This window comes from Bufo bufo, chromosome 7, assembly GCF_905171765.1.
Source record: "Bufo bufo chromosome 7, aBufBuf1.1, whole genome shotgun sequence".
Lineage (NCBI taxonomy): Eukaryota > Metazoa > Chordata > Amphibia > Anura > Bufonidae > Bufo > Bufo bufo.
Window position 1 is genome coordinate 98,220,490 of NC_053395.1, and position 288,358 is coordinate 98,508,847.

Here is a 288,358-nt window from a genome sequence, read left to right on the forward strand (position 1 = left end):
AGTGGTGCTGTTCCGCAGAGCGACTCACCCGTGCGCGCTGCAGCTGAAACTCCACTATCGCCTGCTGCTCGCACAGTCTGGCCAGCATGTGCAAGGTGGAGTTCCACCTTGTGGGCATGTCTCATATGAAGTGGTGAGCGGGAAGGCCGAAGTTACGCTGCAGCGCTGACAGGCGAGCAGGGTGAGAACGCCGAAAGAGCTCACAGACGGCCCGTACTTTCTGCAGCACCTCTGACATATTGGGGTAATTTTTAAGGAATTTCTGCACCACCAAATTCAAGACATGCGCCAGGCAAGGGATGTGCGTTGAACCGGCTAGTCCCAGAGCTGCTGTGAGATTTCGCCCATTATCGCACACCACCAGGCCGAGCTTGAGGCTCCCTGGCACCAACCCCTCATCGGTCTGTTGTTCCATGCCCATCCACAGCTCCTGCACGGTGTGGGGTTTGTCCCCCAAACAGATAAGTTTTAAAACTACCTGCTGTCGTTTACCCCTGGCTGTGCTGAAGTTGGTGGTGAAGGTGTTACGCTGACTGGATGAGGAGGCGGTAGTGGATGAGGAAGCGGAGTAGGAGGAGGAAGCAACAGGAGGCAAACTGAAGCGCCCTGCAATCCTCGGTGGTGGAAGGACACACGCCAAACTGCTATCTGCCTCAGGCCCAGCCGCCACTGCATTTACCCAGTGTCTGTTAGGGAGATATAACGTCCCTGACCGCGCTTACTAGTCCATGTATCCATAGTTAGGTGGACCTTGCCACAGATGGCGTTGTGCAGTGCACACCAGATTTTGTTCCCCACTTGGTTGTGCAGGGAAGGGATGGCTCGCCTGGAAAAGTAGTGGCGGCTGGGCACAACGTACTGTGGGACAGCCAACACCATAAGGCTTTTAAAACTCTCTGTCTCCACCAGACGGAATGACAGCATTTCAAAGGCCAGTAATTTTGAAATGCTGACATTCAGGGCCAGGTTTCGTGGGTGGGTAGGGGAGTACTTCCTCTTCCGCTCCAGTGTTTGGGAAATGGAGAGCTGAAGGCTTCCATGGGACATTGTGGTCATGCTTGGTGACCCAGGTGGTGGCATTGCTGGCAGATCCTCTGTTTGCGGGGTGGCAGGTGCCACTGTCACTCCAGAGGTGGATAAATAGGCTGAGACTGCAGCAGAAGAGGAAGCCGGAGGAGCCAGAGACCTTTCTTGGTTTTTGAGGTGTCTACTTCACTGCAGCTCGTGCTTTGCACTTAGATGCCTGGTCATTCAGGTTGTGCTCAGGTTGAGAACGTTTATGCATCGCTTCATGCTCTGATTGCACAGTGTGCAAACCACTCGTGTCTTGTCATCAGCACATTGTCTGAAGAACTGCCACGCCAGGGAACTCCTTGGAGCTGGCTTTGGTGTGCTCGGTCCCTTGCTGCGTTGGGCAGTACCAGGCCTACTGTCTAGGGGACAGCCGCTCCGATTTTGCACCCTGCTCCCTCTTCTGCTGTGCTGGTGGCTCTGTGCGACCACCGCCTCCTCCTCCGAACTAGACAGGTCACTCGCATGACCTTGATTCCATGTGGGGTCGAGGACCTCATCGTCCTCCACATCATCTTCCGCCCAGTCTTCACCCACCTCTGCCCTCCTTGTTGGTCTGCACACAGCAGTTGGCACCTGTGTTTCGTCTTCATTCCAGACGTGCTGCGGTGGTCCTCCCATGTACTCATCTTGAAACATAAGTGGCTGGGCATCGGTGCACTCAATCTCTTCCACTTCAATTAGTAAAATTGTCTTTGAAAATGAAAAATTACAAGTAATGTGTTTCAAGTATTTACTTTTACAAGGGTTACCATAAAAAGCAGTCTACAAATTGTTAGACAATTTTAAAGTATTGCAATACTTCAAATGTGGTCATAAACTGCGGTTTGAGGAAATGGCAGGATTTAGAACATAAGGAGTGCCATTTGGATTTTGAAGCACAGATTTTGCTGAAATGGGTTTAGGTGCCATGTCACATGGGTTCTTTGTGTTGATACAATTATGATTGGTTCCACATTTATAAAGTTTTTTTTTATGTTTTACTACTTTTGCATCATAAAATCACTTTTATAAAAATAAAAACACTCTTCTGTCCACCCAAAATATTTGTATTTTTCTATGAAGATAGCTGTATGAGGTTTTGCTTTTTTTGCGTGATGAGCTGTAGTTTTTATTGGTATAATTTTTGGTTACATATTTTCAGAGGCAAGGTGTTTTTTTTACAGGGTTTACCATGTAGGATAAATAGCATGATAATTTTATTCTGCTGGTTGATATAATTGCAATGATAATGTCACGACCGCTATCCCAGCAGCAGTCGTGTCGCACCAGACGGAGGGGAAGGGGGACCCTTATCTACGGATGGGAAATAGAATGGCCACCCCTGACTAACCCTAAGCTGGCACCTGTCTGCCCTGATACCCTAGACGGGGTGTGAACCCGTGCGGCGAGCAGGATGCCTAAACCCTCAGTCACCCTAACAAGACTTGACTGGGGAAAGGCCGATGGGAGCACTAGTCACCATCACTCACGTCTAGGAGAACAACAGGGGAAGACAGCAACAAACAAACAATCTATAGCAGAGATAGACTTATCCAGTCACGAGCAGAGAAGGCGATCCCAAACACAACAGTCCACGCCGGACAAGAGCTCCACAGCAACACCGTCAAACGATCTCCTTCAAAGGTCAGAATAATACTGGAAGTAAGGACTATATCTGGCAATGACTGCAAGTGAAACTGAAACTAATATAGTACCTGGGAGTGGCAGACAGGACTCACCTGAGAAAGATGCCTACAAACTCCCAGTCAGGACAAAAAGGTTCACAAGGCAAAACCCGGATGACATACCCTGAACCACGGAGCAAACTCACAAGCTATCACGAGTAGCAAGTCGCTGCGACCTTCTCCTCCCAGACCTGTCTGGATCAGTCACAGTCGTGACAATACCCCCCTTTCTACGAGGGGCCCCCGGACCCTCAAGACCAGGCCTCTCCGGATGGGAGCTATGAAAAGCCCAAATGGGTCTGTCCGCTTTTATCTCTGAAGCTGGAACCCACATTCTCTCTTCGGAACCATAACCTCTCCAGTGCACCAGGTACTGAAGAGAGCGGCGAACATATCGTGAATCAACAATCTTTTCTACCTGAAACTCAAGACTGCCATCAACAACCACCGGTGGAGGCGGTAGTGGCAATTGTTCAGGAGGTTCTACATATCTCTTAAGCAGAGATCTATGGAAGACATTATGGATCCTTAGAGTCTGAGGTAGCTCCAGACGAAAAGCCAAAGGGTTAATGATCTTAATTACCCTATAAGGACCAATAAATCTCGGACCTAATTTCCACGAGGGAACCTTCAACTTGATATTTCTGGTAGACAACCACACCAAGTCATTCACCCCAAGGTCCGGACCTTCAGAGCGCTTCCTATCAGCCGCACGTTTGTATCTACCACCAATTCTCTTCAAACTTTCTTGCACACTCTGCCACACTGAAGAAAGTGAAGACGCAAATCGTTCCTCCTCGGGAATCCCAGACGGCCCCCCCCTCACTAAACGTACAAAACTGAGGATGGAAACCATACGCACCAAAAAATGGTGACTTATCGGTGGACTCTTGATGACGATTATTAATGGCAAACTCGGCTAACGGTAAATAAGATGACCATTCCTCCTGATTTTCGGAAACAAAGCATCTCAAATATGTCTCTAGGTTTTGATTGGTACGTTCAGTCTGACCGTTGGACTGTGGATGGAAAGATGAAGAAAACGACAGATGAACCCCTAAATGAGAACAAAAAGCTTTCCAAAATTTAGAAAAAAATTGGGTACCACGATCCGAAACAATATCGGAAGGGACCCCGTGAAGCTTCACGATGTGGTCAATAAAAACCTGAGCCAGTGTGTTAGCATTAGGCAATGCGGCAAGAGCAATAAAGTGCACCATTTTACTGAATCTGTCAACAACTACAAGAATAACAGTCTTCCCCGCTGATACTGGTAGATCCGTAATGAAATCCATTGATAGGTGCGTCCAAGGCCTGTTGGGGATGGCCAGAGGTAAAAGACGCCCTGCCGGACGAGTATGATCTACCTTAGAACGAGCACAGGTAGCACATTCAGACACAAAATTCAACACCTCCTGGCGCCACTTAGGCCACCAGAACCGACGAGACACTAACTCAGAGGTTGCCCTACTACCTGGGTGTCCTGCCAGTGTGGAGTTATGGTGTTCTTTTAGTATCTCCAGGCGTAAATTTTCTGGCACAAACAGTTTACCCGAGGGGCAGGAGGCCGGGGCGTCCCCCTGAGCTTCCAACACCCTCCCCTCCAAACCTGAGTGTAATGCAGGGACCACCACCCCCTTTTGCAAAATGGGCTCTGGTACATCAACATCACTCCCTCCAGGAAAACTTCGGGACAATGCATCCGCCTTAGTATTTTTTGCCCCCGGGCGATAGGTTATTACAAAATTAAACCTAGTAAAAAATAACGACCACCGAGCCTGTCTAGGGGTGAGACGTTTAGCAGACTCCAGATATACTACGTTTTTGTGATCAGTAATCACCGTGATGGGATGAACCGCCCCCTCCAAAAAATGACGCCACTCCTCAAAGGCCAACTTAATAGCCAAAAGTTCCCTGTTGCCAATATCATAATTCCTCTCTGCAGTAGACAATTTCTTCGAAAAGAAAGCACACGGACACCATTCACCAGGGGATGGGCCCTGAGATAGTACCGCTCCCACCCCCACCTCTGATGCGTCAACCTCTACAATAAAAGGAAGCGAGACATCTGGCTGTACGAGAATAGGGGCCGAGATGAATCTCTCCTTCAGAGATGTAAAGGCAGTTTTGGCTGCATGTGACCATTTGGAAAAATCAGATCCCTTTCGGGTCATGTCCGTCAGTGGTTTGACCACCAAGGAATAGTTCTTTATAAACTTTCTATAAAAATTGGCAAACCCCAGGAAACGTTGCAATGCCTTCAGGTTCTCAGGCAGATCCCAGTCCATAATCGCCCGGACTTTCTCTGGATCCATGCGGAAACCTGAATCTGACAACATATACCCCAGAAATGGCAGTTCTTTTACGGCAAACACACATTTCTCTAATTTAGCAAACAATTTGTTGGCCCTTAATATCTGCAGCACTTGTCTCACATGGATCTTATGTGTATCCAGATCCGGGGAATAGACCAGGATGTCATCAAGTTATATCACAACAAATCTCCCGATAAGGTGACTAAAAATATCGTTGACAAAATGTTGGAACACCGCAGGCGCATTAGTAAGACCAAATGGCATGACCAGATTTTCATAATGCCCTTCCGGAGTATTAAAAGCCGTTTTCACTCTTCCCCCTCTTTGATGTGAACCAGGTTATAGGCTCCTCTGAGATCCATTTTGGAGAACCATTTAGCACCAGCAACCTGATTAAAGAGGTCGGGAATGAGAGGAAGAGGATATGGATCTCGGATAGTTATCCGGTTTAATTCCCGGAAATCCAGGCAAGGACGCAGGCCCCCATCTTTCTTTTTAACGAAAAAGAATCCTGCAGCCACGGGTGAAGAAGAGGGTCTGATGTGTCCTTTAGCCAAACTCTCCGAAATATAATCCTGCATAGCCTTCCTCTCCGGGCCGGAAAGATTGTATAACCGGGTTTTAGGTAGTTTTGCCCCAGGTAATAGATTAATCGGGCAATCATATGGACGATGAGGTAGTAACCCCTGACAACCCTTCTCAGAGAACACATCCATAAAATCTGACAGAAAGGCAGGTAAAGATGTTACAGAAAGTGTAGAGCACCTATTACTCAAGCAGTTGTCCTTACAATGTTCACTCCACTCCACAATCTCCCCGGCCTGCCAATCCACCACTGGATTATGAGTCACCAGCCAGGGAAGCCCCAATACCATAGGAGCTGGAAGACCATCCAGGACATAACAAGAGATATGATCTTTATGGAGGTCCCCTACCTGCAGATGGATATTATGGATGATCTGAGTTAACTCTCTCTGAGTAAGAGGGGAGGAGTCAATGGCAAAAACAGGAATAGTTCTGCGTACCGGTTCCGGAGTAAAACCCAGAGCCTGAGCAAACCGTGAATCCACCAAGTTGACCCCCGCCCCACTGTCCAAAAAGACGGAACAGATCTCAGTCTTATTGCCCGCCTCAACGGTAGCGGACAACAAAAACTGAGACATGCGTATGGAGGAAACGGGACTCTAGTTTTCCGGCGGCTCCTTTATTTGTGGTCTCTTGGGTTCTGAGGGACAAACCTTTACAAAATGACCCCTCCCCCCACAACTAAAACAAACCTCTGACCTACGGCGGAACTTAGGAGGATTCACCCGTCTAGTGGCGCCCCCTATTTGCATTGGTTCGACTGGATCATAAGAAACCGATCCCTGCCCTATAGAGGCCTCCGTAAAATTTAATAGTCTCTCCCTGACATGTCTGTCGATTCTTATGGACAGAGACATAGCAGCCTCAAGAGACCCAGGGACCTCGTATACCGCCAGCGCGTCTTTTAATTTTTCAGACAACCCCTGGCAGAACTGACTCCTAAGGGCCGAGTCGTTCCATAATGTATCAGTAGCCCACCTACGGAATTCGGAACAATATAGTTCAGCAGACCGGTTCTCTTGCCGAAGTCTACGTCCGGGTCATCATATACGAGACCCAGGGCTTCAAAAAACTCCTCCACTGATGGTAGGGAGAAAGCCCAAGCCTGCGGATCTCCTTGCAGGAGAGAAATTACAATGCCCACCCGTTGTTCCTCACCGCCGGAGGATCTAGGGCGTAACCTGAAGAACAATTTGCAAGCTTCTCTGAAGGTTACAAATTGGTCTCTCCCTCCTGAGAACCTATAAGGTAAAGCCACTTTTGGCTCAGGAGTACCTTGGTTTCCCGTAGCAACGGTGGAACCCAAGGATTGCTGCTGCTGCAGCACTGTTGCTTTTAATCCTGTCACTTCAAGGGATAACCCCTGTAATTGTTTTGCCAAAACCGTAACCGGATCCATAGTGGAACTGAAAAAATACAAAGCAAAACAGCAAGCAAAAAAAAAAAAGAAATGTCACTTATTGTTTTATTTTTTTTTAAAAGGCCAGATATACTGTCACGACCGCTATCCCAGCAGCAGTCGTGTCGCACCAGACGGAGGGGAAGGGGGACCCTTATCTACGGATGGGAAATAGAATGGCCACCCCTGACTAACCCTAAGCTGGCACCTGTCTGCCCTGATACCCTAGACGGGGTGTGAACCCGTGCGGCGAGCAGGATGCCTAAACCCTCAGTCACCCTAACAAGACTTGACTGGGGAAAGGCCGATGGGAGCACTAGTCACCATCACTCACGTCTAGGAGAACAACAGGGGAAGACAGCAACAAACAAACAATCTATAGCAGAGATAGACTTATCCAGTCACGAGCAGAGAAGGCGATCCCAAACACGACAGTCCACGCCGGACAAGAGCTCCACAGCAACACCGTCAAACAATTTCCTTCAAAGGTCAGAATAGTACTGGAAGTAAGGACTATATCTGGCAATGACTGCAAGTGAAACTGAAACTAATATAGTATCTGGGAGTGGCAGACAGGACTCACCTGAGAAGGATGCCTACAAACTCCCAGTCAGGACAAAAAGGTTCACAAGGCAAAACCCGGATGACATACCCTGAACCACGGAGCAAACTCACAAGCTATCGCGAGTAGCAAGTCGCTGCGACCTTCTCCTCCCAGACCTGTCTGGATCAGTCACAGTCGTGACAGATAACCCCAACATCCGAAGTGACTTCCTGACAGTGGGCTGATTGGGCGGGTGCATATACTGAGCCTGCTCGATCAGCGGCAGGAGCACGGCTGTTATCTGCTGGCAGTGCTGGAAACGCCAGTGCTGGCGGACTAACCCATTAAATGCCAGTAAAAAACATTAGACAGAGAGTGGTCAAAAGGACAAGTCAGGGTTAAAACACTGGTAATCCAAAATACGCAACCAGGAACAGAGCTGGTGAATCAGATATCACTGGCACTAGTATAAGGCCAGGAAGGGGTTGAAATAGAGCACCGAGTCCCAGGATCAGAACCTGATAGGTGATGACTTTGCACTCCATTATTCAGAACACTAGCACAAAGGAATAGGTCAGCTGAGTAATCATCCCACTGCTAGTCTCCTCCAGCATATGTCCGCTGTGGGGAGGAAGAACATTGAATCCTGTTGCTAAGAATGCTGTCACGTCCCCAGGGGGCATGGCTTAGCAGCAAGTTTCTCCCGACGCAGTCGTGCCAAAGCTGTAGATCTTACTGCTGGAGCACGGACAGGTAAGTTTTTGACACATTTTTTATCGCCAAATCCGTAATGACCAGCTCTATAAAAATATCACATGATCTACCCCATCAGGTAATTGCTGCAAAAAAAAAAAATGATAAAAAAAATTCAAAACACACAATTTTTTGTCGCCTTGCCTTACAAAAAGCGTAATAGAGAGCGATTAAAAAGTTGTATGTACCCCAAAATGGGACCAATGAAAACGTAAAATCTTCCTGCAAAAAATGAGCTCCCAACACAAGACACCAAGCAGAATTTTAAAAATATATCTCTCAGAACATGGCGACACAAAAACAGGATTTTTTTTCCTCCTGTAACTCCTTGTAAAAAATGTAATATTTAATGTTCACAGGCACGTGCTTCCAAATTATTTGAAATGCCTTTTGGGTCTAAATGCTCACTACAGTATCTTAAAAATTCATTGGCGGGTGTAGTTTCAAAAATGGGGTAACTTTTTTTGGGGGGTTCTACTGTACGTGTACCTCATGAGCTCTTCAAATGCGACATGGTGACCAAGAACCATATGGCGATCCTTCCCTTTTGATCCCTGCTGCATACCAAAACAGCAGTTTACGACCACACATGGGGTGGTGCCCCAAGGATAGGACAGTTCTATTATGGGCCGGACTGCAAAACAGACTACGGTCGTGTGCATGAGCCCCACCCTTTGTTTAGGTATAAAAAATGTATGGATAAATAGAAATGTAAAGAAAGCAATAAATGACAAAAAGAAAGCATTTAAATCACTAAAACAGGTGGGTAGCGAAGAAGCATTGAAAAACAATAAGGAAAAAATAGAATATGTAAAAGACAAATAAAAGCAGACAAACTAGAGACCGAGAGATTATTTGCCAAAGAGAGTAAAACTAACCCTAAAACGTTCTTCAATTATATAAATGGTAAAAAGTATAAATCTGAAGGTGTCGGCCCTTTACAGAGTGATGAGGGGAGAGTTGCAGAGAGCAATGAGGAGAAAGCAAAGCTATTAAATATTTTTTCTCCACTGTATTCACTGAAGAAAATAAACTGTCAGATGAAATGCAGAATGTAAAAGTAAATTCCATATTAAAAGTGTCCTTTCTGACCCAGGAAGAAGTACAGCAGCGTCTCAAAAAGATTAAAATATGACAAATCGCCAGGACCAGATGGCATACACCCCTAAGAGAATAAATAATGTCATAGCCAGACCCTTATTTAAGGACTCTATACTGACGGGGAGTGTTCCACATGATTGGCGCATAGCAAATTTGGTGCCAATATTCAAAAAGGGTCCAAAACAAAGCCCGGAAACTATAGGCCGGTAAGTTTAAGTGGATATACAAGAAAAAAGGAGACAAGTGGAGCGCCAAAGTGTAAAGGATAAGTCAAGAGGCGGCAGGGGATAGCATCAACAAAGCCGACACTACTTTGAGGCTTATTGTACCACCTCATAAATCATAGAGAAAGACTGTATATGTGGAAAAACATCTAAGAAAAATCGATTAACATTGATTAAAAAGCATGTATGATACAGAGCCACATAGGTAGAGAATATATATTAAAGGGTTTCTGTCACCCCACTAAAGTGATTTTTTTTTTTTTTTGGGCTAGTTAAATTAGTTATATAGCGATATATTAAAATATAATAGTGTTCCTTACTTTGATCCAGCAGTTTAGTCAAAAAACGAAGTTTTATCATATGCAAATTCGGTCTCTACCAGCAAGTAGGGCGTCTACTTGCTGGTAGCTGCTGCAGAAATCCGCCCCCTCCTCTTGTTGATTGACAGGGCCAGCCGGGATCTCCTCCTCCGGCCAGCCCTGTCGGCATTTCAAAAATCGCGCGCCCGTGTTGAATCTGCGCAGGCGCTCTGAGATGAGGAGGCTCGTCTCCTCAGAGCTCCCTCAGTGCGCCTGCGCCGATGATATCATCGAAATAGAAGACGTCATCGGCGCAGGCGCACTGAGGGAGTTCTGAGGAGACGAGCCTCCTCATCTCGCCTATAGGATGGTGGTACCTTCATCGTCCTATTGATAGATGACCCAAAGGACTTCTCAGGTAATACGAGGTGACTTTTATCAACAATAGTTAGACGCATTTCAGGGCAATCATAAAACCCCTTCCTTAGGAGCAAAACATAGTGTACACAACTTCACAGTATGTTATACTCTTCAAACACATGAAAACATTTTGTTCCACGTGGTGGGAGGTTAACTTCTGGTCACATGACCCGGAACCGGAAGTGCGTTCCACCCGAGAAAAGCACATTGAGTCAAATATATTTAAAATATACTTAAGATATTTGGATCGTTGGGAGGTTGAATGTGGTAAATATAAAATATAAGATCCAACATAGTGTGGGAAAAATAATGTGTGGTGCTGGGGCTTGTAGAAGTTGGTTTACTTCCAGTCACGTGATACCTGAGGCCTGAAGTGCGTTCCACCGATGGAACAGACCGCAGCTAGGATAATGCTGGAACCACCTTGCCCCAGGTTCCGGTCACATAGTTCTGAGGGCCGGGTATGCGCTCCACCGGTGGAACGCACCATGTACAGGGAAACTTCGGAACCAATCAAGGCCCCAGGTTTTCACTATAATTGTTGCGTTTCACCAGCGGAGGCCGCAATAATACTGGAATCATTCATGGCCCAAGGCTATCACTATATCTAATACATTTTAGAAATAAAAATATATATGTGTATGGTTTACAATCAAATTAAAAGATGGAATAACATGAAATGGAAATATAAATATAGATATAAAAATATATAAGTATAAATACACAGTATATAAGTTTAAATATACACATTTTACATTTAATCACATTGAGTGCTGAAGGGGAAGGGGTAGAGCGAAATACATAGAGATTGTTATTAGAATGTTGCGAATTTCCGCGTTTCACAACGGGAAGCGAGAAGGGTTCTACCCGGAGGTATGAAAGATCAGAAGGACGGGAAACATGACAATCAAAATTAATATATAGATCAAAAAATATGTATGTACTTGTTCAAATTGGACAATGAATCAATAATAAATAGAGGGTTAATGGTTTTAACCCTGTATGTAGTTAAAACCCAAAACAGACTAAAATAGGAATGTATAGAGGTATGGGGGAGTCATGTCAGTAATGGTTACCCTTCTTCCATCCCCTTTCTTTCCCCTCCCTTCGTCCTATTTTTCCCTCCTTTTCCCCCTTCTTCTTTACCATTCCATTCCTCTTTATAATGATGAAATCATGTTGGAAATGACAGTGAAGGAATTAAGTTTGTAATTAGCATCATATTGATCATGTGGATAATGGTAAAGGGAATGTAATGGTGAATTATTGGATTAGTATATTATTGGGTCTATAGAGTCAATAACACATGTCTCTTACATCTGGCTGATGTCTGGTTGGGAAAGGAATTTTATTACTTCTTCATTTAATAGTGACTATATTCCAAAGTTTCTTTCAGGCCAAATGGGGCGATGGTGTTAAACCTATAAATCCAGTACATTTCTCTTTTACAAAGCTGGGAATAGGATTGGGGAACTGAATGTATGGGAGTCAGTTTTACGCCCAAGAAGTTGCCCCCATGTACTTCACAAAAATGCTTTGACACTCTATGTTTCAAATATTCTCGCAATGTTGGTTAAGTCTCTCCCTCACTGTTTGGGTAGTACGGCCAATATATTGTAACCCACAGGGGCACTCCTACATATAGACAATATACCTGGAGTTGCAGTTCATGGTATGTTTAAGTGGAATGGATTCACCTGTATTGGAAACAATCACTGTATCTACATGGTCCGAGATACTGAGACAACACATGCAACGTCTTGAACCACACAGGAATGAACCCTTAGGTGATATACTAGGATCACTATTAGAGGAACCCAGATTACGGCCAGTGAGTTTAGGGCAGGAGAGTGCTAATATATTTTTCAAGGTGTGGGCCCGTCTATAGGTAAACTCCCCTTTGTATTGAAAATAATTATGCGTCAATATGAAGTGAATGGAATCTAGGATAAATGTTTTTTGGCTAGGTGGTAAAAACATGTCCTCATTAAGGAAACTTTCCACTACCCGTATGCCTAGATGGTGTTGAATATTGCTATATAGGGCTGATACATCAAGCGTAACCCAAAGCATCCCTGGTTCCCAGTTGATATCTCGGAGGAGTGTGATCAGATGACTGGAATCCCTGAAGTAAGACGGTAGGTGTTTGACATATCTCTGTAGGGTCTGATCTACATACGCAGATAGGTTCGAGGTCAGTGAGTCAACCCCTGAAATGATCGGGTGGCCAGGGGGGTTGATCAAAGGTTTTATGGATCTTAGGTAAAAAAAAAATATACGGAGTAGAGGGGAATGCTGTTTTGAGTTCAACATCTGTCGTAGGTAAACTGTTTGAAGGTTTTCTAAGAGATACAATCTTGGAGCACCTCAATGAAAATAAGCAAATAACTAGAGTTGAGCGGACACTTGGATGTTCGGGTTCAACAGGTTCGGCCGAACATCACAAAAATGTTCGAGTTCGGGACCCAAACTTGACCCGAACTTGACCCCGAACCCCATTGAAGTCAATGGGGAACCGAACTTTTGAGCACTAAAATGGCTGTAAAAATGTCATGTAAAGGGCTAGAGGGCTGCAAATGGCATCAAAATGTGGTTAAGAGCATGGCAAGAGCTCATCAAACAAATGTAGATAGAGAAATTACTTTAAATTACATAAAATACGTAAAATTAAAAATAATAATCTTGATCTAGGATGACGAGGTCCTTTTGGAGTAGGAGTTTGAGGAGACGGTGGATGTGGCGGTGGATGTGGAAGCGGCGGTGGAGGAGGAGGTAGCCTACACTGCTTTTTGGTTTTAAATTTATTTATATTTTTTTAAATTAGGGTACACCCCAAAACATTTGGAAATATAACCTGTGATAACCCCCTCCAGTCGTGCTAAAAACACGTTCAGACAATACACTGGCTGCAGGGCAGGCCAGCATCTCCAAGGAATAAAGGGCAAGCTCAGGCCATGTGCCCTATTTGGAGACCCAGAAGTTGCAGGGGCTGACCCCTGTCAGTCAGTTCGTGTAGGCGTGTGCACACTTACTGCCCCACCATGTCGCACGTCCCCGGGATGTTCACGATCCAATTTGAAATCTGCTCTATCAACTTTCAATGTTCTTTTTTGCACCTACCATGGTGATAACGGGTTGCGGAGAATCAGGGTGTCAGGCCGGAGAAGGGGGCCTGAGAAATAGATACCACATGCAAGGGAGGTCAATGGATGAAATTAAATGTAATCGAGTGGAAATGTGGGACAAAGTATTGAAGCATAAGCTTCCAAGTTAAGGAGGGGGTGCGCGGCAATTACCCACTCCCGACTCGGGGAGGTAGTGATGATAAATAACAATACAGGACTCTTAAGATGCCCTGTTATTGGAATTATTAATAAAAAATTATAGGGAATGTCACTGTGGTATTTTTGATTTGTAAACGTTAGCCAGGAGAGGCCCTGCTGCCACTTTGTTGACTCTAGCTAACTTCTGCCTGATCGCATGTCCCTGTGACGTCTGCCATCCATTTGGATATCTTCTCTATCAACTTTCAATGTTCTTTTCTGAGCCTACCATGTTGATCACGGTTATCGGCGAATCAGGGTTCCATGCCGGAGAGGGAGCATGAGAAAGAAGGACCACATCCAAGCGAGGTTAATTGTTTCAAATTAAAAATGATAGAGTGGAAATATGGGAAAAGTTATTGAGGCGCAAATGTGGGACAAATTACTGAAGTGCAAATGTGGGAAAAGTTATTAAAGCGCAAATGTGGGACAACTTGTTAAAGTTTAAGCATTGAATGAAAGGAGGTGGCGCACATCAATTAAAGAAGAATTTCTTAAATTTTATTCCCTGTCACCTATGCAGAGCAGGGGTTTCTATCCGGCAAAATTAGAAAAATGTCACCTGACAATGTAACAGACGATTTTTAAAATTTATGTTCTTGTTACCTATGCAGAGGTGCCCCCGTGACGTCCACCATCCATTTGGATATCTTCTCTATCAACTTTCAATGTTATTTTCTGAGCCTACCATGTTGTTCACGGTTATCGGCGAATCAGGGTTCCACGCCGGAGACGGAGCCTGAGAAAGAGAGACCACATACAAGGGAGATAAATGGATTACATTTTTTTGGGATCGAGCGAAAATGTGGGAAAAGCTGTTAAAGCGGAAATGTTTAACAAATTATTAAAGCACAAATGTGGGAATAATTAGTAAAGCGCAAATGTGGGACAAATTATTGAAGCGCAAAAGTGGGACAAATTAGTAAAGCGCAAATGTGGGACAAATTATTGAAGCGCAAATGTGGGACTAATTATTGAAGCGCAAATGTGGTACAACTTGGCGCGCATCAATTAAAAAATAATTTCAGAAATTTTGATCCCTGTCACCTATGCAGAGCAGGGGTTTATTCACATCCAAAATTGTAAAATGTCAACCCAAGAATGTAACAGAAAAATTACAGAAATTTATTAACCTGTCTACTTGGTAGAGCAGGGGTCTATGACAGAAAAATTTCACCCGAAAATGTAACTGACAATTTTTTTTTACCTGTCTACTATGTATAGCAGTGGTACATCACACCCAAAAATTGGTGAATCTAACCCGAAATCGTAACAGACAAGGTAGTGAAATGACATAAAATAAAATACGTACAAATAAAAATAAAAAAATTGATTTATGAGGTGTAGTTCCATATGGAGTAGGAGTTTGAGGAGGCGGTGGACTTAGCGGTGTAGGTGGAAGCGGCGGTGGAGGAGGACGAGGTAGCCAACACTGGTTTTTGGTTATAATATATTTTTTTATTTTATTAGGGTACACTCCAAAAGAGTGTGAAATATCCAAAATACAAGAATGAGCAATTGCGCTGCAGTATAACAATGTCTGGTTGAGGCCGGTATACATGTCTATTCTGCACAAGGTACGGACAAGTCCTGTGGGATCCATGCCTGGTTTATTTTAATGAACGTGAGCTTGTCCACAGTGGCTTGTCTGTGATGATGCCACCTGCTGTGCTAAACACACGTTCAGATAATACACTGGCTGCTGGGCAGGCCAGCACCTCCAAGGTATAAAGTGCAAGCTCAGGCCATGTGGCCAATTTGGAGACCTAGAAGTTGAAGGGGGCAGACCCTTCATTCAGTACGCGTAGGCGTGTGCACACATACTGCTCCACCATATTGCTTAAATGATGCCTCCTGCTAAGACGTTCCATATCAGCTGGTGGTGCTGGTTGTTGTGGCGTGCTGACAAAGCTTTTCCACATTTCGGCCATGCTAGCCCTGCCTTCTGAGGTGCTGGCGGTGCCCCAGCTGCATTTGCGACCTCTTCCTCTGCCTTCGACTTGTGCTTCCACTGTGCCCCCGCTGTCAGTTGGGAATGCCACCAGCAGCACGTCTACCAGCATGCTCTTGTACTCGCGCATCTTACAATCACGCTCCAGTGAGGGAATTAAGGACGGTACATTGTCCTTGTAACGGGGATCCAGCAGCGTGGCCACCCAGTAATCAGCACAAGTTAGAATGTGGGCAACTCGCGGTCGTTGCGGAGACACTGCAGCATGTAATCGCTCATGTGTGCCAGGCTGCCCAGAGGCAACGAAAAGCTGTCCTCTGTGGGAGGTGTATCGTCTGTGTCCTCTGTTTCCCCCCAGCCACGCACCAGTGATGGCCATGAGCTGGTCTGGTTGCCACCCTGCTGTGAACATGGTTCCTCCTGATCCATCTCCTCCTCCTCATCCTCCACCTCGTCATCCTCCAGAACTGTGCCCTGACTGGACAATTGTGTACCTGGCGTTTGCGGGTGCAGGAACCCACCGTCGGAGCCACTTGTGAATGACTTGCCGGAAACCCTTCGAAATGATCCCTCTTCCTCCTCCTCCTCCTGTGCCACATCCTCTTCCATCATCGCCAGCAGCACTTTTTCAATGAGGCATAGAAGTGGGATAGTTACGCTGAGAACGACGTTATCGGCACTGGCCATGTTGGTGGAGTACTCGAAACAGCGCAACAAGAAACACAGGTCTCGCATCAAGGCCCAGTCATTGGTGGTGAAGTGGTGCTGTTCCGCAGAGCGACTCACCCGTGCGTGCTGCATCTGAAACGCCACTATCGCCTGCTGCCAGTCTGGCCAGCATGTGCAAGGTAGAGTTCCACCTTGTGGGTACGTCGCATATGAGGCGGTGAGCGGGAAGGCCAAAGTTACACTGCAGCGCTGACAGGCGAGCAGCAGCAGGGTGAGAACGCCGAAAGCGCGCACAGACGGCCCGCACGTTATGCAGCAGCTCTGACATATCAGGGTCATTTTTAAGGAATCTCTGCACCACCAAATTTAGCACATGCGCCAGGCAAGGGATGTGCATCAAACCGGCTAGTCCCAGAGCTGCTACGAGATTTTGCCCATTATCGCACACCACCAGGCCAGGCTTGAGGCTCACTGGCACCAACCACTCATCGGTCTGTTGTTCAAGGCCCGTCTACAGCTCCTGCGTGGTGTGGGGTTTGTCCCCCAAACAGATAAGTTTTAAAACTGCCTGCTGTCGTTAACCCCAGGCTGTGCTGAAGTTGGCGGTGAAGGTGTTATGCTGACCGGATGGGGAGCCGGTAGAGGATGAGGAAGCGGATTAGGAGGAGGAATCAACAGGAGGCAAAATGAAGCGCCCGGCAATCCTCGGTGTTGGAAGGACATGCGCTAAACTGCTATCCGCCTCAGGCCCAGCCGCCACTGCATTTACCCAGTGTGCTGTTATGGAGATAAAACATCCCTGACCGTGCTTACTGGTCCACGTATCCGTAGTGAGGTGCACCTTGTGACAGATGGCGTTGCGCAGTGCACACCTGATTTTGTTTCCCACTTGGTTGTGCAGGGAAGGTATGGCTCGCCTGGAAAAGTAGTGGCGGCTGGGCACAATGTACTGTGGGACAGCCACCGCCATAAGGCCTTTAAAACTATCCGTTTCCACCAGACGGAATGACAGCATTTTAAAGGCCAGTAATTTAGAAATGCTGGCATTCAGGGCTAGGGATCGCGGGTGGGTAGGGGGGTACTTCCTCTTCCTCTCCAGTGTTTGGGAGATGGAGAGCTGAACGCTTCCGTGGGACATTGTGGAGATGCTTGGTGACCCAGGTGGTGGTGTTGCTGGCAGATCCTCTGTTTGCGGGGTGGCAGGTGGCACTGTCACTCCAGAGGTGGATGAAGAGGCTGAGACTGCAGCAGAAGAGGCAGCAGGTTTTTGAGGTGTCTACTCCACTGCAGCTCGTGCTTAGCACTTAAATGCCTGGTCATGCAGGTTGTGCTCAGGTTGAGAACGTTTATGCATCACTTCAGGCTTTGATTGCACAGCATGCAAACCACTCATGTCTTGTCATCAGCACATTGTCTGAAGAACTGCCACGCCAGGGAACTCTTTGGAGCTGGCTTTAGTGTGCTCGATACCCTTGCTGCAGTGGGCAGTAGCAGGCGTACTGTCTAGGGGATGGCCGCTCTGCTTTTGCACCCTGCTCCCTCTTCTGCTGTGCTGGTGGCTCTGTGCGACCACCGCCTCTTCCGCCGAACTACATAGGTCACTCGCATGACCTTAATTCCATGTGGGGTCGAGGACCTCATCGTGCTCCACATCATCTTCCACCCAGTCTTTACCCCTGCCCTCCTTGTTGGTCTGCACACTGCAGAAAGCCCCAGCAGTTGGCACCTGTGTTTCGTCATCATCCGAGACATGCTGTGATGGAACTCCCATGTACTCATTTTGAAACATAAGTGGTTGGGCATCGGTGCACTCAATCTCTTCCACTTCTGGGGCAGCGATAGGTGGATGGCCCTGGGAAACCCTGCTAACAGAGTCATCAAAAAGCAGAAGAGACTGCTGCATGACTTGGGGCTCAGACTGCTTGGCTGATTTGCAAGGGGTTGAGGTGAAAGACTGATGGACATCGGCTGCAGGTGCCAACTCAGATCTTTCAGCAGGAAACTGGGTGGGAGACAATGTGAAGGAACTGGAGGCTTTGTCAGCAACCCAATCTACTATAGCCGGTACTTGTACTCAGAAACCAACCGGACCGGGCAAGCTACTCCCGGCACCGGCAGTATATTTAACTGGTCCATCTTCGATTTCCTAATACGGACCCTGAGAGAGCATTATTTCCCAGCGCGACATCCAAATCCAACAAGCCACCCGGTCTATTGCCCGAAGGCGCCACGAGTTCCCCCACCCTCAAAGCCGCAAAAAAAGGCAAGACTGAAACAAGCTGCGGCCATAGAACGCTCAAAAGCTGAGGAACAAACCTCCCTGCAATACTCAACCAACTTGCATAGTAAGGTAAAATAAATAGCCGTCTGCTATCCTGTACTACGTACTCGTTTTGCCAACCCCGCAACGCCTGCCTCACAACAATTTTTTTTTTTACATCCGCCCATCCACATAACTTAAAGTAGAACGCCACCCCCACCAACCGCCGCCGTGCAATCGGGGCCAAAACCCCCAGGGACTTCAGCCCCAGCACCCATTCGACGGTAACCTCCAAACGAAGATCATCCCACCTAGCGACGTCCCTTTCCCCGCGCACCGCCAACCAGTCAGCCAAGGCCTTACCATGTGCATGCAACGTAGCCGGAGACACCGATGCACTCACAAACGACATCAAGTGTTGACCACTAGACGCCACAGGTACCGCGGGTATTCCACTCCATCCAACTCCGCTTCTGGAAGCAGTTCCCGAAAAACCTGCCAATTGAAGCGAGAAAGAGCATCAGCGATTCGGTTGTCCACCCCAGGAACATGCCTGGCCCTAAAATAAATATTACGCTCCAGGCAACGGAGGACCAGGTGCCTGAGCAATGACAGAACCGGGAGGGACGAGGACGACAAACATTTAATACATTGAACAGTCCCCAAATTATCCGACCAAAAACAAACATGCCGATTCGCCAGACGCTCCCCCCAGATATCAACCGCCACCACTATAGGGAACAGCTCCAGCAATGTAAGGTTCCGAACGAGCCAAACCACAGGAGCCAGCCGCATCAGACCACAATGCCAGTTCCGAGTTTGAAACCTCGCAGAAATAAAACAAGTGTGACCATTATAGGAACCTAAAAAGGAACGCCATACCATAAAATCAGCCTTCATTGAGTTTGTAAGCCGGATGTGATGCCGAGGGGACCGGACCCCGCACGTGGCCAAGGAGAGGATCCGCGAAAAAACCCGGCCCATGGGCATAACTCGGCAAGCAAAGCAAAGTAAACCCAAGAGCGACTGGAGTTGACGTAAGGAGTCCTTCCGCACCACCAAAAAAACATCAATCAATCCCATGAGATTGGCCAATTTGTCCGAAGGAAGACAGAAGACCATAGCAACAGTATCTATCTCAATTCCCAGAAAAGAGAGACAAGTCACCGGACCCTCCGTATTTTCCGCCGAGATGGGGACTCCAAATCGTGCCATTAGCTCCAGAAAAGTAGACTGGAGAAACCGACAGGCGTCACCATCTCACGATGCCACCAAAAGGAAGTCGTCCAGGTAATAATTCACTGACGACAACCCGGACTTGACACGCACAATCCATTCCACAAAAATGAGCTGAACATCTCGAAGTAATGGCACGAAATGGAGCACCCCATAGGCAAACACATGTCATAATAAAACATGCCCTCAAAACAACCGCCCAACAAATGGAAACAATCAGGATGAATGTGCAAAAGTCTAAACGCCGACTCTATATCGGATTTGGCCAGGAGAGCCCCCCGATCCACTGTCCTCACCAGAGCCACCGCCCTATCAAACAAGACATATGTCACCGAGGCTTCCTCCTGAAGGATAGCATCGTTAACGGACGAACCCCGTGGGTGATATAGGTGATGTATGAGGCAGAATTTTCCAGTCTCCTTTTTGGGAACCACACCCCACGGGGAAACCCGCAAGTTAGGCAAGGGGGGCGCCACAAAAGGGCCGGCAATCCTCCCCGCTGACACCTCCTTCCGCAACTTAGCCTCAAGCACCTCAGGGTTTTCCCTATCTGACTTAAGATTGTCTGAAAAAATCAGGAACATATTCAGAACAAATGGAATGAAAAAAACATCAGAGAAACCAGTACACAAAGTGGAAGACGCCTCCTTGCAGCGCCAAACGTTTCCTAAACTCCTCATCATACCTCCACCATGCACTGCCCCCGTGAGCCTTATACGTGCTATAAATGGTGTCCAAGTATATGAACAATTCAGAACAGCACTCGGGGTGACGCTGACCCATAACGCAACCCAGGACCGAGAATGCCTGTAGCCAATTGTTCATAGTCCTCGACACCTTGACCCTCCTGTCATATGGCTTATCTAAAAAATGTTTCTCCTTATCAACCGTATGTTGGTCAACCGATATCAGGGACCAAATGTCCAAGTATTGGTTGGACCAAATCTTCTCCCTCACTGCCTCATCCAAGTGAGAACCTAAGGGTCTGACACCGCAGAAAAACGAATCTTTATGTACCCCCGCCAATACCGGGGGAACCCCCACAGAGGACGACGAGGCCTCCCGTGAATCAGACCCCCGGGTAGGCACGGAAGCTGGGGAGGGCAACAAAGAAGGCAATTTGTCTAATAACAATTTGGTACTCACTAGATAAATTAGGTATCGGCGTAGACGCTGCAGGTACAGGCACGACTTCCCTGTAAACTGCCGAAGGGTGTTTATTTAATAACTGAATATGACAGCAGTATATAACCCTTGAATTTCACACGTGCTGATGCTGCAAGGCCAGAACAATTGTATATTTTGCCCAAAAAGGGTGTTTTATTAATAGAAGAATATAAACACATTATCTATATGGTGTATCTCACACCGACTGATCAAGACTAGGCCACAATTAAATTTGTTTGCCCAAAATGGCTGTATTTCAAATAACTAAATAGAACCACAGTATGTAAAGGTTGTATCTCACAATGACTTATTCAGCAAAGGCTTAAAAATAAACTTTTTTTGCCCAAAACGGGTGTTTGTTTAATAACTGAAAATGACAGCAGTATATAAACCTTGAATTTCACACGTGCTGATGCTGCAAGGCCAGAAAAATTTTGTATTTTGTGCAAAAAAGGTTGTTTTATTAATAGAAGAATATAACCACAGTATCTAAATGTTGTATCTCACACTGACTGATACAGACTAGGCAGCAATTCATTTTTTTTGCCCAAAATGGCTGTATTTCAAATAACTGAATAGAACCACAGTATGTAAAGGGTGTATCTAGCAATGATATTTGTAGCAAAGGCTGCAAAATAAACTTTTTTGCCCAAAACGGGTGTTTGTTTAATAACTGAATATGACAGCAGTATATAACCCTTGAATTTCACACTTGCTGATGCTACAAGGCCAGAAATTTTTTGTATCTTGCCCCAAAAAAGGGTGTTTTATTAATAGAAGAATATAACCACAGTATCTAAATGGTGTATCTCACAACGACTGATCCAGACTAGGCCGCAATTTATTTTGTTTGCCCAAAATGGCTGTATTTCAAATAACTGAATAGAACCAAAGTATGTAAAGGGTGTATTTCACAATGACATATGCAACAAAGGCTGCAAAATAAACTTTTTTGCCTAAAACGGGTGTTTATTTAATAACTGAAAATGACAGCAGTATATAACCCTTGAATTTCATATATGCTGATGCTGCAAGGCAAGAAAAATTTAGTTTTTTCCCCAAAAAAGGGTGTTTTATTAATAGAAGAATATAACCGCAGTATCTAAATGGTGTATCTCACACCGACTGATCCACACTAGGCCGCAATTAAATTTGTTTGCTAAAAATAGCTGTATTTTAAAATAAATAAATAGAACCACAGTATGTAAAGGGTGTATCTCACAATGACATATGCAGCAAAGGCTGCAAAAATAAACTTTTTTGCCCAAATCGGGTGTTTATTTAACCCCTTAAGGAGTTAGGACGTACCGGTACGGCATGGGTCCCGAATCCTTAAGGACCCATGACGTACGGTACGTCATGGCTTTAATTTGCGATTCCGGCACCGCGGGGGTTAATCGGAACGGGATGCCGGCTGAAATCATTCAGCCGGCATCCCGTAACAACGCAGGGAAAGGTCATTTAACCCCCCCGTATCGACGATCGCAGAAAACCGCAGGTCAATTCAGACCTGCGGTTTGCTGCGCTTTTAGCCGATTCTGATCCCCGCGGTCTCTGACCGCGGGGATCAAACTTTAAAATGCCCGAAATAAAGTTTTATTACCCCCCCTGCACCCCTGAATGATATTATGTGGGCGGGTGGTGCAGGGGGGGTGTCACAGGCGGTGCGGGAGGTGCGGGAGGCGGGCGGTGCGGAAGGCGGGATCGCGATCCCCCGCCCGCCTCCCCTTGAAAATTCGTTGGTGTAGAGTGGGTATACCAGGGTGCCGTTTAACCCTTTCCATACAGTGGTCCGTAAGGACCGCTGTATGGAAAAGGTTAACAGCTCAGGGAGCTCCCTCCCTCTCCCATCGGGGGGCTGCTGTGCCTTTGCAGCCCCCCGATGGGAGAGGGAGAGAGCCCCCAGACAGCCCCCCGACAGCCCCGTCCTTACCCTTCCCCGTCTGTGAAATTCTGACCACTACTGAGCAGACGGGGAAGGTTCCCATGGCAACAGGACGCCGTCTCAGGCATCCTGCTGTCCATGGTGCTGAACAGATCTGTGCTAAAGGCAGAGATCTGTTCAGACAAAATGTAAGTAAAATACAGTACAGTACAATATATATTGTACTGTACTGTATTATACAGACATCAGACCCACTGGATCTTCAAGAACCAAGTGGGTCTGGGTCAAAAAAAAGAAAAAAAAAAGTGAAAAAAGTTAAGATAAAAAAACACATTTATCACTGAATAAAAATAAATAAATACACTACACATATTAGGTATCGCCGCGTCCGTAACGACCTGATCTATAAAACGGTCATGTTACTTTCCCCGCACGGTGAACGCCATAAAAATAAAAAAATTAAAACTATGAGAAAATTTTAATTTTGCCCACCTTACTTCCCAAAAAAGGTAATAAAAGTGATCAAAAAAGTTGCATGTACGCCAAAATAGTACCAATCAAACCGTCATCTCATCCCGCAAAAATCATACCCTACCCAAGATAATCGCCCAAAAACTGAAAAAACTATGGCTCTTATACTATGGAAACACTGAAACATTATTTTTTTTGTTTCAAAAATGAAATCATTGTGTAAAACTTAAATAAATAAAAAAAAGTATACATATTAGGTATCGACGCGTCCGTATCGACCGGCTCTAAAAAATTTGACATGACCTAACCCCTCAGGTGACCACCGTAAAAAAATAAAAATAAAAACGGTGTAAAAAAAGCCATTTTTTGTCATCTTACGTCACAAAAAGTGTAATAGCAAGCGATCAAAAAGTCATATGCACCCCAAAATAGTTCCAATCAAACCGTCATCTCATCCCGCAAAAAATGAGACCCTACTTAAGATAATCGCCCAAAAACTGAAAAAACTATGGCTCTTAGACTATGGAGACACTAAAACATTTTTTTTGTTTTAAAATGAAATCATTGTGTAAAACTTACATAAATAAAAAAAATTGTATACATATTAGGTATTGCCACGTCCGTGACAACCTGCTCTATAAAATTACCACATGATCTAACCTGTCAGATGAATGTTGTAAATAACAAAAAAAAAACGTGCTAAAAAATCTATTTCTTTTTACCTTGCCGCACAAAAAAGTGTAATATAGAGCAACCAAAAATCATATGTACCCTAAACTAGTACCAACAAAACTTCCACCCTATCCCGTAGTTTCTAAAATGGGGTCACTTTTTTGGAATTTCTACTCTAGGGGTGCATCAGGGGGGCTTCAAATGGGACATGGTGTCAAAAAACCAGTCCAGCAAAATCTGCCTTCCAAAAACGTATGGTATTCCTTTCCTTCTGCGCCCTGCCGTGTGCCCGTACAGCGGTTTACGACCACATATGGGGTGTTTCTGTAAACTACAGAATCAGGGCCATAAATAATGAGTTTTGTTTGGCTGTTAACCCTTGCTTTGTAACTGGAAAAAAAATATTAAAATGGAAAATCTGCCAAAAAAGTGAAATTTTTAAATTGTATCTCTATTTTCCATTAAATCTTGTGCAACACCTAAAGGGTTAACAAAGTTTGTAAAATCAGTTTTGAATACCTTGAGGGGTGTAGTTTCTTAGATGGGGTCACTTTTATGGAGTTTATACTCTAGGGGTGCATCAGGGGGGCTTTAAATGGGACATGGTGTCAAAAAACCAGTCCAGCAAAATCTGGCTTCCAAAAACCATACGGCGCACCTTTCCCTCTACGCCCTACTGTGTGCCCGTACAGTAGTTTACGGCCACATATGGGGTGTTTCTGTAAACGGCAGAGTCAGGGCAATAAAGATACAGTCTTGTTTGGCTGTTAACCCTTGCTTTGTTAGTGGAAAAAATGGGTTAAAATGGAAAATTAGGCAAAAAAATGAAATTCTCAAATTTCATCCCCATTTGCCAATAACTCTTGTGCAACACCTAAAGGGTTAACGAAGTTTGTAAAATCAGTTTTGAATACCTTGAGAGGTGTAGTTTGAATGGGGTCATTTTTGGGCGGTTTCTATTATGTAAGCCTCGCAAAGTGACTTCAGACCTGTAGTGGTCCCTAAAAATTGGGTTTTTGTAAATTTCTGAAAAATTTCAAGATTTGCTTCTAAACTTCTAAGCCTTGTAACAGCCCCAAAAAATAAAATATCATTCCCAAAATGCTACAAACATGAAGTAGACATATGGGGAATGTAAAGTCATCACAATTTTGGGGGGTATTACTATGTATTACAAAAGTAGAGAAACTGAAACTTTGAAATTTGCTAATTTTTCAAAATTTTTGGTAAATATGGTATTTTTTTATGCAAAAAAAAATAGCTTTTCTGACCCAATTTTAGCAGTGACATGAAGTACAATATGTGACGAAAAAACTATCTCAGCACGGCCTGGATAAGTCAAAGCGTTTTAAAGTTATCAGCACTTAAACTGACACTGGTCAGATTTGCAAAAAATGGCCAAGTCCTTAAGGTTAAATAGGGCTGATTCCTTAAGGGGTTAATAACTGAATATGACAGCAGTATATAACCCTTGAATTTCACACGTGCTGATGCTGCAAGGCCAGAACAATTGTATATTTTGCCAAAAAAAGGGTGTTTTATTAATAGAAAAATATAAACACATTATCTATATGGTGTATCTCACACCGTCTGATCAAGACTAGGCCGCAATTAAATTTGTTTGCCCAAAATGGCTGTATTTCAAATAACTGAATAGAACCACAGTATGTAAAGGGTGTATCTCACAATGACATATGCAGCAAAGGCTTAAAAATAAACTTTTTTGCCCAAAACGGGTGTTTGTTTAATAACTGAATATGACAGCAGTATATAAACCTTGAATTTCACACGTGCTGATGCTGCAAGGCCAGAAAAATTGTGTATTTTGCACAAAAAAGGTTTTTTTTATTAATAGAAGAATATAACCACAGTATCTAAATGGTGTATCTCACACCGACTGATCCAGACTAGGCCGCAATTTAATTTGTTTGCCCAAAATGGCTGTATTTCAAATAACTGAATAGAACCACAGTATGTAAGGGTGTATCTCACAATGACATATGCAGCAAAGTCTTCAAAATAAACTTTTTTGCCCAAAACGGGTGTTTGTTTAATAACTGAATATGACAGCAGTATGTAACCCTTGAATTTAACACGTGCTGATGCTGCAAAGCCATAAAAATTGTGTATTTTGCCCAAAAGAGGGTGTTTTATTAATAGAAGAATATAACCACAGTATCTAAATGTTGTATCTCACACTGACTGATACAGACTAGGCCCAGTTAAATTTGTTTGCTCAAAATGGCTGTATTTCAAATAACTGAATAGAACCACAGTATGTAAAGGGTGTATCTCACAATGACATATGTAGCAAAGGCTGCAAAATAAACTTTTTTGCCCAAAACGGGTGTTTGTTTAATAACTGAATATGACAGCAGTATATAACCCTTGAATTTCACACAAGCTGATGTTGCAAGGCCATAAAAATTGTGTATTTTGCCCAAAAGAGGGTGTTTTATTAATAGAAGAATATAACCACAGTATCTAAATGTTGTATCTCACACTGACTGATACAGACTAGGCTTAGTTAAATTTGTTTGCCCAAAATGGCTGTATTTCAAATAACTGAATAGAACCACAGTATGTAAAGGGTGTATCTCACAATTACATATGTAGCAAAGGCTGCAAAATAAACTTTTTTGCCCAAAATGGGTGTTTGGTAATAACTGAATATGACAGCATTATATAACCCTTGAATTTAACACGTGCTGATGCTGCAAGGCCTGAATAATTTAGTTTTTTTTTCCCAAAGAAGGGTGTTTTATTAATAGAAGCATATAACCACAGTATCTAAATGGTGTATCTCACACCGACTGATACAGACTAGGCCGCAATTAAATTTGTTTGCCAAAAATGGCTGTTAGAGTTGTGCGAACACCTGGATGTTCAGGTTCGAGAAGTTCGGCCGAACTTCCCGGAAATGTTTTAGTTCGGGATCCGAACTCGACCCGAACTTCGCCCCGAACCCCATTGAAGTCAATGGGGACACGAACTTTTCAGCACTAAAAAGTCTGTAAAATAGCCCAGGAAAGGGCTAGAGAATCAGGCTTCATGTCATAGCAGAGAATCAGGCTTCATGTCACCCAACACTGGAACAGGCCATTGTCAGATATTTAGGCCCCGGCACCCAGACAGAGGAGAGAGGTCCCATAGCAGAGAATCAGGCTTCATGTCACCCACCACTGGAACAGGCCATTGTCAGATATTTAGGCCCCGACACCCAGACAGAGGAGAGAGGTCCCATAGCAGAGAATCAGGCTTCATGTCACCCACCACTGGAACAGGCCATTGTCAGATATTTTTAGGCCCCGGCACCCAGACAGAGGAGAGAGGTCCCATAGCAGAGAATCAGGCATGGGCGTGTCTGGTTCCTGCAGCCACGGAGTGAGGAGGTGTTTCCACTGAGCTCCTGAAACTTCCAGTGCAGGCCTCTCTGGGGAGTTTCCTAACATCTGCTCACCAGGAAGAGTTCCAGGCTTGCGGGGAGTTTTCAACACCTCTCCCCAGCCCAGGCCCTGCCTCTCCTTAGGGAGTTGGTGGAGGCCTGGAGCTATGTTTCCAGTTGGGACCCAGGATCCTGCTTCCCAGGGTAGGCCGGCGGGAGGTAGGGGAGGCGAATTACCGGCCTCTGCACCATCATCCGTCCCAGGGGTCAGAAGATCGAGCAGGGGTCATGCTGTGGTGTCCCCTGCAGCCCCTGGGAGCGGGGCTGTGAAGACCACCAGCAAGTCCGGGAGGGTGGACGGTAACCCTGCAGGTGAGCGGAGTGTTCCTTGGGGTGGGTCAGGGAGGATGGAGACTGACTGGGGCATCAAAAGGCCCCAGGAATCGGTCTCCATGTTCAGCTCCCGTATTATTGCGGCCTACCTCAGGGAATATGAAGACGCCGGCAAAGCCTTAAAAAAGCTCAGAAGTGAGATAAAGCTGAAAAAGAGTAAAGGCGGACAAGGCTTCAAGAAATAAAAGACCTGAGATATCAGAGAGGATAAAGGTCCTAAAAGAAAAGATAAAAGAAATGGAAGCAAGGAGGGCAATTATACTGAAAAGTAGTGGCCCCTTCCAAGAAAAACTTAAAAACGAGGAGACATTTTTCGTCATGGCCCAGGGAAGTCTGCAAATGGCCGACCCCTCAGACGATGAGGAAAAACCAGAGGCAGAGAAAAAGACAGAGAAAGAGGAGCAGGCCATGAACACTGGGATCACCGCTGAACAGGTGTGCCTGCCCCTCACAAGTTCAGAAGATGAAATTGAAAGTGGAAGTAGTGGAGTCGGGGGAGGGCTCATGGCTGAGATTAAACGCCTGGAGTCACCCCGGCTCCATGAAGGCAGTTTTTTGTTTGGAGAAGAGCTTCCAGATAAAGATGAAGATATTGAAAAGAAAAAAAGGAAGGGAAAAAAGAAGAAAGAAAAAAGCAGAGTGGAGGTGAGATATGTGTATGTTTCTCACCCCCAGCAATCCGGGCAGGCTGAAAAGTCTGCTTGGATTGCAACCCCCACCATCCTCCCAGCCCCGGTCTCTGCTGCGGGACCGGGCGGCGGGAGTGGAGATAAAAAGCATGAGGTGTCCAAGATGGCGGAGGACGCCGTCCTCACTTGCAGTAGTGGGGGCGGCCCGAGGGAAGGAGGGACTGAAAAGTCCAACACGCAGGCATTGAGGGCGGCGAGTTCGGAGGGTGGGGGGGGGGCTTTCCGGTGACGCGGCTAACCCCGCCCGTCCCCGCCGCGGTCCTAAACACGCTGAATGAGTGTGTGGTGGACCTGCGGCGGAGTGACGTGGTGGGGGCGGCTGCCGTGGCCGGCGCTCCTCCCCTCTCTCCCATAAAGATGGCTCCAAGTTTCCCTGGTTTCTCCTCCGGTCCCGCTGCTCCGGTAGTGCCCGTTGCTCCACCCTCCTGCGCCACAGTGTTGGTGACGGGGAGCAGTGCTGCGGGAGTGGTGGGCGGGCCGGGGGGCGTGTCTGTCGGTGTGTCCCTGGATGAGGCTGAGAGCGCTCCTAAAGGACAATTTAGGAGTGGAAAGCATCGGCTTGCTGAGCGCAGTGGTGCCACGGCACGGCGCTTCTCAAGAAGAAGAACTGTTAGGAGGAGGGGATGTGTCTCCCCCTCCTCCATGGCCGCCTATGTGGCCCCCGGTGTCATTCCCTCCGCTTCTGCCTCTGCCCCCAGCGCTGAATCAAGCGCAGGGGAGGTGGGGGTAGTGACCACCGTGCCCAGGTCCTGAGTGGGGCAGGTGGTAGCGGAGGGAAGGATAAGAAGGATAAAAAGGATAAAAGTGACGATATAAATAAAAGCAATGTAAATGATGTAAATAAAGTGTCAGCTGGCCCAGCAGTGTGTATGGGGTCCGATGTGATTAAGGTAGTCCCTGTAAAGGTGACTACTGAAAAAGTGGTCACCCAAAAGGGTTGTGGAGGGGGTGTTAGTTTAGGGGTCGCTCCGGGTCCCGATAGGGGGGTGAATGCGGGGGGTTGCCCTGCTGCTGGAAAAGTGGCGGTCCCCCCCCGTGTTGCCCCCTCAGAGGGATCCAGTGCGACAGTTGAGGCAGGTAGAAGGGGGGGAGCCGGTTCGGTTGCCCCTCCTGCATCCGTGGCGCCTGGCAAGAGTTATGCCAGTGTGGCCGCGGCCGTGGGGGGGGGGGGGAGGGGCTGGCTTCGTTGGCTTCCTCGCTCTCAGGGTCTGGTAATGGTGACTTGCAGCGGCGACTGCTGGAGGCCCTCAAAAAGGGGGAGAGCTCCATTACCATAGAGGGGAAGAAGGTGGACCTGACATTCTGGTTTAACAGACATGGCGTCCGGACCTTCCGAGAACAGAACGGGGGCGAGACCACCTGGTCTTCACCCACAACCGGCCCTGGAGCCAGACGGAATGTGGTCTGTCTCAGGTGGAGTAGCGATGAAGCTTGCCCTACTAGAAAGAGGGTAGTGGAGCTCCTGCTTGGGATGGGTTTCAAGGCAACCAACAGCTTTGCCTTGATCCATCCGTTTGGTTCCAAGGAGTTTGACATCAGCTTTGTCCGGCCGGAGGGGCTTGAGCTCTTCTGGTCCGGATATGAGCTGGTGAAGAACATGCCGGACTGGCGTGGTTTCGCTGCAAAAGCAATAACCCGCCAGAGTGAGGTCAAGAGAGTGACCGTTTTGACCCGTAACGAGTCGCTCTCTTGTGTTGACATCATGACCTGGCTGGGTAGGTACGGAGAGGTCCAGGGAGTACCAGCTAAAAACTTGGAAGAGTTTGGCATTTGGTCGGGTGCCTGGACGTTTGATATCAAACTCAAGCGTCTGGGGAGTACAGTTTCCAACATTCCATCATCTGCCTTTATCGGCCGAGACAGGATCTTAGTCTTTTACAGAGGGCAGCCTAAGCTCTGTCACAAGTGCGGCAGCCCCACACACTTCAGCGCCAGCTGCCAAGTGCAGAAGTGCTCGTTGTGTCGGGGGACAGGTCATCTAGCCGCATCTTGTGAGGAGATTAGATGCAACCTGTGTGGTGAGCTCGGGCACCCCTTCAGTCGCTGCCCTCTCTCTGAGGCCAATGCGGCCCGAGCTCATGCAGGAGCAGGCCGGGAGGTCCCTTCGGCTGAGGCGGGTACTGGCAAAGGCAGTGGAGTTAAGGGGTCAATGAGGAACCGGAACAACCCGTCCCGGCAGAGGCGGAGAGAGAGGCGTCAGGCGGAGAGGGAGGGGGAGGAACCCCGTCCTGGGGTGATGCCCGCTCCCTCCCAAACGACTGCCCCTCCTGAATCCGAGACCCTAGGGGGCAGGGAGCTGGAGGAGGAGATTGAGAGACTGGATCGGACCGAAGTGACTCTGTCCTCGCACTACGAAAGTGCTGCAGAGGGTAGTGGGGCAGAGTCCCAAAGTAGACGGAAACGGCATACTAAGAAAATATCTAGCCCGACCAAGGTTGCCAGGGAAGGTGTAACCGGCTCCCCTCTGGAGCTCTCAAACCGGTACCTCACTTTGGATGAGACCTCTGCCTCCTCTGCTGAGGAGGGGGTTGAAGGTGAGGGGCCGGGGGCGAAGGAGGGAGGACCTTCATGGGGCCCCGCGCCCCCTTCTGGTGGGGATGCAAGGTCCTCAGGAGGGGTGGTAAAACCGGGCCCTGAGACTGAGAAAGCCAGGAGTGGTGCGCAGAGGGAGGTGGTGGTGGCAGAGATGGATACCACTATCTCCTTCAAGAGAAGTCGCGCTGCTCTAGAAGACGGGAAGAAGGCCGTCTAATTTAACTACTCTTTATGGCGGTACCCGCTCTGCTGACTCTGGCGACCATTAATATCGCCAGCATTAAGTCGGATGCGGCTCGTTTCACAGCCTTCGATTTTCTCAGCCGTGTTGAAGCTGACATTTTGTTTTTGCAAGAGACCAGGCTGCCAGATTTGGCAGCGATTTATAAAGCCAAGAGGGAGTGGAGACCAGGGCCCTCCTACTGGTCTCTTGCGGCTGAGCCGTACAGCGGAGTGGCGGTCCTTTTTACCGCACCGGTAGAATGCCGACGAGTAATTGAATTAGAAATGGGGAGGTGTTTGATCTTGGATATCCTCATGAGGGGACAGGAACTGCGCCTGATCAATATCTACGGGCCCCAGTCCAGGTGGGACAGGAAATGTCTCTTTATGAGGATTAAGCCTTTCCTTTTTACAAGTCGGCAGGTGGTATTTGGTGGGGACTTTAATACTGTCACAAGGCCCCAAGACAGGGGAGGCACCAGAAACCGGCTGACTTATGATAGTATTTTTCTGAATAGAGTAGCTAGTGAGGCTCGTCTGGAGGATGTCCACATTAGGCATACCCCAGGCCACGGGGGTTTCACTTTCTATAGAGGTAGTCAGACCAGGTCTAGAATAGATAGGTTTTATTTGAAGGAGGAGGCTACCTTTTCGCCCTTAAGGGTTGTGGAGGTGGAATTCTCTGATCACTGTTTGATTATGTTTTCTCTGAATATTTTTAGAATCCCCCCAAATGGGAAGAGGTTATTGGAAGCTGAATTCAGGTGTCTTGGAGGAAGCAGAGGTGAGACAATCTTTTGAGGACTTCCTTCAGACTCAGGTACCTTTACTGGATCTCTGTGATACTAAGTCAGAGTGGTGGGAGATATTCAAAGATCGGGCTGCAAAGTTCTTCCGCCGTCTCTCGAGCCTCAGGTCCCTGGACAGGTACCGCCTGTATCAGGGTCTGAGGAGGAAACTCAAGCATCTGGTCTCGACTGGTGGTAGCAGCGAGGATATCTCCAGGGTGAAATCTTTGCTCAAGAGGTGCCAGTATGATAGGCACACATCTTTAGTTTTTGAGAGGGACTTCGGGAGGTACCTCTCGCCCGACCCTACAGAAATTGTAAGATGTCAGTGAAGAGTAAGTTAATAACAGGACTGGTCGATAGTACGGGATCTCTGAGCAGGTCCAGATCAGGGATCCTGGAAGTCATCAGATCCTTTTACTCGTGCCTCTTGGGGAGAAGGGATCTGGATCGGGACAGGATGTCGGTTTTCCTGGCTGGGGTCACCCCTGAGTCAGGAGCTCACCTCTCTTTTGACGGTTTGGTAGAAGAGATCAGGAAGGAGGAAGTTATCCTGGCGGTGGAAGGGTTAGCTCTGAAGAAGTCACCAGGCCCGGATGGCTTAACATCCGAGTTTTATAAGGCCTTTAAGGACTCTTTATGTCCCCTCTTGACTGAGGTATTCAATGAGTGTTTATCCTCGGGCACTCTGCTTCGGTCAATGAGGAGGTCAGCTCTGATCCTTCTATCAAAGGGTAAAGATCCGAGCCGTATTGAGAACTGGCGTCCCATAGCACTTCTTAATACGGACAGAAAGATTCTGGCCAAGATACTTTTTAATAGGCTGGTAAAATTTGCACCCCAACTCCTTTCGGTGGCTCAGCATTGCTCGGTTCCAGGCCGCAGCACTTTTAGTGCTGTACTCGGTGTCCGAGAGGCAGTGGAACAGAGTAGAGCAGGCCACTGGGGGGGTACATTCTGTCCTTAGATCAAGCAAAGGCGTTTGATCGGGTGAACCACGAGTACCTCTGGTCGGTCCTTTTGAAGTATGGCCTGCCGGGGAGGTTTGTCGATTGGTTAAAGATCTTGTATGCGGGGGCAGAGAGTTTCCCACTTGTGAACGGTTGGTCTGGCTGCCCCTTTGAGGTTGGGTCCGGCGTTCGCCAGGGTTGTCCTTTCAGCCCGCTTTTATACGTGTTCGCGATTGATCCCTTTCTTAAGAGGGTCAGTCGTGGACCGTTGGCGGGAGTCGGGATGGATCGGGCGGCACCGGAAGCCACTCTGGGGACAGTAGCGTACGCCGACGATGTCACCATTTTTGTGTCCTCGAAAGGGGAGGCGGAATATGTGATGTCTGAGGTGGATAGCTACTCGGAAGCATCCGGATCCATGATCAACCGGGATAAGTGTGAGAGTCTCTTGCTGGGAGGGGGTGATCCAGCTTTTGATCTCCCGGACACCCTCCCAGGGCCCCAGTCGTCAGCCAAAGTCCTAGGCATCCATTTCGGTCATGGGGATTATCCCACTCAAAATTGGGACGACAGGCTTAAGATCGCCGCTCAGAAGGTCGACCAGTGGAAGGGCTGGTCTTTGACCCTCAGGGAAAGGGTGCACCTGATCAAGGCTTTCCTGCTCCCTCTGCTTATCTATTTGGGCAGTGTGTGTATCTTGCCAGAGCCTCTCTGGACTCGGGTTTACAGTCTGTTCTTCCATCTCTTATGGGGGAATAGACTGAAACTGATCAAGAGGGAGGTGACTTACCGCACGAGGAGATTAGGGGGGTTATCTACGGTCAACCCCGTGGTGTTTCTTGTAAACACATTTGTTAAAGTAAATCTGGCGAACCTCTGGATGGAGAGGGCTTCTCCGTGGGTAGTCTCCTGCCGGGGGTGGTTTCGGCCTTTCTTCCAGGAATGGGAGACAGGAGGGCAAGTGAAGGACTTGCGTACGCCTCACGGATATCTTCCGGCTTACGTCACCCCGATTCTGAAGGTAATCCGCCGGTGGGGTTTGGATGTAGGGGAAATCAGGACTCTGTCAAGGAGGTCCCTTGACGAGAGGGTCTTGTTGTCCCACTTCCAGAAGCCCCTGGCCCTCAAGGATTGTCCAAGCCGGGATCTAGACAAGGGGTTACAGTTGCTAAATTCTGCAAGGATCCCCTTGAAGTTTTGGGGCTTGGCTTGGCGCTGCTTTCACGGGAGGCTGTATGTAAGGGACAATCTGAAGTACAGGAACTCTGATGAAAGGGGTTGTCCCCGGGAGGAGTGCGGCTCCATACTGGAAAGTATGGAGCACTTCCTGCTCCAGTGTCCCTTTAATACAGATGTGTACAAACGGGTGGGAGCTTCCATTAGCTGGCCTAGGCTAGCCAGCCTCTCCTATGCGGAGTGGGCCTATGGAGACCTGGGCAGAAGGGACCTGTGCACATGTTTTTTAGTTAGCATAGTGGTTAGGTACTACACGTGGAACGCACAGTGTTTAGTTTCAACAAGGCAGAAAGTCCTCCTAGTGGATGAGGTGTGTAGGAACATTCTGGGGGACCTAGTGAAGGTACGTTCTCTCGAGTACGAAAGACTGGGTACCAGCAGGGCCTCTCTCCTCTGGAGAGGTTTTGCTTTTAGTGTACCATAGCCTAGTAGTACTCTTCCTGGTGGTGGGCTGATACTCTCACCCTAGATTTTTGTTTTGGATAAAGTGTATGGTTTTTGAAAGGCTTGCAAAGGCTGAACTTGGTCCTTCGGGAGTGGTTATGTGTGGTTATAGTAATGTTTATTGTATGTTTATTGTATGGTATATTGTATATATTGTGTATATTATGTTGAACGATAGGGTAAGCGGGGGTTAGTTAGTTAGGTTGGGTGGGTTAGGGTGAGGGGGGGGACACTTACAAAGTGTGGGGAGGCCTACATCCAGTCCTGGACTACGCGGACATGGGAGGACATGGGGCGAGGGCTGGATGTGAGTAGTGGAGGTAGGGCTGGCCTCGGACTATGCGGACATGCAGAGGACATGAGGCAGAGGTCAGTCCTGGGAGTTTTAGTTTTAGTTTAGGATAGGGAATGGCTAGGGACAGGTTAGGTTAGGGTAAGTTTGTAGTTTGTAGTGTTGTTTATATATATATAAAAAATAAAAATATTATTTTTTTTGCTTAGGGGCAAGTTGCCTGGAGTTGAGTTACGGCGAAGTAGCCATATTTTCGTTTGAGTTTGATTTTATTCTGTGTTTTATTTCAATTACTTTGGGTTAGGTTATTTCGGCCGAACCGGCTGGGTAAGTTTTATTTATTTTAGGTTATTTATTGTAGGTTATTTATTGTAGATTCTAGATTTGTAGTTTTATGTGTAGGTATGAATGTGTGTGTGAATGTGGCTGGGGCAGCTGGAATGCTGTCTATGTTTAAGTTTTGTTTGTCTGTACTTGTAATTATTTATGTAACGTTTTGTAATTTTATAATAAAAAAGAGTTCCCATAGCAGAGAATCAGGCTTCATGTCATAGCAGAGAATCAGGCTTCAAGTCATAGCAGAGAATCAGGCTTCACATCACCCAACACTGGAACAGGCCATTGTCAGATATTTAGGCCCCGGCACCCAGACAGAGGAGAGAGGTCCCATAGCAGAGAATCAGGCTTCATGTCACCCACCACTGGAACAGGCCACTGTCAGATATTTAGGCTCCGGCACCCAGACAGAGGAGAGAGGTCCCATAGCAGAGAATCAGGCTTCATGTCACCCACCACTGGAACAGGCCATTAGCAGATATTTTTAGGCCCCGGCACCCAGACAGAGGAGAGAGGTCCCATAGCAGATAATCAGGCTTCATGTCATAGCAGAGAATCAGGCTTCAAGTCATAGCAGAAAATCAGGCTTCATGTCATAGCAGAGAATCAGGCTTCACGTCACCCACCACTGGAACAGGCCATTGTCAGATATTTAGGCCCCGGCACCCAGACAGAGGAGAGAGGTCCAATAGCAGAGAATCAGGCTTCATGGCATAGCAGAGAATCTGGCTTCACGTCACCCACCACTGGAACAGGCCACTGTCAGATATTTTTAGGCCCCGGCACCCTGACAGAGGAGAGAGGTCCCATAGCAGAGAATCAGGCTTCATGTCATAGCAGAGAATCAGGCTTCAAGTCATAGCAGAGAATCAGGCTTCATGTCATAGCAGAGAATCAGGCTTCACGTCACCCACCACTGGAACAGGCCATTGTCAGATATTTAGGCCCCGGCACCCAGACAGAGGAGAGAGGTCCCATAGCAGAGAATCAGGCTTCAAGTCATAGCAGAGAATCAGGCTTCATGTCACCCAACACTGGAACAGGTCATTGTCAGATATTTTTAGGCCCCGGCACCCAGACAGAGGAGAGAGGTCCCATAGCAGAGAATCAGGCTTCATGTCATAGCAGAGAATCAGGCTTCATGTCACCCAACACTGGAACAGGTCATTGTCAGATATTTTTAGGCCCCGGCACCCAGACAGAGGAGAGAGGTCCCATAGCAGAGAATCAGGCTTCATGTCATAGCAGAGAATCATGCTTCATGTCACCCAACACTGGAACAGGCCACTGTCAGATATTTTTAGGCCCCGGCACCCAGACAGAGGAGAGGTTCATTCAACTTTGGGTTGCCCCGCAATATAATGGTAAAATGAAAATAAAAAAAGGATTGAATGAGGAAGTGCCCTGGAGTACAATAATATATGGTTAAGGGGAGGTAGTTAGAAATGTCTAATCTGCACAAGGGATGGACAGGTCCTGTGGGATCCATGCTTGGTTCATTTTTATGAACGTCAGCTTGTCCACATTGGCTGTAGACAGGCGGCTGAATACACGTTCAGACAAAACGCTGGCCGCCGGGCAGGCCAGCACCTCCAAGGCATAAAAGGCTAGCTCTGGCCACGTGGACAATTTGGAGACCTAGAAGTTGAATGGGGCCAAACCATCAGTCTGTACGTGGAGGGGTGTGCACACGTACTGTTCCACCATGTTAGTGAAATGTTGCCTCCTGCTAACACGTTCTGTATCAGGTGGTGGTGCAGTTAGCTGTGGCGTGGTGACAAAACTTTTACACATCTCTGCCATGCTAACCCTGCCCTCAGAGGAGCTGGCCGTGACACAGCTGCGTTGGCGACCTCTTGCTCCTCCTCTGCCTTCACCTTGGGCTTCCACTTGTTCCCCTGTGACATTTGGGAATGCTCTCAGTAGCGCGTCTACCAATGTGCGCTTGTACTCGCGCATCTTCCTATCACGCTCCAGTGCAGGAAGTAAGGTGGGCACATTGTCTTTGTACCAGGGATCCAGCAGGGTGGCAACCCAGTAGTCCGCACACGTTAAAATGTGGGCAACTCTGCTGTCGTTGCGCAGGCACTGCAGCATGTAGTCGCTCATGTGTGCCAGGCTGCCCAGAGGTAAGGACAAGCTGTCCTCTGTGGGAGGCGTATCGTCATCGTCCTGCGTTTCCCCCCAGCCACGCACCAGTGATGGGCCCGAGCTGCGTTGGGTGCCACCCCGCTGTGAACATGCTTCATCCTCATCCTCCTCCACCTCCTCCTCATCCTCGTCCTCCTCGTCCTCCAGTAGTGGGCCCTGTCTGGCCACATTTGTACCTGGCCTCTGCTGTTGCAAAAAAACCTCCCTCTGAGTCACTTCGAAGAGACTGGCCTGAAAGTGCTAAAAATGACCCCTCTTCCTCCTCCTCCTCCTGGGCCACCTCCTCTTCCATCATCGCCCTAAGTGTTTTCTCAAGGAGACATAGAAGTGGTATTGTAACGCTGATAACGGCGTCATCGCCACTGGCCATGTTGGTGGAGTACTCGAAACAGCGCAACAGGGCACACAGGTCTCGCATGGAGGCCCAGTCATTGGTGGTGAAGTGGTGCTGTTCCGCAGTGCGACTGACCAGTGCGTGCTGCAGCTGAAACTCCACTATGGCCTGCTGCTGCTCGCACAGTCTGTCCAGCATGTGCAAGGTGGAGTTCCACCTGGTGGGCACGTCGCATATGAGGTGGTGAGCAGGAAGGCCGAAGTTACGCTGTAGCGCAGACAGGCAAGCAGGATGTGAACGCCGGAAGCGCGCACAGACGGACCGCACTTTATGCAGCAGCTCTGACATGTCGGGGTAGTTGTGAATGAACTTCTGCACCACCAAATTCAGCACATGCGCCAGGCAAGGGATGTGCGTCAAACCGGCTAGTCCCAGAGCTGCAACGAGATTTCGCCCATTATCGCACACCACCAGCCCGGGCTTGAGGCTCACCGGCAGCAATCACTCGTCGGTCTGTTGTTCTATACCCTGCCACAACTCCTGTGCGGTGTGGGGCCTGTCCCCCAAACATATGAGTTTCAGAATGGCCTGCTGACGTTTACCCCGGGCTGTGCTGAAGTTGGTGGTGAAGGTGTGTGGCTGACTGGATGAGCAGGTGGAAGAAGAGGAGGAGGAAGCCGAGTAGGAGGAGGAGGCAACAGGAGGCAAAGAATGTTGCCCTGCGATCCTTGGCGGCGGAAGGACGTGCGCCAAACAGCTCTCCGCCTGGGGCCCAGCCGCCACTACATTTACCCAGTGTGCAGTTAGGGAGATTTAGCGTCCCTGGCCGTGCTTACTGGTCCTCGTATCTGTGGTTAAGTGGACCTTGCCACAGATGGCGTTGCGCAGTGCACACTTGATTTTATCGGATACTTGGTTGTGCAGGGAAGGGACGGCTCTCTTGGAGAAGTAGTGGCGGCTGGGAACAACATACTGTGGGACAGCAAGTGACATGAGCTGTTTGAAGCTGTCTGTGTCCACCAGCCTGAATGACAGCATTTAATAGGCCAGTAGTTTAGAAATGCTGGCATTCAGGGCCAGGGATCGAGGGTGGCTAGGTGGGAATTTACGCTTTATCTCAAATGTTTGTGAGATGGAGAGCTGAACGCTGCCGTGTTACATGGTTGTGATGCTTGGTGACGGAGGTGGTGGTGTTGGTGGTACATCCTCTGTTTGCTGGGCGGCAGGTGCCAACGTTCCTCCAGAGGCTGAGGAAGAGGCCGAGGCGGCAGCAGCAGAAGAGGTAGCAGGGGGAGCCTGAGTGAGTTCCTTGTTTTTAAGGTGTTTACTCCACTGCAGTTCATGCTTTGCATGCAGGTGCCTGGTCATGCAGGTTGTGCTAAGGTTCAGAACGTTAATGCCTTGCTTCAGGCTCTGATGGCACAGCGTGCAAACCACTCGGGTCTTGTCGTCAGCACATTGTCGTCAGCACATTGTTTGAAGAACTGCCACGCCAGGGAACTCCTTGAAGCTGCCTTTGGGGGGCTCGGTCCCAGATGGCGGTGGCCAGTAGCAGACGGACTCTCTTGGCGGCGGGTGCTCTGCTTTTGCCTACTGCTCCCTCTTTTGCTACGCTGTTGGCTCGGTCTCACCACTGCCTCTTCCTCCGAATTCTGAAAGTCAGTGGCACAACCTTCATTCCATGTGGGGTCTAGGACCTCATCGTCATCTGCATCGTCTTCCACCCAGTCTTCCTCCCTGACCTCCTGTTCAGTCTGCACACTGCAGAAAGACGCAGCAGTTGGCACCTGTGTTTCGTCATCATCAGAGACGTGCTGAGGTGGTATTCCCATGTCCTCATCATCAGGAAACATAAGTGGTTGTGCGTCAGTGCATTCTATGTCTTCCACCGCTGGGGAAGGGCTAGGTGGATGCCCTTGGGAAACCCTGCCAGCAGAGTCTTCAAACAGCATAAGAGACTGCTGCATAACTTGAGGCTCAGACAGTTTCCCTGATATGCATGGGGGTGATGTGACAGACTGATGGGCTTGGTTTTCAGGCGCCATCTGTGTGCTTTCTGCAGAAGACTGGGTGGGAGATAATGTGAACGTGCTGGATCCACTGTCGGCCACCCAATTGACTAATGCCTGTACCTGCTCAGGCCTTACCATCCTTAGAACGGCATTGGGCCCCACCAAATATGGCTGTAAATTCTGGCGGCTACTGGGACCTGAGGTAGTTGGTTCACTAGGACGTGTGGCTGTGGCAGAACGGCCACGTCCTCTCCCAGCACCAGAGGGTTCACTAACACCACCACGACCATGTCCGCGTCCCTTACTAGATGTTTTCCTCATTGTTACCGTTCACCACAATAAGAAAAAAATTATTTGGCCCAATGTATTGAATTCAAATTCAGGCCTTTTTTTTACAGGCACCTAACACTATCTGGCTATCTATTTAGGTACCGTATTACACTAATACAGGCACAGCAGTAACGACAGATTTAGCTGAATATAAATTGTAGGCCTAGTATTTAGGCCCTGGATGACAGGTATCCCTTTTACGGACAGAATTAGACTTGGAAATGCACGGTAGCGTGTGAAGTTATTGAGGATGACCCTATCAGCACCTTCAATCTAATATACCCTTTTATGGATAGATTTAAACTTGGCCTGATACAGCAGAAAACAATTATTTAGGGAATTGCTAAGTTGTGAATTGTATTCAACCCAGAACAAAAACTGTGCTTCGGCAGAAAGCAGACAGTATTACAATTGGCTAGCCACAGCTGAAACACCAGATTTAGGGTACTGCTATTTTGGCAATTGTATTTTACCCCTCAATAAAATAGCAAGCACAGCCCCTGATGTAGGATATAGCAAAAAAAAACAACACACTATTGATGGTTAAAATTGGACTTGGTGGCAGCTTGTGCTGGCGCACCACAAGACACAAAATGGCCGCCGATCACCCCAGAAAAAAGTGACTGAAAAACGCTCTGGGCAGCCTTAAAACAGTGAGCAATTGAATAGCAGAGGTTGTATGATACACAGCTGTATATCGATCACTTCAGTAAGTAAATCACTGCCTAGTCTCGCCCTAACAGCAGCAGCTGCATCCTATCCCTACACTGATCAGAGCAGAGTGACGTGCGGCGCTACGTGACTCCAGCTTAAATAGAGGCTGGGTCACATGCTGCACTGGCCAATCACAGCCATGCCAATAGTAGTCATGGCTGTGATGGCCTCTTGGGGCAAGTAGTATGACGCTTGTTGATTGGCTGCTTTGCAGCCTTTCAAAAAGCGCCAAGAAAGCGCCGAACACCGAACCCGAACCCAGACTTTTACGAAAATGTTCGGGTCCGTGTCACGGACACCCCAAAATTCGGTACGAACCCGAACTATACAGTTCGGGTTCGCTCATCCCTAATGGCTGTATTTCAAATAACTGAATAGAACCACAGTATGTAAAGGGTGTATCTCACAATGACATATGCAGCAAAGTCTTCAAAATAAACTTTTTTGCCCAAAACGGGTGTTTGTTTAATAACTGAATATGACTGCAGTATATAACCCTTGAATTTCACACGTGCTGATGTTGCAAGGCCAGTAAAATTGTGTATTTTGTGCAAAAAAGGGTGTTTTATTAATAAAAGAATATGACCACAGTATCTAAATGGTGTATCTCACACCAACTGATCCAGACTAGGCCACATTTTAATTTTTTTGCCAAAATGACTGTATTTCAATTAACTGAATAGAACCACAGTATGTAAAGGGTGTATCTCACAATAACATATGCAGCAAAGGCTGCAAAATAAACTTTTTTGCCCAAAATGGGTGTTTGTTTAATAACTGAATATGACAGCAGTATATATCCCTTGCATTTCACACGTGCTGATGCTGCAAGGCCAGAAAAATTGTGTATTTTGCCCAAAAAAGAGTGTTTTATTAATAGAAGAATATAACCACAGTATCTTAATGGTGTATCTCACACCGACTGATCCAGACTAGGCCACAATTAAATTTATTTGCCCAAAATGACTGTATTTCAAATAACTGAATAAAACCACAGTATGTAAAAGGTGTATATCACAATGACATATGCAGCAAAGGCTGAAAAATAAACTTTTTGCCCAAAACGGTTGTTTGTTTAATAACTGAATATGACAGCAGTATATAACCCTTGAATTTCACACGTGCTGATGCTGCAAAGCAATAAAAATTGTGTATTTTGCCAAAAAAAGGGTGTTTTATTAATAGAAGAATATAACCACAGTATCTTAATGGTGTATCTCACACCAACTGATCCAGACTAGGCCGCAATTAAATTTGTTTGCCCAAAATGGCTGTATTTCAAATAACTGAATAGAACCACAGTATGTAAAGGATGTATCTCACAATGACATATGCAGCAATATCTGAAAAATTAACTTTTTTGCCCAAAACAGGTGTTTTTTTAATAACTGAATATGACAGCATTATATAACCCTTGAATTTCACACGTGCTGATGCTGCAAGGCCAGAAAAATTGTGTATTTTGCCCAAAAAAAGGGTGTTTTATTCATAGAAGAATATAACCACTAGTGTTGATCACGAATATTCGAATTTCGAATTTTTATCGCGAATATAGGTACTTCGAAAATTCGTGAATATTTTGAATATAGTGATATATATTCGTAATTTCGAATATTCGATTTTTTATTTTTTTTTATCAGTGCACATGATCCCTCCCTGCTTCTACCTTGTGGGCCAATAAGAAGGCTGCAATATACTTGACTTTAGGAGTAGTGTTGTTTGCGAATTTTGCTCTATATTCTTTTTTTTTTGAATATTCGCTATATTGCTATATATTCTTGTTTTAGCAATATAGCGAATATTCGAAAAAAAACGAATATAGAGCAATTTAACTAATATAGTGCTATAATCTTTTTTTTATAGTTGTAATTTTTTTACAATCTGAACTTCAGATGAGAAAAAAATTACAACCGTTAGACAAAGAATATTATAGCACTATATTAGCTAAATTGCTCTTTATTTGTTTTTTTCGAATATTCGCTATATTGCTATATATTCTTGTTTTAGAATATTCAGAATATTCAAAAAAACGAAGTTATAGCAATATAGCAAATATTTGAGAAAAAAAAAACGAATATAGAGCACTTTAGCTAATATAGTGCTATAATATTCTTTGTCTAAAAGTTAAAAAATTTGCAATAAAAATGCGAAAATTAGATTACGAAAATTCGCATATTACACGATCATTACCTTGCCGATTTTTTGAGTAAAAAAAATCGTAGAATATAACGAATATTCGAATTTGCGAATATTCGATGAATATTCTACGAAATATTCACGAAAAATTGCGAATTCGAATATGACCCCTGCCGCTCATCACTAGTGATTTATGCCCTTTATGGATTAAATCCAGACTCTGCGTCAACTATGTAATTTTCCATGGGAGTTTTGCCATGGATCCCCCTCCGGCATGCCACAGTCCAGGTGTTAGTCCCCTTGAAAGAACTTTTCCATCACTATTGTGGCCAGAAAGAGTCCCTGTGGGTTTTAAAATTCGCCTGCCTATTGAAGTCTATGGCGGTTCGCCTGGTTCACCCGTTCGCGAACATATGCGAAAATTCGCGTTCGCCGCTCGCGAACGGAAAATTTTATGTTTGCGACATCTCTATTGACCACTACAATTCCAAATTTGGCCCAAAAATGTCTCTTAGCGGATGAATCATTGGTCCACTTCAAAGATCGATTACATTTCCGCCAGTACCTGCCCAATAAAAGGGCTAGGTATGGTGTGAAGTTGTATAAGGCCTGTGAAAGTGTATCTGGGTATACACTGCGCTTTCGTATTTACGAGGGAAAAGATTCTAAAATTGAGCCACCCGATTGTCCCCCGGTTCTGGGTATAAGTGGGAAGATAGTATGGGATTTTGTCCACCCCCTGCTGGACCACGGATACCATCTGTATTTGGACAACTTTTACAATAGTGTCCCTCTCCTGAAGTGCCTTGCTGCCAGAGACATAGGCACATGTGGCACAATTAGAAGAAATCAAAAAGGGCTCCCTAAATCCTTTATAGATCAGACAGTGCGTCGTGGGGAAAGCAGGGCTGTTTGCTCAGAAAATTTGATGCTGCTAAAATACAAGGACAAACGGGATGTTCTTGTGTTGACTACCCTCCATGCAGATCAATCCACCCCAGTCCCAGTCCGAGGAACCACAGATCAGAACATCAAGCCTGTGTGTATCCAGGATTACAACAAGTTCATGGGTGGAGTGGATCTTTCAGACCAGGTACTACAGCCCTACAGTGCCTTAAGAAAATCTAAGGTGTAGTACAAAAAATTAGCTGTGTACCTAACCCAAGTGTCACTATATAATGCCTTTGTCATCCACAGAACAGCTGGTCATGAGGGGACCTTCTTGGAATTTCAGGAAAAAATAATTTGAAAATTATTTTTGGCGTTCAGGAAGGAGAGGGCAGTTTTTCATCCAGCAGTGCTTCTGGGGTATCAAGAATAATACCTGGGCAGCATTTCCCTGGAGTACTTCCCCCCACAGAAAAAAAAAGGCGACCCCAAAAAAGGTGTCGAGTTTGCTCGGTTAAAGGGATTAGGAAAGACACCACTCAGTACTGTCAGACCTGCCCCTCTAAACCGGGCCTCTGCATTGGAGAGTGCTTTCAAGTTTATCACACCTCCACTGATATTCATTAAGTCCATTTCACTAATTTCTTAATTAATCCATGGCAAGACATTTTCAGTTGAGCATTTTTCCATTTGGCAATCCAATAATAGCTCCCCCCAAAAAATAAACAATAAATTAAAAACCTTAAAAATTCCCATTATACCCCTAGATGAATACATTGAAAGGTGTCATTTTATTAAATGAGGCAATTCTTCAATTTCCTTTTATGTTCTGGCGCCCCTAGAGCCTCGATTTTGCGGTTTTCAATGTTGGGGTGAGTGTCTTCAAATGCGACATGGTGCCTGAAAATTATTCCAGCAAAATCTGCCTTCCAAAAGCCAAAAAGTGTTCCTCCCATTCTGAGCCCCGCTGTGTGCTCATACAGCACTTTACAACCACATATGGGGTGTTGACATATTCAGGAGAAAATGGGTAACAGATTATGGGGTGCATTTTCTCCTGATACCCCTTGTTAAAATGACAAATTTGGGCCTAAAGCGAGATATTCTTGTAAAATATGAAATTTTTCATTTTCACTGCCAAGTCTTTCTAAATTCTATGAAACGGCTATTGGGCCAAAGTGCTCAGTGCACCCCTTGAAAATTTCCTTGGGGGGTGTATTTTCCATAATGGGGTCACTTTTGTTTTTTTTTCACTGTTGGGGTGCCTCAGGGTGTCTTCAAATGCGACATGGTGCTTGAAAATTATTCCAGCGAAATCTGCCTTCCAAAAGCCACACAGTGTTCCTCTCATTCTGAGCCCCGCTGTGCCCCCATATAGCACTTTATGACCACATATGGGGTGTTTCTGTAAACGTAAGAATCAGGGTAACAAATATTAAGGTTTATTTTGCTGTTAACCCATGCTGAATTGCAGGAGAAATGGATCTAAATGGAAAAATCTGCAAAAAAAGTGAAATTTTAAAAATTCACCTCCATTTTCCATTAATTCTGGTGGAACACTTAAATGGTTAACAACATTTGTAAAATTAGTTTTGAATACCTTGAGGGGTGTAGTTTCTAAAATGGGGTCATTTTTGGGTGGTTTCTATTATATAAGCCTCACAAAGTGACTTCAGACATGAACTGGTCCTTAACCCTTTCATGACCAAAGGTCATTGATGCCCCAGTGTCCAGGTCAAAATTTACAAATCTGACATGCGTCACTTTAAGTGGTAATAGCTTTGGAACACTTTTACTTATCCACGCCATTCTGAGATTGTATTCTCGTGACACATTGTACTTCATGACAGTCATAAATTTGAGTCAATATATATCTCCTTTTTTTTTTTAAAAATCCCAAATTTACCAAAAAATTTTAAAAATTTGCAATTTTCTAAATTTCAATTTCTCTGCTTCTAAAACAGAAAGTGATACCTCATAAAATATTTATTACATAACATTCCCCATATGTCTACTTTATGTTGGCATCATTTTGGAAATGTTATTTTATTTTTTTAGGACGTTAGAAGGCTTAGAAGTTTAGAAGCAATTCTTAAAATATTTAAGAAAATTTCCAAAACCCACTTTTTAAGGACTAGTTCAGGTCTGAAGTCACTTTGTGGGGCCTACATAGTGGATAACCCCATAAATGACCCCATTGTAGAAACTACACCCCTCAAGGTATTCAAAACCAATTTTACAAACATTATTAACCCTTTAGGTGTTCCACAAGAATTAAAGGAAAATGGAGATGAAATTTCTAAATTTCACTTTTTTAGCAGATTTTCTATTTTATTACATTTTTTTCTTTAACACATTAAGGGTTAACAGCCAAACAAAACTCAATATTTATTACTCTGATTCTGCGGTTTACAGAAACACCCCACATGTGGTCGTAAACTGATGTAAGGGCGCACGGCAGGGCGCAGAATGGAAGGAGCGCCGCATGGTTTTTGGAAGGCAGATTTTGCTGGATTGGTTTTCTGAACGCCATATGTTTTTTATTTTTCTACCGATCGTCTTGTGCAGGGGCTCATTTTTTGCAGAAAGAGTTGAGGTTTTTATTGGTACCATTTTTGGGTGCATAGGATTTTTTGATCATTCATTATTGCACTTTATGGGACAAGGTGGCCAAAAAATTGGCTGTTTTGGAACAGTTATTATTTTTTATTTTTTACAGCGTTCATCTGAGGGGTTAGGTCATGTGACAGTTTTATAGAGCAGATCGTTACGGATGTGGCAATACCTAATATGTATACTTTTTCTTATTTATTTAAGTTTTACACAATAATAGCATTTCTGAAACCAAAAAAATGATGTTTTAGTGTCTCCATAGTCTGAGAGCCATAGCTTATTTATTTTTTGGGCGATTGTCTTAAATATGGGCTCATTTTTTGCGGGATGAGGTAACGGTTTGATTGGTACTATTTTGGGGTATATTTGCCTTTTTTGATCGCTTGGTGTTGCACTTTTTGTGATTTAAGGTGACAAAAATGGCTTATTTTTTTACACCGTTTTTATTTTTTATTTTTTATGGTGTTTATTGGACGGGGTTGATGATGTGATATATTTATAGAGATGGTCGTTACGGACGCGGTGACACCTAATATGTGTGGTTTTCTGTTTGTTTGTTTTTTTTTTATAGGAAAAGGAAATTTATTTTTTACATTTTTATTTATTTATTTTTACTTTTATTATTTTCACATTTTTTTTTATCAGTTCCCTCTTGGATCTTGAAGATCCAGTGGGGCTGATGGTTGTACTATACTCTGCAATGCTCTTGCATTGCAAAGTATAATACAATCAGATGCCTGTAGGTGGCAGCACTGGACGCCTATACCATGGCAACCGGACGCCTTTGCAAAGCGTCCGGTTGCCATGGCAACCATTGGGCGCTGCGATCGCAGCAGCCCTGATGGTTGAGAGAGAGGGGGCCCCCTCCCTCTATTACCCCCATGGATGCCGCTACTGCGGCATCTATGGGGTTACAGCAGTGTCAGCATAGAGCTGACACACGCTGCTGATGGCGGCGGCTCAGGAATGGAGCCGCCGCCATCACACACACAAGGGGGACCGCATCGAGGGCAGGGGGCAGCGCTGGAAACGGGGGAGGGGGGGCAGCATTTTACTTACAGATCGGGGCAGGAGGGGGCAGACCGCTTCGGGGGGGCAGGATAAGATGATGGACAAGAAGGGGGCACAGATCGGTGCAGGAGGGGGCGGACAAGAACAAGGAGGGGGCACAGATCGGGGCAGGACCGCATCGGGGGCAGGACATGAACAGGGAGGGGGCACAGATCGGGGGCTTCAGGACACATTACCGATTTCAGGCTGTGATCTGCAGAGCGCAGATCAGAGCCTGAAACCGGCATTTTAACACTGCCGCGATCCGATTGGTTAGTCTGCACAGACTAACCAATCGGATCGATTGCCGGCAAGGGGCCACTCTGATTGGCCCCTTGCCGGCATTACCGCACTGTATGCTGTCCGTGACAGCAGCAGGACAGGGGCAGAAGCTTAAATCCAAGCGCTTTGCAGCGCTTGGATTAAAGAGCTGCCAGAACGTGTATATACGTGGTAGCTGCACGGGGCATGTGCAGCTATCACGTATATATACAGATTGCAGTCGTGAAAGGGTTAAAAAGTGGATTTTGGAAATATTCTGAAAAATTTAAAAATTTGCTTCTAAACTTCTAAGCCTTCTAACATCCCAAAAAAATTAAATAACATTTACAAAATGATGCAAACATGAAGTAGACATATGGTTAAAGTAATAACTATTTTTTAAGTTACCACTGTCTGTCAGAGAACCACAGAAATTCAAATTTAGAAAATTGCGAATATTTCCAAATTTTCTGTAAATTTTAGCATTTTTTATAAATAAAGATGAAACATATTGACTCAAATTTACGACTAACATGAAGTACAATATGTCACGACAAAACAATCTCAGAATCGCTTAAAGCGTTCCAGAATTATTACCACATAAAGTGAAGCATGTCAGATTTGCAAAATGTGGCTTGGTCCTTATGGTGAAAACTAGCTTGGTCTTTATAATGATAACAATGCCAAATGTCAAAAGTAAAGACAACAATTTTATTAATATGAAACAAACATAAGCATAATAATTAGCTACATTATATCATATATAAATTAACAAAAGAATTTCTCTAAACCGAATCGTCTTTTGTGATGGAAGGCCACCTTGTCTTTCATATATAAGTAAATCATGCAAGTGGTTGTCCTTCAGACCGTTTACCTTTGACTTTTGGCATTTTTATCATTATGAATTATTCCAATATTTAATAGACTGAAAACTTTTTATTTAATATTTTAATTTTTAATATATTTTGACGGATTATTATCTGTACTAGTGGTTTAACTTTATATATAGACTTACGTCCCCATTTATGAGCCATACTGGGCTTGATTCTTAAGGGATTCCTATCGGGAGGTTTTATTTATTTAATTATTATACTAGATTGCCAAAATGTTCTCATATAGCTGTTGTCCCTATTTATGCAATCTGTGTTAGGCACTTATTAGTATTATGAAAGTTATTTTTCTTTATTGTGGTTTTTTAAGACTTTAAGGGTCCATTCACATGTCCACAATTTTTTATCCGCATCCGTTCCGCAAAATTGCGGAATAGATGCCGACCCATTCATTTCAATGGGGACGCAAAAGATGCGGAAAGCATTCAATATGCTGTCCGCATCCACAATTCCGTTCCGTTATGCGGATCCGGAAAAAAAGTAGAGCATGCCCCACCACGCGGCCTTAATGAAGGCTTTACATACGCGTCGTTCCTCTGAGAGAGAATCCAGCAGATGATAACTAATATGATCACAAGAATATAGTTTGTAAATATATCATAGAACTATAATAACATCATGAGTAACACAGGGTGGCGGACAAGCCCTGATAAACCGGCAATATTACCAACAACTGTGTCCATACCACATAATGTTAACACAAAGAAAACTCAAACTAATAAAAATACCTACCAATCTGTCGACGAGGTGAAAGGGAACCTAGAGACTCAGATGAATCTGAAACACAGGAAAAACTAAAAGAAAAATTCAGAGAGTCCAGAATGAGGTCATCACTCGGAAAAAGCATATGCAGAGATAACAATAAATATAATAAATGAACCAATATCAACAAAGATACCAGCCTGGCCTGCCAACTGATGGAATAAACATAGTAATCTGCAGGAAGCAAAGTTGACGGCATGAGCTGGACAATACATACATGAGCATGTCATCCATCAATCTGCATGACATAAAAGAGTGGCACTACAGATGTACATATATCAGTAGGATCCGGGTGACACGCACATAATTAGGTAGTGATACCAGGGACCCATGTAGAATGGTGGGAAATGTATAACAGTCAGGAAATACTGAGATTGATACATTGGCACCCATGGAGATCTGCAGTAAATTAGATCCCCATACAAGAGTGGTCCCGAATGGGACAGCATCGCGCCATGCATTTGAGTGAATCTATGATGCAGGTAGCCCCCACAAGAAACCTATAGTAATAGTAAGAATTACGGCGGAAAATCTATCAAAAGAGGCTATAGAATAGAATCAAACAGGATGCGCATGCGCAGGTCCTCTCATGGATTGCTAATTCGGGAGTCTGACAGTGGACGCATGCGCAAGGGAAAACTGGATCGCGGCGGAGGTATAAGTGCCGACGCATGCGCAAATCCATCGAATGGATCGCGAGACCGAGAGCCTAACAGTAGACGCATGCGCACAAGCAAAGGTAGATCGCGGCGAGGATATAAGTGCCGATACATGCGCACATACAACCTGCAATCCTGATGCGCATTACAGGTGAAGATGACGTGGCTAGTGGACATTGATCAACCTGAAGGATGGGAGGTACTACAGAATATCAGATTCCAAAGAGGCAAACACGGATTGGACAGGTAGGAAACATAGTAACAACAAGGACACAGATTAGCCGGCAAGAGCTAAGACGTACGCAGAGAGGTTTTAAAAGCCTGGCTCCGCCCCCTTAACAGATCACTGCCCATTCCCCTGAAGACGCCAAGTGTTTGGCGAAACATGTCGGGGGGCAGTTTGTGATCTATGTAAACTTTTAGCCAGCATAAGCACTGCAGTCTCAACAGTGGAACCACTACTCATAAGCGATTAGTGAGGCAAGAGCAGGCAGTACTATTCTGTAGGCAGCGCTCTGTGATAATAACAGAGCGCACTAAATTGAGCATAACGATATATGCAGATATAAAGGAGTGAGCCAGGCAGCAGCAATAATAGTCCCAGCCAACCTCACAGCATATATACTGAGATAATATAGGCAGTGTAATAAGGCTGATAATTTTAATTGTGTTAGTTCTAGGATACAAATTTTAATGAAACTAATAAATGTTACATTTTATTAAAAAATATAATAACACATGTCAATCAAGAGACTCTATTGGTCATAAGTGGCCATTTGTAAATAAAAGATGTCCTACTTTTGCATGCAAATTGCGGTCCGTGGGCCTATTGTAGTCAATTGGTCTGCAAAAATGCGGATGACATGCAGAAAGGTGCCAAATGTCATCCGCATGTCATCCGCAATTGCGGATCCGCAGGAAATAGAAAAAAATGAATCTCCGCCATGTGACCTTCAGCACCAGGGAAAGCTGGAGAGAAGTGTCCAGAAGGGACTGATATCGAAAGTAATTTAAAAAATGAGTTCCTTTGCTGTAGAGAAGCTAATCATCCTCATCCAGGAGCGGCCAGCCTTGTGGGACATAAGAGCTGAGATTTACCATGACCGGATTACTAAGGACAGATCATGGGAGGAAATAGGCAAAAAGTTGCTTCACACCACATGGACCTCTGCATCAGTGTCAAAGAAAAAAAAAATCTGTGAGTATATAATTTAATTGCTTCATACACACATCCGTGGAGCACGGTCTGTGTAAACCCAGCCTGCCGTGCTCTGGAGTTCAGGAGTGCACGGCGTCATTGGTTGCTATGACCCTGTGCGCTCCTGCACTCAGCAGCATGGCAGGCCGGTTTTACTAATTTATTAATAATAATAAATTAAAATAAGATGTTTTATTTATTATTTTCTTTTCAGTACAACAAATCAAAAAATGCTAGAATACTTGCTGGGAACAATTCCAGAGAGAATTGAACATAAAACACAGGAGCGGGGATGGAGGCAAAAAACAGAAACCATACATGTACAACCGTCACCTGCAGTTCTAAAACCAATTATGGAATTAAGAAGGTAAGTCATTTTTATTTTATATTTTTAGTATAGTGGAGTTTTCACCAGTTTATAATTAATAAAAGCGGTACCTCACACTGTAGCCCATGTCAGCTAGATATCATATCGGTAATTTATTTGCTCCTCTGTTGCGCCGCTGTGCCCCTCGTGCTGTTTATGCGCCCCGTATGCAAATTAATAGCATCGGAACACCGGGGAGGAGACACCAGCGTTTCTTCTATCTGGCTGTGGCGCTCTCCAATCACAGCGGAACACGTCATACATTGAGAAAAAACAGCTCACCTTCTCCCTGGCTGTGACGTGCTCTGCTGTGAATGGACAGCGCCACAGCCAGATAGTGTCACGACTGTGACTGATCCAGACAGGTCTGGGAGGAGAAGGTCGCAGCGACTTGCTACTCGCGATAGCTTGTGAGTTTGCTCCGTGGTTCAGGGTATGTCATCCGGGTTTTGCCTTGTGAACCTTTTTGTCCTGACTGGGAGTTTGTAGGCATCCTTCTCAGGTGAGTCCTGTCTGCCACTCCCAGATACTATATTAGTTTCAGTTTCACTTGCAGTCATTGCCAGATATAGTCCTTACTTCCAGTGCTATTCTGACCTTTGAAGGAGATCGTTTGACGGTGTTGCTGTGGAGCTCTTGTCCGGCGTGGACTGTCGTGTTTGGGATCGCCTTCTCTGCTCGTGACTGGATAAGTCTATCTCTGCTGTTTATTGTTTGTTTATTGCTGTCTTCCCCTGTTGTTCTCCTAGACGTGAGTGATGGTGACTAGTGCTCCCATCGGCCTTTCCCCAGTCTAGTCTTGTTAGGGTGACTGAGGGTTTAGGCAGCCTGCTCGCCGCACGGGTTCACACCCCGTCTAGGGTATCAGGGCAGACAGGTGCCAGCTTAGGGTTAGTCAGGGGTGGCCATTCTATTCCCCATCCGTAGATAAGGGTCCCCCTTCCCCTCCGTCTGGTGCGACACGACTGCTGCTGGGATAGCGGTCGTGACAGATAGAAGAAACACCCAGTGAATAAATCGTATGTCTCCTCCTCCTGTTCCGATGATAGCAATTAGCATACAGGGCGCCTAAACAGAATGGGGACTACAGCCGTGCTACGGAGAAGCATATCATGAAAAATATTAGCGATATGACATCTAGTGGACATGTGTGAGGTGCCGCATTTATTGAGTACATACTGGTGGAAGTGCTCTTTTAATAAATTATTATATTAAAAAAATTTATAACATTTATTTTACAGAACAGTGGACAGCCTATCAGAAAACCGGAATTAGACTTACCGGTAAATTCAGTTTCCATGAATACACCATGACGGCAACCAATTAGAGATTGACCCCTGACCTCTGTAGGGGCAGGAACAGAGAAAGGTTAAATCTCCCCCTCCCACCACCATTCACCAGTGTGTTACTAGATTACAGTGCTCCATAACCCAACTTAGAATATATGTATAAATATATATATATTTTTTTATATATATTTATTTTTGTATTCCTTCATACTTTTTCATTTTTTTTTCCTGGGGCAGTTATCTTGCAGTCATGGTGGAGTCATGGAAACTGAATTAAGTCTAATTGCAGTTTTCCATTTCACCACCATGACGGCAACCAATTAGAGACCTAACAGATCACTTGAATTAAGGGGGGGCAATGGCCTGAAGGACCTTCCGTCCAAATGATGTCAGAGGACCCTGATAAGTCTAATCTGTAATGTTTTATGAACGTGTTCATACTGGACCATGTTGCGGCCCTACAAATCTGTTCTATTGAAGCACCAGCTTTTTCTGCATAAGAAGAAGACATGGCTCTTGTGGAATTAACTTTTATATTGATTGGGCAATCTAAAATGGTCTGTTTAATCCATCTGGCAATGGATGCCTTCGATACCATCTTTCCCTTATTTGTACCTGAAAATTGCACTAACAGGTTTTCTGCTAATCTGAAGTCTTTTGTGACTTCTAGATATTTTAGGACCATTCTCCTGATATCCTGTGAATGCAATTCTTCCCCTTTAGAGTTTCTTGGATTTGTGCAAAAAGAAGGTAGTACTATCTCCTGGTCTTTATGGAAATTATATACTACTTTGGGTAGAAAACCTGGGTCTAGCCTCATGACTATCCTGTCATCCTGTATGGTAAGATAGGGTTCCCAGGTAGATATGGCCTGTATTTCCCCCAGTCTCCTGGCTGATGATATGGCTATGAGGAAAGCAGTTTTGTGAGACAGAAACTTAATGGAACTTGTCTCTAGGGGTTCGAAAGGTTGTCTTGTTAGGCCTTTGAGAACAGTATTTAGATCCCAAGAAGGTTTTGACCTAGATGCAGCTTTGATGAATCTTTTAACCCATCTATGGCTGGCCAAATCAGAATCAAAAAAAGCGCTTAGGGCTGATATTTGGACCTTCACTGTAGAGGGTCTAAGGCCCAATTCTAGGCCATTTTGAAGAAACTGAAGAATCTGCTGAATATTAGGTTCTGAGTGATTGGGTGTGACTTTTCCTGCCCAGGAACAGAACCTTTTCCATATTCTCAGATATATGGATGATGTCACCTTCTTCCTGCTCGCCTTCAGAGTTGATATAACCTCCTCTGATAGACCTTTTCATTTCAAAATGTCAGATTCAGGATCCATGCTGTTAATTTTAAGAATTCTGGGCGGGGATGCGTTACTGGGCCCTGCGTCAGAATGTCTTTCCTGGGGGGAAGGATCCATTGTTGTTGTGGTGATAGTCTCTTCAATAGGGAGAACCAACTCCTTTTGGGCCAGAATGGAGTTATTAGGATCAGATTTGCTTTCTCCTGAACGGCCTTCTGGAACGGAGGAAAAGCGTAAGCGAGATCCCAATCCAAGGTGTAGGAGAATGCGTCTATTGCCTCGGGCTGGTTCCTGAGGATTTAGAGAGTAGAAGATTGGAGTCTTTGAGTTGTCCCCTGATGCAAATAGGTCTATGGATGGACGACCCCATTTTTTCACAATCAAGTTGAAAACCTGTGTGTTTAACGACCATTTTCCTTGGTCTATCTTTTCCCTGCTTAGGAAATCTGCTACGCAATTTTTGCTTCCCTTTAGATGTATAACTGATATGTACTTCACAGTATTTTCTGCCCAGGAGAATATTTTTCCCTAGTAGTGATGGACGAACATCTGCCGGGACGGTTCGCGAACGCGATCAAATGTTCGCAAACCGCAAGTTCGCGGCTGGTCCCATTAATTTTAATGGCAGGCGAACCTGAAAAACCTTCAGCTCATATTTGCAGCCAATAAATAATTACTAGAAGTGCACAAATAGTCCCACAACATGGACAGTGACATACCAGATGTATTATTCGAATTTGCGATCTCTATTGCAAATTTTTTTCAATGCAAAATATCGGCAATATAATTTTCACATACGTGCATGCGCAAATGCACTATAAAGAAAGTATATTGGTATATAACACCCCGCTTCAATCAGTTTTTTTGAGGGTCGACTGGTATATCACACCACTTATAATTATTTTTTCCAATACCGTTTGTAACTGTGTGTAGCAGAGGGAATGCAGCAAAACCACAAACAAATGCTGCAGTACCCAAATGCACTATATAGAAAGTATATTATTGATATATAACACCCCGCTTCAATCAGTTTTTTTTGGGGGCGACTGGTATATCACACCAGTTACAATTATTTTTTCCAATACCGTTTGTCACTGTGTGTAGCAGAGGGAACACAGCAAAACCGCAAACAAATGCTGCAGTACCCAAATACACTATATGGAAAGTATATTATTTTTATATAACACCCTGCTTCTATCAGTTTCTTTGGGGGGGGGGCGACTGGTATAGCACACCAGTTATTTTTTCTAATTGCGTTTGGCACTCTGTGTGGCTGCAGTATCGCAGCAGAACCGCACACAACTGCTGCACAATACAAATCCACTATAATATGCTTTCTATGCTAGAAAGTATATTATACTGTAAGTGTATTACACCCCTCTGTACTGCACACCTATCAATTGTACACCTATACCAGTCCTTAAAAGTACTTTTGTGGACCTATTTGATAGCATTTTTGTCCCCAACAGTCTGTCCCTGCTCCACACAGCAACCTTTCCCTACACTGACAAAAGACTAAATATAAAATGGCGGCCAGATCAGGTCTATTTTTTATAAGGTAGGGGGTATGTCCATGGGCTGAAACGTCTCAATTGGCTGTCCTGTACCACCTGATGGATGTGTCATGGGTCAAAGTTCTTCACAATGTAAAATAATATGGTGGACGCGAATATCTCCATATGTTTGGCGAATCGCGAACGCGCAAAGTTCGCTGCGAACCGACCGCCTTGCGAACCACAAGGCCATCTCTATTCCCTAGCTTTGCTGACCTGGTACCTCCCTGATGTCTTAGGTAAGATACAGTTGTCACATTGTCGGAGAATATTTTTAAGTGCTGGCCCCTCAATTCCTCCTTGGCTACCTTTAAGGTTTCCCAAACTGCTCTGAGTTTGCGATAGTTTGATGACTGAGCAGCTATCTCTGGAGACCAGATCCCTTGATAGAGAACTCTTCCGACCTTTGCTCCAGATCCTGTACTGCTTGCATCCGTCTGGATTACTACTGATGGTATTTTTTGCCAGACTACTCCTTTTCCATTCTTTTTGATGGAATTTTTTTACATGTTGGTCTAGTGATGTTTGGCATTTGTCCCATTTCCGCAGTAACCAGGCCTGTAGAGGTCTGTAGTGGATCTGACACCAAGGAACTGCCACGATGCAGGCTGTCATTAATCCTAAGAGACTCATAGCTCCTCTGATGGAATATGATCTTCTTCCCAGGAATTTTCTTGTCGCTTCCTGTAATGTTTTTATTCTTTCTGTGGTACTATGTTCCCCATAGGGTCTTTTATGGCAAATCATAGGTATTTTTGAGACTGAGCTTTGATCGGGACCTGATAGTACGCATCCTTTAAATCGATCGTGCACATTAGTGCGTTTTTCCCTATCAGTAGGATGGCACTGCTCAGTGATTCCATCTTGAATTTTCTGTATATTATACGCCTGTTTAGATCCATTAAGTTTATTATTGTTCTGTAGGAACCGCTGGGTTTTCTTACAAGGAACAGGTTTGAGTAATATCCTTGTCCCCATTGAGACTGAGGTACTGAACAACTACTCCTAAATTTACACCTGCCCATATAGTTTTTTGGAGTATATTTGAAGAATGGTAAGTAATGCGGAACCTTGTTGGAGAGGGAGAGGAAAATTTGATTTTGTAACACTCCTTTATTATGTTTATGGCCCAGGGGTTTGAAGTTTTTGACTCCCATTGAGTAACAAACCCTTTTAGTCTCGCCTCTATCCTGGTGTCATTCTGTCTGTATTCTTATTTTGGGGATTGAGGAGATAACCTCTACCGCGCCCCCCCTTTCTGGTAACTCCATCGTACTGTTTTTCCCGTCCCCCAATAAGACCTTTCCTGATTTTGGAGACGAAAGGGCAATTTTCTCGTTGGGCGTCTCTCTTCAGGGAACCCTTTTTTCTTATCTGTGGCCTTTTCTAGTATCTTGTCCAGGACTGGCCCAAACACATACTCTCCGGAGAAGGGAATTGAACATAATTTCATTTTAGACATTTTATCTCCTGCCCAGGACTTCATCCAGAGTGCTCTCCTAGTGGCGTTTGATAATGCTGCGTCTTTTGTCGAAAACCTGACTGTTTCCGCGGAAGCATCTGCTAAAAATCCCGTAGCTGACCGTAGTAAGGAAATAGACTATTATTTCTTCCCTTGGAGTTTTAAAAGCTAGATGTTTAGCCAGAGGTACATTGACCTGGCCACTGATGTAGCTGCGATATTACTTTTTATACTATACATAGCTGCCTCCCAGGATTTTCACAAGAGGCTATCAGCTTTTCTCTCCATGGGGTCTTTTAACTGAGTAGAGTCCTCAAAGGGTAGTGACTTTTTTTTAAATTAACTTTTGCCACCTGTATATCAATTTTTGGTATTTCATTAAAAACTTCTGACTCAGTGGTTTGAAATGAGAGCCTATTCCTGAACTATTTAGAGATTCCAAGTCTCTTTTCTGGGTTTGTATTCATTAATAGGGAAGATCTTTTGGCCTTAAGTCCACCAAACATTTCTTCTTGTACCGAATGGGGTTTCTGAATATCTTCTATCCCCATCGTATTTCTGACCGCTTTTAAAGGTCATTCAAAATAGAATTTTTTAGATTCCTCTACCACCTCTCCTTCTGATAAGGGATTTTCATCATCCTATATTTTGGACGAGGAAGCTTCATCTTCCAACCCGTCAGATTCTGAGGAGGAACCCTTAGCTAATTTCTGGCGTTTGGGAGGCTGAGGTCCAATGGTCTCCTCACGGAATGATGCAAGAGAAGACTTCCTCGTGGATCATCGATCTGAATTCCTGCATAATAGATGGTTGTTCCTCTCTTACAATTCCCGCTATACACTCCTTACAGAGTTTTTTTGAGTATTGTTCGGGAAGTTCAGTATAGCATTGAATGCATTTATTACTTCTTTTGGGCTTTTTCAAAGCCACTTTAGAGACCTGTAGTAAGAGAGTAAGACCATCAGTGCAGAATATCTTAAATATATCTGCATGTATATGCCATTGGCCTACTGACTCAAAATACATACAGGAGCCATACCATTAAGGGAGAGGGGGAAAAAAACATTGCCCCCCCCGACGCAGTGAACACAAGGCCCAGACGCCGATAATGCATGGCCCCCACATACATTCAAAGCCAGCTGCCAGACACATCCCCCATGGGGAACTCACTGTTTGCTGAGAAGGAGTCTCAAGCTCCCTGGACGGCTGCATCTTGGGGCCCGACCTCTTTCTCCTGGCACCAGCTCAAGAGACTTGTAGAACGGATCTCATCCTGTGCCACCGGGCCCCGGACTTAAAACCACTTCCAGGTATGCGCACGTGTCCTGAACCCGGAAGTGACGTTGACGCCCTCGACCCACGCGGCACTTGCGTCAATGCTTGCTAGTCTCACGAGGAAATAGGAGGCAGATGGCAGCATCAGGGTAGGCTCCTGATTAACGGGAAGCGCGACCCCTCAGTCTCCCTGCCAGCATTGGAATATATCGCCAAAGGCTAGGGGACGTACCTGGGAGCATAATACCTCAAGGAAAGCGCAAACATTAGATGCGGTGCCCTGGTAAGAAAAACAATAAACTCAAATCCTTTTCACCTCCCTGACCGGCAGAGAGGTCTTTCTCTGTCCTGACCACTGTAGGGGCAGGAACACACTGGTAAACGGTGGTGGGAGGGGGAGATTTAACCTTTCTCTGTTCCTGCCCCTACGGAGGTCAGGGGTCAATCTCTAATTGGTTGCCGTCATGGTGGTGAAATGGAAAATGCTGATTCCTAGGCACCATCCAGTGAAGAAGATGAGAGACCACTACTGTCCACAGAAACACAAGAGGAGAATGAACACCCTGAGGCCATGGGGGAATCTTAATTTTCTTCTGTTTCTCTACTTCAGCAGCCTCAGCAGGAAAAAAATGTAATTCCTGAAGCGGTCCGGGCAAATCCTGAAGCGGTCCAGGCAAGTCCTGAAGTGGTCCAGGCAAATCCTGAACTCAGCCATGAATCAGCAGCTGCACCCGTTTGCCGTTCATCTGGCAGACGAGGCCAAAGGGTCATAACCGATTCCGGTCTAGATCTTCAAGGGCAGATAGATTTGATGGTAATGGAATATCTAAACCGGAATCGGTCTGATGCCAAGGAAGAAGCGGCTTTAAAAAGGCTTGCTCCTTCCTTGCGCCGTGTGCCAAAAGACATTACTGCGTTGGCCATGGTAATAGATGAGTTTGCAGGGCCTCTAAATCCACAAGAAGTGCTTCACTTTTTGGAAAAGTGCAGAGACAATAGACTAAACTTTATCACCCCTCCTTCCCGTCTTAACAGACCGGACCCCCCAACATTGCACACCCCTGGCCCTTTTTCAAGGGAATTATTTGATTTATAATTTATTTATTTTTTTGTTATAATAAAACATTGTTATATTGTTACTATTGCATATGTCTTTTATCTATTCAAAAATGTTTAAAAAAAATTATGTTTTTAATAATGATGACCTATTATCTATTTAGGTCATTATTATTATTTTTATTTTTACAAGTTGGTAAGGCTGATTAGTCAGCCTGCATTTGTGGGAGGGGCGGAGGCTCTTCATATACGAGCCACACCTTCACTTCCAGGCGTGTGTTTTCAGGTGCACAGCTGCTGCTGGGTGTCATTAGCAAACTAGCTTCTCTGGCGGTAGGAGTCTTTCTTTGCAGCATGGAGCTTGTTATTTTGCTCTCTGCTACCGTGGTATGCACGCGCCATACTATGTAAGTAGGTTGGGCCGAGGCCGTCTCTCCTGGCCGGTCGGAACCGTCTTTGCCTCAGAATCTGCTACCTCAGGTTTGCTCGTTGGGCCTAAATACTTCTATTTCTTTTCAACTTTGTTTGTTGGTAATAGGAGTTAGTTCCTATAAATCTTACAAGTTTCACTTTGCTTCGTTCGTCTCGTATGTAAAGTTACTTCAGCCGGTTTGCTGTAAAAATAGTTACCCGGCCTGCATGTGATGTCACGTTTGGAGATCGGACGCAGCTGTTATTGTTTAGGCCTCATGCTGTAGCTGTTCCTTGCCATGTGTCTCCCCCCCCTCCCCCGCTACCACCATCTTTAGACTTCATGTATTTCACTGCTCCATGTACTTAAAAACCCTGCCGCACTTTCATGCTCTGCTGTTATCCTGAGCAGCATTTACACTTTCGGCTTTTATTTCATGTCTTATGCTGCATCCGCACGTCCTTACTGTCCTGCACTTTTCTACTCTTGGTTCGTATTCACTCAGATTGGTCTCCCATGCAAGCTGCATTCACCTGTTGGCTGTTACATCTCATTCCGTCCCCAGCTGACAGCCGGATCCGTATTACACGACTGTTAGTACATGTTGTATACTCGGCTTACTGCCATAGCTGCTACTGTTACTCCGTTTTCATGCTCTGGACGCACCACCCTGGTGTTCCCACCTTGCTCCACTCACAACCAGAGCTGCGTTTATACCAAAATTCATGCTCTGCTTATACCCAAAGTTGTGTTCACACTTCTACTGCTACACCAGGTCGTATACCCCACCAAAGCCGCTTTCCATGTCTGCTGTCACATCAAGTTAATTTTCTGTTCACATCCAAAGCTGCGTCCGCATGTCTGCTTTCACATCTTGTCCTACACTCCTTTCACTACTAGAGCTGCGTCCACGTGTCTGCTTTCGCATCACGTCAATACTCTGCTCACTTTCAGGTTGCATTTATACGTCTGCTTTATACCATGCTTTTCATGCGCTACCCATACTCAGAGCTGCGCCCATACCATGTTTTTTAGGTACCACTCACATCCAAAGCTGCATTCACCCATTTGTTGTTACATCATGTGTTGTACTCTGCTCACACTCAAAGCTGCATTCTCCTGTTCATTGCTACGTCATTGTTTTGCTCAATCCCACTGGGGCAGTCTGCACCCACCGCTCTGGTACCGCTCTCCCGACAAACATAACTGCGTTCTTTTCAGGCTTACGTTCCCTTCCTCGGTGGTCTGTTACATTCCATAGGCCTACTTTCTGTTTTAATCCTGGTTTATATTCACTCAGACTGGTCTCCTTTTACTTCTGGTTCGTATTCACTCAGCTTGGTCTCCTGTCCCAGTTCACCAAACAGCTCCTCAGCAGAGGTCAGTGGGCCAGTAAGTTTCCTGCTATGTTTTCACAAGCTGTTTATTTGTTTGTCATGATAAGAGACTTCTCTTAGCGAACTTGCAATGCCTCAGGCTCTTGTTTTTTCTCCCATATCTGTTTCAATTTCATGTTTACCTTTATGGTTCGCGGTGGTTAGTGTTTTATGTATGCACGTGCTTCGGATTACTAATGTCTACATTTTTAACGCCTGTTGGCAGTCATCTTCCTTAGGCCACCTTCTAGCCAATCCAATCATTCAAGTCGCTTCATATGCCATCAGGTCCAGCTTACGTTTTAATTACTTATCGTCACTGCAACGTCATCCCTCTGTCTTCGGGGCCCCTTTGACTGATCCGGCCTCATGGCTCCGGGGGCCCCATGACCGTTTTTTCATGTTTTGTTTGTTAGGGGTACGACATGGTTGTAGGCTGATTAGTGCTCCAGGTTTGCTGTTGGAGGGGGTCATGGTTATGCGAGTCCCCAGGCATTCTGGTGCTGCATAAGTGGTTTATTAAAAAATAAATAAAAAATTCATAAGAGGCTCGCACGAGTGGCTCTTCGCTTATAGGACCTCACGACTGGCATCGTCATTCGTAGTTCGAATGGTCATCTGATACTTGTTCCGCCATAAGAGGCTCTCACGCATGGCTCCTGCCATAAGAGGCTCTCACGCATGGCTCCCGCCATAGGGGGACTCACTCTCACGCATGGCTCCCGCCATAGGGGGACTCACTCTCACGCATGGCTCCCGCCTTAGGGGGACTCACTCTCACGCATGGCTCCCGCCATAGGGGGACTCTCACGCATGGCTCCCGCCATAGGGGGACTCTCACGCATGGCTCCCGCCATAGGGGGACTCTCACGCATGGCTCCCGCCATAGGGGGACTCTCACGCATGGCTCCCGCCATAGGGGGACTCTCACGCATGGCTCCCGCCATAGGGGGACTCTCACGCATGGCACCCGCCATAGGGGGACTCTCACGCATGGCTCCCGCCATAGGGGGACTCTCACGCATGGCTCCCGCCATAGGGGGACTCTCACGCATGGCTCCCGCCATAGGGGGACTCTCACGCATGGCTCCCGCCATAGGGGGACTCTCACGCATGGCTCCCGCCATAGGGGGACTCTCACGCATGGCTCCCGCCATAGGGGGACTCTCACGCATGGCTCTTGGCTTAGAGGATTTCACAATTGTCATCGACATTGGTAGGTCATACGGCCATCTGATACTATTTTCCATGGCACACCTTTCAGAAGTTTTCTTTTGTTCATTTATATTTTACAGATTGGTACTTGCGGTTCATTTCAGCCTCATTTCATTAAGAAGCTTTACCCCATGTCTTTGTCTTTCTAGGTTATCGAGTCCCGGTTGATTACTAAACCCGTTGGGTTAAGCCCCAATCTTTTCCCCAGCCGTCCTTAATTCTAAAGTTCGCATCCTGGCCCCATGGGCCACTGGTGGTTGCTTCGGCCCCATGGCTTCAGGGGTCCGACCAACGGTTGTCAGTCCACCTGTGCAGCTATGCTTTTGAATGACATATCTTTACCTGCTTGCCAGCTTATTTTATTCAGGTTTAATTTTAGTTTGTCTGTTGTTATCTAAATTTTCTGTCACCTTTCCCTTCGTCTTTTCAGGTCATGCAGTTGAACTCATATTGGGGTCACCGTCCACGTCGGTCAGGTCTCGTTCCTAACTATATTTCGCCTTGCATGTTATTCATCGGGGGCCCGATGACCGCTTCGGCCCCATGGCTTCGGGGGCCCGATGACCGCTTCGGCCCCATGGCTTCGGGGGCCCGATGACCGCTTCGGCCCCATGGCTTCGGGGGCCCGATGACCGCTTCGGCCCCATGGCTTCGGGGGCCCGATGACCGCTTCGGCCCCATGGCTTCGGGGGCCCGATGACCGCTTCGGCCCCATGGCTTCGGGGGCCCGATGACCGCTTCGGCCCCATGGCTTCGGGGGCCCGATGACCGCTTCGGCCCCATGGCTTCGGGGGCCCGATGACTGTTTTCAGTCCTGCTGGGCTGATTGCCTGGTTGGTTGTCCATATGTGCATCTGGGCTGATTTGGCCCCTATGTATCGCATACATACCTGCTTCCCTAATTTCCTAATAATCCATGTTGATTGCTAACTTTATGTTTTGACCGCAAACTGGTCCGGTTCGCCCTACAGCGTAATTGTCATGTCTTACGCAGATATTTAGTCTTTCTTTAATTGTTCATGCTTTCGTTCAGGTCCTGCCAGAGGAAGAACAAGTAGGGCAATTCCCTCTAACATTTCAGTCTCTGATCGTAGTCGATCATATCTTGTCAACCAGGTCCCCGCGCAAAGTCTTTGCCTTTTTACCACGACCAGGAATTCATTTTCAGATAGTAGGTCGGTCTTCACGTCTCAAGCGTAAAAACAATTCTCAGGGGCACACAGTAGAACAACGCGCGGACCACGGCTAGCAGTTAGCTGTTGTCTGGGGAACTATTCAAGGATTCTCATCCTATCTACATGGTTCTTTTGGCCCTCATTCCTGCATAGTCTGGGCAGTTAGGTTTCGGTCCCATGATCTCCTGGGGCTAGGACATTGCCAGTACTCGCACTAGAACTAAACTTTACAAGTTTCAGTTGGTTTTTATGATCCATTTCACAACGTATTCCCGGTCCTCCATTCCGCTTTGGGACAGTATCCGCAATATTGAGCATCATGTCTCTGGCCTTGTCATCCACAAGATGGGTTGTAGGTCTCCTACTGGTCTTGCCTCATATACTCCGAATTTTCGCTCTAGATCCCTGACGCCTTGCAGTTGGCTTGGGGATTAGTTTGCACATGCCATTCAAATTCCTTGTCTACCCTACTTGGCTTGGTTTTTGCCCACTTATAGGCCTACCCACGATCATGGCTTAGGGCACACAACAAGCCATTTAGTCAGGTCAGCTAAGACACGCCTAGCTGGGTTAAGTTGTTCCCGTTGTTTCTCTCCCTAGGGTTCTTCGGATACCTCTTGGCCGTAGCCATGACCACAAGTTGGTAAGGCTGATTAGTCAGCCTGCATTTGTGGGAGGGGCGGAGGCTCTTCATATACGAGCCACACCTTCACTTCCAGGCGTGTGTTTTCAGGTGCCCCACCCTCCCTCCCTTATCTTCTCATTTCCACAGGGTATGCCCACTTATAGGCCTACCCACGATCATGGCTTAGGGCACACAACAAGCCATTTAGTCAGGTCAGCTAAGACACGCCTAGCTGGGTTAAGTTGTTCCCGTTGTTTCTCTCCCTAGGGTTCTTCGGATACCTCTTGGCCGTAGCCATGACCACAATTATAATAAAGGCCACATGCACATGGCCGTGGCCGTATTGTGGCCCGAAAACAGCGGGTCCTATTCTTTTGTATGGGTCCACATCCAGAAGATGCAGTACTGTGCGGAATGGAAGCACGGTTTGGAAGCCCACATAAGCACTACGGAGTTTCTGTACATTTATTTGCAGTGTGGATGGATCACAGACCCATTCAAGTTGAATGCGTCTGGATCCATCCCAGTCGCAGCACAAACGTTGCCCATGCATTGGAGACAGCAAATTGTGGTCCCAAAAAGTCAGTTTATTCTTGGTGGAGTGCGGGCCTGATTACGTCTGGTGTTGTCCTAGTTCAAAGCTGAACACAGACATATCCTATTTTTAATTATAAGCTGTGAGGGAATACACAAATTTACATTAATATTAAAATTATTAAATAATTAGTATAAGACACAATTAGAAATTAGGTATTAGAAGGTATTTACACCAAATGTATAAAAAAAAATTGAATTTACAAATACCTCAGGCATCAAGACCAAGTCAAGGGTCCTTATTCTCTTGCGAGTCCCTAATCTAAACTAACAACAGGGGATCTAACTAAACTAAGAAATAATAATAAAAAAAAAAATTTAAACCAGTTTCCAGCTGAAATCAATGAATTCCACGGATGGTGTCAAACTGCCATGACAATGCCACTTCAGGGCTGCAGAAGTAATCGGCATAGAGTTCCCGAACAGCTAGTCCAGCTGTTCCAGGGCGCCCAGGTCTAAACTGACAGAAGAAGTCATATTTAGGCCCAAATCTGCATCTGTGGAGGCATTGTGAATCCTGGTGAAGTTGTGTAGGAATACACGAGCCTGTTTAGTATTATAGAGCCTGTATCACCAGGATGGCATTGTCTGGATTCATCTGTATGGATGAAATGAACACTCTCCACTTAGTGGACAGTGTTCCGAAAGCGCACTCCACATACCGACGGGCACGAGTCAATCGATAGTTGAAGATGCGTTTCCGGTCATCCAGATCACGTCTAGGGAAGGGCCGCATCATGTGGGGTAACAATGCAAATCCTTTGTCTGCCACGATCACAAATGGAGCCGGTGGACCTGCAGATCCGGGTAGTCTACTCAGCTCTGGCAGGGTAAGCTGGTTTGTCTGAAGCCATTCACCCATTCTGGTGGCACTCAAGATTTGGGCGTCTGAAGTGCTCACATAGGCCCTGATATCAACAATTACAAACCTGTAATTACTGTCAGCCAAGGCCATCAGCACTACAGAAAAATATTGTTTGTAACTAAAGTACCGGGACCCTGAGTGTGGCGGTTTCTTTACACGGATGTGCTTACCGTCCAGTGCCCCAATGCAGTTAGGAAACTGAGCAGATTAATGAAATCCCTCGGCGATACGAAGCCAATCTTCTGCCTAAGGGGGGGCATCACGACTTCTCTGAGACGCTGCCACAAACTTTGCAGGTATAATCGACAATCCCAGAGATTGTTGAGATCGAAAGGAGAAACTCAAAATGCAATGAAGCAAATGAGTTACTGGTAGCAAGGAATCTAAAAATATATATATATATATAAAAAGAAAAATACGTTTTTACATTCATTTTCATATATTAATATTCAAAATTAAAAACAGAAATTTCACTTACCTCAAGGTGACAATCAACCGTTGTTCAGCAGATATGCAGCTCCTCATACTAGTGTTCAGGAAACTCAGGTCAGGATGAAGACAGACCAGCAGGTGATCAAAGGCTTCCATGGATGTCCGGCAATAGCTTTTGAATTTAATGGGGTCACGTCGCAGATCGTTATATAAATTATGAAATTGTCCTTACTGAAGGCGCTGAGCAACAATGGGATGGACCCACTGCCTTCTCCTCTTCCTCCCCGATTCTTCATCCAGCATCGCTGACTGCTGTCTGAATCGCCAAGCAAGAATCCAGTGAAATAGTACGTTATCCTGGTCTTCTGCCTTGATAATCGCTGAGAAATCGGTACAAAACGATGCCAGCCAAGCAAAGGTTTCTCACACAGCTCTGAACGACACCAAAAGCACAATAAAATGGCGCCTGTTCTATCACATGTCCTCTGTTTTAAACCTCTCTTTTTTTATTTATTTTTTTGTACCCTAGCAACATCTATTCCTCCTTCCTTTTTTTTATTTTTTATTTTTTGCGGAAACACGGAATGGATGTGGATGCACTTTTGTAAAAAACTGAAGGTTTTTGCGGAAACGCGGATCCGCAAAAAAAACGGACTGTAAATCTGGAAAGGAAAAATACGGATGTGTGAATGGACCCTAAAAAGGAGTCTTGTTAATCCGAAACGCGTTGTCATCACTCTTGATATAAAAGACCCTATTACACGTTGCTGTGGTCGTAATATTGCGCCAAGTAAATGTCAGAATAATGTGGGTCATCACTTGCCTGCACCCCCCTTTTCTTTATTATTGATCTACACTCCTCCAGAGGGTTGGCAGTGAGGATTGGACGACAACGGCAGCACAGACCATTCCCTACACACATGCCTATACTAGTGTTGTGCTTTTTGTTTGTACAAAATAAAATGGTGAGCCTAGATATTTAAAATAGGTGAGCCTAATTATTCAAATTGGCATCTACCAGCTAACACATATTACCCTATGAGTGCCTTTCCCTCTTGTTTTTGTCAAATTTGTTGACACTATAATAGAAGCTTGATTTTGAATGTACACTGTCCCTAAGATAATTTTGTCAGACCCATACATCCTCATTCACAACCCAACACAGAAAGATATTCTGCAAGGGCACCTCCTTTCCTGCTGCAGCACTGATTCACTCATCCAGGCTGTATGTTGGCCTGTGAGCCTATTAGGGTAAGCCAATATATAGAAAAGATCTATGGCACACCGCTTATGATGATATTAAAGGTTATTCATTTACTCATATTTGAACACTGTGTGTCATATTACATCCAGTATTGGTTAAAGCATAATATGGAATATCTGCAATGGTCCCGACGTTTATCAAGGGATCTGTATTCCATGTATTCAGAGGAGGCAGGATGTAGGTGTGCAGATCCCAATAATGAATATTAGGGTAAGCCAACTTGCCTCCCCCACTTCCTCTGAGGGTCATGTGAGCATCCCTTCTTCCTCTCTCATGATTTTTCAAGCCAACATGTGCAGTTAAAGGACGCTGCCTGCTGTTTTACTGGATTTATCCACTGAAGCGAACCTGAAAAGCTTTGTCTGCAGGATGAAATTTTGGGAAGTTTGTAATGAACCTGGTTTGTTATGAACTGATCTGCTCATCTCTAGTTAACTGGATTTTCTGCCCTAATATGTGAAACCGAGCTTCCAATAAAGATTGCATAATTTAGCCAGTTTGTGTTGTTTATGTGCAAACAGTTGACATGTCTATTTAATTTACAGGGTATATTTTTGCTCTTGGACCCCTAATCTTTATTGGAATTTGTGATATCTGGCTTGAGCTATTTACATTCAAACAGTCGTATGCCATAAACCTTTTTGCAGTCGGGGTGGTAGCTTTTGGATGCACAGGTAAGTAATAGAACAACTAAACTGAAGTTTACTTGATAACTACCATTTATAGTGTATTTCAGATTACTTTTTTATTATTGAACATAAAAATAAACAATTTGGATTATGAAGCAATAAAAAGAGTAGTATCATCATGAAGTAGATGAGCAATAACAATTATGGGCTCATGCACATGGCCATAGCTGTTTTTGTGGTTCGCAAAACACGTATACCAGCCATGTTTTTTCCACATTTTGTGGAACGCAATGTCCTGTGATCTAATAGCAGTTTTATCCTTGTACGTAAAGAGACCCAGTTTCTAAAAATGAGAAGTCTTACTACAAAATATACTACTAATAGGGATGAGTGGACTGCTGGATGTTCGGGTTCGAGGGGTTCGGCCGAACTCTGTTTCAAAGTTCGGTTCAGGTTCCGAACTTGATCCCCAACAATGAACCCTATTGAAGTCAATAGGGACCTGAACTTTGGGGCACTAAAATAGCTGGAAATGGCTAGAGTGCTGCAAAAGGCTCCAAAGTGGGCGTAAGAGCAGTACAATTGCCCTGCAAACAAATGTGGATAGGGAAATGACTTAAAATAACATAAAATACATAAAAATTAAAACAATTATCTTCAACCAAGAAGCAGAGGTCCAAGTGGAGTAGGAAGTTGAGGAGGCTGTGGACATGGTGTAGGTGGAAGAGGCAGAGTGGATGGAGGAAGGTGGCCACCCAGTAATCAGCATTGGTTAGAATATGGTTGTTTTGCAACTCAGCGGATATTTTTAAAAGCATCCTAAAATCTAATTATGAAAGATACATACCTTATGGGAATAAAAGGTTAAGGAACAAGAAAAAAGCTATGTGGATAAATAGAAATGTAAAGAAAGCAAAACAATGACAAAAGGAAAGCATTTAAATCACTAAAACAGGAGGGTGGCGAGGAAGCATTGAAAAACGAAGGAAAAAAATAAATGTAAAAGACAAATAAAAGCAGCCAAACTAGAGACCAAGAGATTAATTGCCAAAGAGAGTAAAACTAACAGTAAAATGTTCTTCAATTATATAAATGATACAAAGTATAAATCTGAAGGTGTCGGCCCTTTACAGAGTGTTTGTGGGGGGAGGGGAGTTGCAGAGAGCGATGAAGAGAAAGCAAAGCTTATAAATATTTTTTTATCCACTGTAATCACTGAATAAAATAAACTGTCAGATGAAATGCAGAATGTAAAAGTAAATTCCCCATTAAAAGTGCCCTGTCTGACCCAGGAAGAAGTACAGCGCCATCTTAAAAAGATTAAAATAGACAAATCGCCAGGACCAGATGGCATACACCCCCATATCCTAAGAGAATTAAGTAATGTCATAACCAGACCCTTATTTCTGATATTTAAGGACTCTGTACTGACAGGGAGTGTTCCAAAGGATTGGCACACAGCAAATGTGGTGCCAATATTCAAAAAAGGGTGCAAAAACAGAGCCTGGAAAACAGAGGCTGGTAAGTTTAACATCTGTCATGGGTAAACTGTTTAAAGGTTTTCTAAGAGATGCTATCTTGGAGTACCTCAATGAAAATAAGCAAATAATGCCATATCAGCATGGCTTCATGAGGGATCGGTCATGTCAAACTAATTTAATCAGTTTCTATAAGGAGGTAAGTTCTAGACTTGACCGCAGAGAATCAATGGATGTCGTATATCTGGACTTCTCCAAAGTATTTGACACTGTACCACATACAAGATTAGTATATAAAATGAGAATGCTTGGACTAGAGGGAAAATGTCTGTATGTGGGTAAGTAACTGGCTCAGTGATAGAAAACAGAGGGTGGTTATTAAATGGTAGACACTCAGATTGGGTCACTTTCACTAGTGGGGTACCACAGGAGTCATTATTGGGCCCTATTCTCTTCAATATATTTATTAATGATCTTGTAGAAGTATTGCACAGTAAAATATAAATGTTTGCAGATGACACTAAACTGTGTAAAGTAATTAACACTGAAGAAGATAGTATACTGCTACAGATGGATCTGGATAGATTAGAGGCTTGGGCAGAGAAGTGGCAGATGAGGTTCAAAACTGACAAATGTAAGGTTATGCACATGGGAAGGAATAATGCAAGTGTCACGATGCGCTCTGTGCATGGTTCCAGGAAGCGGGATGGCCGAGGCGCTCTAACGTCATCAGCGTGTCTGGCGTCGCCCGTTCCCGTGGTAACCACACTGGGGCTGAGTGCCGAGCTGATCACTCGGTGCTCGGCTGTATTGGAACTCAGGAGTCATGTGACGCTGGCCACGTCACATGACTCCACTAGCGCCCTATTTAAACAGGCAATCTGCTGGCCACAGATTGCCTGTTATTGAGGTCCTTCCTGCGATATTACTTACCTGGTTTGTTGGTCCTGCTTGTCTTCTGATTACCCGTCCGTCTCATCCCTTGGTCTTGGCATTTCCTCCTGGTTCTGACTTCGGCTTCTCCTGACAATCCTCCACTTGCTCCTCTGGTACTGTGCTGCTCTCTTGATTTCTGACTCGGCTTGTTTGACTACTCTGCTGCATGTATTGTCTGTCTTCCCTGCACTTATCCTAGCTGAGGGTTTGTCGACCAGTTGTCCCTTGTCACTAGGACTTGCAAGGCAAGTAGGCAGGGACAGTGCCGCGGGTTGAGCTCAGTGGTCACTTCCCCACCCCCTGTGTGTGTGACAGCAAGTCACCAGTGCATACTAAATGGTAAAACACTGGGTAACACTGACATGGAAAAGGACCTAGGAATTTTAGTAAACAGCAAACTAAACTGTAGAAACCAGTGTCAGGCAGCTGCTGCCAAGGCCAATAAAATAATGGGTAAAGATAACTGGGAAATAGCTCACCTCCTCACACTCACGGAGAGGTGCTCAGATCTGTATTGATTCACCCTTCAAAAAATGTATATGATATCCAGTACTAGAAGACTGGCACACTCAACATATGGAACCAAATGGATGGGTTTACACATACAAATGGAATAATAATAGTAAAAGGATAAAAAGGTGAATATAAAATACTTGAAATATTCAAATGTTATACAATATAATAATGAACATTCAATAACTCGATAAAATCTCGATAAATTCGCATAGTAATTATCTCAGTAAATTCACATCATAGAATAGAATAGACCATGAATATTCGTATCATGTGGTATACACCCCTGAATCCGTAGAGTGTACAACACCAATGATGATCTATCACTATTTTCAAGGCAAATTCACCAATAGCAAATACATGAGAGATAGTTTCATTAATTGTGTCCTCTATGGAGAAAAAGTGGGGAGGTTATTGTCCACCGCTGCAATGACGTCAGTGATATAACCAAGATGAAGATTGCTTAATGTTGCTTTAAGTATAGTAATGTCTTTTTGTGCAATATTATTCACTGGTCTTCTAGATTTTAGAATCGATGATAATAATCCACTATTGTGGGCTTACCTTCCCTTTGTCCTGGCTGGTCAGTTGGATTTTTCGGGACCCGCTGGATACCGGCGTCCCGGCTGTTTCTCAGTCGGCGTCCCACGTGTTTTCGGAGAATCGTTCGTAGTTCCGGAAGTGACGTAAACAGCAAACAGGGCTGGGACTTTCGATCTTTCTTAGTAGCGATTTTCGATTCAACGATCGATACTGTCAAAGCGGTAATCGTATATAAATCTTACAGTGTACTGTTGATTCGCATGATAGGATCCGTTCTTTTTACAAAAGGATCATATTCCGATCTTATGCCAGACGCGATTTGGGGACGGCTCTCCCCTTCTTCAGTGGTAATGACCCTTCTGTGTGCCTTATGGGTTTTTATACCCTTAATTGGTCGATTCTAAAACCCGATATGGATTGTATTTGATGTCATTCTTATGAATTTTATATGCTTGTTTTGCTGTATTTTGGATAAAAAGTCTAAGTATCAATTTACTTGATTGTAATTTCCCTCCATTTAGTTTTGAACTTGATTTTTCCACTTGCGATTTTATTGCGGTTTTTATGCGGTTTTTATTCTGATGGTGCGTTTTTTTGGAATAAGTTGCAGTTTCTTATGTTGCACCAGCTCCATAGGAGATTTTATTGCTTGCACCAGCTCCATAGGAGATTTTATTGCTTGCACCAGCTCCATAGGAGATTTTATTGCTCGCACCAGCTCCATAGGAGATTTTATTGCTTGCACCAGCTCCATAGGAGATTTTATTGCTTGCACCAGCTCCATAGGAGATTTTATTGCTTGTACCAGCTCCATAGGAGATTTTATTGCTTGCACCAGCTCCATAGGAGATTTTATTGCTTGCACCAGCTCCATAGGAGATTTTATTGCAATAAAATCTCCTATGGAGCTGGTGCAACATAAGAAACTGCAACAGTGCACTGTAAGATTTATATACGATTACCGCTTTGACAGTATCGATCGTTGAATCGAAAATCGCTACTAAGAAAGATCGAAAGTCCCAGCCCTGTTTGCTGGCTACGTCACTTCCGGAGCTACGAACGATTCTCCAAAAACACGTGCGACGCCGACTGAGAAACAGCCGGGACGCCGGTATCCAGCGGGTCCCGAAAAATCCAACTGACCAGCCAGGACAAAGGGAAGGTAAGCCCACAATAGTGGGTTATCATCACTGATTCTAAAATCTAGAAGACCAGTGAATAATATTGCACAAAAAGACATTACTATACTTAAAGCAACATTAAGCAATCTTCATCTTGGTTATATCACTGTCGTCATTGCAGCGGTGGACAATAACCTCCCCACTTTTTCTCCATAGAGGACACAATTAATGAAACTATCTCTCCTGTATTTGCTATTGGTGAATTCGTCTTGAAAATAGTGATAGATCATCATTGGTGTTGTACACTCTACGGATTCAGGGGTGTATACCACATGATACGAATATTCATGGTCTATTCTATTCTATGATGCGAATTTACTGAGATAATTACTATGCGAATTTATCGAGATTTTATCGAGTTTTTGAATGTTCATTATTATATTGTATAACATTTGAATATTTCAAGTATTTTATATTCACCTTTTTATCCTTTTATTATTATTATTCCATTTGTATGTACATTAAACTTTGTGATTCAAACCCATCCATTTGGTTCCATATGTTGAGTGTGCCAGTCTTCTAGTACTCAATAAAATAATGGGTTGCATCAAAAGGGGCATAGATGCCTGTGATGAGAACATATAGTCCTGCCACTTTACAAATCACAAGTCATGTACACATGTAGCAGTGCTAGCGATCACAGTAGAATCGCGTGAGTGCATAGCGATATCCTGTTTCATTAGGTAACGAAGCACGTACAAAGAGTAGTGAGAAAATTCAGGGTGCAATTTGCATTTGTAAACAACAGATGACACATGAAACTACAGTTTCATACGCTAGTATTTGTCAGTATTCGTTTTTGTAGCTGATCCATAATGTACAAATGTTAGCTGCGAGGACCGCGCAGCTCAGCGATCGAGGAGGCTGCTATACTGCAGGTGGTCACACTCACAGAGTGGTCTCTCTGACAAATTGATACTGTATTTATCAATGTACTGTGTCGGCTCAGGGCAGCAGCGGTGAGGGTGGATGCTGTGTGCGGGGACAGCGCGGCTCTGGAGGTGGGTGCTCCCTGACTATGACACTTCACCAGGAGCAACCGAAAAAATAAAATATACAGTATTTCATAGACGCAAGGATGTAAGCACGCCAATAATTCTTTACGCCATGGACTACAGTATGTCCCAGGGCAGCTACAGTACATCAACATCGGTGCTGGGGCTGATGACAAAATACAGTATCATATGAGAGTGTGTCTTTAACAGAAAATAAATCTGGAGCACAACATTTGAGACTGTGCGTCATATTAATATTTCAGGAGGGGAAAGGATAAACAGATGTTACTGTCTGTTCAGGTACATGTTGCTGGACTAAAATCATTCAAGAAAAGACATAATCTTGCAATATAATGCTAAGAATTTCATAAAATATATATAATTTTTTTCAGGGGCGCTAGTGTTGAGAGAGCATGCTTGGCCGAATTGATGTGCTCGAACGCCATGCTCGAGTCTCCTCCCCGCACGTTAAGCGGATGCTATGCAGCCAATAAACGTGCAGGTAAGTACTGCCATCACTGTAATGCCGTAGCCTTGTTGGTTACTTGCATTACAGTGTTTGGCTGGCCGGAACACGTGATCGGCTGCTATATAGCACCCAATGGCGCTTGTTCAGCTCAATATTAGTCAGGAAGAGCTGTGCTTAGGAGGGAACAGATATTGTAAGGAGTGTTATCGCAATCTATTTAGTTGAAAAAAGTTTCAAAGACACAAAAGTTCTTTCAAGGACTATTGTGTATGGTGGCAGCAATATAATATAGCCATAATTTTTTCCCCCCATACTTTTCAATATTTTTTCGATACAGGGTGTCTGCAGTGACTTGTGAAATCTGTGCAATACCTTCTATGTGTCAAGACAAGAGATAGAAAGAATATAATTGAAAAGTAGTATATTTTTTCCATAAGTTTTCTATAGAGGATTTCTGCAGTGACTTGTGACCAAGGGCGGATTAAGTGCATGATAGGCCCGGGGCTGTCTAACCAACTTGCCCCCCAACCCCCCCCCATTTTAGTTTAGTTTTTTTTTTTGCATGAAGAGGCTGCGGTGCTTCATGAGCGCCACAGTCTCTTCTTAGGCCATATGACATCTTCAGACAAAAAAAAAATACCCCAAATTGGGTCCTAAACTGAAACATTTGGTCGCCAAATATAAAATACATATAATTATAATAAAAAAAGACATGGAGGAGAAAACAGCACCACATACCTCTTACATCCAGTGACATCTCCTGTCATGTAGACCTTCTCTTTCCTCTTCACCTCCATTTGACCCAGACCGCCATGGCAAATTCTTTCAGCCGCATCTCGTCTCTACAGTTTATAACACAGACACGTTAGATTTCTCAATTCCTCCTCATCCTGGTGTCCCCACAGTGTCATCCTGCTGCCACCCCCAATACCTATGCCCGTTGTGCCCCCCAATGTCCAAGGTACTATACTGCTTAAAAAATAGTGACCCTAATAGACATAATTGGAGTCATTTATCAAACTGGTGTAAAGTAGAACTGGATTTCCAAAAGAGCTGTCAAATATGAAAGGTGGAATCTGATTGGATGCTATGGGCAACTAAGCCAGTTCTACTTTACACCAGTTTGATAAATTACCCCAAATGTCCCTATAGTGTCCACAGCAGCTATAATGTCCCCTAGAGTAATAACACCCTCTATTGTGCTCCAGGCAATAATCCCTGTATAGTGTCCCCAAAAATAATAGAATTGCCCCTACAGTGCCTCCCCAAGAGCAACACCCCCATATAGTAATTTCCATCACACTGCCCCCACATAGTAATTCCCCCATAGTAATTTGCCCCCACACAGTAATTTCCCCCAAACTGCCCCCATATAGTACTTTGCCCCCACACAGTAATTTCCCCTACATAGTAATTTGCCCCACACTGCCCCTACATAGTAATTTCCCCAACATAGTAATTTGCCCCCACATAGTAATTTGCCCCACATAGTAATTTCCACCACACTGCCCCACATAGAAATTACCCCCACACAATAGTTTCCCCCACACTGCCCCCACATAGTAATTTGCCCCTACATAGTAATTTGCCCCACATAGTAATTTCCACCACACTGCCCCCACATAGAAATTACCCCACACTGCCCCCACATAGCAATTACCCCACACTCCCCCCACACAATAATTACCCCACACTGCCCCCACACAATAGTTTCCCCTACATAGTAATTTGTCTCCACATAGCAATTTCCCCACACTGCCCCCCACATAGGAATAACCCCACACTGCCCCCATATAGCAACTTCCCCCACACTGTCCCCACACAATAGTTTCCCCCACATAGTAGTCCCTCCCATAATAATTTGGCCCCACACAGCCCCATATAGTAATTTGCCCCCACACTGCCCCCACATAGTAATTACCCCACACTGCCCCCACACAATAGTTTCCACCACACTGCCCCCATATAGTAATTTGCCCCCACATAGTAGTCCCTCCCATAATAATTTGGCCCCACACAGCCCCATATAGTAATTTGCCCCCACACTGCCCCCACAAAGTAATTTGCCCCCACACTGCCCCATATAGTAATTTGCCCCCACATAGTAGTCTGGCTCCCATAATAATTTGCCCCCACATAGTAGTCCCTCCCATAATAATTTGCCCCCACATAGTAGTCCCTCCCATAATAGTTTAGCCCCACACAGCCCCCACATCCCCCTTCCCATGTACTTGAGGTCCCTTAAATATGTCCTCCTCTGTGTGTCGTGCCCCACATGTCCCCCAAAGTAGGCACATAAAATAAAAATAAAAAAATTGGAAAGAAAAATTAAAAGCTAAATACTCACCGTCCAGGGCCAGGCACTTGATCACAGACGAAGGCGGGATGAGGCAGGCGTGCACACGTCAATGTGCTGTGTCCCGGCACAGGTGCGTGATGACGTCATCACGCACGCGCGTGATGACGTCATCACGCACGCCTGCATCGGGATTTCACTACCGCATAGGCCTCAGGCCTACTAGGCCTAAAGCCTATGGCGGTGATAGGCGACGGGACAGGGAGCTATGCGCTCCCGTGCCCCGCCGCAGTATGTGGGCGTTCGGGTCGGCGCTGGGCCCGGGGCTGCCGACCCGAACGTCCCTATTGTAATCCGCCACTGCTTGTGACATTTGTGTAATACCTTCTGTGTGGCAGGACCAGAGATAGGAAAAATATAAGTGAAAACTAGTATATTTTTTCCATACTTTTGCATACATTTTCTATAGAGGGTGTCTGCAGTGACATCTGTGCAATACCTTCTGTGTGTCTAGGCCAGAGATAGGAAAAATCTAAGTGGAAACTAGTATATTTTTTCTTCCTTTTTTTTATAGAGGATGTCTACAGTGAATTGTGACATCTGTGCAATACCTTCTGTGTGTCTAGGCCAGAGATAGTCCAAGGTACTATACTGCTTAAAAAATAGTGACCCTAATAGACATAATTGGAGTCATTTATCAAACTGGTGTAAAGTAGAACTGGATTTCCAAAAGAGCTGTCAAATATGAAAGGTGGAATCTGATTGGATGCTATGGGCAACTAAGCCAGTTCTACTTTACACCAGTTTGATAAATTACCCCAAATGTCCCTATAGTGTCCACAGCAGCTATAATGTCCCCTAGAGTAATAACACCCTCTATTGTGCTCCAGGCAATAATCCCTGTATAGTGTCCCCAAAAATAATAGAATTGCCCCTACAGTGCCTCCCCAATAGCAACACCCCCATATAGTAATTTCCATCACACTGCCCCCACATAGTAATTCCCCCATAGTAATTTGCCCCCACACAGTAATTTCCCCCAAACTGCCCCCATATAGTACTTTGCCCCCACACAGTAATTTCCCCTACATAGTAATTTGCCCCACACTGCCCCTACATAGTAATTTCCCCAACATAGTAATTTGCCCCCACATAGTAATTTGCCCCACATAGTAATTTCCACCACACTGCCCCACATAGAAATTACCCCCACACAATAGTTTCCCCCACACTGCCCCCACATAGTAATTTGCCCCACATAGTAATTTCCACCACACTGCCCCCACATAGAAATTACCCCACACTGCCCCCACATAGCAATTACCCCACACTCCCCCCACACAATAATTACCCCACACTGCCCCCACACAATAGTTTCCCCTACATAGTAATTTGTCTCCACATAGCAATTTCCCCACACTGCCCCCACATAGGAATAACCCCACACTGCCCCCATATAGCAACTTCCCCCACACTGTCCCCACACAATAGTTTCCCCCACATAGTAGTCCCTCCCATAATAATTTGGCCCCACACAGCCCCATATAGTAATTTGCCCCCACACTGCCCCCACATAGTAATTACCCCACACTGCCCCCACACAATAGTTTCCACCACACTGCCCCCATATAGTAATTTGCCCCCACATAGTAGTCCCTCCCATAATAATTTGGCCCCACACAGCCCCATATAGTAATTTGCCCCCACACTGCCCCCACAAAGTAATTTGCCCCCACACTGCCCCATATAGTAATTTGCCCCCACATAGTAGTCTGGCTCCCATAATAATTTGCCCCCACATAGTAGTCCCTCCCATAATAATTTGCCCCCACATAGTAGTCCCTCCCATAATAGATTAGCCCCACACAGCCCCCACATTCCCCTTCCCATGTACTTGAGGTCCCTTAAATATGTCCTCCTCTGTGTGTCGTGCCCCACATGTCCCCCAAAGTAGGCACATAAAATAAAAATAAAAAAATTGGAAAGAAAAATGAAAAGCTAAATACTCACCGTCCAGGGCCAGGCACTTGATCACAGACGAAGGCGGGATGAGGCAGGCGTGCACACGTCAATGTGCTGTGTCCCGGCACAGGTGCGTGATGACGTCATCACGCACGCGCGTGATGACGTCATCACGCACGCCTGCACCGGGATTTCACTACCGCATAGGCCTCAGGCCTACTAGGCCTAAAGCCTATGGCGGTGATAGGCGACGGGACAGGGAGCTATGTGCTCCCGTGCCCCGCCGCAGTATGTGGGCGTTCGGGTCGGCGCTGGGCCCGGGGCTGCCGACCCGAACGTCCCTATTGTAATCCGCCACTGCTTGTGACATTTGTGTAATACCTTCTGTGTGGCAGGACCAGAGATAGGAAAAATATAAGTGAAAACTAGTATTTTTTCCATACTTTTGCATACATTTTCTATAGAGGGTGTCTGCAGTGACATCTGTGCAATACCTTCTGTGTGTCTAGGCCAGAGATAGGAAAAATCTAAGTGGAAACTAGTATATTTTTTCTTCCTTTTTTTTATAGAGGATGTCTACAGTGAATTGTGACATCTGTGCAATACCTTCTGTGTGTCTAGGCCAGAGATAGGAAAAATCTAAGTGGAAACTAGTATATTTTTTCTTCCTTTTTTTTATAGAGGATGTCTACAGTGAATTGTGACATCTGTGCAATACCTTCTGTGTGTCTAGGCCAGAGATAGGAAAAATCTAAGTGGAAACTAGTATATTTTTTCTTCCTTTTTTTTATAGAGGATGTCTACAGTGAATTGTGACATCTGTGCAATACCTTCTGTGTGTCAGCAGGGCCAGAGATAGGAAAAATATAAGATAAAGAATGGACCGGCACTCACTGTAAGTTGTCTTCAAAAAGTTCTTGATTAAGGTCACATAATTCTGTGATGCGTTTCGACACTCGCAGGTGTCTTTATCAAACAGCAGCATTGCTGTTTGATAAAGACACCTGCGAGAGTTGAAAAGCGTCAAAGGATTATGTGACCTTAATCAAGAATATTTTGCAGACAACTTACAGTTAGCGCCGATCCTTTCTTGTTCTTGTTTCTATGGATGTCTATCCTAGGACGCGAGCACCACAAATTATTTACCTGCAGTGCCGACCTATTGTACTTATTACTTCATATAGGGGAAATATAAATAAAAATTAGTATATATTTTTCCATTCTTTTCCATAATTTTTCTATAGAGGGTGTCTGCAGTGACTTGTGACATCTGTGCAATACCTTCTGTGTGTCAATACAAGAGATACAGTAGAAGGAATAAAAGTGAAATCTAGTATATTTTTTCCATAAGTTTTCTATAGAGGATTTCTGCAGTGACTTGTGACATCTGTGCAATACCTTCTGTATGTCAGGGCCAGAGATAGAAAAAATAAGTGAAAACTAGTATATTCTTTCAATACTTTTTATACAGAGGGTGTCTGCAGTGACTTGTGACAACTGTGCAATACCTTCTGTGTGTCAGGGCTAGAGATAGGAATAATATAAGTGAAAACTACTATATTTTTTTTAATACTTTTCCATACTTTTTCTATAAAGGGTCTCTACAGTGAAATGTGACATCTGTGAAATACCTTCTGTGTGTCAGGACCAGACATAGGAAAATTATAAGTGAAAATTTGTATATTTTATTTATTCCTTTCTATAATTTAACTATAGAGGGTGACTGCAGTGACTTATGACATCCGTGCAATACCTTCAGTGTGTCAGGGCCAGAGATAAGAAAAATACAAGTGAAAAACTAGTATATTTTTCCATACTTTTCCATACTTTTTCTATAGAGGGTGTCTGCAGTGACTTGTGACATCTATGCAATACCTTCTTTGTGTCAGTGCCAGAGATAGGAAAAATATATATGAAAACTAGTATATTTTTTCCATACTTTTCTTTAGAGGGTGTCTGCAGTGACTTGTGACATCTGTGCAATACCTTCTGTGTGTCAGGGCCAGAGATATGAAAAATATAAGTGAAAACTAGTATATTTTTCTATACTTTGTCTTTGTGGGTGTCTACAGTAAATTGTGACATCTGTGCAATACCTTCTGTGTGTCAGGGCCAGAAATAGAAAAAATATAAGTGAAAATTAGTATATTTTTCCCATACTTTTCCATACTTTTTCTTTAGAGGGTGTCTGCAGTGACTTGTGACATCTGTGCAATACCTTCTGTGTGTCAGGGCCAGAGATAGGAAAAATATAAGTGAAAACTAGTATATTTTTCCATACTTTTTCTATAGAGGATGTCTACAGTGAATTGTGACATCTGTGCAATACCTTCTGTGTGTCAGGGCCAGAGATAGGAAAAATATAAGTGAAAACTAGTATATTTTTTTCAATACTTTTTATACAAAGGGTGTCTGCAGTGACTTGTGATATCTGTGCAATACCTTCTGTGTGTCAGGACAATAGATATAAAAAATATAAGTGACAACTAGTATATTTTTTCCTATATGTTTTACTTTAGACGGTGTCTGCAGTGACTTGTGACATCTGCGCAATAACTTCTGTGTGTCAGGGCCAGAGATAGAAAAAATATAAGATTAAACCAGTATATTTTTTCCAAACTTTTTATATCGAGGATGTCTGCAGTGACTTGTGACATCTGTGCAATACAGTCTGTGTGTCAGCAGTGCCAGATATATGAAAAATATAAGAACAAGAAAGGACCGTCACTCAATGTAAGTTGTCTGCAAAAGGTTCTTGTTTAATGTCACATAATTCTGTGATGCGTTTCGACACTCGCAGGTGTCTTTATCAAACAGCAGCATTGCTGTTTGATAAAGACACCTGCGAGAGTCAAAACGCGTCAAAGGATTATGTGACAATAAACAAGAACATGTTACAATACCTTCTGTGTGTCAACACAAGAGATAGAAGGAATAGAAGTGAAAACTAGTATATTTTTTCCTTAAGTTTTCTATAGAGGATTTCTGCAGTGACTTGTGACATCTGTGCAATACCTTCTGTATGTCAGGGCCAGAGACGTGAAAAATAAGTGACAACTAGTATATTTTTTCAATACTTTTTGTACAGAGGGTGTCTGCAGTGACTTATGACATCTTTGCAATACCTTCTGTGTGTCAGGACCAGACATAAGAAAAATATAAGTGAAAAATTGTATATTTTATTTATTCCTTTTCATAATTTAACTATAGAGGGTGACTGCAGTGACTTGTGACATCCGTGCAATACCTTCAGTGTGTCAGGGCCAGAAATAAGAAAAGTACAAGTGAAAAACTAGTTTATTTTTCCATACTTTTCCATACTTTTTCTATAGAGAGTGTCTGCAGTGACTTGTGACATCTGTGCAATACCTACTGTGTGTCAGGGTCAGAGATATGAAAAATTTAGGTGAAAACTGGTATATTTTTCTATAGTGGGTGTCTACAGTAAATTGTGACATCTGTGCAATACCTTCTGTGTGTCAGGGCTAGATATAGGAAAAATATAAGTGAAAATTAGTATATTTTTTCCATACTTTTTCTTTAGAGGGTGTCTGCAGTGACTTGTGACACCTGTGCAATACCTTCTGTGTGTCAGGACAATAGATATAAAAAATTATGAGTGACAACTAGTATATTTTTTCCTATAAATTTTCCTTTAGTCTGTGTCTGCAGTGGCTTGTGACATCTGCGCAATAACTTCTGTGTGTCAGGGCCAGAGATAGAAAAAATATAAGATTAAACCAGTATTTTTTTCCATCCTTTTTCTTTAGAGGGTGTCTGCAGTGACTTGTGACATATGTCCAATACCTTCTGTGTGTCAGCAGGGCCAGATATAGGAAAAATATAAGAACAAGAAAGGACCGGCACTCACTGTAGTTTGTTTGCAAAAGGTTCTTGTTTAATGTCACATAATTCTGTGACGCGTTTCGACACTCGCATATGTCTTTATCAAACAGCAGCATTGCTGTTTGATAAAGACACCTGCGAGAGTGGAAACGCGTCAAAGGATTATGTGACAATAAACAAGAACATGTGTAACATCCTGGAGTATGTCACTAAACTCTTTCTCCCTGCTACAACATGTCAGGTGCATATGTATTGTCATCTTGTGTAGTCTAACATTGCATTTTCCATTATATGTGCATTTTCCATGACTGTTTTATATATATGCTGTAATTCACAATGTACACCAGCAGGTGGCAGCAGTATGCAGCAGGCCAGAGTTAGCTTCTAGCCTGGAACAGACCATTCCAGTCTAGTCTCCCCTACATGAGCAGAAGTGGGATGTCCCATGCCATGCTTTATAAGGAGGAGAAGGAAAGTTCTAGTCAGTGTGTAACCAGCCCTCCCCCTGTTGGGGTAGTCTGTATTAGTAGGAGCTCCCAGAAACAGGGATTCCAACCCTGGATCCAACCTCGGCTGAGGTCCCAGATCCATCTCCCAGCTTGAGTCATCTATCTCAGCTGGTAGACCAGAGAAGCAGCAACCACAGACCTATCAGATCTCCAGGAAGAAGACACCATACCCTGCGAGCGGTCCTGTGAGTACCAAGCCCAAGTCCAGGAGAAGATAAGTACCTCCTCAGCTAGTCAGGCCCAAACCAAGCAGACTAAAGAAAGAGCAGAAGACAGATACCTGCCAGATTCTAATAGGCGTATGATCAGATGCAGAATACATATAAATTCCTGCCACATATTGCCAAAACCTGCTGGGACTCTAGACTATTGCTGTAACTTGTAGGGATTTAAAGCTGCATATCATACCACCAAGTAAAGACAAGTTGGACCCTATTATCTGTGTGGATTTCCATCATTCCTCAGTTACTCCTATTAACAGCACTTAATTTGTTGCATGTGTGCGAGGATACAGAAGTCCAGCCGTACTACAGGTAGGAGACACCGTTGACACAATACAGAGACAATATCCCCCTCTGCATTCCTCACCTGGTATGTGATTGTATACCATCTTAAAGGGCCCTGCTACAGTACCTGCACAAGCTGCAACTGGCGTCACGAACTTATACACATATAAACTGACCCACTGCATAGCATCCCCACTGACCCAGTGTCCTGCTCATCGCATCAAGTGGCGTCACGAACAGGATCGGATTGAATTGTGTGTCCATCCCTGACAACAGAACTGCATCTAATTGTGCGCTAAAAACGGACTTAAAACCGCATGTCTCACAATATTGCAAGCGCTGCCGCTTGTGCAAAGATCGCTAAAAAAAGTGACTTTCTTACTTGTATTGCTGTGCCAAGAAAGCGCTGCACGTGCGCTGCAGCGTTCACATAGTTATTTCGATATTGTGGAATTCGCCATATTCATTAAAATGGCGCCTCATCTTCATGCCCAAAGTCAAAGGAACAAAGGAACGCCCTCTCAAGAGCGCGAAAATGCTGTCTACGACCCCCAGAAGCGGGAAAATCTAGCGACACCCCCTCAAGAAAGGCGCGAAGATGTCGAAAACGCCCCTTCAGGAGCTGGAAAAATCGAGACTGCCCACCATGAACTTTCTATTGTACACCGAGGTGATAAAGTCTCCACCCCCTGGGCTGCACTCTCAGAACCTGCTATTTGCCAGAAGGAAGACGAGGCCAAGATGGCGTTCCCCCAGCCTAAATGGAATCAGATGGCCATCTGTGGTGAGGCCGTCTATGAGGAACATCCACCGGAGATCCATGTCTCCCAAATAGTGAAGAAAGGTGGACCCTCAGTATTCGCTACCCTGTTGGAGGCTGTGGATCCCTCCCAAGCCAAGGCCGAAGCACCGCTCACCTTGCCCAGCATTCCGGAGGAGACCGCTGCTGAAGTCCCGGCTCCTGCTGCCAAGAACTCTGATCTGATCAAGTCCCCGGAGGCTGTGGATCCCTCCACTCTATCAAGTGCTTTCACAGAAGACCAAGCACCACCCCAGATGGGCACAGACGTCGAGCCAGCACCCGCGGAGGATGTCACTGACGTCGCTGCATCAGCTGTGGAGGAGCCAGTCACCCAGATGGCGCCAGAGTTTCCCGAATACCACCAGGAGGCACCGGAACCGGCCGCCCGGCCGCAACTTCAGGTAGGAGCTGCCACGCTCCCTGAGGCCCCAGCCCGGTCCGTGTCCATCCATCCGCCATGTCCCGAAACCCCAGCACCGGCCATCAGCCTTAGGCCTACCACGCCACTACCGCCAACTGGTGCGGCGGAGGCGGCTGGAGATTCCACTCCGCCGCCCAGCTATGAGAAGCTCCGTAGCCTCAATCCTGAAGTCCCCCACGAAATTACAGCATTCGCCCAGACCGCATGGGAATACAAATCCGCGGTTGAGGAAGCTCACCCGAAGAACCGGAACCGTCCTGTGGTTCTCTGTGGAACGTGGTGTCGGATTTGTCCAAGATAGCCATTCCGGCACAGAGCTGTTCGTGGGACGGAGGTCTGTCAAGCGACACTACTTGCCCCAGGCCCGGCATAACTTGTACTCTGGGGACCAAATAGAGTACACCCCGATGCGGTCCATGCAAGGACTCTTTGCCGCTGGAGTCACCTTGCTACAGAAGCCACTCTCCCCTGCCGTCACCCCAGAGACCTGGCAGGAGGATCCAGGCTCTGCGGGCAGGACCAGATGCCTACAAGAAGCACCGGATGGCCGCCTACAATTTAAGGAAAGGTCACCACCTGCACCTTTAATCCCAGACCTGTCGCCACCCCCAACCTTGAGAGTGGGACAGATTAACAATAGTGTCTTGACCTTCAATCCCAAGGTCCAGCCATGCTTCATGCCCCCCTACATGCTGCCCTGGAAGCAGCCCCAACAAGCTGCTCCAGCTCTCCCTTCACCCATGCAGCCAGAGGTTCTGCCAATTCCTGCACCGGCTGTGGATTCCGGTCTGCAGCAAGCCACAGCAGCATTCTCCAGGCTGTCTGCACAGCCAACCCCTACAGCAACCGGTAGAGGGCAGTGGCGCACCACTACATACTCTACCCTCAGCTACCAGCAGAGGCTAGAACATCCTCTCATGCATTTCAGCAGCTCCAGCAGCGATGAGGAGCTGGACACCTACTTATAAGGTGTCCCCTGCAAAGAAAAGATAACAAGTGACATTGTTCTGGGAGCCACTCCGTGGACTGCTACCTGACAGGTGAGGACCTGTTTGGCATTTTTGCGTGCTTTTAACCCTTTTGTTCCAGGTTGCCATTGTTTGTCCTCCTAGTTAGGACTCCCCCCATCAGCACTTAACTCCTTACGTCCAAGTTTAAAGTTTTATCCCCTTTCTCAGGTTACTTGATAGCCTGTTGCTGCTATTAAATATTTTAACCCTTTGGATTACAATTAACTCTTTTGCCCTGTGGATTGCAAATAACTTTTATCAGTTTCCAGAGGATTCTGCAACTTCAAGCACTTCCAGGAATAAGGACTCAAGTTATTGTTGAGCCTATCCTTGCACTTAATAAATTTGCACTATTTTATATTAAATGTTTTACAGCAACATAAAAGCTTGCACCCAAAGAAAAGACTCAAACTAGATACCTGAGCTCTTTGTGATCTTATACTGTGATAATTTTGCACTAATGTACCTGTTCAGTTATGTAACGTTTAAGTATCCTGCCCGTTGTGTGTAGTATCATTCTAGATGCCACAATGTGAATTTATGCACTGTTTGAAATGATTGCACTTAACCATTGCACTTAACAAAAATGTTGCAATTTACTTAAAGTGTGCCTTTTCACAGCTCTTGTTCTCTCCCCCCTTCATACGGACTGTCTTTAGAGGGACATTGAATACTAATGGCCTACACCCGGTGATATATACCCATAGGTACCCAGGGTAGGACCAAGTGGTAAGTCCAGGCAGATCCAGTTACTACACAGGTACCCCTGCTGCTTCGGGAATCGTTAGAAGCCCTAGGCTGCTCCTTCCCGCTTGTTTTATGTTCCGGATTGTTCCCATCCGGAGGTGTCTCATTTCCAGGAGCGCACGGGATTAAAGACCCTTCTCCTGTGACTTGCCAGAAGACACGGAGACTTCTGAGCATTTGCCTAAGGTATGGTACCTCAAGCCTTAGAGCCTTATATTTAGCTTCCTCATAGACATCATAGTGTCACGAGGGTGTCAAGAACCACGCCTGACTCCGTTATACCCGGAGTCAGGAAGTCGCAGCGGTTGGCTGCACGCTCTATGTAAGATAGGGCTGTTTCCTTATGGTAGCTTTCTGGGTTTGCTTTGCAAACCCTTTTGGCTCACTCAGGGATCCGTAGCTCCTTCTCCTCAGCTGTTCCTTGTCCAGCACTCCCAAACCTCCTTATATTCCCCTCTCACACTTCTCTGGTTGCCAGATATAGAGCTTCCTGCCTGGACATCTATTCTGACCCTCTGGAGCTGTGTTGCTGCGTTCTCTGGTAGTTGGTCCAGAACGCTACCCTCCGGATCCCTGTTGGACCTTTGTGGTCTATTGTGGTCGCCCACCTGGGTGTATGTGTTTGTCTGTTTTGTCTGTCCTCTCCCTGGTGTTTCCCTCTTAGTGACAGTGGTGCGGACTAGCGATCCCGCCCGTTCACTATCTAGGGCTCATTTTAGGGAAAGCCAGGGTTTAGGCACGTGATCGCCGCACGGGTGAGGAACCCGTCTAGGGACGTCAGGGCAGTCAGGTGCCAGCCGCAAGGTGAGTTAGGGGTCACCACCTTTCCCTCTCCCTTGAGCAGGGCTTTCCCTTTTTCCTCACTGTGCGTGACGCCGGTCATTACATTATATCTGGCCCTTATTTTGTGTAGGTAAAAAAATAAAAATAAAAAAATAATTATTTTTTTTTTACCTACTTAGAATCCAGTATGGATCAAATTGCTGCTCTGTCCAAACAATTTCATGGCCTGTCTTTGGAGGTGGCAGGATTGAAGGCGTCGGTCCTCCAGCAACAGCAGCAATTACAACTGACCGCAAGCCCAGCGGTTGCTACTGGTAACCAGGTTGTTGCGGAACCCAAGGTCCCTCTCCCTTACAGATTTTCTGGGGGAAGGGACAAGTTTTTGACATTCCATGAGGCCTGTAAATTATATTTTAAACTGTGCCCTTACTCCTCTGGTAATGAAGAACAGCGGGTGGGGGTTGTTATTTCCCTGCTGCAGGGGGACCCGCAGTCCTGGGCGTTCTCTTTACCTACTGATTCCCAGGCTTTTCGGTCAGTGGATGAGTTTTTCGGGGCCTTGGGTCTCATATATGACGACCCTGACTGAGTCACACTGGCTGAATCAAGATTACGGAGACTCTTACAAGGAGAGCGGCCGGTAGAGGAGTATTGCTCTGAATTCCGTAGGTGGGCTACGGATACCCAATGGAACGACCCGGCTCTCAGGAGTCAGTTCTGCTCTGGGTTATCCGAAAGGGTTAAGGATGCGCTTGCATTATATGAGACCCCCTTTTCCCTTGATGCGGTTATGTCCCTTTCTATCCGAATAGATAGACGCCTTAGGGACAGGTTGAAAAAACCGGAGCAATTGGTAACCCCTCCCAAGCAGCAGTTAGTCTGTACGGACTTAGACGAGCCTATGCAGCTAGGAGGAACTGCTCGTCAGGTCCGTCCTCCTGAGGCTCGCCGTAGGCGTGGGGTTTGTTTTTTTTTGTGGGGAGAGGGGTCATTTCATTAATGTCTGTCCTTCTTTCCTCAGAAACAAAAGACCGTCGGAAAACTACTAACCTCAGGCTGTGTGGAGGATGTCAGCCGGGGGGTATACGTTTCCTCCATACGTACATCGCAATTTGTGTTGCCAGCGGTTATTGTTTTTGGTGATAAGACGGAGACTATTTCTTTCTTTCTAGACAGTGGAGCAGGAGTAAATTTGATAGATGCCCATTTTGCCCACACTATGGGTTTGTCTCTCTGTACGCTACAGAGACCTATTCCCATATTCGCTATTGATTCTGCTCCTCTGTCTCAGAGAAACATCACCCACATTGTTCATAATTTACACCTTCAGGTAGGGGACCACCATAACGAGATGCTTTCATGTTATGTTCTGGAGGGGCTTCCCACTCCGGTAGTGCTGGGTCTTCCCTGGTTGGTAGCGCACAATCCAGTGGTGGATTGGCAGGCCAGGGAGATATTGGAGTGGAGTGAGCAGTGCAGAGAAAATTGCTTAAATAGCAATTGCTTAGTCGCCTCCATAACTACCCTACCTACATTTATTTCGGATTTTGAGGATGTTTTTTCTGAAAAGGGTTGTCAGAAGTTACCACCTCATCGTCCTTATGATTGCCCGGTTAACCTTATTCCCGGCGCAAAATTACCCAAGACCAGGTTATATAATCTTTCGGGTCCAGAGAGACAAGCCATGAAAGATTATATCTCCGAGAGCTTGGCTAAGGGACACATCAGACCCTCTTCTTCACCCGTGGCTGCAGGGTTTTTCTTCGTTAAAAAGAAAGATGGGGGCCTGCATCCTTGCCTAGATTTTCGCGAATTAAATCCGAGACCCATACCCTCTTCCTCTCATTCCTGACCTGTTTAACCAGATTGCAGGTGCTAGGTGGTTCTCCAAACTTGATCTTAGGGGGGCCTACAATCTGATTCGTATTAAGGAGGGGGATGAGTGGAAGACAGCTTTTAACACCCCTGAGGGGCATTATGAAAATCTAGTTATGCCTTTCGGTCTGACCAATGCTCCCGCCGTCTTTCAACATTTTGTTAATGACATTTTTAGTCATCTAATCGGCAGGTTTGTGGTAATATACCTAGATGATATTTTAATTTATTCGTCTGATCTGAGAACACATGAGGTGCATGTCAGACAAGTACTGCAGGTCCTACGGACGAATAAATTATATGCTAAAATTGAAAAATGTGTCTTCGCCGTTCAGGAGATACAATTCCTAGGTTATTTTTTATCTGCTTCAGGTTTCCGTATGGATCCTAGGAAGGTCCAGGCAATTTTAGATTGGGATCTTCCTGAGAACCTCAAAGCACTACAACGGTTCTTGGGCTTCGCGAATTTCTATAGGAAATTCATTAAAAATTATTCACTTATTGTAAAACCCCTTACTGACATGACTAGGAAGGGGACTGATTTTTCTAAATGGTCTGACGCTGTTAAAGTTGCTTTTTCCTCTCTAAAAGAGAGGTTTACCTCAGCACCTGTACTAGTCCAACCTGATGTCTCTCAGCCTTTTATTGTTGAAGTCGATGCGTCAGAGGTGGGAGTGGGGGCGGTGCTGTCTCAGGGTCCGTCTCCTGGCAAATGGCGTCCTTGTGCTTTCTTTTCTTAAAAACTATCCGCTGCAGAAAAGAACTACGATATTGGCAATAGGGAACTATTAGCTATTAAACTTGCGTTTGAGGAGTGGCGTCACTTTTTAGAGGGGGCAGTCCACCCCGTCACTGTGATTACGGACCACAAAAATCTTCTGTACCTCGAATCAGCTAAGCGTCTCACCCCTAGACAGGCTAGGTGGTCGCTATTTTTTACCAGGTTTAACTTTGCGATTACCTATCATCCTGGGGCAAAGAATACCATTGTTTCCCTGGAGGGGGTAATGTGAGTGATCCGGTGCCCATTCTTCAAAGAGGAGTGGTTGTTTCTGCGGTACACTCTGTTCTGGAGGGTAAGGTGTTAGAGGCCCTACCTGTGCGCGCGCAAAGGTTTCACATACACGTCCTGCAGGGTCTCTATTACCACTCGTCATTCCCAATAGACCATGGACACATCTGTCAATGGATTTTATCACTGACTTACCTTTGTCTGCGGGTAAAACAGTTATTTTGGTAGTAGAGGACAGGTTTAGCAAAATGGTACACTTCATTGCGTTACCCGCACTACCTAATGCTAAGACTCTTGCTCAGGTATTCGTCAGTGAAATCGTGAAGCTTCACGGGGTCCCCTCCGATGTTGTTTCGGATCGGGGTACCCAGTTTATTTCTAAATTTTGGAAAGCTTTTTGTTCCCGTTTGGGGGTACACTTGTCCTTTTCCTCAGCTTTCCATCCTCAGTCGAATGGACAGACTGAGCGTACCAACCAAAACCTTGAGACATATCTAAGATGTTTTGTGTCTGAAAACCAAGAGTTGTGGTCATCATATTTACCGTTAGCTGAGTTTGCCATAAATAATCGTCGTCAGGAATCCACTGGCAAGTCACCATTTCTTGGTGCATATGGTTTTCATCCCCAATTCTGTACTTTCAAAGAGGGGGGGTCTTCTGGGGTTCCCGAAGAGGAACGGTTTTCGTCATCTCTTTCATCGGTATGGCAGAAGGTGCAAGCTAACTTGAAAAATATGGGAGGTAAATACAAATGCATGGCCGATAAGAGACGGTCGCCAGGTCCGGACCTAGGAGTGAATGACTGTGTGGTTGTCTACTAGGAATATTAAATTGAAGGTTCCCTCTTGGAAACTGGGTCCTAGGTTTATTGGCCCTTACAAAATTGTAGCCATCATCAACCCCGTGGCTTTTCGCCTGGAGTTACCTCACACTTTTAAAATTCATAATGTTTTTCATAAGTCGGTACTCAAAAAATATGTTCCACCTCTAGAACCGTCACCGCTGCCACCCCCTCCTGTTGTCGTGGATGGTAATCTAGAATTTCAGATATCCAAAATTGTTAATTCTCGTCGGGTCTGCCGCTCTCTTCAATATCTGGTGCATTGGAGAGGTTACGGTCCCGAGGAAAGAATGTGGGTTCCTGCGTCTGAGGTAAACGCCGACAGGCTAGTTCGGGTTTTTCATGCCTCTCATCCTGAGAGACCTGGTCCTGAGTGTCCGCAGGCCCCTCGTAGAGAGGAGGGTACTGTCACGAGGGTGTCAAGAACCACGTGTGACTCCGTTATACCCGGGGTCAGGAAGTCGCAGCGGTTGGCTGCACGCTCTATGTAAGATAGGGCTGTTTCCTTATGGTAGCTTTCTGGGTTTGCTTTGCAAACCCTTTTGGCTCACTCAGGGATCCGTAGCTCCTTCTCCTCAGCTGTTCCTTGTCCAGCACTCCCAAACCTCCTTATATTCCCCTCTCACACTTCTCTGGTTGCCAGATATAGAGCTTCCTGCCTGGACATCTATTCTGACCCTCTGGAGCTGTGTTGCTGCGTTCTCTGGTAGTTGGTTCAGAACGCTACCCTCCGGATCCCTGTTGGACCTTTTGTGGTCTATTGTGGTCGCCCACCTGGGTGTATGTGTTTGTCTGTCCTCTCCCTGGTGTTTCCCTCTTAGTGACAGTGGTGCGGACTAGCGATCCCACCGGCCCGTTCACTATCTAGGGCTCATTTTAGGGAAAGCCAGGGTTTAGGCACGTGATCGCCGCACGGGTGAGGAACCCGTCTAGGGACGTCAGGGCAGTCAGGTGCCAGCCGCAAGGTGAGTTAGGGGTCACCACCTTTCCCTCTCCCTTGGGCAGGGCTTTCCCTTTTTCCTCCCTGTGCGTGACGCCGGTCATTACACATAGTGATCGTGCTATAAGCCAAATTTCTTCAGGCTATGATGCAGGGAAGGGAATACAGGATAAAGCCACCCTTCTATTTGCGGGCTTTGCATTACATAATGGTGGGATTACGGAGTAAAGACACCCCCATGCTCTCTTTGATGTTCAGGGCCAGGACATACGAAGTCAGTCAGCAATGTTTGCTTTGTGCAGTATTTAGGTTACCTGGTTATACCAAGAGAAGGAAACTGTGTGTTGGACACCTTACTCTAGCAGGCAGGAACCTCGAGGAAACCGTTAAATGTTTTGTCTATGTATTTCATTATATGTAATTCATGCAGCACTTTGTATTTATTGGGTACCCAGAGCTGATTCTTCACCTCCTCAACGTACGCCGAGGACGGCTTATCTTAAAGTAAAGGGGTATGTAAAATCCTGGAGTATGTCACTAAACTCTTTCTCCCTGATACAACATGTCAGGTGCATATGTATTGTCATCTTGAGTAGTCTAACATTGCAATTTCTATTATATGTGCATTTTCCATGACTGTTTTATATATATGCTGTAATTCACAATGTGCACCAGCAGGTGGCAGCAGTATGCAGCAGGCCAGAGTTAGCTTCTAGCCTGGAACAGACCATTCCAGTCTAGTCTCCCCTACATGAGCAGAAGTGGGATGTCCCATGCCATGCTTTATAAGGAGGAGAAGGAAAGTTCTAGTCAGTATGTAACCAGCCCTCCCCCTGTTGGGGTAGGCTGTGTTAGTAGGAGCTCCCAGAAACAGGGATTCCAACCCTGGATCCAACCTCGGCTGAGGTCCCAGATCCATCTCCCCAGCTTGAGTCATCTACCTCAGCTGGTAGACCAGATAAGCAGCAACCACAGACCTATCAGATCTCTAGGGAAAAGACACCATACCCTGCGAGCGGTCCTGTGAGTACCAAGCCCAAGTCCAGGAGAAGATAAGTACCTCCTCAGCTAGTCAGGCCCAAACCAAGCAGACTAAAGAAAGAGCAGAAGACAGATACCTGTCAGATTCTAATAGGCGTATGATCAGATGCAGAATACATATAAATTCCTGCCACATATTGCCAAAACCTGCTGGGACTCTAGACTATTGCTGTAACTTGTATAGATTTAAAGCTGCATATCATACCACCAAGTAAAGACAAGTTGGACCTTATTATCTGTGTGGATTTCCATCATTCCTCAGTTACTCCTATTAACAGCACTCAATTTGTTGCATGTGAGCCAGGATACAGCAGTCCAGCCGTACTACAGGTAGGAGACACCGTTGACACAATACAGAGACAATATCCCCCTCTGGCATTCCTCACCTGGTACATGTGCCTATACAATCTTAAAGGGCCCTGCTACAGTACCTGCGCAAGCTGCAACTGGCGTCACGAACTTATACACATATAAACTGACCCACTGCATAGCATCCCCACTGACCCAGTGTCCTGCTCATCGCACATGTTGCAGACAACTTACATTGAGTGCCGGTCCTTTCTTGTTCTTGTTTCGTGGGATGCCAATCCTAGGACGCGAGCACCACAAATTATTTACCTGCAGTGCCGAACTATTGTACTTATTACTACATATAGGAAAAATATAAATGAAAATTACAATATTGTTTCCATTTTTTTCCATAATTTTTCTATAGAGGGTGTCTGCAGTGACTTGTGACATCTGTGCAATACCTTCTGTGTGTCAATACAAGAGAGAAGGAATAGACGTGAAAACTAGTATATTTTTTCCATACTTTTTCTTGAGAGGGTGTCTGCAGTGACTTGTGACATCTGTGCAATACCTTCTGTGTGTCAGGGCCAAAGATGTGAAAAATATAAGATTAAACCAGTATATTTTTTCCAAACTTTTTATATCGAGGGTGTCTGCAGTGACTTGTGACATCTGTGCAATACCTTCTGTGTGTCAGGGCTAGAGATAGGAATAATATAACTGAAAACTAGTATATTTTTTAAATACTTTTCCATACTTTTTCTATAAAGGGTTTGTACAGTGAATTGTGACATCTGTGCAATACCATCTGTGTGTCAGGACCTGACATAGGAAAAATATGTGAAAAATTGTATATTTTATTTGTATTAGGTACTGCGCGACGTGTACCCCCTCTATTTTCCCTGCCTATCGGCAGGTTGTAGGTCCGCAGTATACAGTAATACAGAAACTCACAGATTTTTGAATACCTTATCCTGGGTGTTCATCTGTGAGAGCTGTTTCCCTTTGCGTCTCTTTGTTGTTTTTTTTTTTTCTTAGGTGCCGTCCGGGATGAGGAAAGGTGTAGGGGGCTGGACCCTAATGATTTTTTGTAAAATACAGAGCTTACCCCGGTCGGTGGCACAGCTCGTTTTTGAAAAAGCCGCTGTGAAGTAAAAACTAGTATATTTTTTCCATGCTTTTTCTATAGAGGGTGTCTTCAGTGACTTGTGACATCTGTGCAATACGTTCTGTGTGTCAGGGCCAGAGATAGGAAAAATATAAGTGAAAACCAGTATATTTTTTTCATACTTTTTCTATAGAGTGTGTCTGCAGTGACTTGTGACATCTGTGCAATACCTTCTGTGTGGCAAGGCCAGAGATAGGAAAAATATAAGTGAAAACTAGTATATTTTTTCTATTTTTTTTATTACTTTTTCTATGGAGTGTGTTTGCGGTGACTTGTGACATCTGTGCAATACATTTTGTGTATCGGGGTCAGAGATATGAAAAATATAAGTGAAAACCAGTATATTTTTTCTATACTTTTCCATACTTTTTCTATAGAGGGTGTCTGCAGTGACTTGTGACATCTGTGCAATACCTTCTGTGTATCAGGACCAGAGACTGGAAAAATATAAGTGAAAACTAGTATATTTTTTCCATGCTTTTCCATACTTTTTCTATAGAGGGTGTCTGCAGTGACTTGTGACATCTTTACAATACCTTCTATATGTCAGGGCCAGATATATGAAAAATATAAGTGAAAACCAGTATATTTTTTCTATACTTTTCCATACTTTTCTATAGAGGGTGTCTGCAGTGACTTGTGACATCTGTGAAATACCTTCTGTGTATCAGGACCAGAGACTGGAAAAATATAAGTGAAAACTAGTATATTTTTTCCATGCTTTTCCATACTTTTTCTATAGAGGGTGTCTGCAGTGACTTGTGACATCTTTACAATACCTTCTATATGTCAGGGCCAGATCCGTCCAGCCCAGAGGCTACCCATAAACAATCATATCTTCAAAGCATTATCCGACTTGCTGGACGCCACGCCTCTTGAAACTGATACCAACTCCATCATCAAAACGGCAATTTACTTGGCCTTCTACGGATTCCTGAGACCCGGGAAATTCACTACAACCTCCATGACCCAAACCTCACCTTGTCTTCTTGTCTCCCACTTGTCGATACACATGGATCACTACATCCTGTCCTTACCTCACTCCAAGAATAGTCAGCACTAACCCGTCAACATTTCATATTACCCCACGCACAACAGATGGTGTCCAGTCAGGGTTCTGGATGCTTACTATCAGCGTCACAAGTTTCTACCCTCTCAACCGCTACTTCAACTACATGGTTCGGTACTCACCACCACCACCTTCATGACCCATGTCAGGTCATCCCTCACACAACTAGGCCTCAACGCAGCCAACTACTCAGGGCACTCCTTTCGCATTGGAGCCACGTCCACGGCCTCCAGTGCCAACATCCTCACTCATGTCATCAGGAAATTGGGGCGCTGGAAGTCATCCGCTTACGCGCAATACATTCCCAATCCAACACAAGAGTTAAGAGTGGCTTTCCAACACATGTCGGGTTGAGCGATTGATATATCAATTGGCTACAATAAACTAGTTTATTTCCATTTTTGCCCTCTTCTTTCTCAGGCCTACCTCATCCTCGGTTTCGGCACACCACAACCGACTGCACTCATTCCCTGCTTTCCCAGGGCTCTTCACTGTACTACCGTAAGCCCCTTACACAAGTATTAAGGCAATTTGCCTGGATTTGTGGGAGGGGCTGAGGTCCGCCTCCAGCCTATTTAGGGCACTCCCTTACCTGGCTCCTGCATCATTTGAGGTCTGAGCTTTTGACCCTCCCACCACTCCACTCATTTACAACTCATTTCTTCCATATCTTTTCCTTGGGAAGGCCCTCTTCTTTCTCAGGCCTACCTCATCCTCGGTTTCGGCACACCACAACCAACTGCACTCATTCCCTGCTTTCCCAGGGCTCTTCACTGTACTACCGTAAGCCCCTTACACAAATGAAAAATATAAGTGAAAACTAGTATATATTTTCCATATTTTTATTACTTTTTTAATACAGTGTGTTTGCAGTGACTTGTGACATCTGTGCAATACCTTCTGTGTATCGGGACCAGAGATAGGAAAAATATAAGTGAAAACTAGTATATTTTTTCCATAATTTTTAATAATGTTTCTATACAGGGTGTCTGCAGTGACTTGTGACATCTGTGCAATACCTTCTGTCTGTTAGGACAAGAGATAGGAAAATATAAGTGAAAACTAGTATATTTTTCCATACTTTTTCTATAGAAGATGTCTACAGTGAATTGTGACATCCGAGCAATACCTTCAGTGTGTCAGGGCAAGAGATAGGAAAAATATAAGTGAAAATTAGTAAATTTTTCCATACTTTTCCATACTATTTCTATAGTGGGTGTCTACAGTAAATTGTGACATTTGTGCAATACCTTCTGTGTGTCAGGGCCAGATATAGGAAAAATATAAGTGAAAATTAGTATATTTTTTCCATACTTTTCCATACTATTTCTATAGAGGGTGTCTGCAGTGACTTGTGACATCTGTGCAATACCTTCTGTGTGTCAGGGTTAAAGATAGGAAAGTTATCAGTGAAAACTAGTATATTTTTACATACTTTTCCTATAGTGGGTGTCTACAGTGAGTAGTGACATCTGTGCAATACCTTTTGTGTGTCAGAGCCAGACATAGGAAAAATATAAGTGAAACTAGTATATTTTTTCATATTTTTTAATAATGTTTCTATAGAGGGTGTCTACAGTGAATTGTGACATCTGTGCAATGCCTTCTGTGTGGCAGTATAAGAGATAGTAAAAAAATAAGTGAAAACTAGTACATTTTTTCCATACTTTTTCTTTAGAGGGTGTCTGCAGTGACTTTTGACATCTGTGCAATACCTTCTGTGTGTCAGGGCCAGAGATAGAAAAAATATAAGTGAAAACTAGTATATTTTTCCATACTTTTTCTATAGTGGGAGTCTACAATAACTTATGATATTTGTGCAATACCTTTTGTGTGTCAGGGCCAGAGATAGTTTTTACTTATATTTTTTCTATTATAGTTTTCCATACTTTTCCTATAGTGGATGTCTACAGTGACGTGACTTGTGACATCTATGCAATATTTTTTGTGTTTCGGGGTCAGAGATAGGAAAAATATAAGTGAAAACTAGTATATTTTTTCCATATTTTTTAATAATGTTTCTATACAGGGTGTCTGCAGTGACTTCTGTGCAATACCTTCTGTCTGTCAGGACAAGAGATAGGAAAATATAAGTGAAAACTAGTATATTTTTTCCATACGTTTTCTATAGAGGGTGTCTGCAATGACTTGTGACATATGTGCAATACCTTCTGTGTGTCAGGGCTAGAGATAGGAAAATATAAGTGAAAAGTAGTATATTTTTTCCATACTTTTTCTATTGAGGGTGTCTGCAGTGACTTGTGACATCTCTGGATTACCTTCTGTGTATCAGGACCAGAGGTAGGAAAAATACAAGTGAAAACTAGTATATATTTTTGATTTTTTTTTTCATTACTTTTTCCATAGAGTGTGTTTGCATTGACTTGTGAAATTTGTGCAATACCTTCTGTGTGTCAGGGATAGAGATAGGAAAAATATAAGTGAAAATAAATATATTTTTTCCATACTTTTCAATACGTTTTATATAGAGGGTGTCTGCAGTGAATTGAATACCTTTTGTTTATCGGGGTCAGAGATAGGAAAAATATAAGTGAAAACTAGTATATATTTTCCATACTTTTTCTATAGAGGGTGTCTGCAGTGACTTGTGACATCTCTGCAATACCTTCTATATGTCAGGGCCAGATATATGAAAAATATAAGTGAAAACTAGTATATTTTTTCCATTCTTTTTCTATAGAGGGTGTCTGCAGTGACTTGTGACATCTGTGCAATACCTTCTGTGTGTCAGGGCCAGAGATAGGAAAAATATAAGTGAAAAAAAGTATAGTTTTTCCATACTTTTCCAAACTTTTTCTATAGAGGGTGTCTGCAGTGACTTGTGACATCTGTGCAATACCTTCTGTGTATCAGCACTAGAGATTAGAAAAATATAAGTGAAAACTAGTATATTTTTTCCATACTTTTTCTATTGAGGTTGTCTGCATTGAGTTGTGACATCTCTGCAATACCTTCTATATGTCAGGGCCAGATATATGAAAAATAATATTTTTTTTTCATATTTTTCAATAATCTTTCTATAGAGGGTGTCTGCAGTGACTTGTGACATCTGTTCAATACCTTCTGTATGTCAGGGCCAGAGATAGGAAAAATCTAAGTGAAAACTAGTATATATTTTTATTATTTTTCCATACTCTTTTTTTTTTTATAGATGGTGTCTGCAGTGACTTGTGACATCTGTGCAATACATTTTGTGTGTTAGGGGAAGAGATAGAAAAAATATAAGTGAAAACTAGTATATATTTTCCATTTTATTCATTATTTTTCTATGGAGTGTGTTTGCAATGACTTGTGACATCTGTGCAATACCTTCTGTGTATCAGGATCAGAGACTGGAAAAATATAAGTAAAAACTAGTATATTTTTTCTATACTTTTCCATAATTTATCTATAGAGGGTGTCTGCAGTGATTTGTGACGTCTGTGCAATACCTTCTGTGTGTCAGGGCCAGAGATAGGAAAAATATCAGTGAAAACTAGTATATTTTTTCCATACTTTTTCTATAGAGGGTGTCTGCAGTGACTTGTGACATCTCTGCAATACCTTCTATATGTCAGGGCCAGATATATGTAAAATTTAAGTGAAAACTAGTATATTTTTTCCACATTTTTCAATAATCTTTCTATAGAGTGTGTCTGCAGTGACTTGTGATATCTGTGCAATACCTTCTGTGTATCAAGGCCAGAGATAAGAAAAATATAAGTTTAAACTAGTATATATTTTCCATTTTTTTCATTACTTTTTCTATACAGTGTGTTTGCAGTGACTTATGACATTTGTGCAATACCTTCTGTGTATCAGGACCAGAGGTAGGAAAAATATAAGTGAAAACTAGTATATTTTTTCCATACTTTTTCTATAGAGGGTGTCTGCAGTGACTTGTGACATCTGTGCAATACCTTCTGTGTATCAGGATCAGAGACTGGAAAAATATAAGTAAAAACTAGTATATTTTTTCTATACTTTTCCATAATTTATCTATAGAGGGTGTCTGCAGTGATTTGTGACATCTGTGCAATACCTTCTGTGTGTCAGGGCCAGAGATAGGAAAAATATCAGTGAAAACTAGTATATTTTTTCCATACTTTTTCTATAGAGGGTGTCTGCAGTGACTTGTGACATCTCTGCAATACCTTCTATATGTCAGGGCCAGATATATGTAAAATTTAAGTGAAAACTAGTATATTTTTTCCACATTTTTCAATAATCTTTCTATAGAGTGTGTCTGCAGTGACTTGTGACATCTGTGCAATACCTTCTGTGTATCAAGGCCAGAGATAGGAAAAATATAAGTTTAAACTAGTATATATTTTCCATTTTTTTCATTACTTTTTCCATAGAGTGTATATGCAGTGACTTGTGACATTTGTGCAATACCTTCTGTTTATCAAGGCCAGAGATAGGAAAAATCTAAGTGTAAACTAGTATATATTTTCCATACTTTTTCTATAGATGAGTGTCTGCAGTGACTTGTGACATCTGTGCAATACCTTCTGTGTATCAGGGCCAGAGATAGGAAAAATACAAATGAAAACAAGTATATATTTTCCATTTTTTTCATTACTTTTTCCATAGAGTGTGTTTGCAGTGATTTGTGACATTTGTGCAATACCTTCTGTGTGGCAGGGCTAGAGATAGGAAAAATATAAGTGAAAACTAGTATATTTTTTCCATACTATTTCTATAGAGGGTGTCTGCAGTGACTTGTGACATCTGTGCAATACCTTTTGTGTATCGGGGTAAGAGATAGGAAAAATATAACTGAAAAATTGTATATTTTTTCTATTCTTTTTCTATAGAGGGTGTCTGCAGTGACTTGTGACATCTCTGCAATACCTGTGCCAACCCCCCCTCCCCCTCCCAGGTGCCAGTATCAGGTGCCTCCCCCCATGTGCCAGTATCAGGTGCCTCTACCCCCCCATGTGCCAGTATCAGGTGCCTCTCCCCCCCCCCATGTGCCAGTATCAGGTGCCAACCCCCCCTCCCCCCCAGGTGCCAGTATCAGGTGCCAACCCCTCCCCCCCCATGTGCCAGTATCAGGTGCCTCTCCCCCCCATGTGCCAATATCAGGTGCCTCCCCTCATGTGCCAGTATCAAGTGCCCCCCACTCCCCCCATGGCAGTAACAGTCGGGTATTAAAAAAAATAAACACTTCTACTTACCTCCATGTCAACGATGCGATGCAGGCTCTTCCTGTGTCCCGCCCTGTATGTCCATATATGGAGTCAGTCTTGTATTTCAGAAAAGTTTCTGCTGGGATTTGAACCCACGACTTTCTGTATCAGAGGCAAAGCATTTAACCACAAGACCATAACAGCTGCCTTGCTGCTGACTGAAAAAATATAAGACTTCTACTGTTATAGCTGGCTAAGTGTACATCTATACACATGACAGCTGCTCATATATAGAGATATAGCAGAGCTGAGTGTGCTGGGACAGCTGTCATATAGAGATATAGCAGTGCTGGGTGTGTTGGGGCAGCTGTCATGTGTATAGATGTACACTTAGCCAGCTATAACAGTAAAAGTCTCATATTTTTACAATCAGTTGTATTGCAGCCTTTATGGTTGTGAGGGTAAATGCTTTGACACTGATACATTGGAGGTTGTGGGTTCGAATCCCAGACACATCAGAAGACTTTAGGAGACAGTAAGATTAGATCACATTAGCGAGGGGGCCTGGTCAGACGAGAATCGATATTTAACTAACTTGAAAATAAACTGTCATACACGCTGCTGGGACGCCGGGCCCCCTTGGCAGCCCGGGCCCCGAAGCAGCTGCTTCCCCTTCTTCCCCGGTAGTTACGCCACTGCCTTCTATATGTCAGGGCCAGATATATGAAAAATATAAGTGAAAACTAGTATATTTTTCCATACTTTTTTTTTATATATTGTGTCTGCAGTGACTTGTGACATCTGTTCAATACCTTCTGGTTGTCAGGGCCAGAGATAGGAAAAATATAAGTGAAAACTAGTATATTTTTTCCATACTTTTTCTATAGAGGGTGTCTGCAGTGACTTGTGACATCTGTGCAATACATTTTGTGTGTTAGGACAAGAGATAGGAAAAATATAATAGAAAACTAGTATATATTTTCAATTTTTTTTTATTGCTTTTTCTATTGAGTGTATTTGCAGTGACAAGTGACATCTATGCAATACATTCTGTGTATCAGGGCCAGAGATAGAAAAAATACAAGTGAAAACGAGTATATATTTTCCATTTTTTTTAGAACTTTTTCTTTGGAGTGTGTTTGCAGTGATTTGTGACATTTGTGCAATACCTTCTGTGTGTCAGGGCTAGAGATAGGAATAATATAAGTCAAAACTAGTATATTTTTTTCATACTTTTTCAATAGAGGGTGTGTGCAGTGACTTGTGACATCTGTGAATACCTTTTATATGTCAGGTGCCAGATATATGAAAAATATAATTGAAAACTATTATATTTTTTCAATACTTTTCAATACTCTTTTTTTTTATATAGAGGGTGTCTGCAGTGACTTGTGAAATCTGTGCAATACCTTCTGTGTGTCAGGGCCAGAGATAGGAAAAATACAAGTGAAAACTAGTATATATTTTCGTTTTTTTTTCATTACTTTTTCCATAGAGTGTGTTTGCATTGACTTGTACAATTTGTGCAATTCCTTCTGTGCTTCAGGTCTAGAGATAGCAAAAATATAAGTGAGAACTAGTATATTTTTTCCATACTATTTCTATAGAGGGTGTCTGCAGTGACTTTTGACATCTGTGCAATACCTTCTATATGTTAGGGCCAGATATATGAAAAATATAATTGAAAACTAGTATATTTTTTAAATACTTTTCCATACTCTTTTTTTTTTTTTTATAGAGGGCGTATGCAGTGACTTATGACTAGAGTTGAGCGGACACCTGGATGTTCGGGTTCTGTAGGCTTGGCCGAACTTGAAAAAAAAGTTTGGGCTCGGGACCCGAACTTGACCAGAACTTGACCCCGAACCTGAACCCCATTGAAGTCAATGGGGACCCGAACTTTTGGGCACTAAAATGGCTCTAAAAGAGTCCTGGAAAGGGCTAGAGGGCTGCAAAAGGCATCAAAATGTGCTTAAGAGCATTGCAACTGTTCTGCAAACAAATGTGGATAGGGAAATGACTCAAAATAACATAAAATACAGAAAAATTTAAATAACAATCTGGATCTAGGAGTAGGAATTTGAGGAGGCGGTGGATGGGTAGATGTGGCGGTGTAGGTTGACGTGGCGGTGTAGGTGGAAGCGGCAGTGAAGGAGGAATAGGTAGCCAACACTGATGTGTGTTATTTTTTATTTTTAAATTATTAGGACATATAACAAAATAAATCAAAGAATAAGTGCACTTGAGTACAAGAATGAATGGTTGAGGCTGGTATAAATGTCTATTCTGCACAAAGTAAGGACAAGTCCTGTGGGATCCATGCCTGGTTCATTTTAATAAATGTAAGCTTGTCCACATTGGCTGCGGCCTGTGATAATGCTCTCTGCCGTGCTAAACACACGTTCACACTATACACTGGCTGCAGGGCAGGTCAGCACCTCCAAGGCTGACAAAGCTTTTCCACATTTTGGCTATGCTAACCCTGCCTTCTCAGGGCGACCTCTTCCTCCTCCTCTGCCTTCGCCTTGTGCTTCCACTGTGTCCCCTCTGTCAGGTGGAAATGCCATCAGCAGCGTGCGCTTGAAGTCGCGCATCTTCCGATCAGTAACAGATGTTTTCACTAAATTTAGTTCCCTGTCAGCAATGCAGAGCAGGGGTTCATTCACGGCAAAAAGGGGTTCATGTCACCCAGCAATAGAACAGAGGATTTTGAGAAATTTAGGCCCCTGTCACCCAGGCACAGCAAGGGTTCATTCACGGCAAAAAGGGGTTCATGTCACCCAGCAATAGAACAGAGGATTTTGAGAGAACGAGGCCCATTTCACCCAGGCACAGCAGGGGTTCATTCACAGCAAAAGGGGGATCTTGTCACCCAGCAATACCACAGAGGATTTTGAGAGATTTAGGCCCCTGTCACCCAGGCACAGCAGTGGTTCATTCACGGCAAAAGGGGGTTCATGTCACCCAGCAATAGAACAGAGGATTTTGAGAGATTTAGGCCCCTGTCACCCAGGCACAGCAGGGGTTCATTCACGGCAAAAGTGGGTTCTTGTCACCCAGCAATAGAACAGAGGATTTTGAGAGATTTAGGCCCCTGTCACCCAGGCACAGCAGGGGTTCATTTACGGCAAAAGGTGCTTCATGTCACCCAGCAATACAACAGAGGATTTTGAGAAATTTAGGCCCCTGTCACCCAGGCACAGCAGGGGTTCATTCACGGCAAAAGGGGGTTCATGTCACCCAGCAATAGAACAGAGGATTTTGAGAGATTTAGGCCCCTGTCACCTAGGCACAGCAGGGGTTCATTTACGGCAAAAGGTGCTTCATGTCACCCAGCAATACAACAGAGGATTTTGAGAAATTTAGGCCCCTGTCACCCAGGCACAGCAGGGGTTCATTCACGGCAAAAGGGGGTTCATGTCACCAAGCAATAGAACAGAGGATTTTGAGAGATTTAGGCCCCTGTTACCCAGGCGCAGCAGGGGTTCATTCACAGCAAAAGGGGGGTTCTTGTCACCCAGCAATAGAACAGAGGATTTAGAGAAATTTAGGCCCCTGTCACCCAGGCACAGCAGGGGTTTATTCACGGCAAAAGGGGGTTCTTGTCACCCAGCAATAGAACAGAGGATTTAGAGAAATTTAGGCCCCTGTTACCCAGGCACAGCAGGGGTTCATTCACAGCAAAAGGGGGGTTCTTGTCACCCAGCAATAGAACAGAGGATTTTGAGAGATTTAGGCCCCTGTCACCCAGGCACAGCAGGGGTTCATTCACAGCAAAAGGGGGTTCATGTCACCCAGCAATAGAACAGACGATTTTGAGAGATTTAGGGCACTAAATTTGGCACTTTTTTGCATTAAAATGGCTCTAAAATAGTCCTAGAGGGATGTAAAAGGCAGTAAAATGTGCTTAAGAGCATGGCAACTGCTCTGCAAATAAATGTGGATAGGGAAATAACTTAAAATGGAATACAATAACTAAAAATTACAAATTATTAACCTGCAACTCAGAGAAGGAGGTGAATATAGAGTCGGAGGTTGAGGAGGCGGTGAATGTGGTGTTGTAGGTGGAGGCAGCAATGGAGGAGGAGGAGGTAGCCAACAATGTTATTTTTTTATTTTTTATTGGGGTAGCTAGCCCCCAAAATATTGGGACAGATAAAAAATAAATAAAAAAAGAATCATTGCACTTGATTTGAGTACAAGAATGTATGTTTGATGGTGGTATAAATGTCTATTCTACACAAGGTACAGACAAGTCTTGTGGGATCCAAGCCTGGTTCATTTTATTGCGTCTGTAATGACGCCTCCTGCCGTGCTAAATACACGTTCAGAGAGTACACTGGCTGCAGGGCAGGCCAGCACCTCCAAGGCATGCAGGGCAAGCTCTGGCCATGTGGACAATTTGGAGACCCAGAGGTTGAATGGGGCAGAACCATCAGTCAGTACATGTAGGCGTGTGCACACTGTTCCACCATATTGTTCAAATGCTGCCTCCTGCTAACACGCTCCATATCAGCATTTGGGGCCGGTTGTTGCGGCGAGGTGACAAAGCTGTTCCACATGTCGGGCATGCTAACCCTCCCTTCTGAGGTGCTGGCACTGACACAGCTGCGTTGGTGACCTCTTCCTCCTCCCCTGCCTTCGCCTTGTGCTTCCACTTGTCCCCCGGCAGTAGTCGGGAATGCTCTCAGGAGCGCGTCTACCAGAGTGCGCCTGTAGTCGCACATCTTCCGATCACGCTCCAGTGAGGGAATTAAGGACGGCACATTGTCTTTGTAATGGGGATCCAGCAGGGTGGCCACCCAGTAGTCAGCACACGTTAAAATGTGGGCAACTCTGCAGTCGCTGAGCAGGCACTGCAGAATGTAGTCGCTTATGTGTGCCAGGCTGCCCCGAGGTAAGGACAAGCTGTCCTCTGTGGGAGGCGCATCATCTGCGTCCTCTGTATCCCCCCAGCCACGCCACAGTGATGGACCAGAGCTGCGTTGGATACCACCCCGCTGTGAACATGCTTCATCCCCATCCTCCTCCTCGTCCTCCAGTAGTGGGCCCTGGCTGGCCAAATTTGTACCTGGCCTCTGCTGTTACAAAAATCCTCTTTCTGAGCCACTTCTAAAAGACTGGCCTGAAAGTGTTAGAGATGACCCCTCTTCCTCCTCCTCATCCTGGGCCACATCCTCTTCCATCATCGTCCTAAGTGTTTTCTCAAGGAGACATATAAGTGGTATTGTAACGCTGATAACGGCGTCATCGCCACTGGCCATGTTGGTGTAGTATTCGAAACAGCCCAACAGGGCACACAGGTCTCGCATGGAGGCCCAGTCATTGGTGGTGAAGTGGTGCTGTTCCGCAGTGCGACTCACCGCTGCAGCTGAAACTCCACTATGGCCTGCTGCTGCTCGCACAGTCTCTCCAGCATGTGCAAGGTGGAGTTCCACCTGGTGGGCACGTCGCATATGAGGCGGTGAGCGGGAAGGCCGAAGTTACGCTGTAGAGCAGACAGCCGAGCGCCGGCAGGATGAGAACGCCGGAAGCGCGAACAGACGGCCCGCACTGTAGGCAGCAGCTCTGACATGTAGGGGTAGTTGTGAATGAATTTCTGCACCACCAAATTCAGCACATGCGCCAGGCAAGGGATGTGCGTCAAACTGGCTAGTCCCAGAGCTGCAATGAGATTTCGCCCATTATCGCACACCAGCAGGCTGGGCATGAGGCCCACTGGCAGCAGCCACTCGTGGGTCTGTTGTTCTATACCCCGCACAACTCCTGCGCGGTGTGGGGCCTGTCCCCCAAACACATCAGTTTCAGAATGGCCTTCTGACGTTTACCCCTGGCTGTGTGCTGAAGTTGGTGGTGAAGGTCTGTCGCTGACCAGATGAGGAGGTGGTAGAAGAGGAGGAGGAAGCCGAGTAGGAAGAGGAGACAACAGGAGGCAAAGAATGATGCCCTGCGATCCTTGGCGGCGGAAGGACGTGCGCCAAACAGCTCTCCGCCTGGGGCCTAGCCGCCACTACAGTTAGGGAGATATAGCGTCCCTGGCCGTGCTTACTGGTTCACGTATCTGTGGTTAGGTGGACCTTGCCACAGATGGCGTTGCGCAGTGCACACTTGATTTTATCCGATACTTGGTTGTGCAGGGAGGGCACTGCTCTCCTGGAGAAGTAATGGCGGCTGGGAACGACGTACTGTGGGACAGCAAGCGACATGAGCTGTTTGAAGCTGTCCGTCTCCACCAGCCTGAATGACAGCATTTCAAAGGCCAGCAGTTTAGAAATGCTGGTATTCAGGGCCAGGGATCGAGGGTGGCTAGGTGGGAATTTACGCTTTCTCTCAAAGGTTTGTGAGGTGGAGAGCTGAACGCTTCCGTGTGACATGGTGGAGATGCTTGGTGACGGAGGTGGTGTTGTTGGTGGCACATCCTCTGTTTGCTGGGCAGCAGGGGCCAACGTTCCTCCAGAGGCGGAGGAAGAGGCGGAGGCAGCAGCAGAAGAGGGAGCAGGAGGGGCCTGAGCCCTTTCTCGGTTTTGAAGGTGCTTACTCCACTGCAGCCCGTGTCTCGCATGTACAGTCGTGGCCAAAAGTTTTGAGAATGACACAAATATTAGTTTTCACAAAGTTTGCTGCTAAACTGCTTTTAGATCTTTGTTTCAGTTGTTTCTGTGATGTAGTGAAATATAATTACACGCACTTCATACGTTTCAAAGGCTTTATCGACAATTACATGACATTTATGCAAAGAGTCAGTATTTGCAGTGTTGGCCCTTCTTTTTCAGGACCTCTGCAATTCGACTGGGCATGCTCTCAATCTACTTCTGGGCCAATTCCTGACTGATAGCAACCCATTCTTTCATAACCACTTCTTGGAGTTTGTCAGAATTAGTGGGTTTTTGTTTGTCCACCCGCCTCTTGAGGATTGACCACAAGTTCTCAATGGGATTAAGGTCTGGGGAGTTTCCAGACCATGGACCCAAAATGTCAACGTTTTGGTCCCCGAGCCACTTAGTTATCACTTTTGCCTTATGGCACGGTGCTCCATCGTGCTGGAAAATGCATTGTTCTTCACCAAACTGTTGTTGGATTGTTGCAGAAGTTGCTGTAGGAGGGTGTTTTTGTACCATTCTTTATTCATGGCTGTGTTTTTGGGCAAAATTGTGAGTGAGCCCACTCCCTTGAATGAGAAGCAACCCCACACATGAATGGTCTCAGGATGATTTACTGTTGGCATGACACAGGACTGATGGGAGCGCTCACCTTTTCTTCTCCGGACAAGCCTCTTTCCAGATGCTTTAAACAATCGGAAAGAGGCTTCATCGGAGAATATGACTTTGCCCCAGTCCTCAGCAGTCCATTCACCAAACTTTCTGCAGAAGATCAATCTGTCCCTGATGTTTTTTTTGGAGAGAAGTGGCTTCTTTGCTGCCCTTCTTGACACCAGGCCATCTTCCAAAAGTCTTTGCCTCACTGTGCATGCAGATGCGTTCACACCTGCCTGCTGCCATTCCTGAGCAAGCTCTGCACTGGTGGCACACCGATCCCGCAGCTGAATCCTCTTTAGGAGGCCATCCTGGCGCTTGCTGGACTTTCTTGGACGCCCTGAAGCCTTCTTAACAAGAATTGAACCTCTTTCCTTGAAGTTCTTGATGATCCTATAAATTGTTGATTGAGGTGCAATCTTAGTAGCCACAATATCCTTGCCTGTGAAGCCATTTTTATGCAATACAATGATGGCTGCTCGCGTTTCTTTGCAGGTCACCATGGTTAACAATGGAAGAACAATGATTTCAAGCATCACCCTCCTTTTAAAATGTCATGTCTGCCATTTTAACCCAATCAGCCTGACATAATGATCTCCAGCCTTGTGTTCGTCAACATTCTCACCTGAGTTAACAAGACGATTACTGAAATGATCTCAGCAGGTCCTTTAATGACAGCAATGAAATGCAATGGAAAGGTTTTTTTGGGGATTAAGTTAATTTTCATGGCAAAGAAGGACTATGCAATTCATCTGATCACTCTTCATAACATTGTGGAGTATATGCAAATTGCTATTATAAAAACTTAAGCAGCAACTTTTCCAATTTCGAATATTTATGTAATTCTCAAAACTTTTGGCCACGACTGTAGATGCCTGTTTTGACAAAGGCTCACAGTAGCCGAAACGCACGCGTCACTTATCATTTGTATGTGACCATTAAATCTATTTGAAATTATTACTGAAGCGAGTGCTGGTCCTTACTATACCATTATCTGTAGATGCCTGGTCATGCAGGTTGTGCTACGGTTCAAAACGTTAATGCCTCGCTTTAGGCTCTGATCGCACAGCATGCAAACCACTTGGGTCTTGTCGTCAGCACATTGTGTGAAGAAGTGCCATGCCAGGGAACTCCTTGAAGCTGCCTTTGGTGTGCTCGGTCCCTGGTGACGGTGGCCAGTAGCAGGCGAACTGCTCTGCTTTTGCAACCTGCTCCCGCTTTTGCTACGCTGTTGGCTCGGTCTCACCACTGCCTCTTCCTCCGAACTCTGAAAGTCAGTGGCACGACCTTCATTCCATCCATGTGGGGTCTAGGACCTCATCGTCCCCTGCATCGCCTCCCACCCAGTCTTCCTCCCTGACCTCCTTTTGGGTCTGCACACTGCAGAAAGACGCAGAAGTTGGCACCTGTGTTTCATCATCATCAGAGACATGCTGAGGTGGTATTCCCATGTCCTCATCAGGAAACATAAGTGGTTGTGCGTCAGTGCATTCTATGTCTTCCACCCCTGGGGAAGGGCTAGGTGGATGCCCTTGGGAAACCCTGCCAGCAAAGTCTTTAAACAGCATAAGAGACAGGTTCCCCGATATGCACGGGGGTGATGTGACAGACTGATGGGCATGGGTTTCAGGCGCCTCCTGTGCGCTTTCTGCAGAAGACTGGGTGGGAGATAATGTGAACGTGCTGGATCCACTGTCGGCCACCCAATTGACTAGCGCCTGTACTTGCTCAGGCCTTATCATCCTTAGAACGACATTAGGCCCGACCAAATATCGCTGTAGATTCTGGCAGCTACTGGGACCTGAGGTAGTAGGTTCAGTAGGACGTGTAGCTGTGGCAGAACAGCCACGTCCTCTCCCTGCACCAGAGGCGCCACCAACACCACCACCACGACCATGACCGTGTCCCTTTTTAGATGTTTGCCTCATAATTAGCGTTCACAAAGCAAAGAAAAAAGTGGTTAAGTATGTTAAAAATAATTAACTGCCAATATAAACCCTGATGTAGGGTATTGTACTCTATTTTTTTTTTTAAACTCTACAGGGAGTGCAGAATTATTAGGCAAGTTGTATTTTTGAGGATTCATTTTATTATTGAACAACAACCATGTTCTCAATGAACCCAAAAAACTCATTAATATCAAAGCTGAATATTTTTGGAAGTAGTTTTTAGTTTGTTTTTAGTTTTAGCTATTTTAGGGGGATATCTGTGTGTGCAGGTGACTATTACTGTGCATAATTATTAGGCAACTTAACAAAAAACAAATATATACCCATTTCAATTATTTATTTTTACCAGTGAAACCTATATAACATCTCAACATTCACAAATATACATTTCTGACATTCAAAAACAAAACAAAAACAAATCAGTGACCAATATAGCCACCTTTCTTTGCAAGGACACTCAAAAGCCTGCCATCCATGGATTCTGTCAGTGTTTTGATCTGTTCACCATCAACATTGCGTGCAGCAGCAACCACAGCCTCCCAGACACTGTTCAGAGAGGTGTACTGTTTTCCCTCCTTGTAAATCTCACATTTGATGATGGACCACAGGTTCTCAATGGGGTTCCGATCAGGTGAACAAGGAGACCATGTCATTAGATTTTCTTCTTTTATACCCTTTCTTGCCAGCCACGCTGTGGAGTACTTGGACACGTGTGATGGAGCATTGTCCTGCATGAAAATCATGTTTTTCTTGAAGGATGCAGACTTCTTCCTGTACCACTGCTTGAAGAAGGTGTCTTCCAGAAACTGGCAGTAGGACTGGGAGTTGAGCTTGACTCCATCCTCAACCCGAAAAGGCCCCACTTGATACCAGCCCAAACCAGTACTCCACCTCCACCTTGCTGGCGTCTGAGTCGGACTGGAGCTCTCTGCCCTTTACCAATCCAGCCACGGGCCCATCCATCTGGCCCATCAAGACTCACTCTCATTTCATCAGTCCATAAAACCTTAGAAAAATCAGTCTTGAGATATTTCTTGGCCCAGTCTTGACGTTTCAGCTTGTGTGTCTTGTTCAGTGGTGGTCGTCTTTCGGCCTTTCTTACCTTGGCCATGTCTCTGAGTATTGCACACCTTGTGCTTTTGGGCACTCCAGTGATGTTGCAGCTCTGAAATATGGCCAAACTGGTGGCAAGTGGCATCTTGGCAGCTGCACGCTTGACTTTTCTCAGTTCATGGGCAGTTATTTTGCGCCTTGGTTTTTCCACATGCTTCTTGTGACCCTGTTGACTATTTTGAATGAAACACTTGATTGTTTGATGATCACGCTTCAGAAGCTTTGCAATTTTAAGAGTGCTGCATCCCTCTGCAAGATATCTCACTATTTTTGACTTTTCTGAGCCTGTCAAGTCCTTCTTTTGACCCATTTTGCCACACCCCTTCTCATTACAGAGATGCACATCACCTAATATGCTTAATTGGTAGTAGGCTTTCGAGCCTATACAGCTTGGAGTAAGACAACATGCATAAAGAGGATGATGTGGTCAAAATACTCATTTGCCTAATAATTCTGCACGCAGTGTATATGACAGCGGTATTTGTGGCCTAAATGTGATACTCACTTATGCACGTCTTATCCCAGATGTGCAGTATATCAGTGGCTTTTTTCACCCCAGTAACCAAAAAGCTGTATTTCTGGCCTAAATGTGACAGTCACTTATGCATGTCTAATCCTAGATGTGCAGTATATCAGAGGCTTTTTTCACCCCAGTAACAAAAAAGCCGTATTTCTGGCCTAAATATGACAGTCACTTATGCTTGTCTAATCCCAGATGTGCAGTATATTAGATGGTTTTTTCACCTTAACCAAAAAGCTGTATTTCTGTCCTAAATGTGACAGTCAATTATGCACGTGTAATCCCAGATGTGCAGTATATGAGAGGCTTTTTTCACCCCAGTATGCCAAAACCGTATTTATGGCCTAAATGTGACAGTCACTTATGCTTGTCTAATCCCAGATGTGCAGTATATTAGAGGGTTTTTTCACCCTAACCAAAAAGCTGTATTTCTGTCGTAAATGTGACAGTCACTTATGCACGTGTAATCCCAGATGTGCAATATGTTAGAGGGTTTTTTCACCCTAACCAAAAAGCTGTATTTCTGTCCTAAATGTGACAGTCACTTATTCTTGTCTAATCCCAGATGTGCAGTATATTAGAGGGTTTTTTCACCCTAACCAAAAAGCTGTATTTCTGTCCTAAATGTGACAGTCACTTATGCACGTGTAATCCCAGATGTGCAGTATATGAGGCTTTTTTCACCCCAGTATGCCAAAGCCGTATTTAAGTCCAGAATGTAACAGTCACTTATGCATGTTTAATCCCAGATATGCAGTATATTAGAGGGCTTTTTCACCCTAACCAAAAAGCTGTATTTCTGTCCTAAATGTGACAGTCACTTATGCTTGTCTAATCCCAGATGTGCAGTATATTAGAGGGTTTTTCACCCTAACCAAAAAGCTGTATTTCTGTCCTAAATGTGACAGTCACTTATGCGTGTGTAATACCAGATGTGCAGTATATGAGAGGCTTTTTTCACCCCAGTATGCCAAAGCCGTATTTAAGTCCAGAATGTAACAGTCACTTATGCACGTGTAATCCCATATATGCAGTATATTAGAGGGCTTTTTCACCCTAACCAAAAAGCTGTATTTCTGTCCTAAATGTGAAAGTCACTTATGCACGTTGTGGCAATGTGAACATTGAGGTGTTGTTTCCCCAGGTTCCAGTCCGGGACTTGAGACATGGTCATGTCCAGGGATCCTATTTAATCATGCTACTGGATCTTGGGTGTGGCTCACTCTGGGGAGTCTGTGTGCAGCAGAAGCCTGGGAAGGCTCTGTACAAGTGGGCTCAGCCGAGCTGGCTGAGGGGCCACGGGGCTAGGTGTTAGCCTGAACTTTGGGGGACTCCGCGAGGTCTTGGAATCGACGGTCGCTAGGCCAGAGTCAGGAGGACTTCTGGGCCACAATTCCCCCAAAAGGTACTGGACTTTGTTACAGCCTGGAAGTGCTGGATTGTTAGGCTGGGAAAAGCCGCATGTTCTTCCCGTGTGTGAACGGGGCTTTCAGTGAGGTAGGGAGTCCTCATGTTTAGTTAGAGCCCAGCGGGCAGGTGTTTATTTTGTATTGTTTGTTTTGGTTTGCTGAGGCACAATAAATGCACTGTTTGGACATGAAACCTGCTGTCCTGAAGACGATTCTTGTGAGAATGACCCCCGAATAAGAGACGATCCCTTACATATGGTGGAGGATGCGGGCAGGTGTCCCTGCTGATAATTAAAAGTGCTGGAAGCCTGCTAGTTTGCAGGAGCAGCGGCTGCTGGAAAACTGCTGGTGTTAATCTGGACATTTTTTTTTCTGTGGTGCACACTGTGCAGGATTTAAAGGGCCAGAAGCCAGTGAGAGAGACTGACCTGTTTGGAAGGACTGTCAGTTGATATGGGGTGGATGGAGGATTTCACCAAGCAGCTTATGCGGGCCAATCTGAAGGCTAGCCAAAGGCAAATGATGTGGCAACAGGAGCAGGAAAAGCTCATGTGCGGGCTGGACAAACAAAGAGACGTCCTAACCCAAGGCGTTTTCCATGGTAACCGCTGTGCGTAGGAACTGGGCAGTGACCTCATGACTAGGAGCCAAGAACTGCAGGTTCTCGGGATGCGGTTGGATGCAGAGGTGGTGTATGCCGTTGCCAAGGGCAACCGACGGGAAGAGAGTGAGAAAGAGAACAGTGCGGCTCTCAAGAGTTCAAGTGTTTTCTGCCAAGGTGCACAGAGTTCTAGAGAGGATGTGCGAAGATGTCGTAATGCTGTTGCTAAGAGCAACCAACCACGGCAGCAGGCAGCTGTCCGGCAACAGAGAGAGTGCTGCTGGAGATGTCGCCAAGTGGGAAGGTGTGCACCTGGTTGTCCTATGAACAGGAATCAAAGATGGGAGGTTCCCAACATCCCGGAGAAGGAAGATAACTGCTGGGGAGACGTGCGTACAGCACTTGGAAGCGCCAAACCCGTGACGGCTGTGGGTAAGAGCGTTCCAGTTGTTTCTTATACAGCAGTTAAAGTGACAGGCAGCGGGGCTCTGGAGGTTGGGCATATTGCTGACCAGTGCCCTAATGCCTCAGAAGCCCTGTGCTGTGGTATGAGCCGGCAGCAGTTGCTATCTGCCGAGCCAGTCGGTGTAAAAACACCAGGACTAGAGACTGCTACGCCAATGTGTGACCTTGTGGAGAAGGGCTGTCCAGTCCAGGCTTTGTTGGACGCAGAGAGCCAGGTGATCCTGGTACCTGCCAGCCAGGTGGCTGAGAACTATGTGCAGGACGTTCATGGAGTTGGCATGGACTGTCCGGTGGCTCTCCCTGAGTGTGAGACTCCAGTGCAATCTGGGACTTGTGAACTTATGTATTAGTGATGCAGTTTCACGTATGCATAATGTGTTATTGGGCCGTGATATTGTTTTGTTGCTGTGGGGTAAGGTACACACTTCTGCAGATAGTGAGGAAACTCCTGCAGAACCTGTACCTGTCCCTTTAAGTGAAGGTCTAAGGGAGCTGCACTGTGACCTCCATTGGGAAAGAATGTTGACCATTGAAAACAATGGTGCTGGTAAAGTGCAAAGTGATGGTGACAAGAGTGCGGAAATGCATAAGGAAAATGTGATGTCATATGAAATATGTGGTGACAGTGATATATCTTTTCCGTTGCAGGTTGTTGTCAGGGGAGAAGCGCCCCCTGGTGGTAAAAATGTAAATGATGATGAAACTTTATTTTCTGCATCTGCTATGTTTCATGAAGCGCTATATGACTTGTTCAAAAGGTTTGAAGACATGCCTATAAGTAGTGTGGAGCAAAGCCCAGCTCCAGCTCAGTGTTTGAATGTGCAGGAGAATATGATAGGGCTAGAGGGTGTACCACATGGACCAGAGGTGGAAATGCAGTCTCCACAATGTTGGTTGGTTACTAAGGAAGGGTCCCAGGGGGTGATTAGGCACTGTAGTCTAGGTAGGAAGGCAGTGTTTATGATAAACCAAGCTCTGATGGCCTGGGTCTGGCAAAATATAGGGAAGCATGTGACGCTGGCCATCTCTTCCAGGGGGAACGTTGAGCCAGAAGATGGCAGTATAATGCGGATGCCCTGTCACGAGCAACCAGTTGGTACATGTGTTCACCCCCACAGGTTTGAACAGAGGGGGGGGGGGGGGATATGTGGCAATGTGAACATTGAGGTGTTCTTTCCCCAGGTTCCAGTCCGGGACTTGAGACATGCTCATGTCCAGGGATCCTATTTAATCCTGTTACTGGATCTTGGGTGTGGCTCACTCTGGGGAGTCTGTGTGCAGCAGAAGCCTGGGGAGGCTCTGTACAAGTGGGCTCAGCCGAGCTGGTTGAGGGGCCACGGGGCTAGGTGTTAGCCTGAACTTTAGGGGACTCCATGAGGTCTTGGAATCGACGGTCGCTAGGCCAGAGTCAGGAGGACTTCTGGGCCACAATTCCCCCAAAAGGTACTGGACTTTGTTACAGCCTGGAAGTGCTGGATTGTTAGGCTGGGAAAATCCGCATGTTCTTCCCGTGTGTGAACGGGCTTTCAGTGAGGTAGGGAGTCCTCATGTTTAGTTAGAGCCCAGCCGGGCAGGTGTTTATTTTGTATTGTTTCTTTTGGTTTGCTGAGGCACAATAAATGCACTGTTTGGACATGAAACCTGCTGTCCTGAAGACGATTCTTGTGAGAATGACCCCCGAATAAGAGACGATCCCTTACAACGTGTAATCCCAGATATGCAATATATTAGAGGGTTTTTTCACCCTAACCAAAAAGCTGTATTTCTCTCCTAAATGTGACAGTCACTTATGCATGTGTAATCCCAGATGTGCAGTATATTAGAGGGTTTTTTCACCCTAACCAAAAAGCTGTATTTCTGTCCTAAATGTGACAGTCACTTATGCACTTGTAATCCCAGATGTGCAGTATTTCAGAGGCTTTTTTCACCCTAGTATGCCAAAGCCGTATTTCTGTCCTAAATGTGACAGTCACTAATGCACGTGTAATCCCAGATGTGCAGTATATAAGAGGCTTTTTTCACGCCAGTATGCCAAAGCCGTAGTTATGGCCTAAATGAGACAGTCACTTATGCATGTGTAATCCCAGATGTGCAGTATTTCAGAGGCTTTTTTCACCCCAGTATGCCAAAGCCATATTTCTGTCCTAAATGTGACAGTCTTTTATGCACGTGTAATCCCAGATGTGCAGTATATGAGAGGCTTTTTTCAATGCCAGTATGCTAAAGCCGTATTTCTGTCCTAAATGTGACAGTCACTTGTGCACGTGTAATCCCAGATGTGCAGTATATTTGAGGGTTTTTTCACACTAACCAAAAAGCTCTATTTCTGTCCTAAATGTGACAGTCACTTATGCTTGTCTAATTCCAGATGTGCAGTATATTAGAGGGTTTTTTCACCCTAACCAAAAAGCTGTATTTCTGCCCTAAATGTGACAGTCACTTATGCACGTGTAATCCCAGATGTGCAGTATATCAGAGGCTTTTTTCAATGCCAGTATGCCAAAGCCGTATTTATGGCTTAAATAAGACAGTCACTTATGCACGTGCAATACCAGATATTGAGTATATTAGAGGGTTTTTTCACCCTAACCAAAAAGCTGTATTTCTGTCCTAAATGTGACAGTCACTTATGCACGTGTAATCCCAGATGTGCAGTATATGAGAGGCTTTTTTCACCCCAGTATGCCAAAGCCGTATTTCTGTCCTAAATGTGACAGTCACTTGTGCACGTGTAATCCCAGATGTGCAGTATATTTGAGGGTTTTTTCACACTAACCAAAAAGCTATATTTCTGTACTAAATGTGACAGTCACTTATGCACGTGTAATCCCAGATGTGCAGTATATGAGAGGCTTTTTTCTCCCAAGTATGCCAAAGCCGTATTTATGGCCAGAATGGGACAGTCACTTATGCATGTGTAATCCCAGATGTGCAGTATATTAGAGGGTTTTTTCACACTAACCAAAAAGCTCTATTTCTGTCCTAAATGTGACAGTCACTTATGCTTGTCTAATTCCAGATGTGCAGTATATTAGAGGGTTTTTTCACCCTAACCAAAAAGCTGTATTTCTGCCCTAAATGTGACAGTCACTTATGCACGTGTAATCCCAGATGTGCAGTATATCAGAGGCTTTTTTCAATGCCAGTATGCCAAAGCCGTATTTATGGCTTAAATAAGACAGACACTTATGCACGTGCAATCCCAGATGTTCAGTATATTAGAGGGTTTTTTCACCCTAACCAAAAAGCTGTATTTCTGTCTTAATGTGACAGTCACTTATGCACGTGTAATCCCAGATGTGCAGTATATAAGAGGCTTTTTTCACCCCAGTATGCCAAAGCCGTATTTCTGTCCTAAATGTGACAGTCACTTATGCACGTGTAATCCCAGATGTGCAGTATATCAGAGGGTTTTTTCATGCCAGTATGCCAAAGCCGTAGTTATGGCCTAAATGAGACAGTCACTTATGCATGTGTAATCCCAGATGTGCAGTATATTTGAGGGTTTTTTCACCCTAACCAAAAAGCTGTATTTCTGTCCTAAATGTGACAGTCACTTATGCACGTATAATCCCAGATGTGCAGTATATGAGAGGCTTTTTTCACCCTAACCAAAAAGCTGTATTTCTGTCCTAAATGTGACAGTTACTTATGCACGTGCAGTATATGAGAGGCTTTTTTCACCCCAGTATGCCAAAGCCGTATTTATGGCCAGAATGGGACAATCACTTATGCATGTGTAATCCCAGATGTGCAGTATATTAGAGAGTTTTTTCACCCTAACCAAAAAGTTGTATTTCTGTCGTAATTGTGACAGTCAGTTATGCATGTGTAATCCCAGATGTGCAGTATTTCAGAGGCTTTTTTCACCCCAGTATGCCAAAGCCGTATTTCTGTCCTAAATGTGACAGTCACTTGTGCACGTGTAATCCCAGATGTGCAGTATATTTGAGGTTTTTTTCACCCTAACCAAAAAGCTATATTTCTGTACTAAATGTGACAGTCACTTATGCACGTGTAATCCCAGATGTGCAGTATATGAGAGGGTTTTTTCACCCCAGTATGCCAAAGCCGTATTTATGGCCAGAATGTGACAGTCACTTATGCACGTACAATCCCAGATGTTCAGTATATTAGAGGGTTTTTTCACCCTAACCAAAAAGCTGTATTTCTGTCCTAAATGTGACAGTCACTTATGCACGTGTAATCCCAGATGTGCAGTATATGAGAGGCTTTTTTCACCCCAGTATGCCAAAGCCGTATTTCTGTCCTAAATGTGACAGTCACTTGTGCACGTGTAATCCCAGATGTGCAGTATATTTGAGGGTTTTTTCACACTAACCAAAAAGCTATATTTCTGTACTAAATGTGACAGTCACTTATGCACGTGTAATCCCAGATGTGCAGTATATGAGAGGCTTTTTTCTCCCAAGTATGCCAAAGCCGTATTTATGGCCAGAATGGGACAGTCACTTATGCATGTGTAATCCCAGATGTGCAGTATATTAGAGGGTTTTTTCACACTAACCAAAAAGCTCTATTTCTGTCCTAAATGTGACAGTCACTTATGCTTGTCTAATTCCAGATGTGCAGTATATTAGAGGGTTTTTTCACCCTAACCAAAAAGCTGTATTTCTGCCCTAAATGTGACAGTCACTTATGCACGTGTAATCCCAGATGTGCAGTATATCAGAGGCTTTTTTCAATGCCAGTATGCCAAAGCCGTATTTATGGCTTAAATAAGACAGACACTTATGCACGTGCAATCCCAGATGTTCAGTATATTAGAGGGTTTTTTCACCCTAACCAAAAAGCTGTATTTCTGTCTTAATGTGACAGTCACTTATGCACGTGTAATCCCAGATGTGCAGTATATAAGAGGCTTTTTTCACCCCAGTATGCCAAAGCCGTATTTCTGTCCTAAATGTGACAGTCACTTATGCACGTGTAATCCCAGATGTGCAGTATATCAGAGGGTTTTTTCATGCCAGTATGCCAAAGCCGTAGTTATGGCCTAAATGAGACAGTCACTTATGCATGTGTAATCCCAGATGTGCAGTATATTTGAGGGTTTTTTCACCCTAACCAAAAAGCTGTATTTCTGTCCTAAATGTGACAGTTACTTATGCACGTGCAGTATATGAGAGGCTTTTTTCACCCCAGTATGCCAAAGCCGTATTTATGGCCAGAATGGGACAATCACTTATGCATGTGTAATCCCAGATGTGCAGTATATTAGAGAGTTTTTTCACCCTAACCAAAAAGTTGTATTTCTGTCGTAATTGTGACAGTCAGTTATGCATGTGTAATCCCAGATGTGCAGTATTTCAGAGGCTTTTTTCACCCCAGTATGCCAAAGCCGTATTTCTGTCCTAAATGTGACAGTCACTTGTGCACGTGTAATCCCAGATGTGCAGTATATTTGAGTTTTTTTTCACCCTAACCAAAAAGCTATATTTCTGTACTAAATGTGACAGTCACTTATGCACGTGTAATCCCAGATGTGCAGTATATGAGAGGGTTTTTTCACCCCAGTATGCCAAAGCCGTATTTATGGCCAGAATGTGACAGTCACTTATGCACGTACAATCCCAGATGTTCAGTATATTAGAGGGTTTTTTCACCCTAACCAAAAAGCTGTATTTCTGTCCTAAATGTGACAGTCACTTATGCACGTGTAATCTCAGATGTGCAGTATTTCAGAGGCTTTTTTCACCCCAGTATGCCAAAGCCGTATTTCTGTCCTAAATGTGACAGTCACTTATGCACATGTAATACCAGATGTGCAGTATATCAAAGGCTATTTTCACGCCAGTATGCCAAAGCTGTATTTATGGCTTAAATAAGACAGTCACTTACGCACGTGCAATCCCAGATGTTCAGTATATTAGAGGGTTTTTTCACCCTAACCAAAAAGCTGTATTTCTGTCCTAAATGTGACAGTCACTTATGCACCTGTAATCCCAGATGTGCAGTATATGAGAGGCTTTTTTCACCCCAGTATGCCAAAGCAGTATTTATGGCCAGAATGTGACAGTCACTTATGCTTGTCTAATCCCAGATGTGCAGTATATTAGAGGGTTTTTTCACCCTAACCAAAAAGCTGTATTTTTGTCCTAAATGTGACAGTCACTTATGCACCTGTAATCCCAGATGTGCATTATATAAGAGGCTTTTTTCACCCCAGTATGCCAAAGCCGTATTTCTGTCCTAAATGTGACAGTCACTTCTGCACGTGTAATCCCAGATGTGCAGTATATTTGAGGGTTTTTTCACACTAACCAAAAAGCTATATTTCTGTACTAAATGTGACAGTCACTTATGCACTTGTAATCTCAGATGTGCAGTATTTCAGAGGCTTTTTTCACCCCAGTATGCCAAAACCGTATTTCTGTCCTAAATGTGACAGTCACTTATGCACGTGTAATACCAGATGTGCAGTATATCAGAGGCTTTTTTTTTAACGCCAGTATGCCAAAGCCGTAGTTATGGCCTAAATGAGACAGTCACTTATGCACGTGTAATCCCAGATGTGCAGTATTTCAGAGGCTTTTTTCACCCCAGTATGCCAAAGCCGTATTTCTGTCCTAAATGTGACAGTCACTTATGCACTTGTTATCCCAGATGTGCAGTATATAAGAGGCTTTTTTCACCCCAGTATGCCAAAGCCGTATTTCTGTCCTAAATGTGACAGTCACTTATGCACATGTAATCCCAGATGTGCAGTATATTAGAGGGTTTTTTCACCCTAACAAAAAACCTGTATTTCTGTCCTAATTGTGACAGTCACTTATGCACGTGTAATTCCAGATGTGCAGTATATGAGGCTTTTTTCACCCCAGTATGCCAAATTTATGGCCAGAATGTGACAGTCACTTATGCATGTGTAATCCCAGATGTACAGTATATTCGAGGGTTTTTTCACCCTAACCAAAAAGCTGTATTTCTGTCCTAAATGTTATAGTCACTTATGCACGTGTAATCTCAGATGTGCAGTATATCAGAGGCTTTTTTTACCCCAGTATGCCAAAGCCGTATTTCTGTCCTAAATGTGACAGTCACTTATGCACGTGTAATCCTAGATGTGCAGTATATGAGAGGCTTTTTTTCACCCCAGTATGCCAAAGCCGTTTTCAGTATGGGATCTGCATCTCCACTGCAGGGTGGCAGAACGCTGTCTACACATTGCAGCACGATGGGTCCCAGTACTGGCTTAACTTGTAGGAGACGCAGGTGCCCGCCAGCATACCGCCTCATCCGTCCTCTTTGCCAGGTGTCATCTGATGCGCTATAGCATGCGCGCGCGCACCTCTCCCTTTCTTATAGGAGTAGGCAGCTGGTTCCTGATTCCCATCCCCACCCGGAGGTGAGACTATTTGTATTTAAGGCAGCTTCACTCATCATGAAGTGTCCAAGCGTGGTTGTTGTACCTCTTGACTCCCGCTGAAGCATTCCTCTGTGTCTGTTTATTGGATTTCCTGGATTCTGACCTCTGCTTCGTTTGACTACGCATCTGCCTGCTGTCTGTTTATTGGATCACCTGGATTATAGACCTCTGCACTGCCTGACTATGCATCTGCCCATCTCCTCCTGTAAGTCTGCCTGGATCCAGATCCTGCACTGCCTATGAGACTGCTTATATCTGCACTGCCTGACAACGAGACTGCTTATATCTGCATGCTATATTGCTCTGAACTTTGTGTTGCCTGTATCTGTCAAGTGACTTTTAAATACTGTCTGCCAGTAAAGACCATCTGTTCCTTTATTCTGCCTTTGTTGGACTCTGTTCACACTACTGCAGGTAGCTGCATTCAAGGTAACCAGTGCAGACACCAGGGTCCTGTCTCTGAGAGTCAGCAATATTGGACTAATTCCCAGTCCTCTATCAGCTGACACAGAGGATCCACATCCTCTGGTCGTAACAGTACGCTTGGGCCATGGATTCTGCTGGCTCTAAACCAGGAATGTCTGAAGTACTACATGAGCTTGAACAACAGCGTACCACCCAGAAACAAGTGATAAATTACTTGCAGCATGTAGCTGCTCGCCTGGACTCCCTTTCTACAGCTCAGTCTGCACAGGCTCCTACTGCTTCTGCTGTCCCTGTTGCGGCTGCAGCACAGCCAAGCGTTTCCGGACCACGATTATCTGCTCCGCCCCGTTACAGCAGCAACCCGAAAGTCTGTCGTGGGTTTCTTAACCAGTGTACAATTCACTTTGAACTGCTTCCTCATCACTTTCAATCAGACCGCGCTAAAGTGGCGTTCATTATCTCTCATCTCGAGGGTGAGGCTCTGGCCTGGGCGAATCCAATATGGGAGAGATCTGGTCCTATCACCAATAATGTGGCACTATTTATGGACTCTTTTAAGAGGGTGTTTGAGGAGCCAGGTCGAGCTTCTTCTGCGGCCTCCTCTCTGCTGCACGTCCATCAAGGAAGCTGGTCGGTGGGCCAATATGCGATTCAGTTCCGCACCTTAGCATCTGAAATTTCGTGGAATGAGGAGGCTTTGGTGGCGGCCTTTTGGGAAGGTTTGTCTGGACGTATTAAGGATGAACTTGCAGGTCGTGATGTGCCTACCTCCCTTGAGGCTCTGATCTCTCTGGCTATTAAAATCGACATACGGTTTTCGGAGCGAGCTCGGGAGGCCCGTCGAGAAAAAAGACTTCCACAACAACTGTTTAAGTCTAATATGTCTCAACCTCCATTACGCACCTCCTTTTCGGATCCTGAACCCATGCAGGTGAATGCCACTCGGCTCTCTGATGAGGAACGTTGTCTTCGCATGTCTTCTGGACTCTGCCTCTACTGTGGTGGTCCGGGTCACCGTGTCCGCAACTGTCCCCAGAAGTCGGGAAACTCCAATGCTTAGGGTCTTTGGGAGAGGCGGCCCTAGGCGAAAACTGTTCCACTCTCCAAATTCCTGTGACTCTGGTTCTTGGGGACATCAAGGTCTCCATATCTGCTTCCTTAGATTCCGGGTCTGCGGGGAACTTCATACACCAAGCTATGGTGAGTCAATACCACATTCCTGTACGCCTGCTTAAAAATCCCCTGCTGGTGACTGCCGTCAGTGGACAAGTACTGACGGATCCAGTCCGGTTCATCACTGAGCCGTTGGAACTGCAGGTAGGGTGGTTACATGTTGAAAAGATTTCTCTATATGTGCTCCCGGAACTGTCCCATTCTCTTTTGCTGGAGTTGCCCTGGCTTAGGATGCACAATCCAGTAATCGAGTGGAGCTCTGGAGAGGTTCTTCAATGGGGTCAGCTGTGCCAAGGCAAGTGCTTATGTTCTATTAAACGAAGGGTATCTATATCCCTCCCTAAAAACCTGGAGGCCTTGCCGGTGGTCTATCATTCCTTTGCGGATGTGTACGATAAAAAAGAGGCTGAGACACTACCTCCCTGTCATGCCCCACTCTGACGATGTGCGGAGGTCGGCCAGGATTGCAGCACGAGTTTAGTGTTTGTTTTGGAGTCATGCTGGATCCGCCCCTCATCAGGTTCACTGGGTGGAGTCATTAGTTTAAATAGCTCCTCAGCCCAGTGCCCTGAGCGGATTATACTCATCATTGTGGTCTTGGAAGCTAGGAAGGAAGGTTGGCTGTCTGTTCCAGCTCAGGAAGATAAGTGTTGTTTCTAGTTGGTTGTTTTGTGTCATCTATCCCATCCAGGTTCTGTGCGAGCAGGCTGCTCCTATTTCCCACTTCACCATCTCAGGGAATTCAGGGTTTTGTCAGCCCAGGCACGGGGACACCTCATACCTACCTTAAAGGTCTGTAGGTGGGCTGAGCAGTGCAGGGAAGGAGGTCAGGGATTAGCTAGAAGGTGACCCTTCCCCTGTCTCTCGCCCAGAGCCTGGTTGGTGCATTATCTGTTATACTCAGTGCACGCCCGCCGTGACATTATAATCCGCCATACTGTGACTGTCATCACTCAGCGCTTTTGTGATGGCGTCAATTGATGCACTGAGTGACCGCATGCAGGGTTTATCCCTAGAGGTTGCTGATCTGCGTAGTTCGGTCACACACTGTCAGTTTCTGGCATCAGGTACAGGTCAAATTGGTGGGGAGCCTAAAGTCGCTCTTCCCGAGAGATTTACAGGGGGTACGGATGATTTTTTCCGCTTTAAAGAGTCATGCAAATTGTACTTTTGACTGCGGCCATTTTCGTCAGGTAATGAAGATCAGAGGGTTGGTATCATCATGTCTCTGCTTAAAGGGGACGCGCAATCCTGGGCTTTTTCTCTGCCGCCCGGTTCTCTGGCTCTCCGGTCAGTGGAGGAATTTTTCCAAGCCCTGGGATTGATTTACGATGACCCAGATCGGGTCTCAATGGCAGAATCGAAATTGCGTAACTTACTACAGGGTAAACATACTGCAGAGGGTTACTGCACAGTTTAGGAGGTGGGCTACTGAGTCGGGGTGGAACGACCCCGCGTTACGTAGTCAGTTTTGTCAGGGGTTATCTGAAAGGTTGAAGGATGCCCTGGCTTTTCATGAGTATCCGGATACTTTAGAGAATGCAATGTCTTTGGCTATACGGTTGGATAGACGTATCAGAGAGAGGTGTAAGGGTCCCTCCGTGCAGGGGATCCCTCCTGCGTGTGGTTTTGTTTCTCCTACTGCCCAGGGTGATATTACTTATAACTCTGGGGTAGGGGAGGAACCTATGCAGTTAGGTCAGATATCTTGCCATTCTGATAGTAAAGACTTTAGAAAAGTGCACAATCTATGTTACTTTTGTGGAAAGAGGGGTCATTTTTAGGGATGAGCGAACCCGAACTATATAGTTCGGGTTCGTACCGAATTATGGGGTGTCCGTGACACGGACCCGAACATTTTCGTAAAAGTCCGGGTTCGGTGTTCGGCGCTTTCTTGGCGCTTTTTGAAAGGCTGCAAAGCAGCCAATCAACAAGCGTCATACTACTTGCCCCAAGAGACCATCACAGCCATGCCTACTTTTGGCATGGCTGTGATTGGCCAGTGCAGCATGTGACCCAGTCTCTATTTAAGCTGGAGTCACGTAGCGCCGCACGTCACTCTGCTCTGATCAGTGTAGGGAGAGGTTGCAGCTGCTGTTAGGGCCAGATTAGGCAGTGATTAACTCCTCCAAAAGACTTCATTCAGTGATCGATCTACAGCTGTGGATCATTGAACTGCTGCTATTCAATTGCTCACTGTTTTTAGGCTGCCCAGAGCGTTTTTCATTCACTTTTTTCTGGGTTGATCGGCGGCCATTTTGTGTCTTGTGGTGCGCCAGCACAAGCTGCCACCAAGTACATTTAACCATCAATAGTGTGGTTATTTTTTGGCTATATCCTACATCAGGGTCAAGCTGTCATCAAGTGCATTTAACCATCAATAGTGTGGTTATTTTTTGGCCATATACTACATCAGGGGCAAGCTGAGCCTGTCACCAAGTGAATTTAACCATCAATAGTGTGGTTATTTTTTGGCTGTATCCTACATCAGGGTCAAGCTGTCATCAAGTGCATTTAACCATCAATAGTGTGGTTATTTTTTGGCCATATACTACAGTTGTGGCCAAAAGTTTTGAGAATTACATAAATATTGGAAATGGGAAAAGTTGCTGCTTAATTTTTTATAATAGCAATATGCATATACTCCAGAATGTTATGAAGAGTGATCAGATGAATTGCATAGTCCTTCTTTGCCATGAAAATTAACTTAATCCCACAAAAACCTTTCCACTGCATTTCATTGCTGTCATTAAAGGACCTGCTGAGATCATTTCAGTAATCGTCTTGTTAACTCAGGTGAGAATGTTGACGAGCACATGGCTGGAGATCATGTCAGGCTGATTGGGTTAAAATGGCAGACTTGACATGTTAAATGGAGGGTGATGCTTGAAATCATTGTTCTTCCATTGTTAACCATGGTGACCTGCAAAGAAACGCGAGCAGCCATCATTGTATTGCATAAAAATGGCTTCACAGGCAAGGATATTGTGGCTACTAAGATTGCCTCAATCAACAATTTATAGGATCATCAAGAACTTCAAGGAAAGAGGTTCAATTCTTGTTAAGAAGGCTTCAGGGCGTCCAAGAAAGTCCAGCAAGCGCCAGGATCGTCTCCTAAAGAGGATTCAGCTGCGGGATCGGAGTGCCACCAGTGCAGAGCTTTCTCAGGAATGGCAGCAGGCAGGTGTGAACGCATCTGCACGCACAGTGAGGTGAAGACTTTTGGAAGATGGCCTGGTGTCAAAAAGGGCAGCAAAGAAGCCACTTCTCTCCAAAAAAAACATCAGGGACAGATTGATCTTCTGCAGAAAGTATGGTGAATGGACTTCTGAGGACTGGGGCAAAGTCATATTCTCCGATGAAGCCTCTTTCCGATTGTTTGGGGCATCTGGAAAAAGGCTTGTCCGGAGAAGAAAAGGTGAGCGTTCCCATCAGTCCTGTGTCATGCCAACAGTAAAGCATCCTGAGACCATTCATGTGTGGGGTTGCTTCTCATCCAAGGGAGTGGGCTCACTCACAATTTTGCCCAAAAACACAGCCATGAATAAAGAATGGTACCAAAACACCCTCCAACAGCAACTTCTTCCAACAATCCAACAACAGTTTGGTGAAGAACAATGCATTTTCCAGCACGATGGAGCACCGTGCCAAAAGGCAAAAGTGATAACTAAGTGGCTCGGGGACCAAAACGTTGACATTTTGGGTCCATGGCCTGGAAACTCCACAGATCTTAATCCCATTGAGAACTTGTGGTCAATCTTCAAGAGGCGGGTGGACAAACAAAAACCCACTAATTCTGACAAACTCCAAGAAGTGATTATGAAAGAATGGGTTGCTATCAGTCAGGAATTGGCCCAGAACTTGATTGAGAGCATGCCCAGTCGAATTGCAGAGGTCCTGAAAAAGAAGGGCCAACACTCTTTGCATAAATGTCATGTAATTGTCGATAAAAGCCTTTGAAACGTATGAAGTGCGTGTAATTATATTTCACTACATCACAGAAACAACTGAAACGAAGATCTAAAAGCAGTTTAGCAGCAAACTTTGTGAAAACTAATATTTGTGTCATTCTCAAAACTTTTGGCCACGACTGTACATCAGGGGCAAGCTGAGCCTGTCACCAAGTGCATTTAACCATCAATAGTGTGGTTATTTTTTGGCTATATCCTACATCAGGGTCAAGCTGAGCCTGTCACCAAGTGCATTTAACCATCAATAGTGTGGTTATTTTTTGGCTATATCCTACATCAGGGTCAAGCTGTCATCAAGTGCATTTAACCATCAATAGTGTGGTTATTTTTTGGCCATATACTACATCAGGGGCAAGCTAAACCTGTCACCAAGTGCATTTTACCATCAATAGTGTGGTTATTTTTTGGCTATATCCTACATCAGGGTCAAGCTGAGCTTGTCACAAAGTTATTCTCAATAACTTCACACACACGCTACAGTGCAATTCCAAGTCTAATTCTGTGTGTAAACGTATACCTGTCACCCAGCGCCTAAAAAATAGGCCTCAAATTTATATTTGATGGTAAGGCCTGAGCAGGTACAGGCATTAGTCAATTGGGTGGCTGACAGTGGATCCAGCACGTTCACATTATCTCCCACCCAGTCTTCTGCAGAAAGCGCACAAATGGCGCATGAAAACCAAGCCCATCAGTCTGTCACATCACCCCCATGCATATCAGGGAAACTGTCTGAGCCTCAAGTTATGCAGCAGTCTCTTATGCTGTTTGAAGACTCTGCTGGCAGGGTTTCCCAAGGGCATCCACCTAGACCTTCCCCAGCGGTGGAAGACATAGAATGCACTAACGCAAAACCACTTATGTTTCCTGATGATGAGGACATAGGAATACCACCTCAGCACGTCTCTGATGATGACGAAACACAGGGTCCAACTGCTGCGTCTTTCTGCAGTGTGCAGACTGAACAGGAGGTCAGGGATGAAGACGATGCAGGGGACGATGAGGTCCTAGACCCCACATGGAATGAAGGTCGTGCCACTGACTTTCACAGTTCGGAGGAAGAGGCAGTGGTGAGACCGAGCCAACAGCGTAGCAAAAGACAAAGAGGGAGCAGTGGGCAAAAGCAGAACACCCGCCACCAAGAGACTCCGCCTGCTACTGACCGCCGCCATCTGGGACCGAGCACCCCAAAGGCAGCTTCAAGGAGTTCCCTGGCATGGCACTTCTTCAAACAATGTGCTGACGACAAGACCCGAGTGGTTTGCACGCTGTGCCATCAGAGCCTGAAGCGAGGCATTAACGTTCTGAACCTTAGCATGACCTGCATGACCAGGCACCTGCATGCAAAGCATGAACTGCAGTGGAGTAAACACCTTAAAAACAAGGAAGTCACTCAGGCTCCCGCTGCTACCTCTTCTGCTGCTGCCGCCGCCTCTGCCTCTTCCTCCGCCTCTGGAGGAACGTTGGCACCTGCTGCCCAGCAAACATGGCATGTACCACCAACACCACCACCTGCGTCACCAAGCATCTCAACCATGTCACACGGCAGCGTTCAGCTCTCCATCTCACAAACATTTGAGAGAAAGCGTAAATTCCTACCTAGCCACCCTCGATCCCTGGCCCTGAATGCCAGCATTTCTAAACTACTGGCCTATGAAATGCTGTCATTTAGGCTGGTGGACACAGACAGCTTCAAACAGCTCATGTCGCTTGCTGTCCCACAGTATGTTGTTCCCAGTCGGCACTACTTCTCCAAGAGAGCCGTGCCTTCCCTGCACAACCAAGTATTCGATAAAATCAAGTGTGCACTGCGCAACGCCATCTGTGGCAAGGTCCTCCTAACCACAGATACGTGGACCAGTAAGCACGGCCAGGGACGCTATATCTCCCTAACTGCACACTGGGTAAATGTAGTGGCGGCTGGGCCCCAGGCGGAGAGCTGTTTGGCGCACGTCCTTCCGCCGCCAAGGATCGCAGGGCAACATTCTTTGCCTCCTGTCTCCTCCTCCTCCTACTCAGCTTCCTCCTCCTCTTCTTCCACCTGTTCATCCAGTCAGCCACACACCTTCACCACCAAGTTCAGCACAGCCCGGGGTAAACGTCAGCAGGCCATTCTGAAACTCATATGTTTGGGGGACAGGCCCCACACCGCACAGGAGATGTGGCGGGGTATAGAACAGACCGACGAGTGGTTGCTGCCGGTGAGCCTCAAGCCCGGCCTGGTGGTGTGTGATAATGGGCGAAATCTCGTTGCAGCTCTGGGACTAGCCGATTTGACGCACATCCCTTGCCTGGCACATGTGCTGAATTTGGTGGTGCAGAAGTTAATTCGCAACTACCCCGACATGTCAGAGCTGCTGCATAAAGTGCGGGCCGTCTGTTCGCGCTTCCGGCGTTCACATCCTGCCGCTGTTCGCCTGTCTGCGCTACAGCGTAACTTCGGCCTTCCCGCTCACCGCCTCATATGCGACGTGCCCACCAGGTAGAACTCCACCTTGCACATGCTGGACAGACTGTGCGAGCAGCAGCAGGCCATAGTGGTGTTTCAGCTGCAGCACGCACGGGTCAGTCGCACTGCGGAACAGCACCACTTCACCACCAATGACTGGGCCTCCATGCGAGACCTGTGTGCCCTGTTGCGCTGTTTCGAGTACTCCACCAACATGGCCAGTGGCGATGACGCCATTATCAGCGTTACAATACCACTTCTATGTCTCCTTGAGAAAACACTTAGGGCGATGATGGAAGAGGAGGTGGCCCAGGAGGAGGAGGAGGAGGAGGAAGAGGGGTCATTTTTAGCACTTTCAGGCCAGTCTCTTCGAAGTGACTCAGAGGGAGGTTTTTTGCAACAGCAGAGGCCAGGTACAAATGTGGCCAGACAGGGCCCACTACTGGAGGACGAGGAGGATGAGGATGAGGTGGAGGAGGATGAGGATGAAGCATGTTCACAGCGGGGTGGCACCCAACGCAGCTCGGGCCCATCACTGGTGCGTGGCTGGGGGGAAACGCAGGACGATGACGATATGCCTCCCACAGAGAACAGCTTGTCTTTACCTCTGGGCAGCCTGGCACACATGAGCGACTACATGCTGCAGTGCCTGCGCAACGACAGCACAGTTGCCCACATTTTAACGTGTGCGGAGTACTGGGTTGCCACCCTGCTGGATCCACGGTACAAAGACAATGTGCCCACCTTACTTCCTGCACTGGAGCGTGATAGGAAGATGCGCGAGTACAAGCGCACGTTGGTAGACGCGCTACTGAGAGCATTCCCAAATGTCACAGGGGAACAAGTGGAAGCCCAAGGCGAAGGCAGAGGAGGAGCAAGAGGTCGCCAACGCAGCTGTGTCACGGTTAGCTCCTCTGAGGGCAGGGTTAGCATGGCAGAGATGTGGAAAAGTTTTGTCACCACGCCACAGCTAACTGCACCACCACCTGATACGGAACATGTTAGCAGGAGGCAACATTTCACTAACATGGTGGAACAGTACCTGTGCACACCCCTCCACGTACTGACTGATGGTTCGGCCCCATTCAACTTCTGGGTCTCCAAATTGTCCACGTGGCCAGAGCTAGCCTTTTATGCCACGGCAGGGGGCGTCATTACAGACAAACGCAGCCGCCTGTCTACAGCCAATGTGGACAAGCTGACATTCATAAAAATGAACCAGGCATGGATCCCACAGGACCTGTCCATCCCTTGTGCAGATTAGACATTAACTACCTCCCCTTAACCATATATTATTGTACTCCAGGGCACTTCCTCATTCAATCCTATTTTTATTTTCATCTTACCATTATATTGCTGGGCAACCCAAAGTTGAATGAACCTCTCCTCTGTCTGGGTGCCGGGGCCTAAAAATATCTGACAGTGGCCTGTTCCAGTGGTGGGTGACATGAAGCCTGATTCTCTGCTATGACATGAAGACTGATTCTCTGCTGACATGAAGCCAGATTCTCTGCTATGGGACCTCTCTCCTCTGCCTGGGTGCCTGGGCCTAAATATCTGACAATGGACTGTTCCAGTGGTGGGTGACATGAAGCCTGATTCTCTGCTATGACATGAAGACTGATTCTCTGCTGACATGAAGCCAGATTCTCTGCTATGGGACCTCTCTCCTCTGCCTGGGTCTCCTGGGCCTAAATATCTGACAATGGACTGTTCCAGTGGTGGGTGACGTGAAGCCTGATTCTCTGCTATGACATGAAGCCTGATTCTCTGCTATGATATGAAGACTGATTCTCTGCTGACATGAAGCCAGATTCTATGTTATGGGACCTCTCTCCTCTGCCTGGGTGTCGGGGCCTAAATATCTGACAATGGACTGTTCCAGTTTTGGGTGACGTGAAGCCTGATTCTTTGCTATGACATGAAGACTGATTCTCTGCTGACATGAAGCCTGATTCTCTGCTATGGGACCTCTCTCCAATTGATATTGGTTAATTTTTATTTATTTTATTTTTATTTATTTCCCTATCCACATTTGTTTGCAGGGGATTTAACTACATTTTGCTGCCTTTTGCAGCCCTCTAGCCCTTTCCTGGGCTGTTTTACAGCCTTTTTAGTGCCGAAAAGTTTGGGTCCCCATTGACTTCAATGGGGTTCGGGTTCGGGACTAAGTTCGGGTCGGGTTCGCATCCCGAACCCGAACATTTCCGGGAAGTTCGGCCGAACTTCTCGAACCCGAACATCCAGGTGTTCGCTCAACTCTAGTCATTTTATTTTTTCTTGTCCTCATGTTAAATCACAGGTGGAAGAGAAAAAGAAAAAAGAAAAAAAAAACTTCCCTCATACTTGGTTGTATGAATGGTGTGGTGGAGCAGACAGGTATGCAAGCTCCCTGCAGTTCCCGTTTTCTCTATTTCAGCTATGGTGGCGCTAGACTCAAAAAATGTGTTTGTTGATGTATTCCTTCATTGTGGTGCTGGGGTAAACCTAATTGACTTTCTTTTTCTTCAAGGCCTGGGACTAAGTACTTGCACGTTAGAGAACGAGATTCGTGTTTTTGCAATTGATTCTTCCCCTCTTTCTCAAAGGAGCCTTACTCACATTGTTCATGGTATTCACTTAAGGGTGGGTGATTCACATGCTGAAATTATTTCTTGTTTTGTCATGAAGGATTTGCCAGCTCCTATAGTTTTGGGGTTGCCATGGTTGACTAGACATAACCCAATTATAGACTGGTAAGCGAAACAAATCATTGGTTGGAGCGAGTTTTGTTCGGATAATTGTCTTGGCACATCTATCTCTGGTGTGTCCATTACGGCTTTACCTCAGTATCTCTCGGATTTTGCGGATGTCTTTTCGGAGGTTGGGGCTCAGGAATTGCCCCCTCATCGAGACTATGATTGTCCAGTTAATCTCATTCCTGGTGCTAAGTTGCCAAAGTCTCGGCTTTACAACCTCTCTCAACCCGAAAGAGAGGTCATGCGAAAGTAAGTCGCCGAGAGTTTGGCAAAGGGTCATATTAGACCATCTAAGTCTCCAGTGGCAGTAGGTTTGTTCTTTGTGAAGAAAAAAGATGGATCACTGAGACCGTGTTTGGATTTCCGGGAATTGAACTGTATTACAGTCCGGGATCCATATCCCCTGCCCTTGATCTCTGATCTTTTTGATCAGATTGTTGGAGCCAAGGTGTTCTCCAAGTTGGGTTTGAGAGGAGCCTACCATCTGATCAGGATCAAGGAGGGGGATGAGTGGAAAACGGCCTTCAATATGCACGAGGGTCATTTTGAGAACCTGGTGATGCCTTTTGGGTTGACGAACGCGCCAGCAGTATTTCAGCGATTCGTCAATGACATTTTTCATCACTTGGTGGGGAGGTTCATAGTAGTTTACCTGGATGACATTTTAATTTATTCTCCTGATCTGAAGACCCATCAGGATCATGTGAGACAGGTTTTGACGATCCTTCGGGAGAATAAGTTATATGCCAAGTTGGAGAAATGTTTGTTTGCGGTGCAAGAGCTTCCGTTCTTGGGATACATGCTTTCTGATTCCGGTTTTCGTATGGACCCCGAAAAGGTCCGGGCGGTTCTGGAGTGGGACCGACCAGAGAATCAGAAAGCTTTGATGCGGTTCTTGGGGTTTACGAATTATTATAGGAAGTTTATTTCGAATTATTCTACCCTAGTAAAACCTCTTACTGATATGACCAAGAAGGGCGCCGATGTCTCTGTCTGGTCGGATGAGGCATTGCAGGCCTTTTCGGCTGTTAAGGAGCGTTTTGCGTCCGCTCCCATTCTGGTGCAGCCGGATGTGTCTCAACCATTCGTAGTGGAGGTTGATGCATCAGGTGGGGGTTGGGGTGCCTTCTTCTCCAAGAAGCTCTCGGTCGCCGAGAGGAATTATGATGTTGGAGATAGAGAGTTGTTGGCTATCAAGTTGGCCTTTGAGGAATGGTGCCACTGGTTGGAGGGGGCGTCTCACCCCGTTACGGTGTATACTGACCATAAGAATTTGGCTTACCTGCAATCTGCCAAGCGTCTGAACCCTAGGCAGGCCAGATGGTCACTGTTTTTTACCAGGTTCAATTTCGTGGTTACCTTTCGCCCAGGGGTCAAGAACGTCAAGGCAGATGCCTTGTCTCGCAGCTTTCCTGGGGGAGGTGATTCAGTAGATCCGGCGCCGATTTTGGCGGATGGGGTGGTGGTCTCTGCTCTGTACCCTGAATTGGAGATGGAGGTGTTGGGAGCCCGGGAGGGGGCTCCTGGTTCTTGTCCCTCAGGGAGGTTGTTTGTTCCTGAGGGCCTACGCATTTGTCTATGGACTTTATTACGGATCTGCCGAGTTCCTCCGGGAGAACAGTGATTTTGGTGGTGGTTGACCGTTTCAGTAAGATGTCTCACTTTATACCACTAACTAGTCTGCCTAACGCTAAGACTCTTGTGCAGATTTTTGTGGATAATATTGTGAAATTGCATGGTATTCCTTCGGATGTGGTCTCTGATAGGGGCACGCAGTTTGTCTCCAAGTTTTGGAGGGCGTTCTGCTCTCGGCTTGGCATTCAACTTTCATTCTCTTCGGCTTTTCATCCGCAGTCGAATGGTCAGACGGAGCGTACTAATCAAAACCTGGAGACCTACTTGAGGTGCTTTGTGGCTGAGAATCAGGAGGACTGGTCCTCATTCTGGTCTTTAGCAGAATTTGCGTTGAATAACCGTAGATAGGAGTCCACGGGTAAGTCGCCATTTTTTGGCGCATATGGTTTCCATCCCCAGTTTGGTACCTTCTCTGGGTCTGGTTCCTCTGGGATGCCAGAGGAGGAGAGATTCTCTTCTGCCTTATCCTCTATCTGGTGGAGGATTCAAGGGAATTTGGAGAGGATGGGTGAGCGGTATAAACGAATGGCTGACAAGAGACGTATGACTGGTCTGGACCTGTGTGTGGGTGATCTGGTGTGGTTGTCCACTAAAAATATCAAATTGAGAGTGCAATCTTTGGAAACTGGGTCCAAGATTTATTGGTCCGTATAAAATTTCTGCGGTGATCAATCCTGTGGCGTTTCGGCTGGATCTTCCGCAGACTTGGAGGATCCATGATGTGTTCCACAGGTCTTTACTAAAAAAATATGTGAGACCGGTGGAACCATCGCCATTGCCTCCTCCTCCTGTTCTAGTCGAGGGAAACTTGGAGTTTGAGATCTCCAGGATTCTTTACTCGAGAGTTCTTCGGGGTTCCCTTCAGTACCTGGTGCACTGTAGGGGATACGGTCCTGAGGAGAGGATGTGGGTTCCGGCGTCGGATGTCAACGCCAGCCGACTGGTGAGGGCTTTTCATAGGTCCCATCTGGATAAGGTTGGTCCGGGGTGTCCGGAGGTCACCCGTAGAAGGGGGGGTACTGTCATGCCCCACTCTGACGATGTGCGGAGGTCGGCCAGGATTGCAGCACGAGTTTAGTGTTTGTTTTGGAGTCGTGCTGGATCCGCCCCTGATCAGGTGCACTGGGTGGAGTCATTAGTTTAAATAGCTCCTCAGCCCAGTGCCCTGAGCGGATTATACTCATCATTGTGGTCTTGGAAGCTAGGAAGGAAGGTTGGCTGTCTGTTCCAGCTCAGGAAGATAAGTGTTGTTTCTAGTTGGTTGTTTTGTGTCATCTATCCCATCCAGGTTCTGTGCGAGCAGGCTGCTCCTATTTCCCACTTCACCATCTCAGGGAATTCAGGGTTTTGTCAGCCCAGGCACGGGGACACCTCATACCTACCTTAAAGGTCTGTAGGTGGGCTGAGCAGTGCAGGGAAGGAGGTCAGGGATTAGCTAGGAGGTGACCCTTCCCCTGTCTCTCGCCCAGAGCCTGGTTGGTGCGTTATCTGTTATACTCAGTGCACGCCCGCCATGACACTCCCCATCGCCCCTATGACTGCCCAATTGATTTACTACCTGGGACTTCTCCTCCTCGGGGTCGTGTTTATCCTCTGTCTCCTGCTGAATCGCAGGCAACAGCAGATTACATTAAGGAGAACCTTGAGAGGGGTTTCATCAGGAAGTCTTCCTCACCTGCAGGGGCAGGATTCTTTTTTGTGAAAAAGAAAGATGGGTCTCTTCGCCCCTGTATAGACTACCGTGGTCTGAATAAGATCACCATCAAGAATAAATACCCTTTACCGTTAATTTCTGAATTATTTGATAGACTCCGTGGGGCTCGGATCTTCTCTAAGCTGGACTTGCGGGGGGCATATAATTTAATACGGATTCGTGAGGGTGACGAATGGAAGACAGCTTTTAATACCAGGGATGGCCACTATGAATACCTCGTGATGCCCTTCGGGCTCAGTAATGCCCCTGCTGTCTTCCAGGAGTTTGTCAATGACATTTTTCAAGATCTCCTCTATTCTTGTGTTGTTCTCTATTTGGATGATATTCTTATTTTTTCCAGAGACATCAGAACTCATCGCAGGCATGTGCAGATGGTCTTACAACACTTACGAGAGAATCGTCTGTACGCTAAATTGGAAAAGTGTGTCTTTGAAAAGTCGTTCCTGCCCTTCCTGGGGTACATCATCTCGGATCATGGTCTCAAAATGGATCCTGGAAAGGTGGCAGCAGTGCTCGACTGGCCCCGTCCCTCCGGCCTGAAGGCAATACAAAGGTTCTTGGGTTTTGCCAATTATTATCGTCAATTCATCCGTAATTTTTCTACCCTGACAGTTCCTATTTCTGGTCTGACCAAGAAGGGTGCCAATTCCAAACAATGGTCCCCTGAAGCAGAGATGGCATTTTCCTCCCTCAAGCAAGCCTTTTCTTCAGCTCCAGTCCTTAGACGCCCAGAACCCAACAAACAGTTCTTCTTGGAGGTGGACGCATCCTCCGTGGGAGCCGGGGCGGTCCTTTCACAGAAGAATGCCTCAGGTCGTATGTCTCCTTGTGGGTTTTTTTCTAAGTTATTTTCCACTGCCGAAAAAAAACTATTCTATTGGGGACAGGGAACTCCTAGCAATTAAGTTGACTCTAGAGGAATGGAGATATCTTCTGGAAGGTTCTAGCCTACCGGTCATAATTTACACCGATCATAAGAACCTCACCTATTTGCAGACAGCTCAACGACTTAATCCTCGTCAGGCCCGTTGGTCTCTCTTCTTTGCCCGATTTAATTTTCAATTGCATTTTCAGTCCGCTGACAAAAATATCAAAGCGGACGCTCTCTCGAGGTCCTTTGAAACCACAGATTCAGAAGATGAACCCCAGTTCATCATTGAACCAACTAAAGTAGTCCCAGTGGCTCCAGTTAACCTGTCCAAGGTTCCCCCAGGTAAGATCTTTGTTCCGGAATCTAAACGAAGGAAGGTTTTATGGTGGGGGCATGCATCCAAGATTGCTGGCCATCCAGGTCAACGGGGGACCTTGAATCTCATCTCCAGACATTACTGGTGGCCATCCATAACCGCGGATATTATAGACTTTGTGGCTTCCTGTACCTTGTGTGCCCAGAATAAGTCTCCCAGACTGAAACCTGCAGGTTTATTATTGCCTCTTCCGGTGCCTGAGGTCCCCTGGCAGCATATTGGTATGGACTTCATAACCGATTTACCTGTCTCAGAGGGCTGTACAGTCATTTGGGTTGTCGTTGACCGTTTTTCTAAGATGTCGCACTTTATTCCGCTTCCAGGTCTGTCATCTGCTCCTTGTCTGGCTGAGCTATTCATTTTACATATCTTCCGCCTTCATGGATTTCCCCTCCATATCGTCTCGGATAGAGGAGTACAATTCACCTCCCGGTTCTGGAGATCTTTATGTAAGTCTCTGAATGTCTCTTTGGACTTTTCTTCTGCCTATCATCCACAGTCTAACGGCCAGGTGGCACGCATGAACCAAATATTGGTCAGCTTCCTGCGACATTTCACCAATGCCCATCAGGATGACTGGGTGAAGCATCTTCCCTGGGCGGAATTTGCTCATAACAATAGAGGCAACCAAGCCACAGGTAAATCTCCATTTTTTGTGGTCTATGGACGACATCCAAGTGTTCCTCTTCCCGTGCGGCCTTCTTCTGGAGTTCCTGCAGCAGATTCCTGTGTGGAGCAGCTGTCTCAAGTCTGGTCTGACACTAAAGTATCTCTTCGGAGAACAGCGGACCAGATGAAAAGGTCTGTGGATAAGAGGCGCAGACCTCCTCCTCAGTTTGCCATTGGAGACAAGGTATGGCTTTCTTCTAAGAATATCTATCTCAGACTTCCCTCTTACAAACTGGCTCCGCGATTCTTGGGACCTTTTTCTGTGATCAAGAAAATTAATCCTGTTGCCTACAAGCTCAAACTACCTGCTACCTTGCGGATTCCCAACTCATTTCATGTTTCGTTACTTAAGCCAGCTGTCTTTAACCGGTTTTGCAAAGGCACTTCACAGAACCCTCCTCCTGTCTCTATGGATGATGAGTTTGAAGTTAAGGACATTCTAGACAGGAGGATTATCAGAGGTAAGACCTTCTATTTGGTGGACTGGAAGGGCTACGGGCCTGAAGAAAGGTAATGGGAATCTGCAGAGAATATTCATGCCCCTCTGTTGCTGAAGAAATTTCTCTCCAGGTCAGCCGTGTGGAGGAGGGTCCCAGCACTATGGGTCCCAGTACTGGCTTACCTTATAGGAGACGCAGGTGCCCGCCAGCATACCGCCGCATCCGTCCTCTTTGCCAGGTGTCATCTGATGCGCTATAGCATGCGCGCGCGCACCTCTCCCTTTCTTATAGGAGTAGGCAGCTGGTTCCTGATTCCCATCCCCACCCGGAGGCGGGACTATTTGTATTTAAGGCAGCTTCACTCATCATGAAGTGCCCAAGCGTGGTTGTTGTACCTCTTGACTCCCGCTGAAGCATTCCTCTGTGTCTGTTTATTGGATTTCCTGGATTCTGACCTCTGCTTCGTTTGACTACGCATCTGCCTGCTGTCTGTTTATTGGATCACCTGGATTATAGACCTCTGCACTGCCTGACTACGCATCTGCCCATCTCCTCCTGTAAGTCTGCCTGGATCCAGATCCTGCACTGCCTATGAGACTGCTTATATCTGCACTGCCTGACAACGAGACTGCTTATATCTGCATGCTATATTGCTCTGAACTTTGTGTTGCCTGTATCTGTCAAGTGACTTTTAAATACTGTCTGCCAGTAAAGACCATCTGTTCCTTTATTCTGCCTTTGTTGGACTCTGTTCACACTACTGCAGGTAGCTGCATTCAAGGTAACCAGTGCAGACACCAGGGTCCTGCCTCTGAGTCAGCAGTCAGCAATATTGGACTAATTCCTAGTCCTCTATCAGCTGACACAGAGGATCCACATCCTCTGGTCGTAACAGCCGTATTTATGGCCAGAATGTGACAGTCACTTATGCATGTGTAATCCCAGATGTGCAGTATATAAGAGACTTTTTTCACCCCAGTATGCCAAAGCCGTATTTATGGCCAGAATGTGACAGTCACTTATGCATGTGTAATCCCAGATGTGCAGTATATTAGAGGGTTTTTTCTCCCTAACCAAAAAGCTGTATTTCTGTCCTAAATGTGACAGTCACTTATGCACGTGTAATCCCAGATGTGCAGTATATGAGAGGCTTTTTTCTCCCCAGTATGCCTAAGCCGTATTTATGGCCAGAATGTGACAGTCACTTATGCATGTGTAATCCCAGATGTGCAGTATATTAGAGGGTTTTTTCTCCCTAACCAAAAAGCTGTATTTCTGTCCTAAATGTGACAGTCACTTATGCTTGTCTTATCCCAGATATGCAGTATATTAGAGGGTTTTTTCTAACTAACCAAAAAGCTGTATTTCTGTCCTAAATGTGACAGTCACTTATGCACGTGTAATCCCAGATGTGCAGTATATTAGAGTTTTTTTTCACCCTAACCAAAAAGCTGTATTTCTGTCCTAAATGTGACAGTCACTTATGCACGTGTAATCCCAGATGTGCAGTATATGAGAGGCTTTTTTCACCCCAGTATGCCTAAGCCGTATTTATGGCCAGAATGTGACAGTCACTTATGCACGTGTAATCCCAGATGTGCAGTATATTAGAGGTTTTTTTCACCCTAACCAAAAAGCTATATTTCTGTCCTAAATGAGACAGTCACTTATGCTTGTCTTATCCAAGATATGCAATATATTAGAGTTTTTTTTTACCCTAACCAAAAAGCTGTATTTCTGTCCTAAATTTGACAGTCACTTATGCCTGTCTAATCCCAGATGTGCAATATATGAGGGTTTTTTCACCCTAACCAAAAAGCTGTAGTTCTGTCCTAAATGTGACAGTCACTTATGCACGTGTAATCCCAGATATGCAGTATATGAGAGGCTTTTTTCACCCCAGTATGCCAAAACCGTATTTATGGCCTAAATGTAACAGTCACTTATGCACGTGTAATCCCAGATGTGCAGTATATTAGAGGGTTTATTCACCCTAACTAAAAAGCTATATTTCTGTCCTAAATGTGACAGTCACTTATGCACGTGTAATCCCAGATATGCAGTATATTAGAGGGTTTATTCACCCTAACTGAAAAGCTGTATTTCTGTCCTAAATGTGACAGTCACTTATGCACGTGTAATCCCAGATATGCAATATATGAGGGTTTTTTCACCCTAACCAAAAAGCTGTGTTTCTGTCCTAAATGTGACAGTCACTTATGCACATGTAATCCCAGATGTGCAGTATATTAGAAGCACTGTAATAAATAATGTGATACTGCGCTCTGGGTCTATGGACGTATTAGGATTAGTACAAGGGTATCGTGTGTTAGTTGCATCCAGCACATGAGTATACACCAATACACAAGTATCTATCTGGCTTAACCAGTGTACCTGTAATGTAGACTCCTGCTTGGTGCGATGGTTCGCCTTCCTGAGATCAGGGATTGTCGATTAAATGAATGTTATTCGCCAAATCATCAATGCTGGGGTCCGGAATGTAGATCAGCCCAGGTATCGTATAGTTTGACGCCTAGCGTTGAAAAATTACTTCATAAAAAAATCTTTAAAAAAACAAGCATTTTTGAAACAAAGTCAGCATAATGAAAAAAAGAAATAGGGGAGGAACTTACAAAAGGCTTCAAACATACAGATTTGAAGCCAAAATCAATATACAATCCACTTCAGGAATATTCCTCGGCGTTGAACAGTTTCATGAACCAGGTAACTAGGGATATAAGAAAAATTCGCTACCCAAAAAATCCTCAATATATGTGTAACATTACTGAAGAGGAAAACAAAGCTATTACCACCCTGCAGAGAAACCATGATATCATCATACGCCTAGCCGATAAAGGCGGGGGCATAGTCCTAATGAACATCAAAGACTATAAAGAGGAAGCAGACAATATTTTGAGTGACAAAAGAACCTATAAAAAATTAAAAAGTGATCCAACAGAGTTTTTAAAAAAAACAACTTAAAGGGCTAGTCCAAAAAGGGAAAGATACAGGTATTCTGAATAAGAAAGAAGCTGTATTTATAAACAATGAACATCCAAAAATTGCAGTGCTATACCATAACCCAAAAATACATAAAGATACCCAAAAACCACCAGGGAGACCAATAGTGTCTGGCATAGACTGCCTCACCAGCCCCCTTTCCAGGTATATTGATTAACAATTACAGCCATATGTACAGGTACTCCCAACTTACCTCAAGGATACCAAGCACACTCTTAAAATTTTGAACAACATAGAATGGAGAGAAAACTATATCATTGGTACACTAGATGTAAAATCCCTGTACACCGTTATAGAAAATAAAAAAGGGGTAGACGCTGTTCAACATTTTTTGAGAACAAAAGGAAGCACAAATAAACTTCTTGGGGGAGTGCATCATGTTTATTTTAACTAAAAATTATTTTTTTATAATGAAAATTTTACCTCCAGACATGGGGGACCGTGATGGGGACGAGATTCGCACCAGGGTTCGCAAATCTATACGTCGGATGTTGGGAAAAACTTTTCGACCACCATAACGGCGCCCCCCGTGCGGGTCTCGGCGTTTTATTGATGATATTATTTTTATATGGGATTGGGGGGAAACAAAATTGCAGGAGTTTTTAAAGGAAATTAATAAAAATGATTTTTATTTAGAATTTGTATCAACATACAGCAAAAAAGAAATACACTTTTTAGATTTAGTTATCTATGCGGAGGGGGACAAGCTACTCACTAAAACCTACAGCAAACCCACTGATGGAAATAGTTTCATTGCCATGGAAAGTTGCCATCTCCCTAGATGGTTGGAAAATATTCCACGGTGCCAATTTATGAGACTCAGAAGAAATTGTACAAAATCAAAAGAATACAAAAGGGAGGTGGAGATTTTACAGAAAAAATTTGAACTTAAGGGTTATGACTAAATAAAAGGGTTATGACTAAATAAAACTAATACAACAAAAATCAGAAATAAATCAAATAAACAGACAGACCCTACTAATAGAAAGAAAAAATAAAATAAAAGCAATGGAGAATGAAATTGAAATAACAATCCCGCCTATCATTACACCATATAGTAATCAAGTACCAGTTTTTAAAAAAATTATAAAAAAAACACTGGGACACCCTAAAAGAAGATAAAATCATAGGTGAAATGATCCCTTAAGATCCTAAATTCGTGTTCCGGAAGGCACAAAACGTAGGCAACATGATTGCATCCACAAGCAAATGTACAGGAATAAATGCTAATAATAAAAATCTAAAGAAATAATGGGAAGAAAGGAGCGGCTTTTATCCTTGCAAAATGTGCAGAGGATGTAAAATATCCCAGGACAAAAAAATAAAAAGCAAATAAGTAACATGGAGGAAACATACAAACAAACCATAAAAGATTTTATAATGTGTAATAGCAAGGGAGTTATATATACAATAACATGCCCCTGTAAAAAGACATATGTGGGCCGCACCAAAAGACCCCTAAAGAAAAGGATAGGGGAACATATATATAACATAAACAGAAAACATGAAGGCCACCCACTATCCCGTCATTATAATGCAAAACATGGAGGCAGTTTTGTGGGTTCCAATTTCTGCGGGGTAGAAACAATACAGAGAAAAAAAAGGGGGAGTGACTATATTAAAAAAAATGTCCAAAATAGAAGCAAAATGGATATTCAACATGGACACCCTAATGCCTAATGGTTTAAATGCAGAAATAAAGCAGTTTGCTTTTGAATGATGGCCGGTAATAGATCCGTATAGGAATGGCACTGAAGGGGTTAATATTTTGAGTTCGAAATGAGCGCATAAATAGAGAGAGCTTTAGTAGTCATGTAACAGTCCCTGATGAAGAACAGCGTCTGTTCGAAACGCGTTGGAGAAGAGATACCTGGCACCTGTGGTCATTGACGACCGCGGTAGTGATGTCACTCGCTGCTCCTAGTGAGCGCTAATTTTTGTCCAACCTCTACCTGCTTCAGCATCGCGCCACCGGCCGGGGCGCGAAGCAGCACGCCAAACTATACGATACCTGGACTGATCTACATTCCGGACCCCAGCATCGATGATTCGGCGAATAACATTCATTTAATCGACAATCCCTGATCTCAGGAAGGCGAACCATCGCACCAAGCATAAGAGCAGGAGCATCTGAGCACAAGCAGGAGTCTACATTACAGGTACACTGGTTAAGCCAGATAGATACTTGTGTATTGGTGTATACTCATGTGCTGGATGCAACTAACACACGATACCCTTGTACTAATCCTAATACGTCCATAGTCCCAGAGCGCAGTATCACATTATTTATTACAGTGCCTCCTTTTATGCGGCAGACTTTGCGGTTCTGCTGCGATACCGCTGCCACAACATAGTGCACTCACGGAGCGCCTTTGAAGCAACTCTAAAACTAAGTATATTAGAGGGTTTTTTCACCCTAAACAAAAAGCTGTATTTCTGTCCTAAATGTGACAGTCACTTATTCTTGTCTAATCCCAGATGTGCAGTATATCAGAGGCTTTTTACACCCCAGTATGCCAAAGCTGTATTTCTGGACTTGCAGATAGCCTGTGCTGGTGCACTATCATTGCATAAAATGGCTGCCAATCATGTATTGATATTGACTAACTGAAGAAAAAAAAGTTCGTTTTCAGCAGTAGTTGGCTCAGGGCAGGCTTAAAAAAAATTTGCGCTGCACCCACAAAACACTTTTTCTGTAGATCGCTGAGTACATAATCCAGTTCTTGATAAGATTGCTCCCTGATCTCCCCTCACAGCAGCTGCAGCCTCTCCCTACACTAACACGAGCAGAGTAACGGGCGGCGCTACGTGACTCCAGCCTAAATAGAGGCTGTTTCACTTGCTGCAGTTGGCCAATCACAGCCATGCCAATAGTAGGCATGGCTGTGATGGCCTTTTGGGGCAAGTAGTATGACGCTTGTTGATTGGCTGCTGAACTTTACAGTTCGGGTTCGCTCAACTCTACTTATGACATCTGTACAATACCTTCTGTGTGTCAGGGCCAGAGATAGGAAAAATATAAGTGAAAACTAGTATATTTTTTCCAGACTTTTTCTATAGAGTGTGTCTGCAGTGACTTGTGACATCTGTGCAATACCTTCTGTGTGTCAGGTCCAGATATATGAAAAATATAAATCAAAACTAATATATTTTTCCTTAATTTTCCATACTTTTTCTAATAGAGTGTGTCTGTAGTGACTTGTGACATCTGTGCAATACCTTATGTGTGTCAGGGCCAGATATAGGAAAAATATAAGTGAAAACTAGTATATTTTTTCCATACTTTTTCTATAGTGTCTCCAGTGCCTTGTGACGTTTGTGCAATACCTTCTGTGTGTCAGGACAAAAGATAGAAAAACCATAAGTGAAAACTAGTATATTTTTGCATATATTTTCTATAGTGGATGTCTACAGTGAATTGCGACATCTGTGCAATACCTTCTGTGTCAGGGCCAGATATTGGAAAAATATAAGTAAAAATTATTATTTTTTCCATTCTTTTCTATAATTTTTCTAGAGGGTGTCTGCATTGACTTGTGACATCTGTGCAATACCTTCTGTCTGTCAGAGCCAGAGATAGAAAAATATATTTGAAAACTAGTATATCTTTTCCATACTTTTTCTTGCAACTGTATGTCACAATTCAATGCAGACACCCTCTATAGAAAAATTATGTGAACCCTTTGGAATGATATGGATTTCTGCACAAATTGGTCATAAAATGTGATCTGATCTTCATCTAAGTCACAACAATAGACAATTACAGTCTGCTTAAACTAATAACACACAAATAATTAAATGTTACCATGTTTTTATTGAACACACCATGTAAACATTCACAGTGCAGGTGGAAAAAGTATGTGAACCCCTAGACTAATGACATCTCCAAGAGCTAATTGGAGTGAGGTGTCAGCCAACTGGAGTCCAATCAATGAGATGAGATTGGAGGTGTTGGTTACAGCTGCCCTGCCCTATAAAAAACACACACCAGTTCTGGGTTTGCTTTTCACAAGAAGCATTGCCTGATGTGAATGATTCCTCGCACAAAAGAGCTCTCAGAAGACCTACGATTAAGAATTGTTGACTTGCATAAAGCTGGAAAGGGTTATAAAAGTATCTCCAAAAGCCTTGCTGTTCACCAGTCCACGGTAAGACAAATTGTCTATAAATGGAGAAAGTTCAGCACTGCTGCTACTCTCCCTAGGAGTGGCCGTCCTGTAAAGATGACTACAAGAACACAGCGCAGACTGCTCAATTAGGTGAAGAAGAATCCTAGAGTGTCAGCTAAAGACTTACAAAAGTCTCTGGCATATGCTAACATCCCTGTTAGCGAATCTACCATACGTAAAACACTAAACAAGAATGTAATTCATGGGAGGATACCACAGAGGAAGCCACTGCTGTCCACAAAAACATTGCTGCACGTTTACAGTTCGCACAAGAGCACCGGGATGTTCCACAGCAGTACTGGCAAAATATTCTGTGGACAGATGAAACCAAAGTTGAGTTGTTTGGAAGAAACACACAACACTATGTGTGGAGAAAAAGAGGCACAGCACACCAACATCAAAACCTCATCCCAACTGTAAAGTATGGTGGTGGGGGCATCATGGTTCGGGTGTCACAGCTGTAAGTGAGCAACTAGAGCATACACAGAAAATAGAGCGACTGACCAGACCCAAACTAGGGAGGATAAAGGGTGACCCCTGTCAGACCCTCAAAGCTTTCCCTATGCTGCTAAGCACATACCCGGATCCTAATGGTGGAACGAGGCATGCCCGCGTACCTAAGACTGATGACCACTGTAACCCCTACAATAGTGGAAGGGGCACGGCCACCGGTGCCCTGCTCAGTATATGGAGGGAACCGTGGTCGCCTCGGATCCGGTCAGAAAACAAACAGATACACTACAATGTCTGCACACTTAGCTGAAGGTGCTGCGGCAGCAGAGAAAACGGATCCAAAGACAGGTGGCAATATCCGGAGTACTTGCTGCAGCAGAACAAAGGTCCAGTGAAAAGATAGCATACAAGTGAAGATACTCAAGCAAGAGCTACAACTCAAATGAGAAATATAATCCACACTCTACAAAAGGAGGAGGGGTGATTTAAAGACCGAGAAATCAAACATAGGAGGAACAGCTGGAAGGAAGGAAACAGAAAGTAATGACATCATCCCAGGGGCGGAGAAACAGAGCAGTGAGAACTCCTCCAAGCTCTGGTAGTGACATCATCACAGGGGTGGAGAAACAGAGCTGTGAGAACGTCTCAAAGCTCTGGTAGTGACAGTACCCCCCCCCTCTACGGGTGGACTCCGGACACCCAGGACCCACCTTCTCAGGATGAGCCCTATGAAATGCCCTGATGAGGCGAGTGGCTTTAATGTCCGACACCGGAACCCACATCCTCTCCTCAGGACCATAACCCCTCCAATGAACGAGGTACTGAAGAGAACCGCGGACAATGCGAGAGTCCACAATTCTGGAAACCTCAAACTCCAGATTGCCATCAACCAAAATCTGAGGAGGAGGCAAAGAGGAGGGTACCGTGGGCTGGACATATGGTTTTAAGAGAGATCTGTGAAATACATTATGTATCTTCCAAACCCGTGGAAGATCAAGACGGAAGGCAACAGGATTGATGACTGACAAGATTTTATAAGGCCCAATAAACTTGGGACCCAATTTCCAGGAGGGAACCTTCAGTTTAATATTTCTTGTAGACAACCACACCAGATCACCCACATTCAGGTCCGGACCAGGCGCACGTCTCTTATCAGCCACACGCTTATACTTCTCACTCATCTTTCTAAGATTACTCTGAATCTTTTGCCAAATGGTAGACAAAGATGAGGAAAATTTCTCCTCCTCAGGTAAACCAGAAGGAGCCCCTCCCAAGAATGTCCCAAACTGCGGATGGAACCCATATGCACCAAAGAATGGTGACTTATCAGAAGATTCCTGACGACGGTTGTTCAGAGCAAACTCAGCAAGAGGGAGAAATGAACACCAATCCTCCTGATTCTCTGCCACAAAACAGCGCAAATATGTCTCCAGATTCTGATTGAGGCGCTCAGTCTGACCATTCGACTGCGGGTGAAAAGCAGAAGAGAAGGACAGCCGAACCCCCAGGCGAGAACAGAAAGCCTTCCAGAACCTGGACACAAACTGCGTGCCTCTATCGGAAACAATATCAGAGGGAATGCCATGCAACTTAAAGAGGACCTTTCACCCATTATGACAATGTGAACTAAGCATACAGACATGGAGAGCGGCGCCCGGGGATCTCACTGCACTTACTATTATCCCTGGGCGCCGCTCCGTTCTCCTGCTATGCCCTCCGGTATCTTCGCTCACTAAGTTATGGTAGGCGGAGATTTCAGTCACTAAGTTATGGTAGGCGGAGTCTGCCCTTGTTCTGCTGTAGCACTGGCCAATCGCAGCGCAGAGCTCGCAGCCTGGGAGAAAAGAACCTCCCAGGCTGTGAGCTCTGCAATGCGATTGGCCAGCGCTACAGCAGAACAAGGGCAGACTCCGCCTACCATAACTTTGTGAACGAAGATACCGGAGGGCATAGCAGGAGAACGGAGCGGCGCCCGGGGATAATAGTAAGTGCAGTGAGATCACCGGGCAACTGTATACTTAGTTCACATTGTCATAATGGGTGAAAGGTCCTCTTTAACAATATTGTCAACAAAAGCTTGCGACAACGTTTTAGCATTGGGTAAACCAGGGAAAGGTACGAAATGAGCCATCTTGCTAAAACGGTCCACCACCACCAGGATCACCGACTTCCCTGAGGAACGAGGAAGATCCGTGATAAAGTCCATGGACAGGTGTGTCCAAGGACGGGAAGGTATGGGTAACGGGAGAAGGGAACCTGAAGGCCGTGAACGAGGGACCTTAGCGCGAGCGCACGTCTCACAAGCAGCCACAAAACCCTCCACCGACTTACGAAGAGCCGGCCACCAAAATCTCCGAGCAATGAGATCTACCGTGGCTCTACTCCCGGGGTGACCAGCAAGAACAGTATCATGATGCTCCTTGAAGAGTTTGTGACGTAGCTCAGGAGGCACAAACAACTTCCCAGAAGGACAACGGGCAGGTGCCTCAGTCTGGGCAGCCTGGACCTCGGCCTCCAAATCAGAATATAGAGCAGAAACAACTACCCCCTCCGCCAAAATGGGACCCGGGTCCTCGGAGTTTCCTCCTCCCGGAAAACAGCGAGAGAGAGCATCAGCCTTCACATTTTTGATCCCAGGGCGGAATGTAACGACAAAATTGAATCTGGAGAAGAACAGAGACCATTTGGCCTGTCTTGGATTCATACGCCTGGCCGACTCCAAGTATGTCAGATTCTTATGGTCGGTAAAAACGGTGATAGGGTGCCTGGCCCCCTCCAACCAATGGCGCCATTCCTCGAAAGCCAACTTGATGGCCAACAACTCCCTATCTCCCACATCATAGTTTTTCTCTGCCGGGGAGAGTTTTTTAGAGAAAAAGGCACAGGGTCGCCATTTGGCAGGAGAAGGGCCCTGGGACAAAACCGCACCCACACCCACCTCGGAAACATCGGGATGCACCAAGACGGGAGCAGACGCAAAACTCTCTTTAATCTTAGAAAAAGCTGCAAGCGCCTCCTCCGACCAAGAGGAAAAATCCGCCCCCTTTTTTGTCACGTCAGTGAGGGGTTTGACAACAGAGGAATAATTCAAAATGAACTTTCTGTAATAGTTCGCAAAACCCAGAAAGCGCATCAATGCCTTCTGATTCTCGGGAAGCTCCCACTCAAGTACAGCACGGACCTTCTCCGGATCCATGCGAAAACCAGAAGCAGAGAGGAGAAAACCCAGAAATTGAATCTCTGATACCATAAAAACACGTTTCTCCAGCTTGGCGTACAATTTATTTTCCCGCAGAATCTGCAGAACCTGAAAAAGATGATCCTGATGGGTCTGAACATCAGGGGAAAAAATCAAAATATCATCAAGATACACCAATACAAATTTCCCCATTAAATGGTAGAAAATACTGTTAACAAAATGCTGAAAGACGGCCGGAGCATTCATCAGGCCGAAAGGCATAACGAGATTCTCGAAATGCCCGTTAGGGGTATTAAAGGCCGTTTTCCATTCATCCCCCTCTCTGACCCTGACCAGGTTGTACGCGCCTCTCAAATCCAATTTGGAAAAAACCTTGGCCCCAACAATTTGGTTGAAGAGGTCCGGGATCAGAGGAAGGGGATAGGGATCGCGAATCGTGATACGGTTCAGCTCCCTAAAATCTAGGCAAGGTCTCAGAGAGCCATCTTTTTTTTTAACAAAAAAAACCCCGCGGCAACAGGTGATTTTGAGGGACGAATATGCCCCTTATCGAGACTCTCGGAGATATAGGTTCGCATTGCGATTCTTTCCGGTTGTGAGAGATTGTAGAGGCGTGCTTTTGGCAGCTTGGCGCCGGGAATGAGGTTAATGGGACAGTCAAACTCCCGGTGAGGAGGTAGCTCCTGAACACCGCTCTCGGAAAACACGTCCGAGAAATCAGAGAGAAATGATGGCACAGTTTTAGTAGACACCTCTGCAAAAGTCGCTGTGAGACAATTCTCTCTACAAAAGTCACTCCACTCATTTATTTGCCTTCCTTGCCAATCAATAGTGGGGTTATGTCTAGTGAGCCAGGGTAACCCCAAAACTAGAGGAGAAGGCAATCCGTTAAGGACAAAACAAGATATATCCTCCACATGAGTGTCACCCACAGCCAACCGGATATTGTGAACAATGCCCTTCAGAGATCTCTGTGAGAGTGGGGCAGAGTCAATAGCAAAAACAGGTATATCCTTTTCTAATGTACAAACCTGAAAACCATGCATGGCTACAAATTGAGTGTCAATAAGATTGACGGCCGCTCCACTATCGACAAAAATCTCACAAGAAATGACTTTGCTCTCTAGCGCCACCCTGGCATACAGGAGAAACCAGGAACTGCAGGTCAGAGGAAAAGCATCAATTCCTACATCAACTTTGCCCAAAGTAGCAGATGAAGCAGAGTTTGATTTACCTTTTGAGGTTTTTCTCTTATTATTGCTCTTAGTACAGTTCAAGAATCTCCTAGACGGACAAACATTTGCCAAATGACCTATGCCCCCACAACAAAAACACACCATACTCTGAGGACTAAATCCTCTTTTATCAGGGGCAAGTCGACCTAGCTGCATGGGCTCCTCCTCAGAGGGGACCGAGACATGATGAGGCCCTTGCACACTGAATGAGTCCGCACCACTGCCCCTAGACTGACATTGGCTGGACAGAGAGGTCTTGTTTCTTTCTCTTAGACGCCTGTCAAGGCGTACCGCCAATGACATGGCAGACTCTAAGGACGTTGGTCTCTCATGGAAAGCAAACGCATCTTTCAATCTCTCTGAGAGACCATGACAGAACTGACTCCGGAGTGCAGCATCATTCCAACCTGAATCAGCTGCCCATCTCCGAAATTCAGAACAATAAAACTCTGCAGACAGTTTGTTCTGGCATAAAAAACGTAAGTTAGATTCGGCCAGCGCAACACGATCCGGGTCATCATATATCTGCCCCAGGGCCACAAAAAATCTTTCCACGGATCGAAGGGAGGGATCCCCTGATGGCAGCGAAAATGCCCAAGTCTGAGCATTACCCCTGAGCAGGGAGATGGCAATCCTCACCCTCTGCTCTTCATTACCAGAGGAATGGGGACACAAGCAAAAATTTAGTTTGCATGCCTGTCTGAAGCGAACAAAATTCTCACTGCCCCCGGAGAACGTTTTCCGGAGCAGAGCCCAATGCTTGAAGCTGAGTCATAGATTGACGGAGATCCGCTACCTCCAAAGAAAGACCCTGCATGCGGTCAACCAGGCCAGAAAGCGGATCCATGTCAAAAGAGACGGTTTTGGTGGATTATAATGTCACGGCTGTAAGTGAGCAACTAGAGCATACACAGAAAATAGAGCCACTGACCGGGCCCAAACTAGGGAGGATAAAGGGTGACCCCTGTCAGACCCTCAAAGCTTTCCCTATGCTGCTAAGCACATACCCGGATCCTAATGGTGGAACGAGGCATGCCCGCGTACCTAAGACTGATGACCACTGTAACCCCTACAATAGTGGAAGGGGCACGGCCACCGGTGCCCTGCTCAGTATATGGAGGGAACCGTGGTCGCCTCGGATCCGGTCAGAAAACAAACAGATACACTACAATGTCTGCACACTTAGCTGAAGGTGCTGCGGCAGCAGAGAAGACGGATCCAAAGACAGGTGGCAATATCCGGAGTACTTGCTGCAGCAGAACAAAGGTCCAGTGAAAAGATAGCATACAAGTGAAGATACTCAAGCAAGAGCTACAACTCAAATGAGAAATATAATCCACACTCTACAAAAGGAGGAGGGGTGATTTAAAGACAGAGAAATCAAACATAGGAGGAACAGCTGGAAGGAAGGAAACAGAAAGTAATGACCTCATCCCAGGGGCGGAGAAACAGAGCAGTGAGAACTCCTCCAAGCTCTGGTAGTGACATCATCACAGGGGTGGAGAAACAGAGCTGTGAGAACGTCTCAAAGCTCTGGTAGTGACATCGGGGCTGCTTTGCTGCATCAGGGCCTGGAAGGATTGCTATCATCGAAGGAAAAATGAATTCCCAAGTTTATCAAGACATTTTGCAGGAGAACGTAAGGCCATTTGTCTACCAGCTGAAGCTCAACAGAAGATGGATGTTGCAACAGGACAACGACCCAAAGCATAGAAGTAAATGAACAACAGAATGGCTTAAACAGAAGAAAATACGCCTTCTGGAGTGGCCCAGTCAGAGTTCTGACCTCAACCCAATTGAGGTGCAGTGGCATGACCTCAAGAAAGCGAATTACACCAGACATCCCAAGAATGTTGCTGAACTGAAGCAGTTCTGTCAAGAGGAATGGTCAAGAATTACTCCTGACCGTTGTGCACGTCTGATCTGCAACTACAGGAAACGTTTGGTTGAAGTTATTGCTGCCAAAAGAGGTTCAACACGTTATTAAATCCAAGGGTTCACATACTTTTTACACCTGCACTGTGAATGTTTACATGGTGTGTTCAATAAAAACATGGTAACATTTAATTCTTTGTGTGTGTTATTCGTTTAAGCAGACTGTGATGGTCTATTGTTGTGACTTAGATGAAGATCAGATCCCATTTTATGACCAATTTGTGCAGAAATCCATATCATTCCAAAGGGTTCACATACTTTTTCTTGCAACTGTATGTGCAATAACTTCTGTGTGTCAGGACAGGAGATAGGAAAAATATAAATGAAAACTAGTATAGTTTTCTATAATTTTCCATACTTTTTTTGTTTATAGAGGATGTCTGCAGTGACTTGTGACATCTGTGCAATACCTTCTGTGTGTCGGGGCCAGAGAAAGGAAAAATATATGTGAAAACTAGTTTATTTTTTCCATACTTTTTCTATAGAGGGTGTCTGCAGTGACTTATGACATCTGTGCAATACATTTTGTGTGTCAATACAAGAGATAGATAGAATATAAGTGAAAACAAGTATATTTTTTTTCCATATTTTTCAATAATCTTTCTATAGAGGGTGTCTGCAGTGACTTGTTACATCTGTGCAATACCTTCTGTGTGTCAGGGCCAAAGATAGGAAAAATATAAGTGAAAACCGGTATATTTTTTTCCATACTTTTTCTATAGAGGGTGTCTGCAGTGACTTATGACATCTGTGCAATACCTTCTGTGTGTCAGGGCCAGAGATAGGAAAAATATAAGTGAAAACTAGTATATTTTTGTCATACTTTTTATTTGGAGGGTGTATGCAGTGACTTATGACATCTGTGCAATACCTTCTGTGTGTCAGGACAAGAGATAGAAAAAATATAAATGAAATCTAGTATATTTTTGCATACTTTTTCTATAGTGGGTTTCTTCAGTGAATTGTGACATCTGTGCAATGCCTCCTGTGTGTCAGGACCAGATATAGGAAAAATTTATGTGAAAATTACAATTTTTTCCAATTCTTTTTCATACTTTTTCTATAGAGTTTGTTTGCAGTGACTTGTGACATTTGTGCAATACCTTTTGTGTGTCAGGGCCAGAGATAGGAAATATTTAAGTGAAAACTAGTATTTTTTCCATAATTTTCAATACGTTTTTTATAGAGGGTGTCTGCAGTGACTTGTGACATCTGTGCAATACCTTCTGTGTGTCAGGGCCAGAGATAGGAAAAATATAATTGAAAACTAGTATATTTTTGTCATACTTTTATTTGGAGGGTGTATGCAGTGACTTATGACATCTGTGCAATACCTTCTGTGTTTCAGGACAAGAGATAAAAAAAATATAAATGAAATCTAGTATATTTTTGCATACTTTTTCTATAGTGGGTTTCTTCAGTGAATTGTGACATCTGTGCAATGCCTCCTGTGTGTCAGGACCAGATATAGGAAAAAATTACCGTATTTTTCGCCGTATAAGACGCACTTTTTCCCCCCCAAAAGTGGGGGGAAAATAGCAGTGCGTCTTATACGGCGAATGCTGCCGATTTTGTCGGGTTTTCAATGATACACCCGCCGCGATGCCGTGCGGCGGGTGTATCAGCTGTGAGGGAGGCGGGACTGGGGGCCGGCATCTGCTTTTAAAATGACAGCGGGGCCCGTGCAGTGACTGTGTTCTACTACACGGGCCCCGCTCACTGTATGATCCTATGTCTAATAGTTACCGTAATTGTAATTGTATGTAATCAGGAGCGCTGTGTATTGCCGGTACTTACAACTAGAAGCGGTATGTAGCAGAGAGGAGGGAGGAGGGAGGAGGGAGAAGGCAGGCCGGGAGGACGGAAGCTGGCAGCGTGAGTCATACGTCATGCGGCTGCGCCGCCCACTTTATGAATGAATGAAGCAGGCGGCGTGGACGCATGACGTATGACTCACGCTGCCAGCGCCCGTCCTCCCGGCCTGCCTTCTCCCTCCTCCCTCCTCTCTGCTACCTACCGCTTCTAGTTGTAAGTACCGGCAATACACAGCGCTCCTGATTACATACAATTACAATTACGGTAACTATTAGACATAGGATCATACAGTGAGCGGGGCCCGTGTAGTAGAATACAATCACTGCACGGGCCCCGCTGTCATTATAAAAGCAGATGCCGGCCCCCAGCGTGTATTGAGGGTCATTCACTACAGGGACACTTATGGAGGGGATCTGTGGATGACACATAGCATAAGATGCTATATATGTGTCATCCACAGATCCCCCCCATAACTGTCATACACAGATCCTCATAACAGTGCCATCCAGAGATCCCCCATAAGTGTCACCCAGAGATCCCCCATAAGTGTCACCCAGAGATCCCCCATAAGTGTCACCCAGAGATCCCCCATAAGTGTCACCCAGAGATCCCCCATAAGTGTCACCCACAGATCCCCCATAAGTGTCACCCACAGATCCCCCATAAGTGTCACCCACAGATCCCCCATAAGTGTCACCCACAGATCCCCCATAAGTGTCACCCACAGATCCCCCATAAGTGTCACCCACAGATCCCCCATAAGTGTCACCCACAGATCCCCCATAAGTGTCACCCACAGATCCCCCATAAGTGTCACCCACAGATCCCCCATAAGTGTCACCCACAGATCCCCCATAAGTGTCACCCACAGATCCCCCATAAGTGTCACCCACAGATCCCCCATAAGTGTCACCCACAGATCCCCCATAAGTGTCACCCACAGATCCCCCATAAGTGTCACCCACAGATCCCCCATAAGTGTCACCCACAGATCCCCCATAAGTGTCACCCACAGATCCCCCATAAGTGCCATCCACAGATCCCCCATAACAGTGCGCCATCCACAGATCCCCCATAACAGTGCGCCATCCACAGATCCCCCATAACAGTGCGCCATCCACAGATCCCCCATAACAGTGCGCCATCCACAGATCCCCCATAACAGTGCGCCATCCACAGACCACAATTAGTTCAAAACCCACCAAAAGCACACCTTTTGGTTCAAAATATTTTTTTTCTTATTTTCCTCCTCAAAAACCTAGGTGCGTCTTATAGGCCGGTGCGTCTTATAGGGCGAAAAATACGGTATGTGAAAATTACAATTTTTTTCAATTCTTTTTCATACTTTTTCTATAGAGTTTGTTTGCAGTGACTTGTGACATTTGTGCAATACCTTTTGTGTGTCAGGGCCAGAGATAGGAAATATTTAAGTGAAAACTAGTATTTTTTCCATAATTTTCAATACGTTTTTTATAGAGGGTGTCTGCAGTGACTTGTGACATCTGTGCAATACCTTCTGTGTGTCAGGGCCAGAGATAGGAAAAATATAAGTGAAAACTAGTATATTTTTGTCATACTTTTTATTTGGAGGGTGTATGCAGTGACTTATGACATCTGTGCAATACCTTCTGTGTGTCAGGACAAGAGATAGAAAAAATATAAATGAAATCTAGTATATTTTTGCATACTTTTTCTATAGTGGGTTTCTTCAGTGAATTGTGACATCTGTGCAATGCCTCCTGTGTGTCAGGACCAGATATAGGAAAAAATTACCGTATTTTTCGCCGTATAAGACGCACTTTTTTCCCCCCAAAAGTGGGGGGAAAATAGCAGTGCGTCTTATACGGCGAATGCTGCCGATTTTGTCGGGTTTTCAATGATACACCCGCCGCGATGCCGTGCGGCGGGTGTATCAGCTGTGAGGGAGGCGGGACTGGGGGCCGGCATCTGCTTTTAAAATGACAGCGGGGCCCGTGCAGTGACTGTGTTCTACTACACGGGCTCCGCTCACTGTATGATCCTATGTCTAATAGTTACCGTAATTGTAATTGTATGTAATCAGGAGCGCTGTGTATTGCCGGTACTTACAACTAGAAGCGGTATGTAGCAGAGAGGAGGGAGGAGGGAGGAGGGAGAAGGCAGGCCGGGAGGACGGAAGCTGGCAGCGTGAGTCATACGTCATGCGGCTGCGCTGCCAACTTTATGAATGAATGAAGCAGGCGGCGTGGACGCATGACGTATGACTCACGCTGCCAGCGCCCGTCCTCCCGGCCTGCCTTCTCCCTCCTCCCTCCTCTCTGCTACCTACCGCTTCTAGTTGTAAGTACCGGCAATACACAGCGCTCCTGATTACATACAATTACAATTACGGTAACTATTAGACATAGGATCATACAGTGAGCGGGGCCCGTGTAGTAGAATACAATCACTGCACGGGCCCCGCTGTCATTATAAAAGCAGATGCCGGCCCCCAGCGTGTATTGAGGGTCATTCACTACAGGGACACTTATGGAGGGGATCTGTGGATGACACATAGCATAAGATGCTATATATGTGTCATCCACAGATCCCCCATAACTGTCATACACAGATCCTCATAACAGTGCCATCCAGAGATCCCCCATAAGTGTCACCCAGAGATCCCCCATAAGTGTCACCCAGAGATCCCCCATAAGTGTCACCCAGAGATCCCCCATAAGTGTCACCCAGAGATCCCCCATAAGTGTCACCCAGAGATCCCCCATAAGTGTCACCCAGAGATCCCCCATAAGTGTCACCCAGAGATCCCCCATAAGTGTCACCCAGAGATCCCCCATAAGTGTCACCCAGAGATCCCCCATAAGTGTCACCCAGAGATCCCCCATAAGTGTCACCCAGAGATCCCCCATAAGTGTCACCCACAGATCCCCCATAAGTGTCACCCACAGATCCCCCATAAGTGTCACCCACAGATCCCCCATAAGTGTCACCCACAGATCCCCCATAAGTGTCACCCACAGATCCCCCATAAGTGTCACCCACAGATCCCCCATAAGTGTCACCCACAGATCCCCCATAAGTGTCACCCACAGATCCCCCATAACAGTGCGCCATCCACAGATCCCCCATAACAGTGCGCCATCCACAGATCCCCCATAACAGTGCGCCATCCACAGATCCCCCATAACAGTGCCATCCACAGACCACAATTAGTTCAAAACCCACCAAAAGCACACCTTTTGGTTCAAAATATTTTTTTTCTTATTTTCCTCCTCAAAAACCTAGGTGCGTCTTATAGGCCGGTGCGTCTTATAGGGCGAAAAATACGGTATGTGAAAATTACAATTTTTTTCAATTCTTTTTCATACTTTTTCTATAGAGTTTGTTTGCAGTGACTTGTGACATTTGTGCAATACCTTTTGTGTGTCAGGGCCAGAGATAGGAAATATTTAAGTGAAAACTAGTATTTTTTCCATAATTTTCAATACGTTTTTTATAGAGGGTGTCTGCAGTGACTTGTGACATCTGTGCAATACCTTCTGTGTCAGAGCCAGAGATAGGAAAAATATAAGTGAAAACTACTATATTTTTTCCATACTTTTTCTATAGAGGGTGTCTGCAGTGACTTGTGACATCTGTGCAATACCTTCTGTGTGTCAGGGCCAGAGATAGGAAAAATATAAAAGTGAAAATTAGTATATTTTTCCATACTTTTCCTATAGTGGGTGTCTACAGTGAATTGTGACATCTGTGCAATACCTCCATTTTTTTCATTACTTTTTCTATAGAGTGTATTTGCAGTGACTTGTGACTAGGGTACCGAACTTTAGGATTTTGGACCCCGGACCAGAACCCGAACATTTTAGTAAAAGTTCGGGTTCGGTGTTCGGCGCTTTCTTGGCGCTTTTTGAAAGGCTGCAGAGCAGCCAATCAACAAGCGTTTAACTGTCTACTAATGGCATGGCTGTGATTGGCCAGTGCAGCATGTGACCCAGCCTCTATTTAAGCTGGAGTCTCATAGCGCTGCCTGTCACTCTGCTGTTACTAGTGTAGCGAGAGGATGCTGCTGGTAATTTCATAGAGAGAATAGGAGAGAATATTTGTTCAGAACTTGAATCTAACTCAGCAATCTACATACAATTAGTTGTGTGTGTGCAGGGCACAATATTTTTACCCTGCCCTGAGCCCAGTGACCGAAAAAAAAAAAAACTTTTATCTGTCTGTTAGTTAGGTGGGCAGCGGCCATTTTATGCAAGCTCAGTGCACCAGCACTGCATCTGAGCTTTTGTGACATTGAAATCCAAGCTTGAAAAACTGCACTAATAATCTGGTTTTAAAAAATCACCCTTTTTTGGCAATATACAACATCTAGATTAGTCAGTGTGCAATTTAATCTAGAAATACAGCCATAATTTTCTGGGTTTATAAAAACACCCATTTTTTTTTGCCAAAATCCACTATTTTACAGATCTGCACGTGTGAAATTCAAGTTTAATATATACAGCTTTCATATTCTGTTACTAAAAAAAAAACACACTTTTTTTCCGCAATATACAACATCTGGATTAGTCAGTGTGCAATTTAAGCTAGAAATACAGCCATAATTTTCTGGGTTTTTAAAAACACAATCCACTATTTTACAGATCTACACGTGTGAAATTCAAGTTTAATATACACTCACCTAAAGAATTATTAGGAACACCATACTAATACGGTGTTGGACCCCCTTTAGCCTTCAGAACTGCCTTAATTCTGCGCGGCATTGATTCAACAATGTGCTGATAGCATTCTTTAGAAATGTTGGCCCATATTGATAGGATAGCATCTTGCAGTTGATGAAGATTTGAGGGATGCACATCCAGGGCACGAAGCTCCCGTTCCACCACATCCGAAAGATGCTCTATTGGGTTGAGATCTGGTGACTGTGGGGGCCATTTTAGTACAGTGAACTCATTGTCTTGTTCAAGAAACCAATTTGAAATGATTCGAGCTTTGTGACTAGTGATGTCCCGAACTATTCGCCGGCGAACATGGCTTGTTCGCCGCGGCGGGCGATCATATGCGATGTTCGGTCCGCCCCCTAGACATCATCATTGAGCAAACTTTGACCCTGTACCTCACAGTCAGCAGACACATTCCAGCCAAACAGCAGCAGACCTTCCCTCCCAGACCCTCCCACCTCCTGGACAGCATCCATTTTAGATTCATTCGGAAGCTGCATTCTTAGTGAGAGGAGGGACAGAGCTGCTGCTGCTGATTTAATAGGGAAAGCGTTAGCTAGGGCAGTGTTCTGTGTCCACAGACTCATCTGCTGTAAGGACAGCGTCCCGACAGCACCCCAAAAAGCAATTTTTTTAGGGCTGGTACATCAGTCTGCTTTTTTTTTTTTTATATACAGTATTTTTACGTATTTTATGTTAGTCATTTACCTATCAACTTTTGTTTGCAGAGCACTTGCCATGCTCTTAACCACATTTTGATGCCATTGGCAGCACTCTAGCCCATTCCAAAAAAAATTTACAGCCATTTTAGTGCTCAAAAGTTTGGGTCCCCATTGACTGCAATGGGGTTCGGGGTCAAGTTCAGGACAAGTTTGGGTCCCGAACTCTAACTTTTTTGTGAAGGTCGGCCGAACCCGTCAAACCCGAACATCCAGGTGTCTGCTCAACTCCAGTGAAAACTAGTATATTTTTTCCATACATTTTCTATAGAGGGTGACTGCATGACATCTATGCAATGCCTTCTGTGTGTCAGGGCCAAAGAAAGGAAAAATATAAGTGAAAACTAGTATATCTTTTCCATACTATTTAATACATTTTATATAGAGGGTGTCTGCAGTGACTTGTGACATCTGTGCAATACCTTCTGTGTGTCAGGGCCAGAAAAAGGAAAAATATAAGCGAAAAGGGCATCAGACACACCCTTGAAAAATTATGATTGATGGCCTGCTGGTGACCCTCAAAAACATTGGGAGCAAGAGCCTGCTGATCTGACCATCTAAAAGCTTAGGGGCGAGGGCCTGCTGCCGCATTGGTGACCTTAGATATCCGAATGGATTGTCGTCGTCACGGGGACGTGCAATCGCCCAGAGGTTGTCTGCCCTATCAACTTTCGATGTTCTTTTCAGCGCCTACCATGGTAATCACGGGTAACGGGGAATCAGGGTTCGATGCCGGAGAGGAAGCCTGAGAAAGGGCTACCACATGCAAGGGATGTCAATGGCTGAAATCTGATTGGCTGTGAACCATCCAGAGAGGGTGGGTCAAGTTATTAAAGCACAAGCATCTAAGGAAGGCAGCAGGCTCGCGGCAATTATCCACTCCCGACTCGGGGAGGTAGTGACGATAAATAACAAACAAACAGCACTCCTAAGCGGCCCTGTTATTGGAATGATTATACTTTCCGTTAACTAGGATCTATTGGAGGGCAAGTCTGGTGCCAGCATCCAACTTGCTCTCGGCCTCCACAACGTTCACCCAGTGTGCCATCATGGTGAGGATTGTGTTGACCAGACTCTTGGCTACTGAGACTGGACTTGTAGGTGAGGGCCTGCTGCCTCATTGTTGACTCTAGATAACTTCTAGGCGATCGCACGTCCCCGTGACGGCGACGATCCATTTGGATGTCTTCTCTATCAACTTTGAAGCAATTTTTCAACAAGGACATTCTGGTATAGCACAGTTTTGCTTGTAGTCTCCACCAGAGGAATGAGAGATGAGAAGTTCTCTTTGTAGCGGGGGGCGAGAAGAGTGAACACCCAGTAATCAGTGTTGTCTAAAATGCGTATAACGCGCGGGTCAGGGGAAAGGCAGCCTAACATGAAGTCAGCCATGTGCGTCAGAGAACCAACAGGCAAGATTTTGCTGTCGTCATCAGGAGGATCACTCTTAATCTCCTCATCCTCTTCCTCCTCTTCTGCCCACTCACACTGAACAAATGGACTTAAACTTCCATGGATACTACCCTCTGAAGCGGAGGCAAACGTGTCCTGCTCCTCCTCCTCCTCTTCATCATCCAATTCGCGCTGGGAAGACGGACGGAGGGTGGTCTAGCTATCACCCTGTGTAATGTCTTCTTCCCCCATTTCCACCTCTTCCACATGCAAAGCGTCGTCCTTAATTGTGAGCAGTGAGAGTTTCAGTAGACACAGAAGTGGGATGGTTACGCTGAAAATGGCGTTATCGCCACTTACCTTCTATGTTGATTCCTCAAAGTTTCTTAAAACGTCACAGAGGTCAGACATCCATGCCCACTCCTCGCATTTGATTAGCGGACGCTGACTGGAAAGGCAACGACCATGTTGCAGCTGGTATTCCACTGCTGCTCTCTGCTGCTCACAAAGCCTGGCCAACATGTGGAACGTGGAGTTCCAGCGAGTGCTCACGTCGCACAACAGCCAGTGAGCTGGCAAGTTATAGCGCTGCTGCAGAGTTGACAAACCGGCTGAAGCCGTCGATGACTTGCGGAAATGTGCACACCCGCGGTGCACCTTCACTAGTAGCTCAGGCAAATTGGGGTAGGTTTTGAGAAACCGCTGAACCACTAAGTTTAAGACGTGGGCTAGGCATGGGATGTGTGTGAGCTTGCCGAGCTCCAAAGCCGCCACCAAGTTACGGCCATTATCACACACAACCATGTTTGGTTGTAGGTTGAGTGGCGAGAGCAGCCTTGTGCTGTTTGTCCCCTAAGCATATCATAGAAACATAGAAACATAGAATGTGTCGGCAGATAAGAACCATTTGGCCCATCTAGTCTGCCCAATATACTGAATACTATGAATAGCCCCTGGCCCTATCTTATATGAAGGATGGCCTTATGCCTATCCCATGCATGCTTAAACTCTTTCACTGTATTTGTAGCTACCACTTCTGCAGGAAGGCTATTCCATGCATCCACTACTCTCTCAGTAAAGTAATACTTCCTGATATTACTTTTAAACCTTTGCCCCTCTAATTTAAAACTATGTCCTCTTGTAGCAGTTTTTCTTCTTTTAAATATTCTCTCCTCTTTTACCTTGTTGATTCCCTTTATGTATTTAAAAGTTTCTATCATATCCACTCTGTCTCGTCTTTCTTCCAAGCTATACATGTTAAGGTCCTTTAATATTTCCTGGTAAGTTTTATCCTGCAATCCATGTACCAGTTTAGTAGCTCTTCTTTGAACTCTCTCCAAAGTATCAATATCCTTCTGGAGATAAGCACAATACTCCAAATGAGGTCTCACTAGTGCTCTGTAGAGCGGCATGAGCACCTCCCTCTTCTACTGGTAATTCCTCTCCCTATACACCCAAGCATTCTGCTAGCATTTCCTGCTGCTCTATGACATTGTCTGCCTACCTTTTAAGTCTTCTGAAATAATGACCCCTAAATCCCTTTCCTCAGATACTGAGGTTAGGACTGAAACACTGATTTTATGCTCTTGAGTTTTTACGCCCCAGGTGCATTATCTTGCAATTATCAACATTCAATTTTAGTTGCCAGATTTTTGACCATTCCTCTAGTTTTCCTAAATCCTTTTCCATTTGGTGTATCCCTCCAGGAACATCAACCCTGTTACAAATCTTTGTGTCATCAGCAAAAAGACACACCTTACCATAGAAGCCTTCTGCAATTTCGCTGATAAAGATATTAAACAATATGGGTCCCAGAACAGATCCCTGAGGTACCCCACTGGTAACAAGACCATGGTCTGAATATACTCCATTGACTACAACCCTCTGTTGTCTATCCTTCAGCCACTGCCTAATCCATTCAACAATATGGGAGTCCAAGCCCAAAGACTGCAATTTATTCATAAGCCTTCTATGTGGGACAGTATCAAAAGCTTTACTAAAGTCTAGATAAGCAATGTCTACTGCACCTCCGCCATCTATTATTTTAGTCACCCAATCCAAAAAAATCAATAAGATTAGTTTGACATGTGCAGTAAGCCGGATTGGGACAGATGCACACTGGCGCAATATTAATAGTTTGTAGTTCGTGACGCCAATTGCAGCTTGCGCAGGTACTGTAGCAGGGCCCTTTAAGATGTTATAGCTCACGTACCAGGTGAGGAATGCCAGAGGGGGAATAATGTCTCTGTGTAGTGTCAACGGTGTCTCCTACCTTGGTACGGCTGGACTCCTGGATCCTGGCTCACATGCAATAAAATGAGTGTTGTCAGTAGGAGCAACTGAGGAACTTGGGTAATAGTAAATGAGATCCAGACTGGTGATATAATCCAACTTGTCTTTACTTAATGGGTGCAGCATAAATCCATACAGGTACAGCAATAGTCTTTAGGTCCCAGCAGGTAGTGGCAATATGTGGCAGGAATCTATATATATTCTGCTTCTTGTCATATGCCTAAAGAATCTGGCAGGTATCTATATTCTGCTCTGTCTGTAGTCTGCTTGGTTTGGGCCTGACTAGCTGAGGAGGAATTTTGCTTCTCCTGGTCTTGGGATTAAACACTCACAGTTCTGCTCGCAGGATATGATGGTTTCTTCCTGGAGATCTATAGTTCTGGAGATGGCTGCTTGCTTGTCAACCAGCTGAGGTAGATTACTCAGGCTGGGAAAGGTGATCCTGGGCCTCAGCCGAGGCTTGGATCCTAGGTTGGGATCCCTGTGTCTGGGAGCTCCTACTAACACAGCCTTCGCCTAGCCGGGGTGGCTGGTACACACTGGATCTAACTGGTTTCTTCCCTCCCTGCTGCAGGGCGTGGGACCAGCCCACTTCTGCTCCTAGAAGAGGGGGAGCTAAACACTGGAATGAACTATTCCAGTCTAGCTATACTAAACTGAACTAAACACATTGCTGCCACCTGCTGGTGTACATGGAAATTACAGCAAAATACATAAAACAGGCCTGGATAATACACATAATGGAAATGCACAGTTAAATTACACCAGATGGAAATACATACACACCTAACATAATGCAGCGGGGAAAGAAAGGTTTAGTGACATACTTCAGGATGTTACACATGATCTCCCTTAAGTAAATCCATGCTGTTTTTCATCTTTCAATCCATGGTATTTTAGATGTTCCACAATCCTCTCCTTAAGTATGGTTTCCATTAATTTCCCCACTATTGATGTCAGGCTTACTGGCCTATAGTTGCCCGATTCCTCCCTACTACCTTCCTTGTGAATGGGCACAACATTTGCCAATTTCCAATCTTCTGGGACGACTCCTGTTGCCAGAGATTGGTTAAATAAATCTGTTAATGGTTTTGCTAGTTCACCGCTGAGCTCTTTTAATAGCTTTGGGTGTATCCCATCAGCCCCCTGTACTTATTTGTATTAATTTTAGACAGCTGACTTAGAACCTCTTCCTCTGTAAAGACATTCTTCTTTCCTAACTGAGGTCCCTTTCCTTAATTTTCCTTTGTAAAAACTGAACAGAAGTATTCACTGAGGCAGTCAGCTAGTTCTTTATCTTCTTCCATATACCTTTTTTCTTTTGTTTTTAATTTTGTAATTCCTTGTTTTAGTTTCCTTTTTTCATTTATGTATCTGAAGAATGTCTTATTGCCTTTTTCCCTGACTGAGCTAATTTCTGTTCTGCCTGTGCTTTAGAAGCTTTGAGAACTTGTTTGGCCTCTCTCCGCCTAATCTTATAAATTTGCCTGTCATCCTCGTTTTTTTTTTTGTTTTTTTTTATAATTCCTAAATGCTATCTTTTTGTTTTTAATGATTTTAGCCACTTCTGCTGAGTACCACAGTGGTCTCTTCCTTTTTTTTGCTTTTACTAACAAGCCTAATGCAATTTTCTGTTGCCTTCAATAGTGCCTCTTTTAAGTAGTCCCATTTCTCCTGGACTCCAATGAAACTGTTCCAATCCGATAGGGACTCGTATACCACTAATCTAATTTTAGAAAAGTCAGTTTTTCTAAAATCTAAAACGTTTTAGTTTTTGTGGTGTGTGACTCAGTCACTGTACTTATAGTAAACCACACTGACTGGTGATCACTAGATCCCAAGCTTTCCCCTACAGTAATATCAGATACCAAATTCCCATTTGTGAATACTGAATCTAAAATAGCCTCCTTCCGGGTTGGCTCCTTAACTACTTGCTGTAGAGATAATCCCAGTAGGGAATTTAGAATATCTGTACTCCTGGCAGAACTAGCTATTTTGGTTTTCCAGTTTACATCAGGAAGATTGAAGTCTCCCATAATAATAACTTCCCCCTTCAATGTCATTTTAGCTATTTCCTCAACTAGTAGATCATCTAATTCTTTGACTTGGCTAGGTGGTCTATATATCACACCTACACGAGTTACCTTATGATTATCAAGCTGCAAGTTAACCCAAACTGACTCTAAATTGCTCTCGCTAACTTGTATCAAATTAGATTTTATGCTCAGCCTCAGCACGGCCTGTTGATGTTACCCCACTGCAGTGCTACACTGCTTCCAGCTACCGGCTGATGGCTGACTGGTGCTGCAGGCAGATAATTCGGAAGTGGAAGTGGAGGAGGAGAATTGGGGGTTGGAGCCACTAACGTAGGTGCTGGCGGAAAACCTGATGGAATTAGGGCCCGCAATCCTCGGCGTCGGTAGCACTCGCTCCCAGCCTCCACAATGTTCACCCAGTGTGCCGTCAGGGAAATGTAGCGTCCCTGGCCAAATGCACTTGTCCATGTGGTTAAGTGGATTTTCCCAGTAACTGCGTTGGTCAGGGCACATGTGACGTTTTGAGACACATGTTGGTGTAAGGCTGGCACGGCACACCTTGAAAAATAGGGGAGGCTGGGAACAGAGTACTGCGGGACGGCCGCCGACATCAGGCTGCGGATGGCCTCAGTGTCCACAAGCCTAAATGGCAAAATTTCCAGCGCCAGTATTTTTGAAAGGTGCGCATTTAGTGCTATGGCCTGTGGGTGGCTGGGTATTTGCGCTTGCGTTCAAATGCCTGGGGTAATGACATTTGGACGCTGTGCTGGGACAGGGAAGTGGATGTGGTCGTTGATTGTGCTTGCGAAGGTCCAGGTACAGGGCAGGGGGCATCCTCACCTGTGCCCTTGACAGGCGATTTGCCAGCACATACCATAGGGGAAGAGGAGGCAGTGGTGTTACTCGCAGACACAGATTGTGGACCCAGTCGTTCGTCGTGAGGTTGCTAGTGTTCATGCCCCGGCTAATTTTGGTGTGGCACAGGTTGCAAACTACTATTCTTTTGTAGTCCGCACTTTCCTCAATAAAGCGCCATACTGCGAAACACCTACCCCATGGCAAGGGAGATTTACGCAAGGGGGTGCTCCGTGGAACAGTTGCAGGCCTGTTATTGGCAACTGTGTCTCATCATCATCCACCTCATTAAACACTAATTGCCATTCCCCACCATCATGTTCTTGTGACTGTGGATGCTCAAGAGGTTGGGAATCAGGGCAGAAGATCTCATGTCCCTCTTGCCAGACTCTCCATGGTGGGAGGAAGGAGCATCAGGGAGAGGAGTCTGTTGACCAGACTCGTGGCTACTGAGACTGGACTTGGTGGAAGACAGGGTCGTGCTTAACCGACTGGAAGCATTATCTGCTGCAATTCAACATCCACCTGGTCGCACTGGTCTGACTTAAATAGTTTTGTCCTGCGACGCCCTACAAACTGGGACATGAAGCTAGGTATCGTGGATAATTGTTTTTCTTGTGCTCTGGAAGCAGGCACAGTTTCAACGCGCCCAGGGCCATGGCCTCTGCGTGAACCATCAGCATCATGGCCACTTCCCTGTCCCTTTACTGCTCGCCTTCTTCATATTAAATGTTATATGCACGCTTGACACACAAGATGTGGCACGGATGTCACAGTTCACAGCAAGCACAGTATATGGAAAGAGTACGTAAAAGTATGAAAAAAGGAAAATAGATTTCACTTATATTTTTCCTATCTCTGACCCTTACACACAGAAGGTATTGGACAGGTGTCACAAGTCACTGCAGACACCCTCTATAGAAAAAGTATTGTAAATGCTGGAAAAAAAATTGGTACTGTAGCTATAAAATACTGCCAGCCTGCCACCACACACACAATAGTCCTTAAAAGGACTTTTGGGTCTTTAAAGCGTTTTTCTTCTAAATAGATTGAGATCAGACTCCCTACACTCTCTGTCCCTTCCGTAGCGCAGCTCTCCCTGACAACAAATGAGGTGAACATGCGTCAGCACCCGATGACACGTTCCAGCCAGCCAATCACTGTAATGCCAGTAGCCAACATGGCTACTAGCATTACAGTGAGGGCAGTACTTATCTGCACTTTTATTGGCAGCATGAATCGTGCAGGGTGGAGACTTGAGCATGGCGCTCGAGCACATGTGCTGCTCGGCCGAGTACCGCTATGTGCCGAGCATAGCGATGCTTGAGCCGAACAGCAGTTCGGCCAAGCATGCCCACTCAACACTACTGGTGACTAATTTTGAAGATCTTCCTGGAGAATCTTGGAGAACCCCTTTAACCACTTCAGGATCCAGCCATTTTTCACCTTTGTGACCAAGCATAATTTTGCAAACCTAACGTGTCACTTTATGTGGTACTAATGCTTTTACATATCCAAGCAATTCTGAAATAGTTTTTTCATGACAAATTTTACTTCTTGTTAATGGTAAATTTGAGTTGAATTCAAAATTTACAGAAAATTGCTATTTTTTTAATTTGAATTTTTAAGTGTTAAAGACGGATAGTGATACCTCATAATATAGTTATTAAATAAAATTTCACCATGTGTCTACCTTATGTCAGCTTCATTTTGTAAATTTTTTAGGATGTTAGAAGGCTTAGAATATTGGAAGTAATTTTTAAAATTTTCAATATTGTATAGGATTTTCAAAACAGACATTTTTAAGGACCAATTCAGTTTGAAGTCACTTTGAGGGTCTTATGTAATATAAACCACCCATAAATTACCCCATTTTAGAAACGAAAACTCTCAAGTTACTCAAAACTGATTTTACAAAACTTTGTTAACAATTTACTGTATTTTTCGCCACATAAGACGCTTTTTTCCCCCAAAAGTGTGCTGCCATTTTTACTCTGCTAACACTGATACATTGCCAGCCGCGATGCTGCACAGCTCGGCCTGCGATGTATTAGTGGGGAGGGAGGAGGGGCTGGAGGCCGGCAACTGGTGTTGGAATCGCGGCGGGGCCCGGTGCAGTCATTGTACTCTATTACACCGGGCCCCGCTCACAGCAGTATTCTTATATAAAGTGTAGGCATTGGAGCTTTGTTAAAGTATTGCAATCCTCTGCAGCAGTATCGCAATCCACTGTACTACTCACTATGAGACTATAGTAGCAGGCAGGCTGGCCGCTCACTCACTTCGTCATACGCATGCTCCTCCCACTTTATTTATGAAGTAGGCGCTTGACGAAGTGAGTGACATTATGCTGCCGGCCAGCCTGCCTGCTACGATAGTTTCATAGTGAGTTCTACAGTGGACTGTGATACTGCTGCAGAGGATTGCAATACTTTAACAAAGCTCCTATGCCTACAACTTTACATATGAATACTGCTGTGAGCGGGGCCCCGTGTAATAAAGTACAATGACTGCACCAGCCCCGCCGCGATTCCAGCACCAGTTGCCGGCCTCCACCCCCTGTATTGGGGGTCACTATTTACATAGGCACACTGTTATGGGGGGGATCTGTGGATGGTACATATATAGCATAAGATGCTATATACCTGTATGTGTCATCCACAGATCCCACCCCATTGCGGTGTCATCCACAAATCCCCCATAACACTGCATCATCCACAGATCCCCATAACAGTGTCATCCACAGATCCCCACCATAACAGTGTCATCCACAGATCCCCTCCATAACAGTGTCATCCACAGACCACCATTAGTTCAAAACCGACCAAAAGCACACCTTTTGGTTAAAACATTTTTTTTCTTATTTTCCGCCTCAAAAACCTAGGTGCGTCTTATGGGCAGGTGCGTCTTCTAGGGCGGAAAATACGGTAGGTGTTTCATAAAAACTAAAGCAAAATTTAAGTGAAATTTAAGATTTTCATTTTTTGTGTGCAGATTTTTCATTTTAATCAACTTTTTCCTGTAACACAGCAAGGGTTAACAGCAAAGCAAACCTCAATATCTATTACCCTGATTCTGCAGTTTACATAAACCCCCCCATATGTGATCACAAAACCTCTACATGGGCACACTGCAGTGCTCAGAAGGCAATATGGTTTTTGGAGGGCAGATTTTGCTGGAATAGTTTTCGGGAGCCGTGTTCCATCTGAAGGGACCCTGAGATGCCCTAAAAAGGAAAACCACAAAAAATTACCAATTTTGGAGACTACACCCTTTAAGGAATTTATCAAGAGGCAGAGGGAGCACTTTGGCCCAACAAGATTTATAGATTTCAGAAATATTTTGCTGTGAACATAAAAAATTTCATTTTTACAAGAAAATGTTGCTTTAGTCTCACATTTTTCATTTTCACAAGGGGCAAGATGGGAAAATGCACCCCACAATTTGTTACCCATTTTATCCTGAATATGGCAAAACCTCATGTGTGGTAATAAACTGCTGTACGGACGCATCACATGCATCTGCATTTTCTAACATGGAATTTGCGGAAATTGTTTTTAAGAGCCATAACAGCTGCATGAGGGCTTATTTTTTTGCAGGATGGGCTGTAGTTTTTATTGGTATCATTTTGGGACTTTTTGATCATTTTTTATTTCAACTTTTGGGTAATGTTGATCACGAATATTCGAATTTCAAATTTTTATCGCGAATATAGGTACTTCGAAAATTTGCGAATATTTCGAATATAGTGATATATATTCGTCATTTTATTTTTTTTTTAAATCCGTACACATGATCCCTCCCTGCTTCTAGCTTGTGGGCCAATGAGAAGGCTGCAGTATATTTGACTTAAGGAGTAGTGTTGTTTGCGAATTTTTGTAATTTTTTTTGCGAATTTTTCAACTTACAACTATTATACAAAGAAGATTATAGCACTATATTAGCTAAATTGCTCTATATTCGTTGTTGTTTTTTGAATATTCGCTATATTGCTACAACTTTGTTTTTTTGAATATTCGTAATATTCTAAAACAAGAATATATAGCAATATAGCGAATATTTGAAAAAAAAACGAATATAGAGCAATTTAGCTAATATAGTGCTATAATCTTCTTTGTCTAATAGTTGTAATTTTTTTCTCATCTGAAGTTCAGATTGGAAAAAAATTACAACTATAAAAAAAAGATTATAGCACTATATTAGCTAAATTGCTCTATATTCGGGTTTTTTCGAATATTCGCTATATTGCTATATATTCTTGTTTTAGAATATTATGAATATTCGAAAAAACGAAGTTATAGCAATAGAGCGAATATTCGAAAAAAAAAAAAAAGAATATAGAGCAATTTAGCTAATATAGTGCTATAATCTTCTTTGTCTAATAGTTGTAAGTTGGAAAATTCGCATATTACAAGATCATTACTTTGCCGATTTTTCGAGTAAAAAAAACGTAGAATATAACGAATATTCGAATTTGCAAATATTCGACGAATATTCTACAAAATATTCGCGAATTCGAATATGACCCATGCCGCTCAACACTACTTTTGGGAGGTGAAGTGTGCAAAAATTGCAATTCTGTCAGTGTTTTTTATTTTTATATAGGGTTCCTCGTGTGGAATATACAGTCATGTCCATAAATATTGGGACATCGACACAATTCTAACATTTTTGGCTCTATACACTACCACAATGGATTGGAAATGAAACAAACAAGATGTGCTTTAACTGCAGACTGTCAGCTTTAATTTACATCCAAATCAGGTGAACGGTGTAGGAATTACAACAGTTTGCATATGTGCCTTCCACTTGTTAAGGGACCAAAAGTAATGGGACAATTGGCTTCCCAGCTGTTTCATGGCCCAGTGTGTGTTATTCCCTCATTATCCCAATTACAATGAGCAGATAAAAGGTCCAGAGTTAATTTCAAGTGTGCTATTTGCATTTGGAATCTGTTGCTGTCAACTCTCAAGATGAGATCCCAAGAGCTGTCACTATCAGTGAAGCAAGCCATCATTAGGCTGAAAAAACAAAACAAACCCATCAGAGAGATAGCAAAAACATTAGGCGTGGCCAAAACAACTGTTTGGAACATTCTTAAAAAGATTGAATGCACCGGTGAGCTCAGCAACACCAAAAGACCACGGAAAACAACTGTGGTGGATGACCGAAGAATTCTTTCCCTGGTGAAGGAAACACCCTTCACAACAGTTGGCCAAATCAAGAACACTCTCCAGGAGGTAGGTGTACAGTATGTGTTTCAAAGTCAACAACCAAGAGAAGACTTCACCAGAGTGAATGCAGAGGGTTCACCACAAGATGTAAACCATTGGTGAGCCTCAAAAACAGGAAGGCCAGATTAGAGTTTGCTAAACAACATCTAAAAAAGCCTTCACAATTCTGGACCAACATCCTATGGACAGATGAGACGAAGATCAACTTGTACCAGAGTGATGGGAAGAGAAGAGTATGGAGAAGGAAATGAACTGCTCATGATCCTAAGCATACCACCTCATCAGTGAAACATGGTGGTAGTGTCATGGCGTGGGCATGTATGGCTGCCAATGAAGCTGGTTCTCTTGTATTTATTGATGACTGCTGAAAAAAGCAGCAGGATGTATTCTGAAGTGTTTCGGGCAATATTATCTGCTCATATTCAGCCAAATGCTTCAGAACTCATTGGACGGCGCTTCACAGTGCAGATGGACAATGACCCAAAACATTACTTTTGGTCCCTTAACAAGTAGGAGGCACATATGCAAACTGTTGTAATTCCTACACCGTTCACCTGATTTGGATGTAAATACCCTCAAATTAAATCTGACAGTCTGCAGTTAAAGCACATCTAGTTTGTTTCATTTCAAATATAGAGCCAAAAATGTTAGAATTGTGTCGATGTCCCAATATTTATGGACCTGACTGTATGATATGTTAATTTTATTATGTGGGCTGATTTATATAGGTGGTCATGTTTTACTACTTTTTCAGCATAAATTCACTGTTTTGTAGTCATGAGCGAGCACCAAAGTGTTCGGGTGTTCGGTCCGAACACATCGCGATATTCGTGTGCTTGGCCGAGCACCCGAGTATAATGGAAGTCAATGGGAGGCGACCAGGCACCCCCTGCTCGGATGAGGGGAGGGTGCCTGGTTCATAGGAAAAGGTCTGAAAGTGATGGAAACACCTCTGAAATCGATCAGGAACAGCAGGGGGACCATGTCTGGATGCATCTTGGACACCAATGTCGCTGCTGGGAACTATATTGTCCGAGTTGTACGCCATTTTTACAGACTGACAAAAAAACGCCCAAAACCCCGCCCCAATAAAAAAAAAAAACATTTTTAGAGGAAAAATTGTTAGGAAACACATTGTATATACAATTGAATCTACAGCAAAGAATAAGTTACAAGGAAGAAGAGATACAGCCTGTATATCACATAAAGCAGGGCCTCATTCACATGGTGCTACAATTGTTCAGGTAGTGGGACTCCTACACTCATAAAGCCTATGCACTAAGTGAAAGGGCTGCCAAAAATGACAAGGAACTGGCACTACAATGCACCCTTTATTACACATAAAGGAGGGCATCATACACACCCTTTAAAAATTATCCTTGACCAAAACATTAGGAGCTAGGGCCTGCTGATCTAAACACCTAAGAAGTTAATTGACTCGGTCAGCACAGGCTACCAAGAAAAAATGACCAATTTCTAATTGTAATGTTCCTTTGGGTTCCAGAGAACGTCACATAGCAGAGTTAGCGCAGGGAATGGCGGTCAGCACAGGCTACCAAGAAAGAATGACCAATTTCTAATCGTAATGTTCTTTCCGTTTCCAGAGAACGTCACATAGCAGAGTTAGCGCAGGGAATGGCGGTCAGCACAGGCTACCAAGAAAGAATGACCAATTTCTAATCGTAATGTTCTTTTTGTTTCCAGAGAAAATCACATAGCAGAGTTAGCGCAGGGAATGGCGGTCAGCATTTGTTGCCTCTTTATATTATGGAACTGTACCACAATTACAAGCTGCTATCTGACTATCTTGGAATTCTATGGTCTACCCCCCCAAAAAAGATGAAGGGAAAGTGGCACATACAATGAAAAAATGTAATACAATTGTAATTCCTCCAGGCCCCAAATGTGAAAGGGTCTAATATCTCCTGAAAAGGCATCTGCAAAGGAGAAAGGATAAAATGGAGTCAAGCCTGACATATTTTTAAAAAAACATTTACATTTTTACCCCTGTGCCACTATATAAAAACCAGAATCCTGTAAAAACTCATGCGTGAAAGATTCACCACTGAAGGAAACCAAGTAAATTATGTTTCCTTCCAAGTCTGAAACATAGAAAATATACCATGTCAGCTGACCCCCCAAAAAATTGTAGGTGAGGGCCTACAGCTGAGTAGACTGTATGAAACATTGGAGGTGAGGGCCTACAGGTGAGCAGACCGTATGAAACATTGTAGTGAGAGCCTACAGTTGAGGAGACCATATGAAACACTGGAGGTGAAGGCCTACAGGTGAGCGAACCCCATAAAACATTGTAGTGAGGGCCTTATGGTGAGCAAACCCCATAAAACATTGTAGTGAGGGCCTACAGCTGAGCAAACCATATTAAACATTGTAGTGAGGGCCTGCAGCTGAGCAGACCGTATGAAACATTGTAGTGAGGGCCTACAGCTGAGCAGACCATATGAAACATTGGAGGTGAGGGCCTACAGGTGAGCAGACCATATGAAACATTGGAGTGAGGGCCTACAGGTGAGCAGACCGTATGAAACATTGGAGTCAGGGCATATATACTGTATGGAACAGGAGGAGGATGAGTAAACAAAATTCAAATATATACCCTTTTTTGGAGGTGAAAAGGGTGCATCTGAATCTTGTGGATTGAGTACATTGTAAAGCATACATTTCAATTGCGTGTTTCTTCCTCATTAGCTCAGCATTCCTCTGGTGGAGTGGAGAAGTCAGAGGCAATCCAGGCCTTGTTCATTTTTATCTGAGTCAACCTGTCAGCATTGCCAGTGGACAAGCGGATACGCTTATCTGTTATGATGCCACCAGCAGCACTAAATACATGCTCAGACAAAACGCTGGTGGCAGGGCAGGCCAACACCTCCAAGGCGTAGAGCGCAAGTTCGTGCCACGTGTCCAGCTTGGACACCCAGTAGTTGTAAAGCACTGAGGGATCATTTAGGACCCTGACACGGTCTGCCTTGTATTCCTACACCATTTTCCAAAACATTTCCCTCCTTGTACCACTAGGCCGCGCTTCAGGGTGAGGTTGCTGGCGGGGTGTCATGAAAGTGTCCCATGCCTTGGAGAGTGTTGCTCTCCCTTTTTTTTTTTTAAACATATTTTTATTAATTTTCACAAAATTATCTGTATTACATAACTTGCATAAGTTTACATCCACACATGTGATCAAGACAATCGTGTAACACAGATCATTCAGGTATAACAAACATCAATCCCTACCTTCCCCCCTCCCCCCTCCCTAATTGCTTAAGCCTACATTATATATTAGTAACCCAATTGGGTAATAGAATATAATCCTTCAAACCTAAACTCATATTTCATGCTATTACCATCTCTTCAGTTAATTTATTTTGCGATCATAACCATTGTGCGACCCTAGCCCCTATTACTTGTCATATCAAATCCCTAGTGTCATCTCCAGAAAAGAATGCAAGTATGAACGTAAGCCATTTTGCCTGGTATCTTTTTGTGGCTTTCTGGCCTTCCCTGTCTGCCGCCCATTTATCTGCTAGTATGCATTTCTTTGTATGTTTTGTTATTTCTTCAATTGATGGAATCGTTGACTGCAGCCAGTGCGTTAGGATACATCTTTTTGTGGCTAGCAGAACTACCTGTACTGCCAAGGGAACCCGTGGGCCTGTAGCTTGAAACAACAGCTCTTTCGGATCCATAGATAGGTTTGTTTTTAACTTATTATTTAATTCTTTGGTTATCCTTTGCCACAATTCCCCAATGTCCCTGCATTCCCACATGCAATGAAACATGTTCGCATCTGGAAGCGAGCATTTAGGGCAGGCGTTCATCCTTTCACTAGCGGCAATAGTATTGTTTCCTTTGATATCAAAGCCATATATCGCTCTATGCATCAATTTAAAGTGAGTCTCCCTCCATATTTCACTAGATACTGCTTTACGTACATTTTCCCATCCCCTCAATATATCTTCGGCTTCTACTTTAATGTTCGGTCCTCCTGTCCACTTCTTAAAGAGAGTATATACTATGTCTGAGGAGAGTGTTTTCCTCGCCCTCTGATATAGGGAGGCTATTGAAGGTTTGCCATAGCTAGGAGATAGTATAACATCAAAGTCATTTAGTGACAATTCAGACACAGTATTTTTGAGTCTCTCTTTCAAGAATCTCATGATCTGATGATATGCTAAAAAGTGCTTCGAGGGTATACCATATATTGATTGCAAGTCAATGAATGAGTAGTAATGCGCTTTCTGTTTATCCCATAAATCCGAAACCTTGTTTATCCCTTTACTTTCCCATTCTATAAATTGCTTGTTCAAAGACCCTGATTGGAATTCTGGATGTCGCCATGGAGACAAGTATTTTGACATCAGGAAAGGGAGTTTATACAGTTTCCTGACTACCTTCCAAGCCGCTACCGAGTCTTTAATTAGTACACTATGTTTAATCAGTGACGGGAATGCCGAATATCTAGTATGCAATAAAGCATTAAGGCTCCATGGCTTTGCCAATTGTGATTCCAGAGAGAAGTTAGAAAAATATGAGGATCCTCTAATCCAGTCTACTCCGTACCTCAGCAAGCTAGCTATGTTATAGTGTCTTATATCAGGAAAGCTTAAGCCCCCCTCTTCCCTAGTAAGCATAAGAGTTTTCAGTGCTACTCTTGATTTTTTCCCGGCCCATATGAATTTACGAAAAGCACTTTGTAGGGCATTAATATCCGAGTGCTTTAGCATTACAGGTATTGTCTGCAATTGGTATAATAGTTGTGGGAAGCTTATAATTTTTATCAGGTGGCATCTGCCCATCAGCGACAATGGAAGGTGTGACCATCTTTCTAAGTCTGCTTTAATACGATTGATTAAATTTGGGTAATTTAGCATATATAAGGATTCTGGAGTCTTTCCAATGTGAATTCCCAGATATTTGATCGAAGTTGGCACAATTTTAACTGGAACATCCTTTTTAATTACAGAGTGCCTACTATTTGTAAGGTATAGCATTTCACATTTCGACACATTGACTTTGAAGCCAGATACTGAGCCAAAGCTGTTTAGTAGTTCAAATAGTTTGGGAATATCATTATGAGGGTGGGCCAAAAAGACTAACAGATCATCCGCAAACAAAGCGTGTTTGACCGTTTCATTACCCACTCTGATCCCTCTGATATCTTCATTGCCGGCTATGGTTCTGGATAACGGTTCAATGGCTAGATTGAATAATAAAGGGGACAGCGGGCACCCCTGACATGTTCCTTTTTGCAAGGCTATTTTAGATGACAGATATCCCGGCGTATATACTTGCGCAAATGGTGACTCATATAATGCTGTGAGGTATTGTCTAAAAGGGCCCACTAGTTTTACTGAATCCAAAACCCGGTTTAGCCAGTCCCAGGCCACATTATCAAACGCTTTCTCTGCATCTATTGCCACAATGGGAGGGGACTGGCCCAACCCAGGTCTCATCTTCAATTCGTCAAGTACCGTTAACACTTTTCGGATGTTAGTTACCGCTGCTCTATTTTGTGTGAATCCTGCCTGTGCAGTAGACAAAAGATCTGGCATTAGTCTCGCCAACCTACCTGCCAAAATTTGGGATATTATTTTTATATCCACGTTTATCAAGGAGATTGGTCTGTATGAAGCTGGGGAAAGTAGATCTTTCCCTGGCTTTGGACGCACTTTAATGTACGCAGTTTTGGCCAATTCTGACATCTTTTTTCCTGACATATAATCATTTGCTAATTTTACCATAATTGGCGCTAACTTTCCTTTCATCACTTTGTAAAATTCAGCAATGTAACCATCAGGTCCAGGTGCTTTATTCGTTGCTAGGTAACTTATGGTCTCTATGACTTCTTCTTGCACGATTGGTTTATTCAGGATCTCTAGATCTTCCCTTTTAATCTTTGGCAATGTCACTTTTTGTAGCCATTTCTCTGCTAATACCTTGCATCTCGGACTGTCTGAGTATAATTCCTTATAATAATCCTTTAAAACCTCGCTAATTTTCGAAGGTAATGTATGCGTGTCCCCTTTGTTGTCTTTTAGTGCTAATATTGGGCTACTTTTATATGGGCCTTTCGCTAACCGCACCATCAGTTTCCCTGCCTTATTCCCATATTTAAATAATTGGGCTTCAAATTTCGTCTGAAACATTGCCTCTTTTTTGTTTATCCACTCCTCATACTCCAATTTCGCCTGCGTCCAAGCCTTTTTATGTAGATCATTTGGGATGGTTTGGAATAACGTATATGCCTCTTTTAGTTTGTGACTACATTCATCCAGCTTTCCCAACATCCTTTTCTTTAGAGATGCCGTAAATTCTATTATTTTCCCTCGTAGAACAGCTTTACCTGCTTCCCATAGTGTTTGCGTATTTTCAGTTGTAGCATTGAAACTCATATATTCATCCCACCAGTTAGACAAAGCAGCCTCAAACTCTTCATTTCCTATCAAATTGGAGGGGAACCTCCATATATAATCTGATCCTCTGGGAATCGTGTCAGCCATATTGAGAAGTACAGGCGAATGGTCAGAGACTACTAGTTCCTCTATTGATATTGATTTTGCTCTAAATTGCACTGAAGAGGACACAAGTATGTAGTCTAACCTGGACCAAGACTCATGAGGATGAGAGTAATGGGTATATTCCCTGCCTTCAGGATTTTTCGCCCGCCATATATCACATAATTTGTATGTAGTACATAGTTGTTTCAGTGCAGTACATTTATCTTTTAATGAGGTTTTTTTATCCCGTACCCTTCGCCTGTCTTCAAGGACATTAAATACATCATTCATATCACCCACTACTATCTGATTTGTGTATTCGTCCGCCTGTAGTCTAGCCCCTAAATCTTTATAGAACGCTACATTGGTCTCATTTGGTCCATATACGTTATATACACTAAGTGCATCAGAGGGTGAATCCAAGTATACCTGAAGCAGCCTTCCCTCGTTATCCTTGAACCCCTCTCGAATTGTATAAGGGAGGTTTTTCCGAAGTAGTGTGACCACTCCTGCTTTTGCTTGGACTGATGGAGAGCAGAATACCTCTCCCACCCATAATTTACGCAATCTCAAGCTTTCTGCTACACTTAGGTGTGTCTCCTGTAGTAAAGCTATATCAGCTTTCAACCGTTTCAAGTGACGTAACACTTTCATTCTCTTTTGAGGGGACTTCAACCCCTTCACGTTCCAGGTTATTATTCGCATATTTCTATTGTATCCCCATTATTGTTTTGGCTCCAAGATAGTGTATTGCTCTCTAATACTATGAAGGACAAAAAAGGATAGCATCTGACATGTAAGCGTGGCAGCACCCAACATAACCCGCCCCAACTCCCCTCCCTACCAAGAACTTCCCCAACAATCTGTCTCTCTAGACATATATATTCTAACTGACTTAGATTCTCTAGAAACCAGTCCAGGAAAGATAGTATGGCTTCTATTAGCCCTACTTTCCCTTGACTGTCATCGACTTCCATTTTTTCCAACATGGTGAAAAATTGGTGTTTTACAACCATCCATTACTACTCTGCTATGCATCACTTCTTTTACATTTAAAACCAAAGGATTCATTTTCATAGGCCTTCAAAACATTAACATTACGTCATTCGGCTTTAAGCTTACCAAACATACGACCTGAACATATGGGTTTAATGCAATATAAGGTGACCCCTCACATGTCAGCTAAGCAGGTCTAATCGCACAGGTAAGTCTCTGCAAAAAAAATAAAAAATTGAAAAATAGAAAATAAAGGTTGCTCAGCGTGCGCGTTGCCGTGAGGGATCAAAGTCCTCTTTCTCCCGCTCAAGTCAGGTAACCGATCAATCCCCTTCTTGATCCCAGGACGACTGCGACCTTCCTGTTCTGGATACTCCTCTTGGGGCTTGCTGTGGGACATGTAATCCCAAGGTGTCTTTGGCGTCTTGCGCTTTTGTAAATGTGAGCGTTTGGCCATCTTCCTGAAACACCTTCAAGACGGCTGGGTATAGTAATGCAAATCTCGTACGATTTTCATACAGCGTGGTGCATATCGAGGAGAACTCTCTCCTTTTCCTCTGTACCTCCATAGAGTAATCTCCAAATATTAGCAGTCTCTGGCTATCTCTAACGCTGTCTTGCGTCTCTTATAGGCTCTTAAGATTGCCACTTTATCTGTAAAGTCCAGATACTTCACAATCACTGCCCTAGGGCGGCGGTTCAGGGCGCCTGAGAGCTTGGCGTTATTTTCATCCTTACCAGGCCTTAAATCCGGGCCCAATCTGTGCGCTCTTTCCGCTTTATATTTTGTAGGTATTCCTAGCGCTTCTGGTATATCCATTTCACAGATGCGAATAAGATCCTGTGACGGCACGCTTTCAGGTAAACCCACGATCCTTAAATTGCTTCTGCGTGAGCGATTTTCCAGATCATCCACTTTGTCTTTTAGGAATCTATGATCCCTGAGAGCTGACTCCAACTTTATTTGCAGCTTGTGGCATTTGTCATCCATCTCCTGCAGCTTATGTTCCGCCACATCTAGTCTACTGCCATGTTCTGCAGCGGTATGCTGAAGTTCTTGTAGCTTCACCCCCACCGTGCTAGATAGCGACTCTTGCAGATCTGGAAGGATACTTTTAGCTACTTCTATAGCTAATTTTACATAATCTATGTTTCTGCCTTCCACTTTCGAGTCCTCCTATTCAGCGGTTGCGCTCTCGGTCAGGTCAGTATCTTCTACTGCTTCAGGGTCGTCATCCGCCATTTCAGTTTCCCGCGCTGCCTGCTTTTGTGGCTTACTTTGACTTTTGGTTTTGTTTCTGCTCCCCATGTTCCGTATGTAACGCTCCATACAGAGACGATTGATCCCTGGAAGCGGTGATCCCGATAATATCTCCGGTATGTAGGGGATTAAGGTTGCGCAGAGTGTCTCTTCACAGAGGAGTGCTCAGACGCGTCTCACCATGTTGGCGCCAGAACCGGAAGTCTCGTTGCCCTGCCTTTGTAGGAACTGCTGTGTGTTCCCATTGTCTCCGTTCCCCGGTTGCCTAAGGAAGTACGGACTCTGCCTTCAGCGTTGTCAGATGGAAAATTCCAGAGCAATATCTCAAAAGTACCTTCTGGTATTGCACCATTTACTCATCCTCCCCACCACAGGAATGAGAGATGAGAAGTTTTCTTTGTAGCGGGGGTCGAGAAGGGTAAACACCCAGTAATCCGTGTTATCTAAAATGCGTATAACGCGAGGGTCACTGGTAAGGCAGCCTAACATGAATTCAGCCATGTGTGCCAGAGTACCAACAGTTAAGATGTTGATATCAGAATGACTCTCCATCTCCTCTTCCTCCTCCTCCTCTTCCTTCTCCTCCTCCTCCTCTTCGGCCTATCCACGCTGAACAGATGGAATTAAAGTTCCATGGGTACTAGCTTCAGTAGCTGAAGCAACAGTCTCTATCTCCTCCTCTTCACGGTCCAATTTGCACTGAGAAGACGAACTGTGGGTGGTCTGGGTATCACCCTGTGAGATGTCCTCCCCCAGTTCCTTGTCTGCCACATTCAGAGCGTCGTCCTTAGTTGTGAGCAGCGATCGTTTGAGTAGACACAGCAGTGGGATGGTTACGCTGATAATAGCGTAGGCATGGGATGTGTGTCAGGTTGCCAAGCTCCAAATCTGCCACCAAGTTATGGCCATTGTCAGACACAACCATGCCTGGTTGTAGGTTGAGTGGAGAGAGCCACAGCTCAGTCTGTTCCCTTATACCCTGCCAAAGCTCTGCGGCGGTGTTCTGTTTGTCCCCTAAGCAGATCAACTTCAGCACGGCCTGTTGACGCTTACCCACATCAGTGCTACACTGCTTCCAGCTAGTGACTGATGGCTGATGGAGGTGGAAGTGGAGGAGGATGAGGCAGAAGAGGAGGAGAAGTAAGGGTTGGAGCCAGTAACATAGCTGCTTTCGGAGACCCTGATGGACGTAGGGCCCGCAATCCTGGGCGTGGGTAGCACCTGTGTCATCCCAGGGTACGACTCACTCCCAGCCTCCATCACATTCACCCAGTGTGCGGTCAGGGAAATGTAGTGTCCCCGGCCACCAGCACTTGTCCATGTGTCCGTGGGTAAGTGGACCTTCCCAGTAACTGCATTGGTCAGGGCACGGGTGATGTTCTGGGACACATGCTGGTGTAAGTGTCACCACCAGACATCTGAGAAGCTCTGACAGACGTCCTTCAGAACCTCCTCCTTGAGCTTCCTTTTGTTTTGCTTTCATTTTCTCATCTCATTAGCCTCTCTCAGCTGTCATGTAGTTGCACTGATTGCATCCCTTTAAATCCCTTCCCATACTGCATCACTTTGCGGTTTATACAACTTCCTGGAGTATATGCATGCTGGATGCTACTACTGAGTCTTCTACAGATAAATTTTGTTTATTCATTTGTATTTTCCTGTTTGCTGGATCCCAGGAGACCCTGACTCCCTCCGTATCAAGTGTAGGGAGCCGGTGGTCGTGTCCCCTCACTATTATAGGGTGTTCAGGGGTTATTCAGTCGAGGTACGATGCTATGCGATCTTCTACCATTGAGAATTTTGCATAGGCTGAGCAGTTTAGAGAGAGAGCCAGGTCTGTTGCAGGGCTATCCCTTTGGTTCCTTAGTTTTGGATCCAGTCAGCCGGATCTTCCTTTTGTGTCTTCTAGTTTGCTGTACACCTTCCGTGACAGTAAGGCAGGCATGGCACACCGTGAAAAATAGTGGTGGCTGGGGGCTGCATACCGAGGGACTGCGGCCGACATCAGGCTGCGGAAGGCCTCAGTGTTCACAAGCCTATATGGCAACATTTCAAGGGCCAGTAATTTTGAAAGTTGGCAATTAAGTGCTATGGCCTGTGGGTGGGTATTTGCGCTTGCGTTCAAATGACTGTGGTATGGACATTTGGACGCTGCACTGGGACAGGGAAGTGGATGTTGTTGCTGCTGGTTCATTCGAAGGTCCAGGTGCAGGGCGAGAGGCATCCGGGCCTTCGTCTTGGACAGCACGTAACACAGGGGAAGAGGAGGCAGTGGTGTGACCTGCAGACCCAGATTGTGGACCCAGGCGTTCAACCCACTTACTAGGGTGTTTGGATGCCATGTGGCGGATCATGCTGGTGGTGGTGAGGTTGCTAGTGTTCATGCCTCGGCTCATTTTGGTACCGCACAGGTTACAAACTACCACTCTTTTGTCCTCTGCACTTTCCTCAAAAAAGCGCCATACTGTGGAACACCTACCCTTTGCTAATGTTGATTTACGCATAGGGGTGATCAGTGTAACGGTTGCGGGCCTGTTTGGTGTGGGCCGACTTCTCCCTTTTGCAACCCCACTGCCTCTTCCAGCCTGTTGCGGTGCTGCGGATCCCTCCCCCTGTACTGCTGTCCTAGCTCGGCTTTTCACCTTCCCATGTTGGGTCAATGACCTCATCGTCCAACACCTCCTCTTCCACTTCCTCACTCTGATCATCCTCCTGTCTTGCCCTAACCACAACCTCAGTGATTGACAACTGTGTCCCATCGTCATCCACCTCGTGAACTAATGATTGACGTTCACCATCGTCATCTTTTTGAGACTGTGAAGGCTCAAGAAGTTGGGAATCAGGGCACAATATCTCAGGTCCCTCTTCAAGCATGCTGGCCGCGAGGGCCAAATCTAATAGTGGAGCTGAAAAGAGCTCCTGGGAATATCCGAGTGTGGGATCACTCGTTTGGCAGGCCTCTCCATGGTGGTAGGAAGGATGATTTGAGCGAGGAGTTGGCTGACCAGACTTGGCTACAGAGACTGGACTTGGTGGAAGAGAGGGTGGTGCTTAGCCGACTAGAAGCATTATCGTCAGTAAGCCAACCGACCAACTGTTCGCACAGCTGGGTACGGTTTTATAACTTTTATTTTTTTGGTGCACTGGCAGCAGGCACAGTTTCATTGTGCCCAGTGCCACGACCTCTACTTGAACCATCAGCATAACGCCCACATCCCCGTCCCTTAGTGCTGGCCTTCTTCATATTTATGGATTTTTTTTACTGGTTGTGACGCCGTTTTTTTACTGTCCACAAAACACAGTTCTCAGATACAGGGCAGTATATGACACAGAACAGCACATATTTTGGACAGTATTTTAGCCACAGATTATTGTAATCTGCAGTACAGACACTGTTTTATGATGTTGTTTATATTTATGACTATATTATTCCCAATATATGGGGCTAAAGCGCACAGATGGTACAGAAATGCAATGCACTGCGATTAATGTTTTAAACCGCAGACAAGAAAACTGGGTGATGATTTAGTGAAATGTGTATATATATATACAGGCAGAACATTTGTTATGGGGAGGCAAGTCTGTTGCAGCAAAACATCAGATACACACTTACCAGCTACCTTCCGGTCAAGCTGCAGGGTTCGCAGAGTTCTTACGTGTGCCAGCATGACTCTCGGTCTCATCAGCCTGTGGCAATGGCTCTATCTATTGGGCATGAATGGTACTGCAAGCGGAGGGGAAGTCTAAGTAATATTAACTGTGTAACTGCTGGAAGCTTCATCATAGGGGCGACAAAGCGGTCAGGGGGAGGGAGGGTCAGGTCATGGTATGTGGCATTTAAGTTACTGTTCCTTACGCATCTTGGTTATTTAATGTGCTCACAGGGGTGGTGTGTAGATGATTGATGACGAGCGGCTGTTCGCATGTTGTTTTCCCTTATAGGTTCTGTGTTATATCAAGTCCCGGCGGGGTATCCTACAGCAGTACCTACAGTACAATTCTAATACCATCTTGGCTTCAGGGGAAAAGTAAGCCGCTTGGGTGGTTTATAGTGGGGTCATGGGCATTAATGTAGGGAAAGGGTAAAACTTCTAAATACGCTGTTCTCCTTCCGATTAGCTATGGAATTTCTTCTGGGAATCAGCAGGCAGGCGGTAGTCAGGTATGCTCATCTATGCGGTGGTAGGCTAAGGCACGTTCCATATACCTTGCGCATTGGTGATGGGTAAATAAAAAAAATTTTTTTTTTGTATATATATATATATATATATATATACAGTACAGACCAAAAGTTTGGACACACCTTCTCATTCAAAGAGTTTGTTTATTTTCATGACAATGAAGGCATCAAAACTATGAATTTACACATGTGGAATTATATACATAACAAACAAGTGTGAAACAACTGAAAATATGTCATATTCTAGGTTCTTCAAAGTAGCCACCTTTTGCTTTGATTACTGCTTTGCACACTCTTGGCATTCTCTTGTTGAGCTTCAAGAGGTAGTCCCCTTAAATGGTCTTCCAACAGTCTTGAAGGAGTTCCCAGAGATGCTTAGCACTTGTTGGCCCTTTTGCCTTCACTCTGCGGTCCAGCTCACCCCAAACCATCTCGATTGGGTTCAGGTCCGGTGACTGTGGAGGCCAGGTCATCTGGCGCAGCACCCCATCACTCTCCTTCATGGTCAAATAGCCCTTACTTTCAAAGTTTTCCCAATTTTTCGGCTGACTGACTGACCTTCATTTCTTAAAGTAATGATGGCCACTCGTTTTTCTTTACTTAGCTGCTATTTTCTTGCCATAATACAAATTCTAACAGTCTATTCAATAGGACTATCAGCTGTGTATCCACTTGACTTCTAATCAAAGCAACTTATGGTCCCAACCCCATTTATAAGGCAAGAAATCACACTTCTTAAACCTGACAGGGCACACCTGTGAAGTGAAAACCATTGCAGGGGTCTACCTCTTGAAGCTCATCAAGAGAATGCCAAGAGTGTGCAAAGCAGTAATCAAAGCAAAAGGTGGCTACTTTGAAGAGCCTAGAATATGACATATTTTCAGTTGTTACACACTTGTTTGTTATGTATATAATTCCACATGTATTAATTCATAGTTTTGATGCCTTCAGTGTGAATCTACAATTTTCATAGTCATGAAAATAAAGAAAACTCTTTGAATGAGAAGGTGTGTCCAAACTTTTGGTCTGTACTGTGTGTGTGTGTGTGTGTATATATATATATATATATATATATATATATATATACACACACACACACATTGTGGGGTCTGCCACATTATCAGACACTAATGTTTCCTGCATGTTAGTAGCTCTGTTAAAAAAAAAAACTTATATAATGTCACATCTACAGGCAGTATTACGGCTGTCACGTCTACAGTCATGTTAAGTCCTGTCACGACTACACCCAATTATACGTCTGTCATGTCTACAGACATGTTTAAGTCCTGTCATGACTACAGGCAATGATACGTCTGTCACGTCTGCAGACATTAGTAAGACCTGTCACGACTACAGGCAATAATACGTCTGTCACGTCTACAGACATGTTTAAGTCCTGTCACGACTACAGATAATCATACACATATCTCATCTTCAGACATGGTCTAAGTCCGATCACGACTACAGGTAGTAAGTAATATGTCTGTCACGTTTACAGATGTTTTTAGAGTCTCAAGAATCCCTTGTTGGAGATACATCTTCGTCTCACGGGAGTGTCATCTCTCATTCAGGAGGAGACACAAGGCCGTCTTTAAGATCTTGGACGGTGCCCAAATTGACAGCAGAACTCACAAGAAGAGGAATTCAATTCCCAGCCTCAGCTAGGAAGGCGGAACTGTTTTGTTTGCTTTCATCAGATTTGGCGGCTTCGGGCCAGGTTGGGGTATCCATGGATACCATCCAGACCTCTCTCACTCAACTACATGCAGCCATTAATTCCATGGCAACGTCGATGTCAGACTTTCAGGCCTGGCTAGAATCGGTTGAAACATGCGCTATGGCATCTCGTCTAGTTGGTCAGAGTCTGGCAGGCTCACCCAGATCTCAGGCTAGTGTTTCTGGTGGGTCAGGTCCAACTCCTTCAATCGCTTCATCCCATTTCATCCCAGCCTATATACGTCAGGATATAATTGAAGGCAAAGATGTAAATCTCGCTTTCCTGCTCATAGCGACCCATGAAGCACCCGACAATAAGACAACAGTCTGCGGTGAAGTCTCGGTCATATTGAAATCCAAAGATTTAAGGTTAAATAGGAAACTTAGTATAGCGGAATTCGTTTTAGCCTTCAGTCTATACAGGGATGTGATCTGCACCATTAACCCGCAGCGCAGGGAAGAACTAGATTTGTATCTGTATAAGGTGGTGGACCTGGCCTATAAATATGGTGGATCCGCCTTCTATGATTATCACGGTTTCTTTGCAGCTAAAGCAGCAGCAGCGCTGGTTCAGTTTCAGCACACAGTAGACTGGTCCAACATTGATACAGAATTATTTTGTAGGCATTTCGCGGTCATTAAAGCTCTTTCATGTGCTAGGTGTAATTTTTGCTCCCACACGACAGACTGGTGTTCGTTTTCTAATAATCCAGCTCAGGCGCCAGCTAGTAATGCCCCAGGTCCATCAGTCAGCAAAGCGGTCCAGGGGGTCGACAAGTTGAGGCGGCCTATTAAGTATTTGGGGAAATCACAAATATGCAATAACTTCAACTATTTGGCATGTCATTACAGTCAATGCCGCTTATTGCATTTATGCGCTGTCTGTTTCAGAGCACATCCCTGCGTAGCTTGTACGCAAAAAAAGGATTTAGCATGACTAGGCGTAGTGAATGTTGAGCTCCTTAGTTTATTGCTAAACACTCATCCTGATTCTGATTGGGTCCAATACATCATTAGTGGCTTGTCCAATGGTTTTCATACAGGTCTGGTGGCTCTTCCGCAATCTACTTATGAGTGTAAGAATTTGCAGTCTGCTTCCAGAGACCCTGTGGCCATATCGCAGCTCATTCAGGCTGAATTGGACAAGGGGTGTCTGATTGGTCCATTGAAGCATTCCCCCTTTGAATGTTGGAGGATCAACCCTGTCGGAGTAGTCACTGGGAAATTTAATAATAAAAAAAGATTATTATATGATTTGTCGGCCCCACATTCTTTACCCATACCCAGCCTTAATTTCTTGATTCCGTCCGAGGAATTTGCCATGAAATATGCTTCAGTTGATGAAGCTATTCAGTTGATACTGCGTTTAGGTAAGGGGTCCTGGTTATCCAAAGCAGACATTACGGACGCTTTCAAATTGCTCCCAATTCAACCTGAATTGTGGCAATGGCATGGTCTGAAGTGGTTAGGTCAATATTACTTTGCAAATAAATTAACGTTCGGATCAAAGTCTAGCGCTTGGACTTTCAATCAATTCGTCCAGGCTTTACATTGGATTTTACAAGATCTATTTAGTGTTAATCATGTTATTCATTACATGGATGATTTTTTGCTGATCGAAACCCCAACGCAAGCACCGCAAGATTTACAGGTGTTACAGTCAGTATTTGCAGACCTTAGAGTTCCAATTGCTCCACATAAGGTGGAGGGACCCAGTACCTCAATCACGTTTCTGGGCATATGTCTGGACACAGTTAAGATGGAAGCTAGTCTCCCTCAAGATAAGTTGCTGAGGCTCAAAGAGGTGATGCACACACTAGCTCAAGTCAGAGTTACCACCAAAACAGAACTCCAGTCCCTTCTTGGAATGCTCAACTTCACCATGCGTATCATACCCCAAGGCAGGTCATTTATTTGCTCCCTCATGCTCTAGGTCAGGATAGTCCAGTGAGGCTAGACCAGGAAGCTATGGCCGATCTGGTTATGTGGGATAAGTTCTTGGCTCATTGGAATGGCATTTCTTTATTTATTCCGACGGTATCTAAAGACCATACGGATGCATCATCCACCGTGGGTTTTGCGGCTATATGTTACCCACTGGTTTGCTGATCTATGGCCATTGTAGATTGTTAATATGGAGGGTTTTTCCAGGTGTTCCCCTTTATTCGAGATCTACCCCTTAGTGGGTGCCGCCCAGGTTTGGGGAACACTGTGGAAAAATCAGACGGTTCTTTTTCTAACAGATAACGAGGCACTAGTAGAAATTCTTAAGAAAGGTAGATCAGACTCCAGACAGATTATGTCTTTTGTCAGGAGGCTAGTCTGGTTGTCCCTACAGCACAATTTTCACATCAGGTATGAACATATTAGGGGGCATAACAACGTAGCTGCTGATGCCTTGTCCAGGCGTAATTTGTCACTCTTTTTCCAGGTTTGTCCACAGGCGGACCGAATACCGTCACAGTTAGTGATGGACTAGCAAGTCCTCTCGCTACCGCCAGGCCTCTCATGTCTAAAGCTCTGTCCAGTAATACCCGGAAGACATATCAGACATATTACGCCTGGGTGTTATTCAAAGACTTCAAAAAGTCCTATTCATCAGTAGGGGTGGATAACATAGCTTACCTATTGGCCTTTGCCGCATTTTGCCACTCTCATCGTAAGTTGGCATACAGCACGATTAAATAGTATTTAGCGGGCATACAATATCATTTATACAGTGCTGCCCATAATTATTCATACCCCAGGCAAATTTTGACTTAAAGTTACTTTTATTCAACCAGCAGGTAATTTTTTGACGGGAAATGACATGGGTGTCTCCCAAAAGATAATAAGACGATTTACAAGAGGCATTATTGTGGGAAAAAAAACATTTCTCAGCTTTTATTTACATTTGAGCAAAAAGTGTCCAGTCCAAAATTATTTATACCCTTCTCAATAATCAATAGAAAAACCTTTATTGGCTATTACAGCAATAAAACACTAATTGCAGAACAGCTTTTTGCATGTCTCCACAGGTATTTTTGCCCATTCATCTTTAGCAATGAGCTCCAAATCTTTCAGGTTGGAGGGTCTTCTTGCCATCACCCTGATCCTTAGCTCTCTCCACAGATTCTCAATTGGATTCAAGTCTGGACTCTGGCTGGGCTACTCCAAAACGTTAATGTTATTGTCTGCTAACCATTTCTTCACCACTTTTGCTGTGTGTTTTGGGTTATTGTCATGCTGAAATGTCCACTGGTGCCCAAGGCCAAGTTTCTCTGCAGACTCCCTGATGTTGTCGTTGAGAATCCTCATGTATTGCTCTTTTTTCATGGTGCCGTTTACTGTGATTAGGTTCCCTGGTCCATTGGCTGAAAAACACCCCCAAAGCATTAGGTTCCCACCACCATGTTTGACAGTGGGGATGGTGTTCTTTGGGTTGAAGGTTTCTCCTTTTTTACGCCAAATGAAGGAAACATCATTGTGACCAAATAATTCAATTTTTGTTTAATCTGACCATAACACAGAAGACCAGAAGTCGTCTTCTTTGTCCAGATGAGCTTTTGCAAAGGCCAAGCGAGCTTTTGTGTGCCTTATCTGGAGAAGTGGCATCCTCCTTGGTCTGCATTGTGCAGTGTCCATTGGATTGTCTGCCTTGAGACATTGCCACCAGCAGAGCCCAGATTCACCAGGATGGCCTTGGTGGTGATCCTTGGATTCTTTTTCACCTCTCTAACTATCCTCCTGGCCAGCACAAGTGTCACTTTTGGCTTCCGACCACGTCCTCTGAGATTTTCCACAGTGTGGAACATCTTGTATTTTTTGCTCAAATGTAAATAAAAGCTGAGAAATGTTTTTTTTTCCCACAATCATGCCTCTTGTACATCGTCTTATTATCTTTTGGAAGACACCTATGTCATTTCCCGTCAAAAAATTACTTGCTGGTTGAATAAAAGTAACTTAAATTCATAATTTGCCAGGGATATGAATAATTATGGGCAGCACTGTATATGCTACACCCCGATCAACCCTCCTTGTTCTCAGCACATCCGATAAGAATGCTATTGAAGGGTATCCAGAAGGGGGACGTTGTGGTGCGTCCTTCGCATCAGCCGTTTACGGGGGCTATGTTCATATTACTGTCTGATAAGCTACAAAAGAATCCATTTGGTAAATATGTTAGCTTATTAATCAAGACCGCAATGTATCTAGCCTTTTACGGTTTCCTGAGACCAGGTGAATTTACCTGTGCCGCAAATTGTAAGAACTATTTAAGGAAGAATCAGTTGACATGGGATGGTGCTTGTTACATTCTCACTTTGGCCTCTTCAAAGACTGCCCAAGTGTCACGGCCAATTTATGTTGACAGCGACGCTGTTGCGTGCAGACTGGTTGCCGGGGGCAACGTGTAGTTTTCTGTTTGCACGTACACTTTTCTTTATTTGGTGCATTCCCCGTTTGGTGACGCTGTTGCGTGCAGACTGGTTGCCGGGGGCAACGTGTAGTTTTCTGTTTGCACGTACACTTTCCTTTATTTGGTGCATTCCCCTTTTTTGTGGTCACCAGGTTAATTTAGGTGTGTCTGCTAGGTGTGGTGGGTGTGACCTCAGGCCTCTTTATATGTTGGTGTGTCTTATTTTGTTGTCTGCCTGAGTAGGAGCTCTGCTCCCTGGCAGTATGTCTTTGTGTCTGTGTGAGTCACCCTTATTTATTATATTGATTCCTTGCCCTGGCTGTGTGTCCCCTCCGGTGTGTCTGTTTTCCTCCCCCACCTGGTGTATGTTGTATTGGTGTGGTTGGTGTATGGAGGTTTTCTGGTGGTGTCTGGGCTCCGCAAGGGGCGTGCTTTCCCGGAGGGGTTTAAGCGAAGACAAGACTGTGGGTTTCCCAGCCTGGAGCCGCATTCCATCTTGGCTATGGCAGGTAAGTGTGGATTGCATAGTTATGTTGCTGTGTAACTTACCTGCCATACTGTTTATCCCATGGTCTTTCTTCCTGTCTGCCACTGGGTCTCTGGAGACACCTTTTCATCCGTGGTGTAGGATGAATGGGTGGTCTCTGCCCTGTCATTAGGCCTAGGGCATTACCATCTGAGGCGGCTCATGCGCTAGGAGTCCAGGGAGAGCTCAGGGTTACTTTAGGTGGTGACCAGCTCCCTGTGCCCTGCTATCTGGCGTTGCAGCCACTGCCATTGCACGTTGGGGGGTTTTCCCCGCTCCCCGCCGTGATACCAAGTGGGACAACAGATGGAAGTTAGATATTTCCCCACCAGTAACAGGTGGTGTCCAGTTAAGGCCATACAGGAATGGTTTCTTTTCCTTGGGGTTGCCCCTAGCGATTCTCCTCTCTTAAAGCTCGGGGTGGCGCCGTTGAGTAGTCAGGATTTTCTGAGGTTTATTCGCATATTACTGAGGAATGTAGGGGTGGTTCCCAGCTCGATAACAGGGTACTCTTTCCGCATTGGAGCAGCCTCTGCGGCCTCTAAACATAACGTTCCAGTGCATGTTATTAAACAGTTGGGCAGATGGAAGTCAGCATGCTATACGCGATACATACCTGATCCACAATGTGAAATGTCTAAGGTTTTCAGAAATCTGGTGTTATAAATAAGGTTATTAAAGATATAATCCTCTGAATCTATGTTTTGTTGTATTTTGGCCTCTTCAGCCTACCCTCCGTTCAGCAGTTCCGGCATAACTCTACTGCTATCATAGTGGAGGGAGGTAGGTAGGTTCATGTCTTATAGCCAATCTTAACACAAATATTGATTTTTCACTTTTTCCCAATATATGGGATTGAAGCACTCAGACAGTATAGAAATGCAATGCGCTGCGATAAACGGTTTCTGCCACAGACAAAAAAACTGGGTGCTGTTTTCACTGATATTCTTCCTATCTATGCCCCTGATACACAGAAGGTAATGCACAGATGTCTGAAGTCACTGCAGACACCTTCTATTAAGATAGCCAATGAAGCGATTTTTTTTTTGTAAATAAAAAAATTTTTTAAAAAAAGTGCAAATCTTCAAATTGCTGCCAACACAAACAGTAGTCCTTAAAAGGACTTTTGGGTCTTTGAAACGTCTTGAGAAATAAAGTAATTTGCGATCCCAATCTCCCTACACTGTCTGTCCCTTCCTAAAAGCAGCTCTCCTTGACTCGCAATGAGCCAAACCCACGTGACCGGGTGCTATATAGCACCCGATGACGTGTTCCGGCCAGCCAATCACTGTATAGCCATTAGCCAGTAGAAAACATGGCTAATGGAATTACAGTGATGGCAATACTTACCAGCATGTTTAGTGGCTGCTTAGAAGGCGCCAAACGTGCGGGGAGGAGACTCGAGCATGGTGCTCGAGCAGATGTGGTACTCGGCCAAGCGCTCTGATCTGCCGAGCATAGCGATGCTTGAGCCGAACTGGTACTCGGTCGGGCATGCTCACTCATCACTAGTGTTGTGTTAAAAGTAAATGATATTTTGCATCACCATATACTAACATCCATAACATTTTTATTTTTTCACCAATGTAGCTGTGTTAGGGCTTGTTTTTTGCAGGACAGGCTGTAGTTTTTAATGGTATCACTTTGGGATACATATGACTATCTTTTTTATTCCATTTTTTTGGCAGGTGAGGTGACAAAAAATGATTATTACTCTTACTGGTAATTTGATTTTCCAGAGTCCATGACTGCACCAGAAGAGAGGATCCTCCGCCCAGGACAGGAAACCCACAGATATTTAAGAAGGAGGGGCTTCTCTATTCCTCAGTGGTCTTCAGAGACGAAAGAGAGCATCTCTGATATCCATTCTTCTGACCCATCCGAATCCTTTGAGTTTAATCGTAACTTTTTTTTATTTTTTATTTGCGCACCATAACCAAGACCCATCACCCATACCAACAACAAAGGGAGGGAATATAAGGGTGCTGTCATGGACTCTGGAAAATCTAATTACCAGTAAGAGTAATAATCATTTTTCACTTCGTCCTATGACAGCACCAGGAGAGATCCCAGAGATAGAGAATTAGGGTGGGATAACAGCCTGCAAGACTTTACGACCAAAAGAAAGTTCAGAGACAGAAGAGAGGTCCAGTCTATAGTGCCTATAGAAGGTTAGAGCAGAAGACCAGGGGGCCGCTTTGCAAATATCGTGGATAGACGCATCCGCTCTCTCTGCCCACAAACTAGATACCGCTCTTGTGGAGTGCGCCGTCCAACCCATAGGTACTGGTTTCTGTAAGGAGACATAAGCTAGACAGATAGCCTGCTTAATCCACCTGGCTATGGAACCTTTGCTAGCAGCCTTTCCCTTATTAGGACCTGAATACTGACCGAACAAGGCACCTGACTTCCTCTGTTCCCTAGTAGCATCCAGGTAAGCTAGAACACATCTCCTGACATCTAAGCAACTAAACTCAAACTCTTTTTGAGAACCTGGGATTGGTACCAAAGGATGGACGAACCACCTCCTGAGTTTTATAGAAGTTTGACACTACTTTAGAAAGGAAAGCTGGGTCTGGCTAAGGATAATTCTATCCTCCTAGATGGAAGTATATGGAGGATTGATGGACAAGGCCTGGATCTCCCCTATCCTTCTAGCTGATGTACTAAAAAGGCACATTTAAGAGTCAACATTCTTATAGAGATCTTAGAAATCGGTTCAACGGGTCTTTTCACCAAACTCTGCAACACCAGATTTAGGACCCAGGGAGGAAATTTCAAAATCCTAGTCGGAATGTCCCTTGCAATGGCTTTACAAAATCTCATGATAAGATGATGAACAGCTAACCTACTGTCAAACAAAACACTCAAAGCCGAAATGTCGACTTTTATAGTACTAAGGGAAATACCCTTCTCTAGACCCCACTGAAGAAAATTTAAAATCATGGGAATATAGAGACTACACTGTGGGACAGGATCAATTCCCAGGAAAGCAAACAAAGCCGCCCAGGTTCTAGCATAGTTCCTGGTGGTTACCAGTTTCCTACTTTTAAGCAAGGTGGAAATGACTAATTCAGACAATCCTCTATGTATTAGCAGTGACCTTTCAAAAACCAGGCCGTCAAGTGAAGGCCCTTTATCGGAGGGTGGATGACTGGGCCCTGGCTTAATAAGTCCGGGATCACTGGTAGCACCCAAGGCTCCCTAACTGAAAGAAGTCTCAGCCAAGTGAACCAAGCACGATGGGGCCAAAATGGTGCTATCATGATCACCAAGGCCCTGTCTTCCCTTATCTTCTTGAGAACCTTGAAGATTAACTGAAGAGGAGGGAATGCATAGAAAAGACCTTGGTCCCTCGGCTGTAGAAAGGCATCCACCGCCAAAGGAGAGTCTCTCGGAAAGAGGGAAAAAACTTTTCAATTTTCCTGTTGGATCTTGTAGCAAAGAGATCCACCGATGGTTCCCCCCCAAAGCTTTACTAGCTGGGAGAAAAAACCCTGATCCAGAGACCACTCTATATGGTCTAATTTGTGGCGACTCAAAAAATCCATCTGTCGGTTGTCCACTCCTCTGATATGAAGGACTGACAAAGACAGGACTCTTCCTTCTAGTAAGGAAAATATCTGAGCAGTGTCACGACCATGGTCATGGTCGTGACTCCTAAACCGAATGCTGTTGCCTGCGGTCTCGTGTGGTTGTTTCAACCACAGGTGAGGGCCGCTTGTATGTTGCCTCACTTGTGGTTGCCGTTGGCAACATGTTCTTATGATGTACTTGGCAGCATAGCAGCCTGAGCTGTTGCTTGGCAGCTTGCTGCAATCTGCATGCGGTTGCACCTGGCAACCTGTCTTTGTAGGTGTGCCTTTTTATAGGTTTGGTGTGCACGAGGTTTGTGTGTGTGCACTGACATTTTCCCTTCACTTGTGGCTGCCCGAGGCAACGTGTTGTATTGTGTAGATGTGGTGGCAGTGTCTCGGCCTTCTGGCTGACTCCCAGGACACGGTTGCCACGCATGTCGTTGCCTGCGGTAACAGCTGCAGTGTGATAAGTGTTTGTTCACTTCCCCTGTATGTGTCTGTTTTCCCTTGCCTGGTGTAGGAAGGGTTAACTCCCTTCTGTGTGTGTGAACACTGGGTGTATCTGTGTGTGTGTGGCTACATGGGCTATTCAGCCTCTGCTGAGAGCAGTAGTCAGAGGGGTACTTCAGCCATGGTCTGCTGGAGTCATCCTCCTACCTAATACCATCTGCCAGTGAGGGCCACCCTTGTGGTCATAGCAAATGTTTATATGTGATGTTAAGTTGATGTTCCATTCCTTTCATGTTTAATGCAGCTATGGATCTGGGTTCCTGTGTGTGTGTGTGTGTGTGTGTGTGTGTGTGTATGTGTGTTGGCTGTGTCCATTTAAGTATGGTGTGGACATCAGCGTGTCAGCACAGGGATCCAGTCAGCAAGGCTGTGGCAGGTAGGTGGAACTAGTGCAGTTCACCTTCCATATCCATAGGTCTGTTTTTGGTACCCCTTTTCCTTGCAGCTTGGCCAGTGAGACTCCTGTTCCTCCGTGCCTAGGAGGAACATGTCGTCTTACCCTGCTCCTTGTTCCAGGGCAATCCTGAGGGCTAGCAGGTATTATTAGGTTCCGGTGTATGAGCCCTCCCACCATCAGGGTTGGCTCATATGGTTAGGAGTCAGGGTCAGATTAGGGACGCGATAGGAGGTGACCTGCTCCCTAATTCTGTCGTCCTGGCTAAGCAGCCACTTACATCTTCTGGCATCGCATGGCTGTGGGTTTTCCCCATCCTCAGCCGTGACAAGCAGCTATTCGTTGTAACTCTATGGACCTGGTCCCTCCCTGATGATTCAGATAAGCTACAATGGAACAATTGTGTTACAAAACTTTTAGATGACGATTCTCGAGCAAGGGCAAAATCTCCTGCAAGGCTAGAAGAACAGCCATCAACTCTTTTACATTTGAAGAAGCAGAACATATCGATCTGTCTCAAGGGCCCTGCAGAACCCTGCCCTGGATGTGAGCTCCCCAGCTGGCATCTATAGTCACTACTATTGGGTCCACAACCCTCCAGGGAACTTCCCGGACAAGATTGACTGGATCCACCCACCATTTTAGGGAACTGCATGTTTGTGTGGAAATTGATATCTTCCTGTCTAACTCATATCCCCTTCCTGACCATGTCTGAAGAATATCCCATTGAAGGCTCCTGGAGTGAGCCTGAGCCCATGGAACCTCTGGAATGCAGGAGTTTAGAGTTCCAAGAGCTGACATGCCCTTTCTGATAGACAGAGAAGGATTCCAAATAAGCAGATCTACCACTGACCTTCCTGTCTGGATTTTCTCTGGGGCAGAAGAGATTTCTGAGATGCCAAGTCCAGTAATATGCCCAGGAACTGTTGAACCTTCTGAGGAATCATTTTGGTCTTCTCCGCATTGATTATCCACCCTAGAGAGTTCAGAATCCAGATCACCTGTTCCATCTGGGTGAGACAGGTCATTTCAGACTGAGCTATGATCAGGAAATCATCCAGATATGGCACAAACAGGATGTAGTTTTCTCTTATATGGGCTGACATTTCCACTACGAGCTTTGTGAAGATCCACGGCGCCATGGAGATCCCAAAGGGTAGCCCACCTGTAACTGAAAATGCCTCAGACATGCCTGTATCCTCAGCGGCACTCTTAAGAATTTCTGGTGAGCCGGGCATATTGGTAGATGGTAATATGCGTCCCTGATTTCCAGGACCACCATATAACAGTCCTTGTATAGGACCACCATATAACAGTCCTTGTATAGGAGTTTCACTACTAATTTCATTGTCTCTATTTTGAATTTCCTGTATACTAAGAATTTGTTTAATCCTTTCAAATTAATGATGGTCCTGAAATCTCCATTTGGGTCTTTTTGCAAGAAAAAGGCTGGAGTAGAACCCCATATCGTCTTCTGATGGAGGACATGAGATAAGCACGCCTTTTATAATACACTTCTCTACTTCTCTTTCTAGAGCCCCCTGAGCCCTCGGGCCCACCTCTGTTACAAAAAAAATTCTGGGGGAAGACACTTGAATTCCAGTCTGAATCACTCCTGTAAAGATAGTTAAATCCAAGTACTGATATATGAATATATAAAGCAGCTCACCCTCTGTTTAGCTGGAATTGGTGCTCTTGTCAATTGGACTCACCCAGTCAAGGAAATGAACTTTATTTTTATAATTATGGCAGGTACTCAAGCATAAGGGACCACCCGGAGATATATCACCAAGTAGGTGCTTATTTAATAATAGTTAATACCACACTGTTAAACCATTATAAAAACATAAAAAAACTTGAATAAAAAATTTCTGCAGATAAAAATAAAAATAAGAATAAAAATAAAGGAAAAATTTATGGAGTGTTGTAATACATTTAATCTTGAATAATGCAGATATCAGTCATAATTGTATCTATAATGTGTATGGTTCAGTAATATTGTAATTGCTATATCAGTGATATTGACTTTATATACCTGTATAGCAAATAATTCCCAAACACATGAATGCAAGATACAGATTAAACGGTATTCCACCATATATTCTACCACTTGAACATCACAGCAGCTGTGATCCTGCTGAACTATACCATCCAACAAATAATATACCAATACTTTTAGTCCATAAAATATGGGCGACCCTGGTTGGGTATTCTGCCCAAAAAAACGAACCTTGTGCCGCTGGTGTGTCTCTGACTTCTTGGACAAAATTGATTATTACAGTTATACAGTTATTATCAGATGTGGCTTTTGATGAGATCAGATACAGTCTTATACGAATGTAGCATTGGATAGGTTGTATATCCTTGGTTAATATCACAGAAAAGTGAGGCGCTAAAATGAATATACTTTATTGAAACTCTAAAAACAGGGGATTGTGTCAACACACATACATACAAAAAGGAGAGACATTGTTGCCTAATGTATCAACTACATTTGTTATTAACAGGTTAAATACACAGTGCAACAATTAGAACAATTGTTGCAGGGTAGGAGGTATCACTGTCGTGGGTTGGCTTGGTGTGAGAGACCTATTAGTCAGTATATCATTAATTCGGATATCTACCAGCTAAAAAATCTGACCCTTATCATATGGTATACTAAATGGTGATTGTTTATCACACATTCAAGTACTCTCCGACCTCTCTCAGACCTCTGAATCATCAGGAGCAATTTATAAGCAAACGGAAAGAGCTCGTAGTGGATATAAAAAAACAAACACTGTCACAGTGGTGTTGTGTGACAGCACTATAGCATTAGCTATAGTTGAGATGTTCACCATACTATTTCTCAGAACAGTGAATTATTTTTTTTCTTATCTCCTTCGTTACATTACAAATCACATCTGTAGCTTCATAGATGACACACAAACATTGCGCTAATCCTATGCGCTTTTTTGCTTAAATGACATTCCAGATCGCACTTATAATTTCATAGATGGTATGCAAATATATAGTATACAAATATATAAATGTGCTATCCAAATGCATTGTATTAAATAGATATCATGCACTTGTAAGTTGCGTTAATCAGGTGCGCTGTGCAGTTGCTGTATTTAAGATATCCACTGTAGTCAACAACCGTCTGTTAATACCGTACTCACTGTTAGTTGAGGGTGTTTGATGTCCCACGTGGTGATCAGCAATTTGATCTTACCTCAACCTTTTCCTGCAGAAAACAGAGAGCGCACCTTTGTGCTAGTAATTGCAGTCCTCCCAGTATGATCTTTCAAGCCCGGCGTCCCACATGTCTGGCGTACTTCTCCCTGTGGGGTGGGCGGTCTTTTTTGTCAAATTCCGTGAAGCGCTTCACTAAAATATTCTGTAGAAGGACACTTGTCATAAATCCATTTTTTAGCAGATAAGGCTACTTTCACACTTGCGTTGTTCTTTTCCGGCATAGAGTTCCGTCACAGGGGCTCTATACCGGAAAAGAACTGATCAGGTATATCCCCATGCATTCTGAATGGAGAGTAATCCGTTCAGTTTGCATCAGGATGTCTTCAGTTCAGTCGTTTTGACTGATCAGGCAAAAGAGAAAACCGTAGCATGCTACGGTTTTATCTCCGGCTAAAAAAACTGAAGACTTGCCTGAATGCCGGATCAGGCATTTTTTCCCATAGGAATGTATTAGTGCCGGATCCGGCATTCAGAATACCGGAATGCCGGATCCGTCCTTCCGGTATGCGCATGCGCAGACTGAAAAAAAGGTGAAAAAATAAATGCCGGATCCGTTTTTGCCGGATGACACCGGAAAGACGGATCCGGCATTTCAATGCATTTTTTCGACTGATCAGGCATTTTTAAGACTGATCAGGATCCTGATCAGTCTTACTAATGCCATCAGTTGGCATACATTTTGCCTGATCCGGCAGGCAGTTCCGGCAACGGAACTGCTTGCCGGATCTCTCTGCCGCAAGTGTGAAAGTAGCCTAAGTGGATATTGTTGAGCGAGTCCCAAAACACCGGACTCATTTCGGAGGATGTCCCTACTCCTTCATTAGTGGCTGAACTCGCTTTGACCGTCCTGCCCACCTAAATAGTTGTCCTTACGATCACTTTAAAGATCCGAACTGGATTATTTCTTTGACATATGTTTTTGGTCCGGTTTTTCAGTTTTTTGTGTTTCTTTGCACACATTTGCAGGTTTATTTATTTAATAGTTATTGATAATGATTTTTTTATTGTGGGATTACTAAATCATATTTTGACATAAAAATAAGCTGTCAGTAACCCAATTTTTTTTATAATAAACATGAGATTAAAATACATATACAATATAATCTCACCTTTCTATTTTAAGATTAATTTGTTCCTTGTGTTTTAGTTAATCTATAGAACTAATATTCTGTCTATAGAATAGGGTCTCCTATAGGTTGTCATACCGATCACTCTCTTTATCAGTACTCCTTTCTCTATCTTTTTTAATGCTGTTTGTATTTTTTATGTTTTATCTTAGGTCAATTTGTCCACTGATATCTAGGATTGATAGATGGTGAGGAAATAAGGTCACTAAATCAGTATATAGAGCATGGAAAATTCCTAAAGGCCTACTAATGTCCAAAACTCCTGCGCAGGATCTTTGCAGCACAGAATTCAATCAGGAATGGGACACACTCTTGTTGACTCAGCTGCTTTAATTCAGCTAATCATCAAGAGAAGGTTTCAGTTATTAGAACAAGTAACAAATAAAATAAACCAGATGAAAGACATAATTGATAATTTCTCAAAAAATGAGGAATTTGAGATATGGCAAGAAAGACTGTGCAGAAGTTTGGACAAAATAGAACAAGAGATAATAAATAAGTAAACAAAATATAAGAGCAACCCAAGAATAGCACAAAAGGGAGAGGAGCAGGAAAATTCATTACACAAACAGGAGGAAGCCATACAAACACGTCAAACAGAGAGAGCACACAAAAACGAGATATACTGTTCTGGTCACCAACAGATTTGAATCTTTATCTAATCAAAATTATTTAGACAGGACCCCCCCACCCCACAAACCTCAGGTTCGACAGAGATCACATGAATCACCAGAACACAGCATTTGGACACTATCACTATGGCACAGCAATACAACTTAAGGCACAGGGACACCAATTAGGAACAAGACTCGAAAATACAACAGCAATACAGGGCACCTCTCTCACAGACCCAACACCAATACTCCACGACCAAACGTGCACAGGAAAACACACAGAGACACCATCACAACGATCACTCACGAGAGATAGGAAGAAGAAATTACGGAGAAGCCAAAGAGAGAAGAATAAATCACAACAACTAATGGAGGAAACAAATGAACAAAATACAATAGTAAATCTAAGCTCAATCAGATTAACTGATGCACAAACTAAATTACTTAAAGAATTAAAATTTGCACCCACAGCCAAGTTAAATAAATTTGACAGGTATATAGGGGTAGAAAAATGTATTAGAAAACTATGTCTAAAGAAATATTTTTTAAAGAACCCTTTGACGTTCAATACAAGAATATGTAAAAATGATACATATATTCATACAGACCTTAAAGGGCTTCTGTCAGCCCACTAAACCGTTTTTTTTTTTTTTTTGTTTAATAATAATCCCTACACTGCGATCTCTGCATACATAAGTAAAATAATAATTTTCGTTCAGTAGAATTTGATAAAACGCTATTTTTATAATATGTAAATTACCTTGCTACCAGCAAGTAGGACGGCTACTTGCTGGTAGCAGCCGCATCCTCCGATCCTAATGACGCCCCCTCCACATTGTGATTGACAGGGCCAGGGAACGGAATCGTTCTCTGCTGGCCCTGCCTGTTAGCATTCAAAATCTGGCGCCTGCGCCGCGGCCGTACCTATCCTCAATCTGCGCAGGCGCACTGAGAGGCGGCCACTCACTCGGCTGCTCGCTCCTCAATGCGCCTGCGCCGGGTGTAGATGTGATGTCATCGGCGCAGGCGCATTGAGGATGGAGCGCCGAGTGAGTGGCCGCCTCTCAGTGCGCCTGCGCAGATTGAAGATAGGTACGGCCGCGGCGCAGGCGCCAGATATTGAATGAAAACAGGCAGGGCCAGCAGAGAACGATTCCGTTCCCTGGCCCTGTCAATCACAATTCGGAGGGGGCGTCATTAGGATCGGAGGATGCGGCTGCTACCAGCAAGTAGTCGCCCTACTTGCTGGTAGCAAGGTAATTTACATATTATAAAAATAGCGTTTTATCAAATTCTACTGAACGAAAATTATTATTTTACTTATGTATGCAGAGATCGCAGTGTAGGGATTATTATTAAACAAAAAAAAAAAAAAACGGTTTAGTGGGCTGACAGAAGCCCTTTAAAGAAAAATCCCCAAAATTCCCAAGACAAGAGATCAGTCACGAAATTGCTACATTCTGAAAATGTGTGGAGTTTGGTATAACATAGTGACATAGTATATAAGGCTGAAAAAAGACATTTGTCCATACAGTTCGGCCTGTTATCCTGCAAGTTTATATAAGAAAAATGAAAGACACTACTATAAAAAGAAATAACCTCATGGCACAGGAGATTTGGGCTATCAAACAATTACAGATACAAAAAATAATAATCTAGTAATAAAGGGGGAGCTATTGTAATTCAGAAAGCAGAAAATTACATTAAGGAATATAGGGGACAATAATCGGACGAAACATATAGAAAATTAAAAAAGGATCCCACTGGAGAATTTAATCAAATACACATACAATACTATATAATAAAGTATTGGAACAAAAAATATTATCAGAACATGATGTCACGAGGGTGTCAAGAGCCACGTCTGACTCCGTTATACCCGGGGTCAGGAAGTCGCAGCGGGTGGCTGCGCGCTCTATGTCTAAAGATCACGCTGCTTCTTAATGATAGCTTTCTGTGTTTGCCTTGCAATCCTTTTTGTCTCACTCAGGGATCCGTAGCTTCTCCTCCTCAGCTGTTTCTTGTCTGTCACTCCCAACCTCCTTATATTCTCCCTCCCACTTCTCTGGTTGCCAGATATAGAGCTTCCTGCCTGGACTTCTATACTGACCCACTGGAGCTGTGTAGCTGTGATTCCTGGTTGTTGTTCCAGAGCGTTACCCTCTGGATCCCTGTTGGGCTTTTGTTGTCCACTGTTGTCGCCCACCTGGGATTATATGTTTTGTCTGTATTGTCTGTCCTCTCCTTGGTGTTTTCCTTTAGTGTTAGTGGTGCAGACTAGTGTTCCCACCGCCCTATTCACTACCTAGGGCTCATCTTAGGGAAAGCCAGGGTTTTAGGCACGTGATCAGCGTACGGGTGAGAAAACCGTCTAGGGACATCAGGGCAGTCAGGTGCCAGCCTCAAGGTGAGTTAGGGGTCACCACCTTTCCCTTGGACAGGGCCTTTCCTTTTCCCTCCCTTTGCGTCACGTATGTGATCGGCACGCCGGTCGTGATATTATATATGGCCCTTATTTTGTGTAGGTAGAAAGAAAAAGGAAAAAAAAAAAAACTTTTTCTTTCTGCCTATTTAGAATCCAGTATGGATCCTATTGCTGCTTTGACAAAGCAACTTCAAGGCCTGTCTTTGGAGGTGGCAGGATTGAAGGCGTTGGTCCTCCAGCAACAGCAGCAATTGCAGCAGACCGCAAGCCCAGCGGTTGCTATGGGTAACCAGGTTGCTGCGGAACCCAAGGTTGTTCTTCCTGACAGATTTTCTGGGGGAAGGGACAAATTTGTGACGTTCCGTGAGGCCTGTAAGTTATATTATAGGCTGCACCCCTACTCCTCTGGTAATGAAGAACAGTGGGTGGGGATTGTTACTTCCCTGCTTCAGGGGGACCCGCAATCCTGGGCGTTATCTTTACCCACTGATTCCCAGGCTCTCCGGTCAGTGGATTAATTTTTTGGGGGCTTGGGTCTCATATATGATGACCCTGACCGAGTCGCCCTGGCTGAGTCAAAGTTACGGAGACTCCTACAGGGAGATCGGCCAGCAGAGGAGTATTGCTCAGAGTTCCGTAGGTGGGCTACGGATACTCAGTGGAACGACCCAGCTCTCAGGAGTCAGTTCTGCTCTGGGTTATCCGAAAGGGTTAAGGATGTGCTTGCGCTATATGAGACCCCCCTTTCCCTTGATGCTGTTATGTCCCTTTCTATCAGAATAGATAGACGTCTTTGGGACAGATTGAAAAATCCTGAGCAATTGGTAACCCCTCCGAAGCAGCAGTTAGTCTGTACGGACCTAGAAGAGCCTATGCAGCTAGGAGGAACTACTCGTCAGGTCCGTCCTCCTGAGGCTCGCCGTAGGCGTGGGGTTTGTTTTTTCTGTGGGGGGAGGGGTCATTTCATTAATGTCTGTCCTTCCTTTCTCAAAAACAAAAGACCGTCGGAACTACTAACCCCAGGCTGTGTGGAGGATGTCAGCTGGGGGGAATACGTTTCCTCCATACGAACATCTCAATTTGTGTTGCCAGCGGTTGTAGTTTTTGGTGTTAAGACGGAGACTATTTCTTTCTTTCTAGACAGTGGAGCAGGGGTAAATTTGATAGATGCCCATTTTGCCCACACTATGGGTTTGTCTCTCTGTACTCTACAGAGACCTATTCCCATATTCGCTATTGATTCTGCTCCTCTGTCTCAGAGAAACCTCACTCACATTGTCCATAACTTACACCTTCGGGTAGGGGACCACCATAACGAGTGTCTTTCATGTTACGTTCTGGAGGGCCTTCCCTCTCCTGTGGTATTGGGTCTTCCCTGGTTGGTAGCGCACAATCCAGTGGTGGATTGGCAGGCCAGGGAGATATTGGAGTGGAGTGAGCATTGCAGAGAAAATTGCTTAAATAGCAATTGCTTAGTCGCCTCCATAGTTACTCTACCTACATTTGTTTAGGACTTTGAGGACGTTTTTTCTGAAAAGGGTTGTCAGAAGTTACCACCTCACCGTCCTTATGATTGCCCGGTTAACCTGATTCCCGGTGCAAAATTACCCAAGACCAGGTTATATAATCTTTCGGGTCCCGAGAGACAAGCCATTAAAGATTATATCTCCGAGAGTCTGGCTAAGGGACACATCAGACCCTCTTCATCACCCGTGGCTGCAGGGTTTTTCTTTGTTAAAAAGAAAGATGGGGGCCTGCGTCCTTGCCTAGATTTCCGCGAACTAAACCCGATAACCATCCGAGACCCATACCCTCTTCCTCTCATTCCTGACCTGTTTAATCAGATTGCGGGTGCTAGGTGGTTCTCCAAACTTGATCTTAGGGGGGCCTACAATCTGATTCGTATCAAGGAAGGGGATGAGTGGAAGACAGCTTTTAACACCCCTGAGGGGCATTATGAAAATCTAGTCTGACCAATGCTCCTGCTGTCTTCCAACATTTCGTTAATTATATTTTTAGTCATCTTATCGGCAGGTTTGTGGTGATATACCTAGATGATATTTTAATTTATTCGTCTGATCTGAAAACACATGAGGTACATGTCAGACAGGTACTGCAGGTCCTACGGACAAAAAAATTATATGCAAAAATTTAAGTGTGTCTTCGCCGTTCAGGAAATACAGTTCCTGGGATATCTATTATCTGCTTCAGGTTTCCATGTGGATCCTAGGAAGGTCCAGGCAATTTTAGATTGGGATCTTCCTGAGAACCTCAAAGCACTGCAACGGTTCTTGGGTTTCGCAAATTTCTATAGAAAGTTCATTAAAAATTATTCTGTGATTGTCAAACCCCTTACTAACATGACAAGGAAGGGGATAGATTTTTCTAAATGGTCTGACGCCGCTAAAACTGCATTTTCCTCTCTAAAAGAGAGGTTTACCTAGGCACCTGTACTAATTCAACCTGATGTCTCCCAGCCTTTTATTGTTGAAGTAGAGGCGTCAGAGGTGGGAGTGGGGGCTGTACTGTCTCAGGGTCCGTCTCCTGGCAAATGGCGTCCTTGCGCTTTCTTTTCTAAAAGACTATCTGCAGCGGAGAAGAACTATGATATTGGCAATAGGGAACTATTGGCTATTAAACTAGCGTTTGAAGAATGGCGTCACTTCTTAGAGGGGGCAATCCACCCCGTCACGGTGATTACGGACCACAAAAACCTTCTGTACCTCGAATCAGCTAAGCGTCTCACCCCTAGACAAGCTAGGTGGTTGCTATTTTTTACCAGGTTTAACTTTTTCATCACCTATCGTCCTGGGGCAAAAAATACCAAGGCAGATGCATTATCTCGTAGTTTCCCTGGAGGGGGTAATGTGGGTGATCCGGTACCCATTTTACAAAGAGGAGTGGTTGTCTCTGCTGTACACTCTGTTCTGGAGGGAAAGGTGTTAGAGGCCCAGGGGGACGCCCCGGTCTCTTGCCCCTCAGAGAAATTGTTCGTACCATTAAACCTGCGTCTCGAATTATTAAAGGAACATCATAATTCGGCACTTGCTGGGCACCCGGGTAGTAAAGCAACCTTGGAGCTATTGTCTCGTCGTTTTTGGTGGCCAAGGTTGCGTCAGGATGTAATGGATTTTGTGTCTACTTGTTCTATTTGTGCACGCGCGAAAGTCTTTCATACACGTCCAGCAGGGTCTTTATTGCCACTTGCCTCCCAATAGGCCATGGACACATCTATCAATGGATTTCATCACTGACTTACCTTTGTCTGCGGGTAAAACAGTTATCTTGGTAGTAGTAGACAGGTTTAGCAAAATGGTACACTTCATTGCGTTACCCGCACTACCTAATGCTAAGACTCTTGCTCAGGTGTTCATCAGTGAAATTGCGAAGGTTCACGGGGTCCCTTCCGATGTTGTTTCGGATCGGGGAACCCAGTTTATTTCAAAGTTTTGGAAAGCTTTTTGTTCCCGTTTGGGGGTACACTTGTCCTTTTCCTCAGCTTTCCATCCTCAGTCGAATAGACAGACTGAGCGTACCAACCAAAGCCTTGAGACATACCTAAGGTGTTTTGTGTCTGAAAACCAAGAGGTGTGGTCATCATATTTACACTATCACTGAGGCCAACTACCTAAAACTTAACTTTTAATTATTTGTATTCGGGTCGTCTATGCGTGTGAAACCTACCTACCTACTTCTAAAGCAGTAGAGGTGTGCCGAGACTGCTGTACGGAGGGTAGGCTAAAGGGGCCCACCCCCAAAGAGTTGTTGTAATAATGGGATTGGGAGGGTGGGGCAAACGAGCTGACGCTGGTGAGGATAGAGGGGGGAAGGCAGAGCCTTATAAACGCTAAACCCCGCCTCCCCTCATACAAACACAGCAAATATACATTTGCTTATCACTTGTATTCGGGTCGTCTATGCGTGTGAAACCTACCTACCTACTTCTAAAGCAGTAGAGGTGTGCCGAGACTGCTGTACGGAGGGTAGGCTAAAGGGGCCAAAAATCACAAACATAGGTTAAATGTTATATGTTTATTTATAATTACAAAACTAGATTACTGAAGGCACTAGACATTTCAACCTGCGGGTTTGGTATATACCGGGCATAACAAGCCGACTTCCACCTGCCTAGCTTCTTAATTACATGTACCGGGACATTGTGCTTAGATGCAGCGGAGGCCGCCCCGATGCGCATAGAATGCCCCGTAATCGAGCTGGGGTCGACACCAATGTTCCTCAACAAAATACAGATAAACTTGAGGAAATTTGTGCAACTCAAAGGAGCAGAACCTAACCTAAGGAGAGGTGCCTCACCCAGGGTTTCTTTAATAAACTGTAACCACTCTCGAGTGGTTTTCACAGGACACCATTTGTTACCAGTAGGAAAGTATTTAACTTTAGTCAGCTGTCCTGGGCGTGTTGTCTTTGTAGAGGTTAGCGCAAGAATGTAACAAGACCCGTCCCAAGAGAGCTGACTCTTCCTCAGATAATTTTTACAGCTCGCGGCACAGGTGAATTCGCCTGGTCTGAGGAAACCATAGAAAGCCAGATACATGGTTGTCTTTATCAGTAAGCTAGTATATTCCCCAAAAGGATATCCTTGCAACATATCAGATAAGGACCTGAACATCTTCCCCGTAAATGGCTGCCGGGAAGGACGGGTGACAGCAGAGCCTTTCTGTATACCCCTCAGTAACATTCTGATAGGATGCGCAGAAAACAATGATGGTAGATGAGGATGCTTCAAATACAAATGATGTTGTATACCGGCCAGATATGACTTAATAGTACTGTAAGACAGCTTCAGGTGTGAGTGGCAAAATGCACCAAATGCCAGTAGATAAGATATATATCCTGCTCCACCTGACGGGTGCGTTCTCTTAAAGTTACAGAATGACGCCCAAGCTTTCTTATACATCCTCAAGGTGTTATCGGACAGTGATCTAGTCATAAGAGACCTTACAGTGGTAAGGTGAGCCGCTAGTCCATCACTAACTGGTCGAACTCGGGAATGGTTGCTGGTGTGTGGTCTGCCTGTGGAGAGACCTGAAAGAAGAGCGACAGGTTACCCCTAGATAAAGCATCCGCCGCTACGTTAGCTTGCCCCTTAATGTGATCACATATAATATGGAAATTATGTTGAAGTGATAACCAAACGAGTCTCCTCACAAATGACATAATCTGAGCAGAGGCTGATCTACCCTTAGTGAGTATCTCTACTAAGGCCTCATTATCTGTCAGGAAGAGCACTGACTGATTCCTCCATAGTAGACCCCACACCCGAGCTGCCGCCACCAGCGGGTATATCTCGAATAATGAGGAACACCTGGTGAAGCCCTCCAACCTGACCACCTCCGCTGGCCATTGATCTGCCATCCACCTATGACCGAAAATAGCTGCAAAGCCTACTAGGGATGAGGCATCCGTATGAACTACTGGAGATTTACTTGAAACTGACGGAACGAATAACGATATCCCGTTCCACTGTGATAGGAACTCATCCCACATAACTAAATCTGCCATCGCATTCTGATCTATGACTACCCGGCTATCTTGATCGTGAGCATGTTTCAAGAGCTTCAACAGTCTAGCGATAAACGACCTGCCTTGTGGAATAATGCGTGTAGCGAAGTTGAGCATACCAAGCAGTGACTGGAGATCTGCTTTGGTGACAGTCCTGACGCGTGCTAACCTATGAACTGCTTCCTTAACTCTAATCAATTTGTCCTGCGGGAGACTAGCTTCCATATTAACAGTGTTTAAGCAAATGCCGAGAAAGGTGATGGTAGTATCAGGACCTTCCACCTTGTGTGGGGCAACGGGGACCCTGAGATCTGCAAACATCGCTTGCAGCACCTGCAGGTCCTGAGGAGCATGGTTCGGGGATTCTATTAACAGAAAGTCATCTAGATAGTGAATTACGTGATTGACCCGGAACAAATCTTGAAGTATCCAATGCAGGGCTATGGCAAACTGGTTAAAAATCCAGGGGCTAGATTTAGAACCAAAGGTCAATTTGTTAGCGAAGTAGTACTTATTTGACCACTTAATCCCATACCATTGCCACAACTCTGGTTGGACAGGGAGCAACTTAAAGGCATCAGTAATGTCGGCCTTAGATAGCCAAGCTCCCCTACCCAGACTGAGAATAACCTGGATAGCTTCATCAATGGATGCATATTTCATAGAAAATTCCTCTGAAGGAATTAATGAGTTAAGGCTAGGTACCGGTAAAGAATGTGGAGCTGACAGGTCATAGATTAGCCTCTTTTTATTGCTAAATTTGCCAGTCACTACACCAACTGGGTTAATCCTCCAACAATCAAAGGGAGGTTGATCAAATGGCCCAATGAGATACCCCTTATTGAGCTCGGCCTGAATGAGCTGAGAAACTGCTTCGGGATCCTTCGAGGCTGACAGTAGGTTCCTACATTCATAGTTGGCCTGAGGAAGAGCCAGTAAACCTGTATGGAAACCTGCTGACAAACCCTTCATGATGAAACGCACCCAGTTGGTATCTGGATGAGAACCTAAAAAAGACTGAAGGAGGCCGACATTCACCGTGCCTAGTCATGCCGGTTCCTGGTTTCTTTGTGGGCAAGATGCCCGGGGGTGGGCTCTGAAACATATGGCACATAAATGCAATAGCCTACATTGGTTGAAATGACAGACCGCGAAATTGAAATTATTACAGATTTGGGATCTGCCCAAATACTTGATGGGTCGCCCCAACTTGTCTACCCCCGATGTAGCCTTACTGACTGACGGGCCAGGAGTACTACTAGCCTGTGAAAGTATGAATTGCATTTGGAGCAGGCTGAGGCTTTGAGACCGGCAAAGTGTCTACAGAATAATTCCGTATCAATATTAGACCAATCTACCGTATGTTGGAATTGAGCCAACGCCGCTGCAGCTTTTGCTGAGAAGGAACGGTGATAGTCGTAAAAGGCTGACCCACCATACTTATAAGCCAAATCCACCACCTTGTACATATACAGGTCTAACTCCTCCCTGCGCTGAGGATTACCTGAACAAACAACATCTCTATATAAGCTGAAAGCTAAAACAAACTCTGGGATGCTGAGTTTCCTGTTCAACCGCACATCTTTGGATCTGAGCACAACCGAAACCTCACCACAGACTATGGTTTTGTTGTCCGGTGCCTCATGTGCTGCTATTAGCAAGGATGCTAAATTAACATCCTTGCCATCAATTATATCCTGCCTAATGTTAGCAGGAATAAAATGAAAAGGTGCTATAGAGGGTGTTAGACCTGACCCACCAGTTATACTATTGCGGGAATTAGAAGATCCCGCCGCACTCTGTGCCATCAACCGAGTAGCTGTATTGCCAGCTTCGACCGACTCTAATCTATTTTGAAAGTCCGACATAGATGATGCTATAGAGTTGATGACCGCGTGCAGCTGGGTGAGCGAGGTCTGGATCGTAGCCATGGAAACCGTCTCCTAACTCTGGCCCGCCGGATCCGAAGACAGCAATCGAAAAAGTTCCGCCTTGCGGAGGCTGGGAATGGGATGCCTCTTTTGGTCAGCTCTGCCATCAACTTGGGCACTGTCCATGATCTTAACGACTGCCTGGAGTCTCTCGCTGAACCTGATGCCACGCTTGCATGGGAAGATGACGTGTCGCCCACCACAGATTCTTGAGACATCTTTAACTAAAACATGACATGGTTAATGTAGAACAGAAATCCACCACCTGAATTCACCTGAGCCAAGACGTGCTAAGAACCCTCGTATCCGCACACGTGACTTGTACCCAGCACACAATTCACCCTACAACCACCCAATGGCAGAACCGGAATGTGGATACCATAGAACTTACTGTGAAGCACCCAGCGAGTATCGGCTGACCCGTGATAGTAACGTGAGGCATGCAATTCGTAACTGTAGTGAGGACAGGACCTGAACCTGTCTGTAGCCGTGACAGACGTATCGAATCATTGCCTGTAGTCGTGACAGGACTTAATGAGTCTGTAGTCGTGACAGACGTATCGAATCGTTGCCTGTAGTCGTGACAGGACTTAATGAGTCTGTAGTCGTGACAGACGTATAGAATTGTTGCCTGTAGTTGTGACAGGCTATAACATAATTGTGGACCTATCAGACATATTCAAGTTCTATGTAAAGCTATATGCTGAAAACATTACATATACACGTTATTTTTTTTTTTGTTTTTTACGCATGAGTTGTGGCAGACTACCACAATAGTACTATACCTGAAGTTGTTTGCTTGTGGATGCCAAAAACAGCTATAAGACTGAATACATAAACAGAGTGTTAGCTACTACTGGCTATAACCTCAACCTACCCTACTCTAAGATAAATCGTAGCTTACATGCCCCGGATGCCTGCGTGTCAGATAAACTCAGCCGCTTCTAATCGCAGAAATCCTTATACGCCAGATAACAAACCGTATATCTAGGAAAATCACAGTAGTGTTATAAGTACTAAAATATACCCCCTTTTTTTTTTATAATATATACATACATTATATATATAGACACACCTACACATATACGCCTGACCCCATGTGACTGCCTAATAATTATCCTAACTAACAATACAAATGCACATTCAATTTAAGTAAACCATAAATACTAATGCTTATAAGGATTTGTATAGTAGCACTACTGACTTTGACCAGTAGATGGCGTGCAAGTACAGTTTAGCCAGCAGAGCACGATAGAGCAGAGAGATGCCGACAATGAAAACAGCAGAAGGTTGGTATGATTGCATGCTGAACACCCCCGTTCTCTCTCCCCTGTGCGCTGGCCATACAACCCCGATCTTACCGCTATCTTGCAGAAGTAGTAGGGTAGAAAAATGCCAATGAACGCCGAAGTACCGATACCAGGAAGTGACGCAGACGTGCACCACCAGCCGCAAACGAGCTGACGCTGGTGAGGATAGAGGGGGGAAGGCAGAGCCTTATAAACGCTAAACCCCGCCTCCCCTCATACAAACACAGCAAATATACATTTGCTTATCACATATCATTAAATAGAGGTCCCTAACATGGGGACTAATAAAGACATAGACAAACACAGAAAAAGAGCTACTGCGGACCATGTAGGGGATAGATGCTTTAACCCCTTAAGGACGCAGGGCATACCGGTATGCCCTATTTCCCGAGTCCTTAAGGTCCTAACTTTAAATCGGGATTCCGGGGCCGCGAGGGTTAATCGCAACGGGATGCCGGCTGAAATCATTCAGCCGGCATCCCGTAACAACGCAGGGGGGGGTCATTTGACCCCCCCATATCGGCGATCGCAGAAAACCGCAGGTCAATTCAGACCTGCGGTTTTCTGCGTTTCCGGTCCATTCGGGTGTCCTGTGACCCGATGAACTGGAAAAAGACTGCGATCGGTGGCGTAATTATACACCACCAATCGTAGTCCGAAGATTTGGAGAGGCGGTGCTGGCCCTGGTGCTGAACACTGCTGTCCAGGGTGCTGATTGGTGCAGGGGAGAGAGGCGCGAGATTCAAACTTCCTGCGCTCCTTTCTCCCCTCCTCTTCCTGTTCTGCACGGGCACCCGGCAGCATCGTCCAGCACCAGCTCCTGAGTCCCCCCTAATCGCCATCCATCACCCTCCTGCACCCATCGCCACCAAGGTAGGTTAGGGTCAGTGAGGGAGGCACCGTTAGGCAGGCAAAGAAGGGAAAAGTTAGTTAGGAAAAAAAAGCACTTTTATTCAAAACTTTCTTTGATCCAACTATCAGACCCCCCCCTGCCACTTTTATACCAGCATTCCCTTGTTCAGGTCCCTTGCCGCCAGATCCACGTTCGCTTGTGGGACCGTGCGGAAAAATCAACGCGGCCTCCCTGCCTACCCCCTCCAGGTACCTATCCCCAGGGGTGAGACCCATGCACTTACCAGTGGAAACCTGTTGCTGGTCAGGTATAAGGACAAGAGGGATGTCCTTGTACTGTACACAATCCACGGTAACAGCACCACCCCCGTCTCTGTGCGAGGTACCACGGCAACGGTCCTCAAGCCCGATTGTATCGTCGACTACAATCGGTATATGGGAGGAATTGATCTCTCTGATAAAGTCCTCAAGCCATAAAACGCCATGCGCAAAACCTTGGCATGGTACAAAAAAGTTGCGGTCTACTTGGTGCAGGTTGCCATGTACAACTCTTTTGTACTATCCCGAAGCGCTGGCAGCACAGGGACATTCCTCCAGTTCTATGAGGCAGTCCTCAAGGCCCTGATCTTTTCGGACCGGGAAAGAGCAGGCCGGAGTACCTCGGGAACTGGAGGCGCCCGGATCGTCCCTGGCCAACACTTTCCAGGTGTGGTCCCCCATACTGGAAAGAAGGGACAAACCCAAAAAAAGTGCAGAGTGTGTCACAGGAGGGGGATACGGAAGGACACCACCACTCAGTGTGACACGTGCCCCGATCATCCGGGCCTCTGCGTTATCGATTGCTTCAGGGAGTATCACACTTCCATGGAGTACTAAATTTTTATAATCCCCAACAGTCCACTAGAGAACATAAAAAACTATGTCTCTCAGACTTTGGAGACACGGAAAAAAAAAATTTCCCCCAAAAAATATTCGTTTTAGTGCAGGCATCCTCAAACTGCCGCCCTCCAGATGTTGTAAAACTATAACTCCCAGCATGCCCAGACAACCTACAGCCATCAGCAGGGCATGGTGGGAATTGTAGTTTTACAACATCTGGAGGGCCGCAGTTTTAGGATGCCTGCTTAGTGTCTCCAAAGTCTGAGAGCCATACATATTGGGCATCGTCGCGTGCGTAAAAGTCGTCGCTATAAAAATAACTTTTGACCAAACGCCTTGGATGAACGGTGTTAAAAATATAAAATAAAAACGGTGCCAAAACACCCATTTTTGGGCAAAATTTCCATTTGAATCCTTTTTGCTGGTAATAAAGCAAGGGTTAACAGCCAAACAAAACTAAATATTTATTGCCCCGATTCTGTAGTTTGCAGAAACACCCCATATGTGGTCGTAAATGGCTATATAGCCGCACGGCAGGGCATAGAACGAAGGGAACACCATGTCCCATTAGAAGCCCCCCCCTGATGTAGCCTAGACTAGAAACTCCAAAAAAGTGACCCCATCTAAGAAACTACACCCCTCAAGGTATTCAAAAGTTACTTTACAAACTATGTTAACCCTTTAGGTGTTCCTCAAAACTAAAGAGCGAATGTAGAAACAATTTTAGAATTTAATTTTTTTGTTACATTGCCTCAAAAAAGAGTAATATAGAGCAACCAAAAATCATATTTACCCCTAAAATAGTCCCAAAACAACAACCACCTTATCCCGTAGTTTCCTAGATGGGGTCACTTTTATGGAGTTTCTACTCTAGGGGTGCATCAGGGGGCTTGAAAGGGTACATGGTGTAAATAAACCAGTCCAGCAAAATCTGCCTTCCAAAAACCATATGACGTTCCCCTTCTTCTATGTCCTGCCGTTTAGCCAAATAGTAGTTTACGACCACATATGGGGTGTTTCTGCAAACTACAGAATCAGGGAAACCCATTTTGAGTTTTGTTTGGCTGTTAACCCATTTTCTCCAGTAATGTACTGAAGTAAAGGGTTAAAATGGAAAATTTTCCAAAAAATTGAGATTTCTAAATTGTTTCTCCCTCTGCCATTAACTCTTGTGGAACACCTAAAGGGTTAACAAAGTCTGTAAACCCAGTTTTGAATACCTTGAGGGGTGTACTTTCTTAGATGGAGTCACTTTTTTTTTCTATTCTAGGGGTGCAACAGGGGGCTTCAAATGGGACATGGTATAATCAAAACCAGTCCTGCAAAATCTGCCTTCCAAAACCCATATGGTGTTCCCCTCTTTCTATGTGCTACCGTTTGGCCAAACAGTAGTTTACGACCACATATGGAGTGTTTTTGCAAACTACAGAATCAGGGCAACGCATATTGAGTTTTGTTTGGCAGTTAACCCTTGTTTTACTCCTGGAAAAAATTGATTATATTGGAAAATTTTCCAAAAAATAGAAATTTTGAAATTGTTTCTCAATCTGCCATTAACTCTTGTGGAAGACCTAAAGGGTTAATAAAGTTTGAAAAAACAGTTTTGAATACCTTGAGGGGTGTAGTTTCTAGAATGGGGTCATTTTTGGGAGGTTTCTATTATCTAAGCTTCACAATATGACTTCAAACCTGAACTGGTCCATAAAAAGATTTGAAAAATTCAGAAAAATTTCAAAATTTGCTTCTAAACTTCTAAGCCTTGTAACATGCCCAAAAAATAAAATATCATTCCCAAAATGCTACAAACATGAAGTAGACATATGGGGAATGTAAAGTCATCACAATTTTTGGGGGTATTACTATGTTTTACAGAAGTAGAGAAACTGAAACTTTGAAATTTGCAAATTTTTTAAAAAAAATTGTAAACATTTTATTTTTTTATACAAAAAAATAAACTTTTTTGACCCAATTTTAGCAGTGTCATGAAGTACAATATGTGACGAAAAAACAATCTCAGAACGGCCTGGGTAAGGCAAAGCGTTTTAAAGTTATGAGCACTTAAACTGACACTGGTCAGATTTGCAAAAAATGGCCAAGTCCTTAAGGTGAAATAGGGCTGAGTCCTTAAGGGGTTAAGCATCTAGGTCCGCAGTAGCTCTTTTTCTTTGTTTGTCTATGTCTTTATTAGTCACCATGTTAGGGACCTCTATTTAATGATATATAATTAAAAGTTAAGTTTTAGATAGTTGGCCTCAGTGATAGTGTTTTCTTCCTTACAACTACAAATTGAGTATTTTTTTTGGACGAGAAAATTGTGGTCATCATATTTACCGTTAGCTGAGTTTGCTATAAATAATCGCCGTCAGGAATCCACCTGCAAGTCACCATTTCTCGGTACATATGGTTTTCATCCCCAATTCTGTACTTTTAAAGAAGGGGGGGTCATCAGGGGTTCCCGAAGAGGAACGGTTTTCGTCATCTCTTTCATCTGTATGGCAGAAGGTGCAAGCTAACTTGAGAAATATGGGAGGTAAATATAAATGCATGACTGATAAGAAACGGTCGCCAGGTCCGGATCTAGGAGTGAATGACTATGTGTGGTTATCTACTAGGAATATTAAGTTAAAGGTTCCCTCTTGGAAACTGGGTCCTAGGTTCATTGGTCCTTACAAAATAGTAGCCATCATTAACCCCATGGCTTTTCGCCTGGAGCTACCTCAGACTTTTAAAATCCATAACGTCTTCCATAAGTCGTTACTCAAAAAGTATGTTCCACCTCTAGAACCGTCACTGCTGCCACCCCCCCCCCCCTGTTGTGTTGTTGTTGATGGTAATCTGGAGTTTCAAATATCCAAAATTGTTGATTCTCGTTGGGTCCGCCGCTCTCTTTAATATCTGGTGCATTGGAGGGGTTTCGGTCCCGAGGAAAGAATGTAAGTTCCAGCTTCAGAGGTAAACGCCAACAGGTTAGTTCAGGCTTTCCATGCCTCTCATCCTGAGAGACTTGGTCTTGAGTGTCCGGAGGCCCCTCGTGGAAAGGTGGGTACTGTCACGAGGGTGTCAAGAGCCACGTCTGACTCCGTTATACCCGGGGTCAGGAAGTCGCAGCGGGTGGCTGCGCGCTCTATGTCTAAAGATCACGCTGCTTCTTAATGATAGCTTTCTGTGTTTGCCTTGCAACCCTTTTTGTCTCACTCAGGGATCCATATCTTCTTCTCCTCAGCTGTTTCTTGTCTGTCACTCCCAACCTCCTTATATTCTCCTCTCCCACTTCTCTGGTTGCCAGATATAGAGCTTCCTGCCTGGACTTCTATACTGACCCACTGTAGCTGTGTAGCTGTGATTCCTGGTTGTTGTTCCAGAGCGTTACCCTCCGGATCCCTGTTGGGCTTTTGTTGCCCACTGTTGTCGCCCAACTGGGATTACACTGCGTGCAGAATTATTAGGCAAATGAGTATTTTGACCACATCATCCTCTTGTCTTACTCCAAGCTGTATAGGCTCGAAAGCCTACTACCAATTAAGCATATTAGGTGATGTGCATCTCTGTAATGAGAAGGGGTGTGGTCTAATGACATCAACACCCTATATTAGGTGTGCATAATTATTAGGCAACTTCCTTTCCTTTGGCAAAATGGGTCAAAAGAAGGACTTGACAGGCGCAGAAAAGTCAAAAATAGTGAGATATCTTGCAGAGGGATGCAGCACTCTTAAAATTGCAAAGCTTCTGAAGCGTGATCATCGAACAATCAAGCGTTTCATTCAAAATAGTCAACAGGGTCGCAAGAAGCGTGTGGAAAAACCAAGGCGCAAAATAACTGCCCATGAACTGAGAAAAGTCAAGCGTGCAGCTGCCAAGATGCCACTTGCCACCAGTTTGGCCATATTTCAGAGCTGCAACATCACTGGAGTGCCCAAAAGCACAAGGTGTGCAATACTCAGAGACATGGCCAAGGTAAGAAAGGCTGAAAGACGACCACCACTGAACAAGACACACAAGCTGAAACGTCAAGACTGGGCCAAGAAATATCTCAAGACTGATTTTTCTAAGGTTTAATGGACTGATGAAATGAGAGTGAGTCTTGATGGGCCAGATGGATGGGCCCGTGGCTGGATTGGTAAAGGGCAGAGAGCTCCAGTCCGACTCAGACGCCAGCAAGGTGGAGGTGGAGTACTGGTTTGGGCTGGTATCATCAAAGATGAGCTTGTGGGGCCTTTTCGGGTTGAGGATGGAGTCAAGCTCAACTCCCAGTCCTACTGCCAGTTTCTGGAAGACACCTTCTTCAAGCAGTGGTACAGGAAGAAGTCTGCATCCTTCAAGAAAAACATGATTTTCATGCAGGACAATGCTCCATCACACGCGTCCAAGTACTCCACAGCGTGGCTGGCAAGAAAGGGTATAAAAGAAGAAAATCTAATGACATGGCCTCCTTGTTCACCTGATCTGAACCCCATTGAGAACCTGTGGTCCATCATCAAATGTGAGATTTACAAGGAGGGAAAACAGTACAACTCTCTGAACAGTGTCTGGGAGGCTGTGGTTGCTGCTGCACGCAATGTTGATGGTGAACAGATCAAAACACTGACAGAATCCATGGATGGCAGGCTTTTGAGTGTCCTTGCAAAGAAAGGTGGCTATATTGGTCACTGATTTGTTTTTGTTTTGTTTTTGAATGTCAGAAATGTATATTTGTGAATGTTGAGATGTTATATTGGTTTCACTGGTAAAAATAAATAATTGAAATGGGTATATATTTGTTTTTTGTTAAGTTGCCTAATAATTATGCACAGTAATAGTCACCTGCACACACAGATATCCCCCTAAAATAGCTAAAACTAAAAACAAACTAAAAACTACTTCCAAAAATATTCAGCTTTGATATTAATGAGTTTTTTGGGTTCATTGAGAACATGGTTGTTGTTCAATAATAAAATTAATCCTCAAAAATACAACTTGCCTAATAATTCTGCACTGCCTGTATATGTTTTGTCTGTATTGTCTGTCCTCTCTTTGGTGTTTTCCTTTAGTGTTAGTGGTGCGGCCTAGTGTTCCCACCGCCCTATTCACTACCTAGGGCTCATCTTAGGGAAAGCCAGGGTTTTAGGCACGTGATCGGCGTACGGGTGAGAAACCCGCAGTCAGGTGCCAGCCTCAAGGTGAGTTAGGGGTCACCACCTTTTCCTCTCCCTTGGACAGGGCCTTCCCTTTTCCCTCCCTTTGCGTCACGTATGTGATCGCCGATTTATATTGAAGGGATTCTGTCACCTGGATTTTGCCTATAGAGCTGCGAACATGCGCTGCTAGATCGCCGCTAGCAAGTCCGCAATATACATTCCCTATAGTTGTGAGTGTGTTTATTTAGGCAAAAAAAACGATTTTATATATATGTAAATGAAGCAAGTAAGGAGCCCAAGGGGCTGTTACTAACGTTTCTGGAGCCCAACCACGCCCACTGTGAAGGAGCCCAGCACCGCCCGCATCCAATTCTCCTCCTTGCTCCCGGATGTCACAAAGTTAGAGCGCTGTAATCTCGCAGCTAGCGCATGCGCAGTTCGTTCCCTGAGGCTGATGCTAACACAGGGAAGGAACACTATGTCGGCACTCACATGCCGCGTACTCGGGGAGCAAGGAGGAGATTCGAAGGATACAGGGCAGTGCTGGGCTCCTTCACAGTGGGCGTGGCTAGGCTCCAGAAACGTTAGTAACAGCCACTTGTGCTCCTTACTTGCCTCATTTACTTATATATAAAATAGTTCTTTTTTTGCCTAAATAAAAGCATTCAGAGCTATGGGGAATGTATATTGTGGATGTGCTAGCAGCGATCTAGCAGCACATGTCCGCAGCTCTACAGGCAAAATCCAGGTGACAGAATCCCTTTAAGTACACAACAGAGGTTACCGGTTACATAAAAACCAGAAAGATCCACCGGGACGACCTATTATTTCCGGTATAGGCTCCTTAACATCTTATTTATCTCAATACTTAGACAAATTTCTTACAACCAATAGTACAAAGAACATGATCATATACAGGTGAAACTCGAAAAATTAGAATAACGTGCAAAAGTCCATTTATTTCAGTAATGCTAATTAAAAGGATTTGTATTAATGCAGCTTAAAATTAGAATTTTGTGAAAAGGTTCAATATTGTAGGCTTAAAGTGTCGCACTCTAGTCAGCTAATTAATCCATATCCCCTAAGCAAAGGGTACCTCAAAATTGTGACTTTGGGGCTTCATAAGCGGTAAGCCATAATCATCCAAATTATAACAAATAAAGGCTTGAAATATCTCGCTTTGCATGTAAGGAGTCTATCTCATATGTTAGTTTCACCTTTTAAGTTGCATTACAGAAATAAATTAACTTTGCACGATATTCAAATTTTTCGAGTTTCACCTGTATAAAGTATAAGTGCCTGCAGGTCAGCTGACCCTGTAAAAAATTATATGCCAGGGCATTATATACGACGAATAGGCATGTTGATATGATGGAAAAGGAGAAGGAGGATGAGAAAAGGAAGATTTAACTATATACCCTTTTTGTCGTGGAAGGGGTGCTTGGGAATACAGTGTATTGAGTAAATTAAACAACACATTTAAAGTGCCTTTGGTCATCTGCTTTCCTCTGGTGGAGTCGAAAATTTTGGGGCAATTCAGGCCTTGTTCATTTTTATAAGAGTCAACCTTTCAGCATTTTTCAGGCATATATGCTTATCTGTTATAATGCCACCAGCAGCACTAAATATACGCTCAGACAAAACGCTGGCAGCAAGGCAGGCCAGCACCTCCAAGGCGTAGAGCGCCAGTTTGTGCCACGTGTCCAGCTTGGACACCCAGTAGTTGTAAGGCACTGATGGATCACTGAAAACGCTGACAGGGTCTGCTACGTACTCCTTCACCATCTTCCAAAACGTTTCCCTCCTTGTGACACTAGGCTGCGCATCAGGTTGAGGGTGCTGGCGGCCGGCGGGGTGTCATGAAACTGTCCCAGGCCTTGGAGAGTGTTGCCCCGCCTCTGTTGGAACTGCTGTGTGTTCCCCTTGTGTCCCCCCCCCTCGGTTGCCCAAGGAAGTACGGACTCTGCTGCCAGCGTTGTCAGATGGAAATTTTTGGAGCAATTTTTCAACAAGGACCTTCTGGTATTGCACCGTTTTGCTCGTCCTCTCCACCTGAGGAAAGAGAGATGAGAGCGGGGGTCGAGAGGGGTGAACACCCAGTAATCCGTGTTGTCTAAAATGCCTATAACGTGCGGGGCGCGGGAAAGGCAGCCTAACATGAAGTCAGCCATGTGTGCCAGAATCCCAACAGGCAAGACTTCGCTGTCGTCATCAGGAGGATCACTCTCAATCTCCTCATCCTCTTCTGCCCACCCACACTAAACAGATAGAATTAAACTTCCAAGGGAACTACCCTCTTTAACGTAGGAAACCGTCTCCTGCTCCTCCTCCTCTTCATTGTCCAATTTGAACTGAGAAGACGGACGGAGGGTGGTCTGGCTATCACCCTGTGTAATGTCTTCTTCCCCCATTTCCACCTCTTCCACATACAAGGCGTCGTCCTTAATTGTGAAGCAGCGAGCGTTTGAGTAGACACAGAAGTGCTGATAATAGTGTTATCGCCGCTCACCATCTGTGTTAATTCCTCAAAGTTTCTTAAAACGTCACAGAGGTCAGACATCCATGCCCACTCCTCGCTTCTGATTAGCGGAAGCTGACTCTGCCCTCTGCTGCTCACAAAGCCTGGCCAACATGTGGAACGTGGAGTTCCAGCGCGTGTTCACGTCGCACAACAGCCGGTGAGCTGGCAAGTTAAAGCGCTGCTGCAGCGTTGACAGACCGGCTGAAGCTGTCGATGACTGGCAGAAATGTGCACACACGCGGTGTGCCTTCACCAGTAGCTCAGGCAAATTGGAGTAGGTTTTGAGAAACCACTGAACCACTAAGTTTAATACGTGGGCTAGGCATGGGATGTGTGAGCTTGCCAAGCTCCATAGCCGCCACCAAGTTACAGCCATTATCACACACAACCATGCCAGGTTGTAGGTTGAGTGGCGAGAGTCACAGCTCAGGCTGGTCTCTTATCCCCTGCAACAGCTTTGCGGCGGTGTGCTATTTGTCCCCTAAGCATATCAGTGTCACGGCTGAGGATGGGGGAAATCCTCAGCCGTGTGAAAACAGCTGATGTTATGGCCTACTCGGCCAGGAGAACAGGATAGGGAGCAGGTCACCTCCTAACAGCGTCCCTACCCTGACCCTAACTCCTAACTGCATGGGCCGACCTTAAAGGTAGGAGGACCCATGCGCAGGAACCTCGGATCCCTAACTCACCCTCCGTCCGGTCCCTGCGCTAGGAGTCAGAGTAAGACGCCCCACTCCTCCTAGGCACGGAGGAGCAGGAGTCTCAACGGCCAAGCTGTTGGGAAAATGGGGGAACACAAACAGTCCTATGGATATGGCAGGTAATGTGAACTAGTTCCACTTACCTGCCACAGCCTTGCTGACTGGATCCCTGTGCAGGCAAGCTGAAGTCCAGACAAGATACAATGAACCCAGCAAACACAACACAACCACACACAGGAACCCAGATCCATAGCTGCACAAATATATAACAGGAACCAAATCAACTGATCATAACATAACATAATGTATCACAATTTATGATCACAAGGGTGGCCCACACTGGCAGATGGAAATGACCAGGAGAGTTCCTCCAGCTTACAAGGCTGGAGTACCCCTCAGAAGTCTGTCTAAACTGAGGCTTTATAGCCCAGGCAGCCACACCCACAAACGGACACACCCAGTGCACACACAGGGAAGGGAGTTAACCCTACACACACCACAGAAGGGAAACTCACAAAAAGGAACAGTGTCCAACAGATCACACTGTGGCCGTAGCCGCAAGCAACCACATGGGTGACACACGTGTCCAGGGAGTCAGCCCGAAGGCCGGGACACTGCCACCACATGTACCTAATACCACCTAAGGTTGCCACGGGAAACCACAGTGCGGGGAATGATGTCCGTGCGCACACAAACATAAAACACAGTGCACACCAGACATACAAACGTGCATCCACACACAACTCCCCGGGAACCGCACACAAGGCTGCTGTCCGCGGCAACCGCACCGAGGCCAACTACATAATGCCTCAGCTGCGGTTGACACAACAACCAAAACCGCGGGCAACTGTATGCGACTCCCAAGGAGTCACGACCATAACCGTGGCCGTGACACTCCCACCCCTCAAAGCCCCCCCACCAAAAAAAAAAATACGTGAGGGACTCAGACAAGGGGATAGGAGAAGGGGACGTCCACTCTCAATGCCGGTTCTAAAAAGCGGTCGCTGTCAGCTGCATCCTCTCCCGGCTCACACTAGCCAGTCCGACGAGGACTGCAGCCCGCACCAGCAACAAAGGGGAAAGAACCACTGAGAGATGGACGAAAGGACTCTCCACACACGTCCCCACTCCAGTCGCTGCCAGCAGACACCCCTAACCAGCACGCAGCTGGACTACTTACGGAGTGCTGCCAGCAAACGACCAGAGATGGGAACATGGAGAGGGACGAGGGATCCCCAACACGGACACGGAAGGTAAGGTGGCGGGGAATAAGCCACCAACCGTGCCGTAAACGGAGAACCCCCAGGAACGCTCTCCCTCCGGAGAACGCGCATGCAGGCCACAAGGGTATGGCACTGCATGCTGCACCCTCTTTCAAAGGTATGCATACCGCATACCAGACACACACCACGTGTAAGTAAAATCAGGGGGACGCCACACGAGGCAACGGTGAAGGGATGGCGGGGAAACACCACTCACCGCGCCGTCAGAGGCGAAACCCCCAGAACGCTCTCCCTCCGAAGAGCGCGCATGTACCCCTTCACAGACGGCGGTACATGCTTCACCCTCTTTCGAGGGAGGCATACTCCCACCCCTCAAAGCCCCTCCCAACAACAAAAGGAGAAAGTTGGTGAGGCATAAGAAACAATGGGAGGGGGGGAGGGGAAAGACAAACAAAAAGGGGACACCAACACGGACAACGGTGAGCTGGGAATGCCACTCACCGCGCCGTAAATGGTGAAAGCCCCATAACGCTCTCCCTCCGGAGAACGCGCATGCACCCCATCCGTAGATAGCAGTGCATGCTTTACCCTCTTTCGAGGGAACACCACGTGAGGAGCCATTGTGATCATACTGTCACGGCTGAGGATGGGGGAAATCCTCAGCCGTGTGAAAACAGCTGATGTTATGGCCTACTCGGCCAGGAGAACAGGATAGGGAGCAGGTCACCTCCTAACAGCGTCCCTACCCTGACCCTAACTCCTAACTGCATGGGCCGTCCTTAAAGGTAGGAGGACCCATGCGCAGGAACCTCGGATCCCTAACTTACCCTCCGTCCGGTCCCTGCGCTAGGAGTCAGAGTAAGACGCCCCACTCCTCCTAGGCACGGAGGAGCAGGAGTCTCAACGGCCAAGCTGTTGGGAAAATGGGGGAACACAAACAGTCCTATGGATATGGCAGGTAATGTGAACTAGTTCCACTTACCTGCCACAGCCTTGCTGACTGGATCCCTGTGCAGGCAAGCTGAAGTCCAGACAAGATACAATGAACCCAGCAAACACAACACAACCACACACAGGAACCCAGATCCATAGCTGCACAAATATATAACAGGAACCAAATCAACTGATCATAACATAACATAATGTATCACAATTTATGATCACAAGGGTGGCCCACACTGGCAGATGGAAATGACCAGGAGAGTTCCTCCAGCTTACAAGGCTGGAGTACCCCTCAGAAGTCTGTCTAAACTGAGGCTTTATAGCCCAGGCAGCCACACCCACAAACGGACACACCCAGTGCACACACAGGGAAGGGAGTTAACCCTACACACACCACAGAAGGGAAACTCACAAAAAGGAACAGTGTCCAACAGATCACACTGTGGCCGTAGCCGCAAGCAACCACATGGGTGACACACGTGTCCAGGGAGTCAGCCCGAAGGCCGGGACACTGCCACCACATGTACCTAATACCACCTAAGGTTGCCACGGGAAACCACAGTGCGGGGAATGATGTCCGTGCGCACACAAACATAAAACACAGTGCACACCAGACATACAAACGTGCATCCACACACAACTCCCCGGGAACCGCACACAAGGCTGTTGTCCGCGGCAACCGCACCGAGGCCAACTACATAATGCCTCAGCTGCGGTTGACACAACAACCAAAACCGCGGGCAACTGTATGCGACTCCCAAGGAGTCACGACCATAACCGTGGCCGTGACAATCAGCTTCCCCACTGCAGTGCTACACTGCTTCCAGCTACCGGATGATGGCTGACTGGTGCTGCACGTGGATAATTCGAAGGTGGAAGTGGAGGAGGAGGCGGAGGAGAGGAGGATAAGTGGGGGTTGGAGCCACTAATGTAGGTGCTGGCAGAAACCCTGATGGAATTAAGGCCCGCAATCCTCGGCATCAGTAGCACCTAGGTACGACTCACTCCCGGCCTTCAAAATGTTCACCCACTGTGCCGTCAGGGAAATGTAGCGTCCCTGGCCAAATACACTTGTCCATGTGTCCGTGGTTAAGTGGACCTTTCCCAGTAACTACGTTGGTCAGGGCACGTGTGACGTTTCGGGACACATGTTGTTGTAAGGCGGGCACGGCACACCTTAAAAAATAGTGGCGGCTGGGGACAGAGTACCGCGGGACGGCCGCCGGCATCAGGCCTCAGTGTCCACAAGCCTACATGGCAACATTTACAGGGCCAGTAATTTGGAAAGGTGTGCATTTAGTGCTATGGCCTGTGGGTGTGTGGCTGTGTATTTGCTCTTGTATTCAAATGCCTGGGGTAATGACATTTGAACGCTGCGCTGTGACAGAGAAGTGGATGTGGTCGCTGATGGTGCTTGCGAAGGTCCAGGTGCAGGGTGGGAGGCATACTCGCCTGTGCCTTCGACAGGCGATTGGCCAGCAGGTACCATAGGTGAAGAGAAGGCAGTGGTGTGACCTTCAGACACAGATTGTGGACCCAGGCGTACGCCCCACTTATTACAGTGCTTGGATGCCATGTGTTGGATCATGCTGGTGGTGGTGAGATTGCTAGTGTTCACGCCCCGGCTCATTTTGGTGTGGCACAGGTTGCAAACTACTATTCTTTTGTCGTCCACACATTTCTAAAAAAATACTGCAGAACACTTACCCCTTGGCAAGGGAAATTTACGCAAGGGGGTGCTCCGTGGAACAGTTGTGGGCACTGTTTGGTGTTGCTCGCCTTCTCCCTTTTGCCACCCCAATGCCTCTTACAGCCTGGTACAGTGCTGCAAATCCCTCCCCCTCTGTACTGCTGTCCTCGCTCGACTTTCCACCTTCCCAGGATGGGTCAGTGACCTTGTCGTCCCCCACCTCCTCCTCTTCCACTTCCACTTCCTCACTCTGATCATCCTCTTGATTTGTTGACCTAACCACAACCTCAGTGATTGACAACTGTGTCTCATGTTCAACCTCTTGAGACAGTAATTGCGGTTGACTCATTGGCAACTGTGTCTCATCATCATCCACCTCATTAAACACTAATTGCCGTTCCCCACTGTCATGTTGTTGTGACTGTGGATGCTCAAGAGGTTGGGAATCAGGGCACAAGATCTCATGTCCATCTTCAAGAGTGCTTCGCAAGAGGGCCAAATCAAGTAATGGCGATGAAAAGAGCTCCTCGGAATTTCCGAGTGCAGGATCACTTGTTTGGCCAGACTCTCCATGGTGGGAGGAAGGAGGATCAGGGAGAGGATTCTATTGACCAGACTCTTGGCTACTGAAACTGGACTTGGTGGAAGACAGGGTGGTGCTTAACCGACTGGAAGCATTATCCGCTGCAATCCAACCGACCACCTGGTCGCATTGGTCTGACTTAAAGAGTTTTGTCCTGCAACGCTCTGCAAACTGGGACATTAAACTAGGTATTGTGGATGATTGTTTTTCTTGTGCTCTGGCAGCAGGCACAGTTTCAAATCGCCCAGGGCCATGGCCTCTGCGTGAACCATCAGCATCACAGCCACTTCCCCATCCCTTACTGCTTGCCTTGCGCATATTAAATGTTATATGCACGCTTGACACACAAGATGTGGCACAGATGTCACAGTTCACAGCAAGCACAGTATATAGAAGAAGTACGTAAAAGTATGGAAAAAGGAAAATAGATTTCACTTATATTTCTCCAATCTCCGGGACTGATACACAAAAGGTATTGGACAGTTGTCACTAGTCACTGCAGACACCCTCTATAGAAAAAGTATTAAAAATGAAGAAAAAAATATAGTAATTTTTACTTATATTTTTCCCATCTATGGCCCTGACACATAGAAGTTATGGGACAGATGTCACTGCAGACCCCCTCTATAGAAAAAGTATTGAAAATGATGGAATAAAAAGAAAATTGTACTGTAGCTATTAAATACTGCCAGCCTGCCACCACACACAATAGTCTTTAAAAGGACTTTTAGGTCTTTGAAACGTTTTTCTACTAAATTGATTGCGATCAGACTCCCTATACGTTCTGTCCCTTCCGAAGCGCAGCTCTCCTTGACTACAAATGAGCCGAACATGTGTCATCGGTTACTATATAGCACCCGATGATGTGTTCCGGGCAGCTAATCACTGTAATGCCAGTAGCCAACATGGCTACTGGTATTACAGTGAGGGCAGTACTAACCTGCATATTTATTGGCTGCATAGCAGCCGCGAAACGTGCAGAGAGGAGACTCTAGTATGGTGCTCGAGCACATGCGGTACTCGGCCGAGTACCGCTATGTGCCGAGCATTGCGATGCTCGAGCCGAACAGTAGTTCGGCCGAGCAGGCTCGCTCAACACTAATACTTACCATAAACCTGTAACAGAAAACAGTTACTGTATATTCTATATTCCAGCTACCACCTACCAAGGTGGCTTCTCAACATACCACTGGGACAGTTCCGACGAATAAAAATAAATTGCACCAATAACGAAAAATTTGAGGAAGAGGCTAGAATAATGAAACAACAGTTTATAAAGAAAGAATACCCAGAAAAAAATCGTCGACACATCCCTATCTAAAGTAAGACATATGGATAGACAGTCATTTTTTTTTACAACACAGACAAACAATCCGGATAAAAAAAAAACAAGAAGAAGTTTTACGAATTATTTTACCTTTTAATGCACAACATAGACAAATACAACAAATACGTCATTGGCAAATACAATAAAACGTCATTGGCATCATATTCTTAATGATAAAACAATTGGCCCCTTAGTTCCCACCATCCCCCAAATAATTTTCACCAAAGCTCCTAATTTAGGATTGAAGGTAGCACCTCTATTAAACCATATAAAAAAGGAAATTACTCAATCCAAAAATGGTTGAACATTAGTGGATTTCACAGATGCGAGAAATGCAATAATTGCAGAAATGTATCCCCAAAAAACTTAAAAAATTAGCTGCACACAAAATGCTTTCACATATGAAATAAAAGATTTTTTAACATGCAATTCTACAAATGTTATCTATATTATACAATGTCCTTTAAATTCAAGTTTTTTTTTAAATGTTTTTATAATGGTTTAACAGTGTGGTATTAACTATTATTAAATAAGCACCTATTTAAAGGGATATATCTCCGGGTGGTCTCTTATGCTTGAGTGCCTGTCATAATTATAAATATAAAATCCAAGTACTGTTGGTAATTTTGAATTAGGCTGGGAGCAAGTCCAAAAGCCTATATACAGCAGGTAACAGACAATTAACAGAAGCAGTGGGGGAACCGTGTCACCATTTTTCAGCAGCAACATGGGTAGGTAACATGGTATCTGGATTAGGGTGGGACTAGTGATTTACAGTTATTGTTATATGCCATCTTTATGAGTAGTATTGCACTGTCCAATTATACCCTACAGCAGTGATGTCGAACCTTTTAGAGGCCGAGTGCCCAAACTACAACCCAAAACCCACTTATTTATCGTAAAGTGCCAACACGGCAATTTAACCTGAATACTATAGTTCAATATAGTATATATTCCATGTACTTTATCATTTAGCTATTAAAGCCTGCCTACATTCAGTGCCCTGCCTGTGCTGTTCATAGTGCGCTGATGAATGGCAGGAAAAGTCTAAGGCATATTGGTACACCATAGACTTTTTTCACAGTGCGGGTACCCACAGAGAGGGCTCTGAGTGCTGCCTCTGGCACCCGTGCCATAGGTTCGCCATCACTGCCCTACAGCATCCTTTGCTTGGACGCTGTGAATAAGAGCTAGGTAGTTGTTCAACACTAGGGGACAGCAATTGCACCCGCAACTACTCCAATATTCACAGCTTCTGTTAATTGTCTGTTACCTGCTGTATATGGTCACATTATCCCCCATTGTGATTCTCCACATTACAGAGCCCTTTTGTGGCCCAGTCTCCATGTCCTGTCCCTTTTGAGTCTCACCTGTAATGTTCATGTGATTTATATTGAATAAAATGAGATTTTTTTACCTTGTTAAATCCTTGCTCTTTTTTTGTACAAGTTGCAGTAGGTTGGGGAGTGAGGTTCGGTTTTTGGGTTATTGTAGGCTCTAAATGGATTCTGAACAAGAAACCTTTCGATTTGGAGGAAGAAAATTTCCACTTGGAATCTCTTATTCGGGCTCTTTTCTCTACCGGAAAATCTTCTATCCTGTTTACAAAAGGTAGAGGGAAACCCTTGCTTCCTATCTCCTGCTTTCTCAAGAATATTATCTAAGGCAGATCCAAACAAGTATTTTCCCCTCACATGGAATATTACATAGCCTATTCTTAGACGCCACGTCCCCCGACCAATTCTTAAGCCAAAGGGCTTTACGTGCCGAATTAGCCAGGGAAGATTAACGAGCAGACAACCTAACAGCATCAGCGGAAGTATTCCCCAGAAAGTCAGCTGCCTTGGCAATAACAGGGATGGCTTCTAACAACTGGTCTCTTGGAGTCTTATCCCTAATCTAGTCCTCTAACTGCTTAAACGATAAGATAAGGGCCCTACCAGTATATGTGGCCGCGATATTTGGTTTAAGGGGAGCCCCCGCCGATTCCCAGGTTCGCCTTAGGAAGCTATCTGCTCTCCTGTCCATGGCATCTTTAAGCTGCCCTAGATCATCAAAAGGCAAAGACATCCTGCGCAAAACCTTAGCAACTGGCACATCAATTTTCGGTGCGCGGTCCCAGAGTATTGAATCCGCAGTGTCAAAGGGGTATTTGCGCTTAACCGACGAAGGAATAAAAGTGCGCTTGTCCGGATTCTTTTTCTCCCTTCCAAACCCTCAAACATTACATCCTGTACTGATCTCACTTCCTTGGGGTCTTCAATATTCATTGTAGCTCTAACGGCTTTCAGAAGTTGATCAACGTCCTGATTGGGGAAGAACGGTCTACCACCCCTATCCTGCTCCGACGACGAGTCCGATAGAACTTCCCCACTTTCTACTGCCAAGGTGTTTTCATCCGAACTGGAGACGTCCGAAAACTTCTGCACAGATTTAGATTTAAGGGCATTACCCACTTCTTCTCTAATCATTTTTTTCATACACTTGAACATTGAATGATACTCTTCCTCTATACTGTTTTCTATGCAGGAACGACAGAGTAGTTTAACATAGAATGGGGGTAATTTGGCTTTACAGATACCACATTTTCCTTATGCTTTGACAATACGCCATCATAAACCCACATGTCAAAGAAAAAAGGGGGGGGGGTTAGACAACCAAAGGTGCAGGGGTAGACGGGTCCTTCTGTGCCTATCCAGCGTCTTCCATGCTGCCAGAGGTCCAATGTACGCCTTTGATCTGGTCCTTCCCGACAAGGATCCACAGGCCGCTCTAGCTGGGCTTAAGTGCAGCCGGAAATTCGAATCTCCTGCGCTCCATCCCATTAGGAGACGAAGTATTGCGAGATCCCGCTTCCTGACTCACTTACGCGGTCTCGCGATACTACGGATGGGAGGCGCTTCCTCTACAAACACCTGAGCTCCCGTCCTCTTGCCCCTTCCCAGGAATCCACAGGAGGCTTCCAAGGTATGCCACCCTGCCGCTTCCATAATATTCAGGGAGCGCGTAGCGGGGAACTCACCCGGCAAGCTCCCTAGCCCAGCCGGCGAAATAACTTGGAGAGAAACTACTCCCCAGCAGACAGCTTGTAGGAATCCTCTCCCAGGACAGGAAAACCACTGAGGAATGGAGAGGCCCCTCCTTCTTAAATATCTGTGGGTTTCCTGCACTGGGCGGAGGATCCTCTCTCCTGGTGCTGTCATAGGACGAAAGGAAAATAGCAATAATATCATCCATTTTTTTTTTTTTTTTTTCACCACTGGGGATAAGTAATGTGATACCTTTTAAAGATAGGGTTGTTATGGATGTGATGATACCAAATATTTTATTTTTACATTTTTTAATCAATTATAAATGAGCAAATATGGGAAAAGGCAGTTTATTTTATTTAATTTATTTACATTAGTTTTGTTTGTTTTTTACAGTTTTTTTAATTGTTACACTTTTTTTTTATCAAGTCCCACTTGGATCTTGAAGATCCACTGAGCTTCATGGCAATACAGTACATTGCAATAATCATCTCTTGCAATGCGCTGTAGCACTGACCCTAAGGCATCTTGGGTCCGTTCCGTGCATTAGGGACTGCAATTTGCGTCCCCAATGCACGGCAACGTGCGTGTGGCGGCCCGGGACGGATCAAGACCCATTCAACTTGAATAGGTCCGTGATCCGTCCTCACCGCAAAAAAATAGAACAAGTTATATTTTTTTGCAGTGCGGAGGCAAGGACAGAAACACCATGGAAGCACTCCGTAGTGCTTCTGTGGGGTTCCGATCCGTATCTCCGTGATTGCAGACCCATTTAAGTGAATGGGTCCGCATCCGTCATGCGGAGTGCACATGTCCGGTGCCCGTGTATTGCGGACCCACTGTATGCAGGCCGCAATATGGCCACGGGCACACAACGTCTATGTGCAAGAGGCTTCAGCCTGATCAGACCCTCAGGGTCTGTTACGTTTGAATACAACCGGACAGACGTCTGGTTGCCATAGTAGCAATTGGGTCACAACCATATCACTGACCGGGGCATCTAAGGGGTTAAGTGGGTGCAATAGATGCCGGCACCGATTGCATCCGTTTCAGCATTGTGTCTGCCGAATGTTACAGCTGACACTCTCTGCTTATGGTAGCGGCTCAGAAACGGCCATAAAAACAAAAAAAACAAAAACTGCCACCCAGAGGGGGGGAGAAAGATTGGGGTACAGAAAGGAGGAATGTGGGGGCACAGAAGGGGCACATAATTACCTCCATGCAGGCTCAGATCTCCACGGACAGGGTCTGTGGGGATCAGAGCCTGCAAACATGTTTGGTTAGTCTACACAGACTAACCAAACAGAGCGACCGCTGACAACGGAGCGCTCTGATTGGTCCCTTGCCAGCAGCCCCCATGTCTCCTCTGTCGGGGAGAACATTTATAGTATCACAGCCTCCGGTAAAAGGTTAGGCTTAACTGTACGTCCAGGTGCACGAACTTACTGCTCACCTACCGTATTTTCCAGCGTATAAGACGACGGGCGCATAAGACGACCCCCAACTTTTCCATTTAAAATATAGGGTTTGGGCTATACTCGCCGTATAAGACTACCTCTGCCTGCCCAGCCCTCCCTGTCTCCAAGACGATCTTCTCCAGTCCAGTGAACTGACCATGGCAGCCAGGGCTTCAGTAGCGTCCTGGCTGCCATGGTAACCTATCTTTTTCTTTTCACATTCCCAGTTTCCCACATAGGAAATACTAGGGGATCTGTGGATGGCACTGTTATGGAGGGGATCTGTGGATGGCACTGTTATTGGGGGGGGGGGGGGTCTGTGGATGGCACTGTTATCGGGAGGGGGATCTGTGGATGGCACTGTTATTGGGAGGGGGATCTGTGGATGGCACTGTTATTGGGAGGGAGATCTATGGATGGCACTGCTATGGGGAGGGGGATCTGTGCATGGCACTGTTATGGGGGATCTATGGATGACACTATATAGCATCTTATGCTATATGTGTCATCCGCAGATCCACACCATGACAGTGTCATCCACAGATCCCCCTCCCCGCCGCTCACAGGAGTATACATTTATAAACTGTAATCCGTATCCTGCAGTAACTTTAACTTTAAATCAGCACTCATCTCTTTGCTACCTTACACTCTGCTCCGGTAACAGACAGTGCGGGCGGCAGCGCTCACTCACTGACGTCACACGCCTGCGCCGCCTAGTGGGAGGAGCAGGCACGTGACGTCAGTGAGTGAGTGCCGCCCGCACTGCCTGTTACCGGAGCTGAGAGTAAGGTAGTAAAGAGATGAGCGCTGATTTAAAGTTAAAGTTACGGATTACAGTTTATAGATGTATACTCCTTTGAGCGGCGGGGCCCTGTGTATTCTAACCCCCAAGCATCCCCGTCACCATGGGAATGCCTGGCGGTTAGAATATACCATCTGATCTGAGTTTTCAGGATTTCACCCAGATCGTGAAAACTCGGATCCGATGGTATATTCTAACCCCCAGACAAGCGTCCCTGTCACCAGGGTAACGCCTGGGGGTGAGAATATACCATCGGATCTGAGTATACCCGGCGTATAAGACGACCCCTGACTTTTGAAAATAACTTCTAGTGTTAGAAAATAGTCTTATACGTTGGAAAATACGGTAAATGTACAGTTCCACCCAGCTGTGCGCAGGAGTACACTGCCTATAAGGCGAGTTGAGGCTAATGCCTCAGGAAGCACCAAGTAGGGGCAAGAGGGGGGCAGAGGAAGGGCCATGGGCAATGAGCGCTTCCATTGTGGAAATGCTCATCTCTACATATTCAACTGCATCGCTGTACTACAGTTGAATGCCACAATGTCTCCCAGTCCCACTGGTTCCTCTAATACTTTAGGCTTTAGTCTTAGTTCCTGTAGCCTATCAGAGGCCAGTGTCACCATTATTGCACTGCCTGAGCCGGGCTCCATTGAGCTCAGGGCACAAATGAAAAGAGGTCTGTGTCTTGCACTGCATAGCTGACAGCAGAATGGAGGTTAGTATTTGAGTTTATTATTTTTATTTGGCAACATGCTGTTGGGCTACAATGGGGTGGGGGTCATTATTTTGTAACTGGAGAAAGCATTATGTAGACATTACGGCTGCAAAAAGGAGCATTTTTGTACTGGCACACATTATAAGGGGGGACACTATGGGGCATTCGTTCTACTAGGGGCACTAAAAGGCAGTTGTTTTTTGTACTGACAAGTTATAAGGAGCATTTTTTGTACTGGCTCGTAAGGGGGCATTTTTTGTACTTACCACACAATTTAAGGGAGCATTTTTGTATTGTCACAGTGTGAGTCAGTGTGACAGTTTTGGCCGTGTAGGCTGGCTGCATGCTAATTTGCGTACTGGCTGCAGGCTGACCCCTTGTATGCTGGTTTCACGTGGGGAGTGGGGGAAACCCCCCACCGTACAATGTAAGGTATAATAGGGAAGCAGCTAGACCAGGATCAGGGAGCAGGTCACCTCCTACAGCGTCCCTAATCCTCACCCTAACTCCTCACCGTATGAGCGGACCTCGATGGTAGGGCGGCTCATACCCAGGATACCTTTGGCCCTGAGTCGCCCTGATAATCCCTCACATAGGAGCAGGGGAGAGACGACCTGTTCTTCCCAGACATGGATGAACAGGATTCTCAAATGGCCTAGCAGTAGGGAAAGGAAGCCAAGTGGAATGACAGATAAACACCACACCAAGGTAAACTGGAACCCATACAAACGTACGGCAATCCAAACACCAAGCGGATGCAGTACGCACTGACACACAGGAACCAGCATTCCAGCAACAGCACCCAGACTTGGCTTCTGGTTCACCCCTCCGGGAAACCATGGAGCCCTCTTCTGGAGGCACAACTAACAGGGTACGACTTGCATACATGCTGGACATAAAACGCCAACTTACCAGACATGTAACAACAACAAGACGAGACACCAAACCCTGAACATAAACCCACACCAAACAGCCACACAGGTAAGGTAGGGGAACATGGAGGATAGAATGGGAAGACATCGCTGGAGACATCGATGTCCCACTAGGTGGCCCTCACACTGGAAGGTGGAACATCCAGACAAGGAGCATAACTCCAGCACACACCAAGGCTGGAGTACAACTGACTCCTGGCCAAAGGCCACAGGTATAAGAAGCACCTAGTAACCACACCCAATCAGGGGGTTAACCCTTACAGCACCAGACAGGGGAAGGCTACAACTTAAAGGGGAATTGCACACACCAGACACCACTTTGCCACCGGCAACAGCATGCGTGGCAACCATGTCACGGCGCACACAGCCAAAGCCAAGGCACTGCTACCACATGCCATAACAGCAACAAGTTGCCACCGGCAACCGCAAGCATGGCACAAGTGTCATGGCGCATACAGCAAAGGCCGTGACAGCTGATTGCTTGGGGCTGCATGATGGCTGCAGTGTAGTGTGTGAATTATGCCTGTGAATGTGTGTACTCCCCATGTCTGAATCTCTGTGCAGTTCTTGTCACTGTTGCCATGCAGGCTGGTTGCAGGTTCTTTTGCGTACTGGCTGCAGTCTTTCTCCTGTGTATGCTGGTTGCTTTGGAATGCCTGCTGACTGTGACCTTTAGTGTGTGAACAGTGTCTGGTTCGTTTGGGGTTAAGTTTGCCTGGTCTGGGCCTGGGGTGGTTTATGAGGTGCCCTTGGTATGCAGCTACTGTATTTGTATCTGTGAGCTGTGGGTCAGTTTTGTCTTGTGCCTTGCTGGGTGTAGCCCCTTGCTACTGCCCTTCTGTGTGGTGTTGCCTGGTAAAGTGTTGTTGTATCCTTGTCCATGCCTTGGCTGATCTTCTGTACCTGTTCTGTGTTGTAATCCTGTCTGTTCCATGTATAGCCTGGCAGTGCTCCACTGATTCTAATCCTGTCTGTTTCATGTATAGCCTGGCAGTGCTCAACTGCTTCTGATCCAGTCTGTTCCATGTATTAGAATCAGTGGAGCACTGCCAGGCTATACATGGAACAGACAGGATTACAACACAGAATAGGTACAGAAGATCAGGCAAGGCATGGACAAGGATACAACAACACTTTACCAGGCAACACCACACAGACAGGAACTGCTTCTGTTCCTGTCTGGTGTATGTTGAATGTTTGTGAGAGGGGTCCTGGGTTCTCCTGAGGGAGGACCAGGGGCGGACATACCACACGTGCAGCCGGTTCGGTTGCACAGGGGCCCAGGTTGCACAGTGGTCCCTTGTTACCGGCGGCAGGGGGAGATGAATGCTGTGGAAGCGCTCATCTCTATTCATCTGTATCGCTGTCCTTAGGACGGCGATACAGATGGATGCTGCAGCGGGGCAGGGTAGAGGTATCTCCCTTCCCTAGTCCTCTTATAGGTTGCAGGCCTAGTGTCTATAGACTATCAGAGGCTGGCGCAGGCGGCGCAGTGACATCATTGCGCTGTCAGAGCCGTACAGCGCGGGACACCGGCTGGAAGAGGCCTTCATTGCATCGCTGAAAGCAGCAAGGAGGTAAGTGTAGTACGCAGCCCTGCAGGGTATTGCTATGTGAGGTCACGGTTAATAGGCAAACGAGGGTTACTCTCAGTTTGTAGGGAGACCCTGGGCAGGCGTACAGCAGTGATGGAGAGGCTGGCACAGGGGTCCTCTGGGGCACTCTCTGTATTTAGGGACCAGGCCTGATGTTGGGTGAGGTGCCCTGGATGTTGCAGATGTTTAATGTGCCGGGGCAAGGTCCCTTTAAGATTCGTTGTGGTGAACCAAAACTTCCTTTACTGGAAACAGTTAACTTTGTACAGTCTTTAGTAAAGTTCCGTATGTCAGTAGCAGGTATAAGCAGGCTTTCACAACAATGGCAGGTACAATGTTCTTTGCAAGATACTCAGAGGGTAAAAACACACTTACAGACCAGGCTGCACTCTTCCTCAGAAATCCTGTGCACTATTCCTCAGAACTCCTGGCTGTCTTTATCCCAAGGCCCGTATGCCCCAATGCTGGCTTTATCCTTGGTCGCAAACTTCCTCAGGTATATATCCTTGCTTTTAGGTAAAATCCTTCTGCCCTTCAGCTTCATTGTCTAGCTGGTATACTGGCTCTGCTCTGCTTTAGTTATGGGAACTTGGTTTCTCAGGAGGCAACTCTTCCCCTGGTGACAAATCTTCTGAGCTAACTCTGGCTCAATATCCTCAGGCAGGCTAGTCTGCACTTACTAGCCTCCTGGACTACACTACTCTTTCCTGTCTGGGCCTAACTATATATACTAGGGGTTCCCTAGCTCCCTCTAATGTCTAGGAGGAGGAACTACACCCTAACAGGCCTGATACCCAGATAACACAGGGAAAATACACATAAAACATAATATCAATTATAATGATCATATTAACCCTTGTGTAGTGGCCACATTTACCTAGTCGGACACTACATACCCCATTGCTGTGACGTTGACCGTCCTCGGTGCAACATAAGGGGCCCGCCCAGCTGGAAACTGCAACCTGAAAGACACAAACAAAAAGCAGGCATATACAATAGTCACTACTTTTGCAGTACAAATATATCACAGTTCCACTGGAAAGTGCGGTGAAAAGGGTCGTCGTTCTCTACACTCAGGATAGTATAGGGAACAGGGGGCGCTGACCTGGTACAGCGTATCAAGAATAACCAGGATAGTCCATAATAATAGAAAATGCAAATATAACATAAGTTCCTGAAGGCTCAAAGAACAAAATGAGTCCGTACCCGGGTCTTAAAAATAGTTAAACAGGAGTTTCCTGGGAGGGGCTACCTTGGCCCACAATGTAGTCTCCAAATATCACAGGTGGTGCCCCGTGCCCCTTAGTAGACCGTGTGGACCTTCTTACTGGCGGAGATTCTTCCTGCCTTGGCTCAGGAGGGTCGGAGGGGTCCACAGGCTCTGGAACAGGTCATCCTGGGGTTGAGGACTAGCAGGAACTGAAACTGGTTCATCCTGGGGTTGAGGACTAGCAGGAACTGGAGCTGGTACCACCAAGTTCAACCAGGGTGTGAGGAACCAATGAAGTGGCTCTTTGTCATGTATCAGGTTCTCAACAGCCTGCATAGGATCAGCAGGTTGGGCTGGCAACTCGGGCTCAGGAGACTCCGGCTCAATGTCCTCTGCTGCAATTTCTCCTTCTATGCAGGGTTTTAAACGATTCCTGTGTACAATTTGGGAGCCTTTATCTTCTCTGGAAATGTGATAAATGTGGGCCTCAGCATTAGGGACAGCAGAAATGACATAGGGAGTCCTTTCTCACTTACTGTCCAATTTACTGGTTCGGTGGTTATTTTTCAACCACACCATCCTACAGCTAGAGGCTCTACATGAGCAGCCAGGTCATAGTCTCTCTGCTGTCGCTCTCGGGCATTTTCCGTGCGTTCCTGAACAATCTCCTTAGCATTGAGGAGACGCCTTTGATGCTCCACTACCCAATCAGTCTTTGGTAGTGGATTTATGACATCAGGCACCTGTGCATCCAGGGAGTGGTCAGCAGGTAACCTCCCTTGACGGCCGAACATCAGATAGAAGGGTGTGTACCCGGTGGAGCAGTGAATTGTATTGTTATAGGTATACATGAGTTGTGGCAGCAGAGTAGGCCAATTACCCCTTGTCTCAGGGGGTACTGCTCTCAGCATTTCAATGAGAGTTTGATTCATCTTTTTACAGAGTCCGTTACCTTGCGGATGATAGGCGGTGGTCCGGACTTTCTGGCAATTATGTATCAGGCACATCTCTTGGAACAGCTGTGATTCAAACGCAGACCCCTGGTCGGTAAGGATCCTCTCTGGGCAGCCGTAGGGCAGGAGGAAATGCTTCCAGAACGCCTTCGCCGCAGTCTTGGCTGTCAGGTCTTTCACAGGCACTGCTACGACAAACTTAGTGAAGTGATCAATAATAGTCATGGCATAAGTATACCCTGAGTGACTTGGCTCCAACTTCACATGATCAATGGCAACAAGTTCTAAGGGAGTTTTACTTACGATAGGATGGAGAGGCACCCTCTGGTCACGGTGTTCACTTCTCCCCACGGCACAGGCAGTACATTCCCGGCACCATTTCTCAATGTCTTCTCTCATCCCGATCCAATAGAACCTCCTGCGAATAGTGGCCTCAGTTTTCTGCACGCCGAAGTGTCCGGACTGGTTATGATACATTTCCAACACCAGACTGGCGTCTCGACGTGGTATGAGGATCTGGTGTACCCTATCGCAGGACACTGGGTCCAGGCTCCTTCTAAGCAACAGGCCTTTTTGAAGGAAGAGTTGGTGGCGATGTCTCCACAGTCTCAATAGTTCTGGGTCTGCACTCTTCCTGCGGATTCTCTCAGGAGTTCTCCCACTAGTAAGGAAGTCGAGCAGTTTACCGAGGAGTCTACTTTCCGACTGGAGCTTAATCCACCTTTCTTGTTCGCCCCTGGACTCAGGAATATTTGATGAGGAAGAATCAGCAGCTGAGCGATTTTCAGTGCGAACATTATCTTGCTGAGCAAATTTGTTGTAAAACGCCGGCATCTCCACTTCTTCCCAGGCATCTTTTGGTTCATCTGGTGCTTCTGTAGTGGGAAGCCAGGACAGGGCATCAGCATTATCATTGGAGCGGCCCGCTCGGTATTTCACAGTGAAGTCATAGTTGGCAAGGCGGGAGGCCCATCTTTGCTCCAGCACCCCTAATTTGGCTGTGTTCAGATGCGCCAGGGGGTTGTTGTCCGTGAAGGCGACAAACGGAGTGGCAGCAAGATAGTCTTTGAACTTTTCAGTTACGGCCCACACTAAAGCAAGGAATTCCAGCTTGAAAGAACTATAATTCTGATCGTTTTTCTCAGCTCCCCTCAGGGATCTACTGGCGTAGGCAATCACCCTCTTTGTTGTCCTGCACTTGGGCCAACACGGCTCCCAGGCCTCTTTTACTGGCATCCGTGTAGAGGTGGAATGGCTTCTGATAATCCGGGTAACCCAGAACAGGGGGTTCAGTCAGGTTCTTCTTTAGGAGCTGGAAGGCAATCTCCCGTTCTTCATTCCATTCAACAGGGATAGGAGTCTTTGGACTCTTCTTGGGATGCCCCCTCAGGAGTTCCTGGATCGGATCCGCAATTTGTGCAAAATGCGGGATGAAGCGTCTATAGTATCCTGCAAAGCTGAGGAAACTTCTCACCTCTTTCACGGTGGTGGGAGTAGGCCAATTACGGACAGCAGCAAGTTTATCAGGATCAGGCTGGACTCCTTTGGCACTAACAACGTGCCCTGGATACTTTACTGCTGGTTTCAGCAGGTGGCACTTGGACGGCTTAATTTTAAGGCCATATTTAACAAGGACTTGAAACACTTCCGCCAGGTGTTTTAAATGGTTCTCATACGTCTTTGAGTAGATAATGACGTCATCCAGGTATAGTCTCAAAGTTCCTATGGCCTAAACAACGCTCCATCAACCGCTGGAACGTCCCTGGAGAGTTACACAGTCCAAAAGGCATATAATTAAATTCGAACAGGCCCATAGGCGTAGTGAAAGCGGTCTTCTCTCGATCTTCTGGGGCCATAGGTACCTGCCAGTACCCGCTAGTTAAGTCCAGAGTGGAGAATTAAGCTGATGACCCCAGGGCAGTTAAGGATTCCTTAATGCGTGGTAACTGATAAGCGTCTTTGCGGGTGATTTGATTGATTTTTCTATAATCCACGCAGAACCTTATGCTGCCATCTTTTTTTCGGACAAGAACTAGGGGCGCAGCCCAGGGACTATGACTGTCCCGGATTATATTAGAGTCCTTCATCTCCTGTATCATCTCTTTCACAGACTGATAGGTAGTAGGTGGTATGGGTCTGTATCTCTCCTTGATAGGAGGATGAGAGCCAGTGGGTATGGTGTGTTTGATTACACCGACCTCTCCGTAGTCCGTGGAGTGCTTGCTAAAGGCCTTGTGGTGCTCTTTCACCAGACTCAGGACTCCCTCTATTTGTTCCTGCTGTTCTGTGTGGTCTGGAACGTCTCCGTGGCAGGCAGACGGATCACATCCTGGAAAGGCACCTGGAAAAGTTGAGCAACGGGGCAGTGCTTAAAAAGAGTAACGGGGTGATCACCAAAATTAATCAAACAGACAGGCACTTTACCTTGAGACAGTCACCAGACTCTTAGCTGTTCGCACGAAGGGATGATTCTCAATTTGAATAGGTTCCACTAGGGCTTGATAGTCCTGGCCCTAGATCCCTAACACAGCCCGGCACCACAGGATGATCTGGGAATTCTGAGGCAGGATTACCGGCCAGTTATCCCGGATCCGGACAGTACAGATTTCTCCTTTTCCATTTGCGAACCTTTGCTGAGCACACAGCACACTGATAGTCTTTTGAATGACTCTTTTAGAAGCAAGTGAGGCGGTAGGTATAGTTTGGTTCAATGCTTCAAGCACTTCGGAGTAACAATTTTTAAAGACATTAGTCCCTAGGATCACGGGGTGTCCCCCTTTATCTCCGACTTGCGCCACAATCACACCTTGCTGTGGTAAGGTGGCTTCTCCCACCTGAAGGGTGGGTTCCCAATACCCATGGACTTTCACTGGCTTACCGTTGCTGGCAATGATATCCAGCCAGGGTTCTGGCGGCTGGGTGAGGAGACTTGAATCCCAGAATTTGTCAAAGGCGGGTCGTTGGATGGTGGTGACCTGAGACCCAGTATCCAGCAGGGCTTCAAAAGGTATCCCGTTGATGCATATTAAAATTTTTGGACGAGATTTTATGTATCTGGGCATCCAGCTTGGATCCTTTGGATTTATTGTTCTACCTCCCGAGGGGTGGTCCTCGGCCTCGGGGGTGGCCCGTTTAACTGCCAACACGTTGATTCAGTATGTCCATACTTTTTGCAATAGTGGCAGACAGGCTGCTTGCGACTCTTAGACCGGTAACTCGGTCGCCCATCAGGTTCTTTGGGGTATACCTCTTTATATGCAGGCGGGAGCCTTGGAGGCAGGGGGCTTTCATCTTCCAGTAACAATGGTCTCTCCCATTCCTCTATTTTCCTGCACACCTTTTCCAGGCTCTTAGTGAGATGGTTTACCTGCTCCATTAGTGCCGCCACCACATCTGTTACTGGAGCCTGCGTGGCTTGACTGACTCCAGATGGCCTCACATTGACAGTTTTTGGCTGACAGGCCTGAGATTCAAGGGAGGCTGCTGGCCCCGTGGGCGGGTTTTGGCCTAGGATACTGATGGCCAGCTCTTTAACCCCTTAAGGACACAGCCTTTTTACACCTTAGGACCAGGCCATTTTTTGCAAATTTGACCAGAGTCCCTTTAAGTGCTGATAACTTTAAAACGCTTTGACTTATCCAGGCCGTTCTGAGATTGTTTTTTCGTCACATATTGTACTTCATGACACTGGTAAAATGAAGTCAAAAAACTTATTTTTTTTGCACCAAAAAATACCTATTTTAACAAAAATTTTGAAAAATTTGCAAATTTCAAAGTTTCAGTTTCTCTACTTCTGTAATACATAGTAATACCCCAAAAAATTGTGATGACTTTACATTCCCCATATGTCTACTTCATGTTTGAATTGTTTTGGGAATGATATTTTATTTTTTGGGGATGTTATAAGGCTTAGAAGTTTAGAAGCAAATCTTGAAATTTTTCAGAAATTTACAAAAACTCAATTTTTAGGGACCAGTTCAGGTCTCAAGTCACTTTGCGAGGCTTACATAATAGAAACCACCCAAAAATGACCCCATCTAAGAAACTACACCCCTCAAGGTATTCAAAACTGATTTTGCATACGTTGTTAACCCTTTAGGTGTTGCACAAGAGTTATTGGCAAATGGGGAGGAAATTTGAGAATTTCATTTTTTTGTCTAATTTTTCATTTTAACCCATTTTTTCCACTAACAAATCAAGGGTTAACAGCCAAACAAGACTGTATCTTTATTGCCCTGACTCTGCCGTTTACAGAAACACCCAATATGTGGCCGTAAACTACTGTACGGCCACACAGCGGGGCGTAGAGTGAAAGGTGCGCCGTATGGTTTTTGGAAGGCTGATTTTTATGGACTGGTTTATTTACACCATGTCCCATTTGAAGCCCCCCTGATGCACCCCTAGAGGAGAAACTCCCTAAAAGTGACCCCATCTAAGAAACTACACCCCTCAAGGTATTCAAAACTGATTTTACATACATCGTTAACCCTTTAGGTGTTGCACAAGAGTTATTGGCAAATGGCGATGAAATTTGAGAATTTCATTTTGTTGCCTAATTTTCCATTTTAACCCATTTTTTTCACTAACAAAGCAAGGGTTAACAGCCAAACAAGACTGTATCTTTATTGCCCTGACTCTGCTGTTTACAGAAACACCCCATATGTGGCCGTAAACTACTGTACTGGCACACAGCGGGGCGTAGAGTGAAAGGTGCGCCGTTTGGTTTTTGGAGGGCTGATTTTGCTGGAGTGTTTTTTTGGCACCATGTCCCATTTGAAGCCCCCCTGATGCACCCCTAGAGTAGAAACTCCATAAAAGTGACCCCATCTAAGAAACTACACCCCTCAAGGTATTCAAAACTGATTTTACAAACTTTTTTAACCCTTTAGGTGTTGCACAAGATTTAATGGAAAATAGAGATACAATTTCAAAATTTCACTTTTTTGGCAGATTTTCCATTTTAATATTTTTTTTCCAGTTACAAAGCAAGGGTTAACAGCCAAACAAAACTCATTATGTAGTTTACAGAAACACCCCATATGTGGTCGTAAACAGCTGTACGGGCACACGGCAGGGCGCAGAAGGAAAGGAACGCCATACGGTTTTTGGAAGGCAGATTTTGCTGGACAGTTTTTTTTTACACCATGTCCCATTTGAAGCCCCCCTGATGCACCCCTAGAGTAGAAACTCCGAAAAAATGACCCCATTTTAGAAACTACGGGATAGGTTGGCAGTTTTGTTGGTACTAGTTTAGGGTACATATGATTTTTGGTTGCTCTATATTACACTTTTTGTGCGGTAAGGTAACAAGAAATAGATTTTTTGGCACGTTTTTATTTTTTGTTATTTACAACATTCATCTGACAGGTTAGATCATGTGGTAATTTTATAGAGCAGGTTGTCACGGATGCGGCGATACCTAATATTTATACAATTTTTTTTATTTATGTAAGTTTTACACAATGATTTCATTTTTAAAACAAAAAAAATGTTTTAGTGTCTCCATAGTCTAAGAGCCATAGTTTTTTCAGTTTTTGGGCGATTATCTTAAGTAGGGTCTCATTTTTTGCGGGATGAGATGACGGTTTGATTGGCATCTATTTTGGGGTGCATATGACTTTTTGATTGCTTGCTATTACACTTTTTGTGACGTAAGATGACAAAAAACGTTTTTATTTTTATTTTTTTACGGTGGTCATCTGAGGGGTTAGATCATGTGATATTTTTATAGAGCCGGTCGATACGGACGCGGAGATACCTAATATGTATACTTTTTTTTTATTTATGTAAGTTTTACACAATGATTTCATTTTTGAAACAAAAAAAATCATGTTTTAGTGTTTCCATAGTCTAAGAGCCATAGTTTTTTCAGTTTTTGGGCGATTATCTTGGGTAGGGTATGATTTTTGCGGGATGAGATGACGGTTTGATTGGTACTATTTTGACGTACATGCGACTTTTTTGATCACTTTTATTACCTTTTTTGGGAAGTAAGATGGGCAAAATTTCAATTTCATCATAGTTTTTTATTTTTTATTTTTATGGCGTTCACCGTTCGGGTAAAGTAACATAACCGTTTTATAGATCAGGTCGTTACGGACGCGGCGATACCAAACATGTGTAGGGAATTTTATTTTTTTCATTTTTAATCAGTGATAAATGTGTTTTTTGATTTTTACTTTTTTTTCACTTTTATTCACTTTTTTTTTGACCCAGACCCACTTGGTTCTTGAAGATCCAGTGGGTCTGATGTCTGTATAATACAGTACAGTACAATATATATTGTACTGCACTGTATTTTACACTTGTCTGAACAGATCTCTGCCTTTTAGCACAGATCTGTTCAGCACCATGGACAGCAGGACGCCTGAGAGGCGTCCTGTTGCCATGGGAACCTTCCCCGTCTGCTCAGTACTGGTCAGAACTGCGCAGACGGGGAAGGGTAAGGAGGGGATCTGTCGGGGGGCTGTCTGGGGGCTCTCTCCCTCCCCATCGGGGGGCTGCAAAGGCACAGCAGCCCCTTGATGGGAGAGGGAGGGAGCTCCCTGCGCTGTTAACCTTTTCCATACAGCGGTCCGTACGGACCGCTGTATGGAAAGGGTTAAACGGCTGACATCGCATCGCAGATGTCAGCCGTTTATACCAGGGTGTCAGCAATGTGCTGGCACCCTGGTATACCCACTAGAAACCAACGATTATACAAGGGGAGGCGGGCGGGGGATCGCGATCCCGCCTGCCGCACCGCCCACACCGCCCGCAACCCTCCCCCTGCACCTCCCGCCACCATAAAATCATTCGGGGGTGCAGGGGGGGGACCAGAAACTGCAGAAATCGCAGCAAACCGCAGGTCTGAATTGACCTGCGATTTGCCGCGATCTCCGACATGGGGGGGTCACGGGACCCCCCCGCGCATTTAGCCTAGGTGCCTGCTCAATGATTTGAGCAGGCACCGGGTTCCGATCACTGCCGGCGGGGCGGCAGTGATCGGAACAACACATGACGTACCGGTACGTCATGTGTCCTTAAGTACCAGGACATCATGACGTACCGGTACGTCATGTGTCCTTAAGAGGTTAAAGTCCAAAAACGCACAATTGGGGTGTTGGGACGACAGCATCCTCAGCTGGCCCTTTAAGTGCTCAGTATTTATTCCTGCAATGAACTGCTCTCTTAGAGTCTGGTCCTGGTCCTCAGCCTCCTTGGGGTCCACCTGGACCACAGCCCTCAGGGTCTCTTGTAGGGACAGAGCAAAATCGCGGAGTGACTCCCCAGGCTGTTGCTTCCTGCAGAAAAATCGCATTTTAACTTCGGACACCGTTCTGGCCTCAAACGTGGTGCCGAGGCGATCAAAAATCTGGTCCAGGCTACTCTTTTCGGAATGGGGCCATGACATGACTTCCCTGCGGGCGGCCCCTTCTAACTGAGCTAGGAGGATCTCCATTTGTTGTTCGGCAGAGATAGGGTAGAGCCAGAACAGGGCCAGGATCTGGTCTCTAAAGTCCTTCAATTTATGGGTTTCCCCGGAATATCGTGGGAACCAGGGGGCCCCAAAATAATATGGCATGGTCAATGGCATCAGGCTTGATGCTGCCGCAGCGGCAGGCGCCCTGTTATCAGCAGCGTGCACTTCAGATGGCACATCGGGGACTGCCTGCCCCGCTTCTTCCTGTGTGGACATAGCGTTGCTAAGGGGGCTCTGGAGTGAGTATGGCCCTTTAAGGGACAACGGAGCAGGCCGGATCTAAGGTGGACGTACGTTCCCCCCGGGTTAAGTCTCTTATCACTAGTGGGAGACCTTCCCCAGTCTCTTGGCAGGGATCGGAACCTCCCCGGTGCGGATATATGAAGGGGCCGGTGAATACGAAAGTTTGTACTTACTCCGACGATGCTCTGTCCAAATCTCGCGAGGGACGTGGATACGTCGTACGGGAGTCCCACGCGCAGCGTCAGAAGGTAGGCGCGGCCTCTTGGAGCTCCGAGATTCAAGGTAGGCGGTATCTTCTTTACCGACAGGGCGGTGTCTTTCCTTCTTGCAGGCTGGGCGGTACCTTCTCTGTTTTTTTCGCGCCAAACAGACACAACGAGGTGCACAAATAGTCCAAACCACTTAGGCGGCCATCTTTGAGTGTAACGCAGTTTATTCACCGACAGCAAGCGGTGACTCAGAATCGGCAAAACAGTCCACAGCAATACAATCTTCGCACCGCGATTATTACAGTTCTTTTGGCCCAGCAATTTTTCTAATAAACAGTTAGGGCTTTTCACTTTATGGGCAAATAACGGCACACAGTTTATATTCCACAATGGCGCAGGAATGATCGGATCCTGTTCGTGATGCCAAAATATGCAGTACGCAGCCCTGCAGGGTATTGCGATGTGAGGTCATGGTTAATAGGCAAACGAGGGTTACTCACAGTTTGTAGGGAGACCCTGGTCAGGCGTACAGCAGTGATGGAGAGGCTGGCACAGGGGTCCTCTGGAGCACTCTCTGTATTTAGGGACCAGGCCTGATGTTGGGTGAGGTGCCCTGGATGTTGCAGATGTTTAATGTGCCGGGGCAAGGTCCCTTAAAGATTCGTGACGCCAGTGCCTGTAACGGTGGCACACCGATTGATAGTGGTAATAAGTGAGGAACACGTTGTTGTGGTGAACCAAAACTTCCTTTACTGGAAACAGTTAACTTTGTACAGTCTTTAGTAAAGTTCCGTATGTCAGTAGCAGGTATAAGCAGGCTTTCACAACAATGGCATATACAATGTTCTTTGCAAGATACTCAGAGGATAAAAACACATTTACAGACCAGGCTGCACTCTTCCTCAGAAATCCTGTGCACTATTCCTCAGAACTCCTGGCTGTCTTTATCCCAAGGCCCGTATGCCCTAATGCTGGCTTTATCCTTGGTAGCAAACTTCTTCAGGTATATATCCTTGCTTTTAGGTAAAATCCTTCTGCCCTTCAGCTTCCTTGTCTAGCTGGTATACTGGCTCTGCTCTGCTTTAGTTATGGGAACTTGGTTTCTCAGGAGGCAACTCTTCCTCTGGTGACAAATCTTCTGAGCTAACTCTGGCTCAATATCCTCAGGCAGGCTAGTCTGCACTTACTAGCCTCCTGGACTACACTACTCTTTCCTGTCTGGGCCTGACTATATATACTAGGGGTTCCCTAGCTCCCTCTAATGTCTAGGAGGAGGAACTACACGCTAACAGGCCTGATACCCAGATAACACAGGGAAATACACATAAAACATCATATCAATTATAATGATCATATTAACCCTTGTGTAGTGCCCACATTTACCTAGTGGGACACTACATAAGTAATAAGTATATGTGTTTATTTTTTATTTTATTAACACTTTGCTAGGGGCCCTATCTAACACTCATGGGGGCATCTACTGGGGCCCTATCTTATGTACTGGCACACATGTGGGGCACTATGGAGGAGGAGGAGCACTATGGGGGCCCAATTTTATATACTGGCACACATGGGGGGCACTATGGAGGGGGAGAAACAATATGGGGGGCTCTATCTTAGTTACTCGGTAAGCAGGCTTGATTTGTACTGTAATTAAACAGATGTGCGCACCATAGGGTAATTCTGCGAGAACCAAAGGGTAAAAAAAAAAAAAAATTATTGCAAGGCTCACCTTGTAGGGTTGTGCTAATGTTAGGAACAGCTCTAATGTATGCTCATCAGAAGGAACTTGAAAACCTGGAAAATGGCGGTCTGCAGCTACAGGATCAGAGAGAATCTTCTTATCGGAGATGCCTGGGATCCCCAAGAAGGTAAGTAGTTAGCAGAAAACAAAACATCCCACGGTGCAAAAACCGTCCACAGGTCACCAGGATCAGGAGTACAGTATTTTATTGCAGCAATACAACGCGTTTCGGGGAATCACTCCCATTCATCAGGTACAAGAGGCTGCACATATACAAAGAACAAAAAACTACACACATTTATACATATAAGGACCACCTGTTTGAGGGTCAGGAGGTCAGGGGGAGTGTTCCCGGAATTAGCTTATGTCAAACTAATGTACATTTCCAAAATATCTATATACAGGGATGTTGTTATCTGGAAACTTATCATAACTTGGTCATATTATAAGGAATAAAAAAACTCTATATGCTTGTTTGAACACTAAAAATGAGGTCATGTGATGAATATGTCACATAGAGGAGACCGACACCTGCAGTGAAAGGTCAGGAGCATGCCAGGAGCGCGCTATAACCGAATAAGAGTCTGAAAGGCGATTTCTCTAATTATTTGTCCCTCAGATATTCAACGGAATTAATTCTTTTACTCATCACTATTAGCTGTTCTTCAATACTGTCAGTGGTTTCCATTTCATTTTTAGGTCTATTAATTCATTAGGTCTCTAATATGTATCTTCTTGCATACCGGACATACATGATGTCCCTCCCCCTTTTTTATTTTAATTTGTGAATCAAAATAATTTCCCTTTCATGAAATATGCTTTTTTATCATCATGTTTTATATATTTTATATATTTATATGCAGTTTTATTTCATATATTTATGGTCATAGTTTTATTTGTTTTTGTATTTATATATATACATATTCATAACAGAAAAAAGATGGGCAGCACTCCAAAAAGTAAAAAAAATACAAAAGTCTTTATTTACCCCAGTGGGACATGCGACGTTTCGGCTCTAGACAGGAGCCTTTCTCAAGCAGTGTACAGAGACAAAGTGCCAAAAATATATAGCAGTATGCTAATTCATTAAAATTAACAAGACATGTGCAATTAATTCATAATAATTGATAACAAATCTCATAAAACATAAAATACAGACACGTGACAATACAACCCAAAAGATATGTAACAACTTATACCCATATTGTGTATATTACCCTAATGATATACTCATAATTACATGCGATGAAAGAAAAATTTGCATACAATAATAATTGCAATCAATAGCGTGATCAGTGCCATATGTGATTAATAATCTATAGTGCCAAGTGCTTACTAGAAGGTATTGCAGGCGAAGGGTGAAGGAGGAGTAAGAGGGCGAATGGCTGCCATCCAGGATACCGCATGCAGTCCGGCGTGTCTGGGGCGCATCTGCGCATGTCAGGATGACGTACATGTAAAATAAAAAGGAGAGACAGGAGGCAGCGCCTCGTGTGTAGAACCGTATAATAATATTAAAAACAACAATGCACTGATTGTGCTTACCGTATTGGGTTGTGAAAGGTCACAACTCCTATGAATCGCTTGTGCTGGTAAAAGCCCGTCCAGCTTGCAGGGATGTCTGCTGCTGCTGCCCAGGTTCTTACCCGTCGTCGTGGAGCACGATATCCGGGGTATGGAGAATAGTGAATAGGTTTTAAAAAAAAAAAGTGAACCTTATAAAAAGCGGCGTTGCTGCAGAAGACAGGACTCAGGTAGATAAAATAAAGTGGGTCTTTATTTATATTGGTCTACGCGTTTCAGGGGCGGACTGCCCCCTTCATCAGGACAATATGTCAGTACATTGTGGGTGTGATCATTATGTCTTTTTATTCTGTTTGTTTTTGCACGATAATTCCGGCCTCTGGGGGGCGTGGGTAGGGGGTGGGAGGCGGAGACATGGATGCATGTATTGTTCTTGTTGATATGCCGCCCACAAGAGGTCTGCTGGGTGCGTGCTAAGATGATGTGTTGGAGGACCTTGCTGACGTCTTTCTTGTGGGTGCGGTCTTCGTGACGTAATTCGTGGGCGGAGTTAAGTACTTCCAGTAGTGACTCTTATGGTTCTTCTTGATGTTTTGCGGGCAGTGTGTTTACTTGTGCTGCACTGGTTCGGACACTCAAGTATGTTCTTTTGCTGGCATGGCGTGTTTGATCTTGTTGGTATGCCGCCCACAGATGGTCTGCTGGGTGCAGACTTGATGTTGTGTTTGAGGACCTTGCTGACGTCTCACTTGTGGGTGCGGTCTTCGTGACGTAATTCAGGGGCGGAGCTATGCACTTCCAGCAATAAGTATTACGCTTCAGTTACGATGTTTTTTTGGGAGGTGTGTATTGTTTGTGCTGCGCTAGTTCAGCCACTACAGTGTGTTCTTGTGCGGGCATGGCCGTGTGAACGCAGGAGTATAAAAGAATGCAATGGACTTCAATAAGAATTTATATATATCAATATATATGTAAAAAGTGCGGGGCATGTGAATGAATAAATAGATGTATATGTATATATATGTGTGTATGTGTGAGGTAAGAAACCCACACTTACAGGTTCATATAAAAATGAGAGTGGGCATTAAATAAAAATGGTTAAAAATGGAAAATACGAAATAATAAATATAAAAATAAAAATAAATAATAAAAATAAAAATAAGAAATAAATTAATAAATAATAGTAATAGTGGACAGCCATCTAACGGGGATATTTCATTGAACAACTAAAAGATGGGAGTGGGAGACGGGGGCTGTATTACCTCGTACGAGTCAGTGTATATATATATATATAGGATAATATATTTATTTATTTGTTTATAGGATAATATATTTATTTATTTATTTATTTATATAGCCGCTGATAAGTCCACTCATAGGGGCCCTGCAACAAAGGGGGTGGGTCTCGACTGCCTATTTTTGGTGGTCCAGAAGCACAGGTATTTTTTATAAACGAGAGAGAGGTTAGGGTTCACAAGAGAATTTTTTGTTTTTTGGGATCTGGGAAGAACAGATTATAGTGGTAAGAATATATATATATATATATATATATATATATAGTAGCCAATATTATTGCGCACGTTTGTACATGTACGCACACGAGTATATCAGCTATTACTGTGGGGTATGGGTGGGGTATTTTGTTTTACAGAATGGTTTCACTGATCTCATTTAGTCCGAAGGGGGTTAGGGTATCCAGTTGGAATATCCAGAAGACCTCCCTTCTTTGGAGGTTATTGAACCTATTGTAGGGATTTTCAGGTATGTAGTCAATAGGTGTGATTTTTATTGCATGTTTATCTTTTTCTGTTGTGGTCATACAGTGTCTGGAGATGCTATGTTTTATATTCTGTTTCCGTATATTATATCTGTGTTGGTTGACTCTGCAATGTAGTGGCTGTGTGGTACGGCCCACATATTGGAGGCCACATTGGCATTCAATCAGATAAATGACATAGCTGCTCTGGCATGTCAGATGGTGTTTGCTTTTGAAAGTGGCACCGTTTTTTGTGGATGAGAAGGTTGTGTTTCTATGTGTAATAATATTGCAACAGAGGCATCGTCTTTTGCCACATTTATAACTGCCTATTTTATTCTGTATCGTGCCCTTTTTGTCTCCCATGCCTTGTTTTGGTTTATTTGGGGCCACAGCGCTCTTGATTGTGGGGGCTCTTCTGTATGTGATTATTGGTTTCTTGGGTAGGTATTTTTCGAGATAGGGATCTTGTTTCAGGATGTGCCAGTGTTTTGTTAGTATTGTGCATATGGCATTGTTGGACGTATTGTATTGTGTGATGAGGTTGAGATGTCTTTCTATTTGGGTCCCTTCATTTTCTGTTTTTTTACTGCTGGTCAGACATTCTTTTTGGGTATTTTTGATGCTTCTTTTGTATGCGTTTGTGACGAGTCTTGTGGGTGCGGTCTTCGTGACGTAATTCGTGGGCGGAGTTAAGTACTTCCAGTAGTGACTCTTATGGTTCTTCTTGATGTTTTGCGTGCAGTGTGATTACTTGTGCTGCTTTATACTCCTGCGTTTACACGGCCATGCCCGCACAAGAACACACTGTAGTGGCCGAACTAGCGCAGCACAAACAATACATACCTCCCAAAAAAACATCGTAACCGAAGCGTAATACTTATTGCTGGAAGTGCATAGCTCCGCCCCTGAATTACGTCACGAAGACCGCACCCACAAGTGAGACGTCAGCAAGGTCCTCAAACACAACATCAAGTCTGCACCCAGCAGACCATCTGTGGGCGGCATACCAACAAGATCAAACACGCCATGCCCGCAAAAGAACATACTTGAGTGGCCGAACCAGTGCAGCACAAGTAAACACACTGCCCGCAAAACATCAAGAAGAACCATAAGAGTCACTACTGGAAGTACTTAACTCCGCCCACGAATTACGTCACGAAGACCGCACCCACAAGAAAGACGTCAGCAAGGTCCTCCAACACATCATCTTAGCAGGCACCCAGCAGACCTCTTGTGGGCGGCATATCAACAAGAACAACACGTGCATTCATGTCTCCGCCTCCCACCCCCTACCCACGCCCCCCAGAGGCCGGAATTATCGCGCCCAAACAAACAGAATAAAAAGACATAATGATCACACCCACAATGTACTGACATATTGTCCTGATGAAGGGGGCAGTCCGCCCCTGAAACGCGTAGACCAATATAAATAAAGACCCACTTTATTTTATCTACCCGAGTCCTGTCTTCTGCAGCAGCGCTGCTTTTTATAAGGTTCACATATTTTTTTTTTTAAACCTATTCACTATTCTCCATACCCCGGATATCGTGCTCCACGACGACGGGTAAGAACCTGGGAAGCAGCAGCAGTCATCCCCGCAAGCTGGACGGGCTTTTACCAGCACAAGCGATTCATAGGATTTGTGACCTTTCACAACCCAAAACGGTAAGCACAATCAGTGCATTGTTGTTTTTAATATTATTATACGGTTCTACACACGAGGCGCTGCCTCCTGTCTCTCCTTTTTATTTTACATATTGTGTCCGGAGCCTGGTGGGAACACACAGAACCCGGAGGACCACCCAAGTCCTTTTTTCAAGGAGGAACTGCAGCCTAAAAGCGTGTAGAAAAACCGGAATTACTACAAAAAAGAAGAATGGAGTATTTTTTGCAACGTACACGGCAACGCAAGTCTCTGGTGTTACGGTATACATCAAGGAATAATACCAACGAACCCGCTTCCATGACAACCAGCAAAAATGACAAGGCAAGTTTTTCACATGATGAAACTAAGACTATGTGCCAACTTTTTCAGGACCTTGAGGATAACCTGAGAAATGAACTTATACACTCACTAGACGCCATGTTTTTGCAAATATATACACATGAGAATCTAGCAACAAGAGGTCTAAGATTAGGAAATGCCCCGACCTTTCCAGAAGACCCAGTCTTCGCATATGAATGGAATGACTATTTGGATCAATGTGCGGCGGGCCTAATAAGAATTATCTCCAACAAAAGGGAAGCTCTGATTAAAAACCATACAGAAAAAATTGAAATAATCATAAAATCTTTACAACACTATGAACTTCACCCAGATTACCCAACAATAAACCAAAATCTGACAAATAGAATTTACCAGAGTGAGCAGAATATTATAGCAAATAAAGCTAAAAAACTGCAACGGGATAGACTGGACAAAGAGCAGTGAACCTACAGACTGACACGAAGAAAAGGTAACCAACTTAACACCATAACCCCTAGCGAACAAAACCAGAAATACACTGGTCCTGAAAATATGATCAATACCACACGACCCCAAAAACCCAGATTCAACCATGAGACGAGAACACGTTTTCTTTTACCAATAATGCCTACAAAAAACTACAAAATAGAGAAACCGAGAAAGTGGCACCGACAGTGTACAAATTCCAAAACACTATACCGTCCAGTAAAACAAGCATTCCACCTAACATACCTCCAAGACATGAGCGACCACCTAACCCCAAACCCCCCAAAACCCCTACACCCATCACCACCACCATAAAGGAAACAAAAAATTTGAATGATACTACTAATACCAGCCTGGTACGCAACTCGCCAAGCGCTAACACCAACCCTCCTATCAAAAAGAACTAATTAGATTCATCCACTGACGAGTTCTTGGAAAATTCAGAGTCCTTAAATCAAAATACTTAGACTTCAAAAAGAACCGTACACCACTCAAAGACCACACGGCAAACTCCTCCCCACTTATACGTCTGAGCCCCACCCCACAAAAAGGAATATCCCCAAAAAGGATCAGCACCACAGCGGATATCCACCCATGCTACACATCACTGAATATCAGTTCACTTCTAGACACATCCATCCTTACGGTACACCACACTTCACCGCCAGAAATACCCGTAACACCCCCCCACTGCATTACCATTGACAACACCTGCACAGGAACCTCAGCCCTGGTTCCTTTTTTAGACCATGCAAACAATACTCTACCCCCAACGAAGCACGAAACAAATAGGTACCAAGCAACACATATCAATCACACCACAAATAACAGAGTTCTTCAAACCGACTCCGGGAAAAATAAAATTAGAATGCGAGGATGTAGAGGAGGGCAACAACAAAAAAGGCAAGGCAATATAATAAAAAAGATTAATGACAAAAGTAAAAATGAGAATGACCCTATACCAACAATAAAAATCTTCAATCTATCAGCACACCAGCTCACAGACTCAGAACAAAGTCTCCTACAAAAGGGCCTTTCTTTTTGTCCACAGAACAAAGTGAATGCTTTTGAACTATATCTCGACATGCAAAAATTCCGTAAAAACCTGACAATAAAAAGACATTTCGAATACGAACATAAAAAGAACCAAGCAAAAAAGTTATTAGAGAGCACCAACCCAGAAGATATACAAACGTACAAACACCAAGAAGTTCGCCCGAAATCTAATTTCTTCCCACTTCAGAGTCAAGGACACCTTATACCAGCCTTCTTTGATCTAGTGGCAGCAGACCTTAAAAAGATCACCACAAACGCCAACCCCTCAATTAGCCACCACAATAAGGCAAACCTAACCAATCAAGAAAAAACTGCCCAAAAAGAACTCGGTAGCAATAAAAATCTTAGAATACGCCCAGCAGATAAGGGAGGGGCAATAGTCCTACAAAATACAGAAGATTATGAAAAAGAAGCACTGAATATTCTGAACGACAAAAATTATTACCGGAAAGTCACTGAGAATCCCTTCCCTAACATAATAAAAAACTAACCACCTTTATAAAAAGTGCCCACGAGAACCAATACATAAACAAAAAAGAAAAGAATTTTCTCATTCCAAAATCAACCTCTAATCCATACTTCTACCATCTGCCAAAAATACATAAGAACATCGAAAATCCCCCAGGGAGGCCCATAGTATCAAACACCAATTCAGCAACAAGTAATCTATCACACTATCTTGATCTGTTCCTACAACCCTATGTACGCAATCTAGACAGCTATCTTCACGACTCCAGACAATTAATCCAAGAGCTAACTGACATCCCCTGGAAGGACACATATGCTCTACTAACGATGGACGTATCAGCATTATACTCCAATATACGACATGATCTAGGTATTAGATGTGTAGAAAATACACTGAGAGAGGACCCTACACTAAAACCACAACAAATTCAGTTTTTACTAGAAAGTCTGCGTTTTATTCTAGAAAACAATTTTTTCATCTATAATGGTCATACATACCACCAACGCCGGGGGACCGCGATGGGCACGAAAGTGGCACCGGCCTTCGCATACATTTTTTGGGCCAATTTGAAAAAACACATATCTACGACAACCAGAGGAAAGAAATCATATATTATAAAAGATATATAGATGATGTCTTCATCATCTGGGACGGAAACGAACCCTCAGCACTAGAATTCTGCGGAAGACTAAACAAAACAGACTGGGGGATTGCCCTCACCCCAATTTTTAATAGAACTCACATAGAGTTCCTAGACATCTCTATCACTATCACAAACAACACCCTCACAACAAAAACATTTTTCAAACAAGTTGACACAAACAGCTACATACACTACCAAAAGCTTCCACCATAAAAAATGGCTACAGAACGTGCCATACAGCCAATATAAACGGGTAAGACGCAACTGCACAGAGGATTCAGACTTCAAAAAACAAGCAAAAATTTTACAAAAACGTTTTATAGAAAAAGGTTACCCAAAAAGACTCGTCACAAACGCATACAAAAGAAGCATCAAAAATACCCAAAAAGAATGTCTGACCAGCAGTAAAAAAACAGAAAATGAAGGGACCCAAATAGAAAGACATCTCAACCTCATCACACAATACACTACGTCCAACAATGCCATACGCACAATACTAACAAAACACTGGCACATCCTGAAACAAGATCCCTATCTCGAAAAATACCTACCCAAGAAACCAATAATCACATACAGAAGAGCCCCCACAATCAAGAGCGCTGTGGCCCCAAATAAACCAAAACAAGGCATGGGAGACAAAAAGGGCACGATACAGAATAAAATAGGCAGTTATAAATGTGGCAAAAGACGATGCCTCTGTTGCAATATTATTACACATAGAAACACAACCTTCTCATCCACAAAAAACTGTGCCACTTTCAAAATCAAACACCATCTGACATGCCAGAGCAGCTATGTCATTTATCTGATTGAATGCCAATGTGGCCTCCAATATGTGGGCCGTACCACACAGCCACTACATTGCAGAGTCAACCAACACAGATATAATATACGGAAACAGAATATAAAACATAGCATCTCCAGACACTGTATGACCACAACAGAAAAAGATAAACATGCAATAAAAATCACACCTATTGACTACATACCTGAAAATCCCTACAATAGGTTCAATAACCTCCAAAGAAGGGAGGTCTTCTGGATATTCCAACTGGATACCCTAACCCCCTTCGGACTAAATGAGATCAGCGAAACCATTCTGTAAAAAAAAATACCCCACCCATACCCCACAGTGATAGCTGATATACTCGTGTGCGTACATGTACAAACGTGCGCAATAATATTGGCTACTATATATATATTCTTACCACTATAATCTGTTCTTCCCAGATCCCAAAAAACAAAAAATTCTCTTGTGAACCCTAACCTCTCTCTCGTTTATAAAAAATACCTGTGCTTCTGGACCACCAAAAATAGGCAGTCGAGACCCACCCCCTTTGTTGCAGGGCCCCTATGAGTGGACTTATCAGCGGCTATATAAATAAATAAATAAATATATTATCCTATAAACAAAGAAATAAATATATTATCCTATATACACTCACCTAAAGAATTATTAGGAACACCTATTCTATTTCTCATTAATGCGATTATCTAGTCAACCAATCACATGGCAGTTGCTTCAATGCATTTAGGGGGGTGGTCCTGGTTAAGACAATCTCCTGAACTCCAAACTGAATGTCAGAATGGGAAAGAAAGGTGATTTAAGCAATTTTGAGCGTGGCATGGTTGTTGGTGCCAGACGGGCCGGTCTGAGTATTTCACAATCTGCTCAGTTACTGGGATTTTCACGCACAACCATTTCTAGGGTTTACAAAGAATGGTGTGAAAAGGGAAAAACATCCAGTATGCGGCTGTCCTGTGGGCAAAAATGCCTTGTGGATGCTAGAGGTCAGAGGAGAATGGGCCGACTGATTCAAGCTGATAGAAGAGCAACGTTGACTGAAATAACCACTCGTGACAACCGAGGTATGCAGCAAAGCATTTGTGAAGCCACAACACGCACAACCTTGAGGCGGATGGACTACAACCAGGGCCGGTACAAGGCAGGGGCCGAAGGAGCGGGTGCCCTGGGCGCTACCATTTGCGGACAGGAGGGGGGCGCAGGTGAAGTGCCAGCAGTGTACAGCTTCACTGTACCACATTAGCCAAGCGCCACTTGCTGTGCTTGCTGTGCTGAGTGCGCTCCTGCACCCGCCTACACCGTCCACACCAGCCATGTCAGCGCTGCTCCTTCTCTCCCCCTATGAATTTTGTGCCGACTGCGCTCCTGGCTCGGGCTCCTTTTCCTCCTCTGCGTTTCCTCGCCCCCCCCCCCCCATGGAGGATTCATTTGGTTGATACCACCGGCGTGCGCCGTGTGACGTCACGCGGCTCACGCCGGAGGCGAGGTGTGAGGTGAGAGAGGGAGGACTCGCGCAGCCTACAGGGAGCTGTGTCGGCGCGTGAAGAACAAGCCACGAGGAGCCTGCCTTCACTAGCTGCTACTCACACACAGACTGTAAAAAGTAAGAAAATAATGTAATACAAATAACAAACTAATTTTTTTATTAAAAAAATTATGGTCATCTCAGTCCAATCCCCCCCGATTGGACTGAGATGACCATAATTTTTTTAATAAAAAAAAGCAGTTTAAAGAAATGATTTTGTGTTATTTTAAGCTTGCCTTTTCTGTAAAAAAAAAAAAAACATTAATTGCAGCTTCACTGTGCCATCACATGCAGCCACTCTGTGCCCACCAACCGTAGCCACTGTGCCATCAATTGTCGCCACTATGCCCATCATGCAGCCACTGTGCCACCTAACGCAGCCACTGTGCCATCACATGCAGCCACTGTGCCAACACACTCAGCCACTGTGCCATCAATTGTCGCCACTGTGCCATCACATGCAGCCCCTGTGCCATCACATGCAGCCCCTGTGCCATCACATGCAGCCCCTGTGCCATCACATGCAGCCCCTGTGCCATCACATGCAGCCACTGTGCCATCACACACAGCCACTGTGCCAACACACGCAGCCACTGTGCCACTCGTCAATTTTCGCCACTTTGCCCATCAAACGCAGCCACTGTGCCGATCAAACGCAGCCACTCTGCTCATCAAACGCAGCCACTGTACCCATCAAACGCAGCCACTGTACCCATTAAACGCAGCCACTGTACCCATTAAACGCAGCCACTCTGCCCCTCAAACACAGCCACTGTGCCCATCAAACACAGCCACTGTGCCCATCAATTGTTGCCAGTTTGCCCCACTGTGCCCATCAATTGCCGCCAGCGTGCTGCCAGTTTGCCTGATCAATTGCCACCAGTATGCTGGTGGAGGAGGCTGACTGAGGTGACCAGCACTTTGTTAATAAAAAATGGCAAATAAAAAAAAAGTGTTTGTGTTATTTTGAGCCATGCTTGCAGCCTCACAGCCTCACTATGCCACCAAACCCAGCCACTGTGCCATCACATGCAGCCACTGTGCCATCAATTGTCGCCAATGTGCCCATCAAACGCAGCCACTGTGCCCATCACACGCAGCCACTGTGCCCATCAAACGCAGCCATTGTGCCCATCACACGCAGCCACTGTGCCCATCACACGCAGCCACTGTGCCCATCACACGGACGGAGCCACCGTGCCCTTGCAATTGCAAAAGAGATAAATTTTGATAGTGTCATAGATGATTTTGCTTCTATGAAAGCAAGAAAGGTGTCTTTGTGATTGTGTCATAATACTAACTTTTCCATAGGAGTATACTTGACATTTTTGCAACTGTTTTCAGCAAGTTTACAGTGTCATTGCAGTTATATATGTTTTGTTGTACAGTTTTTGTTTGCTTTGTTGTTTATATGTATACCACTATGGATGGTGTATGTTTGTTAATATTTGTAGGCTAGCTTTTGTCACTTGACATTTTCTATGTAATAAATTATTGCTTCTTTACACATCACAGTGTCTGTGACTTTCAAAGTCCCACAGTCCTTTGTTCTATTGCTTTAAGTATATTCTTGTTTTGAAACAACATTGATTCTTTCTTAAAAAACGGGGGGGGGGGGGGGGGGGCGCAGTTTACCATCTTCGCCCTGGGCACCAAATGGCCTTGTCCCAGCCCTGACTACAACAGCAGAAGACCCCACCGGGTACCACTCATCTCCCCTACAAATAGGAAAAAGAGGCTACAATTTGCACAAGTTCACCAAAATTGGACTGTTGAAGACTGGAAAAATGTTGCGTGGTCTGATGAGTCTCGATTTCTGTTGAGACATTCAAATGGTAGAGTCCGAATTTGGCGTAAACAGAATGAGAACATGTACCCATCCTCTGATGGCTACTTCCAGCAGGATAATGCACCATGTCACAAAGCTCGAATCATTTCAAATTGGTTTCTTGAACATGACAATGAGTTCACTGTACTAAAATGGCCCCCACAGTCACCAGATCTCAACCCAATAGAGCATCTTTGGGATGTGGTGGAACGGGAGCTTCGTGCCCTGGATGTGCATCCCTCAAATCTCCATCAACTGCAAGATGCTATCCTATCAATATGGGCCAACATTTCTAAAGAATGCTATCAGCACCTTGTTGAATCAATGCCACGTAGAATTAAGGCAGTTCTGAAGGCAAAAGGGGGTCCAACACCGTATTAGTATGGTGTTCCTAATAATTCTTTAGGTGAGTGTATATATACACTGACTCGTACGAGGTGATACAGCCCCCGTCTCCCACTCCCACCTTTTAGTTGTCAAATGAAATATCCCCGTTAGATGGCTGTCCACTATTACTATTATTTATTTATTTATTTCTTATTTTTATTTTTATTATTTATTTTTATTTTTATTTTTATATTTATTATTTCGTATTTTCAATTTTTAACCATTTTTATTTATTGCCCACTCTCATTTTTATATGAACCTGTAAGTGTGGGTTTCTTACCTCACACATACACACATATATATACATATACATCTATTTATTCATTCACATGCCCTGCAGTTTGTATGCCCCGCACTTTTTACATATATATTGATATATATAAATTCTTATTGAAGTCCATTGCATTCTTTTATACTCCTGCGTTTACACGGCCATGCCCGCACAAGAACACACTGTAGTGGCTGAACTAGCGCAGCACAAACAATACACACCTCCCAAAAAAACATTGTAATCGAAGCGTAATACTTATTGCTGGAAGTGCATAGCTCCGCCCCTGAATTACGTCACGAAGACCGCACCCACAAGTGAGACGTCAGCAAGGTCCTCAAACACAACATCAAGTCTGCACCCAGCAGACCATCTGTGGGCGGCATACCAACAAGATCAAACACGCCATGCCCGCAAAAGAACATACTTGAGTGGCCGAACCAGTGCAGCACAAGTAAACACACTGCCTGCAAAACATCAAGAAGAACCATAAGAGTCACTACTGGAAGTACTTAACTCCGCCCACGAATTACGTCACGAAGACCGCACCCACAAGAAAGACGTCAGCAAGGTCCTCCAACACATCATCTTAGCAGGCACCCAGCAGACCTCTTGTGGGCGGCATATTAACAAGAACAACACGTGCATCCATGTCTCCGCCTCCCACCCCCTACCCACGCCCCCCAGAGGCCGAAATTATCGTGCCCAAACAAACAGAATAAAAAGACATAATGATCACACCCACAATGTACTGACATATTGTCCTGATGAAGGGGGCAGTCCGCCCCTGAAACGCGTAGACCAATATAAATAAAGACCCACTTTATTTTATCTACCTGTCCTGTCTTCTGCAGCAGCGCCGCTTTTTATAAGGTTCACTTTTTTTTTTTTTTTTTAAACCTATTCACTAGGATGACGTACATGTGATTCTTCCGGCTGTAGCCGCATACATCATTGCGCGACTGCGCATTGTGACTCCGATGCTGCGTCCACCATGTTTGACGAGGGAACCAGACATTCATAGCGGACGCCCACAGGTTAATGCCAATACTGTCTGTTGCGCACAGGTTCAAGGTGGTGTTGGCACCTGTTCATGCTGACATACCGCAGATGGCAGTGCGGGGTCGGGTGATGACTGCCCCCACTGAATATAGGCGCAATCTCCACCCGTGACCCGCGTTCAGTTGCAAACCTACATGTTAGTGCAGGATCGCACTGCACCCCTGATCATAACCCGCACATCACCACCATTTAAGAGGGTTCTCCTCAATACCGACAAAAAAATTCCGCATAAAAAACTAAGATAAAAACATCCTGCACGATATGATATTCAAATGTGCGGATGTCCCTGGTCATACTATTGAAGAAAACCACAGAAATAAGATAATAATGCACTTAGTAAAGTAGATGCAAGCATTGGACAAAGTCCTCACTCTGATATGATAATATCTGAGACACTTAGTCAATATATTTTGATCAAAACACATCTAAGCCCGCCTACCAAGCGCCAAGGTGGTCTCAGGTCAGGCGGGTCCTACGCTAAACCTACCTAAGCCATTGGGTTCTATGTTCAGGAGCGCAGATGCCGCACATATGGTGTGCTGCTCCTAGTCACCTCCATGTGCATGAAGCAACCAATGGAAGGAGGAGTAAGCACACCCATATGTACCACCTAATCAAGGCGCTCTATTGGATAGGAAGGACAAAAGTGCAGAGGAATGCTACTCCCAAGATAAAATAGGTGCGCATTCACACTTGAAGGTGCCACTCCCTCACGCAAATACTACAGACAAAAAAATTCCACAGAAAAAACTAAGTTAAAAACATCCTGCACGATATGATATACAAATGTGCGGATGTCCCTGGCCATACTATTGAAGAAAACCACTTAGTAAAGTAGATGAAAGCATTATATATGGACAAAGTCCTCACTCTGATATGATAATATCTGAGACACTTAGTCAATATATTTTGATCAAAACCTTTGATTAGGTGGTACATATGGGTGTGCTTACTCCTCCTCCCATTGGTTGCTTCATGCACATGGAGGTGACTAGGAGCAGCACACCATATGTGCGGCGTCTGCGCTCGTGAACATAGAAGCCCAATGGCTTAGGTAGGTTTAGCGTAGGACCCGCCTGACCTGAGACCACCTTGGCGCTTGGTAGGCGGGCTTAGATGTGTTTTGATCAAAATATATTGACTAAGTGTCTCAGATATTATCATATCAGAGTGAGGACTTTGTCCATATATAATGCTTTCATCTACTTTACTAAGTGCATTATTATCTTATTTCTGTGGTTTTCTTCTCCTCAATACCGCCTGTCATGTGGGCAACAGACTATGGCCATGTAAGAAAATAATAATAACAACAAAAACAAACACAGACATCCTCTGCATAATGTGGTTCCTGACTGCACGCCATTCAAATGTCACCTCAAACTTCCTCTCACCATACTCCGTTGCAAACCATCTGTGAGAAAATATATAAGAATAAAAATAAAAAATTTGGTAATCCATAAGGAACTACTACTTTGTCCCATACAATTGATCACCAAACATACGCAGGTACAGTATAGCATTTCCATATGTTGGACAAAGGCAAGCCGCTAACCTATATTGCCCCAATTTTATAATCTACATTCAGATCGTACGGTTTAAGGGAATTAAGTACATGGATCCACTTTAATTCCCTTTTTTTCAAGATGCTGGCTCTATCACCGCCTCTCCTAGGCATTGGAACAAAATCAATAATACAACATTTCATGTCTCTCTCAATGTGTTTGAATTCTGCAAAGTGTTTTGAAACCGGCAGGTCTAATCTTTTTTTCCTTATGCTTAACCTGTGGTTGTTGAGACGCGACTTGAAATCAGTTGTCGTCTCCTCAACATACAACAGGTTGCATGGACAGATCAGTACATAGATAATAAAGCTGGAATCGCACGTCAGATAGTAACCTATCCGATGCGCGATGCCAGTTTGAGGGTGTACAAACGTTTTACCCTTGAGGATGTACCTGCAATTAACACAGGACAGACAAGGGAAACAGCCAACACTAGAGCTTGTTAACGTTGTCTGCCTGCCTTTTTTCAAAGTGCCCACATCAGCTTTAACTAGTTGGTCCTTTAAACTCCTGGATATTCTGTAGGACATTAGAGGAGGAGAATGGAATTCTGCAATTGTGTTGTGGCAACCTTTCAATATGCCCCAGTGTCGTCGTATGATATTCCCTATATCCACACTCTGTTCAGAGTGTGTTGAGATAAAGGGAATCCTCATCATTTTGGAGTGTTCAGTTTTCCTTTTAAGGGTGTCTTCCCTATTTAAGTCCCTTCCTTTTTTTCATTTAGTAGTTTAGTTGGATACCCCCGCCTCTGGAACTTATTTACCAATGTATCAAGAGTTTTGTCAAAGACCTTGGGGTCCGAGACAATACGTCTGGCCCTTAAAAACTGTGAATACGGTAAAGATCTTACCATTGGTCTGGGGTGATTGCTACTGTAAGTCAATAACGTGTTTCTGTCAATGGGTTTGGTGAACAAATCCGTGTCCAACTTGCCCTCTGTCAGGATCACGAGAGTGTCCAGAAATTGCATTTCAGTGTGTGAATGAACCAATGTGAATTGGAGCGCACCATCGATCCCATTAAGGAACCTATAGAAATCATGGAGCTGCTCAACACTGCCAGTCCAGATGAGGAAGATGTCGTCTATGTACCGCCACCACGCCCTGACATATTGGAAGTGGTGGCTTCCATAGACGACATCCTCCTCAAATCGACGCATGAATATGTTGGCGTAGGTTGGGGCCACATTGGACCCCATTGCCACGCCCTGCTCCTGTATATAGTAGGAGTCCTGAAACAGAAAGTAGTTATACCTCAAAATAATCTCTAATAGAGATATCATAAAATGTTGTCATTGGCACGTAAGTGTTGAGTTCTCAAGCATGTAAGCAACTGTAGCCAGTCCCTTCCGATGATCGATCGAGGTGTAGAGGGAGGTGACATCAAAAGATGCCAATGTCACCCCCTCCACCCCTTCCAAATCGATCATCCGAAGTTTGAGTAGAAAGTCGGTTGTATCCTGTATGTAGGAGCTACCCCCACATGAAAATCCCCGCAACACTTTGTCAAAAAAAATAGCAATACGACTGAAAATCGAATCCGAACCAGAAACAATGGGGCGGCCGAGTGGGTCGATGAGAGACTTGTGGATCTTAGGCAACACATAGATCACGGGAGTGACTGGATGCGTTACAGTAAGAAAATCCACAAGTCCCTCATCAACGACCCCCGCCTCTAAAGCCCCAGTCAGCACATCCCTAATAAGTCCAGCGATCTTGAACTTAGGATCCATGTCAATGTGCCTGTAAATGGTGCTGTCACCCAATTGCCTCAAAATTTCAGCAATATATTTGCGGGTGTCTAACACGACCACAGCGCCACCTTTGTCGGCGGCCTTGATTGTGAGCTCGTGGTCGTGTTTCAATTCATTCAGTGCCACCATTTCATCAACAGTCACATTGGGATGATCAAAAGGTAAATCGGATTGTTTTGCTCTTAATACCTGGATCTCAGCTTTAACAGCAGCCATATATGCTTCAATTGCGGGTTCATTAATGACAGGATTAAAATTACTTTTAAGGGAGAGATCGAACATGCCAAGAGAGAGTTCACTCATCTTGGCATGCTCGATCCGTCCCCTATTATGAAACCAGATTTTTAGCTTAATAGCCCGAAAAAAAGCATGTAAATCAAACTCAAGTTCAAACCAGTCAGCAGTGATTTTAGGGCAAAATGAAAGACCCTTGCTGAGTACACTCACTTGTGAATCTGTTAAGTCCTTTGATGAGAGGTTCACTACAATCATTTCTTCCTGGACGGTGCATTCCTGCTGACTGGTGGTCGTGGCTTGTTGTTGCGCAGCCTTTTGACCCCTTCGGTGTCTGCAGCCTCCACGCCTGATGTGTTGTTTTCGGGCACCTCCATTTCCTTCACACCTAAAAAAGACTGGTCTGTAGTAGCTTGGGTGGTTCTCTTCTTTTCCATGTATCTTTATTGATTTGGATATTTTTATCATCAGATTGCCAGGAATAGATATTGCCTTTTTTGTAATCATCCAAATTGCGGTTCCACTTGAAACGTTTACCCTCCTCCATGTCCATACGGAAGCTTTGCAGTTGAGTGGAGAATGCATCATGAAGTTTTCCATAATCCTTGGCTGAGGACAGATTAATCAATTGTTGCTCCACACTTGCCAACTCCAGTGTGACATTAGATAATTCACTTTGCAGATATTCAACATTTAAAAGTATAAAGTCCAATGCATAGCGGTTTGACAGACTCTCAAACCTTTTGCAATAAGACGGGCAGCCAGAAAATAAATTTGGACGCAAATTGGACCTGATCCCTCTTGGGATACGCTGTGCCTTGTAGTATTCTCCCAAGGTGGTCATGTGCAACCGCAAGGAAATAGATCTTTTGGATAAAAACTCATATTTCCTTTTTAACTCCTTAGTAGTTGGGGTAACAAGGAAAGCGGCATCTCCTTCAATACCACACAGGATCCTGTTAACTGCATCCTGCGTATAGGTGAACCCTCCGGGTGTGTCTTGCTCATGAATAGACATGATAAAAAGTATATAATTTGCTTAACAGACATGCAGATGCCACAAAATAGCTGTATACAAAAAAAGAAAAACAGTGGCAGCACCGTCCCTGATACAAGCTGGTGGGTGCAACTGGCCCAAAACGGATTAAAGCCAATCCAGTAATACAAAACAGAAAATAGATGGGCAGCACTCCAAAAAGTAAAAAAATACAAAAGTCTTTATTTACCCCAGTGGGACATGCAACGTTTCGGCTCTAAACAGGAGCCTTTCTCAAGCAGTGTACAGAGACAAAGTGCCAAAAATATATAGCAGTATGCTGATTCATTAAAATTAACAAGACATGTGCAATTAATTCATAATAATTGATAACAAATCTCATAAAACATAAAATACAGACACGTGACAATACAACCCAAAAGATATGTAACAACTTATACCCATATTGTGTATATCACCCTAGTGATAGACTCATAATTACATGCGATGAAAGAAAAATTTGCATATAATAATAATTGCAATCAATAGCGTGATCAGTGCCATATGTGATTAATAATCTAAAGTGCAAAGTGCTTACTAGAAGGTATTGCAGGCGAAGGGTGAAGGAGGAGTAAGAGGGCGAATGGCTGCCATCCAGGATACCGCATGCAGTCCGGCGTGTCTGGGGCGCATCTGCGCATGTCAGGATGACGTACATGTGATACTTCCGGCTGTAGCCGCATGCATCATTGCGCGACTGCGCATTGTGACTCCGATGCTGCGTCCACCATGTTTGACGAGGGAACCAGACATTCAAAGCGGACGCCCACAGGTTAATGCCAATACTGTCTGTTGCGCACAGGTTCAAGGTGGTGTCAGCACCTGTTCATGCTGACATACCGCAGATGGCAGTGCAGGTTCGGGTGATGACTGCCCCCACTGAATATAGGCGCAATCTCCACCCGTGACCCGCGGTCAGTTGCGTACCTACATGTTAGTGCAGGATCGCACTGCACCCCTGATCATAACCCGCACATCACCACCATTTAAGAGGGTTCTCCTTAACCCCTTAAGGACCGGGCTCATTTTCACCTTAAGGACCAGGCCATGTAAAATGAAGTAAAAAAATATTTTTTTTTGCACAAAAAAATACCTAATTTACCAAAAATTTGGAAAAATTTGCAAATTTCAAAGTTTCAGTTTCTCTACTTCTGTAATACATAGTAATACCCCAAAAAATTGTGATGACTTTACATTCCCCATATGTCTACTTCATGTTTGAATTGTTTTGGGAATGATATTTTATTTTTTGGGGAAGTTATAAGGCTTAGAAGTTTAGAAGCAAATCTTGAAATTTTTCCGAAATTTACAAAAACTCAATTTTTAGGGACCAGTTCAGGTCTGAAGTCACTTTGCGAGGCTTACATAATAGAAACCACCCAAAAATGACCCCATCTAAGAAACTACACCCCTCAAGGTATTCAAAACTGATTTTGCATACATTGTTAACCCTTTAGGTGTTGCACAAGAGTTATTGGCAAATGGGGAGGAAATTTGAGAATTTAATTTTTTTGTCTAATTTTTCATTTTAACCCATTTTTTCCACTAACAAAGCAAGGGTTAACAGCCAAACAAGACTGTATCTTTATTGCCCTGACTCTGCCGTTTACAGAAACACCCAATATGTGGCCGTAAACTACTGTACGGCCACACAGCGGGGCGTAATGTGAAAGGTGCGCCGTATGGTTTTTGGAAGGCTGATTTTTATGGACTGGTTTATTTACACCATGTCCCATTTGAAGCCCCCTGATGCACCCCTAGAGTAGAAACTCCCTAAAAATGACCCCATCTAAGAAACTACACCCCTCAAGGTATTCAAAACTGATTTTACATACGTTGTTAACCCTTTAGGTGTTGCACAAGAGTTATTGGCAAATGGAGATGAAATTTGAGAATTTAATTTTTTTGCCTAATTTTCAATTTTAACCCATTTTTTCCACTAACAAAGCAAGGGTTAACAGCCAAACAAGACTGTATCTTTATTGCCCTGACTCTGCTGTTCACAGAAACACCCCATATGTGGCCGTAAACTACTGTACGGCCACACAGCGGGGCGTAGAGTGAAAGGTGCGCCGTATGGTTTTTGGAAGGCAGGTTTTGCTGGACTGTTTTTTTGACACCATGTCCCATTTGAAGCCCCCCTGATGCACCCCTAGAGTAGAAACTCCATAAAAGTGACCCCATCTAAGAAACTACACCCCTCAAGGTATTCCAAACTGATTTTACAAACTTTGTTAACCCTTTAGGTGTTGCACAAGATTTAATGGAAAATAGAGACACAATTTCAAAATTTCACATTTTTGGCAGATTTTCCATTTTAATATTTTTTTTCCAGTTACAAAGCAAGGGTTAACAGCCAAACCAAACTCAATATTTATGGCCCTGATTCTGTAGTTTACAGAAACACCCCATATGTGGTCGTAAACCGCTGTATGGGCACACGGCAGGGCGCAGAAAGAAAAGGAATGCCATACGGTTTTTGGAAGGCAGGTTTTGCTGGACAGTTTTTTTTTACACCATGTCCCATTTGAAGCCCCCCTGATGCTCCCCCAGAGTAGAAACTCCAAAACAGTGACCCCATTTTAGAAACTAAGGGATAGGGTGGCAGTCTTGTTGGTACTAGTTTAGGGTACATATGATTTTTGGTTACTCTATATTACACTTTTTGTGCGGCAAGGTAACAAGAGATAGCTTTTTTGGCACGTTTTTTTTTTTTGTTATTTACAACATTCATCTGACAGGTTAGATCATGTGGTAATTTTATAGAGAAGGTTGTCACGGACGCGGCGATACCTAATATGTATACAATTTTTTTTGTTTATGTAAGTTTTATACAATAACTTCATTTTTAAAACCAAAAAAATGTTTTAGTGTCTCCATAGTCTAAGAGCCATAGTTTTTTCAGTTTTTGGGCGATTATCTTGAGTAGGGTCTCATTTTTTGCGGGATGAGATGACGGTTTGATTGGCACTATTTTGGGGTGCATATGACTTTTTGATCGCTTGCTATTACACTTTTTGTGACGTAAGATGGCAAAAAATTGCTTTTTTTACACCGTTTTTTTTTTTTACGGTGGTCATCTGAGGGGTTAGGTCATGTTATATTTTTATAGAGCCGGTCGATACGGACGCGGCGATACCTAATATGTATACTTTATTTTTATTTATGTAAGTTTTACACAATGATTTCATTTTTGAAACAAAAAAAATCATGTTTTAGTGTTTCCATAGTCTAAGAGCCATAGTTTTTTCAGTTTTTGGGCGATTATCTTGAGTAGGGTCTCATTTTTTGCGGGATGAGATGACGGTTTGATTAGTACTATTTTGGCGTACTTGCGACTTTTTTGATCACTTTTATTACCTTTTTTGGGAAGTAAGGTGGGCAAAATTTCAATTTTCTCATAGTTTTTATTTTTTTATTTTTATGGCGTTCACCATGCGGGGAAAGTAACATGACCGTTTTATAGATCAGGTCGTTACGGACGCGACGATACCTAATATGTGTACTTTATTTTATTTTTTTAATTTTTATTCAGTGATAAATGTTTTTTTTTTTTATCTTAACTTTTTTCACTTTTTTTTACATTTTTTTGACCCAGACCCACTTGGTTCTTGAAGATCCAGTGGGTCTGATGTCTGTATAATACAGTACAGTACAATATATATTGTTCTGTACTGTATTTTACTTACACTGAACAGATCTAAGCTTTTAGCACAGATCTGTTCAGCACCATGGACAGCAGGACGCCTGAGCAGGCGTCCTGTTGCCATGGGAACCTTCCCCGTCTGCCACAACTTCGCAGACGGGGAAGGGTAAGCACAGGGCTGAGGGGGGCTGTCGGGGGGCTCTCTCCCTCTCCATCGGGGGCTGCAAAGGCACAGCAGCCCCCCGATGGAGAGGGAGGGAGCTCCCTGACCGATGACAGTTAACTTTTTCCATACAGCGGTCCGTACGGAACGCGGTATGGAAAGGGTTAAACGGCTGACATCTGCACAGATGTCAGCCGTTTATACCAGGGTGCCAGCAATGTGCTGGCACCCTGGTATAACCACTAGAAGCCAACGATCGTTCATGGGGAGGCGGGCGGGGGATCGCGATCCCGCCTGCCGCACCGCCCGCCTCCCGCAACGCCCCCACCGCATGCGACACCGCATGCGGCATCAAATCGTGCAGGGGTGCAGGGGGGGTGAAAAATATTGATTTTATGCACTCTCAAGTTTCTGATCCCCGCGGTCAGGGCCCGCGGGGATCAGAAACTGCAAAAAGCGCAGCAAACCACCTGCATTGTTACGGGATGCCGGCTGAATGATTTCAGCCGGCATCCCGTTCCGATTAACCCCCGCGGCGCCGGAATTCCGATTTTAAGTCAGGACGTACCGGTACGTCCTGTGTCCTTAAGGACTCGGGAAATAGGGCGTACCGGTACGTCCTATGTCTTTAAGGGGTTAATACCGCCTGCCATGTGGGCAACAGACTATGGCCATGTATGAAAATAATAATAACAACAAGGAGGAGGAGGGTAAACGTTTCAAGTGGAACCGCGATTTGGAGGATTACAAAAAAGGCAATATCTATTCCTGGCAATCTGATGATAAAAATATCCAAATCAATAAAGATACATGGAAAAGAAGAAAAAGAACCACCCAAGCTACTACAGACCAGTCTTTTTTAGGTGTGAAGAAAAAGGAGGTGCCCGAAAACAACGCATCAGGCGTGGAGGCTGCAGACACCGAAGGGGTCAAAAGGCTGCGCAACAACAAGCTGCGACCACCAGTCAGCAGGAATGTACCGTCCAGGAAGAGATTATTGTAGTGAACCTCTCATCAAAGGACTTAACAGATTCACAAGTGAGGGTACTCAGCAAGGGTCTTTCATTTTGCCCTAAAATGACTGCTGACTGGTTTGAACTTGAGTTTGATTTACATGCTTTTTTTCGGGCTATTAAGCTAAAAATCTGGTTTCATAATAGGGGACGGATCGAGCATGCCAATATGAGTGAACTCTCTCTTGGCATGTTCGATCTCTCCCTTAAAAGTAATTTTAATCCTGTCATTAATGAACCCGCAATTGAAGCATATATGGCTGCTGTTAAAGCTGAGATCCAGGTATTAAGAGCAAAACAATCCGATTTACCTTTTGATCATCCCAATGTGACTGTTGATGAAATGGTGGCACTGAATGAATTGAAACACGACCACGAGCTCACAATCAAGGCCGCCGACAAAGGTGGCGCTGTGGTCGTGTTATACACCCGCAAATATATTGCTGAAATTTTGAGGCAATTGGGTGACAGCACCATTTACAGGTACATTGACATGGATCCTAAGTTCAAGATCGCTGGACTCATTAGGGATGTGCTGACTGGGGCTTTAGAGGCGGGGGTCGTTGATGAGGGACTTGTGGATTTTCTTACTGTAACGCATCCAGTCACTCCCGTGATCTATGTGTTGCCTAAGATCCACAAGTCTCTCATCGACCCACTCGGCCGCCCCATTGTTTCTGGTTCGGATTCGATTTTCAGTCGTATTGCTATTTTTTTTGACAAAGTGTTGCGGGGCTTTTCATGTGGGGGTAGCTCCTACATACAGGATACAACCGACTTTCTACTCAAACTTCGGATGATCGATTTGGAAGGGGTGGAGGGGGTGACATTGGCATCTTTTGATGTCACCTCCCTCTACACCTCGATCAATCATCGGAAGGGACTGGCTGCAGTTGCTTACATGCTTGAGAACTCAACACTTACGTGCCAATGCCAACATTTTATTATATCTCTATTAGAGATCATTTTGAGGTATAACTACTTTCTGTTTCAGGACTCTTACTATATTCAGGAGCAGGGCGTGGTAATGGGGTCCAATGTGGCCCCAACCTACGCCAACATATTCATGCGTCGATTTGAGGAGGATGTCGTCTATGGAAGCCACCACTTCCAATATGTCAGGGCGTGGTGGCGATACATAGACGACATCTTCCTCATCTGGACTGGCAGTGTTGAGCAGCTCCATGATTTCTATAGGTTCCTTAATGGGATCGATGGTGCGCTCCAATTCACATTGGTTCATTCACACACTGAAATGCAATTTCTGGACACTCTCGTGATCCTGACAGAGGGCAAGTTGGACACGGATTTGTTCACCAAACCTACTGACAGAAACACGTTATTGACTTACAGTAGCAATCACCCCAGACCAATGGTAAGATCTTTACCGTATTCACAGTTTTTAAGGGCCAGACGTATTGTCTCGGACCCCAAGGTCTTTGACAAAACTCTTGTGACTTACAAGGATGGAAGATTTCTCCTCAGGCTATCCTCACTAAGCCCCATTCCTTACCAATAGCCACACTGACATATTCTTGCTTGGTAAAATGACCATTACGGCCAACTTTATTATACACACAAATAAAATAATAACAACAATCACTTTAATACATCCTTCAACATTATGAGCCACTGTACCGTAACAAGGATCCTGGAGGGCAACCCAAACAAGCGGTATCTTCCGTAACCATCTCTCCTTATACTTCAAAATTACCCTTGGCCGCACTCACCGACCCAAGGGCACCAAATCCTTGAAGTATCCAAGTATCTCCTCCTGTAGACCTTTAAGCCCAAACAGGAGCCCCATTCTCGGCATTCACAAACCACATGAGATACAGGCTCCAACATGTCCTGCATCTCTTAAACCATTGTATTGCTCCCCCAGGATCTCATATCAATCAGCCACCAGAAGACCACCGGTGACACCTCACCTGTGGGCGTCCTGCCACACCCTAAGAGCAGTCTCCAGCCCCTCCTGAATACCTAAGGCCCACATGTCAATCCCCACATCATTAAGATGCACGCCATCAGATCTCAAGAATTGAGGCGACGCCGCCTCCAATTCCCGATGACGAACCACCACACCACCTTGCCTGTGAACAAAACGCCCCACCTCCTTGTTTAACTTCGCCCGAGCTTTGTTGATTCGTTTCACCGACCTAGCAAAACGCCAACTACTCCTCGCAACTACCTCCGACCATACTACCAACAAATCCGGAAAATCTGACAACAAACGCAACACGTCCAACTTAATGTCCCGAATAACGTCCCGCGACCGACGTACCCCCAAATCATTGCCACCCACATGCAAAACCAAAATATCAGGCGGTCCAACAGGACGTTCGTATGGATTTCAGGCAAAACCCGCCCCCAGAGAAGCCCCCTTACACCAATCCACCGGACTTGCAATTCCTCCATCGAAAAACCCAATTGACGGCCGTTCCGCCGAACATCAGCTCGCAAAGCCCCCCAGTAGATGTACGAATGCCCAAAAATCCAGGCAAGACAAGGAGCCGCCCCTGCAACAAAACAAACAAAGTCAAAATAAAACAAAACCGTCACCGCCAACTCCCAATACACAAATAATCTAATGAAACAATTCCAACCCCAAACACTATAAGAGATGAGGCCTAACATATGAACGGAAACAATCAGACTCCCACCGCCCTATACGCTTTATAACCTCCTCTCCAAGCCCCCACCTGGAAGCCTCAGTCGCGGCCCCGATCCTAAATGAGTGTGATGCAAAATCCTTCGCAGGAAGACCCGCGGCCGACAAACATCTCCTAAAAACAGCCACAAACTGAAATCGAGACAAACACGAACCATCCACATGAATCAGCAACGCATCCGGACCGCCCGGACGCAATGCCAAAAATTCCCTGACACAACGCACTGGGCAAACAACCGACCCCGCAAGCGGCCTAAGCCACAAAACCACGCCCTTACCCTCCTGATCTGTCTTAGACTTGCGGAGCAGACATCTCAAAGCACCATCCACCAGCACAATGTCCTCCCACAACAAACCGCCCCCACTCGTGCGACTTGCTGCCACCAACTCCGAAATCCGAAAAGCCCCGAAAAAAGCCAATGCAAACGCCGCCCTAAACAGACACACCTCGTACGCCAACCTACAAACCAACCCCGCTTCCTTCAACAGAAACTGCAACACCGCAAAAGAAACCGGCCTCCGACTATACCTTCCGCACCACACTACGACGGTAACCCTTCAAGGCCTGCCGCACCATAAAACACCTAGACACGTCGGCCAAGCCCCTCAAGCGCAACCAGAAGGCAACAGCCGCCACCCTCTTTGACGCAAACGAAAAAGACAAACCAGCCGCATAAGACTGACCCACCCAAAAAACCAACAACATCCTAAAATCCTCAAAAGAACTGCAACCACCCATCCGCTCAATCAATTCCTCCCACACTGAAGAATAGGCCGACCACGTACCTCTACTCAGAGACTGTCTAATCAGGCCCGCCGACACCCCAAGGCCACGCTCCAGAGCCACTGGGGGCAGGGCAACCCCTTGACCTCGGCACCCGGCGCCAGGCATGAAAACGATCCCACTGAAAGCGAGAAAGGGAATCTGCAAGTGAGCTATCCACTCCAGGCACATGCACCGCAACAAAACATGCATTCAACTGCAAACCTCGCAATACTAGATGCCGCAGCAAATTCAAAACCGGAGGCGAGTTCGCCATTAATTGCCTGCACAACACCCATATTATCACAGTAGAAACGAACCCGCCGATTCCTAAGCCAGTTCCCCCACAACTCGGTAGCCAAAAAAATAGGAAAAAGCTCCAACAAGACCAAGTTAGTAAGGAAACCGGCCTGCCTCCATTCAACCGGCCACGCACCCGCACTCCACTGACCCTTACAAAAGACCCCATAGCCAAACGAACCCGACGCGTCAGAGAACAATTCCAAATCAACACTACCAACCACCGCTTCCATCCACACCGACTGGCCATTGTACTCCGACAAAAAAGCCTCCCACACCACTAAATCCTCCTTCACCGCAGCAGACAAACACAAATAATGAAAAGGTGCAGCAACACCCGCCGCTGCAAGTGCCAAACGACGACAAAACACCCGCCCCATTGGCAAGATGCGACAAGCGAAATTCAATTTACCTAAAACCGATTGGACCCGCTTGAGCTGGACCTTCTTCGCCTTCTGCAAGAACACCACCTCATCCAACAAATCAGACACCTTATCAACAGGCAAACGACACTCCATGGCCACACTGTCAATCTCAATCCCCAAAAACGTTATAACTGTGGAAGGGCCCTCAGTCTTATCAGCCGCTAGCGGAATACCAAAACGAGCCGCCACCCTCTCCATGGTATGCAACAAAACAGAACACACCCTAGATCCAGCCGGACCCAAAACCAGAAAATCATCCAGGTAGCGCAAGACCGAACTCCAACCCGCCTCCTTCTTTATCACCCATTCCAGAAAAGAACTGAACGACTCAAACAATGAACACGAAATCGCACAACCCATCGGCAAACAACAATCAACGTAATAACAGCCATCCCACTGAAAACCAAGTAAATGCAAGCTATCAGGGTGAATAGGCAACAACCGAAAGGCGGCCTCAATGTCCGTTTTCGCAAGCAGGGCGCCCTGCCCAAAACGTCGTACCCACCGCACCGCCTCATCGAAAGACGTGTACGAAACTGAGCACAACTCATCCGCTATACCATCATTCACTGACCCACCCAACGGATAGGACAAATGATGAATAAGCCGAAACTTATTAGGCTCCTTCTTAGGAACTAAACCCAAAGGAGAAACCCACAAATCCGGCAAAGGACACTCCACAAAGGGGCCCACAACCCTGCCAGCAGCAACCTCCCCCGCAATCTTGTCCCTCACCACGGCCGGATGGCGCAACGCCGAAGACAAATTCTGCAGAGCCTGACTCACACCAACCAAACCGCATGGAATAACAAAACCCTTGGTAAACCCCGCCAACCCCTCCTTATTTGGATACATCCTTAAATACGGCTCCATCTCGTCCACCCTCACCAGCGTTACCCCTCTTCTGCACAACCTCGGATCCCTTACCCTTGCCTCGCTTGAAACACCGCAACTCATGTTTGTACCGGCAGTCAGACAAGAACCTACAATGCCCTTCATTGTACTACTCCGAGGCCGAGACACGCCCGGCCCCCCCACGAAAGGGCTGAGGACCCCCCCTCGGTGCCGCCATCAATCGCATCCACAGACCAATATCCTTGTGGTCCCAACGAATGCTAGGCCTGACCGCCTTCCGCTGCCGGAACTGCTCATCATACCTAAGCCACGCCACACCCCCATACGTCCGATGCGCCTCACAGATAGCATCCATATAACAGAAGAGCGCAGAGCAGTGCTCAGGCGCCTTCTCCCCAACTACACTAGCCAAAATTGCAAAGGCTTGAAGCCAATTTTGAAAGGTACGCGGAATCAGCCTGTACCGCCTCCTTTCTTCCTCCTCCTTCTTACTCTCGTCTGGCTTACCCCTATCCAAATTAAATTTCTCCAATGGAAGCAACGGAAAAATTTCCACATACTCATCCCTCCATATCTTTTCTTTAATCTCCTGCTTCAAGTGAGCCCCCAGCGGCCCCTCAAAACACACATAAATCTCCCCTTTAGCCGCATCCGCCAATCGAACACCATCACCCACGTTGCCCCAACCCTCGCTACCACACCTGACCCAGCTGCCCGGGTATCCACCGCAATGCCGTCCTCACCAGCCTCCAAGGAACCCCGCGCCGGCCCCTGCTCCTGCTCCAAAACCTGTACCGGAGCCCAGACTGGCACCGGAGACGCCGCAGACCCAAAACCCAATCAAGACAACAAGGACAACATACCCAACAATACCTCCCGCACCAAAACATCAGAACCCCCCACATTGTTAGCAACAATACCCCCACCCCCCACAACATGACACTGACCCGCCGATCTCTCACCTGGTTGTCCCCGGATAACATCACCGGCAGCCGCTGAACTCCTCCCAGATGTCCTCAGTGGCGTAGTCCACCTGCACGGCACGGCTTCTTTCCCCAGAGGGACGTCCATAGCGCCTGCCGCCGAATCTTCACACGGCTCAACCTCCCCTTGCTCCAATGGCGACAGCTCCCCATCACCCTGCACCTGCAGGTGACCGTCATCCAGGAAATCTCGCGCCGCACCGGCCTCCACACAGGGCCGCACACTCTCCTCTTCCAACAACCCCATCATCCCCTGCTCTTCAGCATGAGTGCTGAAAGCCGCGTCCTGCTGTAAGAGGTCAGGGGGCGGAGCCACTACCATGGTCCCCTCCACGCTGCCATGTCGCCGGCCCACCGCCAGGGGCCGCGACACATTCGCATTACTTCCCCTTCCTCCACGCTCATCAGTCCTCGAGCGCTCCAGCCGCCGACCGGAAGCCGCCGGCCGCGGCGCAGAAGACCTCTCTGCCCTGCTCACCGGAAGGCCCAGGCTGCCAGACCGCCTGACCGCACTGCCCCTCCGAACATCAGGTAAGGTCGCAAGGGTTCGCTCCCCGCGCCGGACCGCCCCAGGGGAGACACCCGCATGCCCACGATCTCTGCCTCTCGTCGCCTGGGAGACGGGACCGGGGTTAGCCCAGCCCTCTCCCGCCGCGCACAGACGAAGTCCTCCCGCTGCGCCTGAGTGCGGCGCTGGGCACCGGCACTGCAGGCCGCAGCGGGGGGGGTTCACAGGGGGACTCCGGAGATGCCGACGTACCCGGGGGGTAGACTCCGGACTCAGTCGCTCAGGGGGGACCGACCTCCTGGCCCTGTAGGGACGCGCCGCCACCGCTGCCACGGAAGAAGGGATAAGAGCTGCCTGAATGGTCTCTTGCAGACGCTGCGCACCATGCTCCTGAACTGCAGCCCTGACCGCTGCCACAAGGTCCTCCAGCGACGACATCTTGCCACTAAAACACTCTGCCTTGCACTGACGCCTGCTTACCAAACCACTCCCCCAAACCCTATATACAGCCCGCGAAACTTCACTCCTCCCCCCAGCAATCTTTCTGACCTTAACCCCTTCCTAGCCTGAGGTCTTCCCCCCAAGTCAATGCGCACTCCGCTATGTCTGCGCCACACTCCATTGCTGTTAATACATTGGTAAATAAGTTCCAGAGGCGGGGGTATCCAACTAAACTACTAAATGAAAAAAAGGAAGTAGCTAGGGACTTAAATAGGGGAGACACCCTTAAAAGGAAAACTGAACACTCCAAAATGATGAGGATTCCCTTTATCTCAACACACTCTGAACAGAGTGTGGATATAGGGAATATCATACAACGACACTGGGGCATATTGAAAGGTTTCCACAACACAATTGCAGAATTCCATTCTCCTCCTCTAATGTCCTACAGAAGATCCAGGAGTTTAAAGGACCAACTAGTTAAAGCTGATGTGGGCACTTTGAAAAAAGGCAGGCAGACAACGTTAACAAGCTCTAGTGTTGGCTGTTTCCCTTGTCTGTCCTGTGTTAATTGCAGGTACATCCTCAAGGGTAAAACGTTTGTACACCCTCAAACTGGCGTTGCGCATCGGATAGGTTACTATCTGACATGCGATTCCAGCTTTATTATCTATGTACTGATCTGTCCATGCAACCTGTTGTATGTTGGAGAGACGACAACTGATTTCAAGTCGCGTCTCAACAACCACAGGTTAAGCATAAGGAAAAAAAGATTAGACCTGCCAGTTTCAAAACACTTTGCATTGAGAGAGACATGAAATGTTGTATTATTGATTTTGTTCCAATGCCTAGGAGAGGCGGTGATAGAGCCAGCATCTTGAAAAAAAGGGAACTAAAGTGGATCCATGTACTTAATTCCCTTAAACCGTACGGTCTGAATGTAGATTATAAAATTGGGGCAATATAGGTTAGCGGCTTGCCTTTCCCAAACATATGGAAATGCTATACTGTACCTGCGTATGTTTGGTGATCAATTGTATGGGACAAAGTAGTAGTTCCTTATGGATTGCCAAATTTTTTATTTTTTTTCTTATATATTTTCTCACAGATGGTTTGCAACGGAGTATGGTGAGAGGAAGTTTGAGGTGACATTTGAATGGCGTGCAGTCAGGAACCACATTATGCAGAGGATGTCTGTGTTTGTTTTTGTTGTTATTATTATTTTCATACATGGCCATAGTCTGTTGCCCACATGGCAGGCGGTATTAAGGAGAACCCTCTTAAATGGTGGTGATGTGCGGGTTATGATCAGGGGTGCAGTGCGATCCTGCACTAACATGTAGGTACGCAACTGACCGCGGGTCACGGGTGGAGATTGCACCTATATTCAGTGGGGGCAGTCATCACCCGACCCCGCACTGCCATCTGCGGTATGTCAGCATGAACAGGTGCTGACACCACCTTGAACCTGTGCGCAACAGACAGTATTGGCATTAACCTGTGGGCGTCCGCTATTAATGTCTGGTTCCCTCGTCAAACATGGTGGACGCAGCATCGGAGTCACAATGCGCAGTCGCGCAATGATGTATGCGGCTACAGCCGGAAGTATCACATGTACGTCATCCTGACATGCGCAGATGCGCCCCAGACACGCCGGACTGCATGCGGTATCCTGGATGGCAGCCATTCGCCCTCTAACTCCTCCTTCACCCTTCGCCTGCAATACCTTCTAGTAAGCACTTGGCACTTTAGATTATTAATCACATATGGCACTGATCACGCTATTGATTGCAATTATTATTGTATGCAAATTTTTCTTTCATCGCATGTAATTATGAGTCTATCACTAGGGTGATATACACAATATGGGTATAAGTTGTTACATATCTTTTGGGTTGTATTGTCATGTGTCTGTATTTTATGTTTTATGAGATTTGTTATCAATTATTATGAATTAATTGCACATGTCTTGTTAATTTTAATGAATCAGCATACTGCTATATATTTTTGGCACTTTGTCTATGTACACTGCTTGAGAAAGGCTCCTGTCTAGAGCCGAAACGTCGCATGTCCCACTGGGGTAAATAAAGACTTTTGTATTTTTTTACTTTTTGGAGTGCTGCCCATCTTTTTTCTTTTTTCTGTTTTGTATTACTGGATTGGCTTTAATCCGTTTTGGGCCAGTTGCACCCACCAGCATGTATCAGGGTCGGTGCTGCCACTTTTTTTCTTTTTTTGTATACATATTCATATATATATATATATACACAGTACAGACCAAATGTTTGGACACACCTTCTCATTCAAAGAGTTTTCTTTATTTTCAGGACTATGAAGGCATCAAAACTATGAATTAACATATGTGGAATTATATACATAACAAACAAGTGTGAAACAACTGAAAATATGTCATATTCTAGGTTCTTCAAAGTAGCCACCTTTTGCTTTGATTACTGCTTTGTACACTCTTGGCATTCTCTTGATGACCTTCAAGAGGTAGTCCCCTGAAATGGTCTTCCAACAGTCTTGAAGGAGTTCCCAGAGATGCTTAGCACTTGTTGGCCCTTTTTCCTTCACTCTGCGGTCCAGCTCACCCCAAACCATCTCAATTGGGTTCAGGTCCGGTGACTTTGGAGGCCAAGTCATCTGGCGCAGCACCCCATCACTCTCCTTCATGGTTAAATAGCCCTTACTTTCAAAGTTTTCCCAATTTTTCGGCTGACTGACTGACCTTCATTTCTTAAAGTAATGATGGCCACTCGTTTTTCTTTACTTAGCTGCTTTTTTGTTGCCATAATACCAATTCTAACAGTCTATTCAGTAGGACTATCAGCTGTGTATCCACCTTCTCCTCAACGCAACTGATGGCCCCAACCCCATTTATAAGGCAAGAAATCCCACTTATTAAACCTGACAGGGCACACCTGTGAAGTGAAAAACATTTCAGGGGACTACCTCTTGAAGCTCATCAAGAGAATGCCAAGAGTGTGCAAAGCAGTAATCAAAGCAAAAGGTGGCTACTTTGAAGAACCTAGAATATGACATATTTTCAGTTGTTTCACACTTGTTTGTTATGTATATAATTCCACATGTGTTAATTCATAGTTTTGATGCCTTCAGTGTGAATATACAATTTTCATAGTCATGAAAATAAAGTAAACTCTTTGAATAAGAAGGTGTGTCCAAACTTTTGGTCTGTACTGTATATATGATCTTATATTGGATATATTTTTATATACATAATCATTTATTTTTATGTGCTAATTTTCTTATTTCTTATATATACATGTCCCCTTTTAGATATGCAGAGATTTATGTACATCTAAAACTTATATGTAGCACTGATTTTGTTTTATCATAGTATATACTAGCCCCCAGAAGGAGTCTTCTTTTTTCTGCTTATTGTTCCTATTTTTACAATATATGTCTACTTAAATGTTTTTTTCTATTTCCCGTAAGTCAGAGTACCCCTGTGTAGTGTCGCGGCTTGGTATTCACTGAGCCTCGATATCATCCATACTCCTAAGCATCTTGCCTTCCTAGCAACAGCAGGACCGCTCATACACTATCGGAGCGTTCCCGTTGCCTAGTAGCGACCACCACGTGATCCGGCTCCCCTCATGTGACCTGAGCCCGGATTGCGTGCTTTTGTCTTGCCCTCTCAGCAACAGCGGACTGCTCCTATACCATCGGAGCGTTCCTGTTGCCTAGCAGCTGCCTCCACGTGACCCGGCTCCTCTCATGTGATGGGAGTCCAGACCACGTGTTACCGCTACGTCACTATGCGCGTGCCCTAACGCGCTGCTGACGCGCTCCTGACCTTTCACTGCAGGTGCCGGCCTCCTCTATGTGACATATTCGTCACATGACCACATTTTTAGTGTTCAAACAAGCATATAGAGTTTTTTATTCCTTATAATATGACCAAGTAATGATAAGTTTCCAGATAACAACGTCCCTGTATATAGATATTTTGGAAATGTACATTAGTTTGACATAAGCTAATTCAGGGAACACTCCCCCTGACCTTATAAACCTCAAACAGGTGGTCCCTATATGTATAAATGTGTGTAGTTTTTTGTTCTTTGTATATGTGCAGCCTCTTGTACCTGATGAAGGGGAGTGATTCCCCGAAACGCGTTGTATTGTTGCAATAAAATACTGTACTCCTGATCCTGGTGACTTGTGGACGTTTTTTGCACCCTGGGACGTTTTGTTTTCTGCTAACTATCTTAGTTACTGGCACAGATGGCTTGAACTATGGAGGGGGAGGAGCACTATGGGGAGCCCTATCTTATATTATATACTGGCACACATGGGAGGCACTATAGAGGGGGAGGAGCAATATGGGGGCCCTATCTTATCTACTGGCAGACATGGGGGGCACTATGGAGGGGGAGGAGCACTATGGGGATCCCATCTCATATACTGGCACACATGGGGGCCACTATGGAGAATAGGGGAAAAGGAGCACTATTGGGGTCATTTTATAGGGGCATTATAGTGGCACACATTTTGGGGGCATTTTTTACTGGCACATTGTCAGTCACCATAGGGACAAGGGGAGGTGCACAATATAGGAATATTTTATACTGGCGCAAATTATAGGGCACTAATGGGACTTTAGCTCAACTGGGGGCACTAAGAGTTTTTTGGGCACATAGTAGGGGGCATTGGCACACATTATGAGGGTACTATGGGGACATTGGCTCTACAGGGGGCACTAAGAGGAGGTATTTTTTCTACTGCCACACAACAGGGCACTTTTATGTACTGGCGCACATTATAAGGGGGCATTTTTCTACTGTTACACAAAGAGTTATAAAGAGAATTATTACTACCGGGGGCATTATGGTGGGCTTTATTACAGTTGAGGGACTATGAGGAACTTGAATACTAGTATGAGCACTATAGGAGAATTATTACTTCTGGGAAACAGTGGGGACATTAATACTGTAGGGGCACTATTACTACTACGTGTTGTCTGGTAGATAATTATTTCTATTGGTGGGATTTTGGGGAGCACTGTTACTTTGGTGGTCACCCTGGCACGGTATCAGGTTAGCACAATTATTTTTGGGGAACATTATGTTTACACTATTAGTGTCAGGGACACTGTTTCCTGGCACAGTTATTTTTTAGGACACTGTGTGCCAATAATTATTGAAGGGGAACTATCTGTGTGTAACTAGTATATGGAGCACAACAGAGACAATATTAGAGGGGTGTTGATTAGGTGGGAGGATGATGGAAAACTAGGAGACTAAGATGTCTGTCGGTCAAACCCTGCAGAGAGAAGAGATGACTGAAAAAAATCATCATGGCGGTGTGGTCTGAAAGGAGAAGATGAGGACAGAGAACATCTACATCAAAGAAGACGTCACTGGATGTAAGAGATATGTGGACCTGTATTAGGCTACCTTCACATCTGAGTAGTGATTCTGGCAGGCTTTTCCAGCAGAGAACAGCCTGCCGGAATGCTCCAGCACTTCTGAATGCAGACAGAATGTCCACCGGCCCCATTAACTATAATGGGGTCTGGCAGAGATCCGGCCTCAATCTGGCAAAAAAGCTGAGAATCAGCCGGACACAAACCGCTGCATGCCTGAGTTTGTGTCCGGCCAATTCCTTGCATTCTTTGCCAGATCAGGTGGCTGGAGCGTAGTGCTGCATGTGTGAAAGTAGCCTTAACCTGTATGTTTTGTATTGCTATAAGTAATGTTAGGACGGAATTGGTTATGTTGAGAACTTGGCTTGGAGGGGAGGGGGCCCAGGCACATTCTTTGCACAGGGCCGTCTGCTGTCTGTATCCGCCCCTGAGGACATCTAGTCTGTGTGCAGCTCTGCCTGTAACCGCCATGCTTCCTTTCCACATGGGGTTCAGGCCTCGGTTTGTGTGCTGGTTCCTGTTTGTCTTGTCTGTACTGTCCGGTTATGTTTGGGTTCCTTTGTCTGAGTTTACCACTGGTGCTTGCACCAGCATGGTTCTCTGCAGGTAGCGGCCAAGTGTACTGTCACGGGGTTCCGAAGGTGCACTCGGTCTCCCATTGCCCGCAGAACTGTTGCTTAGCTTTTTGGAATGAGGTTCTGTGTTTGACCTCATTCCCAGGGCGGCTTTACTAGCTGGGTGGCTCCCTGCTCCTAGTCTGCCTTGAGCGCCGAGCTGATCACTCGGTGCTCGACTGGTTGGTCTGTCGGTCATGTGATGCTGGCCACGTCACATGACCCTCACTCCCCACTATAAATACAGGCAGCCTGCTGGCTACAGGTTGCCTGTTAATTTCTAGGTTCCTCGCTATTTGTTGGACTACTGAATATTTACCTGATCCTGTTCCCTGACGATCCTCTGCCTGCTCCTCCTGTACTGCGCATACATCCTGGTATTGTGACCTCGGCTCCCACCTGACTACTCTCTTAGGACTCCTCTTGTACTTCGCTACTCTCCTGGTATTTGACCCCGGCTTCTCCTGACCATTCTTTGCTTAATCCGTTGTACTGCGTAGCTCTCTTGGTTCTGACCCGGTCCGTTCATGTTCCGTATTTTGTCTTGTCTGTCTTCCCTGCACATATCCTAAGTTAGGGATTGCCGTCCAGTTGTCCCCTGTCATCAGGACTCGTGAGGCAAGTAGGCAGGGCCAGGGGTGAGGGTGGAGCGCAGTGGTCACTACCCTTCTCCCTGTGTGTGTGTGTGGACGTGACCGTTACATGTACCAGGTCCATGTTGGAAGTGCGACCAGTTTGCCCTCAGCCAAGTTCATCCCCACCACCAGGGGCTCTGTGAAAAATGGGGCTCACTGGCTCTTTGCCCTCTGGTGGTTTTCCTCTAGTCTTCCGGTACAGTTGGTTCAGTGGTAGTGCTACCACTATTGCCTAACCTGCTTGTCCTGCATTACTGTCATGTTCCTTTATTACATGTGTAATTAAGTATTCTGTTGGTTCTGGGTCTGTTACCTGTCTTGTCCTGTTTGCGAGATGCTCTGGAGGTCTGGCCGGCCCCTGGAATATGACACTGGCATTCTAAGGTGGCCACTAAGGAGACATTTGTTCTACAGGGGTCATTAAAAGTTTTTTTTTTGTACTGGCACACATAAGGCGGTATTTTTATACTGACACACATTATAAGGGATCATTTTGTACTGGCACACATTATATGGGGGTGTTTTTTTGTACAGGCACACATTATAGAGGGAATTATTACTACTGGGGGCATTATTACTTCTGGAGGGACATTATTACTACTGGGTGCACTGTTACCAAACAGTGCACTCTGACAGATAATTATTACTACATTGGGAGGCACCCTGACACAGTATTAGCTTAGCACAATTATTTTTGGAGGAAACTATGTTTATGGCACTATAAAGTTTCAGGGACACTATTTGCTGGGCACAGTTGTTTTTAGGGCACTATTTGTGTAGCCAGCATCAGCACCTTTTTAGCCTCTATTTCTGAAATGTTTCTGCCGGGATTTGAACTCACAACCTTCTACATTAGAGGCAAAAACCTTAACCACTGATCTATGGAGCTCAATGCTGAAGAAAAAAAACTGTTAGGTATTCCTTTATAGCAGAAGTATAAGTTTATATTTTCTTTTTAGTAATTGTAAAAATGTATGGCACAAAATAAATGTGTAATTACTAAAAAAATATATATACAGTACAGACCAAAAGTTTGGACACACCTTCTCATTCAAAGAGTTTTCTTTTTTTTTTTATGACTATGAAAATTGTAGATTCACACTGAAGGCATCAAAACTATGAATTAACACATGTGGAATTATATACATAACAAACAAGTGTGAAACAACTGAAAATATGTCATATTCTGAGTTCTTCAAAGTAGCCACCTTTTGCTTTGATTACTGCTTTGCACACTCTTGGCATTCTCTTGATGAGCTTCAAGAGGTAGTCCCCTGAAATGGTTTTCACTTCACAGGTGTGCCCTGTCAGGTTTAATAAGTGGGATTTCTTGCCTTATAAATGGAGTTGGGACCATCAGTTGCATTGAGGAGAAGTCAGGTGGATACACAGCTGATAGTCCTACTGAATAGACTGTTAAAATTTGTATTATGGCAAGAAAAAAGCAGCTAAGTAAAGAAAAACGAGTGGCCATCATTACTTTAAGAAATGAAGGTCATTCAGTCAGCCAAAAAATTGGGAAAACTTTAAAAGTAAGGGCTATTTGACCATGAAGGAGAGTGATGGGGTGCTGCGCCAGATGACCTGGCCTCCACAGTCACTGGACCTGAACCCAATCGAGATGGTTTGGGGTGAGCTGGACCGCAGAGTAAAAGCAAAAGGGCCAACAAGTGCTAAGCATCTCTGGGAACTCCTTAAAGATTGTTGGAAGACCATTTCAGGGGACTACCTCTTGAAGCTCATCAAGAGAATGCCAAGAGTGTACAAAGCAGTAATCAAAGCAAAAGGTGGCTACTTTGAAGAACCTAGAATATGACATATTTTCAGTTGTTTCACACTTGTTTGTTATGTATATAATTCCACAATTCATAATTTTGATGCCTTCATAGTCATGAAAATAAAGAAAACTCTTTGAATGAGAAGGTGTGTCCAAACTTTTGGTCTGTACTGTATATATAAAATCATACTTCTGATATATATGAATGCATAGGCATAATATATGTACTGCAGGTTAACATGAAGTTCTATAGCCCAGAGGTTAAGGTTCTTGACTTTAGAAGGCCGTGAGTTCGAATCCCAGCAGAATCATTTAAAAAATAGATGCTAAATAAAACTGAAATAGACACACCAACCTTTTTAATTTGTGTAACTATTATTTTTTGTTGGGAAAGGTGGCAACCCTAACAGAACCCCTGCTCCCCGGTGACCCCCATAACTTTTTTTTTATAGTTATGTCTACGGAGATGTGTGGGGGCACACTTGAGGGAAATCTGTCTTTTTTGACAATACCATTTTGGGGTGTGTATGACTTGATAACGTTTTATTCAATTTTCAATAAAGTGATGACATACATCCTTCACCATATGGGCTAACTTTTTAAAATATTTTTATAGTATGGGTGTTTTCGCATGTGACGATGCCTATGTTATTCTTTTTTGTTCATTTTTATTTTGGGGAAAGTGGGATGATTTAACGTTTTAAGTTTTTTAAATATTTACAAAACTTTTTTTTTTTACTTTTTTTTATTACTTTTCATCAGATTGCAACTTATACAAAATAATGGAAATTGCTCCATTATTCTCTATAGAAATCACTATATCACAGTTTAGTGCTGCCACCTAGTGGCCTGAACTGGGATATACTAACAATGAGCCTGGAATCCTAGTACAGGCTACAGCTCATTTTTAGAACAGGGTGCTTTCCCTGATCTCAGCTGGGGGAAGGAGTGTCTGAGCAGGAAGTCCGCGCTTCAGTTTTTTAACACTCTCAGATGCCGTGGAGACATCTGACAAATGCCACAAGGGGGCCCACTGAGATTTATCGCCCAAGGGCCCACATGAATCTGGAGCCGGCCCTGTGTGTAGTAATAGTATTTTCTGGGGGATTATCCATTTCTGCAGTATAGTGTTGGGGAGCACAGTGGGCACAGTATTAGCGGTGGCAGGATGAGGTGTTCAGAAGGTGGGAGGAGTATGGAAAAGTAGGAAACTAAGATGTCTGTCAAACTCTTCAGAGACAAGAGATGGCTAAAATAAATCATGGCGGTCTGGTCTGAATGGAGAAGATAAAGAAAGAGAACGTCTACATCAGAGGACATGTCACTAGATGTAAGAGTTATGTGGCACAGTATTACTCTGTATGTTTTGTAGCTCTGTATGTAATGTATGTCTTTAACAGTAGGGCTGGAGGCAAGGGGTTAGGTTAAGAAATTGGCATGGGGGGGTATTTTGCTGTTTCAGTTTTCACCTCAGGCAGCAGAAAGGCTAGGTCCACCACTGGGTGTGCGACGGGGTTAATTATGTTTCTTTTTAGTCAGGTATTCTGGAGTGAGTGAATGGATAGTTGCCAATATTGTTCTGCGGAGCCCACCCTTCACAGACTGGCAACAAAGGCTAGAATCACTACTGCAAACAGTATGTAAAAGTATTACAGCTTTGACATGCAGTACCCCAGTTGTGGTTTTCTGTAAAGTAAGTTCTAGGAACAGTTTCTAGAACAGATTTGTTAAATCAACCGCATCTGTCGATTTGTGTTTTTTGCCAATTTTGCAGCGTATTTGTGTAAACTCTAACTTGAATAAATACACTGCTCAAAAAAATAAAGGGAACACAAAAATAACACATCCTAGATCTGAGTTAATTAAATATTCTTCTGAAATACTTTGTTCTTTACATAGTTGAATGTGCTGACAACAAAATCACACAAAAATAAAAAAATGGAAATCAAATTTTTCAACCCATGGAGGTCTGGATTTGGAGTCACACTCAAAATTAAAGTGGAAAAACACACTACAGGCTGATCCAACTTTGATGTAATGTCCTTAAAACAAGTCAAAATGAGGCTCAGTAGTGTGTGTGGCCTCCACGTGCCTGTATGACCTCCCTACAACGCCTGTGCATGCTCCTGATGAGGTGGCGGACGGTCTCCTGAGGGATCTCCTCCCAGACCTGGACTAAAGCATCTGCCAACTCCTGGACAGTCTGTGGTGCAACTTGACGTTGGTGGATAGAGCGAGACATGATGTCCCAGATGTGCTCAATTGGATTCAGGTCTGGGGAATGGGCGGGCCAGTCCATAGCATCAATGCCTTCATATTGCAGGAACTGCTGACACACTCCAGCCAAATGAGGTCTAGCATTGTCTTGCATTAGTAGGAACCCAGGGCCAACCGCACCAGCATATGGTCTCACAAGGGGTCTGAGGATCTCATCTCGGTACCTAATGGCAGTCAGGCTACCTCTGGCGAGCACATGGAGGGCTGTGCGCCCTTCCAAAGAAATGCCACCCCACACCATTACTGACCCAATGCCAAACCGGTCATGCTGGAGGATGTTGCAGGCAGCAGAACGTTCTCCATGGCGTCTCCAGACTCGGTCACGTCTGTCACATGTGCTCAGTGTGAACCTGCTTTCAT